We start from the raw sequence: 215,118 nt of genomic DNA, 5'->3' as shown, positions 1-215,118 counted from the left end.
CTAAAATGTCTACACCGAGCTGTGCTGTGTTGTTAGCGGTCAGGCAAAGCGACCTTCTTTGGAAGACAGAAGAACCGCAGAGCTGAAAACGATTTATTTTTTTTCTCATTAAATTTTAACCCTTATAAGGGTTATGATTTTGGAAATGAGGTTTATGATTTCTCATGAGCACTTGACTTCCAGGGGAGACAAATCAGCTGCAGCTGCTGAACTCCTGGGAGCTCCCGAAACCTCGCCTGACCTGGCTGCACGTTCACACAACAGGAGCAGGGACAGCTTCGCTGCCATCTCTGAGCAGTGTGTTGTCCTCTTCAGGGCAAACATCTGCTGGTTTTAAAACCCAGTCTGCAAAATCAGACCAGGCAACTCAGCAAGCAAAAAAAAAAATAATTAAAAAAAATTCCTAGACAGTTTCACTTCATCTTTGCCAGCAGGAACATCAAGGAAAAGAGGAGCGGTAAGAGCCCAGGCTACGGCAAGCACTGGGAACCCCAGGTTTACATGGCCACACTGGGGCCCCCTCTAGCACCCACCATTCCCAGCTCCTACCAGGTCCTTACTTTTACAGCAGCCCTGTTCTGAACGACTGTCTTGGTACCTTTTCAGCATGTGGGGACTTCACCTCAGTGCCTAAGCCTGTTGGCTTCACCAGAGATGGGCATTGTAAAGACTGCAGTGCCTTAGGGCAGGCGTGCCCCTGCCACACATCACTGCAGCCATTTAGCTGCTCTGGACACAGGCCACCCAAGGTGTCCAAGGCTAACTTCCCCTGAAGCATCCCTTCTTGCAAGTGCTGCTGGCCCACCAGCAGGTAAGGGGCTGAACCGCTGTGCTGGAGGTGTCCTGCAGCTGGGCACTGTGCTGCCATGCCAGCACACACCAGGAGCAGGGATAAGCAGGAGGATATTTAAGGGTAACTCCTGGGTGCAGCACGCTCGTGGGTTTTCACAGCCTTCTCTTGTTCAGGAGAACAGACTGGACTTTTCCCACTTCTGCTGGGGTTTTCATTTTGAAGAGTCTTCATGATCGGAATTGGGGCAGCAGTGAACAGCGGTGCTTTTATTGCATTTGTTGTCAGAGAGACAAAATATTATGCAGCGCTGCTTGGAGAGCCCATAATCCCAGAGGTGAAAGGCAGCACAGCTCCTGGAAGCTGTGTGCACTGCAAAAAAACCAACAACCCTTTTGGAAGGAAATTGCTGAGGAAAATGTTAGGGAGGAAATGGAAAGCACATTTTGGAAGTGCAAAGTTGTAGCCAGGTATTTACGCCTATCCCATTTTTTACACTCAAATCCCCGCTAATCTAAGCTAAAATCTAAGCTAAAGAGCATTATATTGCAGCAGAATAGCCCAGTATGTGAATGTATACTTTATTTAAAAAAACCCAAACCCATTATCTTTCCCAAGATCCACCGCACCTCATATCTTGAAAGTGTTCTTACGAGACTGAAACACATTAAATGCATCCAAGACACTGAAATTTGGGTCTAAATTTAAATCTGTACTATTACAGAGTTCAAAAATATTCATCTCCATCCCCCTTGCACAATGATCTTCAAATAACGAATGAAGCCAAGAACTTGAGCCAAGCAGTCTCATTTCCTTTGGCTAGAAAAAATGGAAGGGGCATTTAATATTAAAATGCACTAATTCAGAATTAAATCAAAGGGAATATATATGCATATAAAATTGATGTGCGCTACAGGACTTGTGGAATAGGCTTAGCTTGTTTTACCTAGTGAAACCAACACAGTGAGGGCATGGGTCTGCCCTGCAAATATATCAAGGTAGTTAAACACTGACAGCCAGAGGGACTTCTTAGCTAAAGGACAAAGCTGACAGAAGGAAGAATGCATCCCAGCTAGCTGTGGTTTGTTAGGAATTGGAGAAAATTTCCTGGCTGTACTGTTCTAATGCACTACTTTAGCTAGTGAAGTAAGATCCTGGGGAGTCTTCCAAGGGGTGCTGTGAGTCGTAGGACTGAAAATCAGGGAAATGCTCACTCTTTGTCTAAGGTGCAAGTGTTGCTCTAGCAGTCGCTTCTCTGGAGACTCTCCTGTGCCCAGAATGTCGTTACTGAAATGAACTGTGATGCATTTGGGAAAGAATGGGCCATATTCAATGTTCTGCTGCTCATGCACAAGAGGAACGCCATTTCATCCACTAGAACGCAGATGCTCCGATGTCAGTGAGAGCAGATGTGTCCCGACTAGTTGCCTGGGTATGGGCTACTCGGTCTGTGCTGTTCCTAATGCGTATACACGTACGACAAAGATCCTCATCACTACCACTGTCTTCACCTACAGTTCTGACAGCTGTGTATAAGTTAGTGATTGAACCTATGTAGAAAATGAATTCATTTGTAGCTTTTCAATTGGCCCCTTGAGCTCACAGTGGGAACTCATTAGTGTAGCAAGTGTGGTGTTGGAGGGCTGGGAAGGTAGCTCTGTACCCCAGAATTTCCACAGATTCCATGAGTGTCACACTGCCTGCCTGAGAAAGGCTGCTTTGCTCCACTGGACATTTTCATTTAAAATACCAGAAGTGTGCTAGCTGGTCATGGATGCTGCAGAAATTCTGCAAACCGTATTTCCCCCAGATATCTGTCAGCAGCATCCTGCTGTGAGGTGACAGAAGCAGTGTGGCTGGCTCAGAAAGACTTTGCAGGTCCTTTCCAGATAAGGCGGTGGAGTGCAGCTCGTGTGCCAGTATGGAATAGTCCCTCTACCAAACAAAGCACAATAAGGCTATTGCTTGCAGCTACCCAGCTATCAGACAAGGAGATTCATTTACTCTTTTACAAATCTGCAATACAATTAGAAATGTATTTCAGGCAGGGTGCTCCTTATTGGACCCAGATCAGTAAGGGTATAGGAAAGCTACTGTGTAATCTCTGAGCCTGAACTTCTGCTGGTGTAAAGCAGGAGTGCTTTGCTGAAGGAATGAAGATACAGCACAATGACGCCAGCATCCTGAACTGATACAACTCAATGGTAAGCCTGGGTGTCAACAACTGTTACGTCTGATTTTGCCATCTGCTATGCATGGAAGCACGGCCATCCAGGAGATCATTTTTATGATAATAACAAGAATTCTGACACCAGATTTTGGGTCAAGAACTCTGGGTGTCTCTCTGGGACAGCTGCAAGGCATCTCCAGCTATGAGACAATAGCAAAGAGGGGACAATGCAAGGGGGTCCCATCCGTGCTATGGTTGTGAGCGGCCAAGCCGGGCGTGAGGCTGTCCTGGATACATGGCGGCACGTCAGCCGCCCCTAGGTGGGGGTACCCCGGTGTGATGGCAGCCAGAGCCAGGCTGCAGCTCAGGGCTGACCTCGGGGCATGCCCGTTTTGCCCAGCCTGTTACCATTATACAGGGCTTTGGTGGGTGAAGCCCTGAGCTGTGTTACCGCCTGCACAGCGGCAGGCACGGCCTGGGCTCGTGGTGTGTGAGAAGGAGGTATGGCTGTACAGTGAATGTTCGTGTGTTGTATGGCTGTAAGTGAAGGTTCGTGTGTTGTATGGCTGTACGGTGAAGGTTCCTATGTGCGGTCTCTGCAGCCCATTAGGATGGCAGTAGATTTCCATTGTTTGGGCGATCGTCTAAACACAGTAAACACCCTAATAACTGGCAACGTGCCATCTGCTCTCTGTCGAGGGGGGCTGATTCTCTGAACACAGCAGAAAAATACATTCCAAAGCCCTGTTCCTGCTTGGACAGAGGAGCATCCTGCAGCTTGTGCCACGCTGACAAGAGGCCATTGTGCGATGTCTGCTCTAGTGCCCAGCCACCCAATGACAGCCATGAACAAGCTGCTTTGCACAACAAAGAAAATCCTGTGAAAACCATTTCAGAAGCCTGGAACAGGACTGAGACTAGAGATAAAATGATTTCAGTGTGTACAGCAGATGGAGACTCTGGAGCATGGAGCCACTAATCTACAGATTACAGACTCCCTAATTATAGACTGACACTTACCATTTCTGAGAGGCACTACCAGCCGAGGGAGGCAGGGATCTTGCAGAGCAGTGCTTGAGAACCGAGCACCATGTTAGGGGTAACTAAGGGGAGGAACAGAGTTTGGAAAATGTAACTGTACCAACCTCTCGCTCATTCGTGTCTCGGAATGCTGCGTGGAGTTCTGGTCCACTGCAGATCTTGACAGCAGTGCTGGAAAAGGCCCAGAAGAATCTGGCATGGACGTGGACCACAGCCTCACCCAAGCAGGCTCCTCAGCAACAGGCACTCTCCCTCAAGGATGAGCTGTCAGTCAGCCACACATTTCTCAACACAAACAGGGAAGCCTGTCAGAATCAGTAACACAGTCAGCTCTTCAGCACCTTCCAACACCAACCTCAACATGAACCATAATACTCATCCCGGTATGGTCCTATCTTACCGACTCCTGGTCTTGGAGCAGATGAAAACTCATTATTCCTGCAGCTTTGTGCCTAATTCTGTCCCAGTCAGTCGTATAACAAATCATACACTGAGACCTACAGATCCCACAAAGCCGGACCCTGATATTCACTCCAGCCCCACGCTCAGCTGGTCTCCTTGAGCCCTGTGGTAAGGGCCCTTCCTGAGAAAGGCTTTGTCCATGGTCTGGGTGCCAGGCTGCTGAGCGATGATGCTCTGAGCTCACCTCAAACCAACCCTGTGCACACCTTTCTGCAACAAGGGGTGTGCCCAGAGCCTCCCACCACTTAAGTATCGGGGAAGAAGGGACCTTCTCAGGTGAGCCTGGAGGGAGCAAACAGCTCGGTGGAGTGTGAGCTGGCTGCAAAGCTGCTTTGCTGCACATGGGCACATTCTAGGGCAGAACTTGGGTGGATAAGTGATGGTATATAACCAGCACTTAGGTATGCAGTGAGGGATCTCACCTGGGGCCTGTGCCTTCATATGCTATGCCCTGGGATACAAGAACTATAGCAGGGGTCCTCAAACTACAGCCTGCGGGCCGGATACAGTCTGGCCCCTGGTATTACAGACCCCCCCCGCTCCCCTGCTGGGGGTTGTGGGGGGAAACCAAGCAGCCGCAGATGGCTGCCTGCCACTTCATCCGCGCACCGGCCCCCTGCTTAAAAAGTCTGAGGACCCCTGAACTAAAGCAATCAGCAACCAAGTGGTGACTCCATTGGCATGGGCCAAACAAGGGTCATCTGTTAACTAAGGCCATCAGTTCTTTATTGCAGATCACTAACCTTAAGAACAATCCTAATCCATGCTGTCAGCATGTCCCTGTGCTGTTTATTTCCAGGTTTAGCCACACGATAATGGCCAGGAGACAAAGCAGCTCCAGCAGAGGTGACACTGGAGCTCTTACCTAGAATGAGCAGTGCTTTAAATCAGCAGTCCTGACCAAGATGCAGGCATCTGCTCCACTTCCCATCTTACCCAAATTAATGAAAATTCATTTGTTTACTTCTAGCCTTATCCTATACCAGTCTATCTGGTAAAATGCAGAAACCGATTGAGCTCCACAGCCATCACTGAACTGAACACCAACCAGAGCCTGGACCCTAATGCTATATGTTGTCTGAATTCCTCAGCTGCCTCCGACACAGGAGAAACACCCATACTGGAGCCACAAGAGCCTGGTAGGAGCAGGTAGTTCAAGCTCTTCAACTTCATACTCCGGTACACCATCTATACTCATGCCTTGGGGACATCTCTTACCCACAGGAGTAAAGGTAAGGCAATTGCAGAGATTAATAACAAAAACCGGGGATGTGGCAAGATGCAGTTGTCAAATAGGTTTTCAGTGCCTCCAGTCAAAAATGCTGACTTCAACAATAAGCCTGACTTAATTGCCTATATGAGCTCCAGACTGCTGGGAAGCTGGTGGCTCCTGTGCACGCCAGTCATCCTGCCACCGTGTCCTGGTCCCTGCCAGCCAAACCCCGGCCGCACGTGCTGGGGCCACTCGCTGCCAGCTCAGGACCACCGGTGGCCAGGTAGGACCCACCGGCCCTCAGCCGCCACCTGCGGCACCTCTGCCCCGCTGCTCGCCAGTGGCTCTGCCGCCTGCCAGGCGCGATGCCCGCAGCGCCGTGCCCAGCCTGAAGCCGGTCTGGCACGGCTCGTGGGTGGCAGCATGCGCGGGGTGCGTCTTCTGCGCCAAATACTGCAGGGGGCTGGGAGGGGAAGAGTCCTTCTGTCTCCGGACCAACACCAGGCTTGGTGTTAGAAGGGCTCTGCACTCTGCCCTGGCAAGATGGCAGCATTTGGTTTAGATTTAAAATATTCTCTCACCTGAGGAATCATGAAATGGTACTCACTGCTGACGTGAATGCATATCTCATCCTGACTGATAATACACAGCGTAACCATCTGGCTGTTGGAAGGATGTGCCGTATTCCTCCCTCACTACAGGTGACTATAGGGTGATTTGTAAATACCACTTCAACTGACAAGTGCCACCATGTTTCCTATGGATGGATTTTCTGCAGGCGGCTGCCTGTCTTTGCTATTCAATAGGTCCATGAGTATCTTCACCAAATAATCCTGACTTGGAGCTTGCTCCTGAAATATTTATGGAAAAACAGAATATGAACCTGCGTGGTAATTATAAATTCTATTACATAGATCATACATACTTTTTATCTACATGGGAACATATATAGCAAGCCAAAAGAATGTACAAATTTCAGACTCTGTAAATGACTGTTACGTTATACTTATCTGTTCACAGATTAAAATTCACATGGGTATCGACTCTAAAAATGATTCAGGTGAAAATCTTAGGCCATTCAGGCTTATAATTCACTGTATATTAGTACACATTCTCCCTGATTTTTGAGAAAAGCAAAGAAAAAAGAACATGGTATTAAAAGCAAGTAATCACAAACTAGGATAAGCATTTAAGTATTCAAATAAATGTATTACAGCATTAGCCAGACTGTACGAAATGGGGTTTTGAGGTCTAGCAACTAATCTGCTGGAGTGGAGGCCGGCAATCATGAGATTGGGATCTCTAAGAGTGCAGTGTTTGAGGTGTGTGTTTCACTGTGTAAATGGGTGATCACTGCATGCCATAGCTACTGGGAAGAATCTTGGCAAGCTGGGTTAAAAGCTGAGACTTAGTGAGTGAATCTCACTCGGTTCATAAGACAGTGTTGTTCTGCAAATAAAGAGCGTCCAGAGGTCTCATGCCAAGCCAAAAATAAAAATCACACAAATATGCACTTTTATTAGATTCTGATCCTCAGAGGACTCGAGGAGAATTAATTCTTATAAAACAAGGTGACTTGCAGAAAGAATTTGGATATTGTAAAAAAATTGCATAGCTTCATCTGGTTTCCTTTAGCTTCCTGAAGCAGAGTTGCTGAGTTATTGCATTCCTGTCTGATGTCGGACATGAAATTGCATTATTAAGTGCAGAGGCACAGCTGACTGTTACCATTTCCCCACTGCCACAGCAACGGCCACCAGCAGCCTTGCAACCTCCAGGGACCGGCTGGTTCCGACCGGGCACCCCCTCCCCAGCCCCCCCACGGCACGGGGCATCCTCCCCTTACTCATGGGCAGTTTAAGCTGCTCTTGGGCAACGAGTCTTCAAGTGCCCGAAAGCCTGGGACTGTGGAGGAGAAAGGAGACTGGAATGGTGCGAGAGCCGGGCAGACAGTGAGCAGGTGAGAGGTGTCGGCATACGCTCCAGCAGGGCATAACTGGACCGGCACAAGCCCTTACTGGCAGCCTGCGCTGCAGGATTTCCCACAACAAGACCATTATCCAGCGATTTACCTCTCCCTGGGCGGGTTTGAAGCTGGACGCTGGCTCAGTACTGCGCTGTGGCTGGGTTTCAGCAGAACAAGGCACCAACAAGGATGCGCTTTGATCTTGCTGAGAGCAGCAGCAACAGCTTGGATGAGTTGATGCTCCCGATTTACGGAGGTGCCACAGAGATAACCGCCCAGCCAAGGGTCCAGGGGAGGTGGTTAGGAAACTGGCAGCAAAGCCTTCCTGCTGGAACCCTGCGGTGGCACGTTGGTGGTCCCTGAAGCCGGGGTGAAGCCTGGGGTGGGAAGTGTCCGTGTCCATCATTTTAGTATTTGAGTGTGAAATATGTGACAGGGAAGCTGTGGTTTTACAAATTTAGACAAAAAATATTCTCACCTCTGGTACCCATTTTAAAATATGACCACAAGACCCAAAGAAATCATGAGCTACTCTCATAAAAATCAGACCAAAAACTTTTTAATGAAAATTATAGCAGAAAAACAAAGACTGACTGCCAAAACTGTGAAAGGCAAAACTTGGCATTGCTTGGCCTTAGCAACTGTAAAATGACTGAAGTGCTAGGAATCTGACATTGCGTTGGAAACTGGAAGAAAGCCACTAAAAATTGTTCTGGAATTGGTTTCCTAACAATTGTCTGAATGTATAGCTCAATTCGTATCATAAAGAACTGAGACACTGTGAGTAGTAAAAGCAGTTAAAGAAAAGCCCTCTCCGTTCAGCAGAAACAAGACACCAGGTAAAGGTGGGGGCCTGAGCAGTGCAGGGGGCAGACCAGGTCCGTGGCAGTGACACGCAGGGCTGTGCCTGCTCGCTGCTTTTTGCACTGGCAGCACATTAACTGTGGTCTGCTCTGTGGGTGACATCGGGATCCGCCAGCACAGCGGGAGCGAGTTCATGACCACGGTGGCCACCAGCTTCCTCCCCGCAGCCAGCCGCGCAGCGGTGATCTCACGGCTCCAGAATGCCTCTGCGCTGCAGATGCGCAGCCCGTACCCACCCACAGGAGACATCTGTTGCAGGGAAGTTGCTGTGCTGGGAGGACGTGCAATCCTTCTCATGAGCTAACCTTGCTCTGAAACTTCGCCTGAGTGCCCAGCAGCTACACCCAAAGCTGCCTGAGGCTGCCTGTCAGTACTGCTTGGAGGGGAAGGTGCTTCTCCCCGCTGCTAAAGACGCAGCAGAAACTCCTGGTGTGCTTTCTTGCTGTGGTCTTGATTCAGGCTCTGCTGAAAACACTCTCACAGGTCAGAGCATCTCGGAGGCTGAGCTACACGTCGGCTTGTTAGCGGCTGCTGGCTCCCAGTTGCTTTCAAGGCTCAGGTCTTGAGCAGTCTGTTTCCTTTATGAACAAACTGCCATATAAATGCAGTAAGAGTCACATAATAATGGCTCATTAATTTTTATTTCTTTATAATAGCCCTAATTAGGTTATGTGCATTCCGAGTTTTGAATGGAAAAGCTTCTGGAATTGGCAGCCTTTTGTTTGTACGTTCTTTGTATGTTTTCAACCATCCCAGAAGTTCAGTAACATTAACCTGACACAAAACATACTTTACAAAACAAGATTATTATTCTGCTTTGCATGGTCCAGGGGAAACATAATAAGCTTCACTTCCTGGAGATAGATAAAGGAGGTCTGAAAGCACTGCCTTTCTCCCTCAGTGGGGAATTCACTGCCCTTCCAGAAATTTTGCTGGCAAAAAAACTTCGCTGTTTTTCAACAGCATTTTCCAAGTCAGGGACCTGAGCTCCTGTTCAGGCATGAAGAGAGTACAACTGAATGGTTTGTAGGATTAAAGGAGAGTGTTAGCACTGAAAAAGGAGGAGGGCAAATGGAGGCAGATTTGGAAGTACTTGGCACACAGGAAAATCAGTCTGTTTTCATTAGGTACCTAAAAATATTTTTTTGGATGAAACCCAAGCAACAGGTTGCACTGACAGGTAGCACTGGCTGCAACTGTCTTGTAGGTCCTGAGTTTGCAAGCTGTGATACTATCTTTAACTTAAAAGCATGTAAACATTCTAAACTACATAAATAGCATTAATAAATAGTGTAGAACCTGTGAAACATTTTTCCAGGATGAGAACCATAGTATCTTGTAATTCTCTCAGTCAGCATGTTTTAGGGCTTTCCTTGCCATGATCCCAACAACATGTTTCCTCAGCTGCAGTATACCCTGCTGATGCCCGCACCGCCCCCAGCACCCCACTTCTCCTGGTTGAAGCTCTGCGGAGAAAATCTGGACCTCTCTGGTCCTTTTCTCATCATCACTGAAAGTGCTTTGCAATCCTCAAAGGAAAAATGCTAATGAGTTAGGAACTGTTACTGTGCAAGCCTAAGTAAATAAACTGGAGCTTCAAAGGGAAGGACAGAAGAAGTACACACTCCTTCACAGGGTTAAGGCAAACATTTTACACATTTATAAGGAAAGCCAGAGAAAAGCAATGGGCAGCTATGTGAGCTGGAGTTCCCGTGCCCCTGAGCTGTCATGAGTTGCAGAGGTGATGCTCAGGAAGCACCCTGCATACAGCTCTTCATCCTGAACCAGGCAAGGCTGCTGGGTTTAGGCGTAGCTGGAAGCACTGGTGTTATGTAACTCCAGAGAATGAAGACACTGAATGAGGTTAGGGTGGCAATATCCACTGAGTATTATAATAAAATGACAACAACCTACAGCAGTTTGGATTCCTTCATATATGAAACAGGGAACTTTTAACATGGCCAGCACCTCAAAGTGCTCCCTTTAAGCCCCAGGTAAACCCGCGGGTACAGTTGCAGTTGCTTAACTGATAGGGGCTGTGAGAAGAATTCAGCATTCCAGCTTGGCAGGAAAGACAAGCCTCTGTTTGTATATTCTCTGCACAGAAACTTCCAGAGGTCACCTTGGTATCCATTACTGGGTTTTTTATCAGCTAGCCCAGGCACTGAGTGAAGGATTTGAATACCCTAATGATGGGCAGTCACTTAGTCTGAGCCTGTAAGAACATACCATGGATATTGTACATAAAACTGTTTGACCACCTGCACATATCTGTGTGTGACACAGGCAAGTCCTCACTTCCATATCACGATGAATACCTCAGAAATAGTGCAATGGTAGGAGGCGAACACAGTGAAGCAGAAGGGCCACACTGCAAAAATAACCTGCCATGTCCTTCTCCATTTTCTACGAAGACAAATCTGTAGTAATGGGCAAATGTAGGGACAAGGAAAAGGATTTTAGCTTCACAGACTGAGAGTGGTTCATTTGGCGGTTATGGGTCTGAAATTCTTCAAATACTGTATGTTTTATGAGAAAGCTATATTGCAGTTAAGGCATTAGCACATCTGGGGTGCAGACTGATTTCAAACCCAGACACTGGAAGTTTATCATGAACAGATACAACATTCATATGCTTTCCTAGGGAAGTGACTAATGTGCTGCCTTTCACAGCTTCCCAGTCCAAAACGTTTCACTGTGTTTTGAAAGTTCACAGCCACTGACATTCACAACTCACCTGTGCTCTGCAAAGTGCCCACACCAAAATGCTGCAGCTTGGACCCCGGGTTCCAGCCTCTCCCGCACAAAAGCATTTGGCTTTTTATCTGTTCATCGGTGTCTCTCTCTCTGGTCTCTGTTTTTTCATACTTGGTAAAATTCATGGAGTGGTGACAGTCAGCACAATGGTATTTTGTGGTGCACAGTTCCCTATTAAACAGGAACCAGCCTGCGGTGTGATGAGTCAGTCTAATTGCTCTCACCGCCGCCTGCTCTGGTGTGGCACTGACAAGCCGTTGGTCTAGAAATAAAAGCAGCTGAGATGAAAGAACCAAGCCAGAAGTTAGGCAAAGCCCCTTCAGCCTCAGCAAAGGTGGGTATGAACTCATTTTATAAAGACAAAATATTGATGTTAATATAGTGTCTGTGCAACACGGTAATCCCATAAAGACAGATAATCCCTACCCCTTCTAAACTAGTCTTCCAAAACTGTTGGGGATTAGGTGGCAACATTTTTATTGTCTCACCCTTTCAGCTGGCACTGGTACGTGGGCTGAGGGTGGAACGGAGTGTCCTCCTCCCCTGCTAACACTTTACATCCCCTTTTGCAGAGGAAAACAATGCGGAACCATGCCCAGAGACATCACAGCATCCTGAAAGGAGTAGGAGATACCTGTGGCTTCCACTTCGAGCCCCTGGTGTGGGGTCACAAATTTAACCTCGGGTGTGCAACCATGCAGGGGCAATTTGATACTGAAGTGCCTGTTGCCATCAGTTGCCACAGAGAAAGGACAGAACAATAATACATCATGTAGAAAACAGCAAAATTTAAAGCATTTTTTGGAATAGTATATCGCCTCTTTTTTGGCCCCCTAAAGCAAAAGTTACTAAGAACTTTAACATTTGGCCCTAGGAACATAATGCTGCATGTGTATCCCATGCACATCCCACTTGTTTTGGGGTCTCCTGCAGAGACCTTCATCTACAGCCCCATGGCCCAGACCCTCAGCAGCTGGGCACATCGCGGTCCAGCCAGGGAGCTCACCCAGTCGGGAAGGTGAGGATTTCCCTGGGAAACAGGAATCCACCGGGTGATCTGAAACTGGCACAACCTGCTCTGCTCCCCCACCTCCTGGGTACACCACGGGCCTGACGCTGACCTTGATGTGGCAGGATTTACCCTGGGCTAAGTCCCCCTTTTTCAGATGTATTGGATGCATCTGAGCTTGGGTTCTGGCCTTCTGACAGAGTCTTGGGTTTCGTGTGAGCAGCTGAAGATGAGTTTACAGAACAACCTCTTCCAAGACTGCTTGCAAAGGAGTGAAGGGCAGGATGCATTTGACAGATCGCAGCAGTACGGAAGCCTTTTTCTACTGTTCCCTGAAAAGGGGTGTCCATAAGCTGTGCTCGCCTTTCCCTAGGACATATTTAGCAAGCAACATAGATGGACGTTATCTATGTTTATCAATTTTAACATCTGTGTTGAAGGGATTGCTCACCAGTCCTTAAGGGTGGGCTAACTTGGCAGTGATTTCAAAGGGCAATTTGGTGAGACAGTGAATCCAGACTAAACAAAATTACTAATATCACTAGATAAGCTGGAGGTGTGGCTTGCTGCCGCTGGGTCTGCTGAAAGATGCCTGTCTTCACTGCCCTGCTTCCTTTGCTCTTTATACCCGATGAAACCTGACCATTTTTTGCCCACTGAGGAGTTTCCTGAAGTTCCTTGAGCTCATGCATTTCCTTCCTCTCTCTTCCCACTGCATCTCAGAGCTTCAGTTGCTATGCTTGGCTGCTGGAGTCAGATATCTTTCATTTGCCAACACCGTCTAGCTTTGTTACGAAACACAGCAAGCCTCATTCTGCTCCCTCGTGAGCCAGTTTTGCACAAATGTGTCTCCACTGAGCTACACTCCAGTTAACCCAGATTTACAGCAGGAATGTTAAAATAAGAACGTGATAAAACCAACTCTCCTAGCCAGGCGGAACACAGCGAGATGAAACCAGCATTATTTTGGATACTTTTGACAGCAAGCAGTAGTAAGTAGGTATGGAAGTAAAATTTGGATGGGTAAATTTTAGTCCAAATGACCTTGGCAAGTCAGTCCCTACCAGAAATGTCAGCATCCCCTTTCATCTTGGCTTCGCCACAAGGAAAACACCAACTGGCTGTTGGGGGTCTTGCCAACAGCCCCTTTTGCCACGGTGGTGCCACAGTTTGGTCAGTTAGACCCGGCACTTCTCCTTTGCTGCCCGTGCCTGATGGCAGGCACAGCATCTGCCAGACAACCCCGACCGCTGGCTGAGTGCCGGTGGGGGACGACAGCTCTCTCGGATGCACCGTCACTGCCCTGACATCAGTGTGCCCACCAGCCACAGGACAAAGGCTGCAGTGCTCGGCTGGGAGCCACTGCAGAAAGCCCCAAGACCCCCACCCCACCGCACCTCTGCCCTGGCACAGCACAGGCGTGTGATGTACACTGCACTGGAAAACCAAACCAATGCAAACTACACACCGGCGAGTGACTAATCCAAGCGTCGCCTATCGACGGCTCCCGCGTTGCACCGCAGTGCCCTTGGGACCCCCATGCCGAGGAGGGAGCAGCAGGGGCACAGGGCAAGGAGGCTCCAGCAAGGTTTTCTTGTGCTGCCGTCACTGACTCCTGGCTGTACTGGTGGTACTTATCGGTCTCCTGAAACTTTGCAACTGTCAGATGAACTATGCTAATTAAATGAATGCAAATTATTTTCATGATATGTTTTGGCTGTTACTAACCTGGTTAGAATTGCATAAGTATATTAAAGCTGAAAGCAAATGGAGCTTATTGTCATTCCTCAGAGCTGTCAGTTTACCTGCAAAAACAGGCTTTGGAAAATGTCTAGAGTACCTTCAGCTGGTCAGAAGGTGACTTGTCTGATGTTTGAGGATCTAACAAGGATCTTTGCATTTGGGCCTTTTTGGAGTTCTCTTTGATGCATAAAACTTTGAAAGACACTGGTTTTGTTTAAATAAAATCCACAAAACATCTCTTTTCATTGAGATAACTCTCTGCTGCAGTGTCTTCCTTCAACAAACAGAGATTTCAGCCAGGACTTAGGTTCATCCTCTGGCCAACACTGATAAATCTCTCTCCCGTGATTCCTCCCCCACCCTTGCTTTCCAACAGATGGGAGACACAAGCTCAGCGGTTAGCACAGGGCTGGCTGCCTGGCTTGGGAGGAGACCAGTACTTGCAGACTTTCTTCTGGACCAGCAGCGTTCTGACCTTTGTAGCTGCGTCCTTGCTCTGTATCCATCACCACAGCACATTTAAGTTCTCTTCAGCTAATCTACCGTGACAGGACAGAGCTTTCAGCTCTTGGTCTGCCTTGCCATGTCCCATGCACGCCCCAGTCCCCAGTCTGCTGCCTGGGCACTCCCCGAGCAGGACCACGCCACCTGGGTGATCCCTGTCCTCGATGTCACACGCACTGCCCTGATGCCACCAGCTCCTTCTGCAGCATGGGAGGGAGAAGCCGTGTCAGCATCCAGGAGCCCATCACCCACTCATCAGTGCCTGGTTCTCAGCTGCTGATCACACCGGAATGAGCTGCCAGGTAAGGCTGCCTCCTGCTCCTGCTCTGCACATCGCTGGCAGCCATTTGTGTCTCCAAATACAGTTTATCCTAGTGAATTCATGACTCACCAGGAAAAAGCCAAGTCCTAAAGCAGTGCTAGAGCCAACTTTTCCTTTCTCTTAGATAGTAAGACTTTGCTCAGCTATTGCTCCTGACTCACCTGCAGCCAACGCTGAGCCAGGACCACTGCTAGACAGCGAGCAGTGGATTCATCTTTCTCAGAACGATAAGGACCGCGGGACCAGGTTAGCACAGTTTAGCTTTACACATCATTAGATAACAACCTTTTCCCAACCCAGTTTCTTTTCAGCTGAAGTAATGAAAATTGAGCAGCAGTCCTGGCCATGGCAAGCACAGGTTCTAGTTCCTGCAAGACATCAGCACTCCAGTTCAGAGAATATGGTTTTTCCTCTGAAGTGTTAGCAGACGGACTGACAGGGAAGCAGAGGGGGAGCTTTCGGTGGCAGCCTGGCTCCTGCGGTATTTACACAGCTAAGGTGCTTATGTCCTGGGTTACACCAGAGGTTAGACAGCCATGAGGGAAAATGTGCACACACAGCAGCCTTGCCTGTGTCACCAGCCTGGCCAAAATACATTTCACTGCTTGCTTCCTCACAGTCACAAGGCACCATATAAACAAAAAAACACAGTACCTTTAAATCCACTATAATTCTACCCTGTTGACGTCTAATTACTGGTGATAAGCATGTAATCACAGGCATGTAATCAGTAATTATCTCTAGATACACCACCTGGTTTTGCTGTAGGGCATCAGTGCTGAAGCTGTGGGCAGGGAGGCTGAAGGCAAGGCCACTTTAGGTCTGCAGTGGTTGATTAGGTCAAGTGCAACCCCACGGAAACAAGGAAATCTCAGCTTAGTCCTCAAAGTCCCATCCAGGAATAAAAGCAAGCACAGGGAGGAGCAGCTGGTGGTCCCTGGGACTGGCTGGAGTGAGAGGGAGTCACAACAGCAGACTGACATTTGGAAGCAAATCAGCATTTGGTGTCACAGCGCAGGCCTTTGTGACAGAGATCTTGATCCAGCTTCACAGCTTGGGAGAAGATGCTGGATGATGTCACCCAGGAAGCAGGGAACAAACAGGGTGGGTGGAAAGAGATTATTTTGAGAGACAGAGCATGAACCCAGAACATGTTCCTCCTCGTTAGTTTGAGTGGGTCCAGCTAGCTGTGTAGACTCTACCTAGATTGGAATATTTGGGGTTTTGTACTAGTGCTAAACCTGTACTTCTGAACCTCTTCAAAATGCTACTTCTGTTGCCTTTTGAGAGCTTTATCTCTGGCACATTTTGTCTCCAACAACTTCATGACTCAGTGACTCAGTTTGCACCTGATAGTGATGCCTGCAGCACCACAAGGGTCCTTGGGCATGGAAGGAGAAGTAGTAGTCCCTTCTTGGAGGACAAGGAAAGGGAGAAGGAAGGAGGGGACAGATTCCCCACAGAAAACTTTTCAGAACTCCTGTTCCACAATTATTATTTGTTAACATTTTGACTATCAGCTCATTTCAGGAGGAAAAAACCCACATGCTAAAATGTTGGAACTTCCCATAGATTTTGCTCAGCACTAAGTCAATCTGGGAGCAAAAGGCATTACTCCATTTCAGAAATATTCTTGGAATAACCCATCACAGAAGATTATAACTTCCAACTGCTCATCAGAGTTGTGATGTTTGATAGCATGACAGACTGACAGCATGCTGAAGGCCGTCTGTAAGTGTTGCTGGAAGTTATACCCTCCAACAATACAACAGCATTTTGCAACAGAAATTAAGAGGGTATGAATCCACTTTCCTTGTGGCTTTGACATGAAATACTGAGCAGGCTTTTGACAGGGTCAGATGTTTTTTCTTTCTAACTCTGCAGTGGTTTGACTTTGCCAAAGGATTTCAGGGAGGACACCACGCCGCTGCACAGCAGTCCGCCAGATGACGACTGTGCCTGTGGTGAAACGTTTCCCTGTATAAAGGGGTGTTTCCCCCCACCATTGCTTCTGTGTTAGACAACCATCCTGTTCCCATCCTTTCGAGTTTATGACAACGCACGGTATGTCCTTCCAGTCTCACCTGTAACTTCTCCCACCCAGTACAGCATATCCAGCTGGGCAGGGCGGCACACCGGCTATACCGCGGAAGGCTGGGGCCAGTCCCACAAAACGGCACATTCACAGGGTCCCACATAGACCCGTACGTCTGGGAACAAAGACATACCTTCAGCACTGCAAACTGTTCTGGAAAACTGATTTTAAATCAGCTGAACATCAGCTCCCAGCATGACTTTGTGGTGAAGACAACTGATGCTAGTCCTTGGGTGTGTGAGCAGACATATGAAATGGGAGCACATATGGATGTATTTAACATTGCTGTACTATTGCCACGCTGCCTTCGGTTCTAGCTGCCTGCGTTGCCAGGGGATGACAAAACTGCCACCCCCTCCATAGTCACAGCAAAAGGACTGGAAAACATGCCTTGTAGTTCAGTCTCAGGGACAACACCACGATCGTCGTGTCGAAGAGGTTAACAACTCGATCAGTCTGTAAGTGCCAGTATGGGGGTGCGGATGCCTGATATAGGAGGCCCCTGAAGCTCACAGATGGGTGTGTACGAGAAGCCTATTGCTGGAACCTGAAGTTGAGCACATTTAGAGGAGATATGGGATGCCCATTTGTAACAGCAAGGGTAGGATTCTGATTTAGGCCCTTACTGTGCCTGTCATATACTCCCCAGCACTGGAAGCGTAAATCAAGATCAGATGGTTTTCTGAAAGATGTACAGAGTTGAGATGGAGAACCCCTTGATGTGCAGAGCAGCCTGGAGGATCAAAGGCCTGTTCTGACCTTCTGACCCGCTATGTCTGAAAGTTTAGAAACTGGAGCATGGTGATGGAAGCACCAGCCACTAGCATTCCCTGGTCGATGGAGACACCAGGCTCACCCACTGCCTGCGCTTCATGAATGTGCCATTTCTTGGGGCATGAAAGAACCCACCCATCTCTGACCGCTGCCTCTAAATCTAAGTAGGACAAGCAGATTTTCTTGTCAAGTTTGGCTCTCACTATTTCATCTGTGCTTGTCCTTAGCCTGACCTTCCGTGAGGCACATGAAATGCAGTGCTGGAGGCTGTTGTGGCATTGCTGCAAGAACAAATCAGCAAAACAATCCTGTTTATCTGGCAGTCTCCTAAAACAGGGCACCCGAGTAAATCAGGGCTGCAGAGCAAGAGAAGGCAGCTCTAACTTTGCCTGAAATAAGGTAACTCCAATTAATCTCGCCATTGCTACTTGTCATGCACGTAACAAAGGGACGCAATTTGATCAAAGCCTGTAGGAAGTGGATGGGGATGAAGAACTTCGTGTTAACCTGCCACTACCTCTGCCCTGCTGCTTCTCAGTGTTTCTCCAGCTGAACCGTCAGACTTTAGAAAACATGAGCTATGAAACCAGATGTGCATTTATCATGCTGGCAACGTTATGCTGCCATTATGTCCCTTTCATGCACAATTGGAGATCTGCTACCTCCAGGCCCACAGGAAAACCAGTGTAAAACCATTTTGTATGGATTTGACATCAAGGAAGGAAATGTCCTCACTCAGGACATGGCTCTCCTTTGCTGAACTTGTGAGCATTGGTGAAGGAGGGTGTCAGATCTCCCCTAATGTCAACAGCCTATTTCCTTTAAATAACATGGCATTCTCAGAGCCTAACGAGCATTGTGGTCACAGCTATGGGGCCCGAGACGCTTCCCTCCCACCTCCTCAGCTTTCTTTAAAAAGGCTGAGTAACTCCAGAAAAAGAAGCAATAATAAAAAGCTGAACACTAAATACAGTGAATTTCAGGCAGGACTTCCTTCCTTCCAAAGTCTTTGTGTTTCTTGGGGGTGAAAGGGGAAGACTGGTGGCCATGCAATGCTAGAAAGCACTAGAAGCTGTCTGATTCCTGCAAACTCATCTTAGCTGCCGTGAGCATGTCTGGTCCTTGGCTGGTGCTCGGATGCCCGAGGAACAAGCCAATGGCGTTGGGGGTGCAGGGACAACTGTGGAGAGCTGCACCCGGAGCCGCAGACGCGATCCCTGTGCAGGCGAGAGCCCTTTTCAGCGGGCCAGGCATCTGTGCTTTGTGCAGAAACCGCACAGTTGGACGTCTGCTGATGAGAGGCAAGCTGTGTCCCCCGTGGGGCTGCCCAGGTGCTGGGAGCATCATAGCCAAGGGAAAACACCCCATATGCAGTGACACCGTGTCTCATGTTCTCACCAGTCACCCAGGACAGAACATTGGGTCATTTCTAACACAGATGGCAGATGACAAAAACTTCAATGTTAATAATGAAGGGCATTTAGTTTACCAAAATAGAGGTTAAAATGAAGATGTGATTGCTGCTAGTGAGACCACCGAGGAGAAAAAACAGCATGTGCCTGTGGTGCGCCAACACATCTGCTGCTGCTGCGGATCATGCATCCTGCTGCTGCCCCGCATCCTTCTGCCCCCAAGCCAGCGGCCGCTGGCACCTGCCCGCCACGCACGTGCCTCTGCCACTGTCGCACTGTACGTGGTGGGAGGTGCTTCCTTTTGACAGTTTGCTACCTCATGCTTTGAAACATGGTATTTGACTTCTGTTTACCGATAGATGCTCCTGAAAATCACCTGACTAAAGAACTCCAGCTATTTACCATTGATCCTGAAATTATCCACTGCTTGATAAAATCCAGCTGTAGCATTTAGCACCGTGATTCTGCTTCACTAAAACTAAAGCGAGGGCCAGTGGATTTCACCTTGTTGGTGAGGCAAAGGAAACACAAGATCTTAACTTCCTGGTGTAATGAGCAACTTCCAGTGGCACAGGCAACATTACATGAACAAGAAGGCACAATATGGGATGTGCTTCACTTTTTTTTTAATTGTTTTCTGTTTTTATTATAGACGTTGAGAATAATGTTGCATAGAGCACCTGGGAACTGGGAACAAGCACAGCAGTTTGCCAACAGAGGATGCAGGGTTTTCCAATCAAGAAACTGCCTGCCGGCCTGACAAACAGAAAATGAATTAGCAAAATCATCAGAAAATACCCAGCGGAGAGCAACAGTGCCTCGGCAGCAGAGGCAAGTTGACCTAATATGACTTCTCTGTCAATACCTTTGGTGTTTGAATGATTCTGTTGGCAATTTAAATTCCTCTTCAAACATTTAAAAGATAACACTTAGTAAGTGGGTAGCCTCATGGAGAAAATGCTTGTGAAAATTATACTGCATGTTGTGCCTCTCACTGGTTACTCAGCAGCCTGGCCAGTTGGCATTTGGAGCCACAGTTCCCCCGCATGGGTACTGATGGGAGACCGAGCCGATGCTCTGGCAGCAGATGATGAGAACAACAAAGGAAAGCAATGCAGGCGCTGAGTGCACAGAATAAGAAAACGCCCATCCCAGACAGGGTGATTATGTCCCATCTTATTAACTAATCCTTTTGCTGAAAGGAATTTGCCTAAAGACCATTTCCAAGAAGGCTGCACGACTCCCCCCATTCATAACTAGTGCGGTTCACCCCACAACATGACAGATTTCCATTTCTGAGCCCTGCTTAATAAAAAGTTCTTACTCGACAGAGACAGTCTTGTCAGACGTAAATTAGAAGCTTGTCACTACAAAATGTAATTTCCTGTAAAATAAATGCTGTTCCCTAAATCAGAATACTGGGCTGTTTCTTTCCCTTCGAGGTGTGGCCGGCAGTGCCCATCTGGCAGGCTCAGCTCAGTGCCTGAACCGTGAGGGACAAGCACTCTTGTTTTGGGGCGGAGACGTGCATGCAGGTCCCGCGGCAGCACCCACGGCCATGAATCGAAACGCCTGCCATCTCCATCCTCGCGGGGCTCAGGCTGGACAGACAGCCTCTCCATGGCTCCTCTCCCTGATCTGTATCTCATCTGCTTTGCACAGGCAGGCAAGAGGAGATCTTGTTTGCCAGCAGGATTTGAAGATGCATCACTCATGACCGTTTGCCTGAAAAACATTTTTGTCAACTATAGCATGTAAACATGTGATTAAAAGAAAATCAAATGTGCTTAATTACAGGGGACAGGCATTTTGTCATTGTATAATTAAAACCTTCGAATCTGACCTGAGACACACACGTACAGAAATATAAATAATGCATTCTGCTGGGCTAAAAAGCAAGGCTATTGCAGTGAACACACACGGAACCCAAACTTCAGTTTTCATTTGTGTCCTTGAATTAGAGGCCTTACAACACCTAACAAAAAGAATCTTAAAAGTGAATGGCAATTTGAGAAATAAAAGAATTTTCTTTTATACAGTGAATAACTGCCATTAAAGGCCAGATTTTAAAGTCTTGTCTTCTTAGAAGACCCCCCATACTCCTTCATTGGTGCAGATAATTTCAGTGCAACCATTTATGCAGCAAGGCGCTAGGAAAGATAAACATTAGAATCAGGATTTGAATAAATATTGCTATTAAAGTACAATGCTGAAACTTTTGCACATTTGCAGAACCAAACAAAGGCCAGGCCCCGTTCCAAGGAATTTTAATTCCCCATAAAGCTACACAACCATATGGAGAGGTCCCAACCAAAACAAGGGGTTCGCTCTGACCTCCCCATGGTCAGTGCACAAAGCCACAGGGCAGGCTGCAGCTCGCTTTTGGTCCCAAGAAAGGCTCACTCCAAGTGCCATTACTTGGCAACTAGGAGGTGGGGGCTCTGCTCGCTGTCTGTCCTGGCTGCCAGCTCTGAAATCAGCAGATCTGTAGATTTTCCCCCTTGCTAGGGGCAGAAACTCGCTGAGATGGTTTTCAGCTTCGGCTCAGAGGATCCACCCTGCAGCAGGAGAAGGATGCATTCATTCACGCTGAGGCAATCCCTTAGGAAGGTAAAGACCTGCTGGGCAGCCACGTTGTGTCCATCGATTTGGACTGTACTGGTGGTCTGGCTGCCAAGCATCCAGTTACAGAGGGAGAGCGTTTGCCAGGAGAGCAGCAGTAGAAAAGCTACGAAACAAACTTATTCTGGCTATTTGGAGGAATACTTCCTCCCACAGCCCCAGGCACTGCTGCTGCCCCTGCACCCAAAACATGGCAGCGAGCATCACACATCACAGGGGCAGCAGCACGGGGCTCTCCTGGTGCATCCCTGGCCAGGCAGCGGCAGGGCTCTGGCGCCGGCACAAAGCCCATGGTGGTGAGTTCCATGAAGCCACAAAGCTGGGGCAGCTGCATATTAAAGTTTATGTATGATCATGAGAAAACCCAGATTTAACCCTCTCTTGTCTTGCTTTAGGGAAAGCAAGGGTAGACAGTGAGCAGTGTTTTACTGTGCTGTGTGACACAATGCTGTGAAAGTAACTCATTGAAGTTTACTGACACATTATTTAGTGCATCCTCCCTTCTCCCAGCTCTTCAGACCTGGATTACAAATTCAAGGTCCCGTAGATTGTTCCACTTCAGTGGAGAAAATAGGGACCGAGTTAATGACGCTGGTACAAGTTCAGTTACAAGAGCAGGCTGCTTCCCAGAGCGTGAAAGGAAGGAAACAACCCCAGACCGTTTCCTTCCTCCTAACTCCAAGCCTGTGTCACCCCCTGCCCACAGACGGTCCCCCAGGGTAACAACCGGGACATTGGTCCCCGTGATGGGGCAGGTGCCATGGGAATTTTTCGACAAGTGAGAACCACGTCTGCCCTTGAAGGACTGGCAGGGACAAAAAAAGTTGGGAAAAGTGTCACTGACCACATCACGTAACAAAAATATGTGGTGTGAGAAATCACCGGAGAGGATGTTGGGCTCAGGTACTACCCACACTCATTCTGTGTAAAGAAATGAGAACCTGGAGAAAGAATTTTAAAGTTAAAACTCCAGTTTTGGTGCTGTGTGATAGATTTCACAGGTTGCTACTCCATTACGTGGCCGATACCCACGCAGGCCAGACCCCTGGCTGTCCCTCTGTCCCCCTGTACTTCTGAACCGAAGTCACAGCGGAGCTCTTAAAGCAGCGCCTCAGCTAGTGGCCACACAGCGCTTGCTGCTGCCCGTGGGGTACAAGGCCAGGTGCTCCCCGTGTCCCCTCTGAGTCCCCACTCCCCGTGTCCCCACGGAGCCCCCAGTCCCCATCGAGTCCCCAGTCCCTGTGCTCCCCACCAAGTCCCTGATACCCACTGAGTCCCCATTGCCTGTGTCCCTGCCGAGTCCCTGCTCCCTGTGTCCCCACCAGGTCCCTGATCCCCACGGAGTCCCCATTGCCTGTGTCCCTGCTCCCTGTGTCCCCACCAGGTCCCTGATCCCCACGGAGTCCCCATTGCCTGTGTCCCTGCTCCCTGTGTCCCCACCAGGTCCCTGATCCCCACGGAGTCCCCATTGCCTGTGTCCCTGCTCCCTGTGTCCCCACCAGGTCCCTGATCCCCACGGAGTCCCCATTGCCTGTGTCCCTGCTCCCTGTGTCCCCACCAGGTCCCTGATCCCCACCGAGTCCCCATTGCCTGTGTCCCTGCCGAGTCCCTGCTCCCTGTGTCCCCACCAGGTCCCTGATCCCCACCGAGTCCCCACTCCCTGTGTCCCCCGCCAAGTCTCTGATCCCTGCAGTGTCTCTGCTCCCCGTGTCCCAGCTCCCCGTGTCCCTAGAGCCCGTGTCCCCCCCGAGTCCCTGCTCCCCTGTGCCTCCACTGAGTCTCCCTTCCCCGTGTCCCCCCCAGAGTCCCCACCGTCCGCGTCCCCGTCAAAGTCCCTGCTCCCCGTGTCCCCGGCGACTCCCCGAGCCCCGTCGAATCCCCGCTGCCCGTGTCCCCGTGTCCCTGCCGAGTCTGGGAGGGGGTGCTGGCACCCCGCCGCTGCAGGCGCTCGGGACCGGCGGCCCGGGGGCACCGCGCCAGCCGCCCGCGGGGGTCGGGCCGGGCCGGGCCGGGCCGGGAGGCGGCTGCACGTGCCCCGCCCGCCGCCGGGGCCCCGCCGCGCGCGGCTTCGAGCCCGGGCTCCGCCACACCGGCGGCGGGAGCGGCCGCGCCGCCGCCAAGCGCGCGCCGCCACCCTGGAGCCCCGCACCGCTGCCGCAGGCGCCGCCGGGGAGCGGGCCCGCCCCATCCCGCCCCGCCGGGGAGCCCCCGCGGCTCCGCCCCGGCCCGCCCCGGCCCGTCCCGTCCCGCCCCGTCCCGGCGGCGCGGCGCGGCGCGGCGGGCATGGCGGCGGGCGGGCGGCGCGGCGGCGAGGAGCTGCCGGTGTACCTGGCGCGGCCCGGCTCGGCCGCCGTGCCCCGGCAGAAGCGCGGGGGGCTCTTCTGCAGCGTCGAGGGCGCCTTTGAGAGCAAGACCCTGGACTTCGGTGCGCTGCGCGTAGGGCAGCGCCGCGCCCCGCCGCCCGCCCGCCCCGGCCCCGACCCCGGCCCCGACCCCGAGTCCGAGTCCGAGCCGGGCCCCAGCGAGCCCCGCGCCGCCCCCGACGAGGAGCGACTCCAGGACCTGGCCCCCGCGGACGGCAGGGTAAGGGGCCGGGGCGTGGTGCGGTGCGGCGCGGCGGGGCTGGCCCGGGGCAGCCGGGCCCGGGGCGGGCCGGCGGTGGGCTCTGCGCCGGCCGCCCGCGTTCCCCGACGGGGAGGGCCGAGCTGCCGCCGGCTCGGTTTCTCGTATGAACGAATACCCCCCCCTGCCCGCTCCCCCCCCCCCCCCAAAAAAAAAAAAAAAGGGTGTGTGTGTGTGTGATTTTGGAGTTGCCAGTCCAAACAGGCAGGTCCTTATCTGCCAGTGGCACAGATCACAACTGCCAGATCAGCTGTGAGGGACAGGTGATGCCCATCCCTGGCAGTGCCCAAGGCCAGGCTGGACGGGGCTGGGGGCAACCTGGGCTGGTGGCCGGTGTCCCTGCCCGTGGCAGTGCACTAGACTGGATGGTCTTTAAGGTCCCTTCCAGCCCAAACCATTCCATGGTTCTATACCATCCCATCTATCTGGAAGTGGCATCACTGAAAGTATCATCAGGCACAAAGTTTCTCAACTTATGCCAAACTCAAGGTAATAAACAGATTCACCACCTCCGCAGCGTAGTGCCTTCTGCCAGGGGCCAAGGTGTCATGCTTTTTTGGCTCTGGTCCCATTTACACCAGCGTGAGTTTGGCAGAAGGATGATTGAATTAACAGTGCCACGTGGGTACCCGACTTGGGATTTCGGTGAGCCTGATGCTCATTTACATATGAGGCAAGTAAGGGCGTTAGGTGGCCTCTTGATCAATGAGTTCATTGGGGGCTGAAATTTTTACTAAATAGTCATCTTAAGGGCAAGGGTTTTCAAGGGTGAACAGGGCAAATTATTAAACCCCATTTTTAAAATTGGAAGCACAAATCACCGAAGTAAATAGTGAGCCTGCAGAAGTGGTGTGGCCGTCTCAGGGTTCTGCAGAAACCTCTGCTTGTGTCCGGAGCATGAACCTTGATAAACTGCAGACATTTGGGACCTGGAGGACTAAGCTCAGCAGCCGGAGCCTGGTGGGAGAGCGGCAGTGAAGGGCAGTGGCTTGGCCTGTCTGTGTTTTGGGGAAAAGCATCAGACTGTCCTTGATGTCTCTGGTCTTCTGCAGGAGCTTCTAGGTAGGCAGCGGGTTGCTTTGAGGTTTCTTCATTGCACTTTAATTTCTTCAGCCTCTGCTTTTTAGTGTCTTATTGGCATGCTATTTGGTTCCTGTTACTGAGCTTTGCTCCTTTACAGCCCTTTTTACGCAGTCAGGAGCAAAACTAACGTTACTGCTATCGGTACCGACCTTGTCTGTATGGTTTGAATAGCAGCTGCAGAACTCTGACCGCTGCGTTAATTTTGTGCTGCTGCTTGTTGGAAAAGAGACAGAAACTCATGACAGCCTGCCTGTGGGTTTTACTCAGAGCTTTTCTTTATTAGCCATACCAAAAATTTGGAACAGTCTTGTTCCCTTTTAAGGTCTTAAGTAGACCCTTATCTCTGGAGTTTTGCAGCTGAGGTTTTCCTTCAACAGCTCCTCTCTTCCTGAGGATTTCTGCTCCTAGATTTCTTCCTCTGATGCCTTCCAGCTGATGAGCACCAGGAACCAAACCCTTTTTATCTGCTTGTCTTGCCTAAGAAGGTGGGAAGCTTCATGTATGTGTTCTTGTGCATATGTGGCTAGAAGGGATCGTGTGACTTGGTACTTCAGCTTTGAAGTGTAGGATGCCCCAGGATGGGAGCGTGCGCCATGTGTGCTGAGCCGTGCTGTGCCTGCCCCACCACGGAGAGTTCGCTTGTGTTGAACTCTGCACATTCAGAGCACACAAAGGCTCTTTTTGTCAAGGCAAATGGAGCTTCTTGGAATAATTTCCCGGACTTAAGAAACATTGTCATCTCCCCTTGACCAAGCAACTTATTAGGAAAGCTGAAAGTAAGAGACTTGCCTGTGCACAGGGCAGCAGAGATGTGTCTCCTAACTTTTGCAGTGAACAGTTTCTTGGAAGTACAACAGACCAACATACTTTTTTTTTTTTTTTTGCATTAATTACAGTTAAAGCACCGGCATTTCTGCAGGAAAGACAACTGCAGCATGTAACCGCCCAGTGATAACACGTGGTGTGGTACGATGTGCTGCTGTAACGCGGGCCCAGGCGGGTGTTTCAGGCTCACTTTCCTTTATCACGAAGCCTGTCAGAAGGACAACAGCTGAGCTGTGGATTCGGGTGCAGAGAAGCCACAGCACGGTACAGAAAGGGGTACGGCGAAGGGCTGTTAGGTGCTGGGCCTTTGCTTCGTCAGTGGGAATTTGAGCTTTGCTGGTTAATTTGGGAGCAGTGGCTGGTCGCTGGGGCTGGAGGAGACCCTGGCCACCGAGGCTGCTGCCTGCCTGCCTGCCCCTGCGGGCAAGGTGGGCTCTCGGGGCTTGGCCACGTCCCAGTGCCCGCTCCTGGTGCAGACTTGCCCAAACAAGAGACATGCCTTTTGGGTGCTCTTTGCTGCAAGCAGGAGCCTGCTCTCCCTGGTACAAGGATCTGCTGCAGCAGGGGTTGTTGTTGCAGAACACTCAAGGTTTGGAGGAGCAGTGCTGGGGGGCCACATTCTGCTCTGGTCTAGGCTATTTGCAGAGACCTGATTTTACAAGAGTGATTTAACTTGCCGCAGGTTTCCTTCAGTAATGGCCTATGTGGACGCTACCCTTGTGAAGTTTCCTGCAGTTTTCCTTGAGAGCTGCCATGCCTTTGCCAGAGGGGATTTCAGCGCTTACTTTATTATAATGAAGTCAGAGAGCTTCTCTGGAGGTTGCAGGCAGCACCCTCTGAATTCCTGTGGTCGGGATGTTCTCCGAGGGCTAGCGGCGTACGGATGGTAGCAGAGAGCTGCACCGCCGGGCGTCTGTGGAGGCAATGTGGGTTTGAGGAGCGGGGAAGGAGTTTGTGCTCAGTGCCTGGGAGGAAGGTGAACCAGCAGCCTGTGGTAGCCACCTCCATGTGCCTCCTCGCTGCTCAGCCGTGCCGAGACCCTGCTTTTTCCTCCGCCGGTTCAGTGTCACAGGCAGGAGCGCTCAGCTCATTACACGCTTGCTGCGTGGTTCTGCAGTGAGGTCGGCATTTCCAAGGCAACTGGCTGTGGTCCCACAAACACGGGATTGCAGCTTCACTGCAGGCTGGGGCAGCTTCTCAGCCTGGTGGCTGGGGAGGAGGATGAGGAGGCTTCCACCCTTTGCCGGAGCCAGGAGTGTGAGGGAAACTACCAGGCAGTGCAAGCAGGCGAGGGGTCCATCCCTCCAGATGACCCACCGGAGCCAGTCCGTAGCTTTCTCCTGGAGGTCGCCAGCGTCACGCGTGCCTCGTTGTGTCCAGTTGTGTGACACCACCCCGATTCAGGTGGTGATGAATCCTGGAAAGAGACACAAGGCTGCCTCAAATAGAGAATCAAGCTTGAACTAATTCGGTTCTCTCTTAGTTTTCCTTTTGACACATGTAAAATGTGCTGTGACTTCAGCATTCAGCTTTTTTTTTTCCAATTGCCAGTATTTTATAGCGGAAACACCAAGCCAGCTGCAGGCTTTTCTTACGCGTGAACTTTGCGTGATCAAAAAGCTGCCATTGTGCACTGCCTTTTAGCACAGTTTAAAGACTGGCATTTGTGAAAGGGGTCATAAAGCACTTTGATAACATTAATTCATAACCTCAGTATCACCCCATTCAGCAGAATGCTCTGGGTTTCGGTTTGGTTTTACTGTTTTTTAAGAGAAGTATTTGGAGTTACATTATTTCTGGTATTTCTACAAACAATAGGAACAAACCTAAGCCACTGAACTAGTTCCCACAATGCAAATACAACAGTGAAACCTATGTTATAATTCATGGAGTTTGATGCTAAAAAATTGAAAAAATTCCCGCACGTTTTTTGGTGTTTTTTGAGAAATCTGATGCCTGAAGCACAACAATAAGGAGTCAGTTCTTTGGCTGCTCGTGCCAGGATACAGATTGTTGCCAGCAGTTATGCAAAACGGCAGTGTTTGATAAACCACCCCTCCGTGTGAGAAGACACAGATATTAGATTTCATGGGGGTTATGCAGTAGGGTTAGTTTTCTAAAGAAATTAAGAATTCACTTAAGAGTTCCTGATTGCTGCAAAGAGGCTTTGTTTTGCCAAAACCCTCACTGTAACGTGGAAGCAGTTTGATTATCGCACTACCTCGTGGCAACAATGCTCGGTTCCCTTCTGTCCTCACTCAGCTCCAGGTGGCCAGGGCTTTGCCAGCCGGCTGGCCCTGGTGCCGTGGGTGTGCACTGGGAGCAGGGGGACACGGGCACGGCGGTACCTTGCTACCACATCCATAAGGCACCATGACGGCGCGCCGAGCTCGCGCTGCCGGGGCTTTGGAAGGATGCTGTGATTGTGATTCTGGGTGATGTGTTCTGGAAAACCTCATGCTTTTCCCAGGAAAATGTAGGTCTATCCGGTACTTTTATGCACAAAAGAAACTGGGTTTTGCAGCCAGGTGTAAACAAGATGGGTTGACTGATCGCTCAGTCCCGCATTGGTCCAGCCTGTCCTCAGCCTTCCCGAAGCAGATCTCTCTCCCCTGAAGAGGCGGGGGGCACCGGGCAGTGGGCTGGCGCGACCTGCGGGGTGAGGGTTTCTGCTGGTGCCTTGCTGCTGGGGCACAACCCTGGGGATGCACAGTGTTCGGAGGGGTTCTGTCCAGGTGGTTTAGAAGGGGCTCATGTGCAGGGCAGGGAGGCCTTTTCTGTGTCCGTGAGAGGGTTTATAACGCTCTTTATCTTTGCAAAATGATGCCCCCATAGACTCTTCCTTTAAAATAAAAAGACAGTGATATTTTTTCTCAATGTTTAACAATGAATAATAGATCCTAGCCATGGCACGTTTTATGGAAGCAATTAGGCATCACCAGGCATGCCACGAAGTAAGTCTACAAGATGCTTTAGCAATAGCCGGTCGCAGCAGGTAGGAGAGGTGATGCTTCTTTTAATACTGTATATTTTTTCTGGAGTTCTCAGAAAATGCAGCAAGACCTGCACCTGATGCTGTGTCAGGAAAGGCTTGTTTGCCTGAGTTGCTTCCAGCGTGGCTGGGATTGCCTCTCCCATGCCCGCAGACCCACAGCGGCTCGCCCAGTACTCTGGTGGGGGATGCCACAAGAAAAACACCTGCAGCAACACGTGGCTTCAGAGATGCAGCAGCTTCTCTCCTCTGAAGCGGCTCTGGGCGATGAAGCCCAGCAGGACATGAGCTGCCTCTGTCCCCACCGAGCTGCTGGCGGTGGGATGGGGCACAGAGGTGCGGGGCTGCTGGAGCCTGCGGGCCTGGCAGAGGTATGCGGAGGTGCCTTGGGAGCCTCCTGGCAGGCAGCGCTCCACCAACAAGCGTGCTTTGGGAGCCGAACTGCACGAGCCACATGGACATTTCTTGTGGTTATCACAACTTTGTGTGACTTTTGAGGTCCCTGTTTTGGGAAGGAAACACAAACAATGAAAAATTCTAAGCAGCAGCTAAACATTTTGGGATTTGCAAGGCAAGACTCCTTGCTTTCTCACTGGGAAGAGGCTTTGTTGTGCTGAAAATGCTGAGCTTTTTTCTGAACGTGATTGAAAGTGTCAAATGCAAACTTCAGTAGGTTTAAATTGAAATGAAACATTGCAGTTTGGCTGCAGCAAAATAGTAGGCTCTGTCCAAAATAATTTTTTCCTTTTCTTTTTATCTAAGATGTCAGTACCTCCAAGAGGCCAGAACAGCCCCAGCTCTGCCAGTTCACCGGGTGGGAGGAGTGTTTGTCTCCAGTCCATGCCAGGCTGCTGTTGGCAAGGTGGCCTAGGCTTCTGGGGGGCTTTTCCTAAGGCATGGCATCGTGCTGGAAGACAGGCAGCTGCCAGGGTACGGGTCTTCCAGGAGGATTCAGCAGAGTGACAGGGCTGTAGCTCAGCAGCTTTTACATGTCACTCGCCACTGCGCTGCTCTGCCCTGCGGGTGCCAGCAATCTTCTCGGGGTCCGGGCTCGCAGGGTGCTTGGGGTGCTGCCACGCTGCTTCGCCTTTGCAGAAGGGTTTTGCTCGCAGTCCTGCCTGGGCAGCCGGGGTCCCTCAGGGGCTGGGCTGGGGGCTGGCTGCCAGCGCCCTCCACACCAGGCACGTGGGTCAGGGTGGTCCAGGAGAAGCTGAAGCTGCGGTCTCACCTGTGAGGGGAGGGGACCTGGAAATAGCCTGAGTCTGTGTATACCCTGCCAGCTGGGCGGCTGGCACCAGAGCGTGAGCTTGCACATTGTCTAGGCGGATACAGCCACGTAGGAAAATTGTGTGGGTCTTAAAGGGAGGGCGTAGGAATCATTTGGTGGGAAGCTGTATGCATCTGTAATGCTGTATGCATTGAAGTGACTGTTTGGTGTCACTAGTGAGCTGGAAGGAGAAGTACAGCATGTGTGCAGGTGACAGTGGTGTTGTGGATGCCAGCTGGGGAGGGACAATCCCGATGTGGTCTTGAGGACTCAGAGATGTGAGCTGGGAATGACAAAAAGGTTCAGCTCTGAAAAGTGCAAGAGAACAGCCTTAGAGAAAGACTGTAAAATGTCGATGCCGTTGCAAGTGGCATCAAAACAAGGAGGTTTTGTGATGAGACTCAGAAAAGTGATTTCATACATGTGGCCTACCCGCCAGAGATGGTCTGGGCGAGTGCAAAGCTGGTCACTGGTGGTCAGCCCTAATCCCGAGGGAAACCATGGCGGAGACCAGCTAGAGCTGCGTTTGCTCGACCTCTTTACTTCAGGCAAAAGCTTTTGCTACACGGACTCCTTCCATCGTCACCTCTGCAAAGACGTGGAAGGCAGAGAAGGTTGATTTTTCTGCCGGGGAGCAGTTGCTATGGATGGCTGGAGGAAATGGGAGGAAGAAACAAAAAGCAAACATGCCGGCAGCCTTCCTGGAGACAGGGCTGAGAAGCTGGAAAATATAGCTGGACCTTGGCTTGTTCCGCTGGGCTGGCTCTTGGCTGTGGGTCGGATCCAGCAGCATCTTTCCCATGGCTCTGCTGGGAACAGCCGAACTCCATTTTACAGTGCATGGATTTGGATCCAGTGACGGGTGTTTCCGTTCAGCTGAGAGGGGAGAAGTGACGCTGAACAGAGAGCTCAGGCCTTTCTAGTCCTTGCTCCTAAAGGGGCGAGATTGGTACCTGTATTTCATGGGCTCAGCTGGCCCACCTGTGCTCTGAGGGGATTGAGTCATTTCAGTGGAAATCCAGATGCTCTTGTGTAGCCAAAGCTCACCCCACGGAGGGAGCCAAGTATGAAGTGGAAGCCTCCAGGCTTGGCATTAGCGTTTTGCCAGGGATGACGTTTCAGGGTGAGCGTTCTCCTCTAGCCGGGGTGCAGCAGGGAGGGATGCAGCTGCCCGCAGCGGGAGCAGGCATCTCCAGTGGGGGGGTGCTGTGCACCATGGTCCCCATTGCAGCATGCAGCGCAGCATGCAGGTACCCCACTGCCCCAGCCGGCTGCTGGTGTGGCTGCAGGTGTCGTTGTGGGGTCTGCGGGATATGTCCTAAAGAATGGGGTTGTTACCTCGTGTGGTGAGAGCCTGCATCCCCAGCCGTGCTGCCGTGGGTCAGGCCTCAAGAACACTGATGCTGGATTAAAGATCATGAGATGACAAAGCAGCCAGGCATGCTGTGCTCTCTTTGTTTGTAGCTGCCATGATTGCTGATAGCATCCTGCTTCACTGGTGCCTGTGGCTGTTACTCTGGGCTCTGGGGCAGCGCTCCAGGGAGAGCTTTAGGGCATCCCTGTACCTGTCGTGGATGCACAAGGATGTGTGCTGTGTCACAGCACTGACCCGAGATCCTTGCTGTGTGCTCGGGCACCTGCCAAGACCCTGTCCCAGCCACGGGCCAGTGGAACGGGTGGCTGGTGTGCCTGAAAATGCTTGGGTAGCTGCTGATTCGGCAGTCACCTCTAGAGAGCTGTCTGCAGGCCGCTCCGTGTCACACGCAGAGTGGGTTGCAATGGCTGTGCTTTTGCTAGGGTGAAGTGAGTTCAAATTGCACAAAAAAGCTTCGCAGAAGTTCTGTGTGTCAGTGGAGAAAGGAAGCAGCAGCTTGTGCCTTTAACATCACGGTGAAATAGCTGAACCTAATAAGAATCTTGTTCCTCAACACACACATTAAAGAAGTGAGGAGGGACCCTAATTTGGCCCAAACTTTCCCTTTGCATCAGACTGATGTATGAAGGAGTGGGGAGACAGGCAGAAGGGACTGAGGTGCCATCATTGGACGCAGCACGTGCTCTGATCCCGTGTGGGAGAAGAGCTGTGCCACCATTGCAGCTGCACTTATCATGCACGTGGCACGAGTCTGGATCTGTTCGTGGGTGGGGTTTGGGTCCATCTATGGTTTACAGCATCTGGTTTTCTCTGGGATGTAAAACAGATGATGCTTCCAGTGAGCTGAGCCAGCCCCAGCCAGGTGCCTTCAGTGTTAGAGATGTCTCTGGAGAGGGGAGCTCTCCTTAGCCTGGCGTTTTCCAGCTGGAAAGGGGTGCCTGTGTGCTCCCTGTGTCTGCTGGCCAGGGGTGTCGGACCTCCCGCAGGGGATGCAGCCAGGTCTTGATGTCCCTGGGCTTCCTTTTTTCATGTGGCTCTTTGCTGTGACAGCACAGCAGCCTGCAGCAGGTTCTCTGCTCGCAGCTGAAGGCTGGAGAGTTATTTTTGAGCATTTCTTTGGTGCCCTGGAGCACCACCCACTTGGCCAAGAGCCTCCTTCTCTTAGTGTTGCAGGGAGGACCCTGTCTGGCCTGGGGGTCTCATGTCAGTGGGGCTGGGGCTGTCAGAGGTGCAGGCAGGTGGAAGAAGGGCTGCAGGGAGGGACAGGGAGGGTGGCAGCAGCACCCTCCAGCAGCTGCACCAGCCGTGGGTTGCAGAGGGTCTGGCTCTGTGCTCTGGTGACGTGCTGCAGCAGGAGCATCCACCACAGCCCCGTGCTGCTGGCACTGGGTGGCTCTGCTGGGCTGGGGGCTGGATGGGGGAAGAACAGTTCTGACTGAGAATGAAACGCCTCTCGGGGCACCCCTCGTTTTTTCCTCCAAGCTTGGTTGTATGCTCTGCTACTTCTGCTTCTTTACTGGACCATTTGGACCCTACTTCTTCACCCAGGTGTTAAGCCCTTGAGCTCCCAAGGCAGTTTGCAGATTCAATTTTTGCCCTTCATGCACATGATCAGTAACAAAACCAGGGAATGCCTGCTGCTCTGCTGGGCTCTCGCATTTCCATCCTGCCTTTGAAGGGAGGAACCAGAGAGAGGCGAGGACCCACTGGAGCTGTGGGGTGAGGTGTCTCGCCCAGGTGCTGCTGATGCTGGCAGCGATGCCGAGCAGAGGGACAGGGGCGGTGGCAGTGCCCAGTCCTGCAGCCCCCACAGCTGGCGGCTCCCTGCCGGCCCTGGCACCAGGGGAAGGGAAGCACGTTTTGAGCCACCCAAGTCACCGGCACTTCGTTGCTCTGCAGGTTCAGGCTGTAATTGAACTAATTGGCCTTGAAGCATCAGTCACTCGTGTACACATACTAGCATATTCCATTTGACATGTTTGGTTTCAACCCGATTTATTTCTGGCAAAGAGATGAAGCTGTTTCTCCCTTGGCCAGACACCTCTGCATGCCCGCAGGGTGCAGGAGCTTGTGCCATGGGGACGAGACTTCCCAGCTGCAGTGTGGGGAACCGGTCAGTCTTTGTGGTCTAAAGCACTGACATCCCATTGTGTAAAGGAGGGGCAGCTGGGAGCCCAAGGTGGTGTGGCTGCAGTCCTGAGGCTGTGGGCATCAGGCTACCAACTGCTTTAACCACCTGAGTATGTCCGTGCCCAGTTCTCCGTGGTCTCATGGGGACAGTGCCAGGCAGCCCACAGACCTCAAGGTGTCCCCAGACCACCGGGTGGAAACTGATGTTTTGACAGGGCTGTTGTCTCGGTGTTTGCTGTGGACACACTGTGGGCTCCTGATGGCCAAGGGCAATACCTTCCAGGGACTTCTGCTTTTACAGAGCCTCTGTTATCCGCTGTGAAGCATCATCTCAGACAGGCTCTGCAAGCTGCCTCATGAGGATTTTGTGGAAGGCATCACCTTCAGTCCAAAGGAGAAAGAAGGGAATGGACCTGAAGTTGCTGTGACCTCTAATCCTTAATAAGGCTGCAGATAAATTCTGGCTTGAACCCACCCTGATGTCAGTTTGGACAGGTGATTGAAATTACGGTAATCCAGCTGGAGTGGAGGTAACACCTACCTGAAAACATTCAGTGCTGACCTGGAAGTTTAGTTTGTTTCAGGCCATACATCTGCTGATTTCCTTCCTTGTTTCCACTGCCAAAGCCCTGATGTATATTCTAGCCAGGAGAAAAACTCAGCAGTTGCTCCACTGTGGAAAAACTTGTGTCAGTGCCCACCGGCTGCCTCATACAACATAAAGAAAGTCTCCTGCTGCCTCCTGGCAGACCTTATGTGCATCCAGCACCAGCAGCTGAGTTTGATTCCTTCCCATTCATGTCTGCTCCAGAGTGGGAGTTTGCAAGGCTGCAGAGCTCCATATTGCCTCTGGGAGATGGTGTGGATGGTGGGAATGGTGTGAAAGACAGTGTAGTTGTGTTTCTCAGTAACAGAGCCAGTGGGCTCTCTTCCCAGTTTCCTCCAGCTCTGGCTCTCAAGTTGAGCATCAGAGGTTGGGAGAGCTGGAGCCAGAAGCACTGAACAGCATGGTCATCAAATGCTTGTGAGCACTCATCACTTGGAGCTGGGCTCCCCCACAGAAGTAAGGGTGACCCCATGGATCCCAGTGGGAAGGGCACAAAGGAGTGTGGAGGAAGAGCCACGGCTCTGGGTCGGTAACCACCTTCCTCCGGGCACAAGTGCAAGAAAAGCTTCTCTGAAGTTTGTGTGTGGTGGAAGTTCCTGGTGTGCTGGGTAGGAGTGCATGACCAGCCTCTTGAGACACCACATCTTGCCAGAGGTTCCACCTGGAGAGAGCGCACCAGCTGCGGTGTTTCCATCCCTCGGATTCACTCTGCTCTGAGGAAGCTCAGGTCCTGAAAGCTCCTCTGCTAGGAGAGAAGAGGGGATGGTTTTATGTCAAGAATATGTATGGGGAGGAGAAGACCCTGTGCATGGGGACAGGCTGTCCTGGCAAGTCTACTGAACATGATGACATTTGAGCCCTGATTATTCCCTGTCTGGTTATATTCACTGTACCTCAGTTGTGTCCGTCTGTAAGAGCTACTTGATCACAGTCATGGGGGGTTGGTGGGATCTGCTTTCTGCCTTTGCACTAGGGCTGGGTCAGCACAGTCCTCGTCTTTCCAACAGGTGTGTGGCCTGGCTGCTGAGCACTGGTGGGCCACGGTCAGAGCTGGGTTTGTTTCAGTGACGAAGTCCTTGCAACAGCACGTGCTTTCTATTCGATGTTCACACCACTGGTGTTCCTCACCATGTTCCTGTCACCCATCGTGGCTGCCCACAAACATGTAGTGCCATGTTATCCCTGTAGGTGTTTCTGAGGAGGTTATGAGCTGTAAGAGTATTGCCATTTTAAAATAAGTTTCAAATTGACCAGCTTTCTTATTGAGGATGTTTCGAAGCATGCAAGTAACAACTTTCGGACTGCACTTGGAAGAGGTCCTATGGAAAAAAATACAATCTTTCTCCATTCTGAATGTTTTGGGCCCAGGGCAACATGTTTTACTCTGTTTGTGCGAGTGTCACATAGCAACCAGAAGGAAAGCGCATCCCTTCAAAAGAGGGGTCTGAAGTCACCGTGGCTGGCCAGCATCCAGGGGGTTGATGCAAGCTCAGTGCTTGAAAGTGTCTTAAGTGCTCAAGTCAGCAGAATCTGTGTGTGTAGTCTTTTATCTATTATTAACTGCTACTCTTTCTGTTACTGGCTCCAGACAAAGTAACATGGTACCACACAGCACAGGGATACTCTTAAACTTTCTGGAAAATGGGTGAGTGAAGTTTCAGGAGATTTGGAGATGGGGATAGAGGGTGTTTCTCATGTCCCAGCTCCACTCAGTCTAATTTCAGTAGAGACCAGGACCTGTTCTTGAAGCATTGCAGCATCATGGCAAGAACAGTATGCTCTGCTACCTTACCTCCTCCTGGCACGCTCCTTGGTTGCAGGGGCTCTGGCGCAGCACTGCTTCCCCATTCCCTTCCCGGCGCTTGCAGACACCTCCTTGCCCACGGGTCCACCCAGGAGTGGGAAGGCTTTCAGCCCGGGTCTTGCCGACTGCTGGTGTGCAGCAGCTCACAGGCAGCACGGAATGGAGGCCGGAGGCAGTGGTCCAGCTGGGCCAAGCAGCCCATGCAATTTTGCAGATACCCTCGTTGTGCTGGCAGTAATGAGTAGGTTACAGAGAAGCTGATGACTTTCACTTTAAGCTGGTGAATGCCTTTTGGGTTTAGAATAAATATGTATCCAGTAAACTTTCTAAGAGCTTCATCGGAAGCACACACAGAATAACAAACTTGGTGAGTAATAAAAGCTGTGGGCTGGGTTTCTGAGCCAGTAGAGACATCAAAGCTTCTGGTAAGGGAGAGCTGCCATAACAATCGATGTACTTAAACCCTTCAGCAAGGAGAACGTATGATTAATGCTGTTGAGCGTGACCCTCCCCTGAACCCCGGCAGCAGAGCTGGCACTCCAGACAGTCCACACTGGAATCACCCACCTCTCTGGCGCTTGTGGCAGTTGGAGCTGGCTGCAGTGCCAGGGGTCGTGCCGTGAGGATTCCTTTGCCCAGGCACGCGCTGGGGAGCAGGGTGCTCTTTGAGGTCCCGCAGCCCTTGCAAACCATAGTTAGGTTCTAATTTGGAAGGTGAACTTAAGGGAGGGCTGGGTCAGGCAGCTTGTTTTTCCAGCAGGAGCTAGAAATGGGATTTACAGCAATGTACACCTGTGCCAGGTGTAGCTGTGGGATGTGGCTGGCAGATGGCACACCATTAGCAGCAGGATCTGTAGAAGGATCTTGCTGATGGTGTTCAGAGCTCTGCATGTGAGAGGAGGCGCAGCTGGCCTGGGAGAGCAAGCAGGATTCAGGCCCGGCCGTGACTGTGCGGGACCTGCCGGCAGCATCGGACCGCGTCAGACAGGAGAGGGCAGGCGAGTTCTTCCCATCCCAGACTCGGGCTGGGTGGTCTGGCCGGCTGGCGGGGGGGGGTCCCAGGCCAGCATCGTCCGGCTTGGCACACGCGGATACTTGTAACCAATTCCACAGTTCAAACCTTCCTACCAAGATCACCGCTGAGGGGATACAGGAGACCTCAGTACTGCTGACGCGCACAGTGTTTACAAAGGATGCAAGAATCCCGGAGTCAGACCTCCAGTGCATTTTACTATTTTTTAAATGTTTCCAATTCGTGTGCCTGTGAAAGAAAGCTTAGGGTGATGCAGATGCACTCCAGCAGTACCCAATAATCCATTCTTCTTGAAATTTCTTTCACTTTTACTTACGTGCCGGCTGTGCAATGGGCGAAGTTGGATGTGTGGCACTGGGTGCCGGTGCCCAGCACCTGAGGTGCAGAGGGTGGCAAGCCCCGGTCAGTGTGCGGGGAGTTTTCTGTGGGGCAGTGCACAGTGCCAGTGCACTGAGAGCGGTACCCAGAGCCCAGTACAGGGAGCACAGTACCCGGTACTGGCTGCACTGGGAGCAGTGCCTACAGCCTGGTATGTGGTACTGGCTGCACTGGGGTACCTGGAGCCCAGTACCCAGTACTGGCTGTAGTGGGAGCAATAGTTGGAATCTGGTACCAGCTGCACTGGGAGCGGTGCCCAGTAACCAATACTTGGTACTATCTGCACTGGGAGCAGTACCCGGTGGCCGGTACCGGCTGCGCCGTGGCGGGCGCCCCCTGGCGGCCGCGGAGGGCGTGGGCGGGGCGGGGCGGGGCGGGCGGGGGCCCCGGTGGCGGCTGGCACGGCGTGCGGCGGGCGCGGGCTCGCCTTTGTGCGGAGCGGGCGCGGAGGCCAGCGCAGGCGGCGGCGAGGCGGGCCGGGCCGGGACGCGCCATGTCGTACCAGGGCAAGAAGAACATCCCGCGCATCACGGTGGGTGCCGTGGGGGGGGGGGGACGCTGCCGGTGCGCAGCGCCCCGCGGGGCCGCCGGGGAGCACGGGGCGGGTGGGGGGTGCGGCTGCGAGGCGGCCCGGCCCGGGGCGGCGGCGGCGGCGCGCAGACGAAGAACCGCGGCCCGTCCCGCCGCCCGCACAGGTGCCCCGGCCCCGCCGGTGAGCCCGGGCTGGGCGGAGCCGTGCCCCGGTGTCCGGCGGTACCCGCTGCCCGTCCCCCAGGGGAGAGCGGCGGCAGCCTCCCGCGGAGCCCGGCGAGCCCAGCACGGGCGGGCGCCCCTCCGAGCGGGGCCGGCGGCGGGGAGCGGGCGGCCGTTCCCGGGGCGCGGCGGGGCCGGGGCGGTGCGGTGCGGGCTGCCCGGCCGGCCCGCAGGGCGTTCCCCGCGCTCGGTGCCGCCCGCCGCATCCCCAGCTGCGCCCCGGTGTCGCCGCATCAGGTGCAGCGGGCCCTGGCTGGCGCAGTAGCGCAGGGACCACACCTACCGCCGGCACGGCTCGGCACGGCTGGGAGAAGAAAGGCGCTGGCTCACACGGTCTGTGTGGCGGTGCGGAGCCTCGGGGTCCCCGCGGTGCCTGGCGGCGCTGACCCGGCTGCCGTGCTCTGGTCCAGCTTGTCCCTTCCTCCGCGGGGCGGCTGTTCGCCCCGGCCCCCCTAGGGCAGCCTCACGGGGCTCTCTTCGGGGAGGGCAGGCGGGGCTTTCATCTTGTAGGTGGCTTTTTGCTGGCTTCGCATAGCTCCTGATTTTCCTCCTGAGGACAGATTTGGCACCTTGAAGATAAAGGGAAAACAAAGCACTTGAGTTCCGTTACTCCTTTTAATCTACAGATGTGAACAATGTGCTCCCAAAGAAGTGCAAAGATCATTACCACTGTAAAAAGAAATCCCTTTGTCAATCCAGATTGAATTCCTTTCTTAAGCAATATTACCGCTTCACACATGTTGTCTTTTCTGTATCCTTAGACCACCATGCTGACAACAGTACTGCTGCAGGTAGGAGTTCTCCCATTCTCTGGGGCCTTTTCTGCAAGGACCTTTATGATACGCTTTAACAATATGCAGGGCTTGTTCCTGCTCTTCTGGGATCTGGCAGGAGCTTTCTCACCTCAGTGGTAACAGAATCTCACCAGTTGCTTTATTTCTCCATGTTAAATCCTTTCCTCAGCCTGCTGAGGCTGCAGGTGCTGTGGACGCACGGTGTCTGTGTAGCTGATGTTACAGGTAGCTTTCTCCTCTGACTTCTGCAGCTTGGTGGCAGCCCTCCGGGACTCACTTGCCCTGTTCTGCAGCGTTATCGTGTCCTGGTTGGGGTGGAGGAGATTGCTCTGGAATTCTGGTCAAATGACCCGTATGTCCCGAACCCATGCTTTGAGGCTCAAGGGAAGCAACAAAGTGAAGTCAGGTGTTGGGTGGTCTTCTCTGGTTCAAAGGAATGGCAGAAAGAAAATCAGCAACGGTGTCTCCTGTAGAACAAAGCCTCTCCTGTCCCTTTCTGCAGATTGTTTTATTTGTTTATTACTTCTTCCTAGATTTCCACCCGGGAATCTGTTCTTGCATGTCCAGACACATAGCAGCTTCTGGGCACGGCAGATTGTCAGCTAAGCTCTGCTTGTTAACAGAGAGATTTTGGGGACTGTGTTGTGCCATTAGAACATAAGACATCTCAGAGACCTTGGAAGCATCTAAAGCATCACATCTGGGGAGCATGACAGTATACAGAGAATTACAGGAGCCACCTTATGCTGGCAGGTGACTCGCCTATAGATCGCAAAGCTGATAGCGCTGAAGCAGTGACTGAGCCGCATAGCATATGAAGGGAGTAGTGCCTTCCTCACTTCTGTCACCCAAGCAATAAGCAGGTTTGGCTTCTGTGTGGGAGTTAGGTAATTTGAGTATTTTTACTTCCTGACAGCTATTGTCTGAACTATCTAGTGATTTTTCTGGAGATGTGCAAACACTCCTTCCTGTTGTACACAACAGTGCTGCAGTCAGAATTCATAGTTAGTTTCTGATAATAACGTGAAAAACCACAATTTGCCTGTTGTATCTGTTTGCAGCAATTTCTGGTATTTTCTAGCACAGCCATTTTAGTGGAGAAGCCAGGAGCATGAGTGAGGGGTGCATGTGTTTGTGCAAGATAAATTGCTGGGGTAAATATTCCCAAACTAAATTGTAAAAGCCTAGTCAAAAGCTACGTGTGACAGGCAGGACTTCTTGAAGGAAGATCAGGACGTGGGCATACTTGTTGGTTGTGATGTGGAGAAAACATGGGGAAGAGGTTAACTGAGTCTTTTGGCTTTCTCTGTGATTGCTTCATCAGCTTGATATGTAAGTGTTGTTCTTCACTGTGGCTTAGGTTGTGCATAGTGCATCAGAGACCAGTAAACGTAGTATTACTTTCCAGATGTGTGCTGATGCTGGGATGCCCACCTCAGGAGAGTAGTAATTTCAAACCTTGTGTGTCTATTGAGAGACTTTTTGTTAGTTCCTTTTCCTTGATTGTTTGGAGATACAATCAAAATACTTCTGCTGTCCACAGTATGTTTTCCTACCCCTGCGGAAAGAAAGGTGGAAGACTGAAGTGGTGAAATGCCTTGCCCTGGTTTCACAAAGTAGCTGTTAACAGAGCTGTCAGTTGAATCAAAATTGCCCAGTCTTTGTGTTTTGGTTGCAGAAACCTTCCCTACCCCAGGTAGACTGGAGTTACCATATTTTTTCTTGGTGTAAGCCATGCCTGTCCTGTTCAACCGCCCTGTCAGAGCCCACAAGCACCATCTCTGTGATGTCTCTGGCATCTCTAAAGACAATGAGGTCTGCACGGGGACGGCTAGTATGTTGTATGAGGTGCAAGCAGGGAGAAAAGCCTCAGTTACTGACTAGACAGATTTTGGTAAACTGGCAGCAATCAGTATGGCGTTTGTGACCATGCCCACAGACTGGGGGGGTCACTGGGTGTAGCTGGCAGCTGGCTGGCTGTCCCTGTGATTCCACCCAGGGGTTTTTCCATGCTGTCATGTGGTACATGAGTAAGGAGACATCCAGCTACTGGTGAAACACCGTTGCAATTAGTGTATCTTTTACAAGGGAAAGGGCGATAAAGCCGTACACCTGCTTCCATGCTACACTAATTATGCCCTTGGGCTTTGCAAACAAGGTGAGCACTATTCTTGGCTGGATTCAGCAGCCTTCTGGAAGCTGCTGCCTCCCTTCTGTAGTGTCACGCTGAGAAATGTTAAGAGACCCCCCGATATCTTGGGATCTCAAATGACCAGGTGATGCTTAAGAGCATCAGGAGCAGAGTGTGGGCATGAGGGAATGGGTAATGGTTTTGAAAGCTTAATCCCAAATGCCAATGGGCAGAGAGACGGGGAGTGTTGGGCAGAAAGGCTTCCCAGCAGGGCAGGGGTGTCGGGGCTGGCGCTGATCCCACCAGGTTTTGGCAGAGCTGTTCTGGGGAGAGGCTGCAAGGCTTGGCCTTGTGGGACAGCACCTGTGCCTGTAGAAATGAATGCTCATGAAGGGTACCACACTGGTGACTAATGGGCTGTCCCTGGCTGTGTGGAGACTTGAGCCACAGTCAGTGGAGGAGACCCACCCGGCATGTCCGACGGGTCAGTGCCAGCGGTCAGGTGCAGTTGCGTGGCACCTTTTGCTCATGCTGCTGCTTTGGCATGCCGGACCCTTTGCACAGAGGCTGGTCCCCACGTGCTGTGTGCAGGCAGAGGCGGCTGGGCATGCCCCCCCGCCCCCCCCATCCCCGCCATGCTTCTGCCAGCCGGCAAGCAAGGTGCTCCCTGCGCAGGGTGCAGGAGGGCTTTTCCATCTGCTGACAATGGCTGATAACAGCCCAACACTGCCTGGCGGGGAGACATGGTGGGTGTGGAGACGCACAAATGAGCCCTGGCAGGGGAAACAGTGCATTTACTGTAATCTGAGGCTGCTCTGGCGGTGTGTGCTGCAGAAGCCTGTCTATTAAGTTCCACTTGTTTCCTCCTAACTGCTTCATCCTCTTCCTTTCTTGCTCCCCTGCCTCTTGGCATCTGGGTGCCCTCCTGAATGGTGCCAGAGCCTGTAGCTGTGGTGTCACTTGGATTTTACTCATTTTATTTAATTATATTTTTTCCTCACAGCTGGTGGGTAGGCACTGATGCCGCCCTGCTCTCCGTGGGTGCGGGGGGTGTCTGGCAGTGCCCAATCCCCTGAAGGAACGCCTTGTTTGTGCCCCAGCCATTAAGGACCTCACCGTTCTGTGTACTAACAGAGTTAGCACTGAGCAGCCCTTCACATCTGCCACAGAATGACCATTTGTGTTTGTGGGCAGGCATATTTTCTGAGTTCATATTAACAGTTTATTCAGTAATGGTCAAGTGCTGTGGTCTCCTGCCCCCGCGCTGCCTGCGCCTGTCTCCCTTCTCTTTGTCTTGTCCCATGCGCAGGGAGAAGAGGCCAGCATCAGTATTTGCTGTTGCTTCTGCACTCTAGTGAGAACGAGCTCCAGGGCCTTTGGGAAAGCAAGTTGGGCAGGTTTAAAGGACAAGGCAAAAAAAAGTGGAAGCCCAGTTGTGTTACTGGACCTGGGCAGGTAGGCTCCCATTTTTTTTCTCACTATGTAGGCTAGGTAAAGCCAAGGAGGATCTGCCAGGGCATAGGGGTTATGTGGGAGAAACTGTATGTACAGTTGACTGAAATACAAAACAATGAGTCCTTCTCTGTGTTTTGACTGTGACCCTGATTCTTGTGTGGCTGATACCTGATACTGTTGCTTGGTAGTTTCTACCTATGTTTCTTGTGCTGTTACTTAAATATTCATCATTTGCATGCATGGGAGTCATGGCTCAGCTGCTTGTCCCCTGTCACTGACTGGCTATAAGCAGGCTGGGTCACGCTTTGCTCTTTTAGGGATTTCTGAACTTAAAATTACAGTATTGTTAGTGAATCGACAATTGGATTGACACAAAAGGAAGGACGAGTATCCTGTGCTGGGGAAGGAGAATCAGTGGCTCATCAATAGCATTTGTTTGTGCTTGGGGTCCTTAGCCCCAAAGCTGAGCATCACCTGCAGATGATGGGCAGAGATGCAGCGCAGGCTGAGATCTAGCTGCCTGGGACTCCTGTGCCAACATGTACCCAGCTGTCCTCCTGCCTCGGCTGTACTTGAGGCAAAGAGCTGCAGGTGAGAGGTGGTGATGGTCCCCCAGGTCGCTAGTTGAGGCCGGTATCATCATGTGCTGCTTGTGATCTGTTAAAGCTAGCTGTTTAAGGGAGCTGCGCAGGGAGGTCTGTGACCAGCAACATGCCCTTGCTTCCAGACCCCCGCTTAGCCCGCACAGTTCTGCTAGACCTCTGGGGGAGAAGGGGAGCTGACCCCAGGTCTGCTCGTCGGGGAGGATGGTGGATCGGATGGGAACACAGGAACAATCCGGACGTGCGCTTTTCTTGGTGAGGGGCGAGGCTCCTGATCAGTGTTACGCTGTGCTGAGTGGGGGTGGGGGGTGGGGGTAAGTCCTGCTTGCTGGGACTTGGGGTGCTGCTCATCGATGGGTGCAGCTGTGGGCAGGCACCTGCCTGGGAAGCGAGGGGAGACCGTGGCTCTTCCCCCTATGCCAGCACTGAGCTGCTGCTGGGCTGAGCGCACCGTGCGTTCTGATCCTTTCCCCACCCAGTTTCTTTGTCTCGACTGTGTGGATGAGATTGCTGTAAAAACGCTCACGGTCTCCCCTCGCTTTGGCTGCTGCAAGCTGCAGGGATGTGGGGGGATTCTCCTGCATCCTTCTGTTGCCAGGGAGGAAACTGCAAATTACCACCACTGTGGTGATACTGCTAGAAATCACCCCAGGGGCAGCGGATGAAGAACAAACCCAGTTCTCTGTAGGGGAATTAATTGTGCAAGAGGTTCACAGAACGAGGCTGGCGTGTGAGCCCTGCTCGAAGGCTCTGGTCAGCCACGGTCCAGGCTCGGACTGTGGAACAGGTTGTATTCACCTGTCAAAACCTGGGCTGTGGGCACCAGGGGGGAGCAGAGGGGGAAGGTAAGGGGAGCTTAGAGCTGGAGGGTCGTTGGAGATGTTTTAAGCAGTCAGGAAGTGCATATTCTCTGGAACAGCATGATTGGCTTATGTCACCTGAATTCATGGTAGCCATGTGTGAGATCAGGCTGTTTGCCCCTGCCCTGCCTGCAGCTAGTGTTCGGATTTGTGCAGGTGGAGGTAGAAGAGCAGGACCTCAGCCTTCCCAGCTCCTCAGGACAGGGTCTGTTCCCCACAGGACAGGGTCCGTTCTCTCCCATCAGCATACGCTGGGGTGCCCAGGTCCAAAAGCATGTGTACAGGAAGGGTGTAAGAGCCGGTGTGGTCTGGGCGCTTCCCCACCATCCAGCTGCGCTCCTTCAGAGAAGGCTGCTGGCCACTTTAGGTCAGTAGAAAGGACAACAGAGGAGGTGGTAAATGATGAGTCGGAAATGCAGTTTAATGTCTTCTGGGTCTTGTGTAGCCCTGTGACGTTTCTGAAACGCCTCAGGACTACCCTGAGCATTGCAGAGGCGGGATGGATTCCAACAGCAGATGCATTGTCTTCAGGGCTGCCTGTCCTGTTAGTGGTCTTTGTGAGGTGATAACAGATTAGAGAGATACACATTCTCGTCTTTAATGCAACTTATTTTGTGTGGTATTTGGATAGGATTTAAGGACATGCCCCTAGTGACAAACTTGCTGTAAATAGTGGTGCTTCGCTTGTGCTGCCTGCAGCGACCGGGGGAGCACTATCACCTTCACCTGCGGCTCTTTGTCTCAGGTGAACAGGCAGCACCTGTTCCACTCAGACACAGCCCTAGGAGTGTGGGGGTTTTTCAGTCCTTGCTCTTGCCCTGTCGTTTCAAGTGTCGGTACAGATGTGAGCTTTCCACAGTGTTGGCTGTTGGGTGAGCTGACTGATCAGCATCCAAGAAGGGCACTGTCCTGGCCGCTGAGAAGTGCCTGTATTGCCTGCTCCTGACAGCTGCTTGTTCTTTCCTTCGCAGAGTGATCGTCTCCTTATTAAAGGAGGGAGAATAGTCAATGATGACCAGTCATTCTATGCTGACATCTACGTGGAGGATGGCCTCATAAAGTAAGTATGGGGCTTCTGTTATCTCCATCTCCCCTTGAATCAGCTTCAAGTTGGGTGGTTATTGGTTTTTTGTGGATGTGGTCTGTACCCAAGTTGCTAGCCAGTAAAACTTGATAGCCTGCTCTGGTTAGCGGCTCAGCTGTCTGCAGTGTGTGTGAGCACATACATGATTGCCTGACATGTTTACTCAGTCAGTCCAGTGACTGAATTGCAGTCAGACTGGTGACTTCGTGATCCAGCATCCATTGTACAACAAAGATGTATTTAATTGCACCAGGAACAAGATTTATCTTTGACTCCTGTTTTGCTCTGTGTTAACACTATTAGCCTGAACAACGCCCCACAAGATCCCATTTGTTAGCACTAACAAGGACAGTGTTGTGCTGCAGGTCATCTGCAGCCTTGAGATTTTCAGGAATTGCAGGCAAACCTCTGGGTCCCCCCAGCTTCTTTGTGTGTGTTTTAGAGGTGCAGTGATAACTCCATTGTTTAAAGGCTGCAGTTCAAATGCATCATGTTGGGACCCCAAGCTGGGTGAGTTAAAAGAACTGTGATAGTTCGTAACGGGAAGACTTGAATAGGTGTTGCTTGCTCTATGGTAAGAGGAAAATATCCAGCCTTCCAACAGGGTGGTATATTTAACAAATCCAGCAGCAGAGAAGTACTTCAAGCAGTGCGACTGTATTTTTATGAGGCTGTTTTTAGCTAGTGGACAAGAGCATTCATGACTGACTAGTACTTGTACCCAGGCAGGGATCAGAGCCAGCTTCAGGTCTTGCTATGGCACAGACTTAGCTAGGTATCCTTGAGCAAATCACTTGGCCTCATCTGCAGCCTTGTGTGTCACAGAATCTCATTGCCTGGGAAGTGAAATGCTCTCACAAGTGAATTCTGGTAAGAATAGAGCAAGCAGTTTTAAATCCTTTGGTGATGGATTCATCTCAATAAAGGTGGTGGAAAGAGCGGCTGGTTTATTGCTGTGAGGACACTGGAGCCAGCAGTTCTGTCCATAGAACTTTTGTTATTCTAAGGAAAAAAACCTGCAAAGGGCTGAGGTTGAATGAAATGCAGAAATGGAATTTGCTCTTCATTTACCTCCCCAGTATCCCAAGGAAATCAGATGTTTTCCACTAAAACCAACTTGTCTTTTGTCTTGGTTTATTCAGGGAAGACTGAGGAAGGCTTGATGAAAATAGGATTTCTGAAAGAAGAGATTTGAAGGCTGGGTGCTACATATGGACAGATAAAGGGATTGAGGGGGCAGGGGGCTGAGTGAAAGGAGCCCTCAGGTTCAGGTGACCTGGCCTGCAGGAGGTCTTGAGTACATCCAGGGGGGAGACTGTTGTGTGCTGGAACAGTACAAACTCCAGAGAGCTATAGTGGCGTTTTAATTTAGGAGTACACGTATGCTGGAACTTTTTAGGTTTCCTGTTTTCAGAAGATATTTTTAGGTACTTGGGATTTTAGCTGCCTTCACTACAGCGTGGCCCTGCTGATAGCAGAGGCATCCTTCAGGGCCATGAAGGTGACAACATGAGAGGGGAGGGCTCTGGCTGCACTCCTTGCGAAGAGAGTGAGCCCAGCACTTCCAGGCTGTGCTGCGAGCCCAGCCGGGCTGTGCTGTGCACTTGGTGAGCTCCTCCCCAGCTTCCTGGAGGGAGGCTTCCCTTTACCCTCGGGGCCTTGTGCTGTGAGCAGCATTACAAGTCCCTGATGAGCCCTGAGCTGGTCTAGCGGTTGTGGCATTACAGTGGGAAATCATCTTTGTAAGTAAGCCTCAGACTTGAGCCTTACTTAAGGTGGGCAGAGGGACGGGGGAGGGGAGAGATTAGGGGTGCAGCTTACTGGAAACAGGGCTGGTGTTGGGTTTTGTGAGCATGCACCCTCGGTGAACAGGTAGGACTGCTACACTGGCAATGCTTGCAGGAGCTTGACTTGTGAGTCTGTGGGGTACGAAGTGTCCTAGGCAGCTTCACACCATATGCTGCAGAGATCTGCATGCCTGTCAGACCATGCTCCCCAACGACCCCAAACCTGTGCCTGCCCCAGGCAGCAGGGCTCATCACAGACACCACTAGAGCAGTCAGACAGATGGCAGCCACCCCTGGACTGTGCAAATCATAGGTTTAAGCAAGCTGGACAAGTGTGCATTTTGCTGCAAGGTGAGGTGGTTTGACTGTGCTGGCTCCTGCAAGGCCAGGTCTGGGAGTGCGAAGGAGGGTGGCTTTGCTGCTGCCGGCGCGAGCAGACCTGGCTGGACTGTTCATTGCTTATGTTGTGGCTGGTTGTCCTTTGTGGGGGGCTCACTCATCTTGGTGTCATCTCATCAGGCAGATCGGAGACAATCTGATTGTCCCTGGAGGGGTCAAAACCATAGAAGCCAACGGGAAGATGGTGATCCCTGGAGGAATTGATGTTCACACTCGCCTGCAGATGCCATACAAGGGGATGACAGCTGTGGATGATTTCTTCCAAGGAACGAAAGCAGCCCTGGCTGGTGGCACCACCATGATCAGTGAGTGCAGCAGGCAGGTCCTGTGCATGACAGCACCCAGCATGCTTGGAACATTGCCCAGTTATTTCTTTCTCTCTTTGCTTTTCTCAGTCATCTTTGCTTAAAAGGTCCATGACAGTGCGCGCTCATCTTTTCTGCGATCTCTGTCAATACAGTTTAGAGAGCGAGGATTGGGATGAATCTTTGGGACCCTTATTAATAATGAAGGGGTGGGACAGGGGATTTGTATAGGATCCCTTGCCCTTGCAGATCTGATGTTCTGCAGTGCTTCGTTGTCTGCAGCCACTGTGCCACTGGGACCCTCAAAAAGGAACAATGGCGTAACGGTTTTCCTTGTTAAATAAAAATAGGGCAGCATGATGCTCAGATGACTCTGAGCAGAGGAACAGAGCAATGTCCTGGCATCTCACACTGCCTGGAAATAAACAGTGCTAACGAAAAAGGAAAGGGAATTCTGAGGTCCTTCCCTGTAGAGGGCCACTGCTGGGCACTGGTTTGAGGTCCAGGTTTTAATGCTGTGCAATGGTCACAGCTGCATGCACCGCAGGGTTTCTTGGGATGCAGGAGCAACTGTTCGTCCTTCCAGTAAAGGACTGGTTTTCTTCTCCCTGCACCGGTTCTCCTTCCCCCTGGGCCAAGAGGATAAGTTGTGCGAAATGGACTGTGGCAGGGCATGAGGATTACATGGTGGGCCGTAAAAGGTGCATTAGTATTGTGGCGTGGGAGGAGGCTGTGTGCTAATGGGGTGGAAGTCGGGGTGAGGAAGGACAGGATCCTTCAGCTATCAGCTGATTTCTCAGCAGAAGCCTGTAAAAGCCCCTGGTCCCATGCCAGGGGCTATTAAGCAAAGGCTCTGTGTGCTTCCCTGCCAATAAATGTATTTAGAGGAGCAGGGCTCACCACGGCAGCGATGGGGACATCTTCGGAGCTGCCCTGCAGCTGCTGGGGAGACGAGCCTGGGCTTGTGGGGATGGCCGGCAGCATGCAGGGCTGCGGTGGGGTGGCCGGGGCATGGACCCCCTGCCAGCCCTTGCCCCCGCTGTGCCCCTGCAGTGGACCACGTGGTGCCAGAGCCCGAGAGCAGCTTGGTGGAGGCGCTGGAGCGGTGGCGGGAGTGGGCCGACGGCAAGGCTTGCTGTGACTACGCGCTGCATGTGGACATGCCGCGCTGGAGTGACCGTGTCCGGCAGGAGCTGCACACCCTGGTCCAGGAGAAAGGTTTGCTGCCCGCCGCTCCCAGCTCCAGCCTCAGCCAGCCCCGTCCTCGCTGAGGGGTGGCCATGCTGTCGGGTGCCTGCTGGGAGCCTTGAGCTGTCCTGTGAGGGGCTGGCGGGGAGGGAGAGCCCTGGCTCACCTCTCTCTCCTCTGCCCCTAGGAATTAACTCCTTCATGGTGTACATGGCCTACAAGGATTCGTACCAGATGTCAAACACCGAGGTGAGATGCCTTTGGCATGAGGGGCAGCGGGGGGCGGCAGCCGCGGGGGGCACAGGGAGGCTGGGGTGGCAGGCGGCCCCTCTCCTCTTCCGCCTTTGCAGGGCCGCCCAGGCTGCGGCCGTGGTGGGCTGGCCAGATGCTGTGCTGCGGCTGGAGACAGGGGTCTGGCCTGGAGATCACCAAGAGCATCCACCGGCAGCCATGGTCTTCGGAGAGCAGCGCCTGGCACCTGCCAGGGCCTCGGGCTGAAGGGCCATGCAGGGCCATGGCCGTGGGGGTGCCATGGGGGTGTGTGGGGGGTGCCATGGCCATGCGCAGCCTGGGCAGTCTGTTTGCTTGGCAATCATTTTCTCTTGTCTCCATTTCAGCTGTACGAGATATTCAGCTGCCTGGCAGAACTGGGTGCCATAGCTCAAGTTCATGCTGAAAATGGAGATATAATTGCACAGGTAACTAACTGCTCTTCTGGTATGCAGGGACTGAAAATCTGTCCCAGGCAGGTTCGGTGTGGGACATTAGCAAAATGACTACAGCTGCATGGATGTCTTTTGCTAGGTGATCTATTTGCTGCTCGAGCAGAAATATCACATTTACCAAGATTTTCTGCTGTATGTGGTCCATAAATGAATCTGAAATAGCAAACTAGCAATTTAAATGGAAGAGAGCAGGCTCTCAAGTATGGTATGTTCACTCCAGCCACAGCTCTTTCTTCAGTGTGGAGAGGTGGAGACCTTTGCCTTGCACATAATTAGCTAAGAGACTGAAAGTGTATTGAGAAGTGCTGCAGCAAGAGAGGAATTTTCTCCCTGCTGTAAGCAAGCAGCCGGCTAATGGAGCTGGATTTGTGAGGGAGTTGTTATGAGGGATGTGGTTGGGTGTGTAAGTAGGTGGTCTGTATTGGCCTGCTGCTTTTTAGTTGGTCCTGGATGAGAGAAAGTCCAAATGTTTTGATTTCCATTAAGACAGAGAAGACATTGCTCAGTTATGCTCTGCAGCTACTTGTTTTTGCCTGTCTCTCGTTCTTGGGAGTTGAAGGAGTGTGAACTAAGAGGGCATTCTTTGAACATCCTCTCAGACTACAAGAGTCAGTTTTTCTTTGGACATTTTAGAGCTGCAGTGCACAATTGTATGGCACTTTCACATGGATACAAAGAGTGATCAGAGGAGTTGTATTGCCTAGAGATTACCTCTACTTCAGCACCAGCCTAACCACAAAATGCCCCAAAACTAATAGCTGGTAGCACGTCACAGCCCTGGGAATTGCTTCCTTCTGTCAGGACTGATTGAAACATCACAAGCTGGTGTGGAGCTCAGTGTTGTTAGCACAGAGACACGATGCTTGTGGTCATCTGCTGGTGGAGGTTCCCAGGAAGAAAGCAGAGGATTTGTTCTCTGTACTCGTCATTTCAGTCCATTTTACTTTCAGTGGTCCGGGCGGTTGTGTGTTTCTCTGGAGTTTGGTCAACACGGGAGAGGAGGTTGCAGGGGAAGAGATGTGATGCATGGCCTGAACAGAAATAGGACATGAGCAGAGCTCTAGACTTCAGACTGATGTGCTGTAGGTGGTGAGAGAGTGCTTCTTGTTTGACGAAGAGCAAGACGCATTAGGAGTGTTAAGTCCTTGCATGGTGCTTTCACTGTAGCAGAGAAGGTGTCAGAGGAGGTAACACACAGCACTTACCTGCTGTGAAGCCTCATCCTTTGATACACTCCTCCAACAGCTATGAACACATCTGTTATCGTTGCTGGAGTTACACAGTCCTGACAGAGATTGGTGACATTATTTAATTCTCATAATATACTCAGTACTCTAGGAGACGCAAGAAAAAGTGCATAAACCTGCTTGCTTACAGGCTTGCTATTACTGCTGCTGTACATCCACTTCATGCTCCACAACACCTCTTGGAGAAATGTTGCTTGCTGTGCAACTGCACATGGTTTCTGCAAGTCAAGGGCAGGTGTTGGGTGGCAGCAAACATGGGCATTGCCACAGGCAGTGACAGCATGTGGTTGAAGATGTGAGGGTCAGAAAGATCCTCCAGGCCTCAAGGCCTCCAAGGCCAGAAAGGTGCCTTGGTCAGGGCAGACCATGAAGTCCCCTTGCCTGTTTCCTTTGACCTCTGTCAAAAGGAGATGATGAAGATGAGGGAATATGAGAGAAGTCTCTAGGGTACAGGCAGGAGATAGGCAGGCCAGTGCATGTGGTGCACACACACAGTTGTCCATGGTCTTAGTTATAACAGCAAAATACTTGGAATAACATTAATACAGGAACCAACACCCCACACCACCCGTTTCTAAAGAAATTTACACAGGACAGGTTTTAGCACTTGCTGATTTCCAGGTGATTAAATAACATCACTGGGGACCCACGAGTAACCTTGGGAGGATAGTTTTTTTGCTGGTTTTAATGATTGTTTTCTCAATAGTTTCTACTTGGACAATTTGCTTTTCAGAAGGGGAGTCAGGGAGGGCCTTGGAAAGGGACTGTAAACATCAAGTGGTGTACGTGGAACTGGGGAGTTTTGTGCCTGTTTTTCACCCACACCACTCATTTCATCAAAGAGGTTTCCTTTGGTGTGCGTGCTCCCTCCAAGCCCTCCTGTTTCCCCATCCTCCCTTTCTTCTCTCTCAAACCCCAAACCCCTTGAGGGTGCAGCAGCCTCTCGCTGTGCATGGTGGTCCCACAGGACATAAAGTGGTGGCAGTCCTGACAGAAGGGCTCAACACAGGAGGGATCTGCTTTTCTGTGTAGTTGATAGTTTCACAGTCTTCTAATGTCCCTCTGTCCTTTTGGTGTCCTAGGAACAAACCAGGATGTTGGAGATGGGAATTACTGGCCCCGAGGGCCACGTGCTAAGCAGACCTGAGGAGGTAAGATGCAAAGGACAGTACCAGCCTTGCTCAGCACTGAAGAGCTTTCCCCACAAGTCACAGTAGAGCTTAGTGTATGTGGTGGGGCCAAGCAAGCAGTGTGTGTGTATGCATCCATGGGTATTCATTTATACAGGCAATACAGTCTTACTCATCAGCAGCTCAGGAAAGAGCAAAGTGCACATTTGTGACAAACACTTTCCAGTCTTGCTCAAGTCTCCTAGCAGAGACAAGGGCTTCTGAGCCTCCCAGAGATTAATCTATCAACAAAAAGGTCTATTTGGCTGTAGCAGCATTTGGGGCTGGTCTGGGGGCATTTGTCTTGTATAGGTGCCTCCACGGGTGTGAGAGGCCTGGGAAGAACCAAATGGTGAGTTTTAGTTTCTCTGAAAATTCACTGTTCACGTCCGTCAGAGTGCAGACAGATTCCAGCCTCTTTCTGCTTAATCTCTGCTTAGGGTCTAAAGTGTGTTTTAAAATCAGATGGACAAAGACGTTGGTGGAACGAGTGGGAGGGAAGGAGAGGGGGGGAATTCCCTGGTTACAAATCATTGTCAAGACACTAATTAGATTACTTCTAATTTTAGCTCACAGAGTATTTTTCTGTTTGGTCCATTAATCTGAGTTGAGTCTAATTTTAGATAGGTTTTCTTGAGATAGCTCCCTGCTGAGAGGTGCTTTTAACTTTCTCCACAGCATGTGAAAGAAGAAAACAATAGGAATTTGGTACAATAGCAAAGCCAAGCAGGGGAGCACAGGGATATATTTGTACTTCAGGAAATAGAAATCAGTTGGCTTAAACTAAAAGTGTAAGAAGTTGACTGTATTGTGGCTGGTAACAACGTATATAGCCTAGTGTACTACAGTGCTTGTTCTCTTTGAAGTATGAGAGTATAAAGCATTTTCCTGTACAGGGAAGACGCTCAGTGTCAAATCCAGTAGATCAGAGTCCCACTGTGTGTAAACTGCCATTTATTTTTATGGCTCTAGACCCATTGCCTCTAGCTGGCAAGCTAACCTGCAATTGCAGGATGCTGTGGTTGTGCCAGGATTTGAGAACTGTCCTATTATCGTAAGATAGCACTGTGGCTCTTCTCGTCCAAAGCCAGTAAAACACTGTTGAGTGTTTGATCTTGAAATGCCATTAAAGCATAAGACAGATGAAGGCAGTGGAAGAAGGCTCTAGGTGCCATCTGTTCAGCCAAATCCAGATCTCATTGCCTTTGAAAATGAACACTGTCCCTTTTCCAGAACAGAGTCTACCTGGGAAAATGTTAGGTAGACCGCAAAAACCCTTCTACCTCCCATAAAGCCTTCAGGTTGATAGCAAAGGACAGGGGAAGCGGTCCATAGCTCTGTGGGTCTGCTCTGTCCCTGAGGGACCTCAGTGGGAGTTAAAGACATGCTATTCTGTCAAGTGCTGGTGGTGATTTGGTAGGGCAGGATGGTGCTGTCCTGGATTGTTGCCTGCTCTAAAGGGTATTCAGTGACAGCTCTGTTTGCTCCTGTCCATATGCTAAACCCTGTCAACTACTCAAGTCGGTAAGTGTGCTGACAAAAATGTTTTCTTGTTTAAATTTGTGTTTAAAATGTCTTTAAGCAGAAGAGAAAATGCTGTTTTCACTGTGCAGAGAATAGGCCTGCAGAAGTACTAGAGGTGTATGAATGCACGTGTGTCTGGGTGCAGTGGTCTGATTCTGCTGCTGCTGGGAGAGTGAAGCTTACCCAGCCAGCTGCTGCGTTCCCTGCAGCTGGCGGCCCTGGCCTCCCCTGGGAGCTGGCTGATTGGTACATTGTCTTTTTAAGGCTTCTGTTTTGAACTTTCTCATGCCGAAGCTTGAAGCCAAACTGTAGAGCAAACACTTGGAGAACCTCTGGGGTTGAACTCAGGCTGAGCACGGACTGATGTAATAGTCCAAAGATATCCCCTGTGATGGAAATGCACCCTCTGCTAACAGCAGGACAGTGAAGCGTGGGGCGGGTGTCAGCAGGCTGGGATGAGCAGCAGCTGCCCCAGACAGCCAGACCCTGACGGGAGCAACCTACCAGCATGTAGCTCGTTGCACCCCAGCCATGGGCAGGGTGACATTTGGTTAAACCAAATTCAGCCACAGGAGAGCCTGGAGCAGTGGGTGGTCTGGAAGGGCAGACCCTTTCGTTGTCTGGCGTCAGCCTGGGAGCCATGCTGTCAGGCATGGGCAGCAGTCCCTGGGCTTCTCTGGCTGTCAGGAGAGCTGGAACCAGGCAGTGGAAAAAACAGCAGATGCAGCTCTGTGCTGGCCCCTGAGCACCAGGCAGTGCTCCCCTGCCAGGTGTCCTGTGGCTGCAGCCTGCAGGGAGGCCAGGCCCCGAGGAGACTGAAGCTTCACCCCTCGGGTCTCCTTGGTTAACCTGCCCTTGGGGAGCCAGGGGTGCTGGCAGCAATCCATGGTGTGCCAAGAGGAGCACGGGCTCCTCCCTGGCCACCCAGTGCTCTTCTGCAGCCATGCACTGTTCTGTCTTCCAGCTGGAAGCCGAAGCTGTCTTCCGGGCCATCACTATTGCCAGCCAGACCAACTGTCCTCTCTATGTGACTAAAGTGATGAGCAAAAGCGCTGCTGACCTCATCTCGCAAGCCAGAAAAAAAGGTGAGTGGCAGCTGCTGCCGCACACAGCCTTGCTGTTGCCCCTGGGATCCCGGACAGCTGGATTTAGTGGTCCCTGTGTCATCATGGTTGTTTTGCCAAGACCACGGCTGTGCCTTGAGTGTAGTCTAGTACTTCCCCATTGGTGGGGGATTTACCTGACTTGTGAAGGGCACAGGAACGCTGCACCAGATCACATGGAGCCACCTCCTGTTGCACGTCAAGTGACATCAGCATGTGGGTTGCAAGTAGGAGCAATGTTTTAAACACCAAAGTTTGCCTGTGGCTGCGAAGGGCTCTCTGAGGAGACTAATCCGATCCCTGTGCAAGTGGTTTGAGCTGCTGCATATAGCTCTGGCTTCCCTTTGAAGTGCCAGCCCCTCTGAGGCACCTGGGTGCCTTTTCGGGTGGCTGGAGGCTCTGTTTGTCAGCGGTGATGGAGCACAGGGACTCCCCACATGCACATGGCACATCCAGAGCCACGTTCAGTGAGCTGTGTGCCCCTGCCCCATCAGCTGGTGCACGAGGAGGCTGGTGGGCAGCTCTTCTCTGCCAGACCCCAGGTGCCTGTAGTAGCAGCTGCCTGCTCATGTCCATCACTCCTGGCTGGCAGGAAGGACACGTGTAAACACACACAGGTACTTTGAAAGGCACCGCTCGGTGTCCACCCCAGGTTTCCATCTGGGAACAGCCCAGCTGGACCTTTCTTCCATGCTGCACAGCCAGCTTGCAGAGGAGCACACGTGCAGTCTGGGGTGAGTGAGGCGCCCTTACAAACAGGACTGTAGGATGGTGCTGGTCCACAGATTGGGCTGGGTGACCAGCAGGTACCTGTGGTTAGCCAACGTGCATTGATTCCAGCTCAGACATGGGGGTTCTGCCAGCCTGGCTGCTTTGGGACCAGGGTTTCTCCTGGGGGTTAAGGAGCAGTGCACCCTCCTGCCTTTGGGCAGGGAGAACAGAACTTTTAGCTGAGTGGTAGTAAGGTTCTGAGGATCTGCAGCCTCTATAGGAAGAGGGGAAGGGGAAATGTAAAAAATGTATTTGTAGAGAGGGTCTTGGTGGAGTTGGTAGCTGTGGGACATAGCAATGCCAAGTGTCTCCCAGAAGTACTTGCTCGGGCTGTGGAGCATTTGGAAGGAAAACCATAATTTCTCAGTCCCCATCCTAGCTTAGCAGCATGATGAGCCCTGCTCCGCAAAAAGTGTTTGGTCACCACCTGCTGCTGTCTCCCCGGGGCTGTCCCTGGCGTGGGGCACCAGAAGGTGAGTGAGGAACAGGAGAGGGGGACTAGCCTGCCAGTCTATGGTGGCACATGGTAAATATTTATGAGGGATAAGGGAGGAAGAATGCACAGCCGATGACGAAGGACATGGTGAGAGGCTTGGTTGCTGGTCTGGCATGGGTTCAGTGTCAGCGTTGTGCTCTGCCTGCCATTGCGGGCTGTCATTTCTTATCAGGTTGCCTGTCTCCTGCCAGGTGTGCCTGTGCAGCTGGTCAGCTCTGAGGTGTGACTGTTGCTCTCGGACTGAAAGTCCGTGGGGTGAAATGCCCCCGCTACAGCGTGGGGACACCAGTGCTTGCAGGGGGGGGCCCAGGGACCAGGGGCCTCACTTCCCAGGAGAGTGGCCGGGGCAGGGCAGATTGGAAAGCAGCCATCAGCTAGAACAGGAGACCAGGTTGCAAGTGTCGTTTGTCTCTCTGTGGTGTCTTCTGGGGAACACAGCTCTGTGGCTGTGCCTTCCTGCACTGTGCTCCAGCCAGGCTTGCTGCACCAGCAGGATCTGTGCCCTTAAAGCAGGAGGGCCCTACAGGGGTGGTGGACGGGGCTCACCCCTGACATCGATGCGGGCCTTGCTGTTCCTCCTGCCTGCCCCCCAGCACCTGAGGTCCAAGCAGGCAGTGTGGGACAACCCAACATGGGTCTGGGTGTTCTCTGGGCACGGCAGGCTGTTGGTAGTGCTGTGGGACAGAGAATGTGTCCAGGCTCCACCAAAACAGTATCCTTTCTGTCCCCCTTTCCAGGCAATGTGGTGTTTGGTGAGCCGATCACGGCCAGTCTCGGGACTGATGGGACACACTACTGGAGCAAGAACTGGGCCAAAGCTGCAGCATTTGTGGTCTCTCCACCTCTGAGCCCAGACCCAACAACTCCTGACTACATCAACTCCCTCCTGGCCAGGTGAGTGATAGCTCTGCTGGGCAATGCCGTTACCGGCAAGAAGTGGACTCTGACCTCAGGTAGGGAAGCAAGAGGTTGGGGTGGGTAGGTGGGGGGGGGCACTGGTCAAATACAAAGTGGGCATTTTCTCACGCCTGTGCAGGTGAGCAGTAGTACAGCCTGAGGAGTGCCGGAGGCCTTTAAGGGCAGCTCGTGCACATCTGACAGGGATGGTGGGTCGTTTTTTCACCCTCAAGGCAAGGGGGTGGGGCAGGGATTTGTTGAAAATAGAGAGCAAACAATAAAAGCACTTCAGCGATTTGCTTTGACCTTTCACAGTTATACTCCATCCTCTCACTGGCAAGGCACGCACAGCAGCTAGGGACACAGAGCTCATTGCTGGCCCTGTCCACGCGCCACGTGTGAATTGCACACCCCTCTCACCCGGTGCTTGCACGTGGAACTGTGCGTGTGGCGGCTGCTCTGTGTTAGCCAGGGGATGACTGACGCTGGGCGGGTTGTAAATGGAAATGACCTTTGAAGTAAGCTGGAAACATCTAGGACTAGATGAGCAAGGGATGACTGGTCAGTAAGAGGTGTCTTGGCAGAGGGACATGTTAGGATAAACCTGGGTTATGCCAGGGTGGAGATGCCATGGCTGGTGTAAGAGAGGTGCCAGTGCATTTGCAGTCTGAATATGCAGCTCACCCTGGATTTTGCTGTGGTCAGGGAGTAAAAGATGCCTCTGTTTGGTCTGGATGTATGAATTAGGAGAAGGCCTTAGGTTAGGGACTGGCAGGGAAAAGCGAGCCCAGCTCCTGAACTGGCTTTCTAATCCTTCCCTTCCACTTCAAATACACCCCAGATCTCAGAGAGGCAAGTCCCTGCAGCCCACAGGCATCTGTCCTAAGACCTTTCCTCTGCTGTTTTCTGTAAGGCTTCAGCAGGAGGAGAGGCTGTGAAGCTCCAGCTGGGCTGGGTGGCTTTTCTTCCACCGGGATAAATCTGGTGGAGATTAGGAAGCGTGTTGTGTCATCAGCCTGGGCCTGTGGCTGTGCAGTCAGTCAGACATATGGCAGAAATTATCAGAGGAAGATGGAGATTACTAGTGGATTAAGGGCTGATTCGCAGCCCCGAGCAGAGACGTCATGGCCACACTGGTTCAGGTGCAGGCAGTCTGGGAGCCCAGGTGCTTGGACCATTTGCCTCCTGCGGGGAGTGCTGGGAGGTGGCCTGAGCTGGTCTGCTTCCTTTTGCCCAGTAGCGATGACTTTCCAGCTGCTGCCTGTCTGCTGCTCCCCGAGGACTCAGCAGCAGCTGGGTGACTTCCAGGGAGCCATGGGCTGTTCCTCACCTTGCCTTGCCTGTGAGCAGCTCGCTTGCTCTGCCTGTTCCTGCCCTCTGCCATCACTGTCAGTAGCTGGATGGGTCAGGGCATCTCGTCCAACCAGTGGCCCCTTCTGGGCAGAGAGCTCTGGGTAACAGTGTAGGGCAGCAGCTGTGCAGAGCATCGTAGTAAAGCTTTTCTGGGCCTTCCAGAGAGAGCTGCTTCCAGGGAGTCCTGACTCTCTTCATCCCACTGTCAAGTTTTTGTGTGGCCAGGGGGGACGTCTACTTTTGTGGTAGCGGTGTGGCAGAGATGCTGCAGCTTGGGCCAGGCTGCCCTTCCAAGCACACCTTCTCAGTCTGCGCTGTGGGCTGCTGTAGCTCGTGCTGTCATTGTCCATGCAGGGCTAAGAGGAGCCTTTGGTGAGCTCCTGCCAGAGGAAATGTCTCAAGCCAGAGCCCTGGAGCAGGGCTGAAGTGCTCTCCTCACTGGGGAAGGCTGGCATTGTGAGCAACGGTAGCCCACAGGCTCAGCCCCCTGTAAGCCGCTCCTGCAGCCGTGTCCCCTGTCCCAGCCTGCAGCAGGCTTCCTGTGGGGCAGGGGAGGGCTGTGCTTGCCCCTCGGGGTGCAGGAGCTGGCAGTACACGGTGAAAGGGCTGGCTGTGGGGGACAGTCCTTGGGTGGAGAGGCTCTTCCTCCCTGTGCAGCAGAAAGGCTGCTTTCCCAAGCAGACCTGACAAACTACCAGAAATGGTTTTTCTGACTCACAGTGGGATGGGTTTTTTTTCTGTGTTAGTGCAAATGATGGAGTTGGTATGGAAGGACATCTTTTGGCTTGACACAAAGGCCACCCTGTCCTGCAGAAGCCAAGCTGCTGACTCCTCTCGTGTGCAGGGTACTGCCTGTGCCACTGGCGGGCAGCACAGCATGGCAGAGCTCTCTTGCCCCCGTGCTCCCAGATGACGCAGCTGCCACAGGGGCAGAGTTGGGTAGAAGTCTTCAGACTGAGGGGCTGTAGAAATGAGGGTGTGGAGTAAAACAGAACTGAGCCAGGGGCTGCCCGTGCCCAGAGGAGATCCATGGCCCTCGTGTCCCTGCTGTTGTCTGACTGCAAAACAACTGACGATGATTTTGTTACCACCACCCCTCAGTGGTGACCTGCAGGTTTCGGGAAGTGCCCACTGTACATTCAGCACCGCGCAGAAAGCAATTGGAAAAGACAACTTCACAGCGATTCCAGAAGGGACCAATGGCATAGAGGAACGAATGTCTGTCATCTGGGACAAGGCAGTGGTAAGAGTCATGCCAGGGAGAGGGCAGAGTGGGCAGGGTTGGCAGGCACCTGAGACCTGTGCTTTTGCCCCTGCAGAGCTGAGCACCCAGCTGCCTGTCTCTCCTCTCTGGCTTTGAGAGTCAGGACAAGCCAGAGCAGCAGAGGCAGCTGTCATGGGTTCAGCATGAACAACCAGGAGCTGTGGCCATGCTCCCCGGTTTCAGTTTGTCTGGCACCAATAACAAGATCAGCCGCAGCGGTCTGGGTCCAGCCAGCCAGTGGCTTGTGTGGGAGTGAGTCTGGTACTTGCCGGGGCTCTTACTCTCCCTTTTCCCATAAGACCTCTTAGTTCTCTTCCTGTCTGAGCAGGCCACAGGGAAGATGGATGAAAACCAGTTTGTGGCTGTGACAAGCACTAATGCTGCAAAAATCTTCAACCTGTACCCACGGAAAGGGAGAATAGCAGTGGGCTCAGACAGTGATCTGGTTATATGGGATCCCGATGCAGTGAAGATCGTCACAGCAAAAACTCATCAATCTGTAAGCCCTTTGCTTGTCTGTGGGAATGCTGGAGGGTGGGGTGCGAGTGGCACTGGGTGAAGGCTGCCTGGCTGCTGCGAGTGTGGTGCTGCACTGCTGTGCTGGGCTCCAAAGAGGAGGGACTGAGTCCAGGCTCCATGCGATGCCAGCTGTGACTGTGGGGTAGCATGTCTGTGAACCCTGGGCTCTGCATACAGGGCTTTTCTCACCCTGCTCTGTTGCTCTTCTCCTGAGCCTGGCCCATGCAGGTGTAGGGGCACACATTTCTCCTTATCTGGGTTCCTCTTCCAGGTACAAATTTTTCCTGGCTTTGCCAGCATGCTTTGTTCATTCATGCCTTACCTCAAGCCTAGGTCCTGCCCTCCTCTGCTGTTTGAGTCCTTGCTCACAACGAGCTCTAAAGCAGCTGGTCCTGGTTTGTGTTGGGAGCTCTGGTGGGTTCTTAGTGTGAGGGACTAGTGACATAGAGGTATCCTCTGGGGCAGGGAAGGCTGTTACTTTCCCTGCACTAGTGACTTCAGCAGTGAGATGTGGGGACTAAACAGCCCTGAGTGGGCAGGCAGTGCTCCTGTCTCTCCTGACCATCATCCTCTGGTTGCTGCAGGCAGCTGAATACAACATCTTTGAAGGGATGGAGCTACGTGGGGCCCCGCTGGTTGTCATATGCCAGGGGAAGATCATGCTGGAGGATGGCAACCTGCATGTGACCCAGGGGACTGGACGCTTCCTGCCCAGCAGCCCTTTCCCTGACTATGTCTACAAGCGCATCAAAGCCAGGAGGAAGGTGAGGAGATGGAGGTGCCAAGAGACAAAACTGGGGCACTGTTAGCCCAAATTGTCTTCTTCTCTAATAACGGGTTGGTTTTCTGCTGCTGTTCTCACTGGACCCTGGAAACTGTGGCAAACTGGTGTATTCTGAACCTACGGCTGGGATAGCTAAGACTTGGGTAGAGGGCTTTGACCTTAGCGTTGATGATGTGCTAGCACTGGAGGCAGATGCTCGTCTGGTCAGCAGTGTGGGATGCGTGCCCTTGTTGCTGTCCTGCTGCAGCCAGAGTCTGGAGGGAAGTGCAGAGTGAAAAATGGAGAGACTGGGCAGAATGACCTTCCCCATCCATCAGCATACACCTGTGCTGAGGGGTTGCCTGTTGCACCAGGCTCTGCACACTCTGCAGGGTGGGAGGGAAGGGAGGCCCTCAGCTTGCGGTGGGTGGGGGGCTGTGCCAGGCTTCAGTGCTGCAGGGAGGTCTTGGGTGTTCAGGGCAGAGGGGGGTGCAGGGTTGGCAGTGCGAATTGCCTCTGCAGTGGGGCTGGGGAGCCAAGGATCGCTGGAGCGTGGAGCTGCCATCGGCAGGATGCTCCCTGGGAGCAGAGAAATGTCACTGTCTTCTCTCTGGTGACAGATGGCGGAGATGCATGCTGTGCCCCGGGGCATGTATGATGGACCCGTGTTTGACCTGACCACCACGCCCAAGGGGGGCACTCCTGCGGGGTCAACCAGGGGGTCCCCCACGCGGCAGACACCCCCCGTCAGGAACCTCCATCAGTCTGGATTCAGCCTGTCAGGTGAACAGATGTGGTGGCTGGGCTGGGAGAGCACAGAGCCACTGGCCATGCTGTCCCAGCCTCTGGGCTGGGGCAGGAGGCAGCTGGGAGATGGCCTGGGGTGAGCCGAGCATGAGTGGAGCATGGCAGGGAGAGACCCTCCATGTCCCTTAAAGGCCACGGCTGGAGCTGGCCCTCTGGCATGCTGCACCTTGCAGTAGAAGCAAGGCAGACTGTGGCTGTGGAGGTGCCGGCACAGCATCAGACCCTGCTTCTGCTGTGTGGGTCTGTTCATGGAGGAGTGTCTACAGAGACGTTCAAGCTGCTGCTGCTCTCAGGGCTGTTACTGGAGTTGGAGGGGGAACAGGTTGCTGCAGCCAGCCTCAGGATGCCCTTTGGCAAGACCCCAGGCTGCCTGACTGCTCAGTCCTGTGAAGAAAACACTCTTTGCTTTCCCCCTTCCTTTTGTGCTTTCTTGTCCTCTCCCAGGTACCCAGGTTGATGAAGGTGTTCGCTCAGCGAGCAAGCGCATCGTCGCACCCCCAGGAGGCCGCTCCAACATAACCTCCCTGAGTTAAATGCCCCTGCCGAGAAGGAAACAAAATCCCTGTTCAAGTGAAGGAAGAAAAATGGTACATTGGTGTTTAAGAAGGAAAAGCAAATAAACCTGTTCTGAAGAATCAATAAGCCTCAAGCCTTATGTTTCACAAATGCTACTTGCTACCTAGCTTTAAAGATACTGCTTCATTTTGTTTTATGCATAGCCTTAAAATTCTGTTGTTGTGGGTTTGGTCGGGTTGTGTTTTTACTCTTCCTTTCTGTATGCATGCCGCTCAGACAGGTCGCTCGGTTCAGTGTGTTATTCGTGTTAAACGCGTGTGGGATGCCATGATGTGGGACAGCAGAAACAACCCGGTGTGAGTGAGCCAGCCAGGCAGGTGAAGTGGTGGGGGCTGGCCGGAGCCACAGTGTGGGACGGGGAGGCCAGGTTCACGGGAGCTGGTAGGGGCAGGTGGGTCTCTGTCGTGTTCATGTCCTTTGTCTCCACTCAACGCTTGTTGGAGTTTCACCATGAGGCCCATGAGGGAGCCCAAATCATCTCTGTAACAGCTGTCACAGCACCTCATGTAAGGAGTTTTACTACTTTGTACACTTTATTAAAAAAAAAAAAAGTTGTTCCTTCAAACAACTCATGTTGCTGGTTGGCTTTTTTTTATTCCTCAGGCTGCTGCTGCTGGGCAGGGGTGGTGTGAAGCTGTGCCCTGTGGGCAGGCTGGGCTCCAGGAGGGGCTTTGGGCGGTGTTTGAGCTGGAGGAGCTGTGGTGCAGGGACAGGCTGTCTGGTGGAAGGCGTGGGGTGCTTGCTGCTGTAGGTGTCAGCGTATTGGTGTAACTTCATGGGCAAAAGCAAAGCTATTGGCAAAAGACCACATTGCAAGTGTTTGTAAAAGTCCATTTGGTTTGTCTGTCTGGTCTCTGGCTGCAGCCTGACCTGGCTACCACAGGCTGTTAATGGCCAGCAAGAGCTGCGCCTGTCACCTGTGTGGTGACAAGAGACCAGCTCCGCACAGCCCTGCCTGGGCCGTGTTTGGGTCTCCCCAGCTGGGGCTGGCTTGGAGGCTGTTTTCTGTGGGCACCTGTGAGTTAAATGCTCCCCTTTATCAAGCAGTGTTTATCAAACTGAGGGTCACAGCCTTGTAAGGCTTGCAAAGCATGCAAAAAACCCCTTGATTGTTTTTTAAATTTTACAAAAATTATGTGTCAATTTAGGCTATGCTAAATAAATACTTTTTTTCTTCCTTAAGTATTTGACCTTGAAATATTTATTTTTACATGCCTGCAACTCAGACAGGACAAGTTGTCCGTGCAGCAGCCCTTAAGGGGCCATGCCAGAATAGTTGTGCCAGGGGTAGGGAAACCTGTTCGTACTTTAAAGTTTTGTGAAGTCCTGCTATTAAGTAATTAAAAGATTTTTCCCTGTTTCCTGGTAGTTATTAAGCTGAGACTGTGCCTCTGTTTACAGAGGAAGTTGGGAAAGGAGAGATGGTTGTAGGAGTCTTTGGGGGATTTTTAAAGGTGCCATTTAAAGTACTTGAGTTTTTGGGGGGGTTGGGTTGGTTTTTTTTCTGTCAGCCAGTACAACAGTATTTATACAGCAGTCGTTTTTTCCCTAGGGAGGAGCAGGACTAGATTCCTTGTCTGTGGCTCCAGATGAACACAGGTGGTGTACGAACCAACACCCACACCAGAGCAAGGTGGTGATAGCTGTGTGCTGTGCAGGGGATGGGTACAGCTGTTGGCACAGAACCTCTTGACTGTGCCTGGCCCCAGACCTGGTGCAGGACTGGGCAAAGAAGAGAGAATCCATGGGAAGTGCTGCGGGTGCTCTGGCTAGCCTCCCTGGGAATGACAAGAGTGAAGGCAGAGAGACATGGAGACCCCTACTCGGCTCGGAAGTCTTATTGCTCAGAAGCAGGGGTGGCTGGGGAAGGGTGCTATTAATTGGGGTGTGCTGTGACTTAGCAGGGAAAGGTGGCTTTCCCCTTGCAATGACCCCCTCTGAGGACTCTTGGATAACCACTTACTGGTGAACTAAGTCCACTCCAGCTTTGCAGCTCCCTAGACAGAAGAGGGTCGGTTGTTTCCACACTAGCAATGCACAGCAATGCTGCTGCCCCCGCTCCCTGGCCCGCATGCACACACTGTGCTGCAGCTACGGCAAGAGCCTGACCTGAGCAAAGCAAACCAGGTGCTGGAAGGTGGTGGCACAGCACACCCATCTGTGTGCCTGCAAGGCCCTTGCCAGCTGGGCAGAGGAAAGCGGGGTATGCTGCATAGCGAGTGCTGCAGCCCTCAGTTCCTGCAGCCCTCCCTCAGAACTGGCTTCCCCTTTCCCTGCGTCTTCATGTGATGGCAGCAAAGAAACGGCTGTAGTCTTCTAAAACTGGGGACTGCTTATCTTTATTGTACACAGGTGGTGGTACATGCTGCCATGGCACCATGTCAGGAAGAGGATGCACAGGGCAAGTCGGAACAGGTCCCCTTGGAACCCAGGGAGGTGCTTGCACTGCTGTGCCAGCAGCCCCCCTGTACCCTCCTGTTAACAAAGGTATCAGGACCTAGAACCGTGTTTGGTGCCACTCGCATTTCTGTTAGAAATTATTGCAAAAAAAGTTTCTGCAAAGGCAGTGCAGAAACTGTCCCACAAGGGTTGAAGCTGGCAGGGTGGAGGCACAGAGGCAAACACCAGAGCTCTCAGCACAGAGCTGGGGCTCTCCAGCATCACCCACACAAACCAGGCTGCCCAGAGCATCTGTTCCCCAGAGTCGGTGGGAGAGGGCTTGGTCAGGACCCTGTACAGACCCATTGTGGCCACACTGCTCTGCCCTGCTTAGCCTTCCTGCAGCACAGAAATGTTCCTGATTCTCCACTGCATCCCCCAAGAGACACCACCGCCATGGAGGGGAGACCCAGGCATCCAATGCAATCCATGGGAAGGCTCACATGAGCCTTTCATTTGCTGTTGCTTTCATTCAGCTCTTCGAGTTGATCAGATTTAGCCAGAGAAAGACAGGAAGGCACAGGGGATGCAAGGAACGCCTCTGGGTAAATGGGAGGCAAATAGTTCATCACAAATTCATTATATTGCTGACTATAGGAAAAAACGTGAAATAAGGACATGAAAGCTCCAGTCTGCCAAAGCATTTAAATAATGACATCATTCCCAGCATTACTGTAATAGAAATGCTTTGGCCAATCTCAGCATTGGCAAAGACCGCACCAGGACTACAAGAGCTGCTTAAATCAAGAATGATTTCAGTGTTAGAGAGATTAAAAAAGCACAATCAAATTTACCTCTGGTGTTGGAAGCCAAATCCAATTGGATTCAGTGAACTGCAGTAGTTTAATGTGATGATCAACGTTTTTTTCAGGTGGGCCTGGAAAAGCAACTGGATGCTGGTTATTTACCAGTGCCTGGTTGTTACCTCTTTATTTCTGCATCTGCTTGCATGCTCTGACCACCCACCACGCCAGTCCTGCTCTGCGAGAAATGGGAACAGGAACCAGCATGGAGAGTGGGGGAAGGGAGGGGAAACCACTGCTGCCTCCTCCCAGCAAAGGAAGGAGATCGATCAATCATTGCCACTTCCAGCCCTCCGTGCCCACACTCACGGGGTGTTCACAGGAGGCATCTGTAAGCAAAGGGCACCTTTGTCACTGGGCACTGGTGGTGACCCTGCAGCTGAGAGAAGCTTCTTCCAGCTGGAGCAACCAGCAGTGAGCCCATGGGGAGTCCCACCCTCCCCAGAGCTTGGACTCACAGCATCACCAGGACTGATGGCAAGCGGTGACACCGCTCTGAACAACACGCACTCAGCCCTTCAGTTATGCCGTTGGCAGCCGCCGCGCAGGCAGCGCCAGGGCTGTGATGCCGGCTAGCCGAGCCAAAGGGTGAGTACTGTCATCCACGATCACACAGTCACATTCCTGCCGCCAAGAAAGGCAAAATAATAGGAACAGAGTCCAACTGACTGCGGGGAACGGCGGAGGCAGCACCCATAGCCCCTCCCGCACACCCAGGGTCTGCCGGCCGTGGGCTGGAAGGCAGAGGGATGGGTGTCCCCGCTCCCACCCGGCCACCTGCCCTGGGCCATCGGCACTGTCCCGGCAGCAGCAGGTGAGTTCGGTGGCCCAGCAGCATGAAGGTGAGTGGGTGGGTGTGCACTGGCCCCCAGGACAGCCAGCAGGGGCTGTGCCGCAATCAGAGGTGGTTGTTCTGGTTGTCCTCCTTGTAGGCGCCTCTGCTTTTCACCAGCACTATGGCTTCCTGAGTGTCGCTCCGGTGGTCTCTCACCCTTAGGGAGAGAAAGGGTGGGCTGAGCCGTGAGGGAACACCAGGCAGTGCCAGCCACGCAGCGCCACGGCTGCCCACGAGCATCCCGTCCTCTGGCCGAGCTGCCACCCACTGCATGGCTGCACCCTGCAGCTCCAGGCTCCTGCAGCCCCGAGCCACCCCAGCCCCCAGCCCCTGCAGCCCTCCGAGCCCCCAGCCCCAACAGTAACAGTCCGTGTGCACAAATGAGGCAATTAATGCAGCTGGTGGCCGTGTGCCCAGCCGCTGCCTCAAGGCCAGAAACGCTGCCTCTGCCCTGGCAGATGCCCCTGACCCCCCTGTTCACCAGGGTGCCCACACCCCGGCTCTGCCAGAGGCCCTGACAAGGGCCAGGGTCTCATACACTGCCTCTGCATCAGGACTTACTTTTCTCTGTTGAAAACAATGAAGTCCCTCTGGAGCATCTCCAGGTGCTTTTGAAGATGGCAGGTCTTTCACATTCAAGTAGAAAAATAAAAACACGAGGAATAAATTCACAGTTGCCACAGAAAGACATTACAAGGACAATTTCAAGGAGACGGGGAGATGGCTGTAAATCTTAGCTCTCATCTTTAGCCCCCCAGTGGGGAGAATGGCATTGAGACTCTCCTCTCATACCAGACTGGCGGGTATATATGCTGCCTTCCACTCAGGGGAAGATATGGAAAAGTTTTGGGAATAAAGTTGGTCCCAAGGGAAAAAAGTGGTCTGTTTAAACAGTTTGCTGTGGTCTTGCTAGATAGCTAAATGACAAACAGCTTTCTTGCAAAATGAGGGACTCCCTTGACCACGTGCTTGTACCTGCGTGCTCTCACCTGGGAGGAATTGCTTTTGCTGGTGTCTTTCTCCTTCTTAGCCAAACGCTTTTTTTTCTTGTGAAGAGGTTTGGATTCTAGGATCATTTCTTCTAGTTCAAAGGTTGGGTCACAGTTCAGTCTGCCTTTCTGGAGGGGAGAGAAAAGGTGGCCCTAAGTGATCAGAGCCTGCCTGGAAATGTGTCTCAAACTGCACCGTGCCTGGGAGCTGAATTTTGTAAAAAATAAACTAATTACAACTGCACACATAGCCAGAATGCCTGCTGTACTTCTTACATATTTTATCAGTTCCTTCAGCCAGGGGACATTGTCAAGGTGTGACAAGTGCTCCTTTTGTGCTCACTGCTTCTACTCTGCCCTTTGGCTGCTTTGAAGTGACAGCAAGGACGGGGTGTCTTGGCTGGGAGGAGTGCAGCAGCCTGCAGGACTGGTTTTAAAGCAATAGCAAAAGCAATAAACCCACCACAGAGAAAACCAGCAACTGAGGGGGGAATAGATAATAAATATTTATATTTATTAAAAATATATAATAATACATTAACAAATACTCATAGCTTAGCCCAACTTTTGTTTGGCTGAAAAACAGTCAGAGTAGCACTGCACACCACAGTCCTTGGATTATTTTCCCTAAGGGTTATGTTACATCTGTGCTGTTTTAATCCAATTAAAAAAGGATCAGAAACAGTAATCTACTGTATGTGTTATTTTACTATGAACAATGGGCTTGTTAGGGAGAGCCATTACGGGAAGGAACAATTATGGCAGAACGGCGGGTGCCCTCCAGGCTGCTAACAGGGAATGTTATTAAAAAAGCAGATTAATTTTGGGGCACCCACACTTTGTAGTCATCCCCCATTAGTCTTTACTACACCCACAGGAAAGTGAGAATGTCGCCCCGGCCTCTCTTTTCCCCCGTCCTCAATGACATCTGACGTTCTTCTGGAAATGTTTAAGAATGTCCCACGATGTGGTGCCAGGTGTGAGGGCAGGCTACAGCGTGTAAGACTTGGGCACACTGAGAACCTTGTAAAATCGAATTGCCTTACCGTGGGAATGAATCCTGGCATGATCCTTTTCTGGAGAACAGCATCCCAGTTCACATCAGACAGATACGGGAAGTCCTGGATATCTTTCAGCTGAGAAAAACGCCTCTCAGGGTTCACCTCAAGCAACTGCAGCCAGAGTTAAATGGAAGAGGTGAGAAAGCAAGACCCTGAGATTCGAAGTCAGAGATGAGGTACTCACAGAAGTGCCTGTAGCACTGAGCGGGGCTCAGGACCGCTGCGTTATCGCCCGCACTTCAGCTGGGTGCCTCTCCTCTGTGCTCTGGCTCAGCTTCCCTTTGCCAGTGGATGCCAAGGGCTCACAGTCTTTAACTCTATTCATTATCATTTTTACAAACAACTTTTACCCACGTTATAGGAGCCGGCAACAAGGCAGTACCATGACATTAAACAATTTGCCCAAGGTTAAAAATAAGCATTTGTTTCAGAACGGGGAGTTAAACTCATGCCTTTGTCTTCCCAACTTAACACCGTATCAGAAAATCATCCCCTGTTTTCCCACTCTAGTAATGGAATATTCGTAAGTATAATTCCAGTGTGAAATAATGCATTCACACAGCTTATTTTCAGCATTTTTTTTTTAACGTTGCTGTAGGAATTACTGCTGTGGAAAGAAATGATTGAGGTTTGCCTCCAAAGTTCAAGGATTTGACATTGCATCAACTCCCGATAGCATGCACTCCAAAACCTAGGAGGAAAACCAAACCACCCAAACCCTTGGGAAAGGGGTGGATGAGGTGACCCCCCCAGCCCCACCACGGGGCACCGGCTGTGGGCAGCCAGGGCACAGAGGTGTGTCCCCCAGGTCGCCCCCCGCGCAGCCCTGTGCTCCCATCAGCTCTGCAATCCCATCCTTACTTGAGCAATGAGGCTTGGCGAGGAACGATTATTTACCTTGAACATTAATAAACACAGAAATTCACAGATGTCTGAGCCAGGACAGAACCACAGTGGCCTCATAAATAATACATCTGGCTGTTAAACCAACTGCAGAGGGGCACTGGGAAATTTAATTGTGACATTGCATTATTTATTCACAAGGGAACCTATATGGCTCGCGGCACGCTGTGGTCCAGGGAAAAACTTCCAGCATAACAACACAGAGGACATCTGCAGTAAATATCTCTGTATTACTGTTAGGCTTAATGAAATATTAGCTCTATTTCATTTTAAGCAAATTGAGATATTCTTCAACTTTCTTCTTGGAAAATACGCCATTGGTTCTGTCTCATGCAAAGAATTTATGTCTCATTTTCATTTAAAACTTTTGAGAGTATTTCATTAGAGACGGCAAAATACTTCTTCATACTGTTTGGAACAAAAAATAGATGAAAGCTACATGAAGTACTACTATATTGCCTATACTCATTTGAAAATTAGAAAACTATTTCCATGCTATCCAAAACACGCAGCTAGTGCCGTTATGCAAGGTTTGGCATTTCAGCTTTGCTGCCACTGTATGCAACCAGCGTCTGACACTGTCAAGCAATAGTTTTGTTTATTGAAGCTATGGCTCCACTTCAAACATGATTTCAGCTTCAGAATGATTCCAGTAATGATTTTGAAGCAATTTTGATAACAGCTTTACTAAAAAAATAATTACAGCGGTGCATAAACCACATGGCACGGAAAGATTTCAACAGCATCAGCACTTCTTGCAAATCTTTTAATTGTTGGGAGAATTTTTTTTTCAAAATAAAAAAATGTATGCTGTTTTTTGGCCAAATTTTTCGACATATACATTAATATCTACTTCTAAGTTACGTCATTCCATAGAGACAAAGTCAGAGGAGGAACTCTGGAAGCAAAGACTGCGTGTGACCTTAGAAGAGATGCATTAGCAGCAGCTGCGCTCGCCGGCACAGATTTCATCCCACCAGCCCAGGACGCTGTACTGCTAACTGGTTATTACACTAGTGCGGCTACAACATTAAAAGCTGACTATTTATCAGATGGCACCATCTGAAGGTCGCTAACACTGCGTCTGGACACAGCTTGCGATGACTCCCCACAATTTACTGCAACGGCTACAAAGCACGAGGGCAGGTGCTTTAGCAGGTGCCCAGACAGGACCCACATGTGGCAGCCCCTGCGCCAGGCGCTTCCCTGGCTGCCCTCACCTTTTTGATCAGTGCTACCATGTCCGCAGACCAGGCAGCAGGGTACATCACTGTGGCCGTCCTGAACACGTGAGCGATTTCATTTGTGGAAGTGCTGGAGCGGATATGATACGGCCTCTGAAAAACGCCACAAGGAAAGCGTTTTAATTTATCTGCTTTGTCAGACTCCTTGGGAAATCTTTTTAAAGCAAAGAAGCTACAAACGGTCTCTGCCTATTCCTCGGGCCTCCTGTTGAAAGTCTCCCCATGTGATGGCAGCTCAGTTGAAATAAACAAAATAATAATATCAGTAAGAACAAGGATCACTAGATATTTAAACAGCACAACAGACAATGGGAGGAACACCCACAAGTTAGCATCGTTAGCCAGCTTGTGTTTGCCCAGCTGTTTCAATACCTGTGTCTTGCAGGGGTATCAAAAAGGCTTTTTATACAGCTGGTGCTGTGGCTAGAGCACTCCCAACATTCCCTGTAAAACGTGTTGCTCTTTTCAGTTCTTCACTCATGTTGGAGACACCACAAGTGAACAGGAGCAGGATTTCTCCCACCTGTCAAACTGGCTGAAAAAAACATGTCCCAGGAGGGTTACAAGCACAGCTGGGACACCAGGCTGCAGGATGACCTGTCCCTTTGGAGCACAGGGCTGCCCCAGCCCCAGCTCAGCACCTGGCCACCTCCAGCTATAGGCAACGTACAGCTGGCATGACAGGGCAGGTGAGTCACCTCCCGGTACAGCTCCCAGCTACAACACCACTGCCCACCTGGGAGGATTTACAAGGGTAGAGTGTTCCCATTTTGAAAGATTTTTGATTCCCATATTTTTACAGTGTCTTGGGAGGGTAAGGGTGTTAAATATACATTTAAAAAACAGTAGATATAAATTGTGAGATCGAACCAGGTGCATTATACTTAATGTGTACTGGCACTAGATGGACCTCAAGGTCTCCCTTCACCTCCTCCCCACGGTGACCACCACTGGTGCCACCCTCTTACCACGGCTGTGCCATCAGCTGGAACACCTAACCATTTCTGCTCCCATCTGCTTGCCATCAAGTCAAAAGTCAACGTGATGAACACTCCTGCCATTCATTTAACATCACAAATGGAAAACTCAAGTATTATATTAGTATGTTTACAGGGGGCACATGGCTTCAGATACCCAGCAGGTCAGACAGCCACGTCCCCTTAATGTGTGCTACCTGGGTCACTCACAATTTGAGATACACAAATTAATTTGAAAATCTGTTCTTTAATATATATTCATCAAAACATCTTTTTTAGACTTTCTGTGAAGACTGATGATAGAGTTTCTTAAAAAGGTGTTTTGCATGCTCGTACCAAAAGAAGTTTCCTAGCTTCACAAGATTTTAAACAACCTTTTGCTTAGAAGAATGTAATTTAAATAATTTTGTCCCACTTTTTTTACACTACACTTCTAAAACACTAACCTAGCCATCTGTCTGTGAGGCCCCCAACCCTACCTGAGGTAGAAGCAGACCACTGATGGGGCAGGCAGGGATTATGCGTTATTAATAATTCATGCATTGCAGTTTGTGTTTACTCAAACTGCTCAATCTCATTACAACAGCAACGAGATTTTTTTCAAGTTTTCTTTTTTTCCCCACAGGATGGGAACTCAAAGCCAATTATATCACAGACCCAACTTCAGGCACTGCCACTCGCTCGCCTTGCCCAGCTTATGCCAACCCAGAGCTTATGCCAACCGGCAACGGGGACTGGAGCCACGCGCACCGTACCCGGGTCCTGAGCAGCTCGTAGGCAGTGACTCCCAGTGACCACCAGTCCACAGCAAAGGAATAGCCGGTGGGTTTTGCAGAGTTAAACATTTCAGGTGCTGTAGAATACAGAAAAGGAAAAAGTTTGCCTTGCTGCAGTCTGGAGTGGAAATGAGCAACACAGAATGCTTGACCCGTGCCGAGAGAGCGTCCCTGCTGCTCTGCCCTGGGCACAAACCCGTGTCTTACCCTTCACCTGCCTTTGCCAATTTCTGCTTTTTTCTCCAGACCAATGGCACATGGCTGTAGATCGGCGCTTTACCAAAACACCGCTGCAGTGGGCATGAACCAGAGCGCAGAGGTTTCCCTGGGGCAGTTCATTCTGTGGTCTCTGTCAGGTTCCCCCCACTCTCAGCCTTGCAGCGCAGAGGCATCCCACCGCGCCCGCTCTGCTGCTCCCTGCAGCCACACTGCAGCACCCACCGGTCCCATCCTGCCCAGCACTGCACACCTCTCCGCCCTGACCCAGTTCCCAGCACCCCACTTTGCCCAGACACGTGCCTACCCTGGGAGCAGCCACCCCTTGAAGCCCTGACCCCGCCGACTAGCCGCATGTGCAATTAGCACTGGGAGGAACATTTTCTACTGTCTTGAAACCCAAGCAAGCGTTTCAGCTGCTCTGCCTTACTCTCCCCACCGGTGGAATGGGACTGCCAATAATTTCTGCTTCAACAGACTGTTACAAACCTTGATTGATTAATGTGCATAAATGATGGGATGGCCTGGAGAAACAGGTTTGCTACCACCTTGGTAACTGGAATGTTTAACATTCAATAAACACAATCCAATTTGTTTGGATTATAAAATGCTTTATGTGACTCCTGTAATCACCAAGAGATTCATCAGGCCCCGTTCGCTCCTGCAGTATACAAAGCACTGAAAGCCCAACCGTCTTGGCGCAGAGCCCTGCCTGCGCTGCTGTGCTCCCGGGTGCCCTAGAGCCCCACGGTCCCCTCCACAGGGATCCCAGCACTTCTCTGCCCCCAAAGCCCCAAAAGAACAAACTCTTTTTGCCAACACAGAACTTGCTCGTTACCTCACAGTGAACGTGCTTCAGAATAAGGACTGACCCTAATTCACCGAATCTGGGCGTAAAATTGGCCTGAGCATCTCCTCACCTCCCCCAGCTCTCTGCCCTCAGCTAGTGCTCACTAGATCTTCATGCTGGAAAGCTGTTCCCATCCCACTCCTATCTCTGTTTCATATTTAAAAGTACTTCAGTCTGGCAGAGCCTAAATACAGCCTCACCCAGTGAACGGAAGTGGCTCTTCAGAAACATTAACATGCAGCGTAAATGCAGACATAGTGCCAACTGCACCCTGGGCAGGGGAAAGCAAATTTTAACTGCGCAAAGCCCGAGAGCCACAGCTTCTCAGAAGGAGGTTACCAGGCTAGCAGGCAGTGGGCCGAGGCATAGGCTGAAATGTGCTTTCTTAGCCAATAAATTTCCCTTTCGAGAGTAAGGAAAAAAAAGTACTGCAAGATTTTGGTGTCAGCTGGGAGGCAAGAATTGCTCTACACAAAACCAAAACAGGGAGCATGTTTTGTGTGTGTTTTTCTTTTTAAAAGGACTGCACCAGTGATGCAAAGGTGAAAGATCAACTCAGTCATCTTGATAAAAAGGAGACTCCCAGCAGATCACCCTAAGGGACTGGGCTATGCAACAGCTGTAGGGAGGCTGCATTATTTAGGCCTGAGAGGCAGCATTACGGTATGTGAAAGTATGTATTTTGTGTGTGCGGGGTTGTAGCTGTACCGAACTGCTTTCAGTTAGGGAAGCTGAATTTATGGTTACAAAGACTTTTCTGTGTCCTGTCTGCACAGGAGTTCTTTTAGCATTAACTCAGGGTGTTTCTCTCTGGTTCACCAGCTGCATGCCCTGGCCCCAATTCCTCCCAGATCTGTCACGGTTATTTTGCTCTCTGTTTACTACCTGTGCTTGTGCGCTAAGTCTCAAGTGGGTCTCTTGCTGTCTGAAAAGTCAGCTGCTTCACTGATTTGGACAGTAAGTGAACGTAAGTAAGTCTTCTGTACTCCCCTTATAAAGCAGAAAAGAAGCAAAATTTTTTGAGTACTAGGGAAGTGAGGTCTGCATGGGGGGCAATCACTGCGTGCCCTCCTTCCATGCGTGATGATTCGCTCATGAAGGCTGTTCCCCCAGCCGACCCCAGACTGCCACGGAGCAATCCACTGCTCCAGTCACCTTGTCCTGGGAGAACAGCCCTCCCTGCACACTCCTGCAGCTGCCTGACAAGTGCTCTTGCCTGGGACTAATCCCATCCCATTGCCTGGATGGTTTTTATTACTTCCTAAAACCTGCAGCTTTTGTGAACTGAGGAAAGAAGGGAAGGGGATGGTACAGAACTGTAGCAACCAGCCCAGCTACTCAGCTCCGCGGGCACTGGAGGCTGGTGCCACGCTGGCAGCGCAGCGTGCAGGATGTGCTCAGCACCAGGGCACCCACCCCACTGCCCCAGTGCACCCCCATCGCCCGGGCTGCACTTGCTGCAGCGACAGCCACGTTTACTGCTACCAGCAATACAGGTACAACAGCAGGGGTTTTGGAAAGACTGAAAAATAGGCTCAGCATTTATCTCCCGGCCGTGGCGGCCGCTCCCACCACAGCTGTGCCCCTTTCCTACAGGCACCGCTGCGCTCTGCACCCCCAGCGGTGCTGCCCTCCTGCCCTGCTGTGGGAAGGCAGGACGCCACCTCTGCAGCAGGGGCAGAAGCTGAAGCCTCACTTGCCTTTTTCTGATGCAGCCTGGCACCAGTGCAGCAACGCTCTCGACCACGTCAGCCCGATGCTAGAATATGGGCTCTTCCCTACCGCGCCAAGTGGATGCTGCAGTGCAGGAACACAGCAAGCCTTACATCCACTTGGCCCAAACACAGGCTAATTCTAGTTTTTAAAGCAGCCAATCTATATAAAAATTCCAATTATTGCTGGTGGTGCAGCAGTGTAAGACATGCTAATGTACTAAACTAGGGACTAACGTACGTAACTGGGGACTAAATACGAGCCTTTGTGCTTCGTTTTCCTCCTCAAGGCTAGCAAGAGCATTCCGTCATTGCTACACAGATTGACTGCTGCTTGTGAAATGCTCCAAGATCTCAAGAGCACAACTGTCTTTTTTTACAATGAAACCCATGCTGCACAGCATGCTATAACGGCACTAAACCCCCTGTTTGCAGTATGCTGGCTTTGGTCTGTGGTGTGATATCAGCACACTTTCCAGCTGGATCAGGGGGTGACTGGGGCAGGACTCCCACCATGTTCCCCTGCATCACCTCTCCAGTTTGCTCCTCATTTCAAACAAATCCACGTGTTTGGTTACATACCAGGAAGAAAAGAGTTCAAACTCTCATCAAAAAGGACTCCATCTGTATCCCACCGCAGCTGTCAAATCAAGCCCATAAAATGCTAATTCAAAAATACATAATTGTTATTGGTACTCACCCATATACGGCTTTGTGCCAGCAATGGTGGTGACTTGTATTTCTTTAGTCAGCATCGTGGCAATATTGAAATCAGTGATGTGCACATGTCCTGAAAGAGAAAGGTTAATGTGTAACTTGATTTGCTTTAATTTCCCACAAGAAACAGCTTTGAATCGGAAACATTAAAGTAAAATACTCCATGGAAAGGAATTTCCAGGAAAAAAAAATATTCTGGTGGGAGAACTGGTAGAAAGTATCTCAGCTTGCAGGCTGCTTACAGATGTATCTTGTTACATCAAACATCCTCTTATTTACCCTTTGGGAAGAAAAAAAAAGTATGGAGTTCTCCAATAAGTTATTTTATGATGACTGTTTTAAGTCTTCCTAAACTTGGGAGGAAGAGAGCTGAACTTTTCTCACAGAAAAAATTCCACTATGTTTTTTTTGGATAAAAAAAAAATCTTTATATTTTTGGCTTTCTACCTGTCCTTTGCTGTTCCCAGGTACTGAGCACTCTCCATCTTCCTCTCTAGAATGGAACAAAATACCTTTGACAGAAAGCAAAGGAGCCTCGCGCAAGAAATTCAGACACTGCGAAAACCCCCTTGGGGGGCGAGTAGGAATGGTTTCTGCTATCACTGCTACCATATGCACCACTTTTGCCTGCAAGTGAAAAGGAAACAAGAGGTGGACGTCACTTGCAGGGATGAGAAAGGAAATGCTTCCACCTCGCTCCTGCTGGCTCTTTTTCTTGCATTCTTTTTTTTTTTTTTTTCCCCAAGCACTTATTATTCCTTATTCACTAAACTCATACCAGTGAGCAGACAGTCTCATACAGCAGTACAGGTGGTAGCACAAGGCTGGCTTCATGGAAGTGAATTGCTGTGAAACTTGCCGGTTAATTCAGCCTAATTCTGATCAAAGGCTGGCAGCCTTTTCCTCTTCCTGACCTCAGGCAACTTCTCCCAAGGCACTGAACTTGCTCAGCCCTGACAAAGGTGAGCTCATTGTCAAAACATCAGGTGTTTTGTGTTGTGTTTTGCAGACTCATCACCCTCCTCTGCAATAACAGGGGGTGGCTGAATTGCTGTTGTTTCCTCTCACCGCAGAGATCAAATCAAAGTGGTTTCCTACTGATGGAGATGCTGTGACAGTACTTCCCTCCATCATTAGCTTCAACAGCTAGAAATTCACTGCTGCTTTAGTTCATGAGTTAAAATAGAACACAGTCACCTCTGTACATCTCAGAGTTGATGCTTTGGTAATGAACTTCTGTTGTCTTGCCTGGATGCTACAAAACATTTAAGTAAATCTTTACCATTGTTCCTGTCTGTTATATGAGGGCAGAGATACAAGTTTTCCTGCTGCAAATACCTGATCTAGCTGGGAAAATGTGAGGAACAAGAGCAGAATTTGTGATTTCACCCAAAAATGCTGTATCACATCCCTGTTCCTGCCTCTGTCTCTTCAATGACAGGGTGCAAAAGGGACCCTGGAGCGTGCGCGTCCAGCCGGTGTCCTGGAGGAGGGCTGGATCCACGCATACAGCTCTGCTGGAGACAGGCTCAGAGCGGCTCATGTTCCCAGCAGAACTGCTGGAAGCACGTGGCCTGCCGTGCTTTATGAAAACCCAGGCACATTCCCTGTTTGCGCTGCAGTTTCCAGGGACAGGGACCACCTCTCTGCTAGTGCTGGCTCCTGCCTCGTGCTGAGCCCTGGCACACGCACCGCCCGACACTGCTGCCAGGCACACAGCCCGGGCAGATGTGGCGCTGATCCAGAAGGCCCTGGGATCACACTGAAACCACTTCACTTCCATGTCAGCATCTGGTGAGGACGAGCAAGTTCTCCAGCCCCTCCCTGTGAAGTTACCATCCAGCTCTCTGGCAATTCCATATTCCACCATCGGAGTGCCTGGGGCAGGGGGAGGGCAGCCCCGTTCAGGTGGGACCTGTCTTCACACCTGGGGGTCTCTGGGCTGCCAGCCCCACCCAGGCACAGATTTCCTTACCAAAGCTGCGGTGCTTGCCAGGCTTGTGCAGGAAGGAAGGAAAATGGGAGGTCCCTCTGGTGAGCCGTGGGCACTGCTCGGAGAATGCGAGTGAGGTGTCAGAGCTCACCTCTCACACCGTACCCGGTGGATCTGTCAAGAGCATACATCCCTCCTCGCTGCTTACACCACTCTACAAAACCAGCCAGGTCTGTCCACAAAAGAACAGGCGTCAAATCGCTGGGGAATACTTGAAAGAAAAGATTGACACACACCTGTCTTGTCTGGATAAGTCCTCTATGTCCTTGCATTGTTTTTGTTTCATCCCCAGCTCTTGTTCCACTTTGTAGGGAGCTGTTTTCATAAATATGAATCATAAAGACTTATGAAGAATTTGATATTCCAAGCACAAATGCGCCTTTCTCTGGATGCATCTTTTAAACAATTCACTTCAAATAAATCACAAGTTTTATCAACTAGCCCACTTGGGGAATTACCAAATCAGGCCAATGAGGCCGGGGAAGAAGGCTCATATGAGGAGGCTGAACAGCAACGGCCGCGTTGCAGACTGGGGTGGACTGGGCGACCAAGGACAGCAGCTACTGGTAACCGAGAGGGATGTGCTGGGTGCTGCTGCTGGGCTTTAGGGTCAGACTTCAAGGCTGGTGTTTTCCTGATTGCTCAGCATCCCTAACTCAGCCAGTTTCGAAACAGCACAGCCAGAGCTGTCCTGCGGGCACCATGTCCTTCCCGAAGCACATCCCGCCTGCCTGAAATTGGCACTTTCAGATCAAGCCTTTGGTTCCACATTAAGGCAAAGAATTTTCTTACTATATTCAGCACCTCCGTTACTACGCAATTCCTTCACCTTCCTAGAGCATCTTTCATGCAAAAAATATAAGGCTTCTGCAGATTCAACTAAGATAACATTCTAAAGAATATGAAACAAGAGACATTAGGAGCTGTGGGGTATGGAGGATCTTGGACAGGCTGTGCCTTAACTTCCTTATCTGTGTTGAGAGGGCAAACAGGCTACGTGTGCAGTGCCTGCATTAGCGTCAGCTCACCCATTTTAGCACTGCCCTTGAGAACCTTTCGGCAGTGGTACGAGAAATAACACTGAGCCAAGTCATTATGGGGCTCTTGCAAAAAAACTCTCAGTTTTACTAGAGATAAAATTGAGCTTTTCTTCAATTTTATTAGACAAATGACCTGGCCAAAAACTCCTGGTGAATTAGTGACCATTCCTGGAAACTGCCATCTGTTATAGTCTGTTATTCCCAGGTGAGCCGTGCTGTCACTGAGCCAAATCAATAGACTTATTAAAGGAGGAAATCACTTTGTGCTTGGAATGACTGCTGAAGGTGGTCATCTGCTGAGGATCTTTTCATCGTGGGACCTGATCCCAATCTCTGATGTTGGACAAGTGCTTTATTTATTGCACAGCAAGACATTTGCCCAATATTCTACTTTATTTATGGCTCACTTTAATTTCTTTGCTGAAATTGATATGGTAATACAGAATGTCACTGACTGGGGTGACAGAGGCAAAAGCATGAGGTGTGTGTCAAGTTCATGACCGTCAGCAGCAGGACAATACACTTCAATGTGTGGCATCACGAGAGGCATTTGTGCTATTAAAAACTTGAGCCAGCCTCCTACACAAAGATCAGATGACGGACACAAGGGCTCCAGCAGCCTTTCCAGCAATTTACACCGGCAAAAAGAGTGCTGTGGTTTGTAACAGACGTGGGTGCCTTTTGACATGCAAATCTGAAAGGGTGAAGGAGTCACAGCTGGTGAGGTACTCTACAGCTGGAAAGGCAGATGGGCCAAAGGACAGAGTTAGGGGGCAAGAAGAATCTAAACAATGAAGGACTGAAGTCTGATTGCTGAAGGTCTTTGGGTGCCTCCGCCTCTCCGAGGACTGATCTCAATCAAGAACATTATGAAAAATTGATATTGGCAAATAGCATCTATTATGTGATCATGGTTGTGAAAGCCTGCTGAAGGGAGAGGGGGAAGAATGGGGAGCTGCAGCTCCGTTCATGGGGAAAGAAATCCTGAAAAACAAGCACAATCTACTAGGCTAAATATAGATAAACAAGCTACAATAACAGTTGCTCTGGGGACAAGAAGGAATTGAACTGTGTGTGCACGAAGCTTTCTGTATGCATGAGGGGACACACCTTTGCTGCCATGGATGAGGAAAAGAAATACTACAAGTCATAGTCAGAAGGACACTGAAGTCAAGGGTACAGCCACAGAAAATAAGTCTGAAACGTCTGCAACAGACAGCTAAAAGACCACAGCGAGCAGAGAATGGGCTCAAAAATCAACCTAAATTGCAGTGTCATTATAGAAGTCTGCAGGTTCCGTCCTGCTGGGCTGAATGCAACCACAGAGACAAGCGAAGCTTCCCCTGCCCTGTTCCTTCCCTCCTCGGGGACTGCTGACCTGCACCTCCGCGGCCCCAGTGCTCGCGGGGGGCTGCATCACCCTGGTCCTACAGGGTGTGGAGGCTCTTGGAAGATGGTGACATCAAGAGTGTTTGCTGGTGAGGACGGACCGACCGCAGCCCTGCGCAGCGCTGGCAGGGAGGGCAGCCCCAGGAGCCTGGTCCTGCCTGGCCCAGCAGGTCCACAGCCCATCGGTGGGGGCTGGCAGGAGGGAGGAGGGGGCTCTGCATCAGTCCACGTGTGGGGCAACAGCAGGAGAAGCACCGAGTGAGGCAGGAGAACGCCTGCTGCACTTGGGGGCAGAAGCACCTTTGCTGACAGCTCCTAAATAAATAATCAGCTAGCACTTTGAAATTAGAGGTCATACGCAAAACGGGGAGAGTCTGGGCTCTGGTGCTGCCAGGCAACCCTAGTCACACAGGAGAGCCACCAGCATCTCTATTACAGCCTCTGGAGTCATAATGAATTCAGATAAGCTTGCTCCTGCACTGACTCTTTCTCTTTGAGTACCTTGCTGTAGTTGCTAATGAAGATTTTCCACCACAAGCCAGTTACACAGGTTTTCAGAAAAATATGAAATGACGAAGTATTTTTCTAATGAGTTAAAAGCTAATAAATGGCAGAGAACTCTCACTGTGAGAGCTTTGCCAGTGCAAAATGTGTCTAGAGAGTAATGCATGAACATAGAGTTTTGTCTAAGAAAAAAAAAAATGATAGCAACAGGTATGATAAATCCAGCCCCAAATCCTCTTTGGAGCTCCCTCCCAATGTCAAATGCTCAAGAAAGAAGACAATACCTAAACGAAGACTATCTATTCAACCATAATTCATTCTGTTGGTGAGCATATGTTACACACAGCCTGCAATTACATGAGCATTTCCATTCAAATATATACAATTTGAGCAAGTTTTAAGCAAGAGCCAAGGTCTTAAAATAAGGTCTGCTAGGCAACTGACCACAAGCAGCACAAAATGTCTCACCACTGTCTTCTAGGGACACCATTAGGTCAATCGACCAGAAGGAGGTGCTGATTAAACACTAAAGCCCCAGAAATACCACAGCATCAGAGGGTGCCCAGCGCCCTGAAGGTACTAGATGCTGCTGCTCAAAAAGCAAAAGACAGCAACCAGAACACAAAGGGATAGCCCTGCTCCCAAATGAACCGAGGGAGAGAAAGCAACACAAACCGAGGAAAACTGCAAGCACCTGAACTTCAGCTTGGATGTTCCTGTTTCTGACTCTGCTTTTATGCATATGCATGAGGACTACAAAGCAACTGGCACTTACCATGCTCATCCAGTAAAATGTTGTCAGGCTTGATGTCTCTAAGAGAAAAGGCAGAGAAAACAGCCATTAGCCTAGAAAAGCGACATGAAACACTGCTGCAGGCAGTTCAGGGAAGCCCAAGCTCTGGACGGACACACTTCCAGCAACATTGTGCCCTAGAGGGTGCCTTTGCTGGGGGTCTCCAGCTCTGATGTTCCTGCAGGGTTTGATTTAGGTACAAGAAAATGACTAATCAAACAAAGCAGAAATGGTGGTACAGGGCTATGGCTGCGAAGGCTGCTGTGGACTCAGGCAATCCACTGAAAAGGTTAGGGCTTCTTTTTATCTTTTTCCTTTTTTTACTTCTTGATCTGTTTCAATACTATATTGAGAGCTGTGCCCCATCTCTGCGCTAGAAGCAAAGGGGTACCCCACCGGTTTTATTCCTCAGTAAAAAACCACCAACAAAATAATAATACCTATAGCAGTGCTGTAGGGAAATGCTTTCTGTTGAAGTGAGAGCATGTACACCTGATACACCTGCTGCATCCACCCGAGTGACTTTACAAGATACTACCTGGTTTTAATGAGCTCATTACATCAGTCCCCATTCACCCGCTGTCAGCCTGAGCCAGGCACCTGGCAACTTCATGCCCCTGAGACTGTCACCTCCGCAGGGCAGGCACTGGTGCAATAACCCTGTCCCCTCTCGATGCTTCCCAGCTGGCCCAGGGGGTCAAAGGGAAGAAATGAGCAGGTTTAGGATTTTATCTTCAAAAATGCAGTCACTGACCTAAAGTTTGGATTCACCTAGCCACCTGGAATCAAGAATAGGCAATATATCTAATTACCATGTAATAGCTTACAGTGCTCTGGTATCTTCTCACCCAAACTCCTTCCAGCGGGTTATAAACACCAGTTGCCTTCCTCGTGCTGTGCCCCATCACACAGGTAAGTGTTGTGAATCAAAAGAGTATGGGGCGGCTTCAGGTAAGCAAAGCTGTGCCATAAGTTTAGAGCCAAATGGTCCAGGTGCTCAGGAGCTCTGAATTTGATAGTGAAAAATGGTGATGCTGCACTTGGCATTTCTGAGAAAGCACTAATTTAAGCAAAAACTTTAAGGAATGTTTCAGCAAAAAGAGTTTGAAACAAAATGGATTCTTTCCATCTCTTGATACAAAAATATTTTCAAAGTTTCAAAATGAACTATAAAGACAGGTTTTCATTTCTCATCCAGTTTCCGACCTTTTAACTTTTTTTAATTTCCACTGGGGCCTTTCCTGATCTCACTCAGTCTGGTATGCAGCCTATGGAAATATACCAGCACAGTGAGATCATTACCAGGATGCAAACAACGAACCGAGATAATTTTTTTTAGTTGATTATTTGTACGTTTATTTTTTGTAAACTGGTTATACCATTTCCTAGACTGAAAAAATTAACAAATATTTCCCACTCTTCTACATGTAGGTGGGAAATAACTCCAGCCATCAGTCTGTGCTTGCTGTCTCTGCATGGCTTTGTTCAAGCGACATAAACAACCGCTTGCCTGTCTCCTGATGTTCCCAATTACAGATGTTGCAACATAATTGACTCAGCCGAGTCACTTTATCAATATAATTCTGTCCCACTGGGTTACAGTGTTAATTAAACAACTTGCATCACAGTGTTGATTAAATAACTTGCAAATTTTACAGATTGCCATACATGTTTTGTTGTACTCGATTCACCTTAAACATGTATAGCTGCTGGAAATGCACATTGCAGCCTAAACTTTAGCTTCTCCCACCCATATTTACAAATAACTTTCCAGGAACTCGCAGAGGCTTTGCCCTTTGGCTGTCTGCTTTGTACCTGGACGGCCACAGCACCACAGGGATGTGGCTCAGAACAGGGACCGCAGCCCACTGGGCACCCCGTGCGCCCACAGCTGTCATGTCCTTCATCATTATGAAGAACAGTCTCCTTCTAACACAGACTCATTGAACCTCTAGCTCTGTAGTCCTATAAACCCTACTACTAGTTGCAATGCATTGCTAACAGAGGAGGATTTCCTCCCCGTGCTTCCCTTATGCCTGTGCCCCCCTTGGTTTGCTCGGGCCAAGGCAACAGCGTGAGGATTCACCCCTCGCAGCCCAGGACGGAGACAGCTGAGCCTGCACTCCATGTTTAATTCATGCTCATCCATTATTTGGTGCGGGCACACAGGTGCTGGGTGGTGAGGGCCAGCGTGAAGCCCCCGTCACCACACACCAGCCTCGTGTCCCAGGGCACAGCAGTGCCCGCAGAGCTGGAACGGGCAGCAGGGATGGGCTGCCTGCCTGCCCGCAGCGGGTGCATCGAGGTACAAATCCATGCAGGTACAAACCAAAACCAGCAGCATGGAAGGTGAGACTCCTGAGAAAGTGGGAGCGACCCCCAGGGTGGGCTGCCTGCAGCCAGCAGGGCAGAACCCCCCAGGGCTCCGGGGCTCGCTGCGGGCACGGCAGCCCTTTGGCTTTCATCGCTCAGGAACGGCGGCCAAACGCTACCAGCACCAACACACATTAGTCTTTACCAGCCCCTCAGCAGCACGCTCCTTCCCCTACTGACAACCCACATAACCTCAGGTTTACATTTTGTACCATGGTTCATGTTTACACCTCAGAATGCTCTTCTGGAGCGATGTTTATACAGGAGACGGTAACCTTGCCGCCTCTATTAACCCCCCGCTAGTCCCTCCCTGTTCGTCACCCCTGCCAGCAGCCACTGAGTCACAGCCCCCAGACCGGCGAGGCTCGCATTGCCCGGTGTGCCAGTGGGAGCCAGCCCGTCTGTCCGCCCGGAGCCAAACCCTGGAAAAGCTCTACCTCCTGTCACCTTGCAGGCCTTCGAATGTGTGGGAAGAGCTCTAATATTTTTTCAGTAGCCATGAAAGGTCTTGGTGGCCAAAAAGAAACTCACCACTTCTAGAAAGAAATTTAACCTCGCACAGAAAAAAGCTGCATTTAGTCCGGTTCCTTGTCTTTCAGTGCAGCACAGAGAAGGGAGCAAAAGGAAGAGAGACCTTCAAGTGTGACAGCAGGGGAATTCCGAAGGCTGACGCCTACTCTCCCTGGACCAGGATGGATATTAATCAGCTACAACTAATTAAAGGTATTGGAGACAGCTTTTTGCAGGATCAGCAAACAGATCAAATACGCTGTATCATAACTACCCCAGAGGGAGAAATAAGATGTTCTCTGTTGTATAGGGAATGCTCTTCTCTGGGAAGCCTAGTGTTTTACATAAAAGCAAACACATGTGGGAGAATATTTTGTTTAGCTCTTCAGCTTCTATTTGTCTTTTCTGTCACAGAGGAATGTCTACCCCTACTGCAATCTGCGAGCATCAGCCCCCCACCCCCCACCCCGAGGTCCCTGGCTGACCTGTGGATGATGTGCCTGCTCTGCAGGTAGTCAAGGGCCAGCACCAGCTCACAGATGAAGAGTTTCACGGTGCCTTCTTGGAACCGCACGTTTTGTTGGAGATGGTAACGCAGGTCCCCTCCAAGCAGCAGGTCTACAACCATAAACATATCTTCTTCATCCTGGAACGAGTACCTAAAACGGCACAAGCATGATTCAAGGATGACAATACTGAAAAAAGACAGGTTATAGAGGGACGTATGGCACCTGTGGGGATACTCATAATTTCTTGGAACTTTTTCACTTGGGAAATAGTAATTTCAAGACCTTTCCATGCTCCATTTCCCGCTGTGACTCTAACTCCCATTGTCATACTTGAGATGACGAAAATTTAGCTTCAGATCCGTAACGGGGTCAGAGCAGCTTGCATGACTGACTGCCAGCAGCCCACTAGAAGAAGAGGAACAGAGTTCTGATGTCAAACTTGCTGCTATCAGCCACTTCAAAACCAACGCCACATCCCAGCATCCCCAAAGCCATCACTAACAGCCTGCCGTGGTTTCCTCCTCCCAAGGGCTGTGAAGGGAGATGGATGGGGTCAGCGCTCAGGTGTCTATCGCGGGACACGAGTGGCAGTGACTGGCAGCACAGACCACAAAGAGCCCAGGAGGTGCGGACCACGCATTTTCATTTGGGGAGGACTTATTTGTTTATTGTTTGTTACCTGAATCTGTGCTGGCACTCTGTGAAAATTGTCCATAAAGCCTCCACTGCCCCAGCTAGCACTCGTGGACATGAGATCCCTCCAAGGGATCTTGGAAGATCCCTTCACTTGCTGCCAAGTGCCAGCTGGCCCAGCAATCAGTAACTCAATACAGCAGTGGAAATCCAGCTTGGAGCTCTGGATAACTGCTGTCTGTTCCCTTGGGGTTCACACTCTGCTCTTCAAGATGGACATTTAATCTTCTCCAAGCACCCAAGGGAACGGCTGTAGATCAATGCAGAGCAAGCACAGCCCTGCCCAGACTCACAGCGGTAGGCTGTGCACTGCAGGCACTCATAGCCAGGCTCTGGCTCTCCTGGCAGCAGCCTGTTAATAAATCCATTCGCTCAACACAACAGGGGATGCAGCTCCTATCTGCTGTTCCTCTTCAAGTGACCTCATTTGATGCAACTGTTTACACCAAGTGTCCCTTTCAGGCAGCTTATCAATCAGCTATGAGCTTTTTTCTCATGGATTTTTTTTTTTCACCAATACACCAGCTTCTTGATGTGATGAGCAGCACCATGCACCAGAACACCACTCCTCACAAAGCTTGTACTGTGCGTATCACTCAGAGTGCAGGAAAGCTAAAGGAATGCTAAAGGCATCCCGAGGCCATGATAAGAACAGAAGTAGGGAAACTCAGATGATCTGCTCTGTACAGGTCTATACCTATGCATATGCTGTTTGGTTCTCAGCTGTGGAGTGAGTTTTGCATGGAACTGCCCGTTCAAGCAGGAAAGCAAAGTTTGGAGGTAAGCCCAAAGCTCCAGGAGGCCTAGATGTGTGGGTTTCATTCATACCTTAGAACAACACTGAATGGCAATACCATCAGAACCATGAGAGCTCACCTAACAGCACTCAAGTTACAAGAGATTTCAAAAAGGAACACAAAGTTATTCACAGAGCTGTGATTTTCAGTGTCTTAGGCTCATCTTTTGTGTTTAGCATTGGTAAATTCTACCTCATTCTAAAAATAAATTCAATATCCAATAAATGTAATTACACCCCTGCCCGCCCCGCCTCGAGGAATCCTGTAACTACAGGATGTTGGCCACGTTGCATGTTATTGCATCGTGCAAGACCACAACACTTGAAATGTTACTGGTGCCCTAATAAAATTAGCCTGGCATGCTCTAACAGTAATTGAGTCTTATTCAAAATTCCTTCCTACTGCCCCACTGCAGGAAAACGTGCTGAATCAAATGAAGGGGGAAGAATTAGTGCATCTTATATCACTCAGCTGGTCAATCCCATTGCTAACGGTTGAAAATGGACTATAACCAGAGCACGTAGGCTGCATTTATCAAGTACTCTTAAAGGAAAAAGACTCATGTACACATTTCCCCAATAGATACGTGGGTTTCTGCAAAAAAAATTTGAATGGTGTTATTTTCCTGTCAGTAAATTCAATGATAAATTGCTTTTATATTTGCTGATTAGCATCAACTCAGTCAAATACCAATAAGGTATTAAGGCAGCCTGTTTAAGGTACAAAATAAACTACAAAATCAGAATCCAGAGGGGATGAGAAGGAAGCATTGCCAAGGGAAACCCTGCAATCAGAGCACTGCTTGGCTATCGATCCTGTGCCCTTTCCGTTTGGTCCTGGGAGCTGCTGTTTGCTGCAAAAGAGCATTATTAAATCAAACTGGGTTATGGTAACGAGCGATACCTGTCAAGGAAGAAACCACAAGGGAACATACAAATAAACTCTCTTGTGCTTGTCTGGGGAGGGCCAAGGGAGATAACTTGTTTAATTAACCAGGATTCCCCTGAAGCCAGAGCCCTGGGACAGACAAGGAGCCCTGGGGCCGCTCCACAGGGCAAACACGTGTGTCCTCCTGAGCAGCGATGGGCAGGAGCTGCCGCCAGCCTCAGGCAGCCCACCCACTGCCCACCCACCCACCGCCAGCACCCAGCTCGGCGGGCAGCATGCCGCTGTCACGCAGCAGCACACCGGCTGCTCCCCAAACAGGCTGGCAGCGGGCAAGTGGGCAACTCCGGTCCCAAAGGCATCGTTAACTGACAATGCCAACCCAGCCAGTAAGCAAAGGGACATTATCTTACCATAAATTAACCAGGAAAGGGTGTTCCAGGCCCTGCATAATCTGCAGCTCCTTGAAAACATTTCTCACTTCATTACGCTCCACGCACTTCTGTTTATTCATGTATTTCATGGCATACATCTTCTTGGTGTCGTTCTTTTGCACCACGCAGACCTAAGTGAGCAAAGCAAGGGATAAATCAGGGATGATCCATCAGCACATTTAGGCAGCTAAGGCATGGTCACGCCAGCGTTCTCCAGTGGTGTTAGTGAAGTCCACGCTGCCGAGCGCTCTGTGCTCTGACGCTGCAGCATGGGACATGGCCAGCAAATCTCTCACCTGGTTTTCAGCCAAAGAAGAAATTTTGCTGGGGAGAAGGTGATGGGAAGGAATTTATCACCACAAAGATAGGAGACAGGAAATCACACACAAGTCAATATTTTATTTTATAGCACTAACTAATCCCAGCGTGCTTGTCCCTCCCTCACCAGTTACTGTCTGGAAGGGTCCTTTCCGCCACAGGACTACAGGTGAGAAACTGGGGAGCAGCCCCTCATCTCCCCCTTCTTGCTAATTTTCATTCAGCTCACAATCAACCTTGTGCTCCCTTTGGGTGGTACTGGGGTTTGAATTTTAACCTTTCTTATATTTCATCAAATCTAGATTTCATCAAACATGGCTTCAATGAAGGACTCAGAATTTTTAAGACCGCAAAACGGAACAGACTGATTTTTCAGATTTGTTTCCACATCAGTTTATGAATTCAGGATGAATTTGCACAGTTTCAGCCAACCTTTTTTGTTTCACCACCAAATACATCTCTAGAGATGTTTGTCGCTCTCTGCACCCAAGGCACACCCCACTTCTGGCACAAGTGTGCTTTCACGGCAAGGGGCAAATGGCCTTCCAGAGTTCTGTCAGTGTCTACAAGCGGAGAATTCCACAACAGCGTAACATTAAAACATATAACTGTAACCTGACACTTTTAATAACACACACACTGTTTCACAGAGAAACATCCTTTTGAAAAAACTGCCGGGCCTTTCGTGTCAGTTGTAGTTCTTTAATACAGATGCGTCATGTTGTTCAGTGTTGATGTGCTGGGAAATGGTTATCCAGAAACATAATGAAATTCAGCTCATTTGATTTATCAGTTTCTCATTTTAACCTCCGGTAATATAATTTGTGGCTATGGAATGGATGAGGGAATCAGGCTCTGATTCCTTCTTGATTATCAGGAGTTGAAGCTCAGGTCAGAGCTCCTGGACAATGCAGGGGCTTATTTCTTTACTCTCGTGTCAGCCTCTAATTCGCCCATTTCTCAGTTACATTTCCAGCTGTCCAAATGGTGATTAGTTCACAAAATACTTACTTTTCCGAAGCTGCCCTTCCCAATAGCTCGCAAAATCTCAAAATGGTCGAAGGTGACTGCAAGAGAGAGCAAACATTCAAATATTAAATGGCTGAGCAAACATTTGATGACATTACACTATTTCTACTTGTTCTCTGTAAGATAATTCCTGAGAAAAACAAGGGATACCCTAGCAACTTTCTGTTGCTTTTGGAGTTCGGGTGCTGTTTAAAACTTGGTGTTTAACAGGCTTTTCTTCTTTGCAGCTGAGCTGCAAAGGCAAGTTCCCTGGGTCAGCCTTTGCCAATGGCAAATCAGGCAAGGAGTCATCGGGCGGCTGTTGTCACACTGCCCTGCCTGTTAAACACACAAGCCTCATCTCGCTCCTGCTGAAACCAAATGCAAAGAAGTTTAGCCCATCAAAACTCTATACCATGTGAGGACATCAACAGGCAGCTAGACCACTGTATCCTTGTGGTGTTCTGCACAACCGTTTGACAGCTGTGCAAGCTAAGCGCAGCAAGCCTGGCTGCCAGCTTCACACCAGCCAGCATCCAGGGCGGCTGTTGCTGCTCAGAAGGAAACGGAGGAGCAGCGCTGTGGATCGTGCATCGCAACACGGGGGGAGGAACAAGAACATGCATTTCACTTCACCTTCTGGCCTCTGGCTGGAGATGGAGCTGGGAGGCGGACATCTGCACGGCAAGGGGGAATGTTTTGTAAGTGCTCATCTGAAGGACCCTACATATCGAGTGTTCCTGATCAGCCAGGATGAAGCTGCTTGTGTTTCATCTCAGGCAATAAACAGATGCAGAGAAACAGCAAATCAAATTACTGCACAGCTAACACAGATTAACTGGACTGGGTTCAAACCCTGCCGCCGATTGCCGGATAAGGCACCACAGCAATGATTCTCATGCTGAATGCTCTGAATCCTGCTAACGCTTCTCCAAGACGCTGGTGCAGCAGCGCACTGCGCAGCAGCCATCAGCTACGGGGCCACGGTCAGAGATCCGCTCCTTCACCAGCCACTGCTGGCTGAGCCAAACCAAACCATGCCCAGATGCTCATTCAAGGCATCAGAGAAAGCCACTGATAAGATTTATAATAACTCCATCAGCTTTAATCAGCGTGACCTCTGGAACCAAGAGGCAGCACTGATGTTTTGATGTTTTGAAAAAGATGAGGGTTTGAAATCGCAGGGTTCATTTGCCTCGTGCCCCTGGCATTTCCCCGTGGCAGAAGTGGCTGGGGTCAGGGCTACCGGCAGCCAGCACGGGGCCACAAGGCAGGGCTGTCCCCACGTGGGGACCACCAGAGCCAGCGGGCACCGAGTCCTCGCACGCTCTGTGCCACGCTCAGGTCCCTGCTGAGGCTTACCACTGCCTGCGAGTTTAACAACCATCTCGGAAGGCAACAGCAACAGATGAATCCTCCTCGTGACAGGCTTGTGCATGACAGTGGTCAGAAATAAACCCATTTTCCCCAGGACACGTCCTGCCTCTAAGCTAACACTAGAATAACAGGGCAGACACTAGATCCTTGCCAGAACACAACTGCAGGGAAATGTACTCATAATTTGCTAGCAGATTTTTTTTTTTAATGTAATGTATGTATTTCCCAAAGAAATTATCCAGGCAGAAGGGATTTCATACAACATAAACATGATGCATGAGGGTCACCAAACTGCCTCAGACATACAGTCCACTAAGCCTGCCCACGTTTTCTCCAAAAAAAAAGGCTAAAAACAGGTGCTGCATACCTGGCTGGGAGTGTAATATCCATTGGGTAACCCATTCACAGAATGACTTTTTAAAACAGGCACACTAAATTAAAAAAAAAAAATAATGTCCTTTTCGTTGCCATTACCTTTTCAGGTATGATGCTGCAATCTAACCAAAGCAAAGTTTATGGTTTCCAGCTGTAGCACTTGCAAACAAGACCAGCTTTTAGGCACAGACACCCTTTTTCAAACCCAGAACAACAGCTGCAAATATCAGAGCTAACAAGTTGATACGATTGAGTCTAACTAGACCTGTTTACCAGTTAGACCATCTCAGGGAAGGGTGGTGGATACCTGCAGAACAAAAGGGAAGAGTGAAGATGCTTATCACCCGCAGGGAAAAATGAGAGGAGAAAGAAACAGCCTGTGCTCGCCAGGGAGTGGGATGAGCTGCAGGAGCTGCGTGTCAGGTCCCAGGTGCTGGGACCCTGTGCAGGGCAGACCGCGAAACACAGACATCCAGCCAGATGTTAACATCTGGAACAGCTGCAAAACCAGGAGTTAAGCTGGCAGCCAGATTTTGCATGTGAACACCCTCTACCTCCTTCTCTTTTAATATTTATGTTTTCATTAACATTTTAAACACAGGTCTGTAACTGAGCTGGTCACAAGGAAGCTAAATTGCATACTTTTTATTTAAGACTCTCAAACTAGGTACGGTCACATTTTAACCTCTCCCTGTTTTAGCTTTCCTAGCATCCCCAATTTTCACAGCAAGCCAATCCAGTCTCCCTTCCAAAGACTACTGAAAGTTCGAATCAGGAACTAAACTGATGCTCTTCATCCTGAATCCACATCTACAGATTTGACAAGCCTCATTTCACTGCCTGATGGCATCTAAAACAATGAAAAAAGCCAAAGCATTTGCCCTTCAGAGAGAAAAATCATGTGATATGCCAACTCAGACAAATAATGTTTAAGAGATGCCAAGGAAGATAGTACGATTCCTATAAAGAAACAACTGAAGCGTAAGCATAAAATACCATTTTGAAAATAAGGGGTTGTATTTCTAAACCCAAGTTCAAGGAACAATATTTATAAAAAAAAAATACAGAACATAACCAGCCATGAAAAACACCCTACCAGAGACAAGTCGGCACTGCCAAAGCCCCCAAATTCCACCTGCCAAGTGGAAATCAGTCATGTGGGGGCTCAAGTCCTCTCAGCCCTGTCACCCACCCCAGTATAGCCAGCACAACACCACACAGTCTGTTAGGAGTCATCTTCCTTTTGTCACTGTAGTTTCCCTCATTTTCATTAAATTCCCTCCCTCCCTTCCTACTCTGCTCTGCAGCCTCAGGAAAACAAGTGCTACCACAGGATCAGCAGCAACAACGCAAGCCCCTCCGTACCAGGGAGCTGAACTCCGCACAGACACAGGCAGAGGAACAAGGACAGGTCTAACGCTCTTCCTGGTCCCAGCACAGTTTGAAGACAGAACAGCTGACTGTTGGCTGGAGAGGACACTGGCAAGGGTACACAAAACAGTGTATGTCCACCTCGCCCAGCCACTGCCCTCACCTACTATCTATTTCTGCTTTATCTTCCAACAGATTTGGCCAGCTGGGGAGAATATCTGGCTGCCACCCTCTGGGATGCTTTCCCGGCATGCCCTTTTGTCCAGAAGCAGCACAAACAAAACCTGGCTTTTAACGCGGTCTGATCCTGACTACATAGGAAGCTGAAAACACCTTGCAGTGCTGAACCTTCTGTCTGGTTATTACATTTTCTTTTCATCTCACTAGCTTATTATCCACGACTGTGCCTACTCAGAGGAAACACTGAGAAAAAAAATAATATTATCATTCCACTTCAGCTGAAGGCAAGCAAAGCCCCTTTGAGAAGTCCATCTTAAAAAAAAACACCTTAAAAGTCACGGTGCCACGGAAAATAGTCAAATCATAACAACAGCAATTTGGAAAAAATATGCAAGAGGTGTTACAACTATGCATGCACATCAAGGGATGACAGGAGCCCGAGCGAGGCATGAGCCTGCTGCCTGTCCCTGCGTGGCAGAAGGCAGTGCACACTCCGCGGGGCAAATGGCCAAGCTGTGGGAGGAGAAGGGAGCCCACTGCTGAAGAACAGAGGACCAGGAAGGTGAAGTAACTTTTTTGCCCACAGCTATTCAGAAAATGATGGTACAATGTAAATCCAGATGTTTTCACCCTCTAGTTGGCTCCATAACAACTCTGTTTTGCAAAAGATTTCACTTTGTTGCAACTGCCCAAGTATTCTGCAAGATGGTTTTTTTTTTTATTTGTAAGCAAATTGAGAGGTAATGAGAGAAACAAAATCCCTGAACATTACAGCACGGTTCTCCAAGAAGCAAACCCATTTCTTGGGTGCAATGGCAAAATGCTTGTTAGATGGGGATGCTTCCTCCTTCCTCCTCCCCCGGCCACAGGTCCTGGCAACATCCCCAGCAAGCAGCATCAGGCAGACAGCTGCCGAGCCACAGCACTGTGCTGCCGGAGCCGGAATTCAGGCTGTGAAGAATCAGGTGCCTTCCTGGCACCAAAGCACTTGCACCACTCACGTTGTTACTGTTTATATCTACACAGGTCCCAAAAGAAAAGTCTCTCTGCGGCACAGCCGAAGAGGTGGGACTGCTCTCCACCGGCCGCAGCCCCGTGAGGCAACCTGCCAGGGTCATGGAGCAGAAGGGCCGTTGTGCTGCTTCCTGCTGGACCCAGCAGCTCTTAATTAATTTCAGTTTTAATTGAAATTAGAATGAGGACAAGATTGTGACATCTAAGGTGATACAGTCTCAGGTCATAAATTTGCCAAGATAATGGAAAAGTTAATAGGGGACATCCCCATTTCAGCTGGGTTTCTCTCCCCGCCCCCATTACATTAAAATATGACTAATTAGAGGGGGAAAAAAGTGCTACCACTTTTTAGATTTGGGCACGGCCATGAAAGCACATCTGCACCAGTCTGGACACTGTATCTGGGTGCAAGGGTGACCCCTGAGCCTACTGCAACTCAAGAGATCAACACTGAACCACACAAGATGGTCAGGACTGGACCTTCCCCTTGACTTGCCAGCACGACACACAAATGCACCGAGCACGGGAGCGGCATTTCACACTTGGAAAGCCCAGGGTCCTTTGCCACAGAGCTAATAGGGACTTCACATGCTGTCAGGTTTAGTTTGCTGGAACCAAGCTCTTTCCAAGCACAGAACTGGCTCTCATAAGAACTCACCTGTCTGAGAAGATTTACTGCCCCAAGCACAGTCACCCTGCACAGGTCACTGCATCGCTTGGGGTACGATTTATTTCTCAGTCACAGGAGCTGATACTGCACGAAGCATGTCAAACCCAGAGAAAGACTCAGCAGGGAGACCAGCCACCCCAAGGAAAATTCAATTTGTTACAGTCAGTCTCACAGCCAGGACACATCACCCTAAGGAAGGTGATCAGGAACGTGAAAAGCACTACTCATCCTAAGCTAGCACAAGTTGTTTATGCGAGATACCAATACTGACGATTTAGATGCCCCAGGAATACAATCTCCAGGAAAACCTCACAGCACAGATGTCTTTTGCTTTAAAGTAACTGGAAAAAACTAAGAAAAACAAAGGAAAATTGCAAGTGGTTGCATTAATAATTTGGAAACCACAGCCAATTTAGCCAAACAGCCACAGACATGCATCTGGCTTTGTGGGCGCAGCAGCACAGGGCGTGGGGACAGAATGGCTCACCAGGCGACAGCAGCAAGCACAGACCCCGGAGTGTGAAATCACTGCAGGAAGACAAACATGCACAGGGTTTGCACAGGGGTGCACAGGGAAGGGCCAGGTCACAGCAGGGTAGTTCGGGACAGCAAGGGAACACGCTGTTGGGCAGAATGAATTTCCCTTTCCCCAGGCAGTCGGGTGCATCATCAGCTGCACATGGAGGCTGAAGAGCTGGGTAGCCACAGCCTGGGACAGAAGGCTCTTGTGCCACGAGCACTAATGGTGCTACTGACACAATCCCTGCATTTCCAGAATGAAAGCGCATTCCTCCTTGAGACCTCTTTCCTCAAGGAGCTGAGCAAGAAAGAGCAGGTTTTGGCCAATGTTTCCTCCTTTTCCCTTTACTTCCCCAGTAATCAGGATTACATCCTCCGTGACTGGAGTTCTTATCTTTGGGGCAGCAGGTTATGAGTTACCTAGGTTCTCATATGTTTTACTTCTACTTCTGTATATTTGTATTTATCTACATATGCATTTTATTATTTTACCTAGGTGAAAGCCCATAGGGCAGTTAGCAAGCTGACTCATGCAACAGGAAAGTTATTTATGGAAAAATCTTTTAATGACTGTCTCTGTCATCTTGGCAGCATGGTGACGCTGGACTCCAACACTGCTCACAGCATTGTTACTCTCCTTTTCCAGCCGATGAAGCCCGCATGTTGGTCTCCCCATGCCAACGGGCAGAACTGCCCAGCCACCCTCTCTGCTGCTGAGCGGGTCTCTCGGTGGCCCTCCCACCAAGGCCAAAGCAGGGATGGAAACATGCATCGCTCAAGCTATCTTCCCACCACGCTTCATACCAGTCCTCCTTGTACTGTGAACTCCAGAACAACCCTCCCTGCCTCCTGAACAGCAGCATTTCTACCCTGCCTTTGAAGCACCTCACAGTGTCCACCTCAAAACCAAACCTCTGCTGACAGTTATTGTCCCCATGCCCAGCCGCAGAGAGGGGAGGCAAGGGGCCAGCTGACACCTGACCACAGCTCTGCAGGAGACCAAGAGCACACTGATGCTGCAGACCAGGACACCCTTTTGCTTAACCATGTCATCCGGCTACTGGCAACCCCAGCACAGGAGCTGGTGGCAGCTCTCAGAGTCACAGTCCCTGCACTTGTCCCTGCGCTTTGCAGTCCCAGACAACAACTAGGAAAAGCTCTTACCATCTTCGTTTTCATCGAAGGGTGCTGACTTGCTGGAGGTGTTGGCTCCCATGGTCTGTTCAGCCCAGGCACAGCTCTCTCCACTTCTCCCAATTACTCCGGCACCCTCAGAGCCGGTGTCTCCAGGATGGTGCTACCCACGGGTCACTCCCAGCAGACCTGCACAACGTTCTGCCAGTGCATCCTGGAGAAGGCTGGAGGCAAAAATTCATCGTTCAGGATTAAGAAGCATTTTTCTGCCAGCAGATTTCTCACTGGAGGTTCACCACTCTGGAGACAAAACCGAGTATCAGGGAAAAAGCACATTATAATGGAGTTTATTAGAGAAACCCAGGAACATCAAACCTTGCAACCTCAACCAGGACTGCTCCCCACTAAGGGAAGTGTAGAAATAGACTCACAGAAAAAAGATCTGAGGATCTGGCTCATGTTTGCTGTATCATCCAACATATTATATTTTGTAGCTTCAGTGATTAATTGTAGTGAGGTCAATATCCAAAATAAACACAAGCAGTGACGACTTGGCTTGATAAAATCAGGATGCCATTTTTGACTACTAAGGTCACATGGAAGTGTAAAAGCTATATAGGAAGAAATTCCAAGAGACAACTATTTGATTTAAGCTGTTACAGAAGTCTGTCATTTGGAACAGAAATCATAACCTTTTTTTTCTTTTTTTAAAATGAAAAGATTTCATGGAAAATGAAGGTGTAGTTCCCAATCAGTTTCTTCAAAAACCTTTTTGGATGCGAGTTATAAACAAAAATGAAAACCTTCTGATTCATGGTTCAGTGCTGGCTGCAGCAGCTGGTTTTCCTCTTACACTGCGGAAGGACAGGTCTGTTCATTAGCAGACAACACAGGTTTTAATCTTCCAGTTCTCCCCTGAACATGTATATGTATACTGGAGCATATGACTGTACAGTTTAGTGACACGCAAGATAGCTTGAACAGTCCTATATGGGTACAGCAGCAGTTTTATTTTTGAAGCATTTACATGCAAAGCACCTTTATATGATTATTTTGATACTGACATCCCTGTGAAATACACATTTATTTGTTATTGGAAGTACAAAGCCCTAAAGGAATAAAATGAGGGAGTAACAGTGCAGCATAACCTGGACTTTGTCCAGCCTGGAGTGTTTTCCAGAGCATTCGTATTTCCATTGAACGTTTAAGGATGGAATGCAGCCTTACTCATTTTTCTCAGATCTACACTCTGGAAACACAGCAAACTGAGCAGCTTCACTTTTTTACTTTAAATAACAAAATCATGTTATTGAAGCACAAAAGGGATGAACCATTAGAAAAATGTTGGAGAAAACAGAATTACTGGGACAGTATTGGGAACTGGGACTGCCATGGGATGCTGTGCATCCCTCACACCAGCATGCTTGGCTCATTCATTCCCTCCAGCTAACTTTATCTCCACCATTCAGCCAAGAACTCAGCCCTAACATCACACCCTCTATCAGGACAATTACCCTAGAGCAAGTGCCAAAGCTTGCCCGAAGTTTAAAAGCAATCCCTATATTTGGGTGTCTGCCTGAACAGGGCTGCAGTGATGTAACGTTCACCCCCAATATGACAGTCCTGGGAATCCAACTGTGAATCAAACTGCAGGAGCTGCCAAAGCCATGTCCGGCTGACTGCAACGGTATCCAATGGCATCCATCCTCCCCACGTCCCCCAGCACACCCCAGTCTCTCCCAGCACTACCAAGAGGCATCCAAAACGGATCAGAGGCAGCACACGGGGCACCCTCTCTCCAAGGCATTTCACAATCTCAGCCACAACCCACTCACGCTGCTGCTGTGGTTTATGTAGAGCTCACTATTCCCAGCAAAGAGCAGGGGAGTTTGCGTTTCTCAAAAGCCTAAGAAAACCCAGAGCAAACTATTAAAAAACCTAAAATCTTGCTTTCTCATCTCAGAGACCTGTAACAGGATCCAACAATAAAACAAATGAAGCAGCAAATGTTTATGATCCCCATCAGTGCCTCTGAAGGGAACAGACTGAGCCTTCAGTCTGACACAAAGCCACACTCTTTTCAAGCCCCAAAACTTACTCTTTAGAGGAAAACCACACTTACAGATGTAATAGCCATAAATCAGGTTTGCATACTGATGCTTCTACATCACACTGATCTTACTGATGTCAACCCAGGTCACCTGCTCAAAGGTATTTTCTGGTATAGGAGTCTGCAGCTGAATTTATTTTTTAAAATACATCAATACATAAAAGCTATGAGGAAGGAACATAGGTATTCCTTGAAGTTAAGTTAGTCTGAGTAATAATTATTAGGATTTGTATCTTTATAAAGCGTGCCCAAGGCATGGTAATGATACATCTCTTCCTGTTTCACACTGCAAAGTCACAAAATTATTAAAATCATTACTTTCCCTTGGGCCACAACTACTAATGCTTCTACATGAACTTGATGCTCGGCTGGAGCACTCACTGTGCCAGGAGCGGCTCCACCCATCAGTGGTCCCAGGGGTCTCATCAGCCACTCCGGCAGCCACAGTGGAAATTTTACAGGCATGAGAAAGCAGCTGCTTGGGGATGCCCAGGCTCCCACCCCAGCCAGGCAGCCCACCTTCACATTGCCAAGCATATAACGGATAACGGCAAAAGCCAAGCAAAGCAGAGGGCATGTAACCCCTCGAGTGCCTTTGCCAGGGTCTGGCACTTGCCCCGCGCCCAGGCCCTGCCCTCTGAGGAGAGGAGCTCGGCAGGGCTACGGAAAGGCTGGATGTTCACACCGAAGGCGAGCACCACTTGCACCGCTGCATTACCACTGATGGGTGACTACTGAGCTTCCGCGGAAGGGGACCACTAACTCCGAGGGGCTCACAAAAATTTCTCTTCATTGCTCAGGGGCGGGTGCTGCTGCTGCCCTGCTGAACAACTGCAGCTGGGCAGGAACAGCACCACAGGACACTGCCCGGCCACTTCTGTGCCAGAGAAGCTAAGGACCGTTCGGGACCCTTCCGCAGGCGTGGCAGTCCCGGGCTAACGGTTGGACTTGATGATCTTAAAGGTTTTTTCCAACCTAAATGATTCTGTGAAGCTCAGGAAGGACAAGGGCAGGTACCACCGCTGTCACCTTCGGTTCTCACCCCGCTGGAGCCCCCCTGGAAGCGCGGCCATGCGACCTCCCAGCGCTCACCCTCCTGCTGGCAGGGACGAAGTTACGGCCTGAGCCACCCCCCCCAAACAAGCTGTCGCAGCAGTAAGCAGCCCCCCCCCCCCCCCCACCGCGAGCCGCGGGGCAAGCAGATCAACCACGGGGCTGAATGCGGAGCCCCGTCTGCGGGGCGCAACCGAGCACGGCACCTACCTCGGGAGGGGCGAGGGGGCCGCGGGCGGGACCGAGCAGCCCCTGCCCGGGCGGCAGCAGCCGGCGGCGGCCGGAGGAGGGGGCCCGGGAGCCGGAGCGGCCCTGGAGCCGGAGCGGCAGGACTGGCCCCGCCGCCGCCCGCCCCGCGGACCCCGGCCGGGTCCCCGGTCCCCGCCGTGAGCTGCCCGGGACGCCGCAGCAGCGCGGGCGGAGGCACACGCACACGCGTGGGGCCGCGCCTACGGGGGGTGCGGGGCGGAGGAGCCGTGCCCCCCCGCGGTGGTGCTGACCCCCCCACCCGGCTGGCGGCGGCTCCAGGCTGCGGAGGCGCCGGCGTCGGTGCTGCCACCGCCCCCGGCCCGGCTCGGGCTGCGCCAGCCCCCGCGGCCGGGGGAGGGACCGGCCCCGCCGCCCGGCCCGCCCCGATGGCGGCGCTGCCGCCGCTCCCGGGCGGGACCCGGACTGTGCCCTGCGCGGCGCGGCCGGCGGGGCGTTATTCGCTATTCTGCCTCGTGTCATGGCGTGGATTTGTGCCGCTTTTGCCAAGGGCGGGGGTCGGGCTGTGCTCCTGTCTCGCAGCAAGGGACCACCCTCCCCGGGGGTCCGTCCCTCGCCTGCCTCGGGGCGCAGCCCCCACCCGCGGCAACGCGGGGTCCCGGCCCAGCTCGGCCCCCGCGGCTCTGCCCGCAGTAAAGCCGAGCCCCGGTGGGCACGCCGCCCCCTCTGTCCAGGCACATCCCTATCTGAAAGGATCCCATGCAAAGGGAGACACCACGTTTCCCATCCCATTGTCCGTATTCTTTGGACGCTGGCTTTCCCTCTCGTGTTCGGCTCAGCCTCCTGGAGCTCCTAAGGAGACCAGTCCTTGCCCAGGGCAGCGAGAGTCGGAATAGTTACCCAACCGTAGCCATAGTCATGTATTACTCGGAGAAGAACCAACAAGCTGAAACACAGCTTGGGTTCCCCTAAAACAGAATTCTCATCAAACGCACCAAATTGTATGAAAAATAAATATGGGCTGCAGAAGGAGGAGGAGGCTGGATTCACCTTGCCGCTGGACAAGGACTCGCCCTCACCACCCAGCCCAGGGACAGGAGCACGTACCAGGCACTGGCGGCAGGTCAGCCCCCCGACAGAGAAGCCCAGCTCTCTTCCCTGGGAGACCACCTGCACAGCCCTGCAACAAGGATGGGGATCCAGTAATTACCCCACAGAAACAAAAAGGGTGGCTGAAATAAAAGCATCTCGGGTAGGCTGGATAACAAGTTCATGCTGCGGGGAATGTTTAATGATTTATCTACAGCTTCAGCTGTAGGAGGCCTGAGATTCCCTTCCCTGCCCAAGGTCGGACTTCACCTTTCAGAGTATCCACCGGCAGTCTTCTTGTCCTGGATAGACTTAGCAGCCATCTCTCAGCTGTAACGCTCTGGTGAACTTTGACATTATGGTATGTCTTCCATGTGTCGGATTTTAATATCCACTGCTGGCATCTCTTGTGGTGAAAGTGGGCTCACTTGTACATGAGTGCCCAAAGCTTCCACTGAATTTGAGGTATTCTGTGTTGGTTTGCAGGTGGACATTTGTTCAGAAGCATAGGTATCGAGATGCGTATTTAATCAAGCTTAAGACCGGTACGTTGAATGTTTTAATCTACCTCGCGCAGTTTCCCCAGGGCTTTCAGCCCTCAAAAGCTCCGGCTGCTGCCTGTGCCTGCTGGGGCTGGAGGGCGAGGTCCCCACGCAGGGACAGCAGTTCTGCCATCAGCCACACAGGGTCACTGCTGGCCGAAGCTCTCCTTCCCTGAGCTAACGGAGAGCAACATCTCCGTTTCTATCCCCAGAGTCATCACGGGAAGGCGAGCCCTGCTCGTGGGGAGGAGTCACGAGTGGGGAGCCCAGGGTCGTGCTCCCTAAAGCCCCGGCGGCGGCAGCTGCTGGAGCCGGTTCCCTCCGCTGCGCTTCCCGACGCTCAGCAGCCGCGGCTCCCCGCCAGCAGCACAGCCTCTCCCACAAGCAGGGAGCGAGGTTTTTTGGGATGGGCAAAGCTGTCCCTGCTGCCAGTTGACCCGTCTAACCCGTATGGAAGCAAGGACTCGTCTATTCCAACCTAAACAATTCTACAGTCCTATTTCCAGAGCTCTTTCTCACACTGGCACTCAGTAACACCCGAGTTACAAATTTAAGCCACAAGACTTAACTGTGGCCCACAAGGTCAAGAACATTGTCCATCTGGATACAACACATCTCTTGATTTTCTTTCCTGAAGACAGCAGAATGAAGGATACCATCGACTCACTCATAAGAGAATTGCCAGGATACAGCTGGATGCGTTTATGAAGGGATGTAACTGTGCATACAACAAATCACGTGCCTTGCCTGTAGGCTGCTACATTGCAACAACTATACCTGTACTAATGAAGTAACTGGCAGAGGCAGGAAAAAAAGAGCATGGTCAACCCTGTCATACTGAACTGCCCTACACAAAGTCCATCAGTACAGCAGAAAGCAGTCCTGGGTTGAGCTAAGGTTTCAGCTACTAAACAACAGAAAACACCTAAAGCAATGCAGATTGCAGGTACCCTAGCAGTTAATTTTGTTTTTAAAAGTACTGTGACTTTAAAATTGCTAATATTAAAGACCCAGCTTAAAAAAATAATGTGTGTGTGTGTGTGTATGTGACAGCCCATTCACTGACTCCCACAGCCTTTGCCACAGGCCACAGCACAGTGGCACCTGCACCCACTACATATATATGTATCTATGCCTGAATTAAAAAATAATTTTTAAACACACTGATCCCTGCAAGATTTCTTGTTTGGAAACACACCAAGTTTGGTGTGTTTGGGAACACACCAAGTTCTGGCTTTTGGTGGCTATAGTATGTGAAGTGCTAAGCCTCTTCAGCTAGAGGTCACTAGAATTTAAGGCAGAAGAGGATTTCAGAATCTAACTACTCCAGAGGGAGGACATGCTCTGTAGAGAAGACTGTTGAATAAAAGCTTTTATGTATTAATGGAAAGATTAACTGAAGCTCCGAAAGCAGATCCATTCTGTGGCTACTGGACAGAATTACTTTTTCATAGATGGAAGTTATTTCACTAAACTGAGCTTTGCCAGCAGCAGCTTTTGCAAGATTCATTCACTACATATCAGTGATCCATACAAATGCACAGTAGAATTCACCATGCTTTTCTGTTTGGCTGCAAGATGAAAAGACGACAACTCCAAAGGTTTCAGTTTTCCCAAGAAATTAACACAAGATTGCCTTTGTTATTCCCACATCTCCTCGTTCTTCTTAACCTACTGTCAACTGGTTCTGACTTCTGGAGTACTGGAATAGAAAAAACACCAGAGAGACATCCTGAGTGGCAGACCTGAGGCTGCCGAGTACCCCCGGTCCTGCCTACGTGGCACTGGCTGTGCCATGCTGGGAACTGCAGCTTTAAACTAGCGGATGAGGTATCAATGCTTCTGCAAAGTCAGCTGCAGAATCCATGCAGAGAACAGTGTATCAGCTTCTATCAAACTTGTTTTCCTTCCAGCTCAGTTATCTCTACACATTATCGAACTCACTAGAGCTACAAATGCACTGAAGACATCTTAAAAGCTGTAGATGAAGGAGAGTGTGAAGGGAGAAATAAGGAGCAGACCACAGTGTTTTATGAGAGGCTGTTGTCCCTCCAGCCCTTCCCACCCCACATCCCTTTTTGAAAAGCTGCTCTCCATTCGGGCTGAGGATCCTCACCTGCCCCTTCATGCTGCCCTGGCTCATGCTCCCTGTGCCAAGGGGTTTCCCTTTGCTTCGGCCTTGCTTTCACTTTTGGTTATTCACTTTCTGGTTAGTATGCATTCCCCCCCTCCAGCTCCACTTACACCTGGAATAAGGGGAGTCTGTTTTCTGACATGGCCAGGTACAGAAGGAAATCCACCTCATTTCACTTAACGTGTTTCTCTTCTTTTGCCACCATGAAAACCACCTAATCTTCATTTTCTTGATTTTTTTAAAAAATGTTCCCATAATATTTACATCACAAAAAACAACTAGGGGGAAATCATAGAATGGAAACAAAAGTTGTAAGCAAGTTTCTGCAGAAATTAATGCTTTGTGAATAGCTCTGTGCACAAAAATGTGTGTAACAGCTCTCCTCCAGGGAGCTGGAACGTTAACAACTCTAACAACTCGTGAGCTCAGCCTCACAGCGGTGCAAACAGATGCACATGGAAGTTAACTCTGTTTTATGGGCACATGATGTGTCAATAGATGGGCTGAGAAGTAAAAAGTATTCCTGCTCCCACTCCATAACCAGCACCTATCATAACCTCACGCAGCAAGAAGTGCTCTCTATGCACGTCCCCCGCTCCCACCAGTATTAACAGACTCTCGAGATACCAGGTCTGCGAGCTGCTCTCCCCCTGCCCCACGGTGTGCGTGACTCACCTCATTTCAGGCCTGAATGCAATGCAGTCGGCCGCAGACATCATAAAGCTAATCAATACCCATGCGCAGCCTTTCCCCAGGCATATTTGATTTTTAAAAGAGTTCTTCAAACTCTTAGAATGAAAAGGCATTTAATTTGCATGCTGAGGAGAGACCAAGCTTGCAGGTAAGCCTTTTTATACATCAATATCACAAGACATGCACTTCATTAGGGAAATCCTATCCTAAGAGCGAGAACCGATGTTTTGAAAGAAATGAGCCCAAGAATTACAGGTGATCGCTACACTGTCCACAGAGAATTTACAGAAGCTAAGTCAGCAATAAAACTTGAAAAACATGACGGCATGCTTTAAATCAAATGGGGACTCAGTGAAGTCTTTTTCCCCACCTGGTTCCCGTAACGTAGCAGTATTCTACCCCAGGAGCCAGGAGGTACCAAGGGCAGAGGGGGCCCGGCTGCCGTGCTCATCCAGCGCAATGCAGGAATAGATGATCCCGGGTGTAAATGTGTGACCTTCCAAAGCAAGGACAGGAACAAATCCTGTCAAAGGCTGTTGGGCAAAAAAATCACTGAACACCAATGTTCATGACAGTGAAGATCAGAGGCAGAGCCCCGCAAACTGCCGAGAGCTGGAGAGATGCACTGTCGCTGCTGTCAAAGCTTCAGCCTGGTCTTGGGCAAGTGCCACAGAGCCTCTGGAAAGCCACAGGCTTTCGGATGCTGGTGGGCATTTCACACACCCCTCTCCCCCACAAACAGCTTTCCCTTGAGTTCGCTTCCCTCCAAGCAACCGTGTGACTGCGGCTGGTGCTGAACTGCAGCTGCTGCTGTTACCAGCCCGATGGCAGCTGTGCAGCCCCGTGCCCAGGCTGCCGGTCACCGGCCAGGAGCAGCCATCACTGTCCTGGCACCTGGGTGGGCCCGAGGACCCCTGTCCCCTCTCTGGCACGGGCTGCCCATGCATGGCCACCGTGCAGGGGCACTGATGGAGTGAGGGTAGGGGGCTGGCAGGGAGCTGCCATGGCCAGTGCCATCTCCAGTGCCTAGTCAGGGCCCTCAGCCTCCTGCTCGGCAGGAGAGGTGTGGGATCACCTGCTGCTGCAGCCAGAACCATTTGTTATCAGCAGGAATCTTCTGAAATGGTTGTCTAAACTCCCAATTTACCAAACTCAGATTTAGTGTTTAGCTATACATTAAACTAATCTGTGCACAGTCTAGGCCAAGCTGACTCTCTAAAGTTGTTGGAAGTTCTTAAAAGTGACAAACGAAGGGACTTCTTAACCAAGGAAGGCAGCCTTGGGAGGGATGGGAAAGAAGGAATGGGTGGGGGAAAGCACACCACTATCTGAGTTATGCAGAAACAAGCCTCTGAGCAAGGAAGTTCTGGTCGCAAGAGGAGAAAAGCTGATAAGGTGCTGCAATCCACAGAAAATTAGTTGAAAGTAGGACAAAGGTGATTGCGGCAGTGGGAGATCGCGACCTCCGACTCAACTAGCCCCCCCGAGGGAGGGCAAATCCCACTGGGGAAGCATGTGGAGTTAGTGAGCAGCTTCAGCAGCACTGTCTGAGGGTGCGCAGGCGTTTGCATTAGAAGTGAGAAACTTGTAACCAGCCCTGTGCATGAATGAAAATGAATATGCAATGCACGGTGAACGTGCAAACACTCTGCTGTAACACATACCCTCGCATAGCTCCGTGAGCATGTTGGGTGGAGCGATCCCCTCACATCCAGGGCTGTAAATAGAAAGAATGCCTACTGCTTAGTGCTACATTGGTGTTAAGAGGTTTAGTCCCGATTTCAGTGACAAAATAAGGCTTCCTAAACCCCAGCAGGGCCATATTAGATACTGCCTTTGTCTGTCCTCTGAATTAAAACCATGCCCAAAGAGTTTGCGTTAGCAGCTGCTGCATAACACAGTGCAGTGAATGGGCAGGCAGCCCGTTGCTCTCGGAGCAGTTCCACAAACGTGTCAAAGGTGTCACTTCCAGGGCCCTCAAATGAGTGGAGAGTTATAAATAATTCCTCTAAACACTTATTTTTCCTTTCATGAAAAAAAAAACCCAACGCAGCACGCTCTGATAGCGAGAAGCTTTTCTTACGCCAGGCGCTGAATGGAGCCGGGCACACGGCCAGCGAGGAAAGCACTGTGGGGGGGTTGCGCTGCCCGCCTGCCCCCACCAGCCCCTATGGGCAGCCAGGGTTCTGGGAAACACAACAAGCCCTCTTTTCAGAAACGTGTTTGGCATCATCAAACTCCCAGACCAAGAGGAAGAAGTCACAAATCCTTCTTCCCTTGAGGAGTTTATCTGAGTGGACCTGGACAGAAGGGCATCACAATATTGCTCCTCTTGCCCATGTTGTCCACTCACTTTTGAAACCTTCTAGCAGAACTGATGTGATGTTCCAATGTGATGTTCCAACATACACAATGATGTTCAGACCTGCTTTTGTAGATGCCAGTTTTTCCACATCTTCCTGTCATGTTTTGCAGCTGTTCCCACTGTTCAGACATCTCAAGGTTTGAATCTCACTAAACAATATTCTTTCATAGTCTTATCAAGCTGTCCCATACCCTCAGATTTCAGATCCTTTCATATTCTTAAAACTCCAGTTTTCCCCTGTATTTGGCTTGAATCATCCAATAAAGCTCATTCTGGACTTTGTATCTATTATGTCTTGGAGATAGTTATATTACTTTTAATACATATTATATATATTGACCTATATTATCGCAGGAAAACTTATCATGATTTAAATAAAACCAGACAGAAATCTTACAGAGACATTTGGTAGGCTGTGAGACAGCCCAGCCTCAGCTATGTCTCCAGCTACACACTATCTCCCAGTTCCGTGTTTTCCTTGTGTTTTGCAGGGAAGTACCATATATGGGTCTCCCATAACACAATGCCCTGCCTGGGTCCAGGATCGCACTCACCGACTGCGAAACATTCACAATTTCTGTGCCACGTCTCACCTGTGTATAAAGCAGATAAGATGACATTCCCCGTCCTCATGGCTCCATTGTGCTGCTTTCTTCGTGTCTGGAAATTGCTTTGAGATAAAATGTGTGTTAGGATAAAAGGAAGCAAGTTGTCCTTTGAGGTGGTGGGTTATTTTTTTTTTTTTGTACTACAGTGAAAACTGCATTACAGGAAAGGAAATTCTGCTGAGCTGTCAAGAAAATGAGAAGCAGCAGTAGATAAAATCCTAATATCTCTCAGAGTGGCTTAACACAGAGTATTGCTAGAGGAGCAAGCACAACTGAGACAGCTACAGTTTAATAATACACCTTATAATAGAAATGTCTGTATTCTTTTAAAGCAACTACAGTGCACTTCTGATTCCAGGCAAATTTTGATTACAACATTATGATGTCCTGGAAAGTGGCTTCGTTTTGCTTGGGTTCATTGCAAGCAGTTCACGACTCCACTAACCACAGACTGGAAAAAATTTTGTTGTGGTAGTAAGCGTGGTGCTCTTTTTCTCTGTTTCACTCTCTTCAACAATGCTGGAAATGATTGGGGGCATTAGTATTCTGATGGAGAGAGGCTGTGACAAAGACCGTGACTACAGGGCCTCCTGACTCTTCTGTGATGCTGCCAGTGATGTAGAGGGGACTGACTCCAATTGCACCATGTTCGAAATAGCCCTGCCATGGTACGGAGAAAACAAACAGACGGGCAATTCATAACGCGGGCATAATGTTTTCAGTTTTGCAGTGCTAGCTTCGGACTTTGTATGGAAGAATGATACCAGGTGAGCAAATATTTATCTTCACACAGGCATTGCAGGTTTTTGTGTGCCAATTCGTATGTGCATGTGTGTGTGTTCATTTGAAAAAGGACAATCTGTACACCAATGCAATCGTATCTTATCTTCTTTCTGCATGTGTTTCCCTGGCAGGATTTGGAAGCCTCATGCAGGATGTGTTGTGGTGCTTTAGCCAAGTAAAAGGAACTATAGATATTGGGGTGACAGAAGGTAAGTTTATTTTTCCTTTTGTCGCTGTGATCAAAAATAACTTGTTTGTCATGTACATCTTGCCTCATCAGTGTGCAGAAGTTTGTTACTGTGCTGTTGGAAACTGCTGGCAAAGAGCTAAGTTATACTCTTCTCGCTTCTGCCTTCATTATGTACTCACGCACTTGAAAAAGATGGATTTCTAAAATTAACTATTGATCCAAAAAATTCAATTGAAGGCATTATGGCTTAATCATATCAATAGTCTTTGAAATAGATTTCCTTTTGGGTTTCAGTTGTTATTTACAGAATTTTTCAGGGAATTACAAGACAGTCTCTCCCACTGTAACATCCTCGCTGGCATCAGTTGGATTCTGTTTCTGGGTGACATAAGTATAACCTGGCTCTCATTCTTGTATCTGGAGTTAGAACAAATTGCAGCGCATACACTTCTACAGATAAGTGTCTATGCTGGAGGGACTGATGCAGGCAGCTGGGGGATTTTAGGAACAAATACTCAGTAGCTTTCAGGGTGATTTGTGCTCCTCAATCACTTAGGCACTTATTTATGTGCAAGCACATCTGTTCAGCATTTAGCCAACATGTGGACTGCAAAAACATGGACAACTGAAAAGAAATACATGATGCGTTCAATTTTTCTGACTTTCAAGTTGAATTTATTCATTCAGTTCTGTTCTTCCTATGATTGTTCTGGTTTAAACTTCTTACCGGGCATTTTCCTCCATTTTCTTATTCTCATTTCACACTTTCATCTTCCTTTCTCTTATTGCATTGCCCATTAATCCATTAATTCCTGCCCCTTTCCATTTCACATTTTATTCCCTATATGTTCTTTATCCCTCAAGGACAGCTGAAACCCTTACCACATCCCTCTTCTCTTAACCCTCCCAGTATGGGCAATGGTTTTTGCCGTAGGGAGGCCCAACAAACAGTGATAAAATCCTGCCTCCCATGTGCAGAGCGTGTTCGTTTGTGTTACCTCTTATAAGCGCATGGAAATTTGTGTCCGTTTTGTTGGCGCAGCAGAGGAGGTGAGCGATGTCCCTGGGCACGGCGCTGTGGACTGGCGGCACGAGGCACAGGCCAGTGACTGGGATGCAGCATGCGCGGTGCTGCCCATCACACACTGGCTGCCCTGGCAGCACCGTGCCCATGGTGGCTGCCTGAAACCGGAGTGTAGGCACTACCAGCAGTGTTTCATCCCTCCAGCTGAGCGGGTTTGGACATGGGAATAATGCTGGGGAAAGAGCTTGCTAGCAAGTGGGGCAGTGCCTGAAAAGTGTTGTTAGAAGAGCAGCTGCTCGCAGCTGCTCGTGTGGGTATTCAGATGCAGGAACTGAGCTGGCCTGTTAGATCTATTTCTTCTATTTTGTTGTATTTCCCGAAGTGTGATGCTTTCTTTAGAAGCACAGTCTTGTAAGACCGAGGAGAGAGGGAGGCAGCCCAAGCCTCCGCCAAGAGCCCTGACCTCCCCGGTGGGATGGTGACTGCCACCCACCCAGCCCCACCTGCAGCTCCCTGTGACCCTGCTTTTGCAGAGAAGGGTTTCAGTCTGTAGCCTTGAGAGAGTATGGGGCCCCAGACTCAGGAGAATATTTAAGTTTGTTAAATCCCTAGGGAAAAAACACTCCGTTGCATTTAAGGCCAAAATATTTTTTCACTGAGGTCTTTTTTTGCAGAAGTGCTTACAAAAGTTTTGTGCTTTTACTGTAGAATCTGCAAATCTGCTAACAGTCCAGAGTACTTGTTTGCTAGTTCAGGATTAATAAAATGCTAGGTTGCCTCTTCTTACTCACTATCCTTTTCTTAATGTAACCAGTTATCAAGTGAAGGCTATAAGCTATTTTTTTTTCCACATTTGAGACCCAGTGCTGGAGGAATCCAGAGGCATGGGGACAGGAAGGGACCCCTATGATTTTTTCTTGGGGTAACCTGGACTCACGGAGCAGTGAAGGCTGAGAGGCAGTACTTGAAGGCTCTCTTCAGTGAAGCCAATAACAAAAACGTGACCACATTGGTTTGTTGAATCTGGCCAACAGGTACAAATGGCCTCACCATGGCTGAGCAGGAAGTTCGGGAGAGTATGTTAGGTACAGGACTGGGCTTTTTTTTGGTTGTGATGCTGGTGGTGTGTTTGCATGTGAAAGTGTATGTGTGTGGATAGATGTACATACACATGAATTACATATCATAAATGTGTTTGCTTCAGAGAGTAATTTCCATTTCCAGGCTAGTATATTAAATAATCTCATTGTGTGAGTCACACATGAGCACATAAAGTGACTTTCCATGAAAAGCGCTTTATAAAATACTGCCTCTTTATTTCATATCTTGTTTCCTGGGATAGGCTTGAGATACACTGTAGTACTTGATCTTCAGCCTTCACTTCTGTGTGACGCAGAGCGAGCCGTCAGCTCTAAGAAGGAAGGCTTTGCATGGCTCACAGCCCAGACCTGGATATTTTTTTCCACATCCAGAGAGGGTATTTTGAATAAAAAGAAAGATACTGAAGTGAAATGAAGAGCTTCTCTCTTCACTGGCACAGGTGCTTTGCATCTCTGAGAGAAATGCAGTCATGCTGCCACCTGCCAATGACAGCAAAGTCAGAAAGGCTGCAGCCAGATGATGAAACCAAAGAGTAAAATGACCCAGTGCTCCACACACAGTAACAACAGCAGGCAAGGGTGGTGAGTGGTTTGGTCCTAAACCAAAAAAACTGTCCCTAGAGTAATTAAACAGCAGTAAAATGGGGTGTATGAGCATCAGCAGCTTATGTTGTTTCCTTCCAACCTGCCCTCTTGATGCTGTGTTATTTTCCATCGTGTGCACCTGAGCAGGCTGTGGCAGCGCGAGTTTGGAGTGCACTGAGCTGTGAGAGATTTCTACCTTAAAGAGCAGGCTGTGATTGAAAAAGTGTTAGCAATATTGATCTAGGTCTGTTCCACTTAGATGCTGCAGGTTCAGCTGGGTGCTGGGAAACCTGAATTAAGAGCCCTGCCTCAGAAGATCCCACGCTCCAGCAAAATGTGTTTCTGCACTGTGGTTTAACTTGCACCCTGTGGTTTGTGGGTGCCTTTCTGGTGTCCTTTCGTTACCCCCTGGTCTAGAGCTGCCCTCCCATCGCGGGAGGGCTGAGCAGCAGGGCTGTACAGCCCCGGGGCCGGGGACCGACCCCCCTCCCCGGGCGGCACCTGCCCCGGTGCCCCGGCAGCCCCCGGTGCGGGGGCGCTGGGCTGCGCTTTGGCTGCGCCGCGAGCGTTGCGGGGATGCAAACCACGAACCCTGCGGCTCCTCACACCTGCGTGCTGCTCACGCGTCCTGCCCGCACCGCCGCCGGGCTGCGGGGGCCGGGGAAGCGGCGGGGGCTGCGGGCCGGGGACTGCGGGCTGGGGAAGGACCGGGGGCTGCGGGCACTGCGGGCCGGGGAAGCGGTGGGGGCTGCGGGCTGAGGAAGGGCCGGGGGGTGCGGGCCGGGGGCTGCCCGGTGCCAAGCGCGGACCGGCCGCGGCCGGCGCTGATCAGCCGCTGCCAAGCGCCGCGGGCGCGGCGGAGCCTCCGCCCTCCCCGCCCGGTGCCCGGGGCTCGGGGCGCCGCTGGGCCGCGGGTCTGCGCCTCCCCGCGGGGCCGCGCCGGGGCCGGGGCGCGGAGCTCCGGGGGTGTGTTCGCGGCAGGACGGGCTTAGTCAGCAGCGCCGGCCGCGCCTCGGCCGCTGCAGCGGCGGTGCCGGCTGGGCCGGGGCGCTCCGCTCTGCCGCCGGGGCCGGGGCCGCCGTGCCGGCAGCATGGGGGCCGGCCGGCCGGTTCCCCCCGGGCAGCCCCCGCAGCGAGCCCCCGCCGCCCCTGCCCTGTAGGCTGCCCGGGTGCCGGCGGAGCCTCATGGATTGAGGAGAGGTTGCGTTATTTTCTTCTTTAATGTTTTTTTAGCTTTGTTTGTTTGTTTTAGCTTTGTACGGGTTTGTTTCCCTTTTACTCTATATATTTATTTTTTTTTTTAATCACGGAAGATGAAATGCTTCTCGCGCTATCTGCCGTACATCTTCAGACCGCCGAGCGCCATCCTCTCCTCCAGCTGCCACGCGGAAGGTACGCGGCGGCGGGCGGGGACGCGGGCACCGGGCTGAGCCCCTCCAGCCGGGCAAAGCCCCCCGGGCCGGACAGCGGGGTGGGAGGCTGCACCGTGCCCCAGGCGGCGGAGGCAGGAAACCATCTGGGAGGGCGTGCGAAGCGTTAGGAGAAAATGAGTTTGTTTATTCCTGGCGATGCTTCTTGCTTTACTGTTAACTCTGCACTTATTGTGCAAATAAGCAAGCAGCAGGACCGGCTGAAGGAAGGCTTTCTCACTGTGGTGTCACACGGTTCTCAGGTTTATGTAGTTTGTGAATGTGGCCTTAGGTCATCTGAATGTTCCCAAGAAAATGCGGAGATGCTGTCGGGCAGTGCCCACGCTTGGTTGTCTGTGCCCTTTCCCTTGTTCAGTGAAGCCTGTTGTCAGGTCCTGGCAAAACAGCTCTGCAGCTATTTGGGAAAAAATGAAATGTTCTTCTCAGGAGTGTTTGTGTTGTCTGGGTGGGTCTGTGGTCGCGGAGGTTTTGGTGGGACTGTTCCCACAGGGAGCACTTGTTCGTGCTGGTTTACAACCCGTGTGGTGCGATTGCGCACACGTTTGCTGTGTGTGAGCTGTCGGGCGGTTCTGTCAGTCCTCTGCAGTCCAAACAGCTGCACGTGATCAAAATTTCACACCACTGCTCTGTCCCGTGTGGGACCACAGTGGTTTTCCTCATGCGCCCTAACCAGAGTTAGTCAATGAGGAAAACCCCCTCCCAGTCACCTGGCTTTCTACAGCCTCCTGCATCCAACTGGTGTGCACGGGCTGAGTGACCAGCCAGGAGCCATGGGGGAATCCAGGCATGATGCAGGGAAGCGTGCTTACAGCTGTTTGGGAGATGAACGGCTTCAGGCTCTGCCCACTGCATGTGGCTGGCAAAGAGAAGCACCGTGGGGAGCCCCTTGCAGCTCCCCACAGCCTGACCAAGAAAGTCATAAGGCTGAAGGTCTGGAGTGGAAGAGCCAAGCAGGAAGGACTGGGCAATGATGACGCTCCAGGCTAAATTGTTATATCTAATATATATTAGCACACACAATATAATTGCTATTTTTTAGTCAAGCAGACACTATGGACTTTTAAAAATTGTTATTTAATGTCTCTGAAGTTCTAAGTGGAGAAAATTATCCCAACAGATAAATCAGACTAACTCTGGAGTCCTTTCTTTGAAAATTTCTTTGAAGATTTCTTTTGTTTTCATGTTGACTTTGTTCAAAGGCACAGATCCTTAAGATATGCTGAACAAGTAACTTTTGGATTGTTCTACTGGAATAAGTAATTCAATGGAGAAGCAGTTCTCGCCATTTTAGGGGAGGTCATATGAGGCTGCTGAGGGGAAAAAAAAACAAAGAAAGAATGCCCCACCGGTGTGCTGTTTATTCTTTTCCACTGCAAACAACATATAAAGAATGAAACTTGTACAGAACTGTTTCTCAGACCAGTTACTATCTGCATATCATTAATTTGGGGTGAAACTGAGCTCTGGAGAGTTTAGATGACCCTGTTATAGGCTAAATGACTAGCAGAACTGAGAGGAGAACTCGGGCAAGAGCCTGACTGCTGGAACAGAGAACAAAGACTGTGCACCAAGGTGTAATAAACCTGAAATTCAAGTACGCTTGTTTATCCTCTTCTGGCACTGCCTACGAAATGGTTCTAGACGGTTGCAGCTGAGCTTTCATTGATTTCATCACAGACCGGTTTGTTGTTCGGCTCTGCTTTGCTGTGAAGTTACAGTCCTTGAGTGGCAGTGCCCATGGAAATGATCCAGTGTCGTTATGCTTACTGTGGAGGTGCGGGATCATGGTAATGAATGGGAAGGAGGGGGTGCAACTGGAGCAAGCTGGCGTGGGTACAGTGCCGTAGGTGGTGGATGCGGTGTGGCTGAGCAGGCAACCTGTCGGCTTCCCTTGTTGCCATCGCACTTGTTGTGGTCCAGAAACGCCATCCCTCCTCATCCCGAGGCGTGTGGCTAAGGATGCAGGATAGCTCGTGCGCCTTGAGATCCTGGCCCAGCTCCGTGGCGCAGTGGGACGCGGGGTTGGCATCACACAGTTGTATTCAGTCCCACTCAGCAGCACGTCAGTGCTGTCCCGTTGACCTTAAAGGTATGCCTGTAGCCTGGCTGCATGGCAGCAGTTTGACAGAAGTTGAGCTCATGATTCTATCCTTTGCAGCCTGATTGCTACTCTTGAACTGCGTTTGAATGAGGAATACTGCTGGAGAAAAGCATTTCTCATCTGTTACTTAAGATACAAAATGGGTATTTGGGTCTGCCATGTTCTTGTGGTGTGGTGTGCACTGAAAATTGATCCAAATACATCTTTCCATGTGGAATGTGCACTGTGGGCTTTCTATCATTTGTTATTTGCTGGAAAAGGGTTAAATGACCGAGGTGCCATAACAAGTATGTGTCTGTGTTAGTGTCAGGCTTGCTGAGAACTGTGGATGAGCTGCAGTAGCTGGCAGACTTGCCATGTATGTTTACAAAATAAACCACTTCAGAATGGATACATATATGCTAATCAAAACAACTGCCTGGTTTTTCAAATGTAAACTTTATTTTTTTAGTTCTACAATGTGCTGGACTCAAGGATATCAAAGATCGTGTAAATCGTTAGCTAAGTAACCCTCAGAAAAAAAAAGCCTTTGAATTAAGAAAACAATATCCTTTCCTGCAGATGAGGAAGCCGCACAAAGGTGGGAAGTGAGTTCTCTGAGGTCATACAGTCACCAAACTTTGAGTCATGCATATGTTTTTCATCCAGAATTTAAACAGAAATGCATTTTTGTGCACTTGCCTGAGCAGGGTTTGAAATTCTGGTTGTTCTGCAGAAGCAATAATTCTTTTGGCTATTTTAATTAATGTTTAGATGTGTAATGGTTATTTCCTATCCTTAAGATCTGTTATCATGCTTAGGAGATCTTTAACCACTTTATTAATTTGACAGGCCAACAACTTCAATACATTTTCAGTAACTTCCAAAGTCTTCCAAATCTGGTTGATGTTGAGTTGGCTGAAGGTCTTGAATCACTTCAGCCGTTCATTGCCGCAGTTGTGGGATCTCTGTGCAATCATATGTTGGTCTGGTGCAGATACAAACCTGCCAACAATGAAAATGCATCTGCTTTCAGTTCACTCCTATTGCAATTCATAGGGATCATTTAAATATGAATATTTATTTAATACTTTATCTGATATCTAGACCTTAGCAGTAAATTCAGATACGCTTTTTTAATTGTAACAGAAAAACAATGATGCACATTTGATACTGCCACACAAAAATCTGGACAATACAATGAAAACACCTAAGAGGTACCTGTCAAAGAAGCAGTGCTGCTACTTGAGCTACATTCAAAACAAATATACGCTGTAGGTCTTGTACTATTTTATTGTCTAATCACCGTAACAATGTAATAAGAACCTTTAGCACTTCTTTTATACTTACCACTTTTGTGAGGATCAAAAGAAAGTGTTGGCTGAGTGTAAGCCACGTTAGGGCAAAGGTCTGTAGTTCGGTCGTTGCTGTGAGTGGGCTCAAGCCGTACCGATAGAAGCAATAAACTCACTGTTTGTTCTGCACCAGCAAGTCTCGGTATTTCTTGCTTTGAAGAGCCCACCAGGCGCTTGCTATTACTCTGCAGTTCATTCCTGCACATTCAGTATTCATGCAAATAAGTTAGAATGACTAAATCAGTAGCTTAAAGTTCTGGCAGTAGTGCAGTATGAGCAGTAGTAGGGGCCAAGCACAAGGTTTGTAATCATTGATGTGGAATTCTGATGCTGGCTGGTCTTCTTTTTCATGTGGGAAAAAAAAACAGCTTCACACTGTACTGTGGATAGATTCCTATTTGCTTGGGAAATAGAAAACACAGCCAATGCACCCACAACCGAGAGAGTGCATGACAGGTACAGTGGGTCTGCGTGTGCCATACGGACGGGGAGGAGCTGCTGGTGGTGGCCAAGGGCTTTGAAACCATGCCCTGCTTCACCCTAGCTGCTGCCAGAGGCAGATGTGCAAGGAGCAATGCTGCTTGGATGTGACTCACGCCGGAGAACAACAAGTGTGGGGGGAGTGCGGGAGGGTCTTGAGTCCCAGCTGCAGGACTGAAAAACAATGGGCTGGCCGGGCAGTTACCACTGGCTGTGCCCTGGCTCTGTGTCTCGTTAGTGTCTCAGCGGCCTTTCTTACATTATTGTTATCGAGGTAACTGCGGTCGCTGCCCTCCCAGCTGTGCCGCTGGGGTGGCTCCGGGGAGCCCTGGCCCTCCTGGGAGAGGGTGCTGTTGGTATTTCACCTATTCGGATCTGTGCTCCCTGGTAGAGCTGCCTGGGATTGCACACATTCCTCCAAAATCAAAGTATTAGGTCAAGGTTGGAAGAGAATATGGGTAGATGTCTTGGCGGCATTTTGGAAGGAATAATAAAAAAAAAAAAAAAAAAGCACTGAAAAGTCCCTTGGGAGTCATCTAGAGGGATTAACTGTACTTATTGGCAGTACTGACATAGTACAGGGATTCTTACAAAAGCTCTTCATCCATCCCAGGTTTGGCCTGGAATCTTACTCCCATCCAGCTGCTCTCTAGGTTCTTCTAATTTAGCAATAAATGAATTAAGACTTGAGATTTTTGGATGGGAGGAGATATACAGGAGAAAGCCATCATGCTGTATTGCTTCTCCCAAGATTTACTGACAACATTAAAGTGATTTTAAGTGGTAGTTATTACAGTTAGCATGGAAACACAGTCAGAGAAGCGATGAGTGGCTGGAGGGCTGGTAAGACCTTACCTAGGGAGGTCTCTTAGATCACTTTTCTGTTTGCTGCAGGATCTAATAAAGCAGGTTCTTAACAGGTTCTTGTCAAACTTGACTCAGTCCTCAAAGGATGCCAAATTGGTATCTCTGCTGGTAATCAGTTTTCTTGCTGAGCTGTCTTCATGGCTTGTGTTCATTTATCTCTAACAAAACTATCTGCAAGTTAAAATGATTCTCAGTCTCTACTATGTAGCCTGCAGAAGAATTGCTCGGCATTGGCCTTATTGTGATGCTGTATCTAGTCTCATTCAGTTAAATTCCCTGTCTGAGCCTATCCTTACACATGAAGCTTTCTGAACCTCTTATTACTCTTGTTGGGCCCTTTTATTTTCCCTTAATGTGGGATAGCCAGGAAGAAAACCAGTAAGGTAACTAAGAAAGTCATCCATCCTTAGTGGAGAATGTGTTTCGTGTATTTACTGAGTGGCAGCTGCTGATCTGTCGGCTCTGAATGACCTTGGAGCCAACGGTGGCATTCACTGAAATGCAGTTTGTGCCCTTCAGTGCGTCTGTGGCCTCTGCTGCAATGAGTTTTCTATGCACAGTAGAGGAATTCTGGCTTAAGTTGTGGGTTTCTGTATTGCTGAAGATAGTCGGTTGTGGCTGTGTCTGGTAACACCCTAGACTGAAAAATGAAGATCTGTTAAGGGTTAAGCTTTCAGCCTTCCTCGCCTCCACCCTCCTGAAAATGTTGTTTTAAAGCCAAGCTGTTTGTTGTTTTCCCTCCCTTCTTTTCCTCTGGGGAGAATCTTCGATCCTCAGCACACCTTTTAGTGTTAATGTGTAGGGTAAGATTAATTAAAAAGCATGCCCAGAACAAGGAATTCTCTCTGACGTGGCTGGGTTGGCTCTGTGGGTACGTAAAACTGCTGCAGTTGCAGGCAGTCACTGGAGCCGCTCCAGCTTTCCCAGCGGGAGTGGAGCTGAGCCCAGTGGTGCCCGTGCGGGCTGGGCTCCCGGGGAAGTGCTCAGGGCTCCCGCAGGGGCTGGGCAGGCAGGAGCCATGCAGCCCTTGTGGCCAGCTGGTGTGCTGGGACCCTCATGCTGAGCTGGTATGTCGGGGTCCTTGTGCCAAGCCAGTGCACTGGGACCCTCATGCCAAATGGGTATTTTGGGACCCTCGTGCTGAGCTGTCGCGCTGGGACCCTTGTGCCACTGGGAACCTCATGCTGAGCTGACGCGCTGGGACCCTCCTGTGTCGTGGGCAGAGCCCCTGGCAGTGGGACAGGTTACCTGGCTTTGAAGGGCCTCCGTGGGTGCCCTGTGTGTTGTGCTGCCAGCACTGCTGTTGGTGGCAGCTGCCCTGGTGACACTGGTCACACCGCCCCTGCCGCCCTGGCCTGGCTGCATTCCCTGGGGAGCCGTGCGTGCTGCGTGCGGGCAGCTGTACTGCTGAGCGGAGGAAGAGAAATGGGAAGGCAGTTTAATAAATAGATTTTTAAAAATCAGTGGGGTAAATATTACATATTTGAAAATGAATGTTTCTTTCAGGGCCCCTGAAGAATGGCTGGCACTGGTGCCTGGGGGCTCTGCAGGGGCTGCAGCTGCAGCAGAGGCACAGGGCAGCAACTGTCTGCAGCGAGGGTGGGCACCAGCTCCACCCAGCCACCGGGCACAGGAAGCCCTTGTCCCCATCATGTCGCGAGAGAAGGCAGAGCCTGCTGGCATTATCCCAAGGGGACTCGGGATGACCAGTGGCTCCCAGCCCGGTGCCAGCGTGGTGCCCACTGCTGCTGCTGTACCAGCCATGAATGCGCGGGGAGCTTGGTCAGCCACCGAGAGCTCTCCTCCTGCAGCAGCTTGGGTCTGTCCCGCAGGGGGGTTAAGCAGAAAGTGTATCTACATTTGATCTGCAGAAATTACCTGTACTACCAAATTACCGACTGCACACGCAGAGAGCAGGAGACGGCATGATCTCTGCTGCTTGATAAGTCACAGCAACGCCTCTGTCTTTTGTTAAGTAGCTCCTGGGTTGCCCTGACCCCGGGACGTCCCCAGTTTGGCCTCGTTGCCTCTGTGGGGCAGTGGGAGTCATGCAAAAAGCACAACTGCTTGTTACGAGCCTGTTGCTGAACACACTTGCACTGTAACGCTGCTCCAGCCTGGAGCACATGGCGAGTCCTTGTGAACCTCCTTGTCCTCGGGTGTACGTGGGCTCTGCTCCTCGCTCAGGTTTGTACAAGCCTATGCAAATACATGTTCCAAATGTGGATCCTGTGCACTCTGGTCGGCATCAGTGTTTTGCCAAAGGCTGAGCTAGGAAAGGTCATACAGTGTCTGCTTTGGTGTGCGAGGCCTGGAGCTAACTTGGTTCATTTAATGCGATTACTCTAAGGAAGTTAGTGTATTGCTTTAAGTAATACCTTCACCTTTAGTTTATTAATGCTAAGTGTTCAGACAGTCTAGTGCCTGATTTAGAAACTTCTCAGCGGCAAGGTAAGCAACAAGCACCACTCAGAATTGGTGCTGTTAGCGAAACCAACTTTTAGCTCAAACTTAAATACTGGTTTAGTTGGGGGGAAAAAGTACAGTAAGTAATGAAACCTATCTTTAATCAGACCGATGATTTCCTGAATAGCTCAATACTCATAAGATTTGGGGTTCTTTAAAGACCAAAATGTGACTTTCCTTTAAAACAAAGGATTTTGAAGTTGTGATAATTCCCAGGGTATCTGTATGAATAGCTCCCTGGCTCAGAAAGGCTGCCAAGGAGTGGAGCAGTTCCTGTGTGTAAGTAGCCCCGAGGTAACTCTCTGCTTGTTTTCCCTGGAGCCTTTCACTGTTTTGTGTTTTCACATGTTCCCCAGTTTGTGCCCAAGCTTTGCACTAGCATTTTTGGAGGTTCCAGCAGAGGTGACATGAAGGCTGGGATGTTTAATCACTTACCTTTGGGCTGATTTTAAAGCTTAGCTCAAAGATGCCTTTAAGCTAGAGGGTTAGCTTTTTAGGGGTCTTTAACATGAAAGCTCAGCCAGAGGCACCTTAAAACTAATCTCTTTACCTTAGGGGCTCCTCTAGGCTAAGCTTTTGGCCTTTGGAATAATTTTGAGTGATGCATGTAAAAAAACCAGATAAAATTATTTATATTACAAATATATTACACATTATATAATATATATTCATATTAAATATAATTATTTCTATATCATACGCTTCAGACAGTGGGTTGTTCTATGGGTGACCACAGAAAGTATGTTCAGGTTTTGCCTCTTAGTGTATTTGGATCAGTGGAATAGGCCAATTAACGAAGTGAAGGAAAGTCCGCTTGGGAACTGTTTAAAATATGTCTTAAGGCCCCTGATCCCGGGCATTAAGCTGCCCACAGACCCGAGCAGCTGTGGGGAGCGGCTGGCTGGGGCTGACCTGCTGCACTTGGTCTGCACGCTGCTTTGCGGAGCAAACCCCAGGCTGGGTGCTGGGGAGCTCTTGGGGTGGCAGCACCCCACAGCCGAGATCCTTGGCCTGGCATGAACCTAGGCCTGCCAATTTATTGCGCATTGTTTTTTGAAGACACTAACTTTGTTTTATGATGACCCGTATACTTACCATCAGCCTGTCAGTTTTGTCCCTGCTGTGTGGACTGCAAGTGGGTTTATTTTTCTGGTGAGTCATCCCATCGGCTTCGACCTGAGTTAATCAGGCACTGGCAGTTGGGAGCTTCACTGAAGTCCTGAATTACCCTGGAGTAAAGCCCACATAAATTAAATTTGAGGCAGCGCTAATACTACAGAAAGTTATGTGCATTAGGGGTACAGTAAGATTGTGTAAGTATGCAAATATGGTTTGGTGTAACTAATAGTCTATAATTACATGAAGAGAGGCCATTAGTTTAAGGCTGGTGGAGGAGAACACCGAGTTAAGATTGAGCTTTCTACAGTAATTGCATTTCCTGATTTAGCTGTTCTTTAATTTGTCAGTCTGAATGCCATATCAGCCCTTGCTTTTTAGTGAAGAACACCAGGCTTGCTCTGCCTAATCTCAGTTCTTGCATTTATCAGAACCTGCACCATGTGCAGGAATCCAGCCGCCTGGTTTGTTCTTTCCCTCACAGCAAATGAGGCTGACATTGTGCGGCCACAAAGGAATGGGTTGTTGCTGGGGGAAAAAAAGAGGCAAATTCCCTGCCCAAAATACGAGGCAGAATGTCCAAATGAAGCATGGTGTTTCTCCTCCCAGTGAGCTCAGGGCCTTACTTCTGCTATACCCGTTTCTCTTTGTTCCTGATTGCTCGGAGGAGGTGACAGAGGCATTGCAGAGTCAGAGGGCACTGCCCCCGCCCCCGCCCGGAGGGAGGGATGTCCGGAGAGCTGCAGGCACACCTCAGTGCTGCTTTAATGCCAGGGACTTCATCCTGGCCAGTGTGATGGGTGAGCTCTGGCCACAGGCTGCCGCTTGCAGGGTGGCACGATGCCCAGCCGTCCAGCTGCCAGATTCGGGTGTTGGTATTTAGGCATCTCGGTGGTGCAGATGGGTCTGTTTTCTTCATTAGGGATGACTGGTGCACCTGCATTTTTGTTGTGGTAGCTCAGGAGCTGGAAATAGCTTCCCTTGGCTGTACTCATTGCATTTCCTTTGCATTTTGTCTTACTCTGTCCATTTCAAGGCCTTCTAGTAAAAAATAACGTTTTCATTATTCATATGTATATACATACACACTTACAGGGTTTTATTTTGCTCTCTACTAGCTTCAGGAATTTATAAAAGAGGAAGAAAGCTTTTTCAGCTGTCACAGAGCTTTCTTCTTGTGATTATACTCTTTCAGTATAGTTTTTTGCCACAGAATACAGTAATAATAAGATCTGTGTTTTTTGTCTGAGGGGGGATGCCCTAGGAGCACTTTCACTTGGGGGGGGAAAGTATATAAGCCACTTTGAAAGATGTTACTGTTTCATTAAGAACTCCGCTTGAAGTCTCTGTCCTTCATGATATGCTAAATTGTGTCCTTTAAGGGGCAGAGAGTCAAAGATGAGAGGGAAAACTCACTGTGGATGATTCCTCTGCTTTGTTACTCGACCACGCGCTCCAGCTCTCGGTGTCCCTAGGAGGGATGGCTGTGGCTCTGGGGAGCGGCGATGCCCTGTGGCGGCAAGGGGAGAAGTGGCGATCCCTCCCCGAGCCCCCTCGCTGCCTCCCCTGCGGCGGTGAGAGGTGCCCAGGCAGGTGGGCAGCCCCTGGCCCAGGCTGCCCGCGGCAGGGGCTGCTCGCCTGGGGACTGTGGTGGGAGGAGGCTGGGGGAGCAGTGTGGCACCCTGCAGCCCAGGGAGGGTGGTTGCGCTGTGGCTTTCCACTGCTGGGTGCTCAGGCACGTGAGACCAGCAGCTGTGGCCGTCGTTCCTCAGCCTCTCACGGGGAGGGCAGCTCGTGGGGTACCTGCAGATGATCTCATGTCTTGCGCTTCTAAATGGTACCTACCCCAGTGCCAAGGCGCTGCAGGCCCCGGAGACTGCAAAAACAGATGTTGGAGAAAATCAAAACCTGCCTTTTATGGTCTCTGCTCCGGAAAAGCCCAGGCACAGCCTGTGGGTCAGGGATGCTGCTGTGGTGGCGGCCAGCTGGGCTGGCTCAGAGGGCAGCGGGCTGGTGGAGCCATGCTGGTCAGTGGGCAGCAGCGGGGAGCCTCTTCCCGCAGCGCTGACAGCCCCCGGCTGCACCGCACCGCCGTCCTCAGCTTCCCCACAGCCCATCCTCCCTCCTCTTGTCTCAGCTCCACTGTGGTCGGGGCTCCTCAGGACCCCGCAGACCCATGCCACATCTGTGTAAGCAGCTGGCTTGGTGTCCTGCAGACAGTAACTACACCTCGACTGGGAGAGACCCCCTGCCTGCCTTCCCCACCATGAGCTGCTGCCCTGGCCGCAGGAGCAGGCTGGCCGCTCCTGGTGGAAGTGCTCCCTGCCTCTGGGTATACCGTGCTCCAAGCTGGGAGCTAATTGCAGGCCTTGCAGAAAGCCGGTATAAACGAGGACAGAGGTCTAAGCTGCACACGATGCTCTCCTCAGTTAAGGGTGGAATTTTTTCATTCTAGCCAGTGGCATTTCTAAACCTCTTAATGCAATGTAAGTGCTTTGTATCTGTAAATAAGCCCTGATATATAAGCATTTCTATATCAAGGTCATGATTCCTCACATGACCTTACACTACTGTAAGTTTACAGCCATAAATGATATGACTATGCTGAAGTAGTATTTTTTTTTTAGAAGAAAAAAAAAAAAAGCCTAGGAGCTCCTAGGCTCAGACAAGGCCCAAGCTGGAGGTTGGCTTTATTATTACAAAAATACATGCATTTGCACTAATTTCCCAGGCTGAAACATGACCTCATTTGTATTCTCTCAAAGCTATTGGGTAGAGAGTGGGATTGAATTTGGTTTTAAATTCTCATGGGCATGACATTAAGCTGCTATTTGAAATGAATTAATCTTGATATCCTACTGGGACCCTTCTGAGCTATCTGAATAAACACAGTTGAGGAGGTTGTTCAGGTTTTGCCTGTGGTTCCCTTTGGATGGGCTGCGGGCAGTCCCACAGGATTCGTGCTGAGACCCCGAGGTTATCTTTGATCAAACTTTGGTGATTATCAGTGCAGAATAAGGGTGCTGTGTGGGTGGCTCATGGGGCCGTGTGTCTCAGGTGAAGTAAATGGGGACCAGTCCGTCCATTCAAGTTTTGCTTTTTAGCAATGCCCTTTTCATTCCAGAGGGCCAAGAACGGGAAAATCCCTGACCACGAAGTTCATTATAGTAAGTGGGAAGGAATGTTGAGCAGGAGGTGATTCTGCTGAGTTTGGAGTTTTTAAAGTTGTAATTAAAATGCAATTGAGACAGTGGATCTAGATTAGCACTGCCAGGCAAGGTGGTTGGTAGAGTTGCATGCTGTTTTCTTAAACAGCTCATAAATTTTGCACAGGATTTCTTCTGAAGCTTTGTAGCTGCATATTTCCTCTTGTTAAAAAAGATGAGAAGAGATATTACTTATTTGCTGGAGACAAACGGATTTCCACACACACACACACACACACACACCCAACTGAGTCTTTATTCCCTCTCTCACTGAGACCTTCCAGCAGCACGGGTTCTGTTCAGGATGTGTTACTGGGTGACAGCAGGGTGAGGACTGGAGAAGCTGGGGACGGACAGAAGCCGCCCTGAATGCTGGTAAGGCTCAGCAGCCCCCTGTGCCCCTCGGGGGGGGGGCAGGGCAGTGGAGGGTTCCAGGGGAGCGCCCAGCTCGCCAGTGACCGCACGCAGTGTGGGTGGGTTGGGAAGCCCCTTGACCGGGGCAGCGCCCTGGGGAGGTGGTGTCAGCAGTGAGTGACGGGTCCGACGGGAGCGGCTGGGGGAGCTCGGCCTGGGGAGGGGGCGGCTCGGGGGGCCCTGACGGCTCCCTACGGCCACCTGACAGGGGGGTGTGGGCATGGGGGGGTAGGCTCTTCTCCCAAGTAACCAGCGTCAGGGAAACGGCCTCAAGTTGCACCAGGAGGGGTTGAGAAGGGGGAGAAGGAAGAAATTTCTTCGCTGAAAGGGTTGATCAGCGCCAGACCGGGCCTCCCGGGAGGGGGGAGGCACCGTCCTTGGTAGTGTTTAACAGACGCGTCAGTGCGGCGAGGGGCGGCCGCGCCGGTGGGACTTGCGGTGCCCGGTGGGAGGCCCCTGCCCAGGGGGCAGCGGTGCGAACGGCGGGACCCTGGGCCGCCCGCCGCCAGGCCGGGCCGGCTCGTCCTGCCGGTGCCGTCGGGGCAGGTGCCCGCTGCGGGCGGCGGGTGCCTGCCCGGGGTCTGCGGCGGCTCCGCCCTGCCCGCCGCGAGTGCCGACTGCTGCCGGCAGGGGGCGCCACCGGCGCCGGTACCGCTGTAGGTGCCGGTGCCCGTGCCGGTGCCGCTGATGCTCTAGGTGCCGGTACCCGTGCCGGTCGCGCGGGGCGCAGCGGCGGCCTCTCCGAGGGGTCCCACTGAGGCAGGGTCCCCCCGCCGCCTCCTGCGCCCGGCGTCTCTGGGTGCGCTGGGCGGTTTTGGGGTCACGGCCACTCTGAGCCCCCCCGCAGTCTGGCTCCCTGCGGAGCTGTCCGGTGCGACCCAGCCTGTACCGGTGGTCTCAGACCGGGCAGAGCGCCGCGGGACGGGGCGGGGGGCGAGCCTGGAGCCAGCTCGGGGCAGCACGGCGGGACCCTCGCTCCCGGTGACACGGACCGGCCTCAGAACCGCGCGTGCAGCACCGGCGGGTCCGCAGCCGGGGCTGGGGCGTGTGGGGACAGCCCCGCTGCCCCCCGAGCCCCCAGTGGGCGGTCCAGGCTGCTTGCTTGTACCTAAACACGCAGCTGGGGTGTGTAGGTGTGTGTGCGGTTTGTAAAAAATCCATTTAACTGTGGCCGCTCCATCCTGTGGTCAGAGGAGTTTTGAAAATTGCTTTTTCTGTTCCCCTAGCCCGTGTCGGGACGTGGCTGCCCACCCTGCGCGGTGCCCTCGGGGTGCCCCTGGTCCCCAGGCCGCCTGGGGCTCGGGCTCCCCACCGCTCTGCGAGTCGCACCAGCGCCAGCAGCAGAAAGAGCCACACCAGGAGCGTGTTTCCAAAGCTCTGGAGATATTGCCGTTATGTGCCTGTATGTTGCTCGCTACAGATGGGTTCAGCTGTAGCTTTCCAGTGTTCCCGTGTCATCTATATTTAGTTAGTGCTTAAATCAGCACAAAGGTACCTTCTGTCAGCCCTCCCACTCGGAAGAGACCTGATTGAGGTTGCAGGGTTGGACAGCTCAGAATGCTTCCGAGTGGGAGAGGGAGAGCAGCTGGCTGGGAGGCTGAGCTCCTGAGCCGATCTCTTGGGCTGCGGCTGGCTTGAGATGTGGTTATTTTAAGCACTTTTGGGGAGGCAGGATGGTGAGCATGGTCAGGGTGACCTATCTAAAAGAAAAAACAGGGAAATTGTCTCTCTTTATCGTCCCCCCCAGACAACTTTGCTCATGTGTCTGTTCTGCTCGGGGCCGGGGGCGAGGGCACGAGTTTCCCCTAGCGCTGTGGCTGCGTTTGGCACAAACCACGGGCACAGCTCAGTGCCTCTCATCAGCCCTAGGGGCATGCTTAGCTGCTGTCCTGGCTTGGCAGACCAGATGGTAAATACCCAGCGATAGCCTGCAGCTTCTTGGGTTTTGTGTGCTCTCTCCACTGAGCCCACCCAGGAATGTCACAAATTCCTGTGCTAGCAGAGGGCACAAAGGGCCACAAGTCTGTGTGTGTCAATTCAGTGAAAATGCTCACAAAAGCAATAGTCTGAGGTTTAACCTTTCTCTTCTCTGCAGGCAGCTGTGCTAAAGCAAGGTCACCAAAAAAAGTCTCAGAAATTCCTTAAATATTGTGATATTGTGGTGAAACTGTGCAGCCGTAATTGCTATACGTGAGACCCTGTTCTTGCCATGAAAGCCTTGTATTACACCAGTGACTATTTGACAGTGACCCAATAGATTGTGTTTGATACTATACTCTAAATAATTTTCTAATCTGGATTATAGAAGAAAAACGGGCTGTCATAGGCTGATGTCGCTATATTTGGGAAATAAATGCACTATCAGCTTTGTAAAGCCATATGGTGGATTTATTCACCATCAGCAATTCCTTTCAAATGCAAGTTCGTGGCATTTAGTAATACATTTTCCGCTATACAGCTCAGCACTCTTTTTTTTGGTTTTGTTTTACTTTTTCCTTTTCCAGCATATGATTTGAGAGTGGTCAGCTGGCTGTGCTTGTAGGCTGCCTCTTGTCTGGGCAACGCATATTCAGCAGTATAATTAATCACTTACATTAGTGAGTTCTTACAAACTCCTGTGTACTTCATCATCAGTTTTTGTCCTGGCACAGATTTGTTTCCAGTGCTGCTGGCTGCTTTTTTTTCTTTCTATGTGGAGTTGCACAACAGTGTGACTTTCTGGCTCGGTATCCTCTGGAAACGGGGCTCGTAAGACCATGCTTGGAGCATGTGTCTGTGTGGCCATCGGACCCGCTCTCCTCCATTACTTCGGGCATTTCTGCTCCACCAGATCTGGCTGAGGGCTAGGGGTCTTGGAGGTACCAGTGCTGTGGGGACTGGGCAGAGGGAGATGATCCTCTTCCTGCCCTTCGGAGGGGGGATGGTCTTGTCTGGAGGGAGGGGGCTCTGTGTCCAGAGCTGATGCCAGGGATGCTGGGCTCTGGAACCCTGGTGCTGCTGAGTAGGGTCTGTGTGCGCACAGGGGTGCACTCAGCATCTGGCTGAGATGCAGTCAGTCCCATCACGGACCCGGTGGGTTTAGAGTGCTGCAAGCGGTGGGATGCAGCGCTGGTCAGAGAGGGATGGACCTGAGGTGCGACTCCTGGGTCTCCTCCTGGTAGGACCTTCTCCCAGTAGAACTATTCACTGACACCTAGAGGTGACTTCTGCTGCGGGCTGGGTCTGTGTGGGTACTGGGAATCTCGGCTTTCCCTGGTGAACGCCTGCCACCTCACTGGCTGGGCAGGGAGCAGAGGCTGCTCAGCTCCTCTTCCCTACAGGACTCAATCCCTGCCTTGGGACTTCCCTTGGGATTGTTGCTGCATATCAGAGCTCAGCAGATCCCAGCCTGCTTCTCTCGCTGCATTGTGGTTGATCTTGGCTACGAATCTTTCCCTGGTGCCTCTTCCAGCTGCTCTGCCCACCTGTGTAATGATGGCACTTAGCACTAAATAGCTTCAAAAAGGCCTTTTAAACATTAACTAATGAATCTACACAACATCTTTGTGAAGGAGCTATGCATCATTTAAGGAAGGCAGGAGAACAGAAAGGAACTGCTGAGTGCAGGACTTGGTTCCTCTGATGGAGGCGTGCTTTTTACCTAAATGCTGAGCTGCTCTATCAGCCTATTTATTCCTTTTAACAGAATATATATTTTCATAATAATGCATTATAAAATCCTATCTTTCTAACACAAAAGCAAGGGGCTTATCAGTTCTTATTCTCTGCTCTCCACTAACCAGGGAACACAAGTTTACTCCTTTGATTTGTAACCCGGTGAGACCCTTTATTGGGCTCAAAAGCTCCTTATTCTGTCCGTTGACACACCTCCTGCCCAGAGACACAGCACACTGGATTGCCGTCCACAGCTGAAACAGGAGGTGGCAGTGGCTCAGGGACCTGCATTTCTACATGTTTCTCTGAAGCAGATGCCTGAAAGCTTCCATGACCGCATGCATGAGCAAAACAGATCAGTCCCATGTGTGTGTATGTGTGTTTACCCTCGTGCAATCTTATGCTTTCCTGCATGCATCTCCCAGTGCCGGTAAGGTGCCTATTGACAGCGAAGCCTCAAGTGGACTTTGGAGGTGTTGGGAAGTGCGTACCCTACAACAGAAAAACGGGGTCCCCAGGACCTGCCTGGGCCAACCTGCTGGGTCACGCTCTCTGCTGTTCCTGGTGCTCGTGTGCTGCACTTACCCCACCATCTGCTGTCTAATGCTTGCTGCTGTTTTGGCAACGTATGCACGAGCAGGGGGAGAGGGGGAGGAGGCTGAAGATGGCCCTTGCTGTGGACCCCTCAGTCCCTTGGGGAACCTGGTGTGTGATAATTAGTCAGATATCTCTCGTGCTCTCTCCTGGGCATGGTGGGAGAAGCTTTCTGGCAGCTGCAGCCCTGGGGAAGGGCTGCGTACAGAGAGACAGGAGTCAGCATAAAACCATGCTGCTTATATCCCAGTTTTTCACAGAGGAACACATTTGGCTGTTGGGATCATTTATTTAAAAAGATTTGGTAATGGATACACCCAATGGCCTCTGCTTTTCCCTTAGAAATTTGTGGAAATGGCGAGAAAGCCACAGGAACAGCCAAGAGAATGGTAGGGTGGTAGTTCCCCATCCCTGTCCGTGTGTTTGGCAGCATAACTACGCCAAATGTGGCTTCCCGCTGGCTTGGAGCCCTTGCTCCACATCCGCAGCGGTGCAGTGGAGGTGGTGGCTGTGCCCTGGGGACTGCCACCCCGCACCCACCTGTGCAGCCCCCATGGGGGACACCAAGGGTGACCCTCCTCCCTTCGCCCAGAGTGATGTGTGGCTGCAGTGTGCGCTCTGGGGAGGAAATTAGGCGTCTGCTGGATGGCATTGCAATGGGGAGTCTGCTGAGGGTGAGCCTCACATTACACAGCTGGCTTGGAGCACAGCTGGGGGAGTCACTGTGGTGACTGAAAAGGAAGCACGGAAGCACACTAGGTGTGACCGGGGCCATCCTTGACACGGCATCACTGTCTAGCGCAGAAATTGCAGTGCTCGTTTTTTCTGTGTTCTCTCCCCATGAGAAACCCAATGAAACCCCATGAAACCCACCTCCTTGGTGTTACTGTAAAAGAGCCACAAGATGAAAATAACATCTCCAGCTGTACCGGCCACAACCTGTTCACCTGGGGGAAGGAAACCTCCATCGCCTGCCCCTCTGCGGGTGTGCTGGCGTGTTTCTTACACGCACGAGGATGAAGGATCGGCTGTCTGAGAAAAGTGCAGTAAGGAGCTGGCGCCGTAGCAGAGCAGTGCTGGGCTTTGCACGCTCCAGGAGAAGGTGTGATGGATGAGGGGATCAGGGAATTCCTGTCAGGCTGTCTGTCCTGCAAGTGTTCAGAGGTAGTCTTGGGTTTCTGAGGGCTTTCTTGATTTTACATACTTTTCTTCTTCTTTTGGCTAGCTGCAAATTCTCTTCTGAATTCTTCTAACAATTAATGAAATTGGTCTATTTTCTTCTTTCTTCTGCTCGGGGACCCCACTGCCTCTGTTACCTGGATACCTGGTCTGTGGGTCTGGGCTGACATGACATAGCTGCTGGAGCATCTTGCTTTTTGTAGGTAAATAGGAACCAGTCAGTACCACGGTCCTATTAAACCAGGGACTGTCTGAGCAAGGTTTATGCTGTAAGGTTTGAGCTACGGTTTGTTTTTACTGGGAGCTATGAAAACTGAAATGACTTTGGGCTGTCATTGAGCACTGATTAATGGCAGCACATGGTGGCAATGCAAAATGCATTGACCCCGCAGGAGGCTTGGGCGCACTGAGTGCTGAGGATGCACCACAGGCAGCGCGGCTGTGCCGAGGTCTGGCGGAGGCTGGGGGGGTGTGTCCACCTTCATGGCTTGTGCCCATCTTTTCTGCGTCCCTGCCCAAGGGGAGAGGTCCACTGACACACCGGCCCTGCGTCTGATGGTGTGGGGTGTGACCCAGGTCACTGAGCCAGAGCAAGCAGAAAAGTGTGGTGCTTGATTTTATTGAATTTTGTCCCTTAGTCTGGGCTGGATCAGATCTCAACCGGCTCTAAATCTGGGGCCATTTGTGTTGGATGCTCCTTGTTAGAGCTGCAGGACATCCGTGCATGCACAGATCCACACAGATGGGCAGGCGCACATGTGCGGATCCTGTCATTACAAGCTTGCATGCTGGCGCTACTTCTCTTTAATCTGGTTTCTTAGTAACCCACCTAAAGTGGAAATTTCACAACAAAACCTATGTGTTCAAAGGCAGGAGCTGATAAGAAGATTTCCCTTTTATTTTTGCCTTGATTCTGCATTTAAATTCAATGTTCCTCAGCTGAAATGAAAGAGTAAGCAACTCACAAGCAGATGACAACAAAGCCACCACCCTAAACCATGAAGAAAAACCATCAAGGTGCGTTTTTGACCCACTGCCACATAGTTAGATGTTATTCCCTTGAAAGAGGCTAATTGACTTGACTGTTTAACCTAATAGCAGCTTAGGCTTCTCTACATCCACGCTGTTAATCTGAAGTCTTAGGCGACAGCATAATTGGAGAAGAAAACAAATAATCCAATTGATTAAAAACAAGAGCAGCCTAAGAGCAAGAGGCAAAAGCATTTGTAGCTTGGGGAAACAAGAGGCAGTCGTGTTCCCTGTACGGTTCTTGTCCATAGTGTCCCCATTGGCACAGGCACTGCCTTTCAAGGACAACTACCATGCTGGAGTCTCTCCCCATGGCTGGGGCAGCCGGCATCCCCGGTGGGGCCCTGGGAATGCTCCAGGGAGGTTCCAGCCTGAGGGTCTGGGGGCCCTACAGCTTGGGGGGGATGTAGAGGAATTATAGAGGGCTGTATGAAATTTTTATTTGTAAAAAGGTTGTGATGATTGTTAAAAACATAAGGTATGAAATGTTAAGAAAAAAAAAAAGAAAAAAAGGGGGGGAATTGTAGAGGGCTGAAGCTGGGTTAATTAACATTGATAATATACAACTGTGGGCTGGCTTCAGGGGCGGTGGATTGGCTGATGTAGATAAGGTGCAGCTGTGGCTGGTTCTGTGAAGAGGTTGGGCAGCCAGTGAAGAGAGAGGAGGAAGAAGCAGAGAGAAGAGAGAGCATGTGCCCTGGATGAGGAGAGACTAGGAGAAGAGGGACTGGTACGAAGAGTACGTTGGTATGAGATGGTAAAAGACCTTGTTGCAGCTTAATAGTTTGGAGAGTGCTGTGACAGGGGGAGAGGGTCAGGAGTCGCTGAGAGATGCTCATTTTCAGGAGAGATGCAGGACTGCGGTGACAATTCCTGGTGCATGAGCAGGACCAGCCCCAGGGATGCCTGGTGCAGAGCAAGGGGCGAAGCTCAGCCCTGTGTGGGGTTGAGCAGGGGCTGTCTGGACCCTTTGCCTGGCCCTGGGGCTTCCTGAGCCTTCCCCATCCTCCTCTCACTGGGAGTCAAATAGCCCTCCATCGTCTTCTGGGGACCTGAATGTGGGCACACACACAACTACATGGCAAACACCTGGCCTGCAGATGTGTCCATTTACAATCCTCCACTGCTTGGGCTGTCCTCAAACTTTTACCTTCTGCTTTTTGTGCTGGCTTTGTCATTTTTCAAGGGTAGTTGTCCTTGAGAGGAAAGGCATTGCAGGTTTGCTGTGCTTGGCATCACTCTCTGTGTTGTCTAAACTTAAAAGCCATAAAATTCACACTGATGAAATTTCATGTGTGTAAGACTGGGAAGACCATGGAGAATGTTTCTGATAGAATGTCATGGCCATATTTTTCTGACACAAACTATTTGGGGCAGGAATGAGGGGAACATTGCTGTTATACCCTTGACATTTTGTTCCCATAAATTTGGGTCTCAGGAAAACGGAGCACTGCAACCTCTTCACCATAGCCTGTTGGCAGAAGTTATGTATGATGGTGTGTGGATAGATCTCAACTAGACTCTGCTGTCAGCAGGATTATGATGGACTCCTTGGTCAGTTGTGGCAAGTTGGAGTGGAAGGGCTAAGAGAGATGAAGTGTGGGAAGTGCTTGGGATGAGCTGGTGGGGGCCAGGGCTGCAGGCACTGACACCTGCGGTTGGTTTGGGGGGGTCCCTTGTGGTCTTTAATCCCAGGACATCCTCCCGCAGCAGTACGGGTGCATTACTGCTACAGAGTGGAGTGGGTCACCGATATGCATGAACTCAGGATAATCTTGTGAGATGTACTGTTCAAATGCCTTTTTTAGTTATCATGATTACTTTTTTTAGGTGATTAATCATGGTAGGACTGCATACAAGTTGGCACCCAGTTGTGCACATATATGTGAAGAATGGGGTGTGCAGTGTTTAATGCCTCAGTACTACACTGAACGTCCAGAGAATGTACTGATGGATCGGTGATGTTCATGCTAATGAATCAAGTACTGTCCATGCACAAATGTTTCTTCCTTTAAGTGTTCAGAAATCATTCAAAAGCGTAAGAAGAATGAAATCAGTTTTGTTTATCGAATCAGATTAGGGTAACTGGATTCCCATGTGGACGGGGGCAATTGGATTTAACGTTACTTTGCATATTGTTCCAGTCTCATCTTGGTGTTTGAGGAGATATTTTTTAAAGGATAATAAAATCTTAGTGATCAAATCGTCACATTTCAATGTAGGCTTCTATACTTAATGTCATACTGACCTCATTGCTTGTATTGTTACTATACATAGTCCAGCATAAGGCTTTGGGCCAGGCAGGTGTGTGTGAGCACATGCATGTGCTTATGGTCGTATGTAACCCCTGCGTGAGACTGGGCTGCTGCTTGATGCATGGTTTGGTCGGGGCTATTAGATTTCCTTCCCTGAGGCATTTTATAATCTGTTTAACATAACACAGTCATTTGTCTTGTTTGCTGAATACTTAACAGATGGATTTGTGGTTTTTGTAATTATTACGTGAACGTTAATAAGACATGATATCTTTTATTAATTAACAGTTTTCCAGGTTTGTTTTTCTGAATGACATGAGGTAGATTGTATGTAAACGTTAGTGACATACAAATATTAGTTTTACAATGTTAGTGTTTTGAGAAGTTGTGTGTGCTTTTAAGGCTCCCCATGGTGTCTGTCTTTTTTTTTCTTTTTTTCCTTTTTTTTTTTTTCCCCACCCCTCCCCTGAGCTATACCTCATAATTATTCTCTAGTAGCACAACTGGTTTTGTGTTTTGTTACAGGCTGGTCTCTCCATATTGTAAGGAAAGCATGGACCTGGCTGATGCCCTAAGCCACTCTCTGTGCTTGTCCTGCTTATGTGGTATGAGTATGAAGACTCCGTACCACGCAGGAGAGAAAACTCCCACCCTGGGGTGCAGACGTTTCTGGGAGCTGTTGCTGCACAGCGGCTGAAGAGGAGGATGGAAAAACAAGCTTGGTTGTCCTGGGAAATAGTGAGAGGTTGGCAGTGCAGGGCAGGGCACCCTAAGGTCTGTCTGGTGCTGGCACTCCGAAAGCGGGAGAGTTATTTTTATTCCGTGAGGGAGCAGCCCCTTGTGTTGCCTGGCAGGTACCAGGGCCCTTGCTAGGGCTGGGGACCTGCGCCTGCCCCAGCGCTGCGCCTCCCCAAGCTGCCACGTTGAGGGGAGGTCCCGTGGAGGAGGGGGCATAGCCCCAGGAGTGACTGGTCAAGTTTGGGTGCTGAATTTCAGGCGTTCCCAGGAGTGCGTGAAATGGGGATGATGTGGGAGGGAAGGGCTGTGCCGCCGGCAGCGCCTACCCACAGGGCTGGAGCCACAGACGCTCCTTTTGCTGCCATTTGCCGCTCCCTGTTTGTGGCTCGGAGTCATGGAGAGACACCATTACCGGCTGAATTTAGGACCACATGCACGTAAGAAATGTTAAACAGGAAAAGAGTTAACACCCCCCGACCCTCCGTTAATGCTAAGATGCTTCGAACACGACCACAATTTAAGCTGAAAGATTCCCTTCTACAGGGCTTCATTTTATAGGATGGTGTAACACATGATATCATCATATAATGACAATATGCAAACACGGACATGACATGAGCGCAGTGCAGCATCACCCCACCAGCATGCAGCCCGGGGGGGTGCAGCCACCTGCCTGCCCACGCTTCCCCTCGGGGCTCGCCCCCCCTCTTCGCCCTTCAGCCCCTGTGGCAGCTCAGCCCTGCCTGGGGCCATGCAGTACCAAAGAGGCGGGTGAATCAGAGCATGTGGTGATGGCTTCTTGTGATTTTTCCCATACCAGAACAGTTTCACACTTAAGATCTGTTCTGTGCTAACTGAAGCGTGCCCGGGGCTGGGCTGGTTTTCCAGTGCTTGGCCAAACGTCAGGCTTTTACTGCGATACACTGCCAACAGACTGTGTCCTTCTGCCAGGGCAGCTAGGGACCAAGCATGGTTATCGGGGCAGCCCTTTGCCTGCATTGGCTGTTGCTGCGTGAGGTATCACTAAAAATTCAAAAACCCTGTGAATATAGGGAACAGTCAGCAAGTAGATCACTACTTACAGGCTTCTCTCAGTTGTTCGGCTTTCCCTGTTGCAGCCAACAAGCATTTTATTTTGCCTTACCCATTTTCACATTATCTGCCAGCCTGGTTTTGAGACCCCATCCATCCTTCTGATGCTTGCGCAACTTCAGCTAATCCTGGTGCAGGTCAAGATTGCTGCTCTGCCAGACGTGCGGTTTCCTTTTCTTTGGGGAATTAATCCTGTCTGACTGATTAGCCTTTGTGCTTTCCATTTTACAAGGATGGCCAAGCTGCATCTGGGTGTTCTTCTCTCTTCTGCTGCTAGATGACATTTGAGGACAAGCAGAATGATTTTTACAGAGTAATAATCCCAGTGCCAAGTTAGCAGTGCTGTAAAACTTAATGTGCTTGTGTTACAAGCTGTGGGCAGCCCTAGTTTGACTTATAACGTGATTTCATTACTTTTTGATGTAGTCCATGTTCAAATTAAATGAAGACAGTGGAGTAATTGCAGTTTTGGATATATGATTCAAAATGACCTAGATGTGTTGGTGACTCATATCGGCATACATCCTTTCAAACAAAATCCACCTTTGGGGCCATAAAAAATTTTGCATATTAAATGCTAATTTAACAGCAATAAAGGCTAACCAGTCATTCTCAGAAATAGTATCTCATCCCAGGATATGTGGGGAAGCGTCTGAGTGCTGGGTAGAAATACATTATGTGACAAACTTTGCTTTTTTTCTGCACTCAAACTGATCCCAGTTTCTCTTTTTGTTGCTTCTTCTGATCATGCAGCTGATGGGTAAACAGTTTGCAGTCTGTTGGTTGGTTGATAGCTTTACAGGTTTGGTTTGGTTTTGTTTTTCATTATTACTGTATTGTGCGATTGCCATCTTTGCTCCACGGGACTGTTTTTTTGCCTTTGGCTTGGAGACTCAAAATTTTTAAGTAGGAGAGGGATGAATGAGAAGCAGTTTTTGGAAGCCAGCTCACACAGGCGTACCCGCCAGCGACAGCCTGTCCCTGAGATGATGGGAAGAGCCCAGCCTGTGTGCGTTAGTTTTGTGAACAGCAGATGAAAAGGGGTGTGCACGGCTGAGGTGTGCAGCCAGATGAGGATAAGCAGATGACCTTCAGTATGATTTTACAGTATCAGTTCCACTCAAATGGATGTGCGAGTTGACATGTTCCCCTCCTATGTGGTGACCTAACCTCACAGAAATCATCTGGGGAGTTGTATCCCTGTATGAAATAGTGGAAATAACATGGTGAGTTTCTGTACCAACTGAAAATAAATCAACAGGGAAATGGACAAAACGGAATATTGCCTTTATTTTTCCATTCTGTGCTCACTAGATGTAGTTAGCCTTAGACTTCCTATAATGGTTATCTCATGAACAACGTGCCAGTGTCATCCTGCATCTCCCCTATTCTTTGTGTCACATTTCGCTGCAGTAGGCTGTAAGCACTTTGGAGCAAGGAGCCAGTATTTATGTGTGACAGGGTGCCATGTCCAGGGGCTGTATGCTCTATATATAGTGCTCCAAGTCCCCAGGAGACCTCCTGCATCGGTGTCTTGCGGCGGTGGTGTCTCAGACCTGGGTACCTAACTGACTCCAGCCAGGTTTTGGCTTCCCGTTGTCACAGTGCAGTGGAGCTGGTTGCTCCGGTTAAAAACTAAACCAAAGGACCAAACAAAACCCCAACACCGACAGAAGACGTCATTTGCAGCGCTGCTCAGAGCAGCTGTTTTTAAGCAAAAACTTACTCCTTAGCATAGACTGTGCTCCACTAGTTCAGATGCACTGATGCTGTAACATGTGGCCTTAATCTTCAGAAATGGCAAATCCTATTTGCTATGTAAGTATTTAAGCTAATTATATCTCTGATGTGAGGAACATGTGACTAACAGTTCACTCTGTATCCTTTAAAGGACATTGACATCTTGGACCCTCATGAAATATTATGTGCCTCATTCCATTTTTGGGGTCTCATATGTGTTCTGCTGTGCATTTAGCAATAATATAATTTAGTAATAATATAGAGAAAATGAGTATGTTATGGCTAGGTTGTCCGCAGGGTAAAGGAAGAAATAATGCATAACAAGTTTTTCCTGGAAGCGCTGTGTTTGCATTGCAGTTGCAGAGTTACGGTATCTGTTGCATTACAGGAGTGATTTGGTAAACAGATGTTTTGGCTTTAGAAATGCTGCATTTGAGATTAAACTCCTGTGCTGATGCCTTAAGAACAATGTTGTTTCTCAGGTGAGAATGCCGCATGAAGGTCTAAACAGGCTTTGCAGTAGTGGCAGAGGTGCCGGGGGATGAGAAGGCTGGTGTTGGTGGAGGGGTGAGGGGTCGGCAGCAGCAGCGGCAGCTGGGAGCCACCTGTGGCTGCAGTGGTGTGGCTGAGCCACTGAGCCCTCAGCGGGGATGCACCACTGGCAAAGGAGGCAAAAGCCCAGCCAGCTCTTTGCAAGGTATCGATGTGTCCCCTGAGGCTTCCTGGGAGTGGTGCGGGGCTTTGTGTGGTGCTGGGCCCGCAGCACCGAGGGCTGCCCCTCGCCTCGCTTTCTGGCTCTGTTTAGCACTGGGGTGAGGATCCTGCAGTTAAAGTATGACCTCAGAGAGCAGGACACCCGCGTCCTATGGACGTTGCCTGGCTTCAGGAGTGTTTCTGCAGGCTGTCACGGATGTGGGCAAGATCAGAGCCCTTACCTTGGTGCTGGTTTTGGGCAAGGTCTGGTAAGGGGAAGGTTTGTGTACAGGGAATGCGGTGGGTGCTGGTACCTTGAGAGGCTCTGGGTATAGAGCAGCATCCACCTGGACAAGCGATGGCCTGAGAAAGTCCCTTTCTCAGTGGTGGGTTCATCCCTGCCCTCCTGAAGCCCTGCTGGGGGAAGGACGTGTGTGAGCATGTGCTGCCCAGCAGCCGTGTTGCTGAGGCTGCTGGCTGTGTGCTGGGCTCGAGCAAGTCACTGCGTCCAAGGCACCCGTGGGTCCAGTGGGAGCCCCAGGAAGCCGCAGCGCTGGCAGTGAGGTTGCTGCAGTGCTCGGCAGCATCACCCCGCTCTTGGGAGAACGGCAGGGTGGCAAACTGCAGAAAAATGAGTCAACTTGTTGAGGAATAGCCAGGAGATAATTCAGGTCTGCTGCTTAAGAGACATAGAAATAAGACACCTCTCTTTCTAATTTCAATGTAGTCCATTGTTATTTCTCCCTGATTTGTCATGTCACCTTTGCAATCCGTAAGATAAGTATTTCCTTATATATATAAAGTTCTTATATAGATAAAAGTACCAGTAAACAGTGTACCCAAAGTACATGGTAGGATAATACAAAGGAAATATCAAAAAACATGGCTGAGGAAAGTTATTTCCTACCTGAGAGAGATCCATACACACATCTCTCTGTCTCATGCAGTCTGAGCTTGCAGGAAGAGTTCCTACTGATTATTAGCCCTGATAATTGCAATGGTCATCAGTCATCACTGCTCTCAGGAGAGCAGAGAACAAATTGTGCAACCCTGGTCATTTAGCACAAGAATGTTCCTTCTTCCAAATGGTTCTGCTGTGACCAAAGATGCCAAGGTCTGATGGTTGCACTTGATGATGTAGAAGTGCCCAGCCCTGCCAGCACACGGGGAGCTCTGTGCTGGCACAGCTCTTCCGTACCGCACATGCAGGCTGTGCACAGTCACACACAGACACCCTGACACTGCCTGAGCAAAATCCATCTGGTGTTGCACTGAAAAAACAGGTCCCACTAGCTCAGTTGTGGCTCTTGCGGCTTGTGTGAAGGGAGAGCAAAGGTTTGGCTCAGGAGAAAACAAGTGACAACTGCTGGCAATGGGTGCTGGGGGGGGTGTGCTTAAAGAAAGGGCAAAAGCAGTAGATAGGCAAAGGGAGGCTGTTTTCAGACCCTGACATAAAATGCTTAGTAGGAAAAGAGTAAAAATGAGGTAAGGCCTGCTAAAATGCCGCAGAAGTCAGTCAGACTAGTTGAAGATAGGTGAGAAAGCACTTGGAGAGCAGCTGTTCCCTGAGCCAGGCTGGGTGTGTGGCAGCGCTCGTTACTGGTGTGTTGTTAATCATGTACAGCTTGTAACAGTAACAGTGCATAGCAGGGCTGAAGGCCAAGTAGATCAATTTATCATATGACCTTTGGGAGACAGAAGTCTTTGCCTGCTTTGCATCTGATGAACTGGTTCTTCCCTTTTCTGCCCCGAGGTCCTGACCCTTGTTCTCCGGCACTGGTGAAGGAGATGGCTGCAGCTTGCCCTCTGTGTGTGACCTGACTGCTCAATTTTCTTGATCTTGATTTAATTCAGTAATTTATTGGTCTTCCTGAAGTCATGCTAATTAAAGTTTTTGTTATGGGGACTTCATCCCAGATATGGGTGATGGCTTCCCCGACTTTCTTATGTGACTTATAGTTGAAAATGTGAGAAACAAACTGACTTAGTGTAGTGAAATCACATCAACTTTTGGTGTGCTACAGGAGAAGCAGAGGGGCACAGTTCCAAGGCACGAGCTGGGGGATGTACAGGGGGCTCAGTGTGTCTGTTAATGTGTGGTGAGACTCATGGACATTCTCCAGTGATGGTGCAACAGCTGAGCTCTCCATCTGTGGGTGAAGAGGATGGTCCCGCATGTTCTCTGGGAGGATGCTCATTCAGAGCACATTCACCTGCACTGCATGTCCTTTGATGACTGCATGGGAATGGTCTTTGCTGGTCATGGCGAGCTGGTGCCCCTCCTGAGCCTTCCCCAGGCTCCCTGGGCTGTAAACAAGCAGCACTGCCCTCTCTGTGTGCTCAGCTATATGGTGCGGATAATATTTATCCACTTGCTGTGAAGCAATTGAGTGTCCGTTGTCCTCTGGGAAGATGTCCCTGACCTGGTGCCCATGTCTCTGTCTGTGGAGTGAACCACTGGTATGCAGGACTGGGTGCTGCTTTGAGGCAGCTTCGGGAGTGTTGGGCAGCGTGGGTCCTGGCATGGCAGGGACAAGCAGGGGTCTCTGAGGTATGCTTGGGAGCAGGGTCAGAGGCACTGAGTAAGTGACGAAGCCCCCAAAGGCTGCTGAAGGAGGCTGTTTCTCCAGACTCCATGCAGGGTGCTTGGCTGAAGGGTGACTGGTGTAATCACCCAGTTACTGTTGGCAATGCATTTCCAGAGAAAGGCTGTAATTCCTGATTCGCTTATCTTTTCCCACTGGTGCCTGAGACAAGGACTTGCCCTGCCAGGTTCTGTTCCCCTTGCATGGCTGGAAACAGCGTGTTGTCATGCAGGGGGCACGTGCTGCCTGAGCCCTGCAGCTGGGCGAGTGCAGGGACTGAGGGCTCAGTGATGCCTGTGGGTTCGGGGCTGTGCCTGAAGGCAGAACCACATGCAACCACTTCTTCCCAGCACACTGCCAGGCAATGAATGCTGCCAGTCCTGCACTGAACACCCCAGGCAGTCCCACGTTTGCATCTCTGGCAGGAAGCCTGGCTTGTGGCTCAGCTCTGGCATAGAGGTGGGAGCCACCAGCACCCAGACCTCTGGTTTCAGCAGGAGCTGGACACCTGAGTGTCTGCTGTGGTTGCTTAGAGGTGCTGCTCCCTGCAGCAGTGGCCAGGGCTTCCCACCAGATGTGGCCAACCCAGGGACATCTTGGCTGTGGCACTGGATGTGTTCAGCGCTGGGGATGATGAGGAGCTCTGGGTTCCTGTAATGTGGCTCTTTCAGCACCTGCAGCACAGGGGTCTCTGCCCTGGGGCAGGCCCTTTCCCTCTGGGCTCCCCCCTTAAATATCAGCCAGCCAGCCACCAACCTGATGGGCTGACACCAGTTACATGTGGGATAATAGGAGTGCAATTACCCCATTTTTGCTGCTTAATTAGCTTCCCAGATTTGAAGTGCTGTGTCTACTGGAATCTGCAAGCCAAAGGACTTGGAGCATGTTTGTAAATGTATGGGGAACTGGACATGATAAGAGTAATCGTGCAAGAGCTTTAAGTGCTCTCCCTCTAGGAATAGTAATTTTATGACATGACCTTCACTGAGATCAAAAATTAGGTGCTGACTGAGGTGCCAGCCACAGAATGGTGTCACACTCACACTGGTTTCCTGTCCCGCACAGAGATGGGCTTTTGGTTAAGGCGTGCTCTCATACACTGAAGTTACGGAAACCTGGTTAGTGCAGATAGTGGTAGCCACCGATTGCCTCCTGTCCTTAGTTCGTTAAGTCTACAAGCATTCCTCGGGAGAAAACTTCTTTCCCACACAAGAAAACAGCAATGTGGAGTAAGCTGTGTTTTCAGAGTGACAGTGGCCTTTCCAAAGCCAACAAGGTCTAAGGGATTGCTTCACTTTACAAAGTAATGATTGGCACAACAGCTATCAGGAATTCTAATCAATTTACATAGGCATTAAAGTGCACTGTTGAGAAAGATGGTATTTCTCTTTCAAACACATGCAATTAAATATTTCTCCCCATTGCAATCTCCTCTAGGCATAGTTATTGCCTCCCCCCAGCACCCTGCTCCCACCATGTGCCGGGTTTCTTGGGGAGCATCTGCAGCACTGCGAAGTCCGTTCCTATAAAACACAGATCATGGCATGCAGAGAAGCTGCTCAGTGACTCAAGTCTCCGAAGAGGCATCTTCCTCCACGTGGCAGCAGCAGTTGAAGATGCTGCAGTGTGGGAACCATTCTGCTCCCAGGGAACGGTTCCTCATCCTGCCCTTGGAGCAGGATGATGTTCCACCGGTATGAAGGGGCAGTACGGGGCTAGCAGCATGTGCCCATGGCCTTAGGTTATTGGTTAATCAATAGAAATTATTCTTAGAAGTTTAAAAGAAATGTTGTTATCTAACAATGTTTGCCATCCCTGGGGGTATTTAAAAGATGTGTAGATGTGGTGCTTAGGGACATGGTTTAGTGGTGGGCTTGGCAGTGCTGTGTTAATGGTTGGACTTGGTGATCTTAAAGCCCTTTTCCAACCTAAACGATTCTATGATTCTGTATTTAACAGCTAAAAAAATGAAGCTAGTGTTCTAACCCAGACCAGTAAATAGGAAAACATATTTAATGCTCAGGGACATGAAGGTAAAATAAATGAGGTGAAGGAAGTTTTGTGCTGAGCATAAAATCGGAGGTTTGATTCAATTATTCTTAACACACTGCTTAGGTCCCACAGAAACCTGTGCACAGGGGCTCTTAAACCTATTCTAATTGAAGCAAAAATCAGCAGCGTGGAAAGTGTCCTGGCTCTTCAAGAGATGTCAAAAGTATATAACACGGTAGACACCTGGGGGTTTGGAAAACAGTGACAGCTACAAGCTGACCTTTGGCGAATTTAATCTGCAAATGGATTCCTGCTTAGGACAGCTAATGCTTTTAGTTACTGTAAAGGCTTGTTCCTGGATTTTAAAAAGCTGAGAATAAATGGATTTCATGATGCAGCTCCTATGCACATTGCATAACAAACAGGTGGCTTGTGGATGTATTTAAATGATACGGTGTATTGAAAAACTCTGCAGGACTTATGAATACATAATTATAATTCATGCACAATGAGAATAATAATTTTTCTAGTTAATAGAGGCAAAAGGACTTGGCACCCGTTAAAATGGAAATACACTGAAGATGGAGCCTGCTGAAAAGAAAGGGAAGGAGGCTGCTGATTTGTCTTTATGTTTCTTAAATAATATTCACAAACATTGCAGAGGCTTGTTACTCAGCCGGGCATTGCCTTTTTGGCTGAGGTTTGCCGTCTGAGATCTGAAGGCAGGATGCAATACGGTAACATTTGCTTATTACAACTCTGTCTTTATTTTACTTTTCTGGAGTTGGGATTGTTCAAGATAGATTGCTCCCGTGCCTTACGTGACGTATGCAAGTGCACACCTGCAGGCAAACGCACATTGTAGACAGAAGCAATCTCATTCCTGGGTGTAGTGTTTTGGGTTGGTTTTAACCTTTTCCTTTCTTCTTTTTTCTCTCTTTCCCTGTGTGAGGTCTGCACCCTTCCCTTCCCTTTGGTGTCAGGAGGCTACAAGCATGGAGGTGTCAGTTGGCTTGTCCACAGCCAGCAGCAGTTCTGAGTCTTGCTGCGCCATGTTCGGGTCCGCTCCCCTGCACTGTAGTGTCTACAAGGAGCTACTGGCAATGCAAATGTTTTTAAAGCATAACGTTACTGTGGTGACTCTGGCCTGCAAGAGAGCTTTGGTAACTGCATCTTTGTGCTTTGCCGTGAAGCCATGGCCAGCTCCTGTGCCTTGCCACAGTGGGTAAATTCAGACTAACTTGTGGATCTTGCACACTGCAACTGAGAGCAGTGTCAGCCACAAATACAGTGTGTTTGCTTAACTCAGGCATGTGGCTGGTGATTATTGCAAGGAACTCACATTCCAGAATAATTCAGTGAGGGCTTTGGGAATGGAGACTTCAGGCTCATGCCTGTCTGATGAATGCTTCTGGCTTGTCACATCAGTAATCCCTGTATTAATGAGTGGCCTGTGATGTGATGTTGCTGACTGACAAATCCTTGAAGTTATATATGCATATGAGTAAGTGCCAGAGTTCTCCAAGGTACACTTCTACAATGCCTTATATCAACCTCCATGTGACAGCATGTCAGAAAGTGTCCTGGGGAGGCAGGCAGCGGAGAGCCTGGGGATCCACCTTTCTCACAAGGTCACGACACGGGCCAGAAGGAGCCTTCCCTCTCATCTGAGGGGATCCATATGCTCCTCCAAAAGGCATGCAGCAGTGCAGTGGTGGCGTGGAGTGCCCAATCCACAAGATGTGCATAGCGGATGGACTGGAGTCCTTGAGCCTTCTTGCTCAGAGATGCTATCTACCATATGTCCCCTGACAAAAGCTGCTCCCAAGGAGGCAGTGCGATCTCAGCAGAACAATAATGTAGGCTGTAAAATCTTGCACCTTCTCAATGAGATACTAATTATGATACTACAGTTTGGAGGGGAAATTGAGCTGCAGTGCACCACTGTATTTGCAATGTTACCCAGCATCTTTGTCCGTTCCCTCTGCATTCCTTATTTTCCCTCCGCTCCCAGTAACAATAATGCTCCCCACTGACGTGCCGCTGGGCTATCAAGAACGCTCCTGTGCCATGGCAGAGCTGTGCTGTGGAGTTGGAGGAACCTGCCCCCCACGAATTTCTTCCCTGTGCCTGCCAGTGGCTCGGTTAGTGCAGAGGCGTATTTCTTCCTGACCTGTATCAAGACAGAAAACGCTCACAGGGAGCAATTGTTGCCGGCAGCGTGTGCCAGGTGACATGTCCAGAATCCAGCCAGCCCTTTCAGAGGTGTGCTCTCAGGAGCGCTCCCTTCTCCCGCAGCCCCTGTGCTCGTGGCTCTTCCCCCGCTGCCACCGACCCCCGCACCTGCACTGACCTTCACAGCCACAAACGACCGAGCATCCCTGCCCCCTCCCGTAGCCGGGGCGGGTCGAGCCGAGCCTGGGCAAGGCACCCGTGGGCACCCGCCTCCTTACCACCGCTGGCACGGCTGCCCCCACGGCACCCCTGTCCCGGGACCCCCGGCATCTACCTGCTGTAGGTCCTTCTCTGCCAAAAAAGGGCCTCGTGTTGGACCCTGGCTGTGTTGTTTGGGGCGGGCAAGTCAGGGAGCAGCACTCCTTCGGGAAGGAGCGTCCCCCCGGGACAGGAGCGTCCCCCGGACAAGAGCATCCCGGGGCATGGGCAGCGCCGCGCTCCGCCCGCCCGGGACGCGCCGTGCCCGACAGGACGAGCGCCGCGCCGCGCCAAGCCTCGCCTCGCCGGTCAGTGCCGTGCCGAGCCCAGCCCAGCCCAGCCGTGCCGTGCCGTGCCGTGCCGTGCCGTATGGGAGGAGCCAGCGGGCTCCACCGCCCCTGCGCCCCCCCCCCCCCCCCCCCCCACCGCCGCCGCATTTCGCGGCCGGCCGCCGCGGAGCAGGGCGCGGGGGGGATGATGGATCCGCGGCTGCGGCTGCTGAAGCCCCGCGCCCGCCAGCCCGCCGTCAATGGAGGAGGACGTTGAGACCCGCAAGATCAGCAGCAGTTTCCTGCGAGACCACAGCTATGCCACTGAAGGTGAGCGCGTCCCGCAGGCGGGGCGGCCCCTGCCCGCCCGCAGCAGGTGGGGCCACCCCGCGGCCCCCGGCCGCCGCCCCCGCCGCTCCCCGCGACCCCCGGGGCCGCCGCTGGAGCCAGGGACCGGGGCACCGCGCCGGGCCGTGCCGGGCAGCCCCGCGGCGGCGGGTACCAGCGGCGGTGCCGGCGGGTCCGTGCGGGCTGCGCCGTGCGGCTCACCGGCCCCGGTGACTCAGCAGCGCCGGACCCGCCGGGCTCCCACCGCCTTCCCGCCGGGCTGCGCTCCCCCGAGCCGGGCTCGCGGGGCTCCGAGCCCCCGCACGCCGGAGCCAGCCGGGATGGACCCCCGGTGCGCTGCAGGGGCCGCGGCCGCTGCCGAGACGGGGTATCGGGAACCGCCCCGGAGCCCCGCGCCTCTCCCTGGGCAACCGAGCGGGTCGGGGCCGAGCCCCGCCTTCCCCGCCCGGGCAGCCCCCGCGCCTTCGCCCCGGCGCGGGGCTGCTCCCACGCCTGGGGCGGCCGGCGGGAGCGGGGGGAGCCCGGGCCCCTCCGCCAGCCCCTTCCCCGCCGGAGCGGAGCCCCCCGGGCAGGGCTGAGCGCTGCCGGGGGCTGTCAGGCTCACGGAGCCGGAGGGATGTGGGCGGCCGGGGTTTCAAAATACGCTTCACGGGGTTATGACTGCGTTAGCGGGTTCCGCAGGCAGCCTGTCACCGGAGCTGGGTTCGTCAGGTTAGGAAACACGGCGGATGCTAGTGCAATTCTTGTTACAGAAATTAAATAGTTGTCTCGGGGCTATTTTCCTACAAGCCTCTGCAGGAAGGAATACGTATTCTGACTTGCGTGTTGCAGAGGCGAAGAGATGCCAAAACTGTTAGACACGGATAATGTCATCGCCGCGGCCGAGCGTATGGGTGGCTCTGAGCGCGGCTTCCCATAGCGCCGGGAGCGGAGGGGCCGCGGGGGCCGGGCCCGGCCCGGCTGGGGCGATGCGCCGCGGCCCGTACATTGCGCCGCCGCCGGGAGACGGGAGGCGGCCCCCGCCGGGGGGGCGAGGGAGGGACCGGGCCGGAGCTGCGGCTCCGCTGCTGCCCTTCCCCACAGCCGGGGAGCGTTGGCTTCACACCGGCTCCCTCACGGCACCTTCTGCTCCCTCGCTTTGGGAGGGAAATGCAGCTGCTGTAAAGCAAAACCAACCCCCCCGCCATCCCCATCCCTCCCAGCAGCACTGACCCCTCACGTGAAACTTCAAAAACCAGACCTCACACTGGAACGGGCTTATTAATAGCTTAATTAGGAGCTGAAGAGGCTTTACTCTACTGTTTTATTCTGCTAAGGCTCTAGAGGAAGCCGACATAGGACCAGCCTTTGGGAATTTTATGACCACAGCACATGGCTAAGGGAGGGTTCATCTAGTGGGAAAATCTTTGGCTTAATACAGTAATGGAAAGCTTTGGGTACCTTGGCGAGCCACAGAAAATGATCATACGCAATTTCACGCAGCTTGTGTGGAGCTGGACCGAAGTGCCTGGGTGCTGGCAGCCTGCAGAGCAGGGGAGGGGATGCTCGGGGCAGCCCGTGTGGTGCCCTGTGCTGTGGGCTGGGTGGCAGGTGGCTACACCGAGGTCATGCTGGCCTCCCCACAGCCCGTTTGCTGCACAGGGGTGGAGGGACATGCCTGCTGGGAGGGATGGAGCGAGCCGGTGCTTCCAGGAAGGTGGTGTGGCCAGGATGGGGCTAAGCTCCCGCACTTCCCAGCCATCCAGCTCACATCACCTTGTGCTGTGGTCTGCGGAAGGGTGAATTTGCCGTTGCTGTGTTATAAAAGGCAGCTGGAGCAGCCAGCAAATCAAAAATGGGACTGCAGCTGCCCTGTTGTGACCTGCTGAGAACTCTGTTTTCCTGCTCGGGTAGGATGGAGGGCTGGGGTGAGCCTGCAGTGATTTCATCCCATGACACTGGGAGGTCTGGGGATTTTCCAACCCAAGGTCTTAGTGATAAAATCCAGCCTGTCTAGTAATCCATGGTGAATTTCCCCAAGTTGTATGCTGGTGTTTTCAGGAGAGCCTTGTGCATCATACTGGGGAACTATAGCAAACCTCTCCATAGGAATGAAATAGCCAGGAGTGTGTGTGCAGCAGGTTCATGGAGCTGGGGTGGTCCTGGAGGAGGTCCCTGATGGTGCTTAATGGCTGCGCATCAGCTGGGAGTTTCTCTGCACCTCGTGCTGTTTAGGAATTCTGATTCCTCGTGTGGTTGTTCTGCTAGAAGAGGGCTGAATGCGCTTCAAAACGGTAGATCATGCTAGTGTGGAAAAAAAAATCAAGGAAGGTAATTCAGTTTCAATTTTTCGACATGTGAAAGCAGCATATGCCTAAAATGATGTGGCTAGTAACCTGTCTTCTGTTTAAAAAACCCACAAACCTTCCAAATTGTGTTCAGAAGGTGAAGGCTTGCTTTGGAAACGAAGGTGTCTCTGGTGTGTCAACTGAGGGAACAAACCAGGTTATGTAATTCGGTTTAGTGAAGTGTTGTTGTCACTTTAATAGGTCTGGTATTTTTATGCAAATGTAGGGTGAGGATGGTATTTCAAAAGCACACACTTGAATGCCTTGTTCTTGTGTGGTGCTCAGAAGTACTGCTAATGAAGGAAACGAAGCCATTGTGCTAATTCCACTTTAGTTGCCAAGGAATATTAAGTTGCTGAGATGCAGTGCACATCCCCGGAGCTGATGTGGCAGGGTTCGCCCCAGCACGGTGCGCTGGTGCCAGGGTGATGCCAGCCAGGTTGTTTGCCGACCCAGACCTCGCAGTACTGCCCTGGAATGGCAGGTCTTGCATGAAAAATGTTCAGAAAATATGCTTGGTTTGTTCTGCTGCATAAATCAGTCTTCATTCACAATTCTGCTGAGCGCCCAGCCAAAAGTAGGACAAATTGAGACTATTTGAATACAAACAAACCGTTTGAGTATCTTCCACTTTTAGACAGGCTTGCTAAAGATGTTGAAGGGCCCCCCTCCCCCCAAAGCTGGCCCATTTCCAGTAGTTTGACCCAAAACGCCCATCTCCTGAAGTCTTCAAGCTGTGTGTCACCTTTTTTGTGTAGCATTGCTGTCCGCCTGGCAAGTTGCTGAGTCCTCTTGCTGGCTTACAGTTGGAGGAGGAATGGCATGAACGCCCCTTTCGGCGTTCCCTGCCCTGATGAGGGCGGCAGTCACAGCCAAGCCCGTGTGCTCAGCCGGTTTGGGTGGGACAGGAGCAGTGGCCACCATGCTCAGCCCAGTGGGACAACACCTAACCAACGAGGGTGTTCATGTCCGTAGACACCCTGTTGCAGGCCAGGGTCTTCGATGGAGGAGGGGTGCTGAGCACCGTGTTAGCCGGGGGGAGGTGGGTCTCTCCGGGAACAGGGGGGTGTGAGAGCAGGGCTGGCCTGCGGCCATGGCCAGCCTGGCACTGCCCCTACGCCACACACGAGTGCGGCTGGGAGTGCAGCCCCTGTGTATGTCTCCCCTCGGGTGCCTGGGTCAGGGGGCTTCTCCTCTCCAGCTCTGTTCCGGCCCTCTCCTGATGCTGCAGGATGTCCTGGGCTCTGGTGTGGAGGGTTTGGACCTGCCATAGACATGGCTGGGTGACCCTTTGGCATGGAAACGTGTCCCTTCCCACTGGTTCGGTACAGCAGGCATGGAAATCTTATGGGGTGTGATGGATGCCCTGTGCCCCAGGCGTCATGGGGCCGCTCTGGGGGGGTTCCCTCCCACCCCTGCCCCGTGGCAAGCACCGGGAAGAGTCTCTGGGTGGAGTGTGTGAGGTTTCAGGGTGTGCATTCGGGGGGTACATGTGCAAATGCCCCCAGGCCCAGTGATGGCTGTAGGTGATGTGGGTGCTCCCCTGGGACCTGCAGTTCCCAGCAGCACACCTGGAGGAGGAGCGGTGGCCTCACCTGGGGCTGCCTGGGGAGGTGGCTCATGGCCAGGTGGTTGTGCTGTTGGAGGAGGACCCTTGGTAGGACCCTTATGCCGCAGCCATGGTGTGAGCCCGCTGTGGAGCCAGCCGTGTCCTGGGGCCATCCCGGCCCCCTGCAGAGGGACATCCCTGCCTCCCAATGGCTCTGCCAAGGCAACGTCTGCCTGGCAGGCATGGGGCATAGCAGACTGGGGCTGCACGGACCTGAGGACTCGCCAAGCCCCAGAGCAGGAAGGCCATGGCACCCTGTGGCCACTCAGCTGTACCCCACACCCCTTTTCCTGGGCACTGGTTGATGCCCCAGTGAGTTTTTGATCTCCTTGAGGAGTGTTTCCCAAACTGAATAATTTCGCTGTTGAGAAATCTGTCCTTAAGCCTTCATTTCCTTTTCCTAGATTAATCTTGTTACTTCCAGCTGTATCCCACTTACCTCTCTCAGTCATTCCCATACTTCCTTTATCCCTGCCTTGCTGCTGTGCCATGGGAAGGAGCCCGATGCCGGTCCCCCTCCACCGCCCTGACACCAAGAATGTGGCCTCGTGAGTGTGCCCACCGGCACCTCAGCAGGGCCTTTGGGTACCCCAGAGCTGTGGGATGCGTAAGCAGTCTCCATGTCCAGCAGAGGACAAGTTCAGGCTCTTCTGTTCTGTTTTGGGGAGAGAGAAGCAATCTGTACAATTAAAACCTTACCCTGGGTAGCTGGGTGCACACCTGTTCCCCAGGGGCCTTCCCATCCTTCTCTCCCTCTGCTTGTCTGGGCTGAAGAGCACCACAGCCCTTCTGTCACCGAAACTGGGAATAACCCCAGCGCAGTGTGGAGAATCAGGCACTCCTTTATTGCAGTGCTGGATGCACGGGGGATTGTTGCACCTAATGTGTATATAAATATTGCACTGCAATAAAGGAGTGCCTGCTTCTCCACGCTATGCTGCTGTTAAGGAGTTTTCTTATTCCCGATTTTGGTGACACTTCCAGGCTTTCTGCAGGGAGCACATTCCTGACTTGTCCTTACACAGGCAGAGTTTCAGAAAAAGCCAGGGGCTGCACCTAACCTACAGCCTTGGTTGTGCAGTACTGGGTCCCTAAAAGCTTTTTCATTTTCTGGGTCAGTTTGCTAAGAGCTCTCTGTGGCAGCTACAGTGACTTTTTTTTTTTTTTTTTTTAATCTATGTGTAGTCCCCAGAAAAGCACAAAGTGAGGTGTTTTCTCCCAGTGCTGGGTTCAGGGTGAGAGCTCTTGTGTATTTTGTTGTTGTGAATGATGTGAGTTGCTGTTTGGGGATCATCTGGATTGGGATTTAATTAATCTGGGAACTTCCTTGAAGTTATTGTTTCATCACTTAAGTACTTTGATTACAAAACACAGTCCCATCCTTTACACTTTTTATTTATATAGATATACTATGTTTAGAGATCCCTTCCTCTCCCTGAGCCTGAGCTCCAGCCGGGTCGGAAGGACCCACAGACATGCCTGCTGTCTAATCCGGAGATCACTGGGAGGAGAGCAGTGTAACCCAGCTGTTCGTAGTGCACTGTGTAAAAGCCGACTTGGGGTTACTTAAATCCACCAATTAATGAGAGAATAGATGCGCCTGGGGACTCTGTAATCTAGGGATTACTGAGAGGACCGGGAGCAGGTAATGATGTGACTCTGACCCCCTGCAGATGGGCCGTGAGAGTGAGTCAGTGATGATGGCATCCGTGGGGTCGCACCTGTCTGCAGGGGATGGGGCTCAGCATCTCCCCCTCCCCGTCTCTGTCAAGGACCGTTTCGGGAGCTGTTCCCTCTCTGATGCTGGGGAAAGCCAGGTTGCTCCCAGCAGGCATCAACAGCAATGTGGGGTGGTCTGTGCTTAAAGCCCAGTGTTGCCCACGTCCCTGTTGCTGTAGGGGTCTGTCTGCTCTGGGGACCAGCTGCATCAGGTCAAAACCCAGCCACCAGTCCTTCCCTCAAGCCTGCAGCCCTGGGACACACGGTGGGCGCTCGCATGGTGAGTCTCGGCGTGCCAGCAGAGGACAGCCCCATCCTCAGGTTTCCAAATGGGACTGTGGGACTCAGTGAAGTGGTGGTGGAGGCCCCAGGGGTAACACAACAGGGTTCCCCATGACCATTCTGCCCCGTCCCCTCTGTGCCTACCTCACTTTTGTGCCTGCCCTTGGCCTTGCTTGCTCCTCAGCCAGCTCCTGCAGTGATGTCCAGTCTTTGTAGACCACTGTGTCTCATCAGGGGCTCATTGAGCAGTTGGAGTGATCTCTCTGGGTCAGAGCAACCTTGCTGCACTTGTGCTGCAGCCACGAGGAAGCTGGCAGGTGATGCAAAGCGGTTTGTGCTGTCCTGCAGCCATTGGCATGTGCGTGGGGCTGCGTGTTGTGGCAGGGCTCTGCCTTGGGCCACGTGGGCAGAGGCGCAGGGAGCTCTGGCAGGGAAACTGCTGAAGGTCTGGGGGAGCAGCAGTTGTGTGAAGGGGAGCACACTTGGGAAACTTTCCCAGGGGTTAGTTGACCCTTGTGACCTTCCAGCATCTGCAAGAGGAGCCTGGACAAGGTCATGAAAGATGTCAAGGTTTACTAAAGGCAAGAGGGACCGCTTCTGCCTCAGGAGACCCCTGAGCTGGGCGTTGTTAGAGGGTGGGAGATCTTAAGTGCAAACACGTTAGTGGTTGCCCTGCTTGTGTGCATCTCCTGTTTGCTGGAGATGGGACACTGGGCTGAATGTGTTCTGGGTTTGACCCAGTATAGCCTTGCTCCTGGGCAGGGTTCTTGTGGTGGGTCACTTGTGTGAACAAGACTCTGCAGGGCTCTGCTAGACCCCTAACAACTCCTCCCCAAAGTGCTGGCAAGATCCTGTGCCTGGAAAGTCAGTAAGCAGCAGAGTTTAATGGTAAACGCCATGGCAGACCAGGTCATCATCAGCTGCCCTAAACTCTGGGAGTCAGGGCAGAGGCACAGCCCTGCCAGCAGGCTCGGTGGTGGTCAGCTGTGGGAATAAAGGTTGTGGAAGAGATCCTTTGAGAATGTAAGTCCCAGCTGCTGGGGTTGCTGGAAGTGCCACTGGTGTGGGCTGGGGACTCTGGTAACTGCTGTGTGAGGTGTGCTGGCTCGCGCAGAGGTGAGGCCCGCAGAGCCACGCACACATAGCAGAGCCGAGGTATGTTGATGTGGCAGGATGCTGATCAAGCAGGTTAAAAATAGCAGCTGCTTCCTCCCCACTCCTCCTGATCTCGGCTGTGCGGCTGCAACCGGGAGCTGGAATCGCTTATGCCGATGTGCTGAGCAGGCACAAAGCCCCAGTTGCAGTCGGGGCCAGCACGGAGCTCGGATACCGCAGGGAGCACGCCAGGCAGTGCCATGCAGGCGCCTGCCACCACGGGGCTGGAGTGGGCATCTGGGGTGCCCAGCGATGGTGCTGCATGGCAGGTCTGTCTGCAGCTGGTGGGTAAACACAAAAACACCACTGACTTCTCATCTTGGCATCTCTGCCTAGTGCTGCCATGGCTCCCGGATACCTGGCAGCCCTGTATGGCGGCACCTGAGCTCCTTGTGGCCCTCCCAAAGTCCCCAGGAGTTGGGGGACTGGTGACTGCCCTGCCCTGGGTCTGGGGGGCTGGGGCAGAGCAAACCTGGGAGCAGCCCGGCCTTGCCCCAGTGCTCTGGGAAGGGTGAGGTGCAACCACAGCTGTCCTGCCCCTGCGCCTGGGCATTGGAGCCCAGGTGTGCAGACAGTCAGCGCGTTGTTCGTACGTTGTCAGAAATGCTGTGCACAGCTTGCGTCCCTGCCGCCCTCCCCAATAAAGGCATAATTGAGCCATTAGAGTCAATGTCTCCATTCAGAGCAGTTGTTCCAGCACTGGTTGTTATTTTTCTCCTGATGCATTGTGAGCCTCGTTTCTTGAGGGAAAACATTTGAAGGGTCTTTGATTGAGGGGTTTTGTTCTCCTGTAGCAGCTGCAGTCACGGACAGGGCAGGGAAGGGGCAGGGAATGGTGCTGTTGCCTCTTGCACTGTGCTGCTGGCCTTTGCATCGCTCTGGAGGCACAGGCAGAGATCAGAGGGACCTTGCTCAGGGTGGCAGTGAGCGAAGGGAGACCTGGGTGCCCTTATCATCCTCGACATCTTTGTGTCATTCCCTGTCAGGTTTCCAGTTGCATCCAGCAGTTAAGTGAGCTGGGATATCTTTTGCTTTGCCCTTGACGACCCAGTGCAGCAGACAGCTCCTGACCTGAATGAGCTGCTGCCCCTCTGCCCGCTAGGCACAGTGTGTGTGAGCACAGCAAGGTGACAGGCAGGTGAAACAATCTGAGGTAACACCCATCAGGATATTTGCATTTTTGTGGGGGCTTTTAACCTGGGTGTTTTCCATGAGCGATGCAGTGCTCCCAGTGCTTTCCCTGTGCCCAGTGCAAGCTTGTCCTAAGCTCTTTGGTCCTGTGCATCTGCCCAGTGGCTCAGTGTTGCCTAGGCAAGGCTGGCCCGTCTTGGACCCCAGTTTTATTGTGAGGACCTGGGTTTTTGTTGCAAGTGCTGGTGTTGGCTGGTGGAGGAGTGTCCCTGCTCGTGCTGGGGGATGCCCCCAGGACCCGCCCGTGCCTTGTCTCTGCAATAGAGGCTCTGCCTGGAGCGCTGCCAGGCACCTGTGAGAGGAAGCCCACAGCAGCTGCCCCTCCTTGGTGTCGTAGCTGCTCCAGGTCAGTGTGAGACCCCCCGAGCAGTGCTGGGCCCGCGGTTTGAAGCTGGAGCAGCCCTGCTGAGGGGTGGCCTACACTACTTCCATCGCCTTTCTGTGTGCAGCAAAGGTGGGTGACAGCTGCTGGGAGGGAGGGGGATGGGGCTGTGACCCCCAGGCTGTTTCTGTGCAGGAGACGACCCTTTGGAGCCAGAAGCAGAGTGGGTCCCGGGACCAGACAGGTGGCTGTGTGATTTGTGTGGTTTTTCTGATTTGGTTTGGTTTTCAGTCTTTTAACTGCTTCAGCCTCCTGTGATCAAGCCCTCATCGCAGCTTCAGCTCACTTTGTTTTGGGGTCAGTACTTTGAGGTGTGATATGTACCTTGGGAAGGAAGAGAAATGCCAGACAGGTTAGGAGCTTTTTCTGCAGCCCCCCATGAGGCTGTAATACATCACAGGAGTCTGGGCAGCCAGGCTGCGGGAGAGCGGAGAGTTGTTTCCAGGCATCTGGCGTATCCAGAAAGATCCTACCTCCTTTGCAAAGCTGTTTGTCTGCATTGCACAGAATTGTTCTGCAGCCTTTTTGTTTCCTTTAAAAACTGTTTCCTCGCTTGCTGGTGTGCGAGTCAGCTGTTCAGCAGCACGCGATGGACCGTCTCTCCTAATGCCGTTCTAAAGCAGCTCCTGTGAATGGAAAGGTAACTGAAATAGTTGCCTATTTTGGTTTCTGGTTTCTAATCTCCCATTTCAATCTCCTCTGTCCTGCATTTCAGTTGATTCCCTAGTGCAGTCATAAAACACGACCATTACCTCAGCTTTCTGAGTATGCAAACAAATTGCTGTGATTTTCCTACCCTTGGATCCGTCCCTATCCATATTCTCTGAATAACAATAAAACGTTAATGGAGATAAAGACTGTTATCTCCCTCATGTCTATTTTGTCACTGGAATAACAACTTTAAATGTTAAGAGTGCTAAGATTTATACATGCCAAGCCTGCTCTGCAAAAATAAATCATGTTCTATAGTGCACATTACCATTTATTGCTGCTATATTATCTGAAGCCAGAGTGGGTGTTAACCCTGTGATAACATCCTCAAAGGGAATTTCAAATAATTTTGTAGTTTAATTTAAAAATTCTGTTGGCTGCCTGGTTTGATCTGCATCTCATTTTAGTGCAGAGGTATCAAAGTGGAAACTCCAAAATGCTGCTAACAAGCTCCCCAAGAGGTATGGCTATGGGAGAAGCCCCCGGTCCTGAAACAGCCACTGTCAGCTGCAGCATTAGTGCACCCAGCCCTGCACGTGTGCCTTCCCAAGTGTGCTTTTTTCCAAGGTTTCATAGACTTTGGAAGACCACTGGGTCTTTTTAAGCTTCATCTCAGTGTTTTCATTCTTGATACACAGAAGCCCTCGGTTGTGTGCACTTTGATAGCAGGATAACCCTGTTTCAGTCATTATTTAAGGTGTGCCCTAAGCGGGCGCACCTGGCAGTCAGCATCTCTTCAGGCCATGCCCTCGCCCAGCCCTGGCACCAGCCTCGCCGGGGATGGAGCGATGCCCTGCGGCAGCAGCACACGGGGACAGTGGCTTTGGAGTGGCACTGCGTGCCCGGTGCAGGGTGCCGGGGTGTCCCTCGGCCAGCCCCCGGCTGTGTCAGGTGCTGGTGCCGCCTGCCTCGCCAGCCTTGGCAGAGCCGAGGGCAGCCTTCCGGACCCTGCCCACGTGCCACTGTGTCACCAGGCAGCCCTGAAATGAGCAGCACAGCCTCAGTGGTGAGTCATGAGGCATTTCTTTGCGCTCCCTTTGTTAGCTCTGTGAGTAAAGGAGAAGCGATCTGACTGTGATGAAAAGCAACCTGTCTGATGGACGCAGGCGTTTGACCAAATATTGAGTACTGGCTATTGACAATTCATTTCTGCCACCAGTCTCATAGCAGTTAGCAGCTGATGAGCAACGTTGGCTGGGGATGAAAGATTGATTCACTTGCAGGCTGAGTAAATTTTACCAAGTGAGAAGGGGAGGGAGGTCAGGGGAGCAGAAGAACCAGTCCTTGCACCTTGCATTGTTTACGGCGCACACTGATGAATCTCTCACTGTGGAGCTCAGACTGATGGGCGCCAGATGCCAACTGTTTTGGGAGGAGGCTGTAGCTTGTTTAACACCTGGCTCCTACCCATTAAACTTGCTTGGATGCACGGTGCAGAACGTGGAGTGCTTGTACTCTGGAGTTCATGGTGCGGCTCCCGCAAAAATCTGCTGCCAGGAAGAGTGCCTGTCTCTAAGCGTGGCATTGCAGGGGCATGGTAGCCCTACGGAAAATGCCTCAAGAGCTGCAGTGTGCAGGTGTGGGGCTGTTCAGCCAGCATGAAACTGCCTGCAGGAAAATGAGCTTTGCTTCCCTGGGGCCCTGGCCCTGCTGTTGCCGGAGGTGGTGTCTGGGAAGTCGGGTGAGCGGCGTGCTGGTGCGAGGGGAGCAGTGGTGACAGCTCTCCCGTTGCACACCTGCCTCCAGACAGGGCATCTGCCTGCTGCTCCCAGTCTCACTGGAGACCTCTATAATGGCTGGGGGTGGGGGGGCTAATCGGAGAGCCCAACCTCCTTTTTACGTGGTTTTGTCACCATCCTGCTTTCTGGGTGCTTAGGAATCTGTGGGGAGGTCATGTTGCTGGTGTTCAGCTGTGGCGATTCCTCTGGTTCAAAGGTTGTGATAAAACCGTGATAGCGCAATAAACAACCCAGATGTCCCTGCAGCCCTTCAGGCACATCCCCAGCTCCCTTGTGTGGGGCTCAGAAAATTTCTTTCTCCTCTTTAGCCACCTAATTTTAAGGGAAATGCTTCATAATGTTCTGTCATAAAATACTGTTGTGGGTCCTGGGTGCAGGTAGCTGAGCTGCACAGCTTGGGTGAGCTCTCTGAGTGTCAGGGTGAGAGCTCTGTGCTGGGAAAATGAGGGATGCTTGAGGTTTCCTGAGTGAGTGAGATTGCTCTCGCACCCACTGTTGGTCTTTGTTCCACTGAGACAACAGGGTTGTCCAGGGGATGGGGAGGGTTGTCACCCAGTCACCTGCAGCGGGAGATGATCATAAGCAGAGTGGTTTAGAGGGGTGCATAATTCACATGAGCCATAACAAAAGGGAGCTAAACATTTCACACCCTTAATCTGAATTTTCTGAACACTTAGAGGTGGATACACATAAAATTAATTCCTTTCGGACCCTGTGTGTATCAACTGATTTCCACCTGTCTGGCAGGTAGAGGAATCCTCCATCATGAGTGGATTATTTCGTGACTCCTGACTCAGGACCCTTCACTTGCTGTTTTGGAGCAGGAGGTGCGCTCTGCTGCCGGTGGGTACATGTGGGCAGCGGTAGAAACTGCTCCGACCTCGGCTGGCGAGCTGTCCATGGAAACACAGGCACGTCTGTGTGGGAGCGGGGAATGGAAGAGGGAGAATTAGAGAGGTGGTTTCTGGGAGCCCTCCTTCACAATCCCTAAATAAACTTGGCCTTGCTTGCAGTAGGCTGACAGACCCTTAATTATAATAACAGCATGAGCAGTGCTGCTTTGTAACTGGCTCCCCACTGAAAATATCTGGCTAGCAGGAGTGTGCCAGATGTCTGCTCCTGATTGCCGCTGGTTCTGAAGATCGGTTAGGGGTAACGCGCTCAGCTGGAAGATACAAATAATGCAGGTATCTGGGGGAGGCTTGCTGTGTTTGCCTGGTTTCTGGGCAGAAGCCAGAGTCCGATTGCATAGCCCCATCAAAAATCTTTGCAAGCATCTCTGCAGCAATTGCCTTCTGCAGAAAGTCATTATGTTAGGAGGCACTGGAGTGAACGGGGATCTGCATGTCTCCAGGCAGTGACATACTGCTGAATTTCAGCTAAGTTCTGAAGCAGGTGTCCCTCCACCCCAGCCTTAGTTGTGAACTCTGGGCTGGGGGTTCGTGCAGCCCCCAGACCCAGCACGATTTCAGTCTACTGAGACGTGGCCACATGTGGAGCGTGGCTGGAGTCGTGCAGCGATGGGACCCTGCCCAACCCTGGCAGTGCCTGCAGGTCCCAGGAGTTTTGCTAGGCTGGAAAGCGCACTGAAAGATGCTCTGAGCATTTTTGCACCTGCTGTGCTCTTTGTGTGGGAGTAGCAAGCAGCCTGGGGTGGGGCAGTGGGAGAGAGCTGGAGGCACGGTTGCTGTGGGGAGTCTCTGGACTGTTATTAGCAACCGTGTTAGGCTGTGGTGAGTGAGAAAGCCAGAGAGAAGCCACCTCTCAGCCAGCCTAGCCCAGCACCAGGTGGGCTGTCGTGTTGCTGGCACCCTGAAGGTATCTACTGGTTTGTCACATCCAACAAAGTGGGCTGGAAGCCCCTCTCCCCGGTACCAGCTAGGTCTGAGTTTCCCTGCAGCCAGAGCATTTTGGTTATGATCCCTGTTTCATACTGTTGTTTGACACCTTGATGTAATATTTTCATTAGGAGTCCTGCAAAATGCAGCAACTTGGTGTTACTGATGAAGCGCCTCCAGCTCATAACATGTTTTTAAGCTTTTTTCAGCCACGGAGGTAATGAAGACACATCCTTTGTTAGTCACCGGGCATAAAAATAAAGTCAAGGGTCAATGCTTGCCACACTAACTGGTTTAGTTCGCCCAAGATTGTGTTTGTGATGCCACGCAGAGATCACCTCGTAGTGGGGGCTGTCTCCGGTGGCAGTGGAGCCAGATCCTTTTCTCCCCGCAGGGATGACCGATGTTCACCGTCGGTGTGGTGCCTGGTGGGTGGTGACACTCCAGCTGCCAGACTGGTATGGGGCTCCGGCCCAAGTGGGTGCTTGGGAATCCACACCCGGCTGCAATGCTTGACAAGAGCACAGCAGCTCCTGGTTCTCATCCAGCACTCCTTCACAGACAGGCCGCAAAGCGCTTCATGAATAAGATGAGGCTTCATGCTCGTATTTTACAGATATATCTACTGGTTCTTACCCGTTAGGGCATGTCTAGGATTGGCACTGGTTTTGGGTGATGCTGCTCCAAAGCTGGAGCTGAAATCTGCAGTGTTATTGCATCTGTATGGGGCTCTTAGGAGGGGACAGTGAAGTCTTGCCCTGTTTGGACATTGGATCCAATGTAAGAACTTTCTAATTAGGATGTCTATGAGTTAATTACATGTGACACTTTGTTTGCTCCCTGCTGCAAGCCTGAGATGTGTGTGAGGATGTGGGGAAGTGGATCATCCTTATTCTGGCTTTGTGTCACCCTAATGCATTATCTCCATCTGGTTGTCTCTTCCCCCCTCGTGTCCCTCAGCTGGAAGTAAGTGCGTACCAGTGGCTATTAATAGCTGAATCCTGCAACAGTCTGCTCTTGCAGATGGGATTCTCAGCTTCTGAAGCCTAAAACTCATTACAAATAAAGCAATACGCTGTGTGGTCCTTAATGCAATTAGGCTTGCTATAAGTTAGGTTCTCAGGGCCAAATGCCGCCCTCAGTTTCTGCTGCCCGTTAGTGCCCTGGCCCTGTTAGTGCTCTGACCCGCAGATCCCGGCTGGCATGCCCCCTCGTCCTCACGAAGCTGGCAATGCAGCTGCGTGCTTTGGCACCGGCACCAGCTGCCTGTTACACACAGCTGGGCACCCCTGGTGCTGACACCTCTGGCTGGGCAGTCCTGATGTCCCATGTGGTTTGTGGCACAAGGACAGGAGAGTTGTTGCTCCACAGCTTGTCCGTGTTGCTCGAGGATGCTGTTGAGGGCCCGGAGTTGTCACCTTTACAGCCATCTCCTTCAACACCTGAGACCAGTCAAAGCGCAAGTTGCCCTCGTGGCACAAGGGTTTTCTGGGTGGCAGGTAGAAGCCAATTCTCCCTTCCTGGTGGGGGCATTTCACCTGCAGGAGGTGGCAGAAGGGCAGGGGAACATTCGCAAGCATTTCTGGGACCCCCTTTCTTGAGGGACGAGCAGCTGTGAATCCAACAGCCTGTATGGCTGAAGGCAGTTGGTTGTGTCTTCGCTTGTCACCTTGCATACCCATCTGCTTCACTGCACACACACGTGCTCCTCACTGCCGCTAGTGAACCTGCCCCTGCCTGCCGGGCTCCGTGCTTGGTGGTGGGAGAAGGGGAGAGCAAAGATAAACCACGCTGGCCTGGGAGGAGGCAGGAGGCTGTGCTAAGTGTGCTTAGGACACCTGAGATGAAGCAGGTGGCAGAGGGAGGCCAACAGCATCCTGGCTGGTATCTGAAACGGTGTGGCCAGCTGGCCCAGGGCAGTGACCGTCCCCTGTGCTGGGCACTGGGGGGGGCTGCACCATGAACCCTGGGTTCAGGTTTGGGCCCCTCACTGCAGGGGGGACGCTGGGGGGCTGGAGCGTGTCCAGGAATGGGCAGGGGGCTGGGGAAGGGGCTGGGGCTCCGGTCTGATGGGGGGCGGCTGGGGGAGCTCGGCCTGGGGAGGGGGCGGCTCTGGGGGGCCTGGTGGCTCCCTACGGCCACCTGACAGGGGGGCTGGGCAGGGGGGGTCGGTCTCTTCTCCCAGGTAACCAGCGACAGGACAAGAGGAAACGGCCTCAAGTTGCGCCAGGGGAGGTTCAGATGGGGGAGTAGGAAGAATTCCTTCACGGAAAGGGTTGTCCAGTGCTGGACCCGGCTGCCTGGGGAGTGGTGGGGTCACCGTCCTTGGAGGTGTTTAAAAGCTGTGTAGATGTGGTGCTGAGGGACATGGTTTAGTCATAGACCTGACAGTGCTTCGTTAACAGTTGGACTCAATGATCTTAAAGGTCTTTTGCAACCAATTCTGTGATTCTAACCCCCGTGGCAGGTTCCCAGGCAGGACTCCATCCCCGCGGCTGGGTGCGCAGCTGCAGGCAGCTTGCAGAGATGTGCATGGAGGGCACAGCAGGACAGCAGCAGTATCTGTTTCAAGCACCAGTGGCTGGTAATGTGGCAGAGTCAAAGCTGTGGACTTCTGCATTTATCGTTGTTCTGCTTGGAGTCTTGGGAACTCTAGTTATTTTTATTCCCCAGATTGCATTTTGCCTCACCTTTACATAACTGTGCCAATCTGTTGCTGAAGTTACAAACCTGTGGCGTTATTCTATAGATCATTCATGGATCCATTGCTTGACTTTCACCCCTCCCTGAGCTGCTCAGGAGCCTGGAGGGCATCCTCGCACAAAGGCACCTCCATGGCTGTTTCTTCTGAGGGGGCTCTGGCCCACCCAAGGCAGTGGTGAGCATCTCCTCAACAGACCCAATGGCAGGATTAGGCCATTTACTTCCACAGCACCATCAAATGGAGTGAACAATGATGTGACTCTGCCCTTGCTGTCTATGGCTGGGATCTGTCCTCACATCCACTGCCAGGCAACACCCCCAACCCTCCTCCTCCCCTGCCTGGTGTATAACAAGTTCATGGGTCCAGTACAACAGTCCTGAGCTGCAAAAGCAGGAGAGGTGGGGTACTTGTGAACAAGTTCCTTAAAGTATTTCTATGAAAACATGGAAAAATCTATCAAATCTGTGGAAATCCTTCCTGAAGGGGAGTCGGGAACTTTGCAAAGTAACTGATAATGCATATTTCATCAGGGTTTAACCTACTGTGCCTGAGAGCTGTGCAGAGTTTCTGTGGTGTAATATTCATGGCAAACAGGAGTAGCTTAAAACACAAATGTAGTCTGGGCAGAAGATAAAAAGTCAGTTTGTGGTTTGGGTGCCTGGCCTGCAGGGCTTGAGGTGTCTCATCCCAGACTGAGAACTGAGAGTTTTGCTACAAATTCTGCTCTGCCTTCTCAAATGGCAGCCTGTGTATTTTACTGCTTTCCTAACCGAAATAGCAAGCCTCTCTTCTGCCATGTGTGAAAATAAAATCTTCTGTAGATATGGGAACAATATAAACCAAAATGAGTTTTGTTTTGAAATGAATAGCAGAGGACTGGCTGAGCTCATCGCCTGCATTTGGTTTGGCAAAACCTCCCAGTGCGGAGCTGGTGGGAGGCCTCCGCGTTTGTGTGGATCCTCCCGGGTGGCAGGGGAGCCCAGACCAGTGCAGGCTGTGTCCCACCGCGGGCCCCCACCTCACCCGCCAGCGCCGGCCCCTGCCTTTGCCATTGTGGCTGTGCCGGCTGGTGCTGGAGCTGGTGCCTGCGGTGGCCCCACAGTGCTGGCCATGCGGCTGGCACAGCAGGGAGCTGGGGGACATGGCAGGGAGTTGGGGAGCCTGGCAGCCGAGCTTGAACCACAGGTGGCATGGGGGGTGTTGGCGGCCGTGCCGGGAGGCAGCAGATGGGACGATGGCACCTTGCTGGCAGAGCTGACCATGCGCCCGGATTGTGGGGTCTTGGTGTTGCGTCCTCATGGATGCAAGCAAGGGCTATGCCATTCCTCCTCTGAGAGCTGCTGTTCCCTGCAGGCGCTGCAGGCTTGCTGTTGTCGGGCTGCGTCCTCCCAGTTTATTATCTGACTTTCTTTGAGGGGCCAAGCCCTGTCCCCGGCAGAAAGGCAGGGGCAGTTCCTGCTGCTGGGGCACCAAACCCGACTCCTGCCCTTTTCCTTTGCTCAAACCTGCCCTTTCCCGGCCCTCCAGCTCCTTGCAGGGCAGGCGCATCCAGCGACAGACCTGCCAATGATGGAGCAGCAAGAGAACAGTGCAGGATGAGGCAGAGTCCTCCTTCAGAGGCAGGAGAGACTCTGCACAGAGCTGTATTTGGAGAGAAACTGCCAGAAACTGCTCCAAATTGTGTTCACGTCTGGTGCGCCTCCCCTTACCAGGGACCCATACAGCCCTGGGAACTAGTGAGGCTTTGGAGTTTTACTCTTAAAGGCTTTGTTTCTGTAATTAAGAGAGAACTCTTTCTTTTGAAGAGGGAAGCCTGCTGTTAAAACTGCAAGGTTGCTTTTAGATTCATTTTACCTCTCCTTGCACTTTCTAAAGGGATGCGTATCCTTAGGGATGCTCATGTTCTCCTGTGCGGGAGGTGTCCATCCTGTTGGGCCAGGGGTCCTGCCTTTGGGGATGGGCAAAGCATCCTGACCAAAGTCTTTGGTGTGTTTGTATACCATGGCTCAGCCACAGGGAGCGATTACCACGGTGAATACGGCCAGTGCCAGTGTCCCTCTCCAAACAGGCGCACCACAGCTGCCAGCTCTGCTTTGTGGCTTTTTCTGTCTGCAAGGGGATGATGCAGCTAGGCTGAGGAATATGTAGCTGTTCACTTCTCTGGCTTGAAATGATTGTCATGACTCCAGACAGAAGACGTGCCCTGGTTTGAAGTACCACTGTACAGCTGAATTCCTGACTTTTGTGGCACTTTGTTCTCTATCTTCTGAGAGCTACTGCCTCGCCGAACCTCTTTCTTTCCTTGCAATCTGTTTCTGACAATTTGCAAAGTTATTGACAAGGTGATGAAATTTGGTGGACGAGGATTTGCCAGAAAAAGAAGGCTTTTCTCCACTGCATATGCAGTCTCAGACCTTAAATGAAACCATCCCCCTGGAAAACCCATGTGCCACTGCACAGTGTGCTGGGTCCAGGGCAGCGGCTGCAGGCAGTGACCACCGAGCTGATGGTCTCGTGGCCCATGGGTCCAGCAGTACCTTCTCAGTGCACATGAAGGCCTTGGAAGAGATGCAAGCGATAATAAATTAGCACAAGAAAAACACACTGTTATATTGTCCTTACAAGTTTTCCTCCATTGGGTGCTGGATGCTGCTCGCCAAACCCTGCCCCTTCTGCCTAGTTGGGATAAACCTGCAGCAGTATTATTACCTGGAAAGAGGAGTAATTTCCAGTGCTGTTTCACAAAGTCAGTCTTGAGATACATCTCCTTCCTATCTGCCCTGCGTCCAGGAGCTTTGTGTGGCGGCAGGTGGCATGGGCAGGGTCACTGAGGTGGTCAGCGACGGTAGCACAGATGCACCTTTGGCAATGAGCACCCAGCTGGGCTCCACAAGTGCTGTCTCCTGTGCTGGTGACTTGGCTTCTTCAGGGAGGTTGGTGTGAGAGCACACCGATACGGCCAGACTCATTAAATGGGAAGACGCTCGCAATGGATTGTGATACTACCTCATCCAGATGAAGCTTTTGGGGATAGTTTGTTGGGGAAAATCCTGTCTTGGCAGAGTGCTTGAAAGGACTTTAATTCTGCAGTGTTAATGTTTGGGTTTGGGTGGCATTTGTTCTCAGCAGTGGTGTTGCCTGTGGTTGTCCTTGCAGGGATGCCTTTCTGCCAGCCGGGGCTGGGACACCGGGTCACCCCCCAGCAGCACAGCCCGCAGCTGCAGCAGCGGCTCCTTCGGGGCTCCTGCTCCGGCCCTGCCAACAGGAGCAGGGGCTGCATTTTCCTGGTGTGGTGTAGATAGTCTCTCTATATGACAGTACGTTAAAATAGAAGCTTGTTTTAACCGTTGCGCGCGGTTACCTCCAGCGTGAGAATGCTAATAGACAGCTTGGCTAGGTTGTCAGATTTAGCTTTTGTTACACTCTTGGCAGTGCTATTTGGAGGCTGGAAGTCTATTTTAGGTATATTTAATTACAGTTTTTTCTTGCTTAGCGAATAGCTGCTGGTACAATTATTAACCTGTAGTGAAAAATGTTAATGCAGATGGGAAATATTCAAGGCATTCTTTTGTCCCATGCTCCTCCAAAAGATGGGGAAACCAATATTTATGTGTACTGGCAGGCATTGTTTTCTGGCTATCGGGGTTTGCAAGCAGGTTACTTTGTGTGTTTCTTTTACTTTCCAAAAGCCATTGATTTTTGCAGCGCTGCAATTAGAAAACAAGAAGCCTATAAAATGATGTTATTCCTGTGTTTTAAAATGGAGTTTCAGTCGCCTGCTGTCTTTTTATTGGTTTCCCCCCTTTCCAGCCCTGGTGAATGTTGCTTGAGTCAGCATGTTGTAATTGGCCTGTGGAGATCCAGGTCTTGCTGGTATCCACTTAAAACCCAAATGGCTTCACTACAATTTTACCATTCTTGGGCTTCCTGAGCAATGGAATATGTGTACGCCCCGCGCAGCTCGCGCTGCAGCTGTATTGACTGGGAGCACTTGGCTAATCACTTCCTGTAATTAAATTCTTCACTAGGAATAAAGTTAATCTTCTCAGAGCATATAAAACCTGACCCACAGCCTAAGCAGGCAGAAACGCTGTTGTTTATAGGCTCCCTCATCTGAGTGTAAAGGGTCTGTTCCCAAACCAGAAACAATTAGTATAATTACGTATTCCTTGTCCCAAGCTAAGGATGTATAACAATAAACTCTGATGCAGCAGCTTTCCGCTGGTTTCCCTAGATTTTTGAGGTCGGAAGGGACCCTTTTGCCTGTTCCCTTTGGCCTTGGGTAAGACACAGCCCTGCTCAAGCCCCATCCACCTGGTATGGTCAGCGGTTCTGCTTGTCAGAGTGCTTGGGACTGATAGTGGGGGTGTGTGTGCCTTTTTTAAAAAAATATTTTTTAGGTTAACAGTTTCTCAGGCCTGTGGTGCTCAGTAAGTTTGGCAGTGAGAAATCGAGGAGACCATCCCCAACTCTTTTGTGTTTGCATAAACACATTAATAAACTAATTGACCAAATCCTTGCTGGCTGGCGGAGGCATTAAGCTTGCTATGGGTAGCTGACTTGAACCATATGGTTTGGTCCCAAGGCTTCTTTGGGTTTTTAGGAGAGGTTCAAAAAGTGCCTATTTGCATCATCTTGAAACATTGACATTCCAAGCACAAATAGTTTTGCATAATTTATTACTCTCACTGTAGCTTTGCTCATACTCATAAGTTCAACTTCAAAGTACTGCATCCTCATTCGTAATTATTTATGTGCAGCAAAACAAAACAAAACAACATTAAGTGCCATCCAAGCATTGCTGTGTTTCATTTGATGGAGAAATGCAAAGTTCTTTCGTAGTCATAAAATTTCACATTCATTTATTAAGAGCTGAAGTCAGAAAAAAAATAACCTTTCCAGCAGCCGTTAAGATTTGCCTTTGCTGGAACTTAGACTGATCAAAATTAAGTGCTTATGGAAAGCAAATATGTGTGACCTGGATGATGCCAGGTACTCGCCATCAGCTGTTTTAATTTGGACAATTAAAATGTATTTGTCAGTTCCACTTTTATTTAGAGCGAGAACCACTTGCCAGTTCTCACACACTGCCTCAGTGCAGCAATATTTCAGCTGCAAATGATGTCAAGGAGTGTTCCAGTACAACAAGATTATTATTTGCTTCCCCCAGTTTACTTGCAATACCTGTTAACCTCTGCAGCAAATACTATTATGTCTAAAGTCAGAAATGCAGGTGAAACATGCAGAAGTGCCCCAGCAGGCAGAGTGCTAGGGGCACCCTGAAAGTGGAACTCCACCAGACCTGGTTCCCCAGTTGTGAGGTTCGCCTCATCATGATCTTGGGTTTCCTGCCAATTGATTCTGCCCTAGCTAATGGGCTATCATGGAGAGCAGTGGGGATTTGCTCTCATGATCTGCATCCCTCCTATCGCTGTGTGGATGCTAATGAAGGGTACCAGGGAGATGTCAACCATTACGATAGACAGGGTCTGAATAAATCAGTGTACATGGATCATTGAGCATCTTTGTTGTAAAACAAATGGCCTGTGGTCAGTTAATCATATAAAGAAACATCTCCCAGACCTCATGGCATTATTCATAAGTCCTAAATCCTCTTGCAGTTTCATAAACAGAGCATCTGCTAAAATACGGAGAAATTACAGTCTGGAACGGTCGTAAGAAATGTGGCTGCTGCTGAGGGGGAAAAGGAGTGAGAGATTTATTTTTTTTGCAAAAGGCTCGTCTCTCCACTGTTGGATCAGTCCTTTTGCCTTTAACTTGCAGGTCTCCCATTCTCCCTGTGCCTGCACGGCCCTGCTCAGGTGCTGCAGGACCCCCCTCCGTGGGGTCTGCGCTTGCTTGGGCACTGCCACAATGGGCAATGCGTGCCCTGGGCTGCCCGTCCTATGGGCCTGATGGCTGCACGACCTTTGGTGCGGTGTTGGTCCCCCAGTGCCACAGCTGATGGAGCAGGCTGCCTGCCACCGCAGCACCAACGGGGGCTGGCAGCAGCCCAGCACCCTGCGCAGTCTGGTACATCTTGGCATTGCCCCTTCCATGTCAATGCGGCGGTCGTGGCACAGATGAATCATCTTTGTTTCCTGCCCTCATTTCTCCTCCACTGGAAGGAGAGTAAGCATGCTGGAAGGTCTCCTGCTTTGATGATAACTCCCCAAATTCTGCCCGCTTCTCTGCTTAAGCGCTGTCTCTGCTGCTGCTGCTGGGCAGTGGGAGCTGTTTTGCCCTGGTGTGGGCAGCTGCATGGACCCTGTTCCTGGGAGCTGGGGCTGAAGGCCCCTTCCCTCCCCCTGCCCATTTTAGACTAGAGGTAGGAGCCCCAATTTGTGCCAGAGACGCTCTTGCTGGCGGTGCACTGGGGTGTTTGCCTGCGGCTGGGTGCTGGTGGGCTAGGGGAGAGCGGGGAGCAGTGGGGGCCTGGCAGGTGGGGCAGAGTGGGCAGTGGAGTGCATTTGCATGTGGCAGCAGCGTAAAATGAACTGGAGAGGGTGAAAACCAATTAGCAGATCAAAGGCAGAGAAACCAAGCCCCAAAGAAAGGGTTTGGTGAAGCAGAGGATTAAAAAACAGGTGTTTTTAAAAAAACCTTTTTTAGAAAAGGTGTGATTTAAAAAACCAGGGCTGGGCTGTTCAGCCACAGAATGAAAAAGGAAAAGAAAATGCTTGAGGTTGACTGGAGAGCTTCCTTGTACCGAGCCCCCTTGTCCCAGTTCGTGCCCCCCGGGGTGCCCCTGCATGGGGGGCTCGCGCCCCCAGGCTGCGCTGCACAAGCTGTAGCCCTGCTGCCCTTCCAAAGCAGCTGCCTGGGGGTGGCACTTCCTTGGTCACCCACAGCTCTGCCCACCCTTACGGCCATGTGGCGTTTCGGGGGCTCTCTACCACCTGGCACCCTGGAAGGGTGATGCTGTGTGGTGGGGTGTGCTGGGCAGGGGGCCCAGCAGCCCCAGGGGGAGCTCTGGCTCTACCCAAAGCGCTTCCGGGTTTCACCAGGGGAGTGATGCACCGTTAATTACTAGTAGCAATTAATCCATGGGGGAAACCGGGACAGTCAGCATCAGTCTGTTTTGCTGTTGCATTAGAGCAGCCAGACCCTCTGACACGGGCTGGTTTGGCACAGCCCTTAAGCACTAAATCCCTCTTTAACTTGCAGAATGCATACCGTTTTTTGTAGAAAGTCACAGATTTGTGTGTTGTTTTCACCTAGATTTATCTAATTCTACGTTAAACTGCTTTACATGGCTCCTGGCCGTGTAACACTGGGCGCTCTGGGCCACATTAGGGCCAGGCTCAGGAGGCAAGGGTGCCTCCTCGCAGCAGCGCTGTGCTGGCCCTGGGCCCTGGGAATTGGCTCCTTCTGCTGAAGGCCTAGAACTGATGGCTGTTACTTTTCCGTCATGATTAAGAAAAAAATAAAATAAAACCTAACTGTGGCCGTCCCAATTTACAGTTCGTGTTTCAAGAAAGTGGCTCTTATGTCTTGTCAGCCTTCAGCACGTTCACTTGTTAAATTATGCATATGCTAATGAAGTGTGAAAATCAGCCAAATAACAACTCTCTGTAATCGCTTAATGTCCCCAGAGCATTGTGGCTTTTTTTTATTATTTTTTTATGATTTGTGACCCATTCTGAGTCATGTTTCTGCAGGGCCTTCTTCCAACAACTGAGGTTAATTAGTATTTTCACTTTCTCCCCTTCTGAAAGGAGCCTGAATGTGCTCACAACCCACAGTGCAGTTTGCATTTTCCATTTTGAATTAAGTAATCCTCGGATTTTCATTAGGGTGGGGAGCAGCTTCCCAGCACTATTGCTCAAATCCACATCATGACCCTGGCTTGTACCTGGGCATAAGGGACTGGGCATAAGGGAAGGGGCCACGACAGCCGCCAGGTGCCCTGCTGTGGCTTTTGCTGCGATGGCCACTTTGGGGGAGCGATGCTGCTCCTTGCCCCCCATTTGACAGTGTCCCCCGTCCCTGGGATGGATCACTGTCTCGTCTGGCATGCAGGCAGCCACAGCAGCAGCCCCTCATCTACCCAGAGCATCACTCCAGAATATCAAAACATTTGTTGATTCCCCAGCTCTCCCATCGCCACCACAGAGGAAGCCTGCACAAACAATTACGCCTGATGCAGGCTGTACCAGGCAGGCAACAAACCAGCCGAGGAGGCTGTTGCGCTGACAGCATGTCATCTGTCACTGGGAGCTGCTGCTGCTCCTTCCTGCCAGGAGCCGATGGCAGTGCTGTGTTTGGACGCTGCATCATCCCACCCGAGGTGGGCGCGGGCGAGCTGCCATGGTACCCATCCCTCTCTGTAGCAGATTGTCCCAGAGTCGTTAGCGTTACGGGGTGCTGCCAAACCTGAAAAGGCTTGCCTGGGCTGGCAGCGATGCTCGGAGTCACCGGAGGCGGGTGACGCTGCGGTGTTTGGGTGGGGAGCTCTGAACTACAGTGACTCAGGCACAGGGCAGGGTTTAAACCTCTCCTACGTGCTCTACACTCAGAAATTGTAATTCCCCTGTTGGTGAACCTCAGCGGGCAGCAGTGTGAGGAGAGGGAAGCCCAGTGCCATGTCTTTGGATAAGCATCAGGCAGACCACGGATGGCACATAAAAACAGCGTTGCCTAACATCTGGTAACATCTGGTAGCCTGCTTTGTCATCGACAGCACAGGGAGGAATAGAGGCAGCGTACCTAGCTCTGATCTCACGGAGGTGTGGTGGTGATTAATACTTGCAAAGCCTTGAAATCATTTCTAGAAGATGGTCTGTAAGAGAACATATTGTTGATCACTGCGGGTTTGCAGTGGAAATTGTTGGATGTTTTATAATTACACCGTTCGGTGTGACTGTGGGTGCTCAAGATGCACTCGATAACCCTCCTCCCTCTGGGCCAGAGCCGCCTGCCGCGCTCGCCCCGCTCCTCTTGCTGCAGCTGGCTTGTGTGCGAGACCCTTGTGCCTGCCGTTCACCTGTGATATATGTGGAGTTGTGCTCTTCACCGCTGACCAGAGCTCTGTTCAAGTGCAGACAATAGAAGAAAAACCGTTCTCCACCTCCTCCTGTGACAAGGTCCTAACTCTTGGGAAATTACATAGCTGTTAAAAAAAAAAAAAAAAAAAAAAAAGACATACGTAAAGCCCAGTGTTTTCAATGGCAGCGCTGCGAAAGGCTGGTTAAATCCAGGTGATTTTGCCTTGCAGCCTGTGCCATAAATCAGAGATTGCTGTGAGCCAGCAAGCGGCCAAGGTCTGCGGTGTCCCTGAGCCGTAGGTCATGCGGGGAGCGGCAAGGGGCCGTACTCCTAATAGGCTCAGGCCTCCTGGAAATTATTAATTAACTCTTCCTCGGCACGCCTGAAGCTGGCTGGTGTGACCCTGCAGACCTGAGCAGCCCATCAGGCAGGAGGATGCTGGGGGTGCTGGCAGAGGCTGCTGCCCACCCTGGCCCCTGTGGCAGCCCGGAGCCGGAGGAGGAGGAGGAGGGTTTTGGCTGCATCGCAGGGTCCTTGCAGAGCGATGCAGGAGGGAGTCAGCTGAGAGTCAGCAGGGGCACCATGTGCTGGTGTGAGGCAGAGGTGTGGCACTTGGGGGGATTGTCCCCATCTTCTGGCAGGTGCTGACACCCCATCCCACCCGTCTCAGCTCCTGCAGGACATCGCGTCCGTCTGTCACGGTGATGCTCCAGATGCTTTGCTGGGGCAGGATGGGCCAGTTCCCTGTACCGGCTTCAGCCATCCTTGGCTGGGGCTGCCGGGTCCAGTGCTTCCCAGTGGCGGCCATGCCCCCAGCCCAGTGCCTCATGGCCCCTTGGGGAGCTGCTGTACACCCGGTGCAGGGGCCGAGACTGACCCCAGTGGCAGGACCGGGCAGGCAGTCTCTTTAAGCAGAATTACTCATGGTTTGGTAGAAAATGGGTGGACCTGGGGATGGGATGTTTACTAAAAGCACGTCGGTGTTGCTGTTTGGTTGCACGTGGATCTTCTGAAATAGCAGTTGCCACGTCCAGGGGGGCGATAACTTTCTGCTACTGTTCGGCCCTGTCTTGTTGCAGAATCATTTTCTGTATTTGTCTCTGCATTTGTTGCTAGTTTTAAAATAAACAAGTTGGTTTTCCATGCACTCTAATTAATTCTGCCATGACCTCACTAGAAGGGACCAGGTTCAGCTCCAACTCTGGTTCCTGCACTGTGGTGGATGAACAATGTCAAGATTATCTCAGTCTAACAGTTTTGTCCAAAATATTTTGTACTAATACCGCCTCGGGAAGCTCTATGTTTAGCTTCAGTGATACAGCACCGACACCAGAAACAGAGCTCCCAGCAAAGACCTCTAATTCCCTGTCAGAATCAACTTAATTAAATCCTGTCTGACTGGGAGAGGTTTTTCATTTGATCTAATGAATGTCTGTGCTTCTATTTGGAAGCATATTACATCCCAGAGTTTATTCCCTGATAGCAAGCAAGGTTTGTCTGCCTGTTTCCACTAAAGATAGATTAAAATAAATCCAAATAAATTTTCCTTCCAAGAGGACAAAATCCATGGTAGAATGGTTAATTAGAAATTAAAAGCAAGGGGACTGTAGCTGGGTTTGCTGGCATGCATGACACACTGCGGTGGGCTGGGGTGCCGGGCGGGCAAGCTGCCTGGCAGCCAGGAGTTGGTCCGACCCGGTCACCGGCAGAATGGGCATGAGCACATTTGTGTTGGGGTGTCCTCAAACGCATGTGGTGCTTGGGTCGGCTGGGTGCCGCAGGGGCAGGGGCTCAGCACCCTGGGCGGTGGCAGCTCAGGTTCCAGCTTGCACTGTGCCTGCCCCGATCGTGGCCCGGAGGAAAGTTCTTGTGATGCGCATCAGCAGGAGAGCAGGGGAACCTCCTCAGCTCCCCGGGCTGCTCCTGAGCAGCGGGACTGCTCAACTCCCCACAATCCTGGCCGTCTGCACACTCACAGTAACAATTGGCAAGCTGGTGGGTGCTGATGAAAAGGCTTTGCTGGAGGGTGACCGGCCGGTACCTCTTGTCTTGTCTGATGGAAGGGTCCTTCAGTGTTCTGCTGCATGGGTTCTTGCAGATGATGGTAATGATTAGCAGCCTGGCTAGGATTCGACTGTGGGCATCTTTAAACTTAAAGATAGTAGTTCTCCCATGTTAAAGATTAATTCTTGTTATCATAGCCTAGCAGATCCTAAAAATAGCATGACCATGACCTCTCAGTTTCAGATACAGATCAAGCAGTGATTTATCACTCAGGGAAGTAAGCAAGGTTAGTTCTCTGCTGGGCAGGCAGGAGGAGGCATTCCAGCTGTGTATTAGATCCTTAGCCAAGTGGGAGAAGAGCAGTCCAGCCAGGTGTGCATGTGAAATTCCTGGTCAGTTTCAAAAAGAAATATTTGTTATTTACACTTTCAATTTATAAACTAAGTATTTTTTACTCTCCGATATTTACCAGCAAGAGACAGAACACTTTCTCTCGCGGACAGATCCCAGGCCATCTCCAGGGTGAAAGCGGCATGGAGCATTCTGCTCCCCAGGCAGGTGGCTTCAGGATCGCTGTCGGTGCTGGGCGGTGGGCAGTGCGGCAGCGGGGGCCCCTTTCGGACAGCTGCCACCTGCTTCGCCTTCAAATTGGGCAGACTGCAGGGGCTGGTGCCTGGTACATTTTCCAAACCATTACCTCAGATGATGCTGAATGCTGCTAGGTACAGAAATGTGCATACACACACTGCAAACTGGTACCAGCAAAAAAAGCAAAGTTCAAAAGATGGGATTGTTTATAGCTATAATCTGCTCCTTCAGCTGCTGCACAAATTACTTTTAAGCAATTCATTTCAGTGGCTCAGAACATCACTTAATGAACCTGACACTAAATTGAAAGAAAGAAAGTTTAATTAAAATACTGCATGGAAAATGTCTTGAGACAAGCTCTTCCAGGGGCAGATTGAACGTGGTGGCACAGACATACAGCTTCCTTTGAAAGAAATGTTAAAGTAGGCAGAAAATCTAGTTCATGATGAGTTTTAAACCGAGCAGACCAAAATGTGTGTCGTGGACTGGCCCCATGCAGGGGCTTTGTCAGACTTCTCTGGGTTAACGTGAGGTTTTGCACTGCTTGGTGAGAGGTTGGTTCCCCCGGTCGAGGAGCAGTGAGGGTGTCGTCACTGAGCCCTGTGTGGTGGCAGAGCCCAACGGCCGCCCGCCAGGGTGCAGCTTCTGCAGGAACAGGGCATGTGTCCCGAGGGAGGACCCTAGGCAGCACCAGCCTCTGAAGGCACTGGGGAGGGCGGTGGTGGGGGCCATGGGCTGGGGGACGAGTGCAAGGACCTACAGGTGATGGGACTTGACTGGGATGGACGCAGGGGAAATGCTCTTGGTGGGGAATTGTGGTGGCCGGTGTCAATTTGAAATGCCGCGTTTGCTGGGACATGGGGTGGCTCAGGCAGAGTAGGTACAGCACTGTGCTTCGGGGAGCATCACTCAGCACCACTGGGCTGCAGCTGCTTCAGCCCAACACGAAAGGAATCCTTTTGTGATGCTTCCTACTTAATATGGCCCCAGATGCTGGATTAAGCCATCTTTAGCTGATTAAATTCAAATCTATGCAACAAATGCCAGGGACTGTCGGTACATAGCTTTGGTGTGTTTGCTTTCCCCTAAATATAGAATTGGGATATTAATCACATTCTTTCAAATACCACCGCACTCTGAAGGCTGTGGCTTCCACGTGTGCTTTTGTTAAAGGTAAATTATGGCTGCTCCGTGCGGAAGATGTTTACCTTCCATTGCCTGCATTCCCTGTTTGCCTTCTCCCGTTCCCCGGGGTGTGCCAGGCCCACCCGTGTCTCACTGCTGGCCCACTGGTGTTTCTCCCTCCCCACTAGTGCCTCTGCTGCCCCACACACAGGCAGCCCAGGAGATGCTCTTGTTTTCAGGTGTCTTTATGAAAACTCTGCAAGGGGTGCACCCTGTTTACACAAGGTACCCCCTTACAATAGACTGTCCTTTTCCCATTTTGTTCCTTGCTCTGTTAGCTTTATAAAGCCTCTTCTAAGCCGTGTCAGCCACATGACAGCTTTTCAGCTTTGGAGAGGGAGTATCCCGGGGCTGTACTCCATGTGGGCTGCAAGGGCTGCCATCTCCAGTGTGTAGTTGAAGCACTGCTGAAAGGCAAGCTTGTGTGTCTGGCCAGCCGTGGTATTTTGGTGAGAGTCTGATCTCAGGAGCTTCAGAGGAGCTGAGAGTGAACAGTTGTGATGTCCATCCTGTCTGTGTCTCACCTGGGGGTCTCAAGATGGGAAGCGTGCCTGTGCACACATGCAAGGGCTGTGGTGCCTCCAGCACTGCGCTGCCTGGGGCAGCTGCTACAGAAACTTTCTGTAGAGCCTGAAGAACTACAGAGCTGGCTGGCCAGGTGGGCTTCAGACCCTGTGGCAAGAGGAACCCCGTGCTGACAGACTTCGAGGGTAGCTGCAGGCAGGCAGAGTCCTGGGCTGGTGAGGGGGGACCCTGTGAGCAGCCTCACGCCGACTGCCCCGTGCCTGGCTGCAGCTCTTGGCTTCACTGAGATGTCAGAAAATGGGGAAGGAGGAGACAGAAGAAAACTCCACTGGGGGAAACTGTGAGCTGAGTAGCCCAGGTGGTGGGTATGGCTTAGGGGAGTCAGGCAGCTCATTTAGCCATCCCATGCCCAGGTTTGCCCACTGGTAAAATTGTTACCATGCGTCTCCACGTTTGTAAAGTATTTTGTGATCCTTCACCAAGTAAGTCTCTGTAAGCAGGCTCGTTAGTAAATGCTCAGTATCAGGGGCCTGTTGGAAATTCCAGGGGCAAGAGGAGATCTCTGCAGTGGTCATGGTGTGCTGGACCGCCCGTGTTCAGCCGAGGTGCTTGTTCCAGGGGCACCAAGCTGGAATAATGAGACAGAGTGTGACATCAGTGCAAGATGATAATAAATTTTGGTCGTAAGCTGAAAACAGCTGCTGTAGATGAGAGGAGAGCTGGCTGCTTCCAAATTTTACTTGCTTAGCTGACATTTGGGTGCTTCTAATTACAATTTTTTAAAAATCGATAGGTTTTGCTGGTAAGCTAACAGATGGCTTCAGCAAGATGACCAGAAAGACAGAATGTGTGGCACACTGAGCGCTTTGGCAAAACATCCATCCTGGTGTCTGTACACCAACCCTTTTGCTGTAATAATAATTTAACAGTGGTATACATGTATTAGAGCTTCCTGGGTTTTCAAAGCAACATCTTGAGAATACATGTGTGTACTGAGGGTCAGAGCCGGTTGCTGTAGTAGCAGTCACCATGATGCTGATCTTGCCGGAAAAGCAATCTTTGTATTCCTGCTGAAGATAAAGATCTTTTAAATACAAAGAGCTAGGTATTGTTAATATCCATGAATCTGTGTTTCCTGGGGCAGCTGTTCAGGTTTCAGCAACTGGTGATGCCGCTGGAAACTACAGGCTTTTGTAAGGTGTTTGGAAACGCGGCTGCTTTCCCATGAATGGGAAGTGCCCAATCTCGTGGCAGACCGGGTAGAGAGCCCGAGGTTTGTATAAATCCTGAGTTTTTAAAGGTGTTTGTGTGGAACAGTGAAGTGGAGCACTTGATCGATGCTCGGGTGCTTTTTACAAGGTCTAATTTATTTTAAGAGCATATTTTTGCAGGCAGACTTGGGGTTTTCTATTACTATTCCTAAGCCCAGATCAACCATACTGAGGAGGTTTTCTGTCTAGTGTGCCTCTCAGTCTCTTGGTAAAAGGATGGCAACATAAATTCTGCAGTGAGCCAAGGCACAGGGTACAGTTGGATGAGTTGCCTGGGGATGCTTCTGGCAGCATGAGTGTGCTGAGCAGCACTGTCGGTGCAGTGTCCAGCTGGGGCGCAGGCGCTGGCAGGGACAGGCACAGTCTGCGGGGAGGTGCAGGCACCAGGGAGCGGGCACGGGTGACAAACCACTGTCAGACTGTATCGCTTCCCAGCACGGGCCCTAGGATCCCCTGTAACCGTAGAAATGTCGGCATGTAGCGGAAGGCTGTACTTAGGCAGGAAAGAATAATGCAGGAAAGAACAGTAGAAAGAGAAGAGCACTAATACAGGAAATGGTGGATTTTAGTAATGGCACGATTCACGATAGGTTTTGTTTGCTTTGAAATTACCGTGCTGTGTAGAGCAGGTTTTATCATTATCTTAAGTGTGCTCAAAGTCTGTCTGTCCCACCACAGCCAGGACTGTGAAGGCGGCATCTTTAAATCTTCTCCATTGTGCACAGAGCCATGCGCACCTTTGCCTTCCAAGAGCGGGCAGTTGGCAGCGCAGCCCCCTCCCCTACTGACGTGTGTATCTAAGTTCATATTGCGGAGGAGGAAGGTGCCAGCCTGGTGCCAGGTGGACAGGTACCAGGAAGGGCTCTCGCTGTTTCCAGGCACCAGGAGGGGCTGCGGGCACTTGCATGGGGCACAGCCAGTCATGCTGTTCGGCCAGGGCTGGGGGGGTCCTCTCGGGGATGAGAGCCGGTCCCTGCAGCAGAGGCTGTGCCATCCTGGCCGGGGAGCACCCACCTGCCTGGTAGAGGGCTGAGCCAGGTCTCGGTGCTCGGGGACACTGTAAAGCAGCTGCTAATTTTCCTGTCAGAGTGAGGAGGATTATTTGCACGGGTAGAGAGATTCTCTGGGTCCCACGCTAATTGTCTTGGTTAACATGCTGTTCCACCTTCACAGGTGTAATGTATAACAGCTCTATAAGGTTTTCATAGCCTGACCAATTAAAAATTGTCATTAATCCAAGAGCTAACAAGCTGTGCTTCTTAATGCCAGAAGAGGAGTTTTGTGTTGCATGTGCAAGTCCATGGCCGGCGAGGGTTCATGGCGCAGGCAGAGGCACCTGCGGGTGCTGCTGGGGCCGGGGAAGCTGGGGTAGCCTGGCTGGAACTGGCCCCATGGCTTTGCCCCCTGCTCTGATGACCCTCGCAGCAAGCGTCTCTGGTTAGTGAAGGGATTCACCTCTGGCCAAAAGAAGGGGAACACAACAGCCCAGGCGGATTCACTGCATATGCACGCCAGCCTTCCCCTTGCTGCTTTCTGTCCTTGGCCTCTGCCTCTTCTGCTTCTCACCCAGAGCTACCACCAAAACACACCAGCATTTTCTGAAACAAGCTTTTCTGCCCTGAGAGCAGTGACTGCTGCGCACCATGCGGGACATGGCATGGGGCTGCTGCAGGGCGATGCCTGTGGTTCGCTCCGGTGCAGCCTTGGTGGCTGGAGGGCCAGGTTCTTCCCCGTCGGACAGGTTTTCCCTGGGCTTGTTGGGATCTGGGTGTCAAGCACAGAGTGCAGGAGGGCTTCCCCACCCACCCCTGTGGCACATCAGTATCCTGGTTGGGGTCGGTGGTTTGGCCCAGCTGTCATACAGAGTGGTCCCCCTGCACTTCTCCCTTTCACCTCCTTGCTTCCCTCTCTGCTGTGCTCCTTGCTCGTGCCCGCATGGCTGGGGAGGCAAGGTGCAGCTGAGCCCCGCCGTGTGGGGAGAGCCATCTATTGCCACAGGGTGCAGTTTGTCACTCTGAATGCAGAGCAGTGGCCACCTGCGTGGCCGAGCAGCAGGGACTGGAGCATGACAGCTCCCAGGTCTCCCTTCCATAGGAAGGAGGAGAGCGAGCATGTTTCTGCTCCACACTGGGAGAGGTCCTGGAGCTCCCTTGAGATGGGGGCTCCTGCCCTTTGGTTCGCCACCTCTGCCTGTTGTGATCGGCTGTGGTGGGACCCTCTGAAGTCAAGATGTGTTGGGGTGAAAAAGAAGTGTATCTGTCAGGTGCCGTGTTAAGTCATGGTTCTGTATGAAAGCTGTTGCTGGATTTCTTTTCTATTTTATTATTCTGCCTCTTTTGATGAACTAACCCGTCGCATTTTGAAGCTGCATGGTTTCTGCTGATTGCGTCCATGTGACAAGGACAGGCGGCTGCCCTGCACACCTGGGCACCTGGGACTGTGAGAGCCACTGCTCTCCGTGTGCCTTCATGCTAAACACTTCCATGGCATTATTTCCTCCTGAACTCTCATTGCCAGCAGTTCCAGTGAATTAAACCTTGCGAGGATGGTGGGAGAGATGTAAATTCACGTTCTTCCATGTAGACACTCTGAAACAGGCACTGCAGCGGGGGATGCTGCAGAGATGCGCTGGGGGAGCTACCAGATGGAAGTTTCTTTAGTCTAGGTCGGTAGCACTAAATTATTCTTTGCTGTAACAAGGGCAAAGAAATTTTGAATGTGCCAGTATTTTTAGCACTTAAATCTAGGAGAGTTATTCCATTTTGGGGAAGAGTAGCAGCTGCTGCTAGCTCTGCAGCATCGCATCATCGCAATGAGAAGCTGTACCCAGACAGCAGGATTCAGCAGCATGTCCAGCCCTCCCGAAAGCTGCTGGGTGGTCCAACTTCGAGCTGTGACCCCAGCCCAATCCCTTGCAGGACTCATGATGGGGCAGAGGAAGAGGCCTGAGCTTTGCCAGGGCTTGGAGTTGCTCGGGAGTGGTGTTTTTCCACAAAGCCTGTTTTCCCTCCTTCGCTGCAGCCCTGGCCCAGCTGGGATGGAGGGGTCGGGCAGGCGCAGGTGCCGTGCCGCGCCATGCTTCGTGGTGTTGGTGAGCAGAGGTGTTTCAGGGCGTTTTGCTGATGATACCAGATTCTTACTGGGCTTAATGCAGTGGAATTGATTTCGGTTTGCCAGGTTATCATTCATCTCAGCAGGGAAAAATCAATGCAGATCAATCACATGTGATTTTGCATGCCATTAGATCCAGTTTAACCTCTGCTGTCCTCTTCCCCTCCTGCCCTGCTTGCCCTCGCCCTGGACCACACAGTCTGCGGGAGGATGGGTGGCCTGGGCTCAGCCCTGCATCACACTGTGAACTGCAACTGTCCCATTCTGGTGGGACTGGGATGGCACTTCCCTGTCCCCTTCCAGCCCCATAGCCTTGCCCAGGCTTTCCTCTGTAGCCTTTTTTGTAGCTGAGGGGCCCTGAAGTCCTCCTCATTTTGGTTCCTCACCAACACTTTTTTTGGCAGTCAGGGAAGAAAGTTGCGTTCAGGTCTTTGGATGAGCTTTTTGCTCTGCCTGCTGGGGTGGGGGTCGGGACGTCTGACTCTGCCACAGGCTGCCGCCTGTGCTGGGGGGCACAGGGCTGGGTCCTACTCCTCCTGCAGCCGGCACTGCCGCTGCCATGCTGGGAGCTGCTGGGGTGCTTCATGGCATGGGATGTGTTTCCAGGGTGCCCTGACTGTCCACTCAAGAGGCAAACTTGTAAAGCTTCTGAGTCCCTGAAGCGGCCAGGACAGCTCGGTGCAGAGGTCCCCACTCTCCGTTTGTCGGCACAGTTGGCCTGTTTGCATTTGGGACTGGAGTTGGTTGGTTGGGTTGCATTTGGGGTGTGGGTTTTTTTTCTTTTGTAAATCAAATCTGAACTTGCCAAAGTGAGAGCAGGTCATGCAATGCCTTGCAGTGTTCAGGACCGCACATTGGTATTTCCATAACTCTTCATCAAAACTCCACAAGTCTGCATTTAAAGCTCTGACATGCAGAGAGAATTCCTCCTTGCTGACGGTGTGTGCATTTCAGAGTTATTAAACACGCCCCCACTGCTATCTCTCTTTTTTTCCTCTTTTGTTAAGAGAGGCAGACAGAAAGGGAAACCAAAGGATCTCTTTTAAACAGCAAAATGCAAAAAGCCTCACAATTTCCTGAGCAAGATAAGACCTGCAGGCTGTCACTGAGGTTCAGAGCCAGGAGTCCTCCTTGGGAGGCTGAGCATTGTGCTCATTATTCAGTGGAAATGTGAAGGTTTGCGTTCTCCTCAAAACCCCCTTGAGCTTGGGGTCCACCTCCTGCCGTGGCATGGTGGGATGCTGAGACGGTGCTTCTCCTACACCGAGACCCCCACAGAGGATCCATGGGTGGGTTCGTGATCTGGCTCTCCCCTTACCAGACATGGCTATGTCCTTCACTTCCCTCCCTAAGCCCTTTAATTTTTCATGACCTCCTTGTGCTTTCTTCATCCACCTGAATGGTTTCAGATGTAAATTATGTTCTCCAGTTCACAGGACCTGTCAGCATCCCATTTGCTTTCTCCATCATAGCTGAGCAGTGGGCTGGGAGGGTCGCCGTGCCACAGCTCAGTTATGTTCCTGCTCGGAGGCAGCATCCCTGTCCACTCGGCAATCCCCATGTGCCTTCAGCCTGTTTGAGGGACTGACGTGGGGGGGAGGAGGGATGCAGTTGTGGTGAGTTATTATCCCACACTTATCAGCATTAAACTGGATTTGACAATTCATAGCCTGGGATTTGAATGATCTAAATCCTTCTTCATTTGGCAGCCTGGTTTGCTGTTATTTATGGTGCTTCCCAATTTATTATCATCTGCAGAGTTGGAGGCTTTGTGTGTGGTGCCATCCGCCAAGTGATTTATACAAATAATAAAAAGAATGGGCCACCCAGAGCCAAGCCACGGTCACGAGTCCCCTCCACAGCCTTCCTGGGGCCCACGGCACCTGGCCCGGGCTGGCAGGGCTGAGCCAGCAGGAGCACGCCAGTGAGCTGGGAACAATCCTAAAAATCAGGGGAAATTTTGCCTCTTTCCCAATTACTGCTATATAATGCCCTTCCCATAGACTTTCTGTGACTGTAAATAGAAATATCCTCTTGACTTCAGCAGGGCTCCACCAGCGTGGTGTCTGTCCTACACAGTAGCAGCAAGGACACCTACTTGTCACTTTTTTGGGGGCAGTGAAAAATCTAAGGTCATTTTATGCATGAGGGTCTGAGCAATGGTGACTGAGCACCAGGAGTTGGAGAACACCCCAGGTCTCTGATACCGGCGCCCAGGGCGAACGAGCAGGCTGTGTGAGATATTTATGGGAATAGACGAGCCCCAGGGTGAAACCATGCATAGCAGCATGGAGACGTCAGCTCTGCACCTTGTTGGGTTGGAAGCTGCTAATTTTGCAGCTGTATGACTGACTCATTTGTGGACCTCAGACACTAAGTTTGCTGTTTGCGATCCTCCCACTGTAGACAATTTATCATAATGGTGCTTACAGTAATCCTCTCCCTGCCTCTGAAGGGTTTTCTCTGGGGCTCGCAGAGAGCAAAGCTTTGCAGGAATCTTTGTGCGGATGCCATGGTCCTGCCCTGCAGAGGAGGAGATGGTGCGCGGTAAGGCTGCGTGGCTCTCGAGGGTGCAGAAGGCATGGGAGTAGAGGCAACCGGGGAAGATGCTGTCACGCAGTGACTCACGCATCCTCTGCTTTAAGCTGACAGCGCTCCAGCACACCTTCTGGCAGTTAGCATGAGGCCGGTGCCAGCGACGTGCCGCCAGCCCATGACATGAGCCCCTGCTGACACCCCTCCAGCACCAGTAGCACCACTCTGGGCAGCAGCTGGGTCCCACCAGCAGCGCATGGAGGGGCTGTGCCGGGCAGCACTTATAGCTGGTACCCACCAGCCTGCCCAGCCACCTCACCCAACACCTTATGTAGTCACTGGGAGGACAGTGCAAGTACATTTCTGAAAAGCTAATTAAAAACTGCATTTTTAAGCTCTGGGTGTTACTGGTTGCTGTAACACACATACCTCAGCTGGAACGGATATTCTTGCCTGCAGACAGATTTTTCCCTGGCTTTCCCTACTTTGAACCTCTTTCTGGCTTGCTGCACTGTGAAGGCATTGCAGAGCACTTCTCTGTCCTTCCAGCCTGTTGGATCAGCTGGCAATGTGATCCGGCGGTGTGCAGTGGGCACCCCGCTGCCCTGCGGCTTTGAGCCCAGCCATGCTCCTGCCACCAGGCTAATGGCTGTCCTGCTGCACCCTGGACCTCACAGGCTGGACGTGGGTGTCATCCTGTGTGAATGGGGGCAGGCACTCCTGGCACATGTGGTGGGACATGTGGGGTGTCCCCATGGCCTCCTCACTGGGACAGATGGTGTCAGGGCCCTTCTGCTGAATGGTGGGGCAGGCAGGTTGTGCTGGGAGCATGGGTGAGGTGCCTGGGATACTCCAGGAGCGGGGTCAATGTGCCTGGGATGCACCAGCAGTGGGGATAAGCTGCCTGGCATGCACCGGGAGTGGGGACAAGGTGTCTGGGATGCTCCAGGAGGGGGGATGAGGTGCCTGGGATGTGCCAAGAGGGGATACGAGGTACCTGGGATGCACTGGGAGCAGGAATGGGGTATCCAGGCCTCTGCACTGATGGGCAAGAGGAGAGGGGTGGCAGCGGGTCAGGCTGCTCCAGGTATGCAGGTCTTAGCACTGACTGCAGCTCCCCTGGTTGTGTCTTCTTTCTTTTTAATAACGGGTTTGTTTTCCCATTCCTCGTGGAGAGCACGCCTTCCCCCCCCCCACTGGGAGAGGGGGAGGGGAGGGTGTGTATTATAAATTTCCTATTTTTCTGATAAAACTGTATCGCTACAGCGGAAATCAAATCCCGTCTTCGATATTTTTAGCATGAAAGCGTGAAGGAGCACTGATACTGAGGGAAGGGAGGACAGGCGGGTGCTGGCAGAGGGGAGGGTCTCCATGGAAACTGTTTTCTTTAAATTCCCGCATTCGGGGCACTGAGTGTGTAGGAGGTGATGAAGGAAATGAAAAAGCAAAAAAAAGAGAGAAGCTTTTTTCTTTTCTGTTGTCACAAAACTGCTGTAGGAACCTTAGGAGAAATGGGCATAAATTATTGATCATTTCAATGTGAATATATATGAATTTTAATTAATAATCGCCCTGTCGTGTCTCTCAAGTGCAGTGGTGGGGGATGAGCAGGCAGCAGCCCATGACCGACCAGCTGGTGCTGGAGGGGCCCAAGTTTGTCGAGGGACATCTTTGAAAAGGATCTGGTGCTGTGCTGTGCTCCTGACTCATAACCTCCTCAAGACTCCTCCATTTCACCCCTCGGGGATGTTTTCCCGTGCAATGTGCGATGACAGACGGTTGTTACTAGCCAGAGACGTCGCAGGGAAGAGCCAGCGCTCAGACGAGGGTGGCTGGGGGTGATGCTCTTGTCAGCCATGGTGGGGTTTGGGTTGGGCTGAGTACCACTGAGTTGTATTGAAGTTGGTATTGAAGTTGGGCCGAAGTGGGCTCACGAGAGGGTTTTTTTAATTCTTAGGGTTTTTTTTAAGGTATGAAAGTGCGTTAGTCAGGCTCTGTTATTATTCTGGTCTGAAACCCCGATGGTAGGCATGAGCAAATGGTGGGTCCAGGACATTCAGTGAACCCGCATCCCCCTTCCCCACAGGCACAGGGCCTGAGGTGGCGCAAGGGTCCTTGTGGTGCCCGGCCCTGGTGTTCCAGATGATAGCTCTGCTGACAAGGTGGTGCATTAGGTAGCCAGCACTGTCTGAAAAATGTCTCACTGCAGCACGGAAAGATATTTTTAATTCATTGAAAAGTGAATGACCTAAAACCAGCAGCTGGTGATGGAGAAGGTTAAATAGTACAAAACAGATACATTTTCAACTAAGTAATTTTAGAAGGAAAAAATACTGCTTGGTACGGGGTGCACATTAACACTGCCTGGCCATGGCCTCAGTAGTTCTTCAGTTGCTGCTGCAGCTTCTCTTCCAAGTCCATCCCCGGTGCGTTCTCCATGTGACACTCCTGCTGATGCCAGGCTCGGCCGAGGACACCGCAGTGGTGTTCACCAGAGTGGAGGTCATCTGCTACAGGGATGAAAAGCTCTGCTTGAACTGGGGCTTAGCTCAAGCTGCTGAGCCAGATTTGGTTACAAACACAAAGTTTCTTAGTGCTTGAGCATGTTCGGTTTTGGCTGTGGCATCTGTCTGCAGCTGAGGATGCAGTTACCTGCGAGAATGGGAGCTGGGTTTTGGCTTAACTTTTCAGGGATATAATTTTTTTTCTTGTATTTGTTAGACCCAGTGTCCTTTCCTTGAAATTGCAAATTGGTTTCTGATTCTGCAGGATCCTCAAGTGCTGTAGCGAGTGTGGCAGGCTCGCAGCAGCACGGGGTGGGATTTGCCGTGCCTAGGTTCCTTGCCGACCTTTAACTGGTATTTAGGAATACCTGTCCAGCCCTTTGGGAGGCATTTGCTGAATATGGTGATTGTAGGGAAGACAGCTATGTCATGTGGATGATTTGTTCACTGATGTTTTGCTAATTTAATTTCTGAAGTTCTAGCTTCAGCGCAGCCTCTTTGCGAAGGTTTCCCTCATGCAAAGAGCTTCATGGGTCCTTGCCATTCTGGCTCATCGGTCAATCAAATCCAAGGTTAAAGAACCGGGTGGGTATGAGAGAGTTTTGTTTTTCATAGTAGGTGCTGGTTTAACAGCAGCATCAAAAACGTGCCTGTACTGTGGGAGCAGGTTGTTGATCTCGTTTTTCGTTCTGCCAAAACCAAGTGCCCTGGCTGTGTGTTGCGGCTGGGCTCAGGAGCCGCGTGGAGGGAAGCGCCGGAGGGAAGTCTGGGGCACACCAGGGATGGCACCTGGCTGCCTCCGGTCCCTATTGGATGCAGAACGGTGATCTAGAGGTCAGGGGCTGTGCATCACGGTATCTGATGCAAACCTGTCAGCACGCGGGTGGTCCGTTAAAAGAGCGTTTAAAGAGTGTGCAGGAACAGACACAAGAAGTATGCGTAGATGACGTCGCCTAAGGCAAAACAGAAAAACCCCAGACCTGACAACCTCCCACAACATGTTTTCTCAGTTGCTAAATGGGAACATTATTTAACCAATAGTTCAAACCCAGCCAAGAGAGGAGGAACAGGTGATCTGAAGAAGTTCAAGATCCATTCAGAAACTGATCCCAGAAGACAGGAATCCCTAGCAGGCACGGTCTGTGCCCCATGCCGCAGCCAGCTCTGCCACAGTCAGCCTGGCTCTTCACCGGTGAAAGCCAGAGCAGAGCTTGGCCCTTCTGCATCGCTTTTCAGCCATTTTATTAATGTTCATAGCAGATGGTTAAAACCTTTCTGGCAGGCTTTGCTGCCTGCAGAGGCAGTCTGAGGCAGAAGGGTTCCATGTGAGGGAATAAGGTGCTTTGCCTTAGGCTTTCCAGATCAGGGCAGGCCAGTCCGGCCCCCGGCACCCCCACCTTTCCACTTCCTTGGCCAGACTGGGGTGTTACCGTTAGCCTCTTGGGTTTTGCTTCTGCATTGCCAGCTCTGTCTGCGGTGAGATTGCCTCCCTAAATTTGTTAACAGCAGCCAAGGGTTATATATGCGTGAAGATGAGCTTCAGAATGCATGCGTGGGGCACTACAAATGTGCTTCATGCTGGAGTGATGGGACAATGCAGGGAAGATGCATGAACTTTAATAGGAGCAGCCCAGAGTTCATCACTCACCTGCCTGCAGCCACCTGCGCTGTCTGCTGCGGGTGGCTGTCCTGAGCCCCAGGTCTGGAGCCCCTCACGCAGCTGAGACACCATCTCAGGGTGGCGGGGTGTTGTTTTGGGGGAGCCCATGGCTGTGGAAGGGTCTCTGGGATGCCCTGGAACGGCATGGGGCATGTGTTCAGTGGATGCTGGCTTGTCTGGCGTCCTGGAAGACAGACCGCCAGAAGCGTTCCCAGCAGCTGTGGAAGCATGTGCTGTTCTCCGAATTCTGTCTTTTCTAACTGTGGTGGTAATTTTCTAGTGTGTATCTGAGGCAGATACAAATCATAGGAGGGGGAAGGAAGAATTCAGGTTACATGATTCTGATGCTTTCTCTGCTGGCACATGACAACAGAGCTAATGAGCAGGAGGAGTCATCGCAGTGCTCGGAGGGCTCCGAGGGTGCGTGTGGCCCATGTGCTCAGCTGATGCTTACAGCCGCAACCGGCACAGGGGGTCTGCCCTGCCCAGAGCCCTGGAGGCTGCAGCCGTGGGCTGCACAATGCTTGGTACTGGTGGACTGCAGAGAGGAGAGGGGAAAAAGTGCAAATGCTGTCAGCCGTTGTGGCAGGAATGAGCCGGCTGTTATCATAGCTAAGTGCCATTCATTGCAAAATCAATCTTGCACCCAGCACTGGGTCTCCGAGGCTGTGTTCCTTCTTCCCCTTCCCCAGCTTCGTGCCGGCGGAAAGCTGCACTCCAGGCAGTGGGTGAACACCAGTTGGGCAGTAATTGCCATGGAATTAACCTCTGACATTCTTCTAAAAATAGGCCAAATAAATCCAATCATTAGCAGCTCTCCTGCTTGCTTTGCCTCAAGGGTAAACACTGCAGATTAACGCGTTTACAAGTTACAGGTCCATGAGTGTTTCCTTGATTCTCTAGTTACTGCAGCCGAGCAGCAGTCCCTGCTCAGGGCTTTCACCTCCTGGTGACAGCACTTTGGTTTGTGGGGCAGGGGAGCAGTGCAAGCACGGTGGCTTTTGGGGCCACGGAGGGCTGAAAGGTGGCACTTTAATTTACCTTGATAGACAATGGGAGGGCAGAGTTGATGTGGTTGCCCAGGCTGCTCTGCCTGGTGAGTTCAGGTGAAGAATACAGAGGTGTCTTCATCCGTCTGCTCCCTTTCCTCCAAGGCTGAAGGCAAACTGCCTCCCCATGCGTCGGAGGGGAGCGATGAAGCAGAAGAACTGGGCAGGAGTGAAGCCAACCCCTTGTCTGGCTACTGGGGCAAGGTGCTGGTGTGCCAGGTAGCACTGAGCTCTCCCTGGGTCCCAGGAATCGATCACATCACCCAAAGTGGTGGGGCAGCGCCCCAAGGCATGAGAGGAGTGTGCCGTGCGGTACCGTGCCATGCCCCACTGCCAGCAGCAGTCCCCAGGCTGTGTTGGGCACAAGCACAGCATGGGGATGGAAATATCCCTCAATTGGGCTGCTGGGGTGCAGACCTGGGCGGGAGAGCAGGGGGGCTGAGCAGGTCCATAGCAGCAGAATTCCAAAATGCTGTGGCCATTATTATTATAGACAATAGAAAAACAGAGATTTGTGGAGATCCCACAGGAGACGAAGTGCTGACAAGGCACGTAGCTGTACAGGGAACGGTGCTTTCTAGATGCCTGTGAAAGCCAGTCTGCAGTTAACTTAAATTGTCTTTGTCTTCTTCTTTCCAGCTGACATCATCTCTACAGTAGAATTCAACCACACTGGAGAATTATTAGCAACAGGGGACAAGGGGGGCCGTGTTGTAATATTTCAACGTGAGCAGGAGGTAAGTGCCAGTGAATACAAAATGCCCATTTTATCCTTTTAAGAGAAGCTTCCTGCTGTTTCCTAATCTGTCTGTGTCACTCCTAACCTCAGGTCCCTCCTGGCAGACTCCAAACTGAAAAGCAACTATTAGCATAAGCAGGACCAGATTTCAGCTTGTAAAATGCCCTCCAAAACCACGTTGCATTTCCTGCATTCTTTTGCTCTGGTTGCAGCTCCCTGCAGCCGGGTGTAACTGGGATCAGACCGGTGCATTTGAGCGTGCTGCAGGTGTCCATCTGGCCACCCTCCAAAAACCTCTCACACCGCCAAAATATCCAGATGAAACAATTGTGTTTCCCTTCTGAAACACTTTGCCCCAGGAAATTTGAACAAACTCCTTGTTGAAACCCTGAGTCGCGGTCTGCCCAGCCTCCTGCAGCTGTGGTGAGCGTTCAGCCTCCAGCACGGCCGCCTGCACCAGCATGGCCGGGGGGCTGCGCAGGACCCCACCACCCGGGAGATTCCCTGCCCTTCCCAAAGCCATCCCACATAGCTGGTCTGGCACAGCACGCACAGCATCGCATGGTCTGAGCGGGTGGGAGCCATCCTCCCCTGTGGGTGTGTTTGCCGATGGTGGAAGGGATGAGTCAGGCCTGGCTATGAAAAATGTCATGGTCTGATGAAGGTTTTAATTTTTTCTCAATGTTATAGGCTCGAAATTATTTCTGTATACGCTGGAGAGAACCAAACGGTTAAAGGTTACAGGCATAGATGCTTCATCAACCTTTCTAGCACTATTTCATTTCTTATTTTCCTCTCATTTTATTATTCTACTGCTTTTTGTGAACTTTAAGCTTCTTAGCATTGCACCAGGTGTATTCTGTTCAGCTCCTGCTTTGGAGCAGTGCTGTGCTCCAGGGGACAAGCAGGGCTTTACTGACCCAAACGCTTTGTTTGTATGTGGGAAGTTCCATCTCCACGATAGTTTTCATTTAATTACTTCAGCCCCGCTCAGAGCCTGGTACCGGGTGGTTCACTGTGTGGGATTTGCAGGTCCAGGGTCCCTGACAGGTCTGAGCGCTGAGCCATGGCACGCAGCATCAGTTCTTGCAGAGACACTGCCCTTTTCTTGGCTGCGTTGTCCTTGCTTTGTATTTGTGCCCCTGCGGGGCAAATGCTGCTTATTCTGTGCAGGTGGTGGGGCGCTGCCTGCAGCTCCTCTGGGGCTGGTGTGGGTGCCTGGCAGGAGCCAATCCTTGGTCCCAGCCGTTCACCAGGGGTGGTTGGCACGGTGTGGTGGGCTCTGTTCCCACGCCATTCCTGCTGAGCACACCAGCACTGCAATGCCCGGGGATGCCGAGCCTTGGCTTTCAGACCTGCGCTGCGTCACCGCGACCAGGCGCTCGCCGGCACTTAACAAACCTTAGAGAACCAAAGAGTCAACAGAAAATGTTCCCCTGCTCTCTGTGCCTTAAACTCCTCTCTGCTCCCCTTCCTGCAGAGCAAAAACCAGCCCCATCGCCGGGGAGAGTACAATGTCTACAGCACCTTCCAGAGCCACGAGCCGGAGTTCGATTACCTGAAGAGTTTGGAGATAGAGGAGAAGATCAATAAGATACGATGGCTCCCGCAGCAGAATGCAGCCTATTTCCTGCTCTCCACCAATGGTACGTAGCTGCGGCCACAGCAGCCGCTGTCCCACCACCACGGGTCCCTGGCCCCCTGCAGCCAGGCGGGGCCCACTCTGTAGCGCTTCTTTGGGAAAAACGTATGCTAACAAAAATATGGAGACTCCTTTTGGTGTGACATGGATGTCACGGGGGAGCAGGAACAGGTCCAAATCTGTCTGGCAGAGTGCGATGCCGGTGCACCAGGTTTTGTCCTTATTTCAGGGCAGCCGTTCTGAGTCTTCTCCCCCTGCTGACAATTTCGGGTTTTTTGGTTTTTTTTTTTTTTTAAAAGAAAAACCGCAGCTGGTTTGTTTCAATTTGCAGCTGTGTTCAGCTCAGCAGTTCCATGTTATGTTCAGATAAATATCAGGAGGATCCAGGAATATTACTTGGGATGAATGGGACCTTAAGATGGATGTGACTTAATTACTTCAGGGGAAAAGGAGGGGTCTAATTATCTTCCATAACCAACTTACTTTGTGTTATAGAATTGCCTCTATTGATCATTGTAATAAAATTCAAAGACTTACTAAACTCATTTGGGGGGAGAATCATTGAAATGCAATGAAGATTAATTATAGAGCATAATGTTTTGTTAATTGAGTTTTTAAATAGTATTTTGATTAACAGGGATATTATCTTTCCATTTGGGATGGTGTTTCATATGCTAGCAGGTTATCAAAATTATTCTTTTAGAAATACTCCTGTGTTATGCTGTTTCTTTTTGTTCTTACAGTTAAACTAACATTATATATATAACCCCCCTAAAGTGAACCGGCTTAATAAAAAAATTAATGGTGCTCTATTGGAATTGCTGTGTAAAGGAGAAAATGAAGATGGATGATATGGTTGTGTATGAAACCTGGTGGAAGTGATGATAAACTACTGATAGTCTCTGCCAGGAGGGAGGAAAGAAAACACCATTACTCAGAATAAACCCACATGTTCTGGGGCTCCTTCCCCAGTGGCTCTGTGGCTCAGGAGCTGTGGCGGGGCAGCGTGGAGCTGCCTGCAGCCCCTTCTAAGACTTTACCTCCTCTGAGCAGCTTCCAGGCACGGTTGCCTCCAGTCGTGCTTTGCCGCCGCACAGTGCTGTTGCTTGCTGGAACCTCAGGTTGCCTGTGGCTCTGCTCAGCTTGCTGTGCGCTGGAGTTCTGCGCGGACTCCGCTGGAAGCAGAATTAGTTACCATGTGGCACCCTGTGTCTGATGGGCTTTAAAGCTGTGCACAGCCTCCAGTGCCTGCTGCCGGCATGGGTGCTGCTGTGGCTGCCACCCCAGCACCCCGACACTGGTGGGGTGACACCCAGCCAGAGCCACCCTCGGGGGTCCCATCCCTCCTCTCACCTTCCAAAGGGGCAGCGTGGGGCTGGAGCATGGAAGGCAGTCAGCAGGGATGGCTGGCGGTGTTCCAAGAGGATGGGAAATAGAGCTAGCGGGGACAGAATTAGGAGAGCTGGTGCATCCTTGGTGTTTAACACATTACTCGAAGCTAAAGGAATCTGGAAATTACTCTTGAAAAGTAACAGGTGGCCCCTGGATAACTGCTGTATGAGATACGGAAATGCGGGAGGAAAGGTGTTGTGTGGAGCCTGCTGTTGGCTGGCTGTTCAGCGGGTGTGCAGGTGTGGGGAAGGGGATGTCTGTGTGCACAGGCGTGCAACGTGCGTGTTGGAGGAGCAGCCGTGTGTGGTGTTGGGACAGTGGGTTCAGCCCCCCAGCACTGCCTGAGCTGCCCCATCCTGGTGCCAGCACCTCGAGGGTGACTCAGCCCCACCACTCAATATATTGAACGCCAACATTCAGAGCATGACCTCTGAGGCACTGAGCCCTGGGAAATTACTTTGCCTATTATTTCTCCATTAATCCAATAGTTCTGTTCTGTTGTTCAACCGTCTCCTTATTTCTGGAGTAAACATGCCAGGAGCTGTCCAGCAGGACCAGGTGAACCAGGGCTCTGGGGATGCTGTAGTGAGAGGTACCTCTGCAGCCACGCCGGGCACACAGTGGGGTGGTCACCGGTCTGAACCAACTGTGCCCTTGGCATGTCCAGCGGTGGCTGCTCGGGGGGCAGCCGGCTGTAACACTCTCCTCTCTCCTGCCCCCAGATAAGACTGTGAAGCTATGGAAGGTCAGTGAGCGGGACAAGAGGCCAGAGGGATACAATCTCAAGGATGAGGACGGTCGTCTCCGAGACCCCTCCATGATCACCATGCTACGGGTGAGTGTGGGGAGACCAAGGCTGTCGAGGAGCCTTTCTCTTCAGGGTCTTGGGTGAAAATTGCTGCTGGTGTCACCTGTGTGCCGCAGTACTGGTAACACTGTCCTGACGCGGTAGGTCTATGTCCGAGGGCTCCTTGTGTCGGAGGCCGGTGCTTTGTCGGGTGTGTGGGTGCAGGAGCAGAGGAGGGAGCTGTCGCTGGAGCAGTGCCTGGGCTGTGCCGGCTCTGGGCACGTGTGCTGTGAAGCACCGTGTTTTGTCTCATGTTGGGTACCTCGGTGCCACAGGGCTGCTGCTGCAGGGCCCTGCATGCCGTGCCCATCCCGGCGAGGAGGCAGTTAATGCGCTCTCCCTTCTCGGTGCATTCGCCACCGCCCAACTTCTGCTTTGGGAACAGAAGTACTTTCTCTAAATGAGTTTTCCTCCCAGCCTAAGGAGATTAAACCCAGCCTCCCAAATTGAATGTAAACACCTAAGGCTATGTTTTCCATTTACTTCGAGGGGGCTGGATGCACAGACCACATTAAAGCAGCCGCCCCTGTGCCCCGGGAGCATCGAGCATCGCTGGGAAGCCTGGCAAGGCAGGGTGTGCGGGCACAGCAGCGCCTGGCTGCTGGGCATGGCTCTGCCACCTGGGAGCTGCCTGAACCTGGCCAGCAGTGCCAGCAGGTTGGTTCTTCCCCCAGCACTGCCCTGGGATAGCTGTTTATGATCTTTAATTTGCATATAAAGAGTCAGCTCTGGCCCAAGGCAGTGCACGCCCCCTTAATTCAGTCAGAGCCCACCCTGGGCCCCGGGAGCTCTGGCAGTGGGGGCAGGCAGTGCTGGAGACCCCCGGTGTGTGGGCTACAGCAGTGAGCGGGGTGCCCCTCTGCCAACGGGGAGAAGCCGTGCTCCCCCCCACATGACGTTAGAGCAGAAACAGACATTAACTCGTTTAACCCATAACCCATAGACCTAGAAATGCCAAGTATGCAGGAATTTTGTCATGATGTTAATCAGACCAGACCAGCTTGTAATTTATTAACATCCTGTCAGAATTTACATTTTGAGTACTTGGGGGGGTTATATTTATATATATATATATATATAATTGTTGCTATGATTACCCTTGGCTCACTTTTGTGGCTTCCAGTTCCATTGCAGACAAAGCCATTGAGGACCCCAGACAGGTAGTTAATTCTCATCCCCGTGCTGTGCTGCTCCTGGTGGCTGGCAGGCATTTTTCTTTACAGAGCAAGAAAACAGTTTATTGCATGTGTATCAGCTGTTATGTTTCAGGCAGCATTGCCGGCCTATTGCGCTGTTACTAGACTGCCCGTTGGAGGAGTTTGCTCTGCATCTGGGTGTGGGAGCCGGGGTTACCGACCCTCTGCAGGGCTGGGAGGCAGGTTTTAAAAAGGCAGCAGTGTTAAGGGGTGTTATTCCAGTTAGTGCTTTCTTCTCTGGCTAAATGCGCTGGAAAAGCCCTGGGCTTACTGAGGAAACACCGGTCACCATTTTGCCTAAATTGCCGTCTTGGTGCCTGTGCCGAGCTCTGCGGCAGGTGGCTGTCGGCGGCAGTGCCGTGGCCAGGGGTGTCCTGAGCACCCCAGCACGCTGCTGGAGACCATGCAAAACAGCAAATGCAAGGTCAGCGTTCTCAAGGGAGCAATGTTTGAATATTGATTTTTTTTTATTTCCAGTGTATTCTTTAGGAACATTGAATTTCTGGAGTAATTATAGCAACTCAAGAGTCCAGGATAAATGTTGAGGCATATTTCTTTTCCAACAGAAACTGTTTTAAAGTCGCTAAAATGCTTTGTTGTGGGAACACTGAGTTCTGACATTTTGAAATGGAGATTTTTAACTTTTTGACAATGATTTTTTATCTTTTGGATTGACCCGGCTGTCAGCTCTGTAGGTGCCTTGTCGTCCATCCCACCGGCCGTGGCCGCTGGCTGGTCAGACGTGCACCAGCAGGCATGGGGAGCATGCAGGGACATGAGCTGCAGTCCCGTCTGCCCAGAGCTGCTGGTGGGTCCCCCCTTGCCTGGGCGAGGGGAGCCCATGAGGAGCATGGCAGGTGGCCCTGGCTGTGTGGCACTGTGTCCTCTCCTGCATGGGATGCCCACAGCACTGCTCACGTTGGCTTTGCAGTGCTGTGTGTGCCCAGGGGCTTAACACTATCATTTAGCTGCTCCTCCTTCTCTTCCCTGTGTTACAGAGGCTGGGGTGGGGAAGAGCGGACAGCCTGTGTGTGTTTGCCAGGGGCAGGTACATAGCAGTGCCGAGCTGGTGGCTCAGGCTCCCACCCCAGACCTGCCTCTGCGCCCCACCGCCTGCCCCTGCCGTGCCGGCAGGATGTGGTTGTGGATCGATTGGAGCCCGCGATGAGGGTGATGATGCCTCAGCGGGGTGCATGGGCGATGTGGTTATGAAAATAAATAAATAATTGTCATGCTTTGCTACTGATTGCTGGCATGAGTTGATTGCATTTGACCACTTCCTGGTGCCTGAATGGGTGACCACAGGGTTGGAAGTGGAGCCAAAAATCAACCTGGGTGTTTTTGCAAGTGCTCGGCCTGAAGTCACACCATCCAGCCCATCTGTCACTGCTGGTGCCCAGTGGGGCATAGCCAAGGAGGGGCAGGGATGCAGAGATGCTGCCAGCGTGGCCGGTACTGGGTGCAGCCCTGGGCAGTGCGTGTTCAGGGTGGGGGCAGCCCGCCCACCCCACCAGGCACCCACCTGCCCTGTCCCTGCTCACCCCAGGGAAGGAGGGCATTGTGATATTTATCTTTTTTCCCTGTAGAAAGTCACACTGAAATACCAGAGAAGTGGATGCTGTTTGTTGTCTACCCCCAAAGTTTCTGCCTTCGTTTTGCTTTCAGTCTGTTTACTCCTGGTAGCAGCGTGGTGCCGTACGACTGGGGGAGTTTGCTACTTGGGTGTCTCCCTTGTGCTGTGGGGTCAGGCACTGCGACCCCCTGCTCCCTGGCAAGCAGCCCCACGGGAGTGTACAGCTCCTGCTTCACAGGAATGAGGAGAGGTAAAGCACGATGTAAGTGCTTGGTATTATGGTTATTAGCGTCTGCCAGCACAGCGCCTGCTGTCCCTGAGGATGGAAGACTGTGGAGTCTTCCGCCAGCCCTGGTTTGATCTAATGTTTTGATGATTTTACTTAGACAGATATTTACATAGCTGTAACCATTTTGCTGCAGCTTGGCATATCTTTGACATTTAATTGTCCTGTGATGCTCGCGCTTTGGAGTAAAGCCACATCCATCCACAGTTTAATTTTCAACCACAGGCGAGTGAAAAAGGGCTTTAAAACCACCTTGCTGCAATCGTCTCTCACCCATTTCTCTTAAGGCTTTCAATGTACTTGATGAGCATTGTTCTCTGAGGGATTTCTAACCTGCATAGTGCAAAAGGAATATTTAACTCCGCTCAGGCTGTAAAGTAAGGCTTGTGCTGTCATTAAAAAAGCTCTGCTTGTTTGGCTAGCCCCCAGTCTAATGGCTACAGCCCTGTGGCCTCATTTAGCTGCCTCGGCAAGCTCTCCCATGCCACTCGGTGTACAGCCACACCTGCACTGTGGGATGTGTGCAGGAAATAATTAACACAAATAATATCCAGGGCTTAAATTTTTTTAAATAGAGAACATGTTTGCTTTGATCCCTCACAGTGCAAATCAGACTGTGGTGAAACAGTGGTGTGCATCTCCCACTGGTACCGTCCCCACTGCAGGAGGTGGTGGCTGTGGGCACTTGGGTGCTATGTGTGGGAAGATGCTCTCTGTGCCTCTGGTGAGCAAAACCGGGGCAACCAGCCAGGAGAGACCATTCCCAGGCCTCCCTTTACTGTAGAGAGGGGCTGATCTTTGCGTTTGTTTAAAGAAGAGCAGCAGCAGCCAGCTGTGCTGCCCGTGCTGCCTTGGCACATACTGCCCAAGCTCCGAGCACCACAGGGACAGCTGTCTGCCTCCCCGATGTGCCGGGGGGCTGTGACTGAAGGGTGTTCTTGTGTCGGGCCACTATGTGTTCTGAAACCAGGCTGGGATTTCTTAGTCCACCAAGTCCCCTGCTCCTGAGCCACACTGGCAGTGGGGAGAGCAGCCAGGGCTCCCCAGGGCTGGCAGGGGCTCCGGCTGGGGGCTCCCAGGAGGGGCTGCTGCTGCCTCACCTCCTCTGTCCCAGGGGAGCTCACATACTAGTTGGTAACAGCTTTCCCTGCCCCAGAGGTCACAGATCTCTGCCCCAAGCATTTTAAAATGCTGGTAAGTAAGGAAGCACCCTGCAAACAGGCTGGTGCTCAGGAGCCCAGGGGCCAGTTGCTCTGGTAGCAGGGTCAAGTCTCACCCAGGTTATTAAGGACTCGGGATTGCTGTGCTGCAGAGTGGTGTCCTGTGGTCTCCTCTGGACACCTCCCTGGGGGAGGAGTGATCCTCCGAGCCCAAGCACGATGTGGGTGCAATGCACAGGTGCGTGGATGTGTCTGGTTCTTGGTGTTTGTAGCTGTTGCAAAGCGTGCTCTTGGTTAAGAGCTGCCACTTCACTCTCAATTCCAGCAAAATCCATCATAAATTCTGTTTTATATCTCCCACTTTTCCAAAGCACTCAGATTTCTGGGCCCCTGGGCACAGTTCCCTGGGGAGGTTGTGCTGTATTCCCTCTGCATCCCAGGCACCCCACGGGCAGCCCTGGAGTGGGGCTGTGCAATGGGAGAGGGGAAGGGGTGGGCAATGCTTTGGAGAAGCTGTGCTGCTGGTTTTCCACCTCAGCAAAGAGATCTGTCTGTCTTTTCCTTTTATACATTCTCCAAAGCATTATCATTTAAATGACAAGGTAATGTGAAACATTTGGCTTTTTTTGGCTATAAAATGCACATGGCAGAACTAATCAATTTCAAATGATCGTCATCAAACCTTTGCCACAGAAATTTTTTTAAAAAAAGGATTTTCCCCTTTTCATTAGTGGCTTACATTGCTCTAAAGCTGCTCAACGGGTACCCTTTGCATGCTCGACTGCCCTTTGGTAGCCTGGCCCCTCTGAGCTGGGCAGCACTGGGCTCACTGCCACATGATGCCATCCCTGGGAAGCCACCGTGCTGGTCCAGGACATGCTGGGGACCTGTGGTGTATCCTGGCTTGGAGGTGCTTGATTTTTGTCACTCTTGAAGCAATGTCCTGAATGAAGACGAGCTTGGCTCAGTCTCACAGTGAGGCACAGCCAGTGTGCAGGGCTCTGAAGCCACCATGCAAGTAACGGCTGTGTCACAGCAGCACCCAACCCACCAGTGTGCGCTGCCTGCACCTCTGCCTGCTTCATTCCGCAGATGCTTGAAAAGAAACGAAGGAGCCCATTTTGCTGCTGCTTTTGTCATTTTTTTGTTTTTCTGAGGTCATGAGTTGAATTCTTTCTTTTCTGGTGAAAACTCATTCATCCTTTTAATATTTGTAAACTCACCTTGAAACGCCAACGACCAGAATTGACCTTTCAGATATTTTTTTTCACCTCTTTTTTTTTCCACAGCAGTTACACTGCTGGTATCTGTGTCTAGACAAACTGTAAAAACAACGTGCCAGGCAGAATTATCAAACGGGCTTGGATTGCTTTGAATGCGTGTTTGGTAACATTGCTGTGGTTCTGCACGCTCCTCTTGGTAAAAGTAGGAAAACTGCCTGATGGGATTTTACTGACACTGGCTCTTCTTCAGCAGGAGAAATAAGTTTAAAAGTATCTTTTCAAACAATCACATCCTTAACAGGGCTGCAGTTCTAATGAGATTGGTGTGAGAGTTTACGATTTTTGACCTTAGATTAAGAAAAACATTCTGTTAGTTCTTTGAGGTTTCCCCAAACTTATTTCAGAATTTAGGTGAAAGTAATCCTGGAGTGTAACAGGTGAACTAGGATGAATTCTCAGTTACAAGCAACAATAAATATCCTATCATGGTATAAAAATACACAAAGAATGGGAAAACTGGGATGGTTTGGGCTGTGTGTGGAACGCCACTTGCAGTCAATGCTCAGTTTCCTTGCAGTAGAAACCCTTGGTGAACTGGCCCTGGTTTTGGGAGGGGTATTTGTGTCGGTGGTCTGAACGGTTGGCCCACATGGACTGACTTCAGGCTTTGAACTCTGCACCTCGGTGCCGATCGAGCACAGCCCAGCAGATGCTCCTGAGTCTCAGTCCCCACTGGGAAACTGGGAAGCTGGACACTGCTCTGGAGGGCAGGTCTGCTGGGCAGCGCATGCTCCTGCTCTGGCACTGCAGTTCTGGCTGCACCATCTTCCCTGCAGACCTGGTGTCCGTGGTCTTTTCCCTCCTCCCGATCCCCAGCTGGGACCCAGACCCTTTTGGACCTGCACACATGAAGGTGGATGCTCAGTTGGCAGCAGGTCTGTGCCTGTGTTTCACTGTATGCAGAAAGGCCCAGGAGCTGCCAACCGAGGAGGCAGTGCTGGCACAGTGCTGAGCAGGGAGGGACGTCTCCACGGAGAAGAGATGAAACCAGAAGCTTTATCAGCTACATGGCCTGGTAATGAGACAGTGGGTTTATCCTTCCACACTTCACAGGGAAGGTCCAGTAAGTCAAAATCCTGAAGAGCATGAAATTGCCAGTCTACCACGAAAATGGTGTTTGATGCGCATTTTGTCTGCAAAATACTGATCTGCAGGCAGCGCTGGCTGGCAGTTACAGAATATGCCTTTTGTAGGTAAGAAAGAAACATCAGGGAGCACATCCAGAGGAGCTCAGCAGCTGAAGCAGGTGAGGAACCTTGCTGGATTTATCCCCAAGCTGCTAGCTCTGCGCTCGGATTTGCCAGGAACTGGATTACATTTTCCTACTTGCAAACGCAAGGCTGGGGTTAATCTGAGCTTCGGCTGTGACTAATCCCACTTGGCCAAATCCTACCTGCTCCCCAGGTGGCGGAGGCAGCTGCACCCCAGGCAGCGCTTGTGTGGAGCACAGGGGGTGGGCTGGCGGTGGGGGGCTACCCCAGAAAGGGCAGTTTGTCCTGCTGTACATGCCGAAGGAGAGAGGGAAGATCTGCCCTGTGGGCTGGTGCACAGAGCTGCAGTTAGGCGCGGGTGCTGCCATACGCGCTGAGCGCGTGGCAGTGCAGGCATTACAGCTGCCGCGCTGGGCTGCTGCTGGTCCTGCTGCATGCAGCAGGTCATCGCAGAGCTTCCACTGCAGGTGGTGCTGAGGCATGGTGACCCCTCATGAGGTGAGAACCAGATAGATATCTTAGTGGATTATGTATTAATTTTTTTTTTTTTTTTAATGGCTACTACTTAGGGTCAGGTCTGGATCTCAGCCTAAGTCCGGTAGAACTCTATTGTGCCAAGAGGATTTCCATGGAGGTAACTGAGAGCAAAACCTCTTTCTCTGTTACACAGAAATGGGTGCATGGTCCCAGTGCTGACATGTCTGTGGTTGCCCTCACTCCCACCATCCATGGCCAGGACCGCTGTGCAGGAGCACTCCATGGGACCCGCACCAGGGTGATGCCAGGCTGCTGCAGCAGCTTCCTGGGGCAGAGGTGGTCTTGCTGCTTTGCTTGTCCATGCTGGGCTTGCCCTTCATGAGCCAGCCCTCTCATATTCACACCCTTGAGGAATTTTTGTCCTTCTGCGTGCCCCATGAGGAGGATTCCCAGCAGCGCTTTCACCTTGCCTGTAGGTGATTGAGTCCCATCTTGCTGCAGGGCTGTGCTGGGGGCTTCATGTCACTGGTCTGGCCCCCGGGGCAGCTCAGAGCTGGCATGCGTTGGACTTGGGCTTGTGAGAGGCTGTGTGACCACACCATCCCAGGAGCTGAGGCATTAAGCATTTTCCCCTATATATTGACTCGTGCTTTGAAAACGCGGCACGCCGCAGACCACCTCTGGGCAGGGGAGGAGGTTGTCCTGAGGAACACCAAATCTCTGTATCTCTTTGGGCCACATCCATCACAGCACCGTAAATGCTGAGGAGAAGCTCTGCCAGGTGAAGTTCTTCCCCCTGGGAGCAGGGAGCATTTGATGACAGTGGACATAGACAGTGATGGGGGAAACCTGGTGAGAACATGGGGCACATAGTGAAGTGCAGCGATGACGGACATGGCGTTACCTGCGCTGTGGTCTTTGCTCAGCAGCTGCGGGTGGCAGGAGGATGTGCAGCGCTGGCGGTGGGAAGGGGCCAGGGCACGCCGGCTCCTTCCACCCCCCAACCATGGAGAGCATGAATTTTACAGCTCAAGGGAGGATTAGTGCCTCATTAACTCAGGAGAGGGGAAGCCTTTGCAGGCAAGGAGAGGAATCGAGTGTTGTGTGCACTTTGAGTGAGTAGGACCAGCTCTTTTGCAGGGGGTGCCTGCTAGAGGCAGAGAGAAAAATTAAGACATATTTTGTTTTAAATGAAAAATGACTGGCATTCCCCCCCCCCCTTCCTGAAAACGAAAAGTAATTTAATTTATTAGTGGTTTACTTTATTTGACAGCCTCTCTATGTACTTGATGCGGTTTGTTACACTGAATTACCCTTTAATAATGGGTATATATAATACCAGAGCCTGCCCTGCAGGTTGGCTCCGTAATTGAAGACGGGATGTGCTGAGGAGGGCTCTGTGCTGTTGAGGATTGCCATGGCAATGCTAGTGGGAGCCGGGTGGTTTAGGCAGACACCAGCTTGGACTCTGCATGCTTCAAAAGGAAAAAAAAAAAACCAAACCAAGTTTCAATTTCTGTCACGTTGCCCCATTTGTTGGGCGCTTTCTCTTCGCCGTCACTGACCACCCTGAGCAGCTCCCTGCCCGCCCAGCTGGGCTGGGGACCCCGTGGCTGCAGCACCAGGGCAGCCTGTGGGGTCCTCCCTCGGACCACTCAGTCTTTTCCTTTATTGTATGTTAAGCAGCAATGCAGCACTGCAGCATGGGTGCCTGTGGGCCGCTGGGACGGACCCCACGGCACGGGAGGGACGCTGTTGGGGCAGGCAGCGCACTAGGGAAGGTGCAGCCGAGAGCAGTCCTGTGGTGGCGAGCGGGATGAACAGGGAGAGGGGTTTGGAGGATCTCCTCTGCCGGGGGTTTCCGTGTCAGTGCTGGCACAAGGTTGAGCTGTCGCAGGGATGCGCCTCGGGCTCCCGCATGGTGGCTGCACTTCCAGCTGGCTTCAGGCCAGACTTAAGTGGAGAAGAGATCAAACCCAGACAGGCACCCAGCCTGCACCCAGCAGCTCTCCCCTTGGCTGTCCCGAGTCGGGGGTTGCCTTTCACCCTGGGAATTCTACTGTTGTGGGACGAGATCCCGAAGCCGGTGTGTGCTCCCAGCGCGTCCCTGGCTGCTCCTGCCTCAAAATGTTGGCGCTTTCAGGTTTAAGTACTTATTGTTGATACCCTTAAGCAGAAGCTCACAGCACGTGGTGAGAAGGGGCATGGGCACTTGCTGTTTTCCATATTTCAGTGCAGATTCTTGCCACTGCAGCAGATAAAAAGTCCTGCCTTAACAAAATACTCACGGATGACCAGGTTTGCTCCCCTTGCGGGGTTTTACCTGGTGATGGACCAAGTTCCAGGTGTACAACACTCACCAGAATTTGGCTCTGAAGTAGCATGTGGAGATTTTTCATGGCTGAAGAGTTTATTTTAGCTCTGTGGTTGTGAGTAGCTGCTGTATGAGGCTGGGGTAGGGAACGGTGCTGGAGCTGCAGCTGGCCACGCTGTTCCGGCAGACCCGGCTCGCCCTGGCTGCTTCGCACTGCAGCGCACGCTGCTGGGCTGCTGCCAGGGACGGGGGCTGGCCTGGGGTCGGACCGCAAGCTGTGGTCAGGCCACACAGCGTCATCTCGCCAAGTGAAATCCTCTGCCAAAGCCTTTCCTGTACTTATTCTTGTGCCCGGTGAGGCCGGGTGTAACCGTTGATCCCTTTCCCTTTGGACAACCATCATGTTTCCGACAGTCTGAATGACAGCCCGGTCCATGTAATCCCTGAGCAAAATGCGAGCCTCCATCCCCAGATGGCTGAGCAAGGTCCTTCAGCAGCAAACGATGCATCATTGCCTGTGTCAGGCTGAATTAGCAGGCAGGCTCGTCACATTAAGCTCAGGCTCTGAGCTGGCAGTCCCTGTGCTCTAGTGTCACTCGAGCTGGCTGTCACACTCCTGTCCCCACCTCTGCAGCCATGGGAAATCTCTTTGGGCAGCACACAGATAATATACACAGTAATGAAGTAGCTTGAGGGAGTAGCTTGCTGGCAAACGGGAGCACAGAGTGACACCTTTCTAGAGTATTAAGTTGCCTTGAGAGCATTATGTCTGAAGTTATTACTTACACTGCTCCTTGCATACACTATTCTTATCGCATTTCTCCATCCCCCAATGTTTACATGAGTTATGCTTATTAATCTAAAGGCAAATGTGTGTAGCTCCATTTCTAGTCCCTCCATCTGTCTCTGCCCTGCACATTCCCTTTCCCTGTCTCTTCTCATCTCTTGCCTCTGTCACTCTGATCTGAAGCAAAGGCAAAAAAGAAAAATCTGTGCTGACCTGGCTCTCTCAAGAAATACATTTCTGTTTGAAATGCTCCAGGAATTTCCAATTCTGGCTAACAGTGACAAAACAAGGCAGAAGTGGCTTTCTTGTTTGTTTTTTCAAAAGCAGAAATGGTTGCTGCAGCAGAGATCCAAGCCTGGTTTACTGGGCTCTCACTGCAGTCTAACCATACGGGTGCCTCTTTCAAAAGTAGAAGGTGCTTGAGTTTGCTTGTCCTTCTGTTCATACACTTAGAAAAGCGTTAGGTTTCCTTGGTGGGGGTGTGTGGAGAGGTGGGTGGGATGGAGCACCAGCAGCCAGTGCTCTGCAGGCACCTGCTGTGGCTGTGGAGGATCCCCCCATGCCGGGTGCTGGCAGGGGTCGGGTGGGATGGCCAGACCGTGTCCCTGGGAGCTGACACTCTGCTCATGCTGTGCTTCCCCTCCTGCAGGTACCCGTGCTGCGGCCCATGGACCTGATGGTGGAGGCCACCCCCCGGCGGGTGTTTGCCAATGCCCATACCTACCACATCAACTCCATCTCTGTCAACAGCGACTACGAGACCTACATGTCAGCGGATGACCTGAGGATAAACCTGTGGAACTTTGAAATCACAAATCAAAGTTTTAGTATCCTTTGGTGCACACTGCCCAGCAGATCCTGGGACGGTCCCAGCCTGGCCAAGAGCAGCAGTGAGGGGGTTGCCTCGGCTGGCAAGTGGGTTGCGAAAGCCCAGGGAGCCCAGACATGAGCAAGTGTCGGTGAGAGAATGAGAAAGCTGGACGGGGGAGACGGGTCCCTGCCGAAGGAGAGCGGCGGAGGGGGGACCTGTGGGGTCCGGCTCTGTGGGGAGCAGCAGAGCTGTGCCCATGTCTGCCGTGATGCTGACCAAGCAAGTACTGCAGCATCTCGCCTGGCCCCATGCCTGCACCCCCACCGGTTCCTTGGTACAGGAGCTTCACCCTGCGGCAGGGGCTGGCAGGGGCTCAGGGGTACAGAATAGCTGCCCGCTGTGCACCTGACTGCAGAACGTCTGAAATCCCCGGTCCCCAGGTGTCATTACCAAGGCACCTCCCTCTTGTCTCTGCCCGTGCCACCGGCGGGGCACCGGGCTGTCTGCGCAGGCATGTTCCAGCATCACACTGAGCTGCCTCCTGTGCGGCGCAGGGCTCAGCTGGCATCGTCACGACTGCTGCCGCCTGGTGCGGGTGATGCGTTTTTGAATTCTGCCTGTAGGGTCTGCATGGGGCGGGTGGGAGGGGGCGGGTGTCCGCAGGTGATGGAGAAGACAGATGCCTTGGGGAAGACGGAGAGAAGAAATATTAATGGTGCAGTCTCCATCATACCCTGCAGCAGGTTGACAGGCTGCCAGTCACAGCTGTACAAATGAGGTTGTGCCAGTCACCCTTGTAACAGCCGCATCAGAAATAATAACGGGGCACTAATAATTGGTGATATTTATATAGTATTTCCTACTGAAAAATCCTCAGGGCATGTGCTAGATTTAGGCAGCTGGAGAGAATTTCAGCAGTCACAGGCTGGTGGGAGCTCAAAGTGGGTATGTTTGAGCAGGGCTGCAACATGTGCTGGGTTTCAGGGAGGAAGATGAGGAGTGCTAAATTTGGGTAAAACCTTAGGGAGTTTAGATGGCCTGAGGGAGACTGGCCAAGGTGCAAGTGCAGCGCCCAAAATGCTTGCTAAGAATTAATGAAGAAACATCACCACCGGGCAGTTTTCAACCCAGCATTTCAGTGACCTCAAGCACATGAAATATTTTTGAAATTATGTGTACCTGGGCAGCCACCCCTGGGCTGTGGTAGTTTTCTGTTGGTCATTGTGCTCTGGGATTTTTTGCCCCTGTTGATTTTGGTGCAGTTACTCACCATGCCCTGGCACTGCCATACGAGATGTTTACTCTGGCATGGAGTGAATGGTCAGAGTCGGGTCTTGTGGCACGCAGAGGGGCTCTGGGCTGTGGTGCCGGAGCTGTGGTCCCCAGCTGCACAGCAAACGTGATGGATACTGGCTTTCCCTGCACGGTATAGGGCCAGCTGGGCGCTGCGGTTCTGCCCCAGGATGGTGCTACTCCCCCAGGAACACCTGGTTTGCACAGGGCAAGGGGAAGCCCAGGTGCCCAGAAGCATCAGCTGGAGGGGCAGTGAGAGGGGACCCCCCGGGAGGAGCGGGGTCTAGCCCAGGCTACCTGGGGCTCCTTGACTCGCCCTGCCAGACATCGTGGACATCAAGCCAGCCAACATGGAGGAGCTGACGGAGGTGATCACGGCTGCCGAGTTCCACCCGCACCACTGCAACACCTTTGTCTACAGCAGCAGCAAAGGCACCATCCGCCTGTGTGACATGCGCACCTCCGCCCTCTGCGACCGCCACGCCAAGTGTGAGTACAGCCCCTGCCGTCACGATGGCTGTGTCGGGGTCCCCTTTGGGTGAAAAGAGCCCAAAAAAGGGAGTGTGGAGACGCACCTGGGCTCAGGTCTGCCCTTCCACCTCCTGCGGATGTGCCAGGCTGTGGTCCTGCCTGCCCCTGGGTGCTCCCATGGCCACCTGCCCTCAGCCCTGCCCAGCCCCAAAAGGAGCATCTTCCCCCGTGTCCCAGCCCCCTGCCCTTTGTGGGAGCATGTTAAACCCCCCAGCAATGTTTCAGCAGTAGCGGATCTGAGGGGTCACTGGATGCTGGTGCACAGCCGCTAAGAGCCGTTAGTGCCAGAAGGCAGGGAGTGCTGTGTTTCTTCAGGCTGTTTGTCTGAACAGCCCCATGTCCTGTTGTCAGCTGTGGTTGCTGCCGCAGGGGTCAGGATATGCAGAAGTGCCCCCTCAGAATCTGGAGTGAGCTGGGCAGATAGGGACCTGGTCCTTGGTCCTCACTAGGCTGATGCGATGAGTGAGGTGCTGCTGAGGCAGCTGAGCTTGGTTCCTACCCAGCCTGTACATGTCAGGAGGTTGTTACTGGGAAAAATTGTCTTTATCAACATCTGCTTGGTAAAATAGTGGCACAAATACCTACAGCACTTATGGGTGTGCTGGCAAATGCCTGCTGCTGTTCCTTGTGCCCTAGCAGTCCCTGGAAGGCAGCTCTGTGCTGAGTGCAGCACTGTAAGTAAGATGCAAATGTGGGACAGACCTGAATGGGTTTAGTATCTGCCTGAAAGGCAGCGAAATAGGGCAGAAACAAGGGCCAGTGTGACTGGACAGCTGAACCCCTGTGTCTCCTGTTCTTGTTTGAGTTTTCATCAGAAAATGGCAATTTCTTGTGGGAAATGAAGGAGATTTTTGGTATTCTAAGTGTGATCATGTTATGAGAACAAGATGCACAAACCTGGTGCAACATATTGGAGTCCCGTGCTCATAATCTACCTCCAGAGAGCACCCAGGTGTGTGTCAGGCATAGCTTTCCTAGAGGCGACAGGGAATCACACACCAGCTAATGCTTCTGGGCTTTCAAGCTGCGGTCGTGGTCTGATACCTGTTTTTAAGCTGGAGTACAGTGGGTGGAGAGGGCAGCTTGCATTGCTGGCTGGAGATTCAGAAATACCAACAGGCATTTTTCCCAAATCCTGAGCAAAATACACCTTTCTCTTACATTTCCTGACCATGTCTTGCAGTCCCACAGTGACAGCTCCCAGCTGAGAATCAGAATACAATTAAGGAGCAAACAAAATTCATTTTCCTGACACTTCAGCAGCAGAAGCACCCCGCTGGCTTTTCCCTTTGTTTGGGTGCTGCTGCGTCCCTCCAGCCCTCAGCCAGCACACTGGCCAGCGGTGAATCCCAACTTGGTTTGACCTCTCCTGTGACATTTCCTTATTGATTTCCCTCCCTCAGAAGCATCAGCCTCAGTCAGTTGCAGTTCAGCAGATGTGTAAGTCAAAATTGAGACAGTTCATCAAAGTTCAAAATGAAAAGCAACATTGGCTTTTGGAGGCAAATCCTCCAACGGAGACATTTAATAACCGTCAATATTTAATAAAAATGCAGAAGATGGCACTGCACATCCCAGTCATGTTTATTTAGATAGATGCAGTTTGCTGCTGGCGGCCAGCTTTTACTTATGTGCTTCTCTTATTAAATTTGGTTTGCCCATTTTATTTGAGGATCCTGCGATCTGTGACGTTGTATGTGTCACCCCCAGCCGTGTAGCTTCCTAAGAGCATCAGCTGCCACATAGAGGTGCCTGCCCCACAGGGCTGCGGAGGGCTGGAGGGCCGGCGTGCTGCTGCGCTGAGGGTTGGTGGTCCTCAAGGGCATGCCTGCCTGGGCACACCATGCACAAAGAAATCGCGTGTGTTGTCTGAAGCCCCACGAGAAGCCAGAGGGGAGATCGAGATTCCCGGAGTGGCTGGTAATGCCAGCAAAAATCATCTTGTTTGAAAAACATTGGGAAAGTGAGGAAAAACCCCGCTGGGGGTTACTGCAGTTATTTCCCCATAGCAAAAGGCATTGGGCTTTCCCCCTTTTTTTTTTAAGGAGCCACCTGTGATTGTCCCTACTGAACCTCTGAACCAAAAGGCTCAGAGCACAGCCTGTTCCCCAGAGGGGACCTTTACCTTCTGGTCTTTTCACTGCTGGCGGCCTACAGCACCACTACCAAACATATTCTTTGCCGAAAACAGTTTCAGCTTTGGTTAGAAATCAGAAGCACACAAAGCTGCTTTGATCAGGTAACCGACAACACGCAGATTTGACCCTCTGCTAATGCAGATTGTTTCTAACACAAGCCACCCCCCACCCCCACCCCTTCTATTTGGGCAGGCGCTGCTGCCTTTTGGGCAAGCCCCAGCCAGACTCTGCATCGCTGCTGCTTTCCCTGCGAGGAGCAGGATCATGCCATGGGCTGTGCAGCCCTTCTCGGCCATCTCAGGGTCCGCATCCCCCCCGGGAGGCTGCTGGGGAAGGAGGGCAGGCAAAGGGGGCTGGCACCAGGAGAGCAGCTCCTGGTCCGTGTCGGAGAAAAATAGGTTTGTTGTGTAACAGAGAATTAGTGTTCAGAAATCCTTTCCATGAGCTCAGCAGCCCAGATCTGCTTCTGCAGAAGGAGCAAAGCCACACAAAAGCCTTCAGCTGCGAAGCAAAAATAGCTCCTGTGAGCCCCTGCCCAGCCCAGCCCAGTGCTGTGGCTCAGACCCTCTGCCTGTGTGCTGGGACCCCAGTGCTGGCAGAGCCCTTGCTGCTGCCAGCGCCGGCACCGGCGAGGGCCTGGGCATCTCGTGGCTGTGGTCCTGCTGCCCAGTGGCCATGGGGACGGTGCCAGCTGGGGCTGGGGACAGCAGGGTCCAGCCACCCCGCAGGACAGCAGCTTGCCCCCGTCCTGCCAGCGCCTGGGCTGGTGCTTGGAGCACCCTGCCAAAAGCATCGGTACCTCATCTGTGAGGAAGAGGAACATGTTCTGTTGCCTTGCTACAGATAGGAAGAATGAGGCAGAAAGGCAAATCGCTCGCGTTCGGGGGGAAATTGGCACCAGACGCGTAATTTCTGCTCCTTAGCCCGTGGTGGCGAGGCTCCTGTGCCGCTGGGCTGGGGGCGGGTTGCAGAGTGGATTTTTCTGATATAAAGCAAAGCTCTGTTCTGCTTGTGCTGGCTTAGGTCTTCCTCAGTGGTGTTCATGATTCATTTTCTGCATAGGTGAACTGTTGGTGGAGTTTCATCTTTTTATTGGAAGCAAGAGAAGCAGCAGAGGGTTAATGTATTTGCCCATGTGAGTGCTGCTCTGCTGGGCTTCCAGCTTTCCACGGGGCCCATTTATTACCAGATTAACTGGAGCCTCAGCTGGAATCCAGAGGGGTCAGCTGCCCTGCCCGGGGCTTATGCACTTGGTGGCTCCACCGCTTTTAGTGCACAGGCCAGATGGGTCATCTTGCACATGTGAGTGGCACGTGGCCCCTGGGCCAGCATCACCCTGCTCCTTGACCCACGGCTGCTGCCCAAGGGTGGGCACCATGCAGGGTGGGCGAGGGAGCAAGCAGGCGAACCAGGAGCTGGCAGAGATGGCGTGTGCAGGTGTGCTGCCATAGGAGGTTTGGTTTGTTAACAGAGGTAATGTGGACCTGTCCTGAAACACAGTCGCCAGTTAAACCCACGGTGTGCTTGCTGGTGGCCACCAGTAACACCTCAAAAGCTTGGCAGGGAGTAACTGCTACGTGGGAGTTGCCTGCTCAGACAGAACTTGGACTGATGGATCCAAAGTCCTTTTACCTGACAGGTCAGTTAATGCCACCAGTCATCTGGTGTGACCTGAGACTCGGGGTGCACGAAGGAGTGGGGAGAGGAGGAGGAGGAGAGAGTGTAGAGCTGGGCTCTGCTAGCTGTGTCTTTCCAAAGAAGGGAGAGCGAAGGGTTAAAATAGCCACATCTGGAGGAAATTAACTTCTCCCACCTAGGGGTGTGGGTTTGGGGTGATGCCTAGGGCTGCTGCTGCCTGCCATGTGCTGTGGCACTGTTCCCTCAGCAGCTGCCTGCCCTGACTTGAGATGCCCGTGTCCCACAGGCGATGGTCTGGCCTTGCTGGTTGGTGACCCTGCTGCTTGGTGAGCAGGTGTCCTCTAAAGGCTGGGAGAGGCCTGGTCTCACCCCTGGAATCACCTTTGTCAGCTCAGAGGGAGGGACACGGATCCATGGGCTGCCACATGCCATTGGCACTGGCGGGGATGAAACTAAAGATGCCAGCTCTGCAAAGCCACACCAGGTTCCAGCAAAACACCTTTGCTCCCGTGTTCCTGGTGACGGCACGTTCTCTTTACCTATTTTTTCAGGTAAGCCTTTTATAGAGGAAAAAGGTTCTATAAGTACAGTATGGAGATCTGATTCCCTGTTAGAAAACTCTGTGTGTAGAGAAAGCCAGTTGTGCGCAGCGCTGGGAAGCTGCAGGGTGAGCTGGGCTGAGCTCTGTGTCCCAGGTTTCAGCTGCAGCAGAGCTGGGCAGGTAGTGTCGCCCCTAGAAACTCACCACCTCCTTCCTCCAACCCCTCGCAGGAGCTGACCATGTCCTGCTGCACGCAGTAACAGGCCTGGCAAGACCTCAGACTAAGAATTAACTAGTCAGTTGTGCAAAATCACCAGGGGGGTGAAGAACAAGCCTCTTGTGTCACCCTGAGCTCATTTAGCAAAGTGGGAAACCTCTTTGTCTTTGCAGCGCTCTCCTGTCTTCATCTGGAATCAGAGTTCCACCCAGCAGATCATTCACTTCTGACAGGGCAGGTGTTGGGGCTGAGCTGAGGGGGTGACACCGAGCGCAGAGGGGACCTGAGTGGCAGTCACAGCCCAGCCCAAGCTCGGTGATGGCCCAGTGCAGCTTTTGGTTTTCCATTCTGACTTACTAGTTGTCATGATTAGAGTTTAAATGAGGACTGAGAAAGAAAAGACAGGGCTTGAATTGGTGTTAAATTTATTGTTGAGCAGTTAAATTTATTGATGAGTGAAAAAACCCATTTGCTTTGAAGCTGCCCTGAGAGGGTCCCTCTGGGCAGGGGGTGCTCGGGTGCAGGGCGGCTGCAGAGGCAGCAGCTTGGGGGGTCGTCTTCAGCAGTGCCACTTGAACGATTGTTCTCTGCGTTGGTACCTCTGGGCTTTCTGTCGCAGTATCAGAGCCATAGTACAGCAGGCAAGGAGACCAGCACAGGGAAAACGCATTTAGCCCATACCAGACTTGTGCGTGTTAAATGTTCTGCGTTTTAAACAGTCGACAGCTCCTGCACCCCGGACTGCAGAGGGGAGCAGGTCCTGCGCCAGGCTCTGCTGTGCACAGCTGGATCCCACGCTCGGCTCCTGCCTTCTCACCCTGGGCACAATCCTGGGCACAGCAGGGGTGCTGCCCTTGCTGTCCCAGGGGGCTGGGGCTGATGCTCCCACCCTGACCCTGGGAACGGCCGTAGCCCTGGCTCCTCGTCAGTGCTGGGCACAAGGGACAGAGGAGCCCTCGCTGCACTGCTGCTCTGGCAGGGCCCGGCACGGGGAATCGCCAGGGAAGGGAGCAGCAGGGCGCTGGCAGGGGCAGGGCAGGTGTGGTGCTCTGCCAGTAGGAAGGCTCCCACAGCCATGCCGGGGGATGCGGTGCCTAGTGCCGGAGGGCCGTTCTCAGCCCTCTTCGTACCACGGACATCTCACCCTTGCTGACTTGCCTTGGTGCTGCCACAGCTCTTGGGTATGTTCTGTGGGGCCTTTCCTGTTTGATAGTTGATCTGCAATTTAACATTTTCTACTTCTACAGTACCGGCAACAATTTCCTCGTGCCCCTGTACTATAAACTGGAGAGCACCTAAGCCTTGGCATAAGCTCACATACACGCATCCGTGACAAACGCTGCAGCCCTTAAATCAAACCTCACGGAGCCAGCCGACCTGATGTGAGCAAACCTGTGGTGATTACAGGGAAGACACGTCATGGCATTCAGATGCTCTCCACAGACTGCCTCAGATCTTTATTTTCTCTTGTTGCTGTCGCTTTTCTTATTTAAAAAACCTGACGTGTCATCAGATTTCCTGCTGGTGATTAAAGGACCCAGAGCTGGGTCCTGCTGTGGGCAATGCCATTTCAGATTTGTAGAGAGGTCATTTATACTGGCACTTCAGGCATTTTTTCCACAATGCTCAGGAATTCAGGTGTCAGTACCACAGGGCTCAGTGAGGGGATGATAAATGTGAGCACATGCCGGTGCTCCTCGGGGTGGCGTTGTGCAGGGCACGCTGCCTCCGAGGCATGGAGTGGCCAAGCCGGCTGTGGCGTGTCCCCTGCTCTGGCCACTGCCAGGATGGAGCCAGCAGCCACCATGGCAGAGGGTTTGTAGAGCTGCCTCGGTGCTGGGGACAAGGGTCGAGGAAACGCAGCTGGCAACAGCATTATTCTCCATCAGAGAAGTGAAGTGCTGTGAGCTTCTCAGTGCTCCCCAGCAGTATCCCTTAGTGCTGTGCTGGAGAGCTGTCTGCAGAGGTGGAAAGAGGAGGCTGGGCAGATGTCCCTGCGGTGGCAGCGTCTCTCTTGATGCATCTCTGTGATGCTTTTTTAAAGCCATACTTGCCCGGCTGATGTTACGACGAAATCAGATTTGTAAATGCATTTAATCTGGAGCTTCATCAGTCTCCTTCAAACTGTTCACACTGTGATTTATTCAAAGACTGGTCAGGTTAAATCTGTAGGTTGCAGGGGCTATAAAATATTTACATGACTTTTGGTTACGCTGCACATTGATTTCTAGAGAGCAGAAGTGACACGCAAGGCTCTAAATCTTCTGGGCTTCTGTGGTGCTGTGATAGATTGGTCACCAATGGTCTTTCTTGCTTATTGCATGTGTTAAAAACAAAGGAGTTTCAATTGTGCCAAGTCAAGTCCTTAAAACATGGGCATTTGTCTGGTCTAGGCCAAACCCAGAAGCCTGCTGTGGTGATGTCCCACAGGGATGCAGGTTTCCCTGCTCGGCTCCGGGGCCGGGGGTGCCCTGGGACGCCAGCTAGGTGCCACCTATAGGTCTCCCCGGCCAAAGCAGAGCCTCCTTTGCCATGCAGCAGCGTGGCTCCAGGGATGCTCACTGCCCACATCCTGCGGTGCCAGGGCAGGGTGGCAGGTCCCTGGCCTGGGGACAGGGAGCTCCTGCCTCGGCTGGTGCCAGCACTTATCCTTTCCTCTTCCACAGTTTTTGAAGAGCCCGAAGACCCAAGTAACCGGTCGTTTTTTTCCGAGATCATCTCCTCAATCTCTGATGTCAAATTCAGCCACAGTGGGAGGTATATCATGACCCGGGACTATCTCACGGTCAAAGTGTGGGACCTGAACATGGAGAACCGGCCCATCGAGACCTACCAAGTGAGTGTGGCATGGTCAGGCACCCACGGTGCTCCTGCCCGAGCCGTGTTCCCGGGCCAGTGGCAGGGGGGATGGCTCCAAACCTGATGGATGGCAGCATTGTGCCATTAAATCATGGAAAGCAAATGAAGAACAGTTAAGTGCGGGCTGGAGTGGCCTGGTGAAGTGTAACCCACATCCCCAGGTTGGGTGGTGGTGAGGAGGGGAAGCTCAGGTGCTGGTGGCCAGGAGGGCTGCCTGGCAGGCAAGTGACAGGTCCTTGCTACCCTCTGCCTGGGGATGTGGCCTGGCACTGCCTGAGCTGCATGTGGAGCGGTGGTGCTGCTGCTGCTTACAGCAGAAGGGTGGCCATGGTCAAGGGCACACAATAACGGGCCGTGGCCAGTGCTGCTGGCACGGCCATGGAGAGCCAGGGCTCACCCCCAGCGAGCACTGGGCTGGCACTGCTGTGCCGTGCCGGCTGGTGCAGGGATCTCATGCCCCATCCCTCCCTGCCGGCAGGTTCACGACTACCTGCGGAGCAAGCTCTGCTCGCTCTATGAGAATGACTGCATCTTCGACAAGTTTGAGTGCGTCTGGAACGGGTCTGACAGGTGAGCTGTGAGCTGTTCAGTGGCAGCTGCACCCTGGCACCCAGCCCCACGGGGCTCCCTCATCCCCTGCGGTCCCTTCCCCGGCCCTCGGCTGGGTGCGGGGTCTGCAGAGGTTCCCTGTGGGATCGCTGGGATCACCTAAACCCACAGCCCCATGCCCAGGCACTGCAGGGGGTGTCTTGTGGGGTCCTGGCTCTCTCCTGGATGGGTTCCAGTCCTGTCCTGCATCATCCTGCAGGAGGGTGGTTGATGCATTTAGCTCCAGATTGCCAGACTCGGGGAGTGGCAGCTGTCCACCCATATTTCAAAACGATTCACACTGAAGCAGGTGGCAGAAGGTGGCAAGACCGGTTGACCTGTCAGGATTGCCACGTTTTTTTCTCTGAACCATCAGAGTGAGTTAACGAGGCACAACTGGACCTAAAGCCCAAATTCCAAATCTAATGCGATCTTATTATGCCCCTGGATATTCAGTCTGCCCCCAGTTACGAGGAGGTTTGCTTCTAAAAACATGTGAAAATCATTCGGTTCAGGTCAGCTAGTTCTTTGCCATAAAGAATCACATCCATATGCATTGTTATCCTGAAACGAATTGCCTCCCCCATGTGCATTCCCTGGGTTGAGGGGGACACAGGAACACACCACCCCCCCATGCTGGGCAGCTCCGGGGTACCACGGCCGGGTGGGCTGCACAGGGTGACCCATCCTTCATCCCTCCTCGCAGCGTCATCATGACTGGCTCCTACAACAACTTCTTCCGCATGTTCGACCGCAACACCAAGCGCGATGTGACGCTGGAGGCCTCGCGGGAGAACAGCAAACCCCGTGCCATCCTCAAGCCCCGCAAGGTCTGCGTGGGCGGCAAGCGGAGGAAAGACGAAATTAGCGTGGACAGTCTGGACTTTAGCAAAAAGATCCTGCACACAGCTTGGCACCCCTCTGAGAATATCATTGCCGTGGCAGCAACAAATAACCTGTATATATTCCAGGACAAGGTTAACTAGGAGGACAAGTTGTTCTTTAGGAATCTCATGTACTGAATACTAGTAAACACAAGATTTCAAATGTTTCTTTTCTTTCTTTCTTTTTTGTTTCCCCCCCCTTCTTCCTTCCTATCCCTTTGTTCCGTTGCCGCCCTGCAAACAGCGGCTGTGTGGAGGCACATGCACCCGTGCCCCAGCGCCGGGGGGCAGCGGGGGCACCCCCAGCAGACACCCTATTTCTCTTTGATTTATGTGTTGGGAGCGATGGCAGGTGGGGGGTGAGTGGGGGGGGGGGGGTGTGTGTGAGGCTTGTGCTGCCGCCCCGGTGTCCCTGGGGTGGCGGCAGCTGGCTGTGGAGCAGGGGGATGGGGGATGGGGGCGTGTGGGGACAGTGGCCGCAGGCCCTTGAGCGGTTCTGGCCACAGTCACCCCACGCTCATCCTATTAAACTTGATCCTAGAAATATTCCACCTGTCATGCTGCGAGATCAGAACGTCATCCCCTTTGCTGGTTTTCACGTTTGTCTTTTTATTATGATCATTTTGTGTTTTTACCAACAGAGACAGCAAAACCAAACATAAAATGGAAAAGTTCAGATTTGCAATGGACAAGCTTAAAGGGGGGGATCTGCTGCGCACCGAGACGTGTCTGCTCTAGCCAGGCTGCTGCCTTCCCCCACCCCCAGACACTCTCCCGAGGATTTGGCTTTGTAGATACTGTGGTGCCTTTTTTGGTATATGAAATACCTTTATAAATAATGCTTCCAAACTGCATTGACTGCAAACCAAATTGAACCCGGGCTTTCCTTCTGCATTTCTTGTCTTTTGATTTGGTCATTTCTACTTGTTCTGTTGTAAGCTCTTGCATGTTGTGACTGTCTCTCTCTCTTTCTTTTTAAATTTATTTATTTATTTATTCAATTTTTTAAAAGATAAAGTATAATTTGCTAACTTATGACCTTCTAAAAAAGAAACCAACCATATATTGCTGTTAGCACCTGACTGCTTCAGAGAGAGGCTGTCTGTGGTCCTACATCATAATAATAATGATAATAATAGTAATAAAAACAATAACTCTTCCTCTTTGCATGGCAAGGCTGCCCCTTTCTACTCTAAAGATTGTTCAGGTCCCTCTTATACTTGAGCAACTGTTCAATAAAAAAAAATAAACCCACTGAATTTTCAGTCAATCTAAAAACTGCTCCTGCAACAAAAAGCAAATTAATAAAGTCAATTAAAAAATTCAACACTGTCACTTTAGAAGTGGCTCTGTAAGAGTGGCCCTGCCGTGCATCCCTTCTGCTGGGGCCACAGGCATCCCGCCAGCACCTGCCCCGCTGCAGGGATGTTTTCACGCCTCTCGCAGGGCAAAGTGCCCTTTGGGCCAGGCTCTCCGTGAGGCACCATGAGGATCCCCAGCGTGTCCCACCACGGCCTCCCAGCTCTGGCACCCGGCAAGGGAGACTAACTGCCACTTACCCAAGGAGCACAGGGACCGCATGGAAAACCAGGAGCTGCACAGCAGCGAGGACCCCCAACCGTGCCCCGGGCAGGCGAAGCCCCTGCCCACCTTCCCCACCTCGTGCACCGGCGCAGGGCAGCAGCAAGGAGAGCTTGCTGCCTTCAGGGGAGTGACCACACGGGAAAAAACGAAGTGCACTGGCTTAAATATTTATTACAAGCGATGGCTTTCAGGCGTACCTTTTTTTTTTAAAAAAAAATGAAATGGTAAAAAAAAAAAACAGCAAGAGTAAATGAACCATTTAAAAAAAGTAAATGTTCTTTTTTGGTTCCTGTAAAGAAAGCCTGCACTCTAGCATCAGAAGTAAAGTTGTCCCAAATGTGTCTTTGTGTGGCATCGCTGCTTGTGCCTCTCCATGCTGGGCGGTAGCTCTGCGGCACCCAGACCGTGTCTGCAGGCCCCTGGTCAGAGGTTGGCTGTCAGGGCTGTGCTGATGAAGGGGGGCTGGGGGGCGTCCCAGAGATCCCAGGGGTCCTGCATCCCTGCTGAGGGTACAGGATGTCAGGGCAGTGGAATATCTGGAACAGAGCCTCCCGCCGCAGCTTGGCGCAGCCTGGCGAGGGTCAGTCCTTGGTGCAGGGGCTGCAGCGGGGTGGAGCAGATGTCCCACCGGTCCCACATCCGCTGCGGGTGGGTGTGGGAGGGTGCAGAAAGTGGGATGTGCCCTGCTTGTCCAGTGGTTTAAGGACTTGCGGAAGGCAGACATTCCCATGGCTTGGTCACACATGACCCCATCCCACTGAGGACGCATTTGTGTGTGGGGAGGGTTAGTGCTGCTGGCACAGGGGGGGCACGGCCCGGGCTGCAGTGCCAGGGAACTGGCAGCTGTGCCAGAGTGACCATCACCAGCCCCAGCCGGGAGGAACAGCTGCTTTTGGAAGCCACACTGTCCAACAGCATCCTGCACCGCGCTGGCCCAGCAGCAATGGCTACAAACTGCAGGGTGCCCGCCCGTAAGGAGGGATGCTCAGCCTGGTACCCGTCTGTCACAGGTGGTTTCTGTTCCCCCCCACTCACAGCCTGGCGGTGTGGGGGGCCTTTCCCATGAGGGGAAGGTGCCGTTTGCCTCACTTCTGCACACACCCCATGTTACCTGGTGGCAGGGCACAGTAGTTCCTGAAGACGCTGGGGTGAAGGGAGGTAGTCAAGTGCATGCCAGCGCCAGTGCCGATGCCATGCTGATGGGGGAGGAGCCACCATGACTGGCCATGCCTGTGATTCATCCCAGGGGGCTTCCTGGTGGGTCAGCTGCCATCTCACAACTTGTTGCATTAATTCCTTTTTCTTAGCTTAACCAAATGCAGTAGGGTGCGTAGCATTAAGGTATTGCTTTCTTTTATAAGTCCCTTCAGGTCACTTCCAGCATGCAGCAGCAAGGCAGAAGTAACAGGGACCCTGAGAGGCACTGAGGAGGGGAGATGCCCACAACCAGGCTGGGAACTGGTATAACTCACCTGCTGCAGCGAGCCTTACCTCAGTTGGTGAACCAGTCACCCAGTGTGGTTGGTACTTCAGCTGGCCCTTGATGCTCACATGCAGAAATCCATCCAGCCGCAATCGTGAACACTTTCTGCAGCTGTAGAGGGGCATTTGAGGTCCTAAGGGATGCTGTTGAGGGGCAGCGTGCATGCTGTGCAAGCAGTGTTGGTGCTGAGTGCGCAATGCTGCACTATGTCTCAGGGGCAGCCTGCCAG

General features: G+C 51.4%; 3 protein-coding genes across 7 annotated transcripts; 2 read left to right on the top strand and 1 right to left on the bottom strand.

Annotated features, from left to right (window-relative positions):
• The first annotated feature begins 23,998 nt into the window (after positions 1-23,998).
• DPYSL3 (dihydropyrimidinase like 3) lies at positions 23,999-63,001 on the top strand. Of its 2 annotated transcripts, none has more exons than XM_037398446.1 (14): positions 23,999-24,327; positions 45,427-45,515; positions 47,846-48,030; positions 49,084-49,248; positions 49,406-49,467; positions 49,836-49,916; positions 52,273-52,341; positions 54,848-54,968; positions 56,991-57,147; positions 59,605-59,746; positions 60,096-60,266; positions 60,871-61,050; positions 61,670-61,832; positions 62,301-63,001. In XM_037398446.1, the coding sequence occupies exons 1-14, from the start codon at positions 24,028-24,030 to the stop codon at positions 62,387-62,389; spliced, it is 1,974 nt and encodes a 657-aa protein (XP_037254343.1). In that variant the 5' UTR covers positions 23,999-24,027; the 3' UTR covers positions 62,390-63,001. The 2 variants fall into 2 exon arrangements, with proteins under 2 accessions (XP_037254343.1, XP_037254344.1); XM_037398447.1 differs by lacking the exon at positions 23,999-24,327 and adding an exon at positions 38,242-38,392 and having other exon boundaries at positions 62,301-62,694.
• A 1,604-nt stretch (positions 63,002-64,605) lies between these two features.
• Positions 64,606-99,587, bottom strand: STK32A (serine/threonine kinase 32A). The gene is made up of 13 exons (XM_037398449.1): positions 99,214-99,587; positions 95,871-96,064; positions 89,204-89,259; positions 87,854-88,005; positions 85,042-85,215; positions 81,656-81,693; positions 75,938-76,027; positions 72,439-72,536; positions 70,683-70,799; positions 68,545-68,670; positions 67,499-67,627; positions 67,071-67,135; positions 64,606-66,666 (listed from the first exon to the last, which is right to left on the bottom strand). Exons 2-13 carry the CDS (start codon positions 95,920-95,922, stop codon positions 66,573-66,575), a joined length of 1,191 nt encoding a protein of 396 aa, XP_037254346.1. The 5' UTR covers positions 95,923-96,064; positions 99,214-99,587; the 3' UTR covers positions 64,606-66,572.
• Positions 99,588-107,383: 7,796 nt separating this feature from the next.
• On the top strand, positions 107,384-211,989 carry PPP2R2B (protein phosphatase 2 regulatory subunit Bbeta). Of its 4 annotated transcripts, none has more exons than XM_037398310.1 (10): positions 107,384-107,408; positions 107,556-107,633; positions 186,055-186,152; positions 187,635-187,800; positions 189,911-190,023; positions 200,972-201,149; positions 202,751-202,915; positions 210,158-210,327; positions 210,829-210,920; positions 211,645-211,989. In XM_037398310.1, exons 1-10 carry the CDS (start codon positions 107,399-107,401, stop codon positions 211,922-211,924), a joined length of 1,350 nt encoding a protein of 449 aa, XP_037254207.1. In that variant the 5' UTR covers positions 107,384-107,398; the 3' UTR covers positions 211,925-211,989. The 4 variants fall into 4 exon arrangements, with proteins under 4 accessions (XP_037254207.1, XP_037254208.1, XP_037254209.1 ...); XM_037398312.1 differs by lacking the exons at positions 107,384-107,408; positions 107,556-107,633 and adding exons at positions 111,208-111,523; positions 111,637-111,715; XM_037398311.1 differs by lacking the exons at positions 107,384-107,408; positions 107,556-107,633 and adding an exon at positions 111,207-111,715.
• The last annotated feature ends 3,129 nt before the right edge of the window (positions 211,990-215,118 follow it).

This window comes from Falco rusticolus, chromosome 8, assembly GCF_015220075.1.
Source record: "Falco rusticolus isolate bFalRus1 chromosome 8, bFalRus1.pri, whole genome shotgun sequence".
In the NCBI taxonomy this organism is placed as follows: Eukaryota; Metazoa; Chordata; class Aves; order Falconiformes; family Falconidae; genus Falco; species Falco rusticolus.
The sequence above is the reverse complement of the archived record's forward strand: the minus strand, read 5'-3'. Positions and strand labels throughout refer to the sequence as shown.

Bases quoted from the DNA above. Each gene is read 5' to 3' on its own strand.
- DPYSL3 (XM_037398446.1), top strand. From the start codon at position 24,028: ATGGCGGCGGGCGGGCGGCGCGGCGGCGAGGAGCTGCCGGTGTACCTG. The intron at 24,328-45,426 runs GTAAGGGGCCGG...TTTCCTTCGCAG, and splicing joins TGGCCCCCGCGGACGGCAGG to AGTGATCGTCTCCTTATTAA. The intron at 49,468-49,835 runs GTGAGATGCCTT...TCTCCATTTCAG, and splicing joins ACCAGATGTCAAACACCGAG to CTGTACGAGATATTCAGCTG.
- PPP2R2B (XM_037398310.1), top strand. The intron at 186,153-187,634 runs GTAAGTGCCAGT...CCCTTCCTGCAG, and splicing joins TATTTCAACGTGAGCAGGAG to AGCAAAAACCAGCCCCATCG. The intron at 210,921-211,644 runs GTGAGCTGTGAG...CCCTCCTCGCAG, and splicing joins GTCTGGAACGGGTCTGACAG to CGTCATCATGACTGGCTCCT.
- STK32A (XM_037398449.1), bottom strand. From the start codon at position 95,922: ATGGGAGCCAACACCTCCAGCAAGTCAGCACCCTTCGATGAAAACGAA. The intron at 76,028-81,655 runs GTAAGTGCCAGT...TTTCTCTTTCAG, and splicing joins CATTTTACTGGATGAGCATG to GACATGTGCACATCACTGAT. The intron at 68,671-70,682 runs GTGAGGGCAGCC...CTCTGGCTGCAG, and splicing joins TGGTAGCACTGATCAAAAAG to TTGCTTGAGGTGAACCCTGA.